At 39.5% G+C, this 288,358-nt stretch overlaps 1 protein-coding gene across 1 annotated transcript; it reads right to left on the bottom strand.

Moving 5' to 3' along the window:
* Window positions 1-70,319: 70,319 nt before the first annotated feature.
* On the bottom strand, window positions 70,320-219,457 carry CCS (copper chaperone for SOD1). Its single transcript, XM_089405349.1, has 6 exons — window positions 219,134-219,457; window positions 209,504-209,533; window positions 166,942-167,014; window positions 166,535-166,669; window positions 115,504-115,727; window positions 70,320-70,804 (listed from the first exon to the last, which is right to left on the bottom strand). The coding sequence occupies exons 1-6, from the start codon at window positions 219,383-219,385 to the stop codon at window positions 70,547-70,549; spliced, it is 972 nt and encodes a 323-aa protein (XP_089261475.1). The 5' UTR covers window positions 219,386-219,457; the 3' UTR covers window positions 70,320-70,546.
* Between the last annotated feature and the right edge of the window lie 68,901 nt (window positions 219,458-288,358).

Raw genomic sequence — 288,358 nt, 5'->3', positions numbered from 1 at the left:
ATGGAAAGCAAAATTATGGCAACCAGGAAGCATACCACTCAGCATTTGTCTAATTCAACTGTCCAAATTTTCAGCATTTAGCTCTCCATCATATATGGGCAAATCAAATTTAACATCTAACTTGATCAAAGATGTTTTCTTATTATGCACAGGGCTATTAGGAGGTGTCAGAAAGCTTTCCTCTTTCCCTTTTCCCTTGGAGTGGTCATGGAAGTGATACTCATCTTCTTCTTTATCTTGTTTAGAACCTAATGAGTCTTCAACCTTATGCTTTCTAGAGTCCTTATACATTTCTTCTACCGTAGACTTTATAGCTAGGAAACTTTCTAGGAATTGAGGGTCTGGTCCCACAGAACCTTCCTCTGACATTGCCTTCTGAGGATAGACTCTCCCAATTTCAGGATTAGTTTCCACCAACTCTCCTTCTCCTCATTTGAGCTTTGACATAGTGAGCATTCAATAGCTAAACCAACACAATCTTGTCTAACCTTACAGCCTAAAGCTCTGATACCACTTGATGTGATAATCACCCTATCAGTGACATCAGTTAAAAAATTATTGAACCAGGTATTAAAAACTCATGTGTTGGTGTGTGTCTATGTTATTTAAGCAATGGATCGATCAGATTGCCAATACACAGACATTTAAAATGGAAAGACAGCAGAGAAATACAGTAATAAATACAAGAACACAAGAAATTAATAAGGAGTTCACCCTATTCTTCAGGGCTACATCTCTGATCCAGCTTTCAGTGGTGGCCTTCTTTCATTATGTCTTAAGCAGAAAATTACAATGCAGGGACTAAATATAAGTCTCCTAAGTCAGAAATTTTTTTGGCAGGGTGGTTCTTGGATTCCCCAAGCCAATTGAGTACACAAACTTCTTTTTCCTACCAGCTCTGTGACCTTTTGGTCTACAATGGAGAGAGCCCAATGTGGTTCTCAGTCCAGACAGGTCCTCTTTGGGATGGCTTGAATCTCTCAAGCTCTCTGGTGCTCGATGTTGCCTCTGGTCAACTCGGCCCTCTGTCTTTCGTCTTCTGCTTTTGCTTCACTATTCTCTGTGTTCTATCCTCCTCTAGGGATTTTGGTTCTTCTGTCTCTTTGTGCGTCTCTCATTGTGTCTTCTGTCTCTGTTCATGGCTTTGAAGCCACTTGTTCCCATGTCTGTTCGGTTCCTCTTCCACCTCCGTCGAATCACCCTCTACAACTGCGCTTGGAGTTCCCTGTTCGGCATCATCATCAGCGCTTAGGGAGTGGCCACATGTCCTCCTGCAAATGTGCCAACCTGCTTTGTCGGTTGGTTTCTTCAGTTACGTTGTGGAGGAAGTCTTCCTCCACCGTGGCGATCAAAACGGACTCCAAATTCTTCTAAATCGTGACTCCTTCCTTCGTTGATTCTGCTTCCCCCCATCGGGCGCGATCTCAGCCGTTAGATCTGGGCCCTCCAGATCTGACGCCATACGCACGTTTCGCGCAGTTGACTTTCTCAACCTTTAGCGCACGATCAACGACAGTTTTGTCTCTCCTTCGCTTGCCACGCGTCGATCGTTGAGTGGAATCGCTCCGCTTTCATCCAAAACCACTTACCGTTTGAGGGCACCCCGATCAATACCGCCAATTTCCAGAGCATGGGTCCCGCCTTTATCCTTTTAGCGCTTTTCGCCTTTTTTCCCGCGGTTCTCCGACTTCCCACGTGACCGAGTGCTCGGGGCTTCTCCATTTCAGCCCTTTTCGCCCAGCGATGTGCGATTAGCGCTAGGCACTAATCGCGCATCAAAAATCACCTCCATTTCCTAATCTGGGCCTCCTAGGGGCTAATGCAGCCTCCCGCGCAGTCTCCATGGGCCTCGGTCAACGCGCTTTGACCGAGGTCATCGTCGTTCCACGCTGGCTGCCATTGCCACTGGTTCAGGGTGTTTTTTATCGTTGTTTTGGAATTCTTTGATGTTTGTCCAACCTGATACAGTCATGGTTCCTTTGACAGTCTTTATGGATCCAATTCAGATCACTATGAGGGTCCTGTATGAGTTAAAAACTGAGCTCTAGGAGCTCCTAGGGGCCTTGGGTTACTTCTTAGAGCTATGAGTGACCATAAAGTGAGTGGTTCACCTTCCCCTACTAGTGTGCTATGTACAGAGTGAGTGGTTCACCTTCCCCTGTGATACCCCATGATCATTGACATGTGTGTAGGGTGAGTGGTTCAACTTCTCCTATGATTGACATATACATAGGAGGAGTGGTTCACCTTCTCCTATAGCATATGAGCAGGATGAGTGGTTCACCTTCTCCTATTGATTCCCCAGCATACATCCTACCCATGGAATTTGGGACTCATGCGAAGTACCTCTCATCTGGCCAATGAGTTGGAAAAATATGTTTAGGGACCATAACACTACCAATAGATGCATCGTGTAGTGTCACACTGCCTATGACTAGGGTTCCTGGTGTTCAACAACTTGATCTGGGATCAAGGACTGGATTTTATTGGTGGAGAGTGGTATGATAGTATGACTCGCTCTCGATCACTTCTTCTTATTAATTCATGGTTCATAAGAGAAAAATAGAGTAGAGCAGGTCAGTGATGACAGAGATGGTACATGATGATAGGATGGTAGGATGGCATGATGTCAAATGGATTGGCAGCTGGAATTCTCCCTAATTGAGAGGGAGTGTTGAAATTGTCAACTAGGGCATAATTCCACCTTAGGACAGCTCCTATGATGGAGATAATTATTGCATTGGATTCCTCTTTCCGAGAGTTCCAAATTTGATATAAATATCATATCATTCAGACAAGTAGAAGTGGAATTTTTAATTTATTCTCTCTCATGCACAAATTATTATGGTCGACCTCAGCGTAATGTAGGCTCAAGAAGCCCAATAAATGTGTCCTTTATCCCTCAACAAATTATATAAATAGGAGTGACCTCTCTCCTCATTTGGACATCACTCATCTCATCACATATCTCTCTCTCCTCTTGATTGGTTCGTACAACTTGGAGGCATCCTCTTCATACTTCATAGGTGTGACAAGAGGACGAATTTTTGGGATTGTCTGCTGGCTGAGTTTCAGGATAACATACCAACATTGACCAGGGCCTTTTTGACCTATGTTGACTTTGATCTTGAGGGAAGAAGTTTGATCTTTGGAGGTTGCATTTATTAGCACAGATATCGAGGTGATTGGTATAGTTTGAACAGCTTTGACTTCAGTTTCCACTTCATATTTGACCAAATAAATTACCGCAGTATTTTCTCTCCTTTGACTAGGTTGATTGAACTTTTTTTGGCTAACTTTGACTCTCTTGGAAGGCTGAATTGGATTGTTATTGATCGAGCTGCTTGGAGGACATTTTGGTGCTGCTTTGACCCATGTTTACTTTCTGGTTAGGGTTACAGTTGGTTGTTGTTGACTGTTGATTTTGACAGGATTGTTTTGGGCAAGTTAATTTGATATTTGTACTCCCTCTCTCTCTATGTTGGACCATTTAAGAATAATAAGAATATTTTATCAAAGGGTTTCCCCACATTAGGGCTTGTCCCTGGCATCTGCCAAATCTTGTGTCCTCTTGTATTGGCTTGTCTTCTGCACATGTTTTTATGTTCTATCTATGTTTACTATCAATGTGTTTAAGTTAATGTGATTGCTACTAGAAATAATTGGAAATCGTCATTAGCCTGATAAGGAAAATTGAAGTAAATTGTTCTAAAGCATAGAATATACCAAGTCATCTAAAATTAACATCGGAAGCATTCGAGCATTTCAAAAAATTTAAATCTCAAGTAGAAAATGAGAAATACTTAAAGATAAAATTCTTAAGTTCAGATATAGGGGGAGAGTAACTTCAAGGGAGTTTGAGGAATTGTTTGAAGAGCACGACATCAATGGCTAAAGCTCCACATGAAAATGGAGTAGTGGAGAGGAAGAATAGATCAATTTAGGAAATGGTCAGAGAAATGTTGAATGAAGTAGGTGTGTCTCACATCTTCCAGGGAGAAGAAGCACAAGCAGTAGTGTCTATGTCGAACAGAACTCAACTCAGGACTAATAGTAAAAACTCCCTATGATTTGTGTAAGGGAAGACCTGCAACACCTCAAGGTGTTTGGAAGCAAGTGCTTCATCAAAAGGAATGATAAGAATCTTGGAAAATTTGACTCTCGCACTGACGAAGGAATATTGCTTGGGTAATCTTCACGAAGTAAAGGATATAAGTGTTACAACAAGCAGACAAAGACGATTGAGGATTGCATTGACGTGATAGTTGATGAAATAGATTCACAACCAGGATCATCTAAAAGAATATGAATTCAGATGATGAAGAAAACTTGGATATGAGGTTCGTAGATCTAGAAGAAATAGATTCAGAGAGTGAAGGTGAGGAATCAGGCACAACTTCAAGGCCAAAGACACCCTCTAGGTATGTACAGAAAGAACATCCTGAGAGTCATATACTTGGAGTTCAAAGACAAGGTGTCCAAACAAGGAGAAAACTTGTTGGAAATACAAGTTATGCAAGTTTGGTTATTTTTTCACAAATTGAACCCAAGAATCTCAGCCAAGCAAGTAAACACAAGTTTGGGTAAAAGCTATGAATGAAGAACATGACCGGATTGAAAAGAATGACACTTGGGAGGTTGTTCCAAGGCCTAAAGAGAAACATGTTATCAGAACCAAACTAGTTTTCAAAAACAAGTTGAATGAGCAGGGTTAAGTTATTAGGAACAAAGCTCGATTGGCCTGCAAAGGGTATGCCCAAATAGAAGGAGTACACTTTGAGGAAACCTTTGCACCAGTAGCATGATTGGACTCCATTAGAATCTTTCTTTCTCTTGCCTCCCATAAAAAAATCAAGGTGTATCATATGGATATGAAGTCTACATTTCTCAATGGATATTTGGAAGAAGAATTTTACATTAAGCAGCTAGAAGGATTTATACTCACCACAGATGAAGGGTTCATATGCAAATTGAAGAAAGCACTATATGGACTGAAACAGTATCTGAGAGCTTGGTATGAAAGGCTAGATAAATACCTTCAACAGCAAGGGTTTAAGAAAGGTACAGTTGACAACAATTTATATGTCAAGTCTGAAGGTGACCATCTACTAATTGTAGTTGTGTATGTGGATGATATAATATTTGGCAATGACATGGAACAATTGGGGCATCAATTTGCAAAATGTATGCAAATAGAGTTCGAAATGTCCATGATCAGAGAGTTGTCCTTCTTCCTGGGTTTTCAAATTACTTAGTCTTCACAAGGAGTGTTTATATCCCAATCCAAATATCTCAAGGAAACTCTGAAGAAATTTGGGTTGGAAGATTGCAAGCCAGTAAGCACACCTATGACTACAGGCTGCAAGTTGTGAAAAGAATATGAGACTCCACCGATAAATCAGACTGAATACAGATCAATGATAGAAAGATTGATCCAAAAATGGATCCTGGATAAACCTCTAAGTCTAAAAGACATCATATAAGAGGTAAAAGGTGCCAAATGGCACAAATCCTTTGTAAATCAAAGGAAAATGAAAGTCGTAGGCTGCTCTCAGAAATAGTCTCATAGCAGATATCTCTTCATTCTGAATCCAACACAACTTGAATGGGCGAAAATGAACTTCAGATGGGAAAGTTATCATAAAATGAAGTTTCCCTTTTTCAAAGGAAAAAGAGGCAAAAATCCCTTGATAATGGGTCCTAAAAACCCTCTAAGTCTTCCAAATCTCCCAAAAGGGAAAAACAATCCCAAAAGGAGAAGTTATGGAAAAATCGGATTACACTATCGAAACCCAAAAACATGAAGAAAACCATGAAATCGAGCCTATTGAAGGCTTAAGTCAACAATGAACAGGGGCCATCGGATCTGTCCGATCAACGGTCCAGATCCGATCGGCATATCGCATCGACGGAGGCAATCAAAGGCATAATGTGCGATCGGACTGGGCTGATGTGATACCGCGATAGCCGATATCGATGGATCGCAATCGGCGTTAACATAGACCTTGCTATATGAGAAGGCCTCGGGCTTGTGCGATCTGCGATTGTGACTTGTTGCATCGCAATATCGCGTCGGCGCATTTCAGAGCGGAGATATATGGTATATATGTGATGCGATATCCGGACCCGACGGCAATACGAACTGGATTATATATATTTCAAAATCCGCCGAAAGACATTTTTCAATGTAATTTCGTATATTTCGTTACTAAACGAAATACAAAGGGAAGCGTTATGCGATGAAATACGGACCCGAAAGGATTTATTAACGCTGTTGAACACTATTTCAAGTCCAATATGGCGGACTTTCAACGTTTTTAATGCAATTCTAAAATACAAAGGGGAAAGCCCTTGCGACATGCGATGGTGACTTATGGGCGGACCTGATAGGAAAATAAAGCACAGTCATGAATGTTTCAAGTCTGGGTGAATAGTGTTTTGGAGGATTTCCCATGGTTTTGCAACGTTTCTCTGTGTTAACGAAAAATGGCCATTTCAAGGATTTCGAAGGCCCGATGTGCTCATTCGTTACAGCATAGGTGGCATTCATCCCCAGGGCGTTTAACAATGATGCCTAACGCTCAGAGAAGGGATTTGAGCGGACTAAATCAGGAAGACAGAGAGCCCGAGAGGGAAGATGAACCAACAGTGTCAATTTGGCTTAAAAAGCCACAGACTGACAGAGGACAGACTGTTGGTTGCTGTTGTTGATTTTTGGGGGTTTCGTTGTTGAAAGTGAAGCCAAGGCAGAAGAGGCAGTGTAGAAGCAAAAGGCAGCCAGGGAGTCACTTGGAGTTCAAGTGAAAAGCCCAGAGAGAGTTGTATCCTGATATAAGGCAGAAAGAAGCCAAAGTGGAGAGACCAGAGCCAAAGAGCTAGAGTCAGAGCTAAGACCCAGAACCAAGAGCCAAAGAGCCAGAGTCAGAGCCAAAGAGCCAGAGTCAAAGCCAAGAGCCAGAACCAAAAGCCAAAAGCCAAAGCTTCAAAGACCACGGGATAACATGGTGTTTAAACCCACTGTTTCTGTATAAAACAACAGGAGTTGAGCCAAGAGCTTGAAAAAAAAAGACTTATGCCATAATCCGAGAGAGCCTAGTTGAATTAACTAGAGCTCACGGAGATGTAGCCCAAGAGTTGTGGGTGAAATCCTAATTAAATTGTTGTCTCTGTGTGATTGTTTATTGTTGCTTTATTTTTTGTTACATGTATTCATACATCAGTTTCAGCACATCAACTTATAGCACAGACAACATATTTTAAAGCAAATAATTAGTTGAAACAAATGCAAGCATACACCCACACTTTCAAGCACATAGTTAATTCCGCAATGGTTAATCATTAAGACTTGGGAAAATATTCAAGCTTTGGGAGTGGGAGAGGTTCTTGTAGATTAGACAAGAAACCTAAGAGCCCCATTTTCAGATCAGGTGGTATCAAAGCTTAATATTTATTAACCCCACCTCAAGGAAGGTTATATCAGAATGCTTAATTGACAGAGCAAAGACTGCTTGTCTGAAAGGTGTTTGAACAGCAAGAGGCTGATTGTATGCTTGTTTTGCAGACTGACTATTTTCTGAGTTTGCAGAGGTGAAGGGAAAGCTATTAATAGCTCGGTCCAAGAAGGATAAGAAGGAGAAGGGTTAAAGGCACTCTTCTTATCCCAAAGGACCTCAAGGCAAACCAAAGCACAAGAGGTTTGTTACAAGAAGTTTGTTGCAAGAGGTTGCTTAAATAAGCTCTTTATTTATCTTGTTGAAGTTTTTTTGTTCATTGGCACAATGACAACTTCTACAAGTGGGTCCTCAAATTCTGCTCTCTTCACAGGATTCTTTGATGAAGACATGAAGCAAGCATTGTCCACCATGATGGATATGGTGAGATAAATGTATGAGGATGGAAGGAAGAGCAGCATACTTAGAGAACAGCTGAATTCCATGAAGGAAGAGAAGCAGTTGCTTGCTGACAAATTGCAGGAAGCAACTTCATATTGCAAATATGAACCTGAAGAGGATGCATGAGTTGAAAACACAACCCTTTGTTGCCCAAGAAGCCTTAGTCAATTACCAGCTTGAAGAAGAGGTAAGCCATTCCAGTTTGTCTTCAAATTCCTCTGAGAATGCTTATATTGGTTCTTTTGAAAAACATACTAAAGGCATAGGTTCCAAGCTAATGTTCAAGATGGGCTATGAAGGAAAGGGCTTGGGAAAGCATGCACAAGGTATTGTTGAACCAATAATGGTTGAGGAAAGACCTAAGTATTTGGGTCTTGGTTATGGACAGTCTTATGGAGACAATTCCAAAGCTGCCATGAAGGCCATTGAAACAATCCCAAGAAGGAGTTTCATTTCATGTCCTCTACCTCAGAAGTGTGAAGGTTGTATTCAAGAGGAATACAATAGCTTGAAACATCAATTACAGGATGCAGGTGTTCAGAAGCACACACTTGAACCAGAGAGTTGGGGAGACTCCAACAGCCTTGAATTGATTGATGATGTTCCAAAGGGAGCTACTTCTTCACTCAACTCACCTCCTCATGAAGGCAATAAAGGTGAAAGAGAAAGGTATAAATCTGGTTCTAAACATATTCCTTTTGATTTTGCAAAGCATGGTAAATTTCCAGATAAGCATGGGAAAAGAATTGCATGTTCCTTTTGTGGTTTGGATAACCATGATGTTTCTAGATGTTGGAAGAGAATGGCCACATACAGGAAGCAGAAGAAGGAAAAGAAGCAAGCAGCGAAAGGTCCATTGGACAAGGCAAATCACGTTGTCATGAGAATGCACATGCAGTGCACTTACTGCCATAAGCGAGGACATCTTGCTGCAAAATTTTGGACTTTGAATCCAGCAATGCTTCCACAAAAGCTGAAGAAAGTGGAAAGAGAAGATGGCAAAAATGGAAGTGAAGATTCCATGAATGATGTGTCTCAGAATGATTCACATGATGATGCTGATGTGCAGACAAAGGAAGTGCCTTTGAAAGGGATTGGTAAGGAACGGTTAGAGTTCTTATCCGATTGAGATTGCATGTATATTGATGCATCTACATTATATTTCATTACAGCTTTGAAAGTACAGTGTGCTTAAGAGAAAGTTGAAAGGTGAAATGCATGCATGAGCTTGAGATGCATGAACACAGAGATGTTGATGACTTCCTTGTTTTTGAACATGTATGTGTAATTAACTTGTAGGGTTGATTGCTTTGACATGCATGTGATGCCATGTTGACTTGGAAGAAGTTAACTTGGTCTCCAAATGGAGATAATGATGAAGTGTTTCATCTTTTGAAAAAGAGTCCTAATGGTCTTTTTCTACATGCTTGACTTGAAGGGTCATTTGTTTAAAGACATGTTTTGTGGGTTTGTTATCTAGTCCATCATTTGTATGCAGATGTAAGACATGGAGGTGTTCACAAGATGTGGAAATCTATTTCTTTTGTTGAAGCAGGAGTTTAGTCCATCCAATTGTTGTTTGTATGCCTATTGTTGTTAACAGTTGTTGTTGGCAGCTTGTCAAACAGGTACAAATGAAAGTTTTGTGGAGCAGATGTACTTCACATTTGTTTGAGCCACCTTAGATCAATGATCAAGGCAAAGAAGTTCAAACCACCTTCTATGACCAGTACAACAGAAGTTCTGCAGGAAGGCAAGGAGGGAGATAGTTCTTCCCAGGGAGACCAGCCCATCCAAGAAGGGCAGTGGTCAGAAACTTTGGTTCAAAGGCACTATGCAAAGGCAAGTGTAAGGAGGCTGAAAGAAGAGGGTCAGTCACTCTCATTTACTGTTCAGACCAGTATATCAGTCTTTTGGAGACCAAAAGTTCTCTTAGTGGGAAGGCGTGATCCAAAAATGGGTCCTCGATAAACCTCTAAGTCTAAAAGACTTCATATAAGAGGTAAAAGGTGTCAAATGGCACAAATCCTTTTTAAATAAGAGGAAAATGAAAGTCACAGGCTACTCTAAAAAATAGTCTCATAGCATAGATCCCTTCATTCTGAATCCAATGCAACTTGAATGGGCAAAAACGGACTTCAGAAGGGAAAGTTATCATAAAATGAAGTTGCCCTTTTTCAAAGGAAAAAGGGGCAAAAATCCCTTGATAATGGGTCCTAAAAGCCCTCTAAGTCTTCCAAATCTCCCATAAGGGAAATCCCATTGCAAAAGGAAAAGTTATGGAAAATTCGGATTACACTATCGGAACCCAAAAACATGAAGAAAACCATGAAATCGAGCCTATCGGAGGCTTAAGTCAACAGTGAATAGGGGTCGTTGGATCTGTCCGATCAACGATCCAGATCCAATCGACATATCGCATTGGCGGTGAAAGGTGGAGGCAATCGGAGGCATAACGTGCGATGGGACCGGGCCAATGCGATACCGCGATTGCCGATATCGGCTGATCGCAACCGGTGTTGACATACACCTTGCTATATGGGAAGGCCTCGGACTTGTGCGATCTGCGATTGCGACTTGTCGCATCGCAATATCGCATCGCATTTCAGAGGAGCGGAGCTATATGGTATATAGTGATGCGATAGCCAGACCCGACGGCAATACGAACCAGATTATATATATTTTGAAATCCTTAAAAATTTTGAAATCTTAACAATGTTATGGATCACAGAAGTCTAAATTCCTTAAAAATTTTGAAATCCGTCGAAAGGAATTTTTCAATATAATTTCGTATATTTTGCTATTAAACGAAATACAAAGGAGAAGCGTGATGCGATGAAATATGGACCCGAAAGGCTTTATTAACACTGTTGAACACTATTTCAAGTCCGATATGGCGGATTTTCAACGTTTTTAATGAAATTCTAAAATACAAAGGGGCAAGCCCTTGCGACATGTGATGGCAAGTTACGGGCAGACCCGATAGGAAAATAAAGTGCAGTCATGAATGTTTCAAGTCCGGGTGAACAGTGTTTTGGAGGATTTCCCGTGGTTTTGCAGTGTTTCTCTATGTTAATGAAAAATGGTCGTTTCAAGGATTTCGAAGGCTCGATGCGCTCATCCATTACAGCATAGGTGGCATTCATCCCCAAGGGCGTTTAGCAATGATGCCTTAATGCTCAGAGAAGGGATTTGAGCGGACTAAAACAGGAAGACAAAGAGCCCGAGAGGGAAGATGAACTAACAGTGCTGATTTGGCTTAACAATCCACAGACTGACAGAGGAAAGACTATTGGTTGTTGTTGTTGATTGTTGGGGGTTTTCATTGTTGAAAGTGAAGCCGAAGCAAGAAGCCAAGGCAGAAGAGGCAGCGCAGAAGCAAAAGGCAGCCAAGGGAGTCGCTTGGAGTTCAAGTGAAAAGCCCGGAGAGAATTGTAACCTGATAGAAGGCAGAAAGAAGCTAGAGCGGAGAGACGAGAGCCAAAGAGCTAGAGTCAAAGCCAAGAGCCAGAACCAAGAGCCAAAGAGCGAGAGTCAGAGCCAAGAGCCAGAACCAAGAGCCAAGAGCCAAAGCCAAGAGCCAGAGCTTCAAGGGCCAGGGGATAACATGGTGTATGAACCCACTGTTTCTGTATAAAACAGCAGAAGTTGAGCCAAGAGCTTGAAAAAAAAAGACTTATGCCATAATCCCAGAGAGCGTAGTTGAATTAACTAGAGCTTATGGAGATGTAGCCCAAGAGTTGTGGGTGAACTCCTAATTAAATTGTTGTCTCTATGTGATTGTTTATTGCTGCTTTATTTTCTGTTACATGTATTCATACATCAGTTTCAGCACATCAACTTACAGCACCAATAGCATATTTTAAAGCAACCAATCAGTTGAAACAAATGCAAGCATACACCCACACTTTCAAGCACATAGTTAATTCCGCAATGGTTAATCATTAAGACTTGGGAAAATATTCAAACTTTGGGAGTGGGAGAGGTTCTTGTAGATTCGACAAGAAACCAAAGAGCCCCATTTTCAGATCAAATATTGTTGTATCATACAACTTCAAGGCCATACATCATGCAAGTTGTGGGCCTTGTGTCCAGATTGAAGGCTTTCCCACGTGAAAGTCATGTTGTTGTTGTCAAAAGGATTTTCAAATATCTTCAAAGAATAATAGACTATGGATTGTGGTATGCTAAGAGCGAAGAATTTAAGTTTAAGGCCAACACTGATGTAGATTGGGCTGGTAGCCTTGATAACAGAAAAATTACTTATGGTGCAATTTTCTTCTTGGGCAAATGCTTAGTATCATGGTTCAGCGAGAAACAAGCCTCCATTTATTTATCGACTGTTGACACAGAATATATTGTTGTTGCTACCTATTGCACGCATATTCTATGGATGAAGTGGACTTTAAAAGATATTTAGGTAGAGTTGATTGATCCTATTCTAATAATGTGTGACAACACAAGTTCCATGGGCATCTCCAAAAATTCAATCATGCATTCAAAGAGTAAGCATATTCCTTTCAAGTTCCATTTCTTGAGGGAATAGGTTGCAGCCAATATTGTTAGACTTGAATATGTGGCCACCAAAGAGCAACTTGCGGATATATTTAATAAGCCACTTGCAAGAGAACCATTTGAATATCTCAGGTAGAAGATAGTATTTGTGACTCGTCCCTCCAAATGACTTCATTTTGGTAGGTGGTGGCAACTACTCAGCATGTGGGACTCATGGAAGAGTAGTTTGCAATGTTTTAGGGGGATTATTCTCTGCCATTGATGCCAAAGGGGGAGAATATTAACATCGAAGAATACCACACTTGGCCTGAGGGGGAGCTTATGGTGTTTCCATTAATACCAAAGGGGTATATTGTTGGACAATTGGTGGTGTATGGGTGGCTATCTTAGTGTTGCATTGATGTCAACTAGGGTCAGTATGATGATTGGCCATACAGGAGGAATCCCATGGTTGCTAGAGTGCTTTGTAGAAAATCATCATAGTAATAGGCTTACTATAAAAGCCATAAAATCGTGACTATAGTGATGGACCAAACGGAATCCCATGGCAATTGTAGGCTTCATGTAGCGAATCATCATAGTAGCAGATTTATTGGAGAAGCCATAAAATGATGACTATGGTGGTTGGGAGTTCAACATTCCAAGCACAAGAAGAAGAGTTAAGGAGAAAAGTGTGGCAAATAGTTTGCAACCATATCATAGGTAGAATATGGGCAGAAACCCTACATCAGACCTTCTCCATTGGAAATTGCTCTGAAAGAGGTTTCCAATAGTATGGAAAGTCTAAAAATGGACATTTCTAGATCAAACAATATGGTCTTCCAAAGTCAAGGGACTTTAAGTCTTAATAAGGATGAAATATCGGAGATCGGAACCCATCAACACCTGATATCGAAACCCCAAAGACCAGAGTATCGAAGACCGAAATATCAGAGCAGGTGGCATATTGGAGATTGGAATGTCGGAGGCTGGGATACCAGGATATCGCAAGTCATGGGAACATCGTAGGTCCGGGACATCGGAATATCGGGACTTCTTAACAAAGATATTTTAAGAAGCTACGATATCCAGCAAGGCCAATAGTGCTAAAAGCGTTGAGGTATGTCAAGCAAGTTAACAAAGAAATTGTTGCAAATTCAAGGATGATTGGAATTCTTTCTCTCTCCTCTAGATGAACATGTGGCGACATGTCAGTGGGCCCGAGAAAGAGTGGCTAGTGATGTTAGCATATCGGAGGATGGAATATCGAAGGATAGCAATATTGTAACTCTTGTGAAAACAATGGTTAAAGAATTTTTGATGAAGAGGGCTCTAATGTTGGTTTGGCACTCGGTCGTGATGAGTCCAAAGGAACCAAAGAGGAAGGAGATTTAATAAAGAAAGATAAAACCCCAGAAGGAACAACATGTCTTAGCACCTAGGGCTAAGCCCTTGGTCACAACCCTCAGTCCTATGAGAAGGAAAACACATAGGGAGCTAAGCGCTAAGGGAGCCAAGGATATCAGATAGTGAAATATTGTAACATTTTAATTGTGTGAGTTACGATACAGAGAGGGTTTTGATATAATGCTAAGCCAATAGTCACAAGTCATGGTCTTATGAGGAAGAAAATGCCAAAGGAGTCAAGGGCTTAGGGAGTCAAGGATATTGGAGAATGCAATATTGTGACTTTCCTCCTATGTAAGTTATGATATGTTGTGTTCCGATGAGGCAGTATAATGATTTTAATGGATGTATGAGTCTGTCGCTGAAGAAATGAATGTAGGAATGACAGAGTTGATTGGTTAAGTGGGATAGACCTGCAGAAGTCTTTGAAATAATGCAATGAGGACAACATTTATCAGAGATTAATTAAGAGGGAATGAAGGAAGAAATTGGTTGCTTCGCGTGGACATCTAGGAGGGTTAAATGAGGATCATTGTATCCATCCCTAAGGAATGTCAAGCTCTGTGGAGCAATAAATAAGAATCGAACTCTTGGAGGAGTGGGCATCTGGGAGAGTTAAATGAGGATCATAGTAGCCATCCCTAAGGATTGTCAAGCTCTGTGGAGAAATAAATAAGAATCGGACTCTTGGAGGAGTGTGCAGGCCACCTGCGAATTAAATTCTCAGCATGGAGAATTATGCAATAATATAGTGAAGAGATCCAAGGTCCATCTCTGAATTTAATATTATGACAGCGTTCAACCAGAAGATGCAACAGTGACAGGGGGAGCCATGCCAAAGTACATTTGGGTAGTAAGGGTACAGAAAGCCTTACACAGTGTGCTTCTATGAAACAAGACCATCGTTTGCAATCGATCAAATGGGGAGTTTAGAATATTTCTATAGAGATGAGGAATGAATGTTGTGTGAATCGATAGAGAGGTATAAGCACTGAGAGGACGCAGAGTGCTTATGCAAAAAGAGGAGCAGAAGTGTTGTGAGAATAAAAGCAAGGGTAGAACAGTAGAGCAGGCAAGAGAGTGAGCACTCGTTGTGAAAATAACAGTGTGAGATGAACAAAGGATGTTGCAGTAGAGAGCCTATGCGAGAGAGGTAGAATGCTAAGGAGAGACTGTTGTGAGCAGCGAGTAAATAATAGTTGCATAAGACCAAAGGGAGTCAATGGAATAATAGACGACAAAGAGTAGAAGTTGAGTCTGCAACCAACAATTTTTATATTTTACATGTAATGTATATGCATTTTTTTTCAATTTGAAAATTGTATGAAATAGTAGAACAGTGTTAAGAGCAGGTGGGTGCCTGCATTCATAAGTGGTTGTTTCCTCTTGGAAAGTTGGTGCTTTCTATGAGTGCGTGCTCACAAACAAACATTTGTAATTAGGGAGGTGCTTAATTTACATCATAAACAAACAACAAATTTGGTGGTTTTCCCTCTGGGTTTCCACGTGAAAAACAATGTGTCAAATGTGTGTGTTTCTCATGTGGTTGTTGTATGAACATGTATGTTTGAACTCATTGTTCACTTATTTTATGAATGAATGCTCTCACAAGTAACATAATATAAAAAGGGATTGTAAGCATACTAGAAAAAGAAAAGAATCTCACTATAACTAATTCACCCCTCCCCTCAACAATTCCTTATTCCAACAATCCATCTAAAGATTAGAAAAATTCCAACAAATGATCGATATCATAAAATCAACTCCAGTTTTAAGGGAAAGTGGCAGAGCATCACCGAAAAATGGATCATCTTGCAGAATATTTCCAGATAGATTTATAATAATCACTTTCAGATAAAAGTTGTTTAAATTCATCAAGTCAAGATTTGAAGGAGAATCATTAGGAAAAAAATACTAAGTTGAGATTTGGATCTTCCATTTGATTCCACCAACTCCAACGACATTTGACTTCAAAAGCTTAACTATTCGAACCCTTTTGCAACCAAGTATTTTCATGGTTATTTTTGAATTTTTTATTGGATTTCTTTCCAACAAATTAGGAGTAAATTTAACTATGGTTTTTTTATTTAAGAAAACATTTTTGTAAAGGAATGGGGTTGGCTTCAAGATTGAATAGAGTGTATCTTTTGAAAGCTTTGCAAACAGTGGAGAAATATTTTAAACAATGATCAATACATCAATACAAAGACATTTTTATTCCAGGATTCTTGTGTTAGACATAATGGTGATGTTCCTCTCTTTGTGATTTGTCTTCCCTTATAGTTTTCACATGTGCTTTGTTTCTTAATTATTTGAAAGAAAATTATGTTGTAGAATTTACATTGGTACTTTGCTCAGGCTTGTCAGACAATTTCAGTGTTTTTCTTATGAAGTTATATAGAGAATTGATCTATACATGCTTTATATTTAGTGGATATTTACTCTCATTTCATCCCAGCCACACTACAACATTTTTTGTAGATCCAGGAGTCTGCCTACCTCGCCCTCGTATACAAACTCTATTGATTGTGTTTGGTTACTGAACATTATTTTGACTCCATGCCCAATGGATCTCTCTTTCACCCTGTAGCCACATCTTTAAAAACGTTTTCACCTTGATAATCCTCATAACTAGCCTAAGATCATAAATCAATCAGTCAGTTCATTGACTGAGGAAAAATCCTTAGTGAGAGAGCACTCTTCAAGGCTAGAAGGGATAGATTCTAGTCTAAAAGTGGTTTTTGGTTATCTTTGTTATCCTTTCTCAGCCTAAAGGAAATTACAGAGTGCTAATAGCCTAAATTTCACATTGTATAGTCTCAAGGCTCAAGCTTCACCCCTAAGCTCTTGTGTTGTGTAATTGCACAGTCACTGAGCCTCTTTCCCAACCTACCATCCAACTCTGACTCAATCAGTTGATCAACATGTATCATCTTAGATTATGGGTTTATCAAACTGTCATCTCATCATGAGTGAATTACATATATAGGTACCTTACCATACTATGACAGGATGATGATGAAGGAGATGAATAATGGAAACATGATAAAGGACATATTTGTAGTTGATTATGCAAGTTTCTCAACCAAGAGAAAGAAGACAGAAACTAGTTTTCAATCAAAACTCGAGACTTGATTCCATTGAAGACTCCTTACCTCTAATCCATAAGGAGGTGGATAGAAGAGCCTCCTCAATAAGACATATACCAAGGAGCCACAGTAGTGGCCTGACATTGCCATGTCATCAAGCAGTCTATGTTAGTAGTGTCATGTCATGTCATGAGTTGTCATACCACGTCATCATTATGGATTATGTAATTATATATTCAAAATGTATTGTAAAGTGGAAGTCCAAAGGACACATTCAAAATATGAGAATCATGTAAAGTCGAAAATTCATAGGAAGTCAAACAATCATGAGGTAGTCAGAGAGTCACAAGGAAGGAGAAGAATCACCTCATTGGTTATATATATACCCTCATTGTATGAGAAAAGGGATTTTCACCTTGGCTCCTCCTGCAAGGCATTAGAGAGACAAGCTAGTTCTTTTGTGGAGCAAGAAGTGGCTCCAATGCTCCACTATTGGAGCTATTGGTGTTCACTGTATACATGTGTCTTGGAAATTTTACTTAATATAAGAAGCCTCATGGCCAACACATTCTTCATGCATGGATTACGAATATTTGTAAGACTATTCTGTGGATGTTTGTAATTCATGTTTTCTTTCATATGTGCTAAAGTAGGTGAACTATTTTGGTTATTTTAGTACTTATCATATTGAGAATGTTTTGTAATGGTTACTACTATTGTCATGTCCTTGTGGACTATTCCACTAGATATTAGACATATCTCTCTTATTGATTGGTTGTATTGATCATCGCATCTTTGTGGACTATTCCGCTAGATGCTAGATGGATCCTTCTTAGTTATGCGTGTCTCTACCAGAGTGGTACTATTACCTCTCTCTTAGAGGCTCACTTTCTTTTCTCCCTTCATAGTAGAAGAACATTAACACACTTACAACTGAACACTCATGAGGCACACTCACTTCCTTTCTAAGGCACATTTTCATTCCCCTCTCTTGCTGATAGTTAGAGCCAAGGAAAATCTTTAAGAAAACGACAATCGGGCCATATTCCAGATAGGGCTTCTATCCAAAACAATGTGAGGTATAATTGGGACCACATATCAAAAAGATCACTTGAAAGTTGGAAGGTCTAGCATCATCAAAAAATTTGGCCCTAGAAGGGGGGCAGCCAGATTTTTATCGTTGATAACCTCACCCACCCAAATCCTACTTCCTCCAATCAAGGCAGTGATATTCCCAACACCTCCCCTGCACATATTCATGTGATTGGTAATCCTTCTTAGCCCAAGACTGTACAAACTTGTGATATCTCTTATGAACAGATTCAGACCATTTACCTTATCACTTGTAAGTTTGCAAGAGCTATTGGATTGAAACCTGGAGTACATTATCTTCCATATTTTCCAAAGAAGAACCCAACCATCGATGTTGGGATAGTGGTTTCAATAGTTGAAGATTTGCTTCTCACCACCCTTTAAGAGTTAGCAGACTCTGAAGATAACGTATAAAAACTAGAGCAACCTCCATCTTTCAACAGTGGTGATGGTGAGAACGTGGTACTCTCTGATAATACTTTCCGCGGGTTAGATGGTGAAGAAGAAGTAGACCCATCATATTTTGATGAAGAGGAGGAGAAGAGTGACGAAGACATCGCAGACCAAGATCTGGACACAATGACTTAGGGCCCACTTGCATTGCCAGGTGTGTTACACAAAATGTTGAGGAACTCAGAGAAGTTGTTAAGAAAGTACAACCCGGACAAAGCAGTGAAGACGAAGGACCACGTGGACAAATTTTACCTGCATTTGCAAATGCTTGAGGTGAGTTACGATGATGTTGCATGTAGAATTTTTTTGTGTACCTTAGATGGCAGAGAATCTGTATAGCATCACAGCCTTCCTCCAAAATCGATCCAGATTTGTAGGGGTTTTAAGAAACTATTTCTTAAGAAATTTGTTGATAATAAAACCCTCAAAATGCTTTTAAGGGAGTTGGGCAGTCTTAAGATGGAGCAAAAACAAAAAGTAAAATATTTCAATCAAATTTTTAACCATATCTTTAATATATTTTCAGTAGACACAAAACATCATGAATCCATCACCATCAATTATTTCACGTCTACCTTGCCAAAAAGCATTGCGTAGTTCATGAAAAGCACTATGAAGCCAACTTTGGCTGAAAATTTTGAAGAGGTAATTGCAATTGAAAAGGACTTGTGTGTGATTGGAACCAAGAAAGGACTCCAAAAACACTGGTAAAAGGTCTCAAGCCTCCATAAGGTCAAGGAGAAGGAAGCGGCCGATTTAGAGAGCTTGACCTGCACCATCAAGTCTCTGTCAAATCAACTAGAAAATTTGAAACAAAGTTTGAGTGAGACCACTGTGAGTAGAAAGCCTCCTAGATTCAACATTCTAAGAAGGGTTGCTAATTGTGGCAGCAACAAAAACCATCCAGCCAACCCTGTGAAGAGCTTGAACATTGTTTTGAATGTTGAGAGTATAGGCATGGATTAGTATTGTTCGTTTCATCAAGAGTATCATTCAGAAAAGACATGACCGCAATGCAACCTCAACATGAATGATCTTGTTGCATGCATTATTGTTAAATTGGAAACTAGGGCCAAACTCCATGTGGGTCAGCTTATTTATGGCAGCTGATATTTTTATTGGATCCCTCTCGTCGAGAGGTGTAGGATTGATCTAAAGATCATCCGATTCCGATAAGTATTTATGAATATATGAATTTATTTTGTTTATGTAATTATTATCAAGCCGACCAGCTCTTATGTAGGCTCTAGAAGCCCAAACGTCATGTCTTTTCATCATCCACGTTTTTAGTATAAATAGAAGGAAATTTTAAGTCATTCTACACAATCCACTCTCTTGAGATCTCTCTTCACCCTATTTTGGGTTTGATGAAGAAAAGATCCAAAAGATGATGCCCTAATTAATCACAGCCCTAAAACTACAGCCAAGTGATGGATGTTATACACTATTCTTTGAGGAGGTTATACGTTGGTCTTATAACACATAGAGAGCACCCATACGCTGAAGCCCCTACACACAGTCAAGGGATAAACGTTGTCAGTGGAACAGCATCATATAAAATATGAAAGACAATCTGGACGCAGTCATATTATGGGACGCAGATATATATATCCACTTCAATATATGGAATGCAGATATATATATACAACCCCGTCATACAGCCTGTCATATTCATTACGTGATACCTTAACATATGCAGCAAACATTACAGTGATGTACACAGTGATAAATACGTTGTCCAGAAGTTGAATATAATACGTTGTCAAGAAGTTGAGTATGGAAGCACCTAATACGTTGTCCAGAAGTTTAATATGGATGCACCTAATACGTTGTCCAAAAGTTGAATATAATACACTGTCCAGAAGTTGAATATGGAAGCACCTAATACGTTGTCCAGAAGCTTAATATGGAAGCACCTAATACGTTGTCCAGAAGTTTAATATGGAAGCACTAAATATGTTGTCCAGAAGTTTAATATGAAGGCACTATTACACTTTCCAGAAGTTTTATGCGGAGGCCCTAATACGTTGACCTGTAGACTTATACTCAAGCCCTCATACGCAGCCTAATGCAATCCATCTTCGCTGGCCTAAGGAGGCCCTAACCACAGATAAGAGAGGCCTAATATGCACTCCTAGAATAGACACTATCACAGCTAAAAGGAAAGTTCGAATTGCTGTAGGTAACAGCACTGTCATAGAGACAGGACTGTTTGTATATTCATTTGTGATTGCATGAAGTTGTTCTCTTCTTGTAGGAGAACCGAGCTAGAGGATCTAAGTGCTAGATATGTTGGGATCTCGTTCGAAGGACAAGAAGCAAGGGTTATGTTGCCTGGAAGCCACAAAAAGACTATGTGTTAGGTTACAGGCCATAACACCACAGTCTAGGATTGTGTATGAGTTTTGAGGACTTCTACATATGCCCAAATCAACAGCATATCCAGAGTAGTGTCCTAGTTTGTTTGAAGGACTATTTCAATAGTGCTTGGTACCCTAACCAGTCATCATGATGACAGCAGCAAAATATGTACAGCATGATGATGGAGGCCAGTAAAGTTGTGTACAACTCAGCAATAGAACAGTATGATGCAGCGTGGGCAGCATGAAGCTTGGTGAGATCATGGGCAGCACAGTGATCATGAGCAGCATGAAGATGCATGATGCAGCATGATGATGCGACATGGTAAGGTGCAGCAGATGAACAAAATGGATAGGTGAAGTCGTCACCTAGGAGATTCAATTGAAGCTGAATGTCTTCAATTGATCTCATCATTATAGGAAATGATCTATGCTCAGATCCAGATAAGTCAAAGTGTTCACTTTTGTTTTAAATGTATTATCTCTCTCTCTCTTTCTCTGCTGAGCTTTGAAGATAAAAGAAGATTTCATCAAAGGGTTTCCCCACACATTGTGGGGTTTGTCCCTGGCTCGCGCCATATCTTGTGTCCTCTTGTCTTGGCTTATCTTCCGCATTTTATATTTATGCTCTATCTGCAGTTTATCTTTATGTTGATGTGATTGCTAATATGGAAAAGAAATTAAATAAATTGCTCTAGCATAAAACATACCTAAACTTAACATGGTATCGGAGCTGAGGTGAAGACAATGCCCAAAGCAAGAGTGAAAGAGCAATCACCAAAGTCAGTTGAGACAAGACAAAAGGATCAATGGGATCATTATCCCGCTTCTCATTCACTAAGGGAGAAGTCGAAGCAGAGAATGTTATCAGAATGGCGCAACGGAAGTTTCTGATGGCCCATCTAAATATCACTTCATTGGAAGTTCGAATCTAAGGGTGGAAGGAAAGGCGGATGCCTTGTTAAAATAAGCTCAGTTGTTATGTGAAGGAGTGTCCGAATGGTAGAGACACATCTCTTGATGAAGATAACAATCATTCCTGGGACATATTCAATGATCAAGGAATGACTGGCAATGTAGGTCATCAAGGAAATGGTTGACTCTTCCACGAAAGAAAGGAACCCCAGAATCTCTTTTATGTACCTGATCGCAAGAATAACCTGGTGTCCATCTCGGAAATGGAAGTCAAAGGGCACAAGGTGGCACTTATCAATGGAAAGGTACGTGTTTGAAAATAGATCTTTCAAAGATGTTTTTGAGTTCAGGGTTGTATCAAGTTTTAAGAAGTCCACTGGGGACCATGTCCACTGACTCAGCACCGGAGGCTTGTGAGTCAGACGGTGACTAGGATGCCTGAATTCAAAAAGGAGCATGAAGGTACATGTCTGAAATGTACTGAAGGAAAATATTACAAGGGGACCATCCCCTCATGCAGCAGGTCCACAGGCTTGGAACAACCCGAGGAGTTTGAGACTCATGATCGGGAATCTCATGTATACAGGTGGAAGAAAGCCCTCTATGGCTTGAATCAAAACACCTTGGGTGTAGTATGAGAGGATTGATAGATGTCTGATGAAGCAGAGATTCACTAGGAGTGAAATCGATCCAAACCTTTTGAAGGTTGTGGATGCCAAACCTCTCATATCGGCACCTATGTATGACAGGTGCAGACCCTCTCATTTGTAGAAGACAGAGGGAGTTGGATTCTGAATGTGGAAAGATAAACTGAAAGCATGGGACTACCTCGAGCATCTTAACTTTCAAGAAGTTATATGATAGTGATGTCGAACTAGATTTGGGAAATGCCTCTGAATTTCATAAACTCAATCACATTGATGTCCTAGTGAACTTCCGTCCGAACATATGTTTTGGAGTTAGCAAGGTGAGCTCATATTTGGTTGAGCCTCACTGGATTGGTGCCAAGAATCTTCTGAGATATCTTTAGGACACAATCTCTCATGGATTGAGATACACTGCCGGAAATATGAAACCACGTGATTATTCGAATGATGAGTGGGCAGGCAATGTGGAGGATCACTAGAGCACTTTTCAGTGTTGTTTCTCTTTGGAATCTGCCTCGATATCTTGGATGAGCAGGAAGCAGAATTCGGTGACTCTGAGCACCATCAAGGCAAAATACATTGTTGCTAATATGTCCTTCTGTGAGGCAGTCTGGTTGTTGAAGCTCTTCAGTAAGCTATTTGTACACATGATGAATACCACTGTGATTCTCTGTGACAACCAGAGGTGGGATTCGATTATTGAGAAATTCTATATTCAACAATTGCTCGAGCAAGTAGACATCAGATACTGCCTTATCTAGGATATGGTAAGTCGATTAGCAAGGAGGCTCCATCGCATTGACACTGATGTACAGGTCGTTGACATTTTGACAAAGCCCTAGGGAAAGATCAAATATGTGATTTTCCCGTGCGACTTGGAGTCATCGAGAGACCCTTTTAAAAGGGTCTTGCATGTTGCATTAATTGAGCTCTAGGAGCTCTAGGGGCTTGTGATTCTTACTGGAACAACATATGACCATAGGATGACTCACCCTCCCCTGGTGGTGCGCACTGGAACAAGATGATTTGCTCTCTTGTGGAACAGGATGATTCGCTCTCCTGTGTAGCAAGATTGATGTGTTCTCCTGTGAGGCCTGGATTGATGTGTTCTCCATGGCAATTGTAGCAGGATTGATGTGTTCTCCTTTGAGGCCTGGCTTGATGTGTTCTCCATGGTGGCCTGGATTGATGTGTTCTCCATGGCGATTGTAGTAGGATTGATGTGTTCTCCTGTGAGGACAGGATTAATTAAGTTCTCTTGTCGAGGCATCCTACCCATGTAGTCTGGGATTCATGGGAACTACCTCTCATCTTATCAATGAGTAGGGAAATGAAGTTATGGACCATAGTAGTACTGATGGACGCATCGTTGTATCTACCATACTCCCTACGCTAGGATGACCTTAATTGATCTGGGATCAATGATACTGGTCTGGGACTAGTGAAAGTGGTATACACTATGATGCTGACTTCGAGTCAGTTCAGACTGGTCTGAGACCAGTGGTACACTCTCTGAGACTGCGATACTGGTCTAGGACCAGTGGTAGGAGTGGTACTTACTATGAAGCTGACTTTGGGTCAGTTGAGACTGGTCTGGGACCAGTGGTACGCACTCTGAGACTGACTTCGGGTCAGTGGAGAATGATATGACTCATTCTCGATCAATTCTTCTTCTTCATAGTCCAACAGACCTGAGCTAAGCAGAACAGAGCAGAGCGAGCAGAGCCAGTAGAGCTGAGCAGAGCTAGGCAGAGCAGTGCAAGGCATTGATGGCAAAGATAGTACAGTCGGACTTATGGATCACCGGATGGAGTTCTCCCTAGTTGAGAGGGAGTGTTAAATTGGCAACTAGGGCCAAACTCCATGTGAGTCAGCTTATTTATGGCAGCTGATATTTTTATTGGATTCATCTCGTCGAGAGGTGTAGGATTGACCCAAAGATCATTCGATTCTGATAAGTATTTATGAAGATATGAATTTATTTTGTTTATGTAATTATTATCAAGCCGACCAGCTCTTATGTAGGCTCTAGAAGCCCAAACGTCATGTCTTTTCATCATCCACGTTTTTAGTATAAATAGAAGGAAATTTTAAGTCATTCTACACAATCCACTCTCTTGAGATCTCTCTTTACCTTGTTTTGGGTTTGATGAAGAAAAGATCCAAAAGATGATGCCTTAATTAATCACAACCCTAAAACTACAGCCAAGTGATGGATGTTATACACTATTCTTTGAGGAGGTTATACGTTGGTCTTATAACACATAGAGAGCACCCATACGCTGAAGCCCCTACACACAGTCAAGGGATAAATGTTGTCAGTGCAACAACGTCATATAAAATATGAAAGACAATCTGGACGCAATCATATTATGGGACGCAAATATATATATCCGCTTCAATATATGGAATGCAGATATATATATACAACCCCGTCATATAGCCCGTCATATTCATTACGTGATACCTTAACATATGCAACAAACATTACAGTGATGTATGCAGTGATAAATACGTTGTCCAGAAGTTGAATATAATATGTTGTCAAGAAGTTGAGTACGGAAGCACCTAATATGATGTCTAGAAGTTTAACATGGATGCACCTAATACGTTGTCCAAAAGTTGAATATAATACGTTGTCCAGAAGTTGAATATGGAAGCACCTAATACGTTGTCCAGAAGCTTAATATGGAAGCACCTAATACGTTGTCCAGAAGTTTAATATGGAAGCACTAAATATGTCGTCCAGAAGTTTAATATGGAGGCACTATTACACTGTCCAGAAGTTTTATGCGGAGGCCCTAATACGCTGACCTGTAGACTTATACTCAGGCCCTCATACGCAGCCTAATGCAGTCCATCTTCGCTGGCCTAAGGAGGCCCTAACCACAGATAAGAGAGGCCTAATATGCACTCCCAGAATAGACACTATCACAGCTAAAAGGAAAGTTCGAATTGTTGTTGGTAACAACACTGTCATAGAGACAGGATTGTTTGTATATTCTTTTGTGACTGCATGAAGTTGTTCTCTTCTTGTAGGAGAACCGAGTTAGAGGAGCTAAGGGATAGATCTGTTGGGATCTCGTTGGAAGGACAAGAAGCAAGGGTTATGTTGCCTGGAAGCCACAAAAAGACTGTGTGTTAGGTTACAGGCCATAACACCACAGTCTAGGATTGTGTATGAGTTTTGAGGACTTGTACATATGCCCAAATCAACAGCATATCCAGAGTAGTGTCCTAGTTTGTTTGAAGGACTGTTTCAATAGTGCTTGGTACCCTAACCAGTCATCATGATGACAGCAACAAAATATATACAGCATGATGATGGAGGCCAGTAAAGTTGTGTAGAACAACTCAGCAATAGAATAGTATGATGCAGCTTGGGCAGCATGAAGCTTGGTGAGATCATGGGCAGCACAATTATCATGAGTAGCATGAAGATGCATGATGATGCTACATGGTAAGGTGTAGCAAATGAACAAAATGGATAGGTGAAGTCGTCACCTAGGAGATTCAGTGAAGCAGAATGTCTTCAATTGATCTCATCATTATAGGAAATGATCTATGCTCAGATCCAGATAAGTGAAAGTGTTCACTTTTGTTGTAAATGTATTATCTCTCTCTCTCTTTCTCTGCTGAACTTTGAAGATAAAAGAAGATTTGATCAAAGGGTTTCCCCACACATTGTGGGATTTGTCCCTGGCTCGTGCCATATCTTGTGTCCTCTTGTCTTGGCTTGTCTTCTGCGTTTTATATTTATGTTCTATCTGCAATTTTTCTTTATTTTGATGTGATTGCTAATATGAAAAAGAAATTAAATAAATTTCTCCAGCATAGAACATACCTAAACTTAACAATTATTGATCTAGTAGTTTCAGATGAGCAAACTGAGTCAGCGGAAGAGAAGGATGCAGTCGAAGAAACTATGAATGTCAGACACGTAGTAAACACACACAGTTGTGTTTTTGCAGTTGAGAAGAAGAGTGTCAAAGAACAGTCATTGAGTGAGGCCTCGACTCAATAGCAGAACACTTGATACAACTTGAGAAACCAAGGGCCGAATTCCCTATTATCCTTTGTAGACATTCCTAGGCTAAGTGATTGTGCAAAAGCATCTAAAGCAATGTTTTTAATTTTAAATGGATGACCAATGCTTAAAATTTTAAACTCATGTAAATCCTAATTATTTCTAAGAAAATGGAAGGTTGATTCTTCACTCTTAACATAATTAAGCTTTAAAATTGATATGGAAAGAAGAAGTAAAGAAAATATATAATTTCTTGAATATTCATATTGAACATCTAATTTCTTATATATAGCATATGCATACATAAATTTTCCATAGCCAAATATTACATGTGCGAGAGATGACAAAAGGAAACAATTTAAATTTTTAGAGGGATTAACTAAGACAAATAGTTTCAGTTAATTAATCTCTTTAAATAATGATAACTTTGCAGGAGATTTTAGATAGATTGGTATTCAACCTAATCTTACCCAGACTTCTATGTTACCTTGAACATGTGTAGAGAAAAATATAAATATGAAAGCATAATCAAATACCAGAAAAAATCACAGCGATACACAAAATGCTTAGAATGAACCCAGAATCCTGCTATTGATCTTCAGGAATAGTTCAGAAAGTTACAAGCATGTTTGTTGGTTCATCACAAGGGTCCAACCCTTTCTTCTTTGAATTACAAAATATTTATAGAGTTTGAATTTCAAACATATCTAAACTACAACCAAAATTGATTACAAAATATAATATCATCCAAACTATTTGGGATATTACAAAAATAGAACTAAAAATAGTGGATCTGAACTTATTTCGAGGGCTATTATTGATGACTGTCGCTGGAAATCTTTTTTTTCTGTTCACTGCCCCTGAAATTCTGCATGTTGTTCCTATTTGAGGAACTCACACCATTTATCCCATATCTTTTCATCAGGCATAGAAAATTTTAACAAATTTCTATATTACTCATTGACTTCAGTGTATTTTTCAAAATTGGGCCTAGTTAGAAACAAATGCCCAATTTCATGTTGAATTAACAAATCATAACTTAAACCTTCAATGAAGGCTTTCCTAGTAATAATTACTCTAATTTTGGAAAATTTAGTCTTGTTCACTATTATATCATGTAACCTTTGTTGATACTCTTCAAGTGGGATCAATTTTCCACTTCTATCCTGCAAAGTTGGAAGTCCTTTCTAATGTAAAGCATTGAATTTCCTGTGAAATTTCTTAATATAAAACTCCAAATTCTGGCACTTGTTCTCGAGTTGTAGCATCAAATTTCTCTTGGTTAAAACCTTTCTGACCTCCAAGGCATCTTTAGTTATGTCTTCAATATAGAATTCTTCAAGCTCATCTTTGTCTTGGAGTTTAGGAATTTGATTATCCTTGTAGCATATCCAGGTTTGTGGTCCAGGTCCTCCTTTATTTCTGCTACTGCTTCTTCTGACCTCTGCAATAAATCTTCTTGTTCAAAAATAATTTCAATTGAAGGCCATAACTCAATCATTGATACATTAATGTCTATCCAATTTTTTTTCTTGGCCTGAGCAATAGTTTATGCAATTAAAGATTCATTTTCATAAACTTCTAATTACTGAGTTAATTTATAATTCTTTTGAATCTCAACCAAATATGCATTATCAAAATTAATCTTATGTTCTTGGATCTTTTGGAGCTACATTTTAAGTTTTTCAATTTATTGATCCTTCAGAGATAAGTCTCCCATGGCCTTTGACAGTTGTTCTGTTGAGTTCGTATAATGTGCTTCTATTGTGATGGTCGTTGTTGTAGATGTCCCTGCTATTGAAGTAGTATCTATAGGAATGGCAGATGAACCATTGAGGTGTTTCTCTTTTTCTTTGAGGAGTGACTCTCAGCTCCCATTTTCTGAATTTCGACATTCTGTTCAACTATCAATTTGAACATATTTTCTTTCTCCCTTTCTAGCTAACCAACTTCCCTAGCTTGTGGATGTTCAGTAGTAGGAAGTTTAAGTTTCTTCTTCAATTCTTGAATGTCAGCGTTCTTCTTTTTTATCATCTCTTCTGCCACTTTGATATTACTAGGATCATATCCTAGTTTGATCGCCAAATCTTGAAGAGCTTTGATTCTGATATATTTAGCTAGAGATGACATTTTCTCCATCTTCAACTGTGTATGGATATTGTTCAGAGAAGCTTTCGGTTTGGAAGCTTCCATAGTTGAACATGTTAATGTGGAATATATCATTTCAGCAACCTACTTATGTAGGTCAATTTGATCAATGGCATGAATTTTCTTGGTGTCAAAAGAAAAAATGGATGTTTTGTAACCTTTTGCACTCTTCGGGACTAGAACTTTAGGTTCCAAGAAAGCTAATTAGAACTATCCCTTCTCAATATCAAATGCAGATAGAATTTTGTGTTGTGTAGTGGAAGATTGCTTCCAAAATTATGAATAGGTAGTGGTCTTTAATGCTTCATTCTTCCTTTTAATTTCTCTGTATATAGCAAAAATATTTTACTGCGTTGTATCATGAGAAACAGAGGATACAGGAGAATCTGTAATTTCTTCAATCTGTGGAAAATAAGTGGTAGGAAAACCTGACAGCACCATTGTGTCTTGCTCCTGGGAACGCTTGTCCTCTGAAGACTCCTTATTAGTGTTTGTCTTCTTTCTCCTTTTGAAAATTATGAAACCTATGGTTTGAACTTCTGAGTCTCTAGGAGACAAACCTTATCTTGGTCTTTTGGTTTCTTTTTCTTGAGGAACGGGATTCTGCGAATATGTCTGACTAACAATCTGTTCCTGAGATTCTTGTAATGTATTCTCTCACCATTCTTCTTGAATTGCATAATGTTCTATCTTTGTCCTAGTTGTATGTACATATGGAATTGTTTTATGCTCAACTCTCAACTTCTAAATGATTCCCAAGGGATCATAGGACCAAGTAAATCTCAACCTGAATTTAATCTGCTTTAATAAAATATCTACCTCCTTCATTGCTACCTTGGTATTAACAATGAAAAGGCCAATCTATGCCTTCAACCTGAATTGGGCTTTCTACTTCTTGGATACAAAATGCAGAACATCCATGTTCATAATTTGCCTTATGTATTCTAAGGCAAAGATCCTGATTGGCACAAATACTAATATCTGTAGGGAGGAATTTCACATCCATATATTCTTATTTCTATATAATTCTGGTAGAGGTACCAGTCTCCAATTTTGGCTTTTTCAGTAAGGTGCAGAATTCTTCTGATTTCAGATGAATCCTTGGTATAGCATCACTCCTAAGAAGACATAAATACATGCAAAAACAAGTTTACATAATCATTGAAGGAATAATATTTTGTGTTCTTCCTTACCAAGGAAGTCTAGTGAATGACTGACTGAGGCTTTCCTTGTGCATCTAACTTCTATAATGGGAACTTAAACCTATCTTCTTGATGAAATAAAAGTAAATACACAAGAACTTACTGATGTTTAAAAGCACCTTTAGTAGAAAACTTTAAAAATTGATCATGAATTTTGTCTGCCAAAAATTGGATGTAATTGAAAATCAGTGAGGTTTTATTACCCAAAAATAACACTGATAAAAAACCTAGCATCACTTCATCACCCCACTCATCGATAAGGTAACCTAACAAACAAACAAGACCATGGAAATGACTTGCCTAGACATTTATGGGAAAATTGAAGTGAAATAAGGTGAAGTGGTACTAGGCAACTCAAAATTCTCAGCTAAGAATGACTCAATGATTTGGGCTCACTGAGGAAATGTGTTTTTTTGGTAAATATCCATGAGGGAATTAGTAGAAAAAGGGTGTAGAAGAGCTGAAGGATTGATTTGGAGTGCTTGACATATGGACTCAAGAGTAAGAGCAAATAAAACTTGATTATTTTGGGAAACTACATTTGACTAGGAAGATATCTGAGATAAAACGAGGTAACAAATTCAGGGAAAATATGGGTCTGGGGAAAGATTAATTGGGTAAGGAAAGACTTCAAAATGATTAATTCATCACTGACATTGAGAAACTTCTAGTTTGCCTCGCTGTGGAGTTCATAAAGATTGAACTCACACTGGGTTTCTAAGATTTTATACTGCATATCTACCAGGGAGATCTCATATAGGTTAATTACAGAGGGTAGTGTAGGGCTTTCTACAACTAGTTTTGACTTGCCTTTAGATGAGGACATCGTAAACAGGAAATTACAGGCTAAGGTTGTTGAATTACTAGACAATTGACAAATATTGTTGCGTAGCTATGATATTCAGGGTCGCACTGGCAATGCTGAGAGTTGAAATGGTGAAATGGAATATGCAGAGTGATATGTGGTTTTGAAAAGAGGGAATTTGAATGATCAAAGAGGTTATAACCATTTTTAGGTGTGTCTAATTAATGAATTAGACATTTGCACAAAAAATTAATGATTAAACGATTATAGAATGTTTGGCGGGAGAAATTAAATGGTATAACAGTTATTTGGTGGGGGCGAATAGGAGAGGTACAGGTGGCAAGGCGTGAGCAGGCGGGGAAGAGAAACATGAATGGGAAGTTTTTTTCAGAGGGGCGGGTGGATAATTAGTGGTTTAGGAGAGCGGGGTCCCAAAGTTGTTGTGGAGGTGCCACATATAATAGGCGGTTAATTGAAAATAGCTTTTTGGATCCCCCCTGTTAAAATCTGATTGCGGGGGTGGTGTCTCAAAATCATCCCCGTCGTTGATGCGAGCGAGGATGATCTCCTTCATTCATTTGAACTTTATTGCAACACGAAAAAATGTCAAATCATACTTTTATTTATAAAAAAATAATCCTTCAACAAAATATACAATGGATAAAAATAATAAACATAAAAAGCAATGCGGAATTTTGATTTTCTCGTGAATTTGGGATTTTTATTGTATTCATTATATATATATATATATATATATATATATATATATATATATATATATATATATATATATATATCCCTTGTTTTATTCTTTTCTTTTGACATTTTTCTTTATTTCTTTATTTCTATTTTTTTCAACAAAAGTAAAAAAAACTAGGGTAAAAATAAGTTACAACACTTCCCACAAGAGTTGACGAAGCATAAATTGAAAGAGAATTCGTTGACGAAGATCACACCGCTCCTCAACTCATCTTAGAACACTCAGAATAAGTCTGGAAATGCAGCTACATCAAGAAGTACTTTCGCGAACAACAAAAGGAATCCCATCATTCTGAAAGTAGTAGATAAAGAAACTCTAGCAGACACTTTGGAAATATCTCTCGCACTGGATTACAACATAGTTGATGAGACGAAGAAAGCTCGCATGAATATTTCACTCTTCAAACTAAAAAAGATCATGAGTCAGTGGGAACTGCTTGTCTCTGAACTCGAACAATCCACCTCTGGTAACGGAGCTTCTTCATAGAAGGGATCTGGTGTGTCCTTTGGTTCCATCGAATATGTACTTAATTATTTAATGTTAGATTCAAACACACTTTTCCCTTCATTTCTATTAATGTTCAAAAATTTTAATTATAATGTGCACAATTTCTTAGTTTATTTTGGTGCATCTGTAAATGTAATGCCTTTGTCGGTAGAAAAGAAAATCAATGAAAAATTGGATAAAATAGATGCACATATAATTTAGTTGGACATGACTCTTGTCCATGTGATTGATGAACTCAGAAATGGGGTGATCCTCTTATCTTCTGACCAACGAGTTCACCAATGTATAAATATAGTAATTTTGGACATTCCAAAAGCATGCGGTGTATTGTTGATCAAAGACTAGTCCAACAAGTTATAGGGGTTTTTTTCTACGGACCAGTCACATTTGTGGATTTTTTACAAGGGTAGGAACAATCATATCTGAGTGAAATCAAAGTCATACATGAAACACACGGTTACTCCCTTTGAAGGAAAAAATCAAATAGTTACTTTCTTGGATCTAATATTTGGAAATTGCTTCTTAGAAACTGATCTAGGGTGTTATCTTTCTAAGCCATCCCCAGTCCCACTTGACACACAATTGGATCTCTTTCCTATTCCAATTGGTGAAAATGACATTTGTACAGTTAGTGTTGAAAAGTATAACTAGCTTCGATCTTCATAATGACATGTAATTATAATTTTATGTAAGATATGTGAAGAAGAAGAAATAAAATTATTGTAATTCTTGCATCATGGGTTTCATGAGCAAGAGATTTTATTTTTAGTAAAGGCTCCCATTGAGAACCCTTAGGGATATTGTCATCTAGTCATAAAAGTCTAAAGATTCCTTGTCATTTAATGAAGATATGTTACACATTGTAAAGTGTCATATTTGTCTTTGTAAGGAACCCTCCAAGACCTTGTCACTAGCCCTCACTCAAGTCGGCTTAAAATGTAAGGATGATTCAAGAAAGATCATGTTGGCCTACTCTAGATATCATGTCAATCAAATGGACATGGAAAAACAAGTATATGTACCCATACTCAGCCTCATTTGGAGACAATCAATTTCGGTGAAGCAAGACTAAGAAGAAGTGTGAGAAACATAATAAGAAAGAGCCTCTAGATCAGCAAAGGAGGAAAAGAAGATAGTGAGGGAGAGGGTCATCATTGGAGGAGTGTTTTGGGCCAGATTAAACTCACACGTGCATGAAATTACAAGTCCAAAGTTGGCAAGGATAGACCGAAATTTTCAATCATAAAAAGGTGATCAAGTTTGGGAAAGGACTTCACTGAAGGAGGCTAAGTAAGGAAGTGAAAGGAGTCTCCCTCTTTAGGAGACTATATAAGGAGTGAAAATCATCAAGGGTTTATGTGGTAGGGTTGCAGACCTACAAGAAGAGGTCGATAATCTGAAGGAAGCCGGGAAGAGGAAAGGAAGAGCAGTGTTGAAGAGGAGGCTAGTGAATTGGTATTAGTGTCAAGGGTCTCTGTCATGGTCTTGGTATTCGTCAATTGAAGTTCTATCAGAATAATTTCGTTTGGGTTTTCCTCTCAAAGAGTGAGAGGTTTTGGCCCTCGCTGACAAACCTATATAATGTGTCTATTGTCTCTTTATTGTTCATGATCTAGTAATTGTATTGATGAAAAGAACACAATAATAACTCAAGAAGAGAAGATCGCAATCAAGAATTAAAAATACTATCACAAGAAATTATCATAAGTAGAGAAATCAACTATTAATGCCCTAGATTTCTCAACATGGTATCGTAGCTAAGGTGTTAAAGTCAAGAAGGGGCATCTAATCAAGGAGACACACAAGGATTGAGTTTCAAGAAAAGGGTCAAACTGGGACAAATAATAACGAAGTGAAATTTCAAGATCCGCATCATACCAAAACCCTAGATCGAAGAAATATACTTCAGCAAGAGTCTTAGAATCATCATCAAGAAAAAAGCAGAGAAAGAGTCGAAACCCTAAAATCATTTATAATATGCACTTATTCACCATCAAATAAGTCAAAGTATCTTGAAGGACATAAGGCTAAAGGAATTATCATCATCTTCTAAAGGTTCCAAGGCAGACTTCCCCTTATTAAAGCATGGATCTCCTTATCCTTAAAACAAGACCATCCGAGAATCATTAAGATATCTTAATCAATCATCATCAAAAAAGGGATCAAGTTGAATATTATATCTTCACTTAACAAGTAAGTACCTTTTTTCTATAATCTAATCTAGTAAATGACTTCAAGTTTCAAGGAGAACTATAAGTTGGTTGGGACATTGAACTTCCTTGCATGGAAAAGAAGGATAGACATAGTCCTTGAAGTAAAAGAAGTCATTGATCATGCCCATGGAAAGGTCTCCAAACCATCTGAAGATCAAGCGCTATCTGAATATATGGAAAGGGGTCTAAGGGCTCAAAATATTATTAAGGAATCTATCAAAGATTCGCTCATTCCCTATATAGTTGAGCTGGAGACATCAAAAGAGATATATGATGAGCTGGTAGAACTATTCTCTGAAAGTGCAATAATAAATATAATATCACTTAGATCTGATATATATAAATTGAAGGTATCAAAGGATGAAGGGATATATTCATGTCTCTCAAAAGCATCTCAAATAAAAACTCAATTGCAAGATCTAGGAGAGATGACATCTGATAAAGAAATGATCTCCATTATTCTAAATGCATTAACTGATGAACAAGGTAGCCTCATATCTAATGCCTATAAGGAAGAGGAAGCTATCCCATTCAGCAACTTTTGGTCTATATGCAAGATACAAGAAAACATGTTGAAGGGAGAGAAAGTGATAAAGGATCAAATGAAAGGGGTCAAACATTGACAGAAAGAAAAGGGAAGTTTGGTAAATTTGGTCCTCAAAAGAAAAAGAAGAAGATGGCTAAAGTTCAATGTTGTGGATTTCAAGAATATGGGAATTATAGAAGAGATTTTCCTAAACATAAAAGGGACATTAATAAGAGAAGCAAGGAAGAAGCCCATATTACCGAAGAAGTGGAAGAACCTGAGACGAAGAAGCCTAAGAAGGAGGAAGTGAGAGATCTCTACTATAACTGAGATAATCTCCTTCACTAAAAGGTAATCTTCTATTGTATAAATTATAGATAGGAAGAATTCAAAATAAGATAGGATGCATGATATTAGAGTATGGCATCATAGTAGAAGCATTAGAAGAGTTTGCGTCATAGGCAACATGAAGGATGTCTGGAGCAAAACCTATGGCAGTGAACTATGTAGGATATATCTCTTGGAAACCTCATTGAAACCTCAAATGATACTAATGGAAAAAGGAAGAAGTACTCTAGAAAAAGGGTCATCATACATCTATCAGAAGGAAACATTTGTTAATGGGGATACTTCAGATTCTAAAGATTCTTTGATGGAATCTTCATTGAAAGGATCACCGACCATGAGGGGAAGCAAGTGTTTCACCAAGATATCCAAACTTGTGGAATTTATGGGATGATGGTATTGTGACATAACAGTGAAGCAGATCAAAGGAATGAAGCTCCTTAATTCAAAGGAAGCTGCTATAGGAAGTCCGGATGACCCAAAGGAAAGATGAGGTATGTATGCTTACATTTGATATTATGGTAGTCTTTCCATATGGTTGTAGGCAACATGGATCAATGTTCTATCTTGGGAATCATGATCAAAGAAAGGATCTTCTCCCTCAAAGGATGTAGGAATGCATGGATCACATATTTATTGAATGAAATTGTTGAAGAATCTAGGGCATCTAGGTTATAGTGAGATTCTTCTCACGATGATAACAATTTGTGAAGTACTTTTACTTTTTCTTATTAGCGCAATCTTCTCTTATTATTATTAATGTGTGTTCTCTTAATTCATCAAACAATTACCAAAACAAAAGGAGACAAGAATGCAACATGTTGGCTCTCAGCCAGGGCAAAACCTCTTTCTCCTAGAGAGGAAAACCCTTCTGAAAAATTCTCTTATTGAAGCTTCAATTAACAAATTCCAAACCCTATACCCTTGACTAGTAGATCCTCCAAATACAAGACACCATCTCTCTTCCTTTTGTCCTTCAATCAATGCCTTCTTCTGCTTTTCACCTTAATCTCTTCCTTCGCACTTCTTCCAACAATTGCAGAAACCCTAAGTCTCCTTAGAGACCTCTTCTTTGGAGTCTTCCTTTCCTTCTCTACTTTGCTTGGCAATATTCCTTTTCCTTAACACTTAGTCTAGAGAATGAGACCTTCCTTGAGATATATTTCTGAGTTGAGAGGCTGATCCTTTTTACCCTACTGCAGGTCTAATTTATTCGCACATGTGGCTGATATAGACTTTTACTTGGCCCTTTTTCTTCCTTCTTTCCTTCGCTTTAGGTGTCCTTTTCTTCGCTAGAGATGGAGACTTTATTAGAAGTCCTTTCTTAGCCCAATTAAACTTGATTATGTTGTTTCACTTTTGGATCTGATGTGACTGCAGAACTGCCCTCCTTTCTTCACATGTGTGACAGACTTAGACCCTAAAACAACCCTCCAAAACTTAGTTTCACTTCCTTCTTCTTTGTTGCCCTAGAATCATCTTTATGCCCCTTTTTCACACCTCTTTCTTGACTCTTGTCTTCACTGATTTCAAATATCACTTGATGATCCTTTTATGAGGTCGAACTGCCCTATATATAGGATTATGTACCTCCTTTTTGGGCCGATTGGAGCTAGTGATGTCGACTTGAATTTAAGTGCACCAAAATTCATTCTTTGAGATGACTTGAAGAGCAGACTTGCATTTTCTTTGGAGGATCACCCTAAACGTATTTCTTTGACTCTAATACATATGTTTACATAGTGTAACATGCCCACATGGGTCTTCAACAATTACATTGACTCTTTGACTTTCCTAGAAGCACTTAAACATGTGCTTGACCTATCAAATGGGAAAGAAACCCATTCTTGATAATGACAAAAATAATAATCCTTTTCACTTACAAGTAAAAAGATCAAAATTACATGTATGAAGACTGAACCTAGTTACACTTTCTTCAACAAAAATCAATATAATGTGTCCTCATATGGAGTATGAGGTGATTGAATACAAATGAGGAACTCTAATTGGAAGTTCTTGGGAATGAAATATGTGAAGAAAGAAAGGAAGAGATCACGGAATATGCAACAATGAAAAAGGAATTCAACATCCAAAAGCCCAATAAGATATGACTATGATATCTCCCAGAAAGATATAAAGACTCTGAAGGAAGTCTGGAAAAGATGGATACCCTTGACAATACGTATATTTAGGAGATGTGTCAACATGTATGTTGGAAGTTGACACCTACAAAAATATTTCATGATGAAATACCATCACAAAGGTAATTATGATTTAAGTGTTCATTTCTTATTTGTGAACTAGTATTTTGATGGGGTTATGCAAGGCTGCCAAAGGGAAGAATTGTGGATGTCTTCCAAGAGAACCATGTAGAAGGATGTAAGATCCTTCCGAAGAATCAACACTCCCTCTCAATAAGGGAGACATTATTCATCATGATAAGTTTGTCTCTAAAGTATACAAAATATGCTCTAAATAGAGGCTTGGTGAGAATGTTTGCAATCTACTCATATGTACTAAAGCTCCATTGCTCCTCTTTGCACCGTATCTCAGATGAAATGATATTTGATCTCAATATGCTTCAACATGTCATGAAAAACTAGATTCTCTGAAAACTTGACACAACTTTGATTGCCACAAAATATCAAGGTCAACACAAGCTCTTGATCAAATAGCCTTGTAAGTAACTTCTGAAGCCATACTTTTCCCTAACTGTGGCACTGACAGCGATATACTTCGTCTCTCATGTACTCAGTGTGGCAGAAGTCTTCTTCCTGCAAAACCATGATATCATAGCTGGTCCCAAGTTGAAGCAACACCTTGATGTGCTCGTCTAATCCTCTCCACTCTCATCCTAATCTGAATTTGTATATCCCTACAGCTTCACCTCAGCACCTGAGACATATCTCGAACCATATGTGATTGTACCACGTAGATACCTCAACACATTCTTTGTCGCAAACCAATGTGCCTACCTCGGCTCAACCATATACATGATCAAGGTGTTCACTACAAATCAAATATTTGGCCTAGAATTAACTAGGTACATAACTCCCTACACATTGTGGGATACACCAAATCTGAATCTGAAGTAGAATCACCCAGCGTCTTCAAATTGGTCACCATAGGTGTATACATGGACTTGCAATCCATCATGTCAAATCTCCTCAAAATATGGACAATGTACTTCCCTCGTCCGAGGAAGATCTCATTTGGTCTCTACCACACCTCCAATCCCAAGAAATAGTGCATCAGTCCAAGATCCTTCATCTCAAACTCCAACACTAACTCCCTCTTGCATTGAACCAAGTGTTCCTATGGTAATATTGTATGCTCCCTCTATCATGGAAACAAATTATCTTGCCATTGTTGCTCCCTTTGTCATGTAATTCGGTCTTTCTGCAACTGCAACTTCCTATGTGACGTAGGCAAGTCCTTCTACCACTGTTGCTCCCTTTATCACGTAGGAAATCCTTTCTTCCACTGTAGCTCCCTATGTCGCTAAAGCATATCTTATTGTCTGACATGGTTCCTTCAAAGAAAGAATATTTCTACTAGAGACCTCCTGTCTCTTAGCATCAGTCAAATTCATGACATCCTCTTGGAAAGTTTCTCCTTCCATTCTGCCTCACTATCTTCTCCCTTGGAATTGGAAGCTCTTTCGATCATCTAGCATGGTCTTGGATGTCCTAACAATTTGTACACTCCTCCCTCTCGAACATCAATCACTCTTGTTAAGTTTATGCTCGAGCCCAAGAATATGACCATTAGGTGACTAGAGCAAAAATATTCTCGTAGTCCACTCCCTCTTTCTAGGAGAACCCTCTTGTCACAAATCTTGCTTGGTACTTCTCGATGTTGCCATCTACTGATCTACTGTATGAATCATTTCATTGGTAGTCACCATAATGTACCCATTATTCCCTCCATTCAGGAGGCCATGGAAGAAGAAATCATAACCAAGTAAAATACAAAGAAAAGAGGCCAAAATAAAATAATAAATATGAAGTACTTATCTCTTGATAAAGAAACTATTGAGGGTTGTACGCAATTGTCAACTCCCTCTTGATCCTTGCCTCCTTATAGAAATCAATGAATTCCATCAACAATCTCATCAAGCTTGGAATCATTTATCTTCTTCTGAGGTGGATGCTCATCTTCAATATCAACATCAATTGTTGATGCATGATGCTTTCCTTTCCTTTTTCTTGCATAAAATGTAAGAATTGGGGTTTTTTCACCCTGCAAATTCATCAAACTATCTAGCCACACCAAATGCTCAATAAGAGGCTAGTATCAACACCAATCCATTCCACATGCTATCAAGGAGATAAACCAAGTATGCATCACAAAAACCCTACTTGCATCCAACATTCCAATTATTGCTCTAGGATTTCATCCCATAAACCCTAGGACTTTCTCATCTAAGACTTCAATACAAGTCATAACCTCCAAGTCTAGGGTTTACAAACCCTAAGTCTTACAACTCTTGTACCACACAAGGATAAAGACTCCAAAACAAATACATCAATAAAGACTCCTCCCCAGCTCCCTGATTATAACAGTTGTTGATCACCTTGTTGTTAGTCCCTTCCTTTTGTTGAGAAATCTAGGGGCATCTTAATTAGATGATTTTTCTAACCTTGATAATTGCTTGTGATGTATTTTTACTTAACATGATTAGTTTCTTCTTTCGCTTTATTATTATTGTGTCTTCTATCATCAAACAACTACCAAACAATGAAGAATAATAATACAAGAGGACACAAGATGTAAGCTATAAGCCAAGGCCAAAACCTCTCCTCTTGAGGGGAAAATCCATAGGAACTCCTCTTCTTACAGAACTTCAAATGACAAATTTCAAGAGCTATGACCCTTGACAAAAACCCCTCCAAGACCAAGTCAACATTCACAGCTTCCAGCAACTTTTTCTAACAATTTCTACCCCAACAACATTGACCCCCAACAACTTCTTGACTGCAATTTCCAGCTACTACAGAAACCCTAGCTCTTGCACATGTGGAAAATATGGTGATTTATTCCTTCCTTCTCCTTCGCTTGACTTGGTTCTTCCTTCTTTGGAATCCAGCATGCAAAGTAGACCTTTTATTGCCCTAACTCAACTCCTTTCTGCAATTCGATCGTGTTGTAGTGATGTAGCCCTAATCTTCGCATGTGTGAGGAGATGATAGCCCAAAAGCAACTTTCAAAGACTTTGTTCCTTTCCTTCTTCTAGTCCTTATTCTCTTTGCCATTTTAAGTTTTCTCTTTCTTGCTTAATCGAACTTCTTGTTGCTTCATTGATTGTTCCTTAAATGAGGTTGGTGTCTCTTATATACAGGCTTCTTAGGAGGTCGAATGGTTTTCCATGAGGCCTACTTAATCCTTCTTGTAGGCCGGCTTGTTCAACAGTCTTGGAGGGTCTTTATGACACTTTTGACTTTACAAAAATTTTCTTTACGAGATACAACATGCCCAAAGGGGTCTTACATGTATGACAATGACTCTTTTGACTTAATAATTCTATGACAAACCTAGGAGCACTCAATGGGTGCTTTACCTACAAATAAATTTATTTTGAACATGAAACCCATGCATCAAGAATGACAATAATAGATTTTTTCTTTAATATCAAATACATAAAATCATGATTACAATAGACATTTTGAAGACTGAAACTAGTTACACATTTCAACACTCCCTCTTAACTAGGGAGGTTTTTGGACATTCTCATACTGAAGAATACTCATAAGAAGAGTCGAATTGGTAAGCCATCTCATAAGCTACCATATCAGCTTATGTCAATGCATCTCATTATATCAACCAGCATTGTCACATAGCAAGGCCTTAACTAATAGCTCTATCTCTCCACAAGAGTAGAGCACGATGTTGGTGAGACGAATGATTTATAGACACCTTCATCATTGTCTCTCAAGGCACATACCCCATCCAGATGTTCACAAGGTATGTCCTTTTAGGACCATTCCTTTCTTGGAAAACACATCCTCGAGGAATTTCCTCTTCAATTTATCTTTCCTATTGGATGCCCTACCACACCCTCAAAGAGTATCGGAACCAATCTCATATGCTTACCCAATCTTCATTCTTTCTTCATAACATGAAGACAAGAATGTTGTCTCTATCTCCCCCTCTCAACTAGGGAGGATATACACATTCCTATAAAAGGGGTATTCCCAAGCTCCCTTTTAACAAGGGACTTTCCCAAGCTCCATCTCAACTAGGTACTTGTTTCCAATAGTAGTTATATGCTCTTTATTGGAGATCATAGTACTATCCTCAGGTTGTAGAGCTCCAATTTCTGCATCATTTCATGAAATTCATCTTCTTCATTATGGAGCCTTCTTCATCATAACTTCTTTGTAGGGCTTCAACCATATTTCTCCATCACTTCCGTTCAACAAACCATAAGGTTGAACCAATATTCATGTCATCTTTCTTTTCATCAGAAAGTGATCTTCTAATCCACATTTGGTTTTCCTTCACACAGCAATCTCCTTCCAAGTCATGTTTCTTTCAGGACCTTCCATCAAATCTCATGAGTACAAGTTGTAGGTAACTTTGTACAAGCCTCCTTCGTAGCCCTATAACAACCCAACCAGATCTTTCAAAAATCAAAACGAACAATAAATCAAAGTGACATTTTTATGATGGCCTTTCGTCATGACATTGGCTTCTTGCAGTGTCAACATTTAGCATATGTATGAATCCATCTCCAAGACACGTTACCAAAGGTTTTCCTTTTCCATCATACATATTAGGGTCTTCACACCTTCTTTGTGGATATTTCATAGTTAATCCTCCTAGATATGAAATGTTGATCACTTATCTTATAGACACATCTTCCCATGAACTCTTCTTTCATCTTTTTCACATATTGATTTCCTTAAGATCTTCTTAATATGGTTCTTTCAACATAGGAACCATGATTTTCAACCACCTCATATTCCATATGAGGTCATATTATGTTGATTTCATATTATCAGTATGTAGAAGAGTTCAAGGCACATTGTCTACATGATTTCATGCATCATTCTAATGGAAGAGATCCTTCTTCTTCAATCATGCTCATGAGATAGAGCATTCAACCATGTTATCTGCAACTATATGATGACATGAATTTATCTATTAAATATATACATACATTTTCCTTCTTTTGGTCATCTAGAATTCCTTCTCGCAACTTCCTTTTCTTGCTTGAAGATGAAAGTACTTCAACCAATTCAACATGTTGCATATCTTCATCATCATGCCTTAGTGGATCCCATACAAAGTGGAATGTGGACTATCTGCGAGGCAATTTCTTTCTTCATAGTAGGGGTGAACATTCATAAAGATTCTAGTGGAGGATCTCGATGATCCTCATTCTACAAATGCTCCTTCTCTAATAAAGATGATGTATGATCTCTTTATCTTTTATCATTCTAGATGACTTTGTCCAACCATATATACTAATATTTTGGTTCTCTTTTCATGCTTTCAATGAGGATACCATGAGCTACTTCCTTTCTATCATGATGACTGCTTTAACCACATACACTTCTATTTTTATTGACCTTTCATGCCTCTATGATGTCATCTCTATCTCAGTTATAATGCATCTTGTCATTCTTGTGATGCTTTCCATTATGACTACTATATTCTTATAAACAAAGTGAAGGAGGTTATTTCAGTCATAATAAAGGTCTTTCACTTCCTCCTTATTTGATTTCTTCTTTGCAGGTTCTTGTACTTCTTCAATGATATGGCCTTCATTTCTATCTTTTCTTTTCTTGTTGTCCTTATTGAGTTTAGGACAATTCCTCTTAAAGTGCCCATATTCATTACACTCATGGCATTGGATCTTTGACATGTCAAGCTTCTTTTACTGAGGATCAAACTTTCCCAACTTCCCTTTCTTTCTAGCCATAGTTGCATATGCTTGAGTTTGTTCACTTGATCCAACATTGCTCTTTGCCTTCAACCTAATTTCTCCAATATTACATAATGACAAAAGTTCACAGAATGGGGTGGCTTCCTTCTTTCCATAAATACTTGATACAAATTTGTCTCATTCATAAGGTAGTGCATTGAGCACAACTGTGTTCATTTCTTTATCGGACATTTTTTCTCCTAATTCTTGTAGTTGATATCTTATTTGAGATACCCTCATAAGGTATGAGGCTACCCCTTCCTCCTTTGATACCTTCATCTTGTACAGTTCTTAATGATATAACTTCTCCTACAATGCTTACAGAAAACAATTTTACCAATTTTTCATAGATATCTTTTGATTTCTCCAACTTTTCTAGATAAAGGATGAGGAAATCCTTGATTGATTCTATGAGGATTCTTTGAGCCCTTATTTCCCCTTTCATATACTTTGATAGTGCTTGAGCTTACTCTTGAGATGGTTTAGATATTGAACCCTTAACATATTCAATAACGTCATTCTCTATTAGGATCAAATCTATCCTCTTTTTGCATGCAAGGAAATTTGATGACCCAACCAATTTGTTGCTCTCCTTCCAGAATGAAGTCATGTTGGTAGTAGATTCAGACATAAATAGAAAATACTTACTTGTCAAGTGAAGATGATCATTTTGAAGATGATATCTTCAACTTGATGCCTTCTTGATGATGTTAATAATTGCATATCCCTTCTTGATGATGACAATTTCTTAAAGATGTTTTCTTCTTGACAATGCTTCCTTTTTCAAGAGAGGGATATAGTCTTGATTCCTTTGATGATGATGGCAATGCTTCTTTCCTTGGATGATGATTGTAGAATGTGTGAGCTTCCCAAGAATGTTTCAAGTGTAGAATCCTTCTTTGAACGAGCTAGGTTTTTTGAGGTCTTCTTCTTCCATAATGTGTTGATCCTTCTAGATGATATGATCCTTGAGATGAGATGGGTAGACCTCTTTGATGATTTCCTTAGGAGACCTATTTTAGACCTAAAAATTCCCCTATTGAAAGCATACATTTAGTGCTATAGGGTTTTGTATAAATTCAAATTCAAGGTCGTGATGTACAGACCCCTTGAGAGCTCGTGTATTAAAGAAAAGAAAATTATTTTATGTAAAGAATTTGTCTAGAAGCTATCAAATTTCAGGTCGGCCAACCCACCAAGTTGGCCTAGATGAGGCCCATGCACCCACAAGAAAAGCCTATAAAAGGAAAAGGATTCGACCTCTCTTGGACACGCTTGTGAATTCAATTTATCTTGAGGAATCTGAGGCAGAAAAAGGATGTGAAATTATGGGAAGAAAGGCAATCATGTTTTGGTTTGTTTTGGACTATCTCTCTCTCTCTCTCTCTCTCTCTCTAGGAAACTGAGTTTTACTGTGAAAAGCTAGGGTTTCCACAAGTCCAAATTGTGCAAGAAGGAAGCAACTTATCATGATTCAAGAGCAGACTATTTGTTTGGGTGGTTGGCCTGACTTTGGTGAGTTGACTATGGTCTATGGTCTTGGAAGTCTTCCTTGGAATTCTATAAGAAGAGAAGTTTTCTGAGTTTTCCCCTATTGTGGGGTTTTTCCCTGGCTTGGAGCCTACCTTTAGCATCTTTACTAGTTGCATTGTGATCTTCTTCTTTGGCAATTAACTTGACGATGAAAAGAACATAATAATGATGATAATAAAGTAATAATATAACTCAGGTAAATGTCAATGTTAAAGAGAAATCATTTAATAATCTGACCCTAATAGAAGCCCTAGATTTATCAACATGGTATCAGAGCTTGGTTCACTTGCATTAGGGCAGAAAGAAGGTCATTAAGACTTCAAGATAAGGAAAAGAAGCAAGTTTTACCAGGATCAAGCTCCTAAAGGAGACGAGAAAATTATGGGCACAAGAATTAGCCCCAAACACAGTCACTAAGGCCGCAGACTTAAATAAGGAGGGCGAAGGCACTCAAAAACATTGTTTTAAGCATTTGAATAGGTGAAAAAACAGCTCTCTCCAGGCTGATCTATCTAGGATAAAGATCAAAGTCATTGGGCACACTTGTCATGCACTGAAATCACTCCAAAAGGTCTGAATTTTGTGTTATTTCATAAATCTAAACCATGTGGATAATAGAGATATATATATTGTGTGGCTTGAATTGTGATAATTCGAGTTGTTGAATTTAAAAAGGAAAACCAAGACCTCTATTAAGTTCTGAGCATAAGTATATATATTGAGGTCTAAGTCTCCTATAAGAAAATCCAAGACCATATCACGTTAAAGACATTACAAGCCTTGATGGAAGGCTTTTCATAAGGCTACAGCCACTCTGGAAAAGGAGTCCAGTCTCCTACTCGAATTCTGGGCATATTCACAGTCACTTTGGAAGAGGGTCGAGACCCATACCTCAAACCTGTGCATGAAAAAGAACTCAAGACCGAGACTTCTACAGTGATTTATAACCACAACTGGAGCATATTTGCAATCATTTTCGTTCATTCTTCTAAGGAGAGATTACAATCTTATACATGTATCCTCATAAGGTAAATTCAGTGATGTAGAGGGCGAGATCGTGTGACAAAATATTCGCAATCCTGTAGTATATTTACACAATTCAAACTTGAAGAGTTACATAAGGGAAGCCAACCTTTCAAGTATATGTATATCATTCCTCTTAAGAAGTGTTATTCAAAAGCACAATCGATTGATAGGTTGTATCAAGCACAATGGTTGATATATTTAAAGTCAGCTTTAGTGGAATATATTAGTATCTTGAAAGACTTATCCAAAGGGTAATCTCAAGTACAATAAGCAGCATACAAAAATCATTTCCATTATACATTTTGAAAGGAAGAGAGAAGTCCTAGACCTAGGTTCTAGTCTGCGAAAGAAGCTACAGGCAATGAAGAAGTGTGACAGTAATAAGTCTCTTTATCATCAAGTCCTATCTTGGAGACATGTAGCAGAACAGAGATACGGTTGAAGACGTGTTGAAAGGTAATCTTGGAAAAGATCTTGGATCTCTGTCTCAAGAAAGGAAGAGACTTCAATCTTATATCAGTTGATGAAGATATTTGAGAAGGAATAATCTCCCTAGAAGCAGTGATAGAATATCACCTTGAAGACCTGAAGTTGTCATAAAAGTCAAGGGCAACAACATTATTGTTTGAAGGAAGCAAGCCTGAAGCAAGTCAAGGTCTAAAAAGAAATGTATGTCCAAAAGGACAAAATACCTTCTAGACTGATAAAAGAAGTTAGTTAGGTAAATCATGGCATTCGGGAATAGGCCCTATAAGAGGCTCTATGATCACAAAGGACAGAGGTACGTAATCATGAGGTATGTATAGCACATTTATTTATTAATGATCTAACATGTTTCAGGGTTAGTTGGTTGTATGGTTCTAGGGTTTTTAGTTTTCATTGTTGTTGATATGGGATGTGGTAAGCCCTAGTCATATGGAAACCCTAACCATGATTCGCTTATAGAAACCCTAACTCTAGGTATCTAGGGTTTGTGAGTAGGGCATATAATAAACCCTAATATGAATGGATGAGGATGATAAGTTGTATATGACATCAAGTCCCTAGGTCTAGGGTTGTCATCCGTAAATCCTAGGATTCTATCCTCTAACATTCTATGGAATCCCTAGATTGACAAATCAACATCATGCTTTTGTTATTATTCTTGCTTGGTTGTGCTTGTCAATAAGTATTGCAGGTATAAACAAAGCATGGAGAAGGATGACTAATCTTGTGGTTTGGTGAGCATGATGGAAGGAGGGAACTGTAGAATGGTAACTTGGTAATCAAGTTGGATTTTTGGTTCTCTAATATGTAAAGTAAGATTCATGTCAAGAATGGTCATGAATGCCTGATTGAGAAGGTCATTATGATAAGTTGATTGATGAAAAAGGAGGAATTGATAGCTAAAATCGGAAGAATTCATTATACGTTAGCACAGTGTGTTGATCTAACAGAAATAGAAATCATGCAGGAATTGAATAATGATATGATAGGATTTTTTATGGATCCTCCTTCGTAATGTCATGGAAGGTTTTCTTCATCTCAGGAAGAAGGACCATGATGGTATCATTATTACTATCTACTTTTGGATTTAGAGCAGGCTTCCTAGAAGCTTGTTGATACAGTTGCAGCATGATGAAGTCCCATCTTCAAAATGAGGACTTGTTTAAAGAAAGTTGAATGACCAGCTAAAGAAGGTATGCATATTTTGAGTTCATTTTTTATTTATCTAAATAATGTCTTCACTTTGCAGGAAGAGTTGGTTGCAAGTATATACCTAGTTGCATTAGCAAGATGTGCTTTGAACTTGTTTATGAATACAATGAGGAATATACATATCCTTGTACCTATGTTCAAGTATGAATAACTCCCTCGCTAATAGGGAGTGTTGAAAGTTGTAACTAGTTTCGGTCTTCATAATTGTATTCGTATCATGACTTAATGTAATCATTGTACTTGTTAAAGAAAAAGGAGAAAGAAAAATATTTTGTAAAAGAAAAATTATTTATTTGTAAATGGGTTTCTTGCCCATGATTATTTTTCTTAGGTCAAAGCACCCATTGAGTGCTCTAGGGCTTTATATAAAGTGTTGAAATTTCTAAGTCGACATGTTAGAAATCCCTACTGCATTATCCAGTTTATTTCACCTACTTGTTTTTTCCATTAACAAGTTATTTATACATATAAATACTAAAAATAAACACAAAAGCAATATTAACTCATATACATATCAGCAACTAAAATACTAGATAAACACACAAGGGACATCGTTATTTTTGTACAATTGTTCCCGGAAAAACCCAATGCGGGAAAACCGGTGCAACGGTGCTGAGGGTTTTATTGTTATGCAGATTTCTTGAGTACAACTAGGGTGTCGAACTGGCTCACCCAACATAGATTGTTACACGACAATAATACCTCTTCTCGGAGACAGATATTCAGCTAGTCTAACCCACGAAAATCCTTCCAGCACTTTTCCTAGGCTCTGCATCAGCCCTGCTAGCCTCAGCGTAGCTCCTGAACCCTTTGCGTCAGCCTTCAGCCTCTCTGCGTCAGATCTCTGGCCTTCTACGTCACCCACGCAGGACCCTCTCCCTCTGCGTAATCTCTAGCTGCCTCTACGTGGCCCCTACTGCCTCTGCGCAGTCTCTAGTTGCCTCTGTGTTAGCCTCTTCAGTCACTGCACCAACCCTCAATCGCTATCTTTGCCTCTCTGTTATGTACTCACTGCCCCTCGATGAAACAGATCACTTGTTCGAATTTTCTCAGCAAACGTCGCTCCAGAAAATCGAACTAACTGATAAATCTTGGTGTGTCTCCAACTAACCCTCAAGCCTCCTCTTATATTTTTCCTGTTGAGCCTTCAACGACCGAGATTAAGTCCCTAATCAATGACTAATATTAGATTTGGCTTGATCCATGTCATTTAGAACATTCTCACACAATTTTAAATTAATACCCATTAATATTTTAATTTTCCTAAGTTTAGACTTAGGAACCCCATTAAAAATATTAATTATTTTAATATCTCTCCAACTGGGTGGAATTTCCCCAAACCATTTATTGATCTCATGTGCTTTAGCCTCTCCACCAATTTTCATGGCTAGAGCACATCTGATTCTACTACAAATCAACACTCCCTCTTAGCGAGGAATGTGCTCTAGTAATGCTCCACCACTGAACATCACACTGATGCTCCCGCATCGGTACCTATGTTGATGCTTGGCATGCTGCCTCACATCCACTGCACTGTTTCTTCCTGTACTACTGCCCATGGCTCTACCGTTGCCACTACTACATTTATATTGCAGCTCCCTCTCATCATGTTTCCCATAGAACTGCCACTGTTAACTATTGTGCTGCAACTCAATTACTTTGAAGTAAATAACTGATCTACCCAAATTCAGACATCCTTGTCAGTCTGGAAGCCTCCTGATGCTGAATCTACCTCTGTTTCTATCATGTGCTCCCTCTGTTGCCTCTGCGTTGTTGCAAACACCTTTGTGCCTCTCGCACTGTTGCAACCATCTTTGTGCCTCTCGCACTACTGCAAACACTTATGTGCCTCTTGCACTGCTACAACCCCCACTGTGTTGCTACAGACCTCTACAATCTAGCACTAACTTATCGCTCCATTGCATCTTGCTTCTACCTGACATCCGTCATCCTACTACTATCATTAAGGGCTCCCGTAGACGGATATGATCCAAGATTTTGGGTACCTCAAGGATCCTACCCCTCATCTTTTGTAGTCCTCCTGACTACAGCTCGATGTCACCCCACCTCTTCTCTAGAGGTGCATGATCACTCATGGCACAGTCGTCATCAGTCTCGACTTCTTCCTTCGCCTTAGTCGGAGCTGCCTTGGAGTCAGAAGCCTCTCCCTTGTTCTTCTTCGTGGGACACTGGGTTTCATAATGACCCAGCTCCCCACAATGCAAGCACTTCACCTTGGAGATGTCCTTCTTTTTCATCTTCCACTATTGTCCCACAAATGCCAGAGCCGCATCCTCCTCCTCTTTATTGATTCGACTTTCCTTCGCACTACTACCCACCTTGGTTAACCATCTAATCTCTTCTTGGCGAAGAGTTGCCCACATCTCTTCCCATCCTGGAAGAGTAGCTCTGCCCAAAATGCCTTGGACAAATATCTCCCACTCCTTGGAGACTGCATTCAAGGCAGTCCTCAACATGAACTCCGGGTCGGTGTGGCCCCTATGGAAGTAAGTTGGTCACGAATCTCTTGCAATCTGAGGTATAGATCTATCTTCTCCCCCTTCTACATCTGATACAATCGCAGTTGATTCTCCAATAGCATCTTCCACTGCACGAAAGTGCCCTGATACAATCTCGTCAAAGTATCCCACATCTCCTTTGTTGTGTTCTTTTCAGCAATATGTGGTATGACATGATCCTTGACCCCATTAAGGATTATGCACTTTTCCCTCACCATTGCATCTTCATACTTCTCATTATCATCCGGGTCTACTGGGATAGCCACAGTTCTCAAGGTGAAGCCCTTGATGCGATGTTTATCCAAGACTAACAGGATCCTGGCCTTCCAGATGACAAAGTTGGAAGCCTCGTCCAAGCTGTCTTGATCCCTTAGTCCGTTCACTTCCATCTCCACTCCTATTTTGGACTCCCTCTGAGTTTCGACTTCCCTCTCGGAAATCTCCCTCTAAGTTTTGATTTCCCTGCTAGAAATCTTCCCGAAAAATGTCGAACCGCTCTTGACCAATCCTCTTTGCAACTGCAATTCGGATCTAGATTTCTTGGCTAGAAATTCGTCAAGGCAGTGACTCCCTCTACCTTGGCTTTGTCCCGTTAGGTACTGTTCTGCTCCGGCAGAAACAACACCCCACCAGCTCCACAATCTGCCCACAGCTCCCTAGTGTTGATTTGGGGTAGCATCGGATGTGCTCTAACCATGAAAATTGGGGGAGAGGCTAAAGCACATGAGATCTCCAAGACCCATAAATGGTTTGGACAGATTGTACCAGGTTTGGGAGATATTAAAATAATTAATATTTTTAATGGATTTCCTAAGTCTAAACTTAGGAAAAATAAAATATTAATGGGTACTAATATAAAACTGGGTTAGAAGGTTCCAAAAATCATGGATCAAGCCAAATCTAATCTTAGTCGTTGATAAGAGATTTTATCTCAGTCGTTGGAGGACCAATGAGAAAATTATAAGAAGAGGCTTGAGGATCAGTTGCAGAACACACCAGAGTGATCAGTCATTCATTTTGCTAGAGCGGGGTTGCTAAGCAAAGTTGAATCAGTGATCAGCAATGAGGGGCAGTGATTACGAGGCAGAGAGGTAGAGACAATATTGAGAAACCAGCGCAGAAGCAGAGAAAGCGAGAGCAACAGCCAATCCAGGCTACATAAAGCCCAACAGAAACATCACAAAGACCAGAGGGATTGCGTCATTCATGCAAAGGTTGCTGGAGTGACGCAGAAGGTCCCAAAGGCTGCGTAGTGCCTAAGAGGACTAACGTAGAGTGTCCTGGGGCTGACGCGGGTCAGCAGGAGGCTGACGCAGAGCCCAGAAGGACCGGCTCTGAGCTTCAATTGTGTCGGAGAGGGTTTCATAGGACAAGTTTTCTGAATACCTATTTCCGGATATAGAGGTATTGTTACCGTGTATTTTTATTTGTCTAGTAAGACGGTTAGACACCCAATTGTACTCAGATAGACTGCATAATAATATAACCATCTGAATAGCTGCACCGATTTTCCCGCATTGGATTTTCCAGGGACATTTCTCCAAAAATAACTTTGTCACTTGTGTGGTTGTTTTCTTTCAGTTGATGATCTGTATATGTTATGACTATATTGTGTTTATTTCGGTATTTAAATGTATTAAATAACTTGTTCAAATTTAAACAAGTAGAAGAAATAAACCAGCAGAATACAGATTAAGTTTCTAACAGATAGACATAGAAAATTCAACAAGGTATCAAAGCGTGGTTGCAGATCATAGGAAAACTGAAGGCATCAACTAAGCAAAGCATGCACAGCAGAATCATTTGTCCCGAGTGACACTAGTTGATCCTTGCAGAAGCGACAAAGGAAGGGTTGACGCAGAGGGACTGCGTCATCGATCTGGGCCAGAGAAAGGTCAGCATAGAGGCTGAGGAGGGCAGGGAGAGGCTCACATAGAGCTCAGGAGGGCTGACACAGTTGGCTGAGGGAGTTATTTTTCCAGTTCTGAGATTGCGTAGAGCCAAGAGGCTCAATCCTTTAGTGGCTGGGGTGAAGGAAGTTATTCAGTGTTCCACGGGGACGCGTCTTCCAGGGTCGGGTGCGTGCACCCCTCGCACCCCACGCACTCGGGACGGGGGGGCGTCTGGGGAAATGTTTCCCCACGTCCCTCTTTTGGGGAGACGCGGGGGGGACGTTTCCCCAGTGCGGGGGACACGACTCCCCAAAAGGGGGACTCCTGGGCGTCTCCCCTCAATATGGGCTATGTGTCCCCTGTTAAATTTGCTTTTAGACAATGATTTATGACAGGGAAAACCTAGTATTTGACCACATTTCCCTACTAATGCTATGCAATTCATGGTAATGTTAAATTCTTAAAGTAAAAGTGACATTCTCCTTTATCTTTCATTTTCATCCTTTTACTTAAATTTTTAACATTACCATGAAATGACTCGGGATGTTTGAGAGTGGTTTCAACCTCATTGGATTTCATATGGAGAAAGTAGAATTTTAGATCTCACTCAAAATCCAGCAGACTTAACAATTTTTCAGGAATTCAGGATTCGATGGATTGCAATGTTTCCACTGCATTTTGTCATGTACAAGGGTATGGAATTAGTATTTATTCAAGAGCACAAAGCCCTCTTTGTAATTTAGAGTGACTTTTAGACTCATCACTCCACTGTTTTTGAGTTTTAGTTATATCAATTTACTATTCCAGTATTCAGATTTCAGTATCTATTATAGTCTATTTTGCTTAGTACTAGTTAGATTCTAGAATGATGAATTCTAATTTTAAATCAATTTAGAATCTAGAATGATGAATGATGAATTTAGTTTTTAAATCAATGTAGATTCTAGAATGGTGAATAATGAATAATGAATATGGATTGGAGTACTTCATTATTGAATCTTGTGATCTATGGATGAATCATGTATGTATTAGTAAGGATGATGAGTATGGATCATTGTATTTCATTATTTAATTCAATTATGTATGTATCATTGTATTTATGCTTTCATTATTGAATATGAATTTGATATATATATTAAAAAGGAAAAAAAAAATATATATATATATATATACCCCAACGTCCCTCCGTCCCCCCTAAATTTCCCTAAAATTTGAGGGTACTCCCACAGGTCCCCCTTATGCGTCTCCCCGCACCCGCGTCTCCTCGTCCCAGAGTCTTGGTGGAACATTGAAGTTATTCATAAAATATATTATTTATATATTTTATTCAGAACTTTGTTCGCTTTAGTAGGAGAGAAGTTGGTGGGGTACTGTGGTTAGAACAGTACCTAACAGGGCAAGACCAAGGTAGAGGGAGTTGTTGGTGAGGCAGATTTCTAGCCAAGGAATCCGGATTAGTGTTGCAATTTCATAGACGATCGGAGAGGAGCAACTTAACAGTTGGCAGAAGGATTTCCAGGAGGGAAATGGGGACTTAGAGGGAGTCCAGAAGAGAACTTCCAGACAGGAAGTAGAGAGACTCGGAGGAGTCGAACCGAGAACTTCCAGACAGGAAGTAGAGAGACTTAGAGGAGTCGACAGAAGAGCAGTGAGATGACCGTGAATGGATTGAGAGATCAGGACAGGTTGGACAGAACGTCCAACTTTGCGGTCTGGAAGGCCAGGACCTTATCCATTCTAGGCAGACATCGTATCAAGGGCTTCGCCTTGAGAGTGATGGCTATCCCAGTTGACCCGGTAGCTAATGAATGGTACGAGGAGGCAATGGCGAAGGAAAAGTGTATTATCCTTGATGGGGTCAAGGATCATGTGGTCCCACATATTGCCAAGAAGGAAACAACAAAGGAGTTTTGGGACACTTTGAAGACATTGTACCAGTATACTTCCGTGCAGAGGAAGATCCTCCTGGAGAATCAGCTAAGGTCATACCATATGCATAAGGGAGAGAAGATAGATGTCTTCCTCAGTCGATTGAAGGAGATCTGTGACCAACTGACTTCCATAGGGGCCACATCGGATCAGGAGTTGATGGTAAGGACTGCACTCAACGCAGTCTTCAAGGATTGGGAGACATTTGTCCAGAGCATACTGGGCAGGACAAGTTTTCCGGATTGGGAAGAATTGTGGGCAGCTCTTCGTCAAGAAGAGATCAGATGGTTGACCAAGGCGGAAAGTAGCAACAAAGGGGTCAGGATCAAGAAGGAAGAGGAAGAGGATGCGACTTTAGCATCTACAGGAAAGCAAGAGAAGAGGAAGAAGCAGGACCTCTCCAAGGTCAAGTGCTTTTATTGTGGGGAACTAGATCACTATGCGAACCAGTGTCCAAGGAAGAAGAGTAAGGGAGAGGCTTCTGACTGGAAGGCAGCGCCAGCGAGGGCGGAGAAAGAAGTCGAGGAGGATGACAATTGTGCCATGAGTGCTCACGTGCCACTTGAGAAGAAGTGGGGAGACATTGAGTTGTATTCAGGAAGACTACAGGCGATGAGGGGCAGGATCCTTGAAGTACCCAACCTCTTGGATTATACCTTGCTACGGGAACCCGGAAGAGAGAGTAGCAGGACTGGCGGATGTCGGTAGGGACGAATGCGGATGAAGCGGCATAGAGTGCTACAGTGCAGAAGTCCCCAGGAAGCGCGAGGCTAGTAGGCTGCAACAGTGCAAGAGGCATGGGAGTGTTGCACCAGTGCAGGATGGCATAGAGAGGTGTGAAATGGTGCGAGATGCAGGGAGTTGTTGTAGTAGCGCAAAGGTTAGTAGAGAGAGCACTTGTTAACAGCATGGCGAGATTCAACATCGGGAGTGTTTCTAGCCTGACAGGGATGTCAGAAGTTGGGTGGATCAATTACTTACTTCTCAGTAACTGAGTTGTAATGCAGTAGAAGTATGCAATAGCACAATGCAACATATGTTGAGAGGGGATGCAGTGCAGATGCAGTGTTTGGAGGATGGACCAACAACAGTGTAGATGCAAAGGGAGCTATTGTACAGATGCATCAGTGGCAGTGGCAGGGCCATGGGCAGCAATACAGGATGCAGCAGTGTAGAGAATGTTGGGCGGGGAGGCCTAGCATCAGCACAGGGACTGGTGCCAGATGAATAGAGTAATGCTTAGTGAGGAGTATTACTAGAGCACAATCCTCCCCAAGAGGGAGTGTTGATTTAGGATAGCATCGATGTGCTCTAGCCATGAAAATTGGTGCAAAGGATAAAGCACATGAGATCTCCAAGACCCATAAATGGTTTGGACATATTGTACCTGGTTTGGGAGATATTAAAATAATTAATATTTTTAATGGAGTTCCTAACTCTAAACTTAGGAAAAATAAAATATTAATGGGTATTAATATAAAACTGGGTTAGAAGGTTCCAAAAGTCATGGATCAAGCCAAATCTAATCTTAGTCATTGATAAGAGATTTAATCTCGGTCGTTGAAGGACCAACGAGAAAAGTATAAGAAGAGGCTTGAGGGTCATTTGGAGAACACACCAGAGTGATCAGTCATTCATTTTGCTAAAGCGGGGTTGCTAAGTGAAGTTGAATCAGTGATCGGCAGCGAGGGTCAATGAGTAGGAGGTAGAGAGGCAGAGACAATACTGAGAGACCAGCACAGAAGCAAAGAGAGAGAGAGAAACAGCCAATCCAGGCTACGCAGAGCCCAACAGAGAGCGCAGAGGCCAAAGGGACTGCGTCATCCACGCAGAGGCTAATGGAGTGACACATAAGGTCCTAGCGGCTACGCAATGCCTCAGAGGGTTGACACAGAGTATCCTGGGGCTGACACAGGTCAGCAAGAGGCTGAGACAGAGGCCAAAAAGGCCAGCGCTGAGCTTCAGTTGTGCCGGAGAGGGTTTCGTGGGACAGGTTTTCTGAATACCTATTTATGGATATAGAGGTATTGTTGCTGTGTATTTTTCTCTATTAGGTGAGCTGGTTAGGCACCCAATTGTACTCAGATATATTGCATAATAATATAACCCTTTGAATCGTTGCACCGGGTTTCCCGCATTGGGTTTTTCTGGGGACATTTGTCCAAAAATAACAATGTCGCTTGTGTGCTTGTTTTCTTTAAGTTGATGATCTGTAGATGTTGTGGTTGTATTGTGTTTTTTCGGTATTTAAATGTATTAAATAACTTGTTCAAATTTAAACAAGTAGAAGAAATAAACCCGCAGAATACAGATTAATTTTCTAACGAATAGACATAGAAAATTCAACACCTAGGCCCTGGCAACTTAAGAAATTGAGCCTTCTAGCTCTGCGCAATCCCGGCAAAGGCTGAATCACTCCTCTGGCCAGCTGCGTCAAGCCTACCTGGCTAAGTAGGATGACATGGCTCTTCGTGAGTCTCTTCTGCCTCTCTTTGCCTCTGCGCTGGCCTTCTCTCTGGCTTGAAATGATGACGTAGGCCCTCTATGTCACTACTTCTTTGTTGCTTTCTGCTTAGGAGCTTCTCTATCTCTCAGGACAGTTGCTACTGCTACAAATTTCTGATATTGTTGGTGCCTTCAGTCCTCTTGTGATCTGCAATGCTTTGATACCATGTTGAAATTTTTACGTTTCACACGTTAGAAGTCCCTACTGCATTATCTGGTTTATTTCACCTACTTGTTTTTTTCTATTAACAAGTTATTTATACATATAAATACTAAAAATAAACACAAATGAAGCCTTAACTCATATACAGATCAGCGACTGAAATACTAGACAAACACACAAGGGACACCATTATTTTTGGACATCGTTCCCGGAAAAACCCAATGCGGGAAAACCAGTGCAACAGTTCTGAGGGTTTTATTATTATGCAGATTTCTTGAGTACAGCTAGGGTGTCGAACTGGCTCACCCAATAGAGATTGTTACATTGCAATAATGCCTCTTCTCGGAGATAGATATTTAGCTAGTCTGCCCCATGTAAATCCTTCCGGCACTTTTCCTAGGATCTGTGTAGCTTCTGAACCCTCTACGTCAGCCTTCTGCCTCTTTGTGTCAGCTCTCTGGCATTCTATGTCACCCACGCAGGCCCCTCAGCCTCTGCGCAGTCTCTAGCTGCCTCTGCATGGCCCCAGCTACCTCCGCACAGTCTCTAGCTGCCTCTGCATGGCCCCTGCTGCCTCTGTGTGGCTCTGCCTACCTCTGCGTCAGCCTCTTCAGTCACTGCACCAACCCTCGAGCATTATCTCTGCCTCTCTGTTATGTACTCACTGCAATAGATCACTTGTTCGAATTTTCTCAGCAAACCCCACTCCAAAAAGTCAAACTGACTAATTAATCTTAGTGTGTCCCCAACTGACCCTTAAGCCTCCTCTTATACTTTTCCTGTTGAGTCTTCAACGGCTGAGATTAAGTCCATAATCAACGGCTAAGATTAGATTTGGCTTGATCCATGTCATTTAGAACATTCTCACCCAGTTTTATATTAATACCCATTAATATTTTAATTTTCCTAAGTTTAGACTTAGGAACCCCATTAAAAATATTAATTATTTTAATATCTCTCCAATCGGGTGGAATTTCCCCAAACCATTTCTAGGTCTTGGAAATCTCATGTGCTTTAGCCTCTCCACCAATTTTCATGGCTATATCACATTCGATGCTACCACAAATCAACATAAGTGAAGATCATGATGTAAAGACCCATTGAGAGCTCGTATCAAAGAAAAGAAAATTATTATGTAAATAATTTTTCTAGAAGCTACCAAATGTCAAGTCGGCCTAGATGAGGCCCATGAACCCACAAGAAAATCCTATAAAGGGAAGAAGATTCGACCTCTCTTGGACACACTTGTGAATTCAATTTCTCTTGAGAAATCTCAGGCAAAAAAGGATGTGAAATTCTAGGAAGAAAGGCAGCGAAGTTTTGGTTGGTTTTGGACTATCTCTCTCTCTCTCTCTCTCGGCAACCAATTTTTACCCTAGAAAGCTAAGTTTTGACAGGTCTTAGTTGTGCAAGAAGTAAGGAGCAGATCATGATTGAAGCGCAGACTGTTTGTTTGGGTGGCTAGCCTAATTTTGGTGAGTTGTCTATGGTCTTGGAACTCTTCCTTGCAATTATATAAGAAGAGAAGTCTTCTCGGTTTTCCCCTGTTGATGGTTTTGACCTGGCTTGGAGCCTACCTCTGGCATCTTTACTAGTTGCATTGTGATCTTCTTGTTTGGCATTTAACTTGATGAAGAAAAGAACATAATAATGATGATAATAAAGTAATAATATATCTCAAGTAAATGTTAATGTTAAAGAAAAATCAGTTAATAATCTGACCCTAATAAAAGCCCTAGATTTATCAACAATATACCCTTCTTGGGCTTTGCATGTTGAGAAATAAAATTAATTTTGATGTAAATGGGTCATATAATCCTCCTCCACCAAGCCAGCCTCAAAGCACAACTTTGAACTACTATTTGTATCTGTGCATTCAACCTATTGAGGAAGAGACACACACAACTCATTCAATCTGTTATTGAAGATGTCAAGAAAAAGGTGCAAAGGCTAATGAAAGATAAGGCAATACAAGTGAAGAAGGAAGAGAAACTTATCAATCAAAAGGGATTGAATTTTTTGTATTTCCTGCCACAAATACAACGGATTTGAAGCTAATTGCAAGGGCCGAAGGTACTGGCCAAATTGTAGAAGTTCAAGGAAGAAGAGCCGAGATTCTAGATGACTTCAAATGATTTATGTTGAGGGCTAACTTGGTGGATGGAGGGAGTATATGTTTTGGTCAAAAGTTCTAGGTTGTCTCATTTGATTTGATTCTAAAGAAGAGAAGAAGAATTTGTGGGTTTTCCCCTGGCTGAGTACCTACATCTTGCGTTCCCTTATGTGTTTGTGATCTTCATTTTTTGGCAATTGTCTTGATGAAGAGAACATAATAAGTGGAAAGAAGAATTAATAAGAAAATTCACAAAATAATGTCAAGGAAAGAGAAATCAAAATAATAAAAACCCTAACTATGTTTCCCTAAGGATTTCTCAACATGATATCACAACTAAGGTCAATGGAACAAGGCAACTAGTAGATCACTCTTGTGTTAAAAGAAAAGGGTTTCAAATCTACCTTTGAAGTTCAAGCCATCTAGAAAGAGGACCAAACTAATATATCACATTTATGGGCATGATACCTCTACAATTAGGCCACAGACCTGGGTGAGTAGGGCCTCAACCCTGAAACTGGAAGCCATAACAGTAAAAGGAGTCGAGTAGTATTTTTGAAGATCCAAAATAGCTAGGCTATAAGCCTTGCCAAGGCTGATATCTTTAAGAGAAAAAGTAAACTTTTTGAGTATATAACTAAAGGTTTGAATTTATCTCAAGTTACAAAAGGTTCTGTAGTTGCAAAGGTGATCGAATTATATATTAAGGACTAGAGAAAAGTTCACTTTTTGAAAGGACTAAGGACTGAGTTTTATAAAAGCATTCTTAAGCTCACTGGAAGGTTTGTTTAGAAGCTACAATCATCACTACAAAGAGGCCTATGCATACATAAACATGGAGGCTGAAACCTATAAGTGACAAAGATTCCAATCTATGTTGTGCAAGGCATTCTAAGGCCTATCTTGAGTAGTCTACTATAACAATGCATAGTCTACTGTTGAAGAAAGGAGGACCTTGAGGAAGGAATTAGTCTATGACAATCAAAAGAGTTGACATAGCACCTTGAAAGCTTCTACTATAGTCAAGAGAAAGCATCTAGTATTGAGACCATCGTGGATTTCTCATCTGACTCAAGTAAGTACTAACATTACTCCTTATGTTTTAGTCATCTAACAATATGTTTTCAGTTTGCTAGAAAAAGCAACAAGCTCAATGGCTGACTCAATTAAGTACTAACATTACTCCTTATATTTTAGTCATCTAACAATATGTTTTCAGTTTGCTAGAAAAAGCAACAAGCTCAATGGAACATCAAAGACAAAGGTATGTATAGCATGTTTATTTAGGAGTCTAACATGAAATCTTTAGTTTCTTAGGTTATCAAGTCCTCATTGTGTTGAAGATTGTTAATGACTAGGGCTTGAAAACCCTAGATAGTACTTATGAAAGTCTCACCCTCATTCACTTATTCCCTCTTAGAAACCCTATCTCATAATGTTTAAGGTATACGACAATCCTTGGCAAGAATGAAATTGAATGATGTCTAGATTTTGTAACTCAAATCCCCGGGAATTCATTCTCTAAAAGGTAATGAAAGCCCTAAATAATCATCACGTTATTTTACTTGTATATTTTGGTTGTGTTTAAATATTGCAGGTATATATTAAGAATGGTGACTTGGTAAATCAAGTTAGATTCTTGAACATTCTAATAAAAGTTGAACTCAAATGGAAAATGGACCACAAAGATGTCATGATTCAAAGGGAGTCCTTCCATAAGGAAACCCTTCAAGTTTTGTAAAAGGAGCAATTCGGGTATGTTTAAGACCACAAGATTTGTAGCTAATCTTCTTCATTAAAAGGTATGATCATTTTGAAATTTGCTTTGTATTACTAACTCTCTCATGCCTAGGGTTTTGAATCATAAAGATTCTTATTTAAGGTGATTAATCTCTAGATTAAATCAACCCTTGTCACAGATTCTATCTTTTGTTTACTTTGGGAAAACCCTAACATTTAGGGTTCACTATAAAACCCTAGCCTTTTGATGCCTAGGGTATGTTGACGTTAATGATGAAACCTTAATCTACTTAGGGTTTATTGATAAATTCTAGAACATATAATGAAATCCTAAACTCTTAATGTATGAAACCCTAGCCATTTATGGTTTTTTGTTGATGTCTAGGTTATATGATGAAACCCTAGATTTTTATGGTTTTACGAATTAAGGTTTGTGACAAAACCCTTGTAATAATTAATGAAAGTCCTCGAAATGAAACCCTAGGTGTATGTGCTTTCGTATGATTGAAACCCTAGCTTGGTCAAAATTGTTGAATATCTAACATTGAAGTTTTGATGTTTGTATCAAGGGTCTACGACAAAAACCCTAGTAGAGATTGATATGAGATTCTAGAACATGATAATGAAACCCTAGATGTAAAGAAGCTTGGATAAAGGTGTATACCTCCACACTTCAGAGGGAGGGAATGTTGTGACAGCGATAGTGAAGACTATGAAGAAGGAATGAAGATGGAAGAAAGGCTCAAGCACTACAGATGGTTATTTATGATTAATAAAGGTGTGCTCGTAATTAATGAAGTTGTGAACAGAATTGGCTATTTTGGAAAGTGTTGAGATTGAGTTTGGTGTTGCTGGAGAAGTTGAAAGTTTCCATCGAGATGTATTTGGATATTGTGATGACTGTAGTAGCATCAAAATAGTTGAAGACCCCGGAGTTCCATGCTACCATACAAGAACATATACATTGAAAGTTGATATTGGTTGGGGTCGTGGAGCTACAGTTCATGCCAACAGATAAATCGGTAGCTGATGTATTGACGAAATCTCTTCCCAACAAGAAGTTAGTTTTAGGAGCATACTCGAATTGGTGGATGTGTTGATCTCTTCCTGAAAAGTTGGTGTATTGATAAATGTCTCTGATTTGGTTGAGAGGGAGAGATGAAGTACCATAAAATTGCTTGTATGATGGTACTTGGGAGGACATCGTGGCCTAGTTAGTATTGAGATCTTAGTTGATGTCTAGATCCCAGAAGGAGGGTATCGATTGGAGCTTCGGTTTATGGTTGATACATGGGTCCCTGTAAGGGTTGGTTTTAGGGCATCGAAGCCTAGATGGTATCTTGTTGAATGGATACCAGGGTTGTAGCCTGATGGTACCTATAGTGGAAAATGCCTAGATGACACCTTAGTCCCTATTGGGAGGATACCTTGGCAATGAGGGTATCCCAAGCATTGTGTATATTGTTGTATTTTTCTCTATATTCTTCTTGCAACATTTCAAATTGAGGTCAAGCTTGTATCAGTTGAACAATTATGAATACCTCCCTAGTTAAGAGGGAGTGTTGAGAAATGTAACTAGCATCGGTCTTCATAATTGTCTTTGAGTCATAATGTAATGTATTTGTTAAAAGAAAGAAAAAGAAAAATATTTATAAAAGAAAATTGTTTATAAGCATGGGTTAAAGGTTTCATGCTTCATTTATTTTATTTCTAAGTCAAAAGTGTTGGAAATACTGGGGGGGGAAGGGGTGTTGTGAATCAGTATTTCTTTTTCCGACTATTGTTTAACCAGTTAAACAATTTATATTCAGAACACAAGATGAACAACAATAATAAATGCTTTTATTAATATAACCTTTGCAGTAAAATAGATACAATATATAAGTGGTTGCAATCAGTCGCCAAGCTCCAACTCGGACTTTGGTGAGGTTCCAACCTCCAGAGCACCAACTCTATTTTGCCAAGACACCAATCTTGGACTTAGGAGCACCAACTCCCAAGGACTTCAATCCTTCCATTTCCTAAGACACCAACCCCAAGGACTCCAATCCTTCCTACTTCTGAGGCACTAGCCCCAAGGACTCCTATCCTTCCTACTTCTGAGGCATCAACCCCAAGGACTCCTATCCTTCCTACTTCTGAGGCATCAACCCCAAGGACTCCAATCCTTCTTACTTCTGAGGCACCAGCCCCAAGGACTCCTATCCTTCTTTCTTCTGAGACACCAGCCCCAAGGACTCCAATCCTACTTACTTCTGAGGCACCAGCCTCAAGGGTTCTGACCCAATCTTGTCAAGGTTCATTTGATAATAATGTTCTGCTCTCAGAACTCTTCTCTACTGAGTTCTGTCTGATTATAGCTTCATTGTAGTCTCCAAGCTATAGCATCAATGACAGCCAGTATTCTTATGAAGAAGTCTTTACAACTCTGCACACTGCCCACACATAGTCTCCAATAGCCTTCATGCTCTCTGATAATGTCTTCACACAGCTTTAGTCAGTCTACTGTTAGTTGCACTAAGCTCTACATAAAGAACAACTTCCTGTTCAAGCTTATGTTCTCTGTTGGCACCTTCTCCCCTTCGACTGTCTGTTGTCCTGTTGGCCCTTCGGCCCTCTTTCTGTTATGCTGGATCCTCACGCTGCCTCTGTCTCCTCCAGCTTATTTTCCACAGCGTTTTAATAGCCTTAAACAGCATTCACAACTAACTGTTCTCTTCTTTTCTGTCTATTATTCATTCCTCATGCCTCTGTCTGTCGGTTTCCTCTCTTCGTTGGCCCTTTAGCTTCCTCAACGCTCGCTCTCATTTCCTCTGTGCTCGCTTGCTTCTTCAACTTCCCGGCTTACGGTTTCCTCTGTCTATTTGTGCTCACAGGACATGTTGATTCAATGGTCAGGACTGAAGCATGCATAGAGAACACATTCAAAAACCTGTAACAACGCTCTCCTTCTTTAATGATGGCAAGCATACACAAAGTCATCATAGCTTAACGGAAAACCACGTCCCAATCGCAATCACTATTACCATGATTCACCCCATTTAACTGACGTTCAGCCTCCTGAACCATTGGAACAGTTATCATAAGCCTTTTGGCCTAAAACACCCCGCGCAAGCCAGATATTTAATTACACAAAGAATATGAGAAAAACCAGTCAAAAGACTAAGGGGCGGACTTCAAGCAATATTAATCCCGCATCTAAACTGTATCGGGTCCGCAGCTTAAATCGCAATCGGCGATTCGTGACTCTTGGGGGACCTTTATATATCGCACCCATGACTTCGTCGATGGCCGACGGTCGATGCTCCACTGCTCTGATGGACCAGATGCAATATGGTATTAAACCATAGTTAATATGCCCGTCGGGTCCACAGCCTTATCGCAGTGAGCGCTTCCAATGTGGCAAGGCTTTACGGCTTGCGATATGTGATGGATGCGATCATAGATTAACTTATATTGCAATGTTGCGGCAGGTCTGCATATATATGTATCGCTATCGGCGATCACAAAAGGGCCTCTTAACACTATATGACTTCCGCTCTCGAAGTCCCGATGCGATATTGTATGCCAGACCTGATACGACTCAACACTCCCGTGTATAAGGTTTCAAGTCCGCTTTCCGCCTCCGATAGTGTAAAGGCATATATATGTGAGATTTGGCCTCCGATAGTGTATTTGTCAGGGATTCATATTTTTGGCCACCGACAGTGTTAAGCCTATATATATATGGGTTTTTTCTTTTTTTGGCCTCCGTTAGCTTTAAACGCATATGTATAAGGTTACGCATATTTATAAGGTTTTCTCCTCGAATAATGCATTTGCCTATTTATATATATATTCTCCACTCCTTTAACCCTGCATGTATATATTGCTCCGATGTTTCCTTTAATCCTGTATATATATATATTGCTCCTCTAATGGCTCTATCTGCTTCCTCTGATGGTTGTTTGCATCCTCTGTTTGCTCCGATCGTTGTCTGTTGATGGCTGTCTGCGTCCTCTGTTTGCTTTGTCTGCTCCTCTTCTTTGGCTTTTATATGGCATATATATATGCTCTGTTCTGCTCTCTCTATTTGCTTCTATAGCTCTGAGAACCTAGTTTTGGCATATATATATTACATATATATATATATATATGGCTCCTCCTGTAGCTCCTCTTGCGACAATGTGGCTCCTCTGGCTTGGCTGTGTCTTTCAAATACCTCCTTGCATATATGAATGCCTCTCTTGCTCTAATGTCCTGTAATACGCTTTGATATGCCTCCTTTGGTAACTCTTCCTACTTATGGCTTGGCTATCCTGATGGCCTTGCTCTTGTCTCTTCAAGGATCTGCTCTGCTTCCCCTTGGCTTCATATCGTCATCTAGTATCTAGAATATTGCCATGTTGACATCAATGACAACCTAGGTCAACAAAAAGCACCCATTGTGTGCTCTAGAGTTTATGTCATGAGTCCTAGTCTTTGCCATCATGTTATATACCCTTCTTGGGTTTTGCATGTCAAGAAAGAAAATTAATTTTGATGTAAATGGGTCATATAATCCTCCTCCACCAAGTCAGCCTCAATTCCTTCAAGTTGCCCTCAACGAGCAGCTTCAAACTATTATTTATACCCATGCATGCGACCTATTGAGGAAGAGATACACACAACTCATTCGATTTGCTATTAAAGATGTCAAGAAAAAGGTGTGAAGGCTAATGAAAGATAAGACAAATCAATTGAAGAAGGAAGAGAAACTTATCAATCAAAAGGGACCAAAATTTTTGTATTTCCTACCACACGTGCAAGGTATTTGAAGCTAATTGTAGGGGCCAAAGTTGCTAGTCGAATTGCAAAAGTTGCAGGGAAGAAAAGTCAATATTTAGGATGACTTCAAATGATTTATGTTGAGGGCTAACTTGGTGGATAGAGGGAGTCTATGTTTTGGTCAAAAGGTCTAGGTTCTCTCATTTGATTCAATTCTAAAGAAGAGAAGAAGAAATTTTGGTTTTCGCCTAGAAGAGGGGTTTTGCCTTAGTTGAGTGCCTACATCTTGTGTTCTCTTTTGTGTTTGTGATCTTCATTGTTTGGAATTTGTCTTGATGAAAAGAACATAATAGTTGGAAAGAAGAACTAATAAGAAAATTCGCAAGAAAATGTCAAGGAAAGAGAAATCAAAACAATAAAAAACCTAACTATGTTTCCCTAAGGATTTCTCAATACTTGGTTGCCTTTGATCTGTTGTTATATGCCTTCGGCTAGCTCTGTCCACCATGTTGCCATACTCTAGGGTTATTACACCATACGGATGCCCTTATAACCACAGACAAACCTACGGCTGGCCTTTCTAGGCCTTAAACTAGCCTCGACCTATCAGAACTAGACCTCGACCCTATTCTCCCAACCTCAGATTGTCCTCTAATGCTTGTTGCCAGGCTTTCATTCCTCCAAGCTAGTCACAGAACTCTGCCTTCACTAGGATAAGCAACTCGACCTCTACAAACAAATTCATCCTCCTCTAGGTTGTGTCTCTCCTTCTAGGGCTAATCTTCACAAAGTGTAGTCCATCACATTTGTCTCATAGGCTAGCTTAGTAGTTGCTCTTTAAACAAAACTCTGATACCACATTGATTTTTTTACAAGATGCATAGTAGAAACCAATCTTCTGATCTAATAATTACTACCTAATGATCTTTGAACAAATTATCTTATGCCATTGATATCATTGAGAAATGATACACAAAAAAATCAACAATAAATGTAGCAGAAAAAATAAAGATTATAAAGAGATAGCCATGCATAATAGAGAACAAATCTTCCCTGGGAAACTGAAACTTCGGAGAAAACCTAGCAACTTTGCTTCTAGGAGAAATTATTCTTTAGCAAGGTTTACAATTCCAAATTGTCTAGAAATTTGTGCCAAAATCCAAGTCCAAATACAAGTCCAACCTAGTTAATTCCATCAAATCAACATTGGTCAAACCAACAAAAAATACATAAGTCAACACTGGTCAATAATCAAAATTTCGACTTGCAGTCAAATCCATACTGCAATTAACTCTAGTCAATGGTCAAACTCAATCAAACTCAAATTTAGTCAACTTCGGTCAATTCAGCCTCTATATGTTCCCACGTGCCGCTGCTTAGAAGAGAGAGGATGTGATGTGATGAATGGTCAAAGTGGAGTGCCACATCATTTATAAATACAAGTCAAATGGGTGAAATTTGACCAAGGGGCACACCCTTTCGTGGTGGGGCAAACTTGAACTTTTGAGCATACATGATGCTCAAAAATATTAAAAAATATTTTGATTTTCACAATTCTTCTAGGCCAACTTAGGTGGCCTTCTAGCATGCGGGAATACCTCCCCATGATACACAAAAAAATCAACATCTCAGTGGAGCAAAAAAGTTGAAGGGAAAGATGTCGCTAACAAAGTGTTTGAAAGTAACAAAAAAGGAGAAAGGCAGAAGAGATATTGCTATTTAGTGAACCTCTTGTGAGAGTATTGCAAATAGCGGATGGTGATAAATATGCCATGGGTTTTGTTCACTAAGGTCATGGATTAGGCCAAAGAGACGATAGATGTAGCATATGGAGATAAAATACAAAAGTGTCTTCTATTATGGAGAATCATCAATGAAAAATGGAACAAATAACTCCATAGACCTTAACATGTAACTAGCTATTATTAAACCCAACGTATGAAATTTTAAGTTTTCAACGTTTATAAGTTCTAGTATTCATTAGAATTTAGAAAAGTTTTACCAAACATTCATTATCAATAAAATGTTTTGTCTTTTGAACTTTGAAGGTACCATTACAATAAATATTTTGAAGCAGATGGGGAGATAAAAGAGAGATTGTACAAATGTATTGCTCGCATGGTCCCAAATCCCAAGATTTAGGACCAAATACATAGCCATCTCTTCAACTTGCATGAGAGTACATTTAGCATGTGTATGGCTATAAGAAACAGAACAAAGGATCCACCATATAAGAAATGTCAATTTTTAAATTATATTACTCATTAAAAGGCTTCAATCCAATTTTCCAACTTTCAAAGTCATTTGCTAATACTTATTTTCCTCCAACTCTTATAGCAACCTATTGTTGGCAACATTTTGGTAGCCAATTGCCAGATTCACAAATATTTGTTATTCGGATATTAAGCCAAACATGAAGTGCTTCAGGGTGTAAACGAAATTGGATTTTTTTTTAGTGTATACACACCAATAGAAGGAACCATTTGGAGCAACAATAATTGAATGACATGCTTTGTGTTTAGTACAACCTTAGGTTGAGGTGAAACCAATTGTTGAACAAAACACCTAAATCAAGCAACATAACTTTGGATGAATTTGATCCATCATCAAAGTGGGTTGTGGGGAGCAAGGAACCAACATTTGACAATGAAGATATTTCTTGGATGGACTTGGACCCACCTTCACCTTCAGGGCAAGGGGAATCAAGTTGAAATTCCACTATAGTCTTAGTCTATTAATTCTAAGGATGAAGATGAGGGTGAGGACAAGGATGATGATTTTAATTAGTACTAGTAGTATTGTAGTTTAGAACTATGCTTATTATTGGACTCTAGAGGCCATTTAGAGCTTGTTTCTTAATGTATTTTGGTTCAGAGATATATTACACAAAGTGCTATTTTGGTATCATGTACTCTTGCTATATAAATAAGAAATTTTACATGTGTATAAATGGTTTGGATTTAAATAAATGCACATAAATATGAAAATATATGTTTTTCTTTAAATTTTGAATAATTCATGTATTTTTGGTTGACAGATTTTTTGGTCCAGTTTTTTTACTGGTTCCCTGTCCAGGTTGTCTATCAGTATTCTGGTAACATTGGTATAGAGTAAAAGTATTTTCCATGTAAAATATACATATATAAACAGTAGTGAAAACCATGCCTACATTAAAAAAATTTACTGGTTCCCCATCCAGGTTGTCTATCAGTATTCTGGTAACATTGGTATAGAGTAAAAGTATTTTCCATGTAAAATATACATATATAAACAGTAGTGAAAACCATGCCTACATTAAAATCTTGTGCTTAGGTAGTAGTAGTATTATTTCGAATCTCCACCATTAAGCCCCGCAAGGAACATGAATTAATTTGCGAATAAATTTCATATTAATATATATGCAGACTATAAACCAGTACAATTATCTTTTGTTTCCAATCCTTCACTAAAAAGACAACTTATTGCCCTATCCTTTAGACGGTCAAAAATTACACAGTTGCAACTTGGACATCTATGTAGCAGATATACATTTCCTACTTTGCGGAGTTGAAAAAAAAATACGTCTACACTTCCTACTGTCTTTTAAGCATAAAAGGTTGTAGTCATTCAAACTGTAGTATATCACATTTAAACTATGTTGTTTTTTTTTTTTTTTCCTCCAAAAATTTCAGAGAATGATGAATAATTGTAATCGAGAGGCCCTTGTTTATTGAAGGAAGTTACAGAAAATGTTTTGCTTTATGTCTTACTTACTAGTATAGCTTACAGAAATCTGTCTTACAGAACCTAGTAGCAAAGCTTTCAAGAATATGTAAAGGACTGATCCCATAATCTCATACCTAAGATGGCTATAACAAATTATTCTTAATCCTCAGCCATCACAATTGCTTGATTCAACCTGGATTACAGTCATGCCTTCACAAAATCACTGCCCGTGGAATCCCATATTACAGTTCCATCGCATGTGCATATTTTCTTGTAGTTCTCACCCACACCAGCACTGCGTGCTATCACTGCTGCTGCTATCCCGCTGCTTGATTTGTCCTCCCCCTCATATAAGACCACTGCCCGGCCAATCAAATCTCCTACTTTAAGCATGTGCTTGACTCCTGTGAAACTAGCTTCCCCGTTATCTGCCACATTAAGTGTTCCCAGATCACCTAGAGGCTGTATTAACATGGCAGAAGTTTAACAGCAAGCAATGAAATAAGTAAAGACACAGAAAATCTCTACTGTCATGTCAAAAATTGGTAAGATTTTCAGTCTTTTAGCTGTTAAATTCCCTACAAGAAATTCAAAAAAAAAAATTAAAAAGGATAGCACTGATTGAATGCACATAACTCATTCATCTACCAAATTCTTCCAGGTGCAATAATTTTTCCAGGTAATATATGGCAGTCTCAATCAAAATCTATCGTGATGAAAACAAGGGTCTTATATGATATGAAAAAATGTACTTTGACTCCACTGACCTCTTAAATCACACTCAATTTGTGCCTGCTGTGATGATGATTGGGAATATCCACTAAGACCAGCTTTGGTTTATCTAAGCCTTAAGAAAAAATGGTACGGAATTACTTTTGTTGCGTTAGAATTTGATTTCTATGCTTGAAAAGTTTTGAGAGTTGATTTCTATGCTCAAAAAGTTTTGAGAGAAGTTTTTCTAAATCTCCATGATTTCGATGAGTTAAAAGGTTATGAAAACAAAATCTATCCTGATGAAAACAAGGGTCTTATATGATATGAAAAAATGTACTTTGACTCCACTGACCTCTTAAATCACAATCAATTTGTCCCTGTTGTGATGATGATTGTGAATATCCACTAAGACCAACTTTGGTTTATCTAAGCCTCAAGAAAAAATGGTACGGAATTACTTTTGTTGCTTTAGAATTTGATTTCTATGCTCAAAAAGTTTTGAGAGAAGTTTTTCTAAATCTCCATGATTTCGATGCATTAAAAGGTTATGAACGTCAATATTGTTCCAACTATTTTGAAGTTGAGATTTAATGTGAGTGTGCGCAAGACATCCTATTTTGAAATTGAGATTTAATGTGAGTGTGTGCAAGACATCCTAAGAGAAGTGATTTTTACCCTCCACCTTAGTATCACAGAGATTACAGACTCTTGCATTCCATGGTATTTTAGGGTTATCAAATGCCTTGTTTCACTATGGAGCTCATGAATGTTCATTCTTATTTTAGCAATATTGATATTTTTCTTATGCGTTATAATCGAAAGATAATTTTGATCTTCTACACTAGAGTTAATGACATCTTTCTAGTGTCTTAATTTTCTCTTATCCGCTAATTCTTTATCACATCACAATTCCTTCTTAAATTTAAATGAATAGTAAATGGCATCCTTTATTCTCCAATGATTTAACCCACTGTTTCCAATCCTTCACTAAAAAGACAACTTATTGCCCTATCCTTTAGACGGTCAAAAATTACACAGTTGCAACTTGGACATCTATGTAGCAGATATACATTTCCTACTTTGCGGAGTTGAAAAAAAAATACGTCTACACTTCCTACTGTCTTTTAAGCATAAAAGGTTGTAGTCATTCAAACTGTAGTATATCACATTTAAACTATGTTGTTTTTTTTTTTTTTTCCTCCAAAAATTTCAGAGAATGATGAATAATTGTAATCGAGAGGCCCTTGTTTATTGAAGGAAGTTACAGAAAATGTTTTGCTTTATGTCTTACTTACTAGTATAGCTTACAGAAATCTGTCTTACAGAACCTAGTAGCAAAGCTTTCAAGAATATGTAAAGGACTGATCCCATAATCTCATACCTAAGATGGCTATAACAAATTATTCTTAATCCTCAGCCATCACAATTGCTTGATTCAACCTGGATTACAGTCATGCCTTCACAAAATCACTGCCCGTGGAATCCCATATTACAGTTCCATCGCATGTGCATATTTTCTTGTAGTTCTCACCCACACCAGCACTGCGTGCTATCACTGCTGCTGCTATCCCGCTGCTTGATTTGTCCTCCCCCTCATATAAGACCACTGCCCGGCCAATCAAATCTCCTACTTTAAGCATGTGCTTGACTCCTGTGAAACTAGCTTCCCCGTTATCTGCCACATTAAGTGTTCCCAGATCACCTAGAGGCTGTATTAACATGGCAGAAGTTTAACAGCAAGCAATGAAATAAGTAAAGACACAGAAAATCTCTACTGTCATGTCAAAAATTGGTAAGATTTTCAGTCTTTTAGCTGTTAAATTCCCTACAAGAAATTCAAAAAAAAAAATTAAAAAGGATAGCACTGATTGAATGCACATAACTCATTCATCTACCAAATTCTTCCAGGTGCAATAATTTTTCCAGGTAATATATGGCAGTCTCAATCAAAATCTATCGTGATGAAAACAAGGGTCTTATATGATATGAAAAAATGTACTTTGACTCCACTGACCTCTTAAATCACACTCAATTTGTGCCTGCTGTGATGATGATTGGGAATATCCACTAAGACCAGCTTTGGTTTATCTAAGCCTTAAGAAAAAATGGTACGGAATTACTTTTGTTGCGTTAGAATTTGATTTCTATGCTTGAAAAGTTTTGAGAGTTGATTTCTATGCTCAAAAAGTTTTGAGAGAAGTTTTTCTAAATCTCCATGATTTCGATGAGTTAAAAGGTTATGAAAACAAAATCTATCCTGATGAAAACAAGGGTCTTATATGATATGAAAAAATGTACTTTGACTCCACTGACCTCTTAAATCACAATCAATTTGTCCCTGTTGTGATGATGATTGTGAATATCCACTAAGACCAACTTTGGTTTATCTAAGCCTCAAGAAAAAATGGTACGGAATTACTTTTGTTGCTTTAGAATTTGATTTCTATGCTCAAAAAGTTTTGAGAGAAGTTTTTCTAAATCTCCATGATTTCGATGCATTAAAAGGTTATGAACGTCAATATTGTTCCAACTATTTTGAAGTTGAGATTTAATGTGAGTGTGCGCAAGACATCCTATTTTGAAATTGAGATTTAATGTGAGTGTGTGCAAGACATCCTAAGAGAAGTGATTTTTACCCTCCACCTTAGTATCACAGAGATTACAGACTCTTGCATTCCATGGTATTTTAGGGTTATCAAATGCCTTGTTTCACTATGGAGCTCATGAATGTTCATTCTTATTTTAGCAATATTGATATTTTTCTTATGCGTTATAATCGAAAGATAATTTTGATCTTCTACACTAGAGTTAATGACATCTTTCTAGTGTCTTAATTTTCTCTTATCCGCTAATTCTTTATCACATCACAATTCCTTCTTAAATTTAAATGAATAGTAAATGGCATCCTTTATTCTCCAATGATTTAACCCACTGTTAGTTTTTGTACAATTGGATGTGTTCTAGCCACGAAATTTGGTGGAGAGGCTAGAATACATGAGATCTCCAAAACTCATAAATCGTTTCTGGAAATTCCGCCTAAAGTGTCTCAATTAGATTATTAACCAATTTTTAAATATTTCCTAAGTCTAAACTTAGGGAATATGGTTAATTAATCATTATTAATTGAGATAAGGTGAGAATCATCTACAAACTCACACGGATCGATCCAAAGATAATCCTAGCCATTGATTAAGTTTTAATCTTGGTCGTTGGCGCTCCAACATAGGATTATAAGAGAAAGTCGATGTGGTGATGGAGAATACAGTAAAGCAGATACTTTGTTGCCCAGGCAGTTCGATTTTCTCAGTGGCAGCGGCGCAGCAGAGAAGAGAGAGCCAGAGGGTGAGTAGCAGGTGGAAGGGGAGGGCAGCATCATTCAGGGAGGAAGATTTCCAATCCCCGAAAAAAGCAAAGGAAGGAAGGCCGAAATTTGCAGAGGGCCAGTGTAAGCTTTGTGCAAAGGGTGACGTAGGGAGCTCAACGCAAAGGCTAGGGAGGCAATTTCGGAGGCAGAAAATAGTTGTGGGGTAAGAGAAAATCTCCACGATATTTTTGCTAGTATTTTCCTCATTATATTGTCAGTTGGGCATCTAAATTATTTTACTCAGAATTGTTGTTGAAGATTAATAATAAAACCCTCATTTACCACACCGGTTTTGCCAAATTGGTTTTTTTCTAGGGACAATTGTCCAAAATAACGGTGTCAAAATTCTTATGTGTGTGCTAGAATTTTCAGTTTCAAGTATTTTATTTTCCACAGTATGTTTATGGTGAAAATTGAGGTTGTGATTTTATTCGTTGTTTGTCGTAGCAAATAAACTACATAGTTAAATTTTCAGTTAAAAGAACAATTTTTAGTAGCTGCAATAGCTAAAATTTCACATGGTATCAGAGCACAATTGATCAGTGGGAGAGCTCAAAAGCAAAAAGAAGGAATTTCGCTGCTTAGTGTGGGCAGCAAGTCGAAATTCCTAAGGGGCAGCGCAGTCTTTTTGCCAGGAGGCCGAATTGCTTGAGAAAGGCCGATTTTTCTGAAGGGCAAAAAAATTTGATTCTTCCAGAACAAGTGCTTCCAAAGGCAAAGGGAGTAGCTCAGATCTTCTTTTTTAGCAGATCTCAAGCTAGACACGGAGGGTTTTTGCAGCAGATCGCTAGAGCAGAGACAGCGTCAAGGTGGAAAAGAGGAATAGCACACTATAAATTCTTCAGCGTAGCCATGAACAGAAGCAACATTCAAGAGAATTCAGATTTGTCTTCCAGATTGGAGGACAAATTTGCTTCCTTAACAAGATCAGCTTCACAGGGAGTCTGGTATGTAGACGTTGGAGCATCAAATCACATGACAGGGGTTAGAGAATAGTTCTCTAACTACAAAGAGGAGCAGATGGACTTCCAAATCACTATGGAAAACAAAACGAAATGTACTCCAGTAGGGAGAGGTACCATACATTTTCAAAGGGAGTGAGAAGCAAGCACCAGCGCTACAGATGTATTGCATGTGCCAAGATTGGGTATAAACTTGATTTTAGTATCCCAGTTACAGGATAAGGGGTATGATATTCACTTCGTAGGGAAGAAAGTGTATGTCAAACACCCAAGCTGGAAAAAGGTAAGACAAATTGGAGTTCGAAGTAATAGATTGTACCAGTTATAAATCGATTCTCCAATAGCACTAATAAGTAGTGATAGCAGCAATGGGAAGGAACTAAATGAGTTATGGCATTGGAGAATGGGACATCTACACCACGGAGCACTCAGAATGCTCACAGGATCAGTAACAAGGGTTCCACAACTTGGCACGGAACATGATGATGCGTGCAGAGGATGCGTACTTAGAAAGTATGCTAAGGCAACATTTCCAAGAAGTGATAGCAGAGCTGGTGGCGTGTTAGGACTCATACATTTAGATATATGCGCTCCGATGTCCACTAGAGCTCTCAGCGGTGTCGAATATTCCGTCACCTTTATTGATGACCATTTTAGGAAAACTTGGATCTACTTCTTGAAGACCAAGGATGAGGTCTTCAATCATTTCAAAGAGTTTAAAGCTCTCATGGAGAATGCGACAGGGAAGAAGATCAAGGTGCTTCGCTCAAATAATGGTGGATAATATATTGATAAGGACTTCACAGATTTTTGTGCGAAGGAAGGCATCAAGAGAGAATGGACAGCTCCATATAATCCACGGAAAAATGGTGTAGCGAAGCGGAAAAACAAAACCATTGTTGGAGCTGCAAAGGCTACATTATATGACTAGGATCTACCCAGATTTCTATGGGAAGAAGCATGTAACACGACAGTATATATTCAGAACATGACTCCTCATAGAGCATTGAGGAAGAAAACGCCAGAGGGGTCTACATGGGGAAGAAGCCAAAAGTTAGCCACTTCAAACATTTTGGCAGCATTGTTTATTGCCACGTGCTAAATGATAAATGGACCAAACTGGATCAGACTGCAGAGAAGAGGTTCTTCGTTGGGTACAGTGAAACCTCAAAGGCATACAAAATCTACATTCCAAGCAAAGGAAGATTGTAGTAAGGTGAGACGCGAAGTTCATGTAGATCTCCTGAGATGCCTGCAGGTGATCAGAATCAGTAAGCAGAAGCTCTTTTGGTCCAATAGCAAGGGCAGCCAATGGTACAGGCAGGAGGACAGTCACAAGGATCAAGTATTGTGACCAGTACCATTATTTCCTCAAGTGCAGGAAATCTAGGGAGTTCTCAACAGATGGAGCAACAAAGACAAAATGAGGAGGAGCTAGTAGAACCTCGCACGACTAGTGGTCGAGCCAGCAGGGAGGTTCGTCACACATTGAGAGATTCAAAGGAATTTATTGGAACTCCTAGGATGAGCAAAATATAGAGAAAACAGCCTGACAAGTACCAAGCATTGGTGGCTCGGGTTGCAGAACCTTCCAGCTTTCAAGAGGCCGCACAGCATCCGGTGTGGGTAGATGCCATGGTAGAAGAGTATAGCTCTATCATGACGAATGATGTTTCAGAGGTAGTGCCAAGGTCAGAAGACAGATTAGTCGTAGATTCTAGATGGATCTATAAGATCAAATATGCGGCAAACCGAAGTGTGGAAAAGTACAAGGCTATGTTCGTGGCAAAGGGGTATGCACAAAAATAAGGGATAGATTATGAGGAGACCTTCGCCCCAGTTGCCAGATACAATTCTATCCGGTCAGTTATATCTCGAGCAGCTCAGATGTGATGGCAGATTCACCTGATGGACATCAAGACAACCTTCTTGAACAAGGTGATAGAGGAAGAAGTGTACATAGAACATCTAGAGGGCTTTGAGACTCATGAGAGGCACACTCATGTGTGTAGATTGAAGAAAGATCTATACGGACTCAAGCAGGCTCCCAGGGCATGGTATGGTAGGATTGACAGCTACTTGTAGCAGATGGGATTCATCAAGAGTGACGTAGATCCCAACCTTTACTATTTGATGGTAGAGAGTGAGCCACTCATTCTAGTTTTGTATGTGGATGATCTCCTTTTGACAGGATCATCAGGGCTCATAGAGGACTGCAAGAGGAACCTGGCAACAGAATTTGACATGAAGGATTTGGGGTTGATGCACTATTTCCTAAGATTGGAAGTTTGGCAGAAGGATGGGGAGATCTTCCTTGGGCAAGGAAGATACGCTACAAATATTCTGAAGAGGTTCAGAATGCAGGATTGTAGACCCATGTCTACGCCCATGATCACCAACTAGAAGAAAGTAGATGCATCACATGACAAGGATGTCAACCCCACCTTGTATAGACAACTTATTGGGTCTTTCATGTATTTGGTCAACACTAGGCCAGATATCTACTTCGCAGTCAATACCCTTAGTCAGTTCCTGGTGTTGAAATTATGCAACTGCGGTCAAATTCCACTTTGGACAGCTCATATGATGAAGATAATAATTGCAATAGATTCCTCTTTTCGAGAGGACCAAAATCAACCTAAAGATCACCTTATTTGGATAAGCAGAAGTTGGTTTTTGAATTTATTTATTTACTCATCTATATTGGATTAGGTCGGCCCTAAGCACATGTACAATTAGACAGGTCGGCCACAACATCAAGTGGACCCTCGTGGAGGCTTATATATAGAAGAGACCTCAAGCTCATTTGGGCACAAACATCAAGCACTCTCTTCTCTCTTCTACTGTTTGGTTCACACAAGTCTAACGGAGGAAAGCTCGCGCAAAGGGTCTGAAACCACAGGGTCGAAGCTCGAATGTGTCCAGGGTTTCTAAGTCTCAGACGCTCACACGTAACTAAGGTTTTTCATCCCTAGATGCTAGCATAGTATGGTCATGGGAGCGTCCAGGAAGTCTTGGACGCTCGCACAGGGTGTCTAAGAGAGTGTCTGGGAGGCTAGGTTTTTCGCAGTGCAGTTGGACCCTGGACGCCCCCACGTAGTTCACATGGGAGCATCCAGATCGGTCCCAGACGCAATCATCCAGTTCTCCAGAGAGCGTCCAGATCTATCTTAGATGCTCGCACATAGTATTTTGAAGATTCTGCTCAGTGACAGCCATATTCTGCAATTGACTAAAGTTAGTGACAGTACATTACAGTTCTCAGAATCAGGGTCTTTGAGTATAAGCATGTTTAAGGTCATATTTTTGATGTTCTAGTTGTTTTGTTGCATAGGTAAAGATATTAATCATTGTACTCTCTTTTGCGAAATCATATGATGACAATCTAAGAAGAAGAAGAATTTCCAAGGATTTTCCCCATAGTGGGTTTTCCCCGGTCTCCGACCAATCCTAGTGTCTCTATGTGTGCATGCTTTTCTTCTATTGTTCCTGTATGTTTTGTTGCATTGATGATGATGATGATGATGATGATGATGATGATGATGATGATGATATTGTTATTTCTACATAATTGCATATGCTGATGAATAATAATGTAAATCTGAATAATGTTATAATGCTATGGGGTGAACTCAATGTGTTAATGAAAAAATACAATTATCAAAGCAAAGAACAATGTAGTCCTATGAAAAATTAGCATGGTTTCAGAGTTGGGCTGAAGAAAATCCATGGAGATCACCCTGATAATGACACCATTAATGGAAGCAAGAAAAAGATGGTGGATACCTAAAAGAATTCTAGGGTTTAAAGAAAACCCTAGGAAACTTGATAATTAGGGTTTGGTGGATTCTATGAAGTTAGGGTTGTTGGAAATACTGATAGGGGGGTGAATCAGTATTTCTTACTTCCCTTCTTTCTTTCTTTTTAATTGTCCTAGTGATTGCCATAAGCATATATAGATATGTATATGTATACACAGAACACAGAAATCAACAACTGGAATTAATGCTTTTATTAAAAACTCAAGACAGTGTAATAAAATAAATACAATATAAGTATATATCTGATTGTGAATAGTTGCCAAGCTCCAACTTAGACTTCAGTGAGGCTCCAACCTCCAGAGCACCAACTCGGTTTTGCAGTGGTTCTGCACTTAGGAGTACCTACCCCTAATGACTTTAGTCCAGTTCAGTTCTGAAGCTCCAACCCAACCTTGGTATAAACTGGTATGCTGCTACACTCTATTCAGCTGAGGTTCTCTCACTCCTACTCTCCTGCTCCTGCTGCCTCTACAGCCTCCGTTGCTTCTGCAGCCTCTTTTGCCTCTGCTGCTTCTACTACCTCACACTCTGGTCCTTCACCACAACAACAGCACAAATAGTTCTCTGTTTTTACTGTTTTATACATTCCCATGCCTTTGTCCATTCATTTCTGCTTACACCGCCTCTTAGGCTTCCTCCTCGGTCGCTGCGGCTTCCTCTGCGCTGTGCAAGTTCACTGACTTTCTGAGGACACGTAGATTCATTTGAGAGGTCCAAAACTCCACAGAGAACACATCTTACTAGTTACGACTGTAACAGCGCTCCTTTAACAATGATTGTGGGCATACACAGAGCTTTACGTTTAACGGACCTGCCACGTCCTATCGCAAACGCAATCGGCTTGAATCGGCCCATTTAATTGACGTTCAGCCTCCTGAACCATCGGAACAATTATCATAAGCCTTTCGGCCTAAAACAGCCCGCGCAAGCCAAATATTTAATTACACAGAGAATATGATAAAAACAGTCCAAAAGACTAAGGGGCGGACTTCAAGCAATATTACACCCGCATCTAAATTGTATCGGGTCCGCAGCTTAAATCGCAATCGGCGATTTGCGACTCCCGGTGGTCCTTTATATGTCGGGCTCATGACACCGCCGATGGCCGACGGCCGATCCACCACTGGACGCGATATTGTATTAAACCATGGTTTATATGCCTGTCGGGTCCACATCCTTATCGCAATCGGCGCTTTCATGTGGCAAGGCTTTACGGCTTGCGATATAGCGACGGACGCGATATTACAATAGGCGCGATATAATAGGACCATCGGGTCCGCAATTGTATATTGCAATCGGCGTTTTAATGTGGCAGGGCCTTAACCACTTGCGATACATAATCCCGACACGGCGGACGCGATATTAAATTGCAACGTATTGCAATGGTCCCATGGGTCCGCGCATATATTATCGCAATCGGAGGGTTTTGGGGGTGACAACCCTTTTGAACTTTGTATATATATATATATATATATATATATATATATAGCTCTGCTGTTTTAACTTTGTTTATATGCTCCGTTGTTTATATATATATTGCTCCGCTGTTTTAACTTTTTTTTTATGCTCCTCCGCTTATGCACCTTACTCTTGGCATATGCGATAGCTCTACTCCTCCGATAGTCCTTCCTTTGGCATTGTTGCTCTAATAGTTGTTAATGCATATATAGATGGGTTTTGCCTCTGATAGCTCCCGATTGTGTAATCTGCTTCTGTTTGCATTAAATGCATATACAGGTCTTGCTGTTACCTGCATGCATATAAGCTCTCCGATGACTTATTTACATGCCTCCATTTGCTTTGTCTGCTCTTTGCGTTGTTTGCTCCTCCGGTGGCTCTGTCTCCTCCTCTTGGCTCCGATAACTCTGTGTGCTCCTCTTGGCTTTGTCTACTCCTTGAATATTGCCATATTGACATCAATGACAATCTGTGTCCAACAAGGGTTTGAGAGAAACCCTGGTTTATGGAAAAGTTACGAGATATGAAACCTAGTATAGTCAATGTGAAGATGCTCAAGCACTTGTGAAAGATTTGATGAAGCCCTAGATGGGATAATCCCTAGTAGGCCTGGTTGGTTCAATAAAGGTACCAGTGTTATGTGGACTATGGATGGTGATGTTTGGTTCTAGGGGGAGAGGATCACCTCTCATTGAAGATAAGTATTTCTTGACTTATGATGCCTCTTTCTTTTGTTTAGACTTATGGATCTGATTATTATGTTTATTGTTTATACTTCCTGCATATGTATTTGTGTATATGGATGTTTCTAACCTCCTATTTGAGATGTGATGAATGGATCCTTCTTAAGGATCATTTGAAATGTAGGAAATATGGCTAGAGCTGGAAAAGGTTAAGAGGCACTATATGAAAAGATGACAAAAGTGCTTCAAGCTGCCTATGTCTAATAAAAAGGTGCACAGGTAATACCACAAGGTATGCATGGTATGTTGTATTTTAGTGTAACATTGATGGCTAGGTAAGCCCTAAGGTATGATGAGAATGTCTCTTTCTTTAATGGCTCATACATGCATATGAAAGCAACTTGGATCTATGTTTCCTATGATGAAATGATGCACCTGGTGTTGAACATTTTGATCTTCTTGAATTCTATGAGGCTATCTAACATTGATATTTTGATGTTTGGCTAACATCTATCTGTTGGATATCTTGATCCTATAAAGAAGGCTAGCACCTTGACTCCAGTAGATGATACTCTTGATACTTGTCGTGCATAAGACATGATGGATTTCACATAGAAGGTTAGCTCATTAATTCTTATACATGATATTATTGATAATGCTTGTGATAAGCATGATGAAAGCTAATGGAAAGAGAGATTGACACTCTTGTTGTTTTGGTAAAGTTTTATTGAATGACCTAACTTGATCCTATTGATCATGATAAGCATGGTAACCTTGATGTTAGAGGTATAACTATGAGATTGATATTCTAGATATCTTACTACATGTGGCCATGACTTGATGGCATATGGCAAAACTGAATGCCCAAATTTGATGGATTGTCTTGATAGAAAGTGTTCACAATCTCTGAGATATGATGTTGCATCTATTTACTACTTTGAGTCTAACCTTCGATGGAAGATTGATGTCATGATGTTGATAGCCATGATAGATATATGTCTATGATCTAACAGATCTGTTGTTGCGTGACTCTAGTAGAGACAAGTTGATGACATGAATGAAGCAGATTCCTAGTCAAAGGGAGAATCTCTTCTCAAGATTCTTACTCATATTACTATATGCAGTATGTACTATTTAAGTATGATCTATGTGCATCTGACATTATTGAACTGCAGCAAGTCTCAGATTTGAAGCTCCTACAAAAATTAAGGTTTTTGTTCTGGACATAGGGATAAAACTGGGAGATTTCATCCCTGGACGCACGCATGCTAAGGCCAAGGTAGCATCTAGGAAGCTAAAGACGCTCCCATGCTAACCTAAAGGGAGCGTCAAGGGGTTGGACTATAGTTGACCATCATCTAAATCTTTCTAAAGCTGCATGAACTCTGAATCTAGGTGTCTTTGACATATTCTGCCATTGTAAACTGATTTCTGAAATTGTTGGATTAAATTGTTGATCACATAAAAAAGGAAGTATTTTGCATGAAATCTGATGTTCACCTGGAAGATGTTAGTACTACAGGGGTGTTGCAGATAACAGTAAGATCTGAAAGCAGGAAAAGCTTGAATGTTTGCCATAATATGAACATGAAGACTGAACTTGTGTTTGTAGGTGACCAAAACATACATATAGATATGTCATTATGTTTGAGGTTTGTGCTACAGGAGTTTGGCATGATTTGGTTGATTGATATAGATGAGAAGTGTTTGGAGCTTTTGACATGATGCTTGACAATGTCTTGGAACTTTGACTTAATGATTGAGATATGATTTGGACTATAGATCTCTCTACGATAGCAAATTTGGACTTGACCTTATGACTAATGATTTGATTTGACAATTGTTGATTTTCCCTGATATCAATGCTATGTGGGCATAGTAACCTTCAATGATTCGGAAAAATGGTTTTATATTGGCCTCCTTGTTCCTAGCACAATAGTTGAAATATTGACAGTTGTGATTTAGTATGAAGATTGAACTTGCATGACTTATCCTTGGTGTATGCATTTGAACCTAGTGACAAAAATGACTTGTATTGATAAAGGTTTGGATTAATATTGCATGATAGGTGACAGGCTTGTTGGCATGATAATAAATGAATTCAAGACTTGATATGAGCTCTACCTGTCACCTAGTTGAAAGAATTGATACTGTGATATCAATAACTTTGATAATAGTTTTGATCTGACTTCTAAACTATGATGAGTTGACTTTGTGGATGTGATGGTACAACATTGATTTATGTAAGGCTGATTATGTTAGCTTAGTAAGGCATTATGCTTGCAGACAACATTGCACGAAGCAAGCTCCTTGATCCAGATATGTCCATATTTGACAGTTATCCAACGAAGTCAAGATGATGAGTTCCAAGGTATGGCTTTGATTTTATTATGGTTTTGGTTTTACACACTGATAGTCTACTCGACAGGTGATGAGCCTCTGATGATCTAAGTAAGAAGGAGATCGCTTCTGAAGATCGAAATGATGTATCATGGCATAATCAATCGATTTCTGAATTTTGGGAAAGAAATTCTATATTGCAAGGTTGTTGAAAAATGTTTTTGAATAATGGAAATGCAGATCCTTGGATACTTCGATTGAATTACAAGATGTTAAACTTGACTTGGAAACCAACAGTTGATTAAATCATTGATGTTTCGTTTTCGAACATCTGTCCATATATATGATATGCATAGAACCTTGAATAAATTCATGATTGAGCTACTTCATTCACAAATAATTGCCACGGAACATCCTTTGAAATATTTGCATGAGATGTCTTACCTTTGAGGTTGAGATGTTTCTCTTATGATATGTGACTACATGGATGTATTGTTGTTAATAGAGATTATTGGTGATGAGCACTTATGAGTGCTCCTTGAATACGAGATATGCCATGATATTATTGATGAAAGGTCCATAAACTTACACTCGACCGAGATTGAGTATGAAGTTGTTAGCATGTCTAGCTTCAAGGCAAGGTGTAGAAGTTCCTTAAAGATTCATCTAATCAGGATCTAAATATGACATGGATACATTGTGATGACAGAGAATCCCATATATATATTTGGGACTGAGATACTCCCATATTTTGATACAGTATAGTTGTTCGAGACAAGCTTAGGCTTGTGATTGGCACCTCCTTGAGAGGGAGGATGATTATAATATCCTTTTGTGATTTATATGATTATTTATGTTCTAACATGATATTTGATTTGATGTCCTGTATGAACAGGAAACAACTGATATTGAGACAACAGATACCAGATTTGAGTATGATGAGAGCAGTGTTGATCGAGGACACTGAGCCAACTCTTCCTCCCTGTCTAAGCTCCCAAGATGAGGAATTGAGATAAAGGGCTCCTGGGCTTGAGGGAACTCTGGACAATAGGGTATGACCCCTATCTGTTACCCATAGGGTTGGAGATGCTGCTCCCCTATCTTCATAGGGTCGGAGAATGTTGCTCCCCTGTCTAGTCTTTACAGAGTATACCCCAGTTGGCATCATACCCACAAGTAGGGCTTGTCGGGAATACCGCTCCTCGTTTGGCCAACGAGTTGAGAGTGTACTTGGGGTGTACAATCCAAGTCGAATATGATGCAGGTGTTCTACCACATGACTATTCAGGGTCATCGATGGGAAGATCAGTGGGCAATTGGATGGATTGAGATAACCCTATGCGGTTACGGGTTGAGATTGAGCTCCCTGATGTGATCCCAGGGTCGAGATGCGCTCCCCTATGTGTTTGGATATCCTATTGCTCAATATAAGGTTGTAGATGTATAACTCCCCCATGAGATTCTTGGTCGAGATGTGTTCCCCAATGTGGTTACAAGTTGAGATTGTTGAGAAATCTAAGGGCTGATTTGTTAATGATTCTCTAACTTGATAACTGCTTGTGAAGTGATTTCAATTTTTAGATAATTCAAAACATGGACTTTTATATGTTAGTCATTATTAACTTCATCAACCAGCTACCATGCACAATAATCAAAAGAACAATAACACAAGATATAGGCAGCAACCAGGGCAAAACCTCTCCAAACCTAAGAGGAAAACCCACAGCAATTCTTCTTATAGTTTCTTCTCTTGACAAAATTTCCAAGACCAATACAAGACCCTTGAGACCAAATGACTCCAACATCAAAGCCAAGAATCGCTTCTTACTGTTGTCCAATCACCTATTGCAACAAGGATCTGATCTGCTACCAACCATGAAAGATCTTGCTTCTTTCTCTCCTTGTCTCCTTCCTCCACAAGTCTCTTGCCTAAGGTACTTCGTTGGTCGAGAAGATCACTTCAATGCAAGGATAATTTGATCCCTTCAAATGACTGTCTGGAAACCCTTACTGTAGTCCTGAAACTACTCTAGTTTCTCCACGTGAAAGTGAATAGCCTGACCTTATACTCCTTCTCTTACTTCGCTATGGCGGTGGCTCCCTTCTAGACAGTCCTCATACTTCTCGGCCTGCAGCTGCTTGAGTATACCCTTATCTCACACTGTAGATAGGTTCCTCCATATAGGAAGCAGATCCTTCCTTCACCCTTCTTCGCATAACCATAGACCCTCACTTCGCACTTTCTCACATAGGAAAGCAGGCCCAAAAACAGTGATGTCTAAATGCTTGAGGAGGAGGGTTATTTATAGTGTTTGAGGCCTCTATTTCAAGCCCACATGAACTACCTCTTAACCGACTTTCAACCGATTTGATCATTCAATTATAAATATATTTTTATGCCGAAAAAAAATACATTTATTGCATGTGTTTAGAGGGATCCTTTAGTGGCCCATTGATCTTGCCTTTGAGAGAGATTTGTAACATGATTCTACCTTTGATCTTGGAGTCTTATTTGTACATTTCATGTGTAAACGTTAATGACACAATCCTATGACCTAGTGCTCATAATGAGAGCTACATAGACAAGTACATTTGATCATGAAATCCACGATTCATATTTTACAAAAATATTTTACATCATTGACTTGTGTCATTATGAAGACCGAACCTAGTTACACTTTCTTCAACACTCCCTCTTAACTAGGGAGGTATTCATACATACATGATCATTGGACAATTTTTCAAGTTCATAGAAGAATTCTTATAAGAAAATTGGATTTGCAATCCATCTGTTATAGCATCATTTCAACCAACATTGTTTCCATTTAGCAAGGCCTTGACTAACAGCTCTATCTCTCAAATAGTTCAGAGCACACAATGTTGGCGAGACAAATGACTGATAGACACACATCATCATTGTCTCTCTTACGGTCATACCCACCCGGGTGTTCTTAGAGTATGCCCTACTAGGACTATTCTCATCTTGGGTTCCCAGCCCTCACGAATATCGGTCCTCTTGCCCACTCTTGTCTTGGATGCCCTACCACATCCTCAAAGAGTGTCAGATGTCATATGATTACACAATCCTCCATTCTTTCTTCCAGACTGAAGACAAGAATGTTATGTCTAAGTCTCCCTCTTAATCAGGGACGAATTCCAAGTTTCTCTTTACTTAGAAACTTGCTCGAGTTCCTTTGCTCATAGGAACTTCCCAGAGCTCCCTCTTACCTAGGGACTCTATCATCAGTGCTTTATAGGGTCTTCTAGTTGACTGACGATTTAAGACTTCAATGTCATCAATTCCTTCATATGTAGGGCTCAGCCATCCATCACTTTCCTTCGTCATGTCATTCCTTCGTTTCCTGAAAAATAACCTCCTTGGCTTTACATCTGGGGCTTCCTTTATAAGCTCATTTGTCTTCACTTTTCTTCGGCAGTGATTGCTCTAGATCACAAGGTACATAGTTGTGACATCCTTTACAACTCCCCTTTCCTTGATCCTGCACACATATCCATACTTTTCCAAGAGGTCAGACACCAAAAACAAATCACATATTACCTTTTGGTGCACATCTTCATGTGACACATCTCCCGATCCTTACATAACAGAAATACAATGTACATTAATCATAACCATTAACAGTATTTCCAGAGGATTCAACATATCTCATTCATCAACAGTTCATCCTTGGATGTTACCAAATCCATAATCAGTTCATTCTCTAAAAGAGTTATTTAAAAAACACATAAGAATGTTCATGATTCATAACATGCTACGCTAACTAAGACCTATGAAAGAAAAACAGGAGGTGATCTTTTAATCATAGTGAAGATCCTCAGGGCCCTCCTTCTTCGGCTTTTTTTCATTGTCTTTTGTTTCCTGAGCGACATGAGCTGCTTCATACTTCCTCTTGCCATTCTTCTTTCGCTTGGGATAATCTCTTCGGTAGTGTCCATATTCGTGACATTCAAAGCATTGGATCTTTGACATGTCTTTCTTGGGATGTTGCTGGTGGCTAGTTCTTTCAAACTTTCCGAACTTCCCTTTTCTTTTAAATCTGGCAGCGAATGCTTGCTCTTTGGATCCGACTGCAATATCTTCCTTGGCCTTTAATCGTGCTTCTTCCACTTTGCATATTTCCCATAGATCATTGAGTGAGGATGCCTCCTTCTTGGCCCATATGCTTGCTGTAAAGTTTCCCCACTCCTCAGGTAATGCATTCAGCACTATCGTAGTCATCTCTTGATCAGACATGATTTCTCCTCATTCCTACAACTGATCTCTTATTTCAGAGACCCTCATGAAATATGAAGTTATACCTTCTTCTTTGCTGATCTTCATTTTGTATAATTCGTTCCTCAGAGAGATCCCTTCTCCTGCGGTGCTGACGGAGAATAAATCTATCAGTTTGTCATAGATCTCTTTGGCTGTTTCAAGTTTGGCTACATAAGGAATCAGAGAGTCCTTGATAGATTCTATGAGAATCTTTTGAGCTCTCACTTCATTCTTGTTATGCTTGGCTACTTCTTGACTATCAGAAGGAGCATCAATTTCTTTTGTACATAGTCAATAACTTCTTGTTCTTTCAAGGTGAGATCAGTCCTCTTCTTCCAAGCAAGGAAGTTGGCAACTCCAACTAACTTATCGCTTTCCTTGCAAGAAGACATCCTTTTTCAAGATTAGATTTGCTCAAATCAATAAGATACTTACTTGATGTAGTGATCCTTGAAGTTTGATTATAGATGGCTGCCTTGAAAGAGCTTGAGGAAGCTTGATTACACTTGACTGCTAGGGAACCTGATATCTGCTTGCCTTATCCTCGAGGATCTGTTGTTTAACTTAAGTAAGAGGATTATAGAGCCCTCACTTTGATAGATCTTGGAGTTTCAGAATGTAGATCTGAATTCTGAGTCTTGCTTTGCCTTCAACTTCAGCTGCCTTACCTCTTCCTGAAAGCTCTGTATCAGCCCTTTCTTGATTTGTTACCAACCCTCTGATACCATGTTGAGAAATCTAAGGGCTGATTTGTTAATGATTTCTCTGACATGATTACTGCTTGTGAAGTGATTTCAATCTTTACATAATTCAAAACATGGACTTTTATATGTTAGTCATTATTAACTTCATCAACCAGCTACCATGCATAATCATCAAAAGAACAATAACACAAGATATAGGCAGCATCCAGGGCAAAACCTCTCCAAACATGAGAGGAAAACCCACGGCAATTCTTCTTATAGTTTCTTCTCTTGACAAAATTTCCAAGACCAATACAAGACCCTTGAGACCAAATGACTCCAAGATCAAAGCCAAGAATCTCTTCTTACTGTTGTCCAATCACCTACTGCAACAAGGATTTGATCTGCTACCAACCATGAAAGATCTTGCTTCTTTCTCTCCTTGTCTCCTTCCTCCACACTTCTCTTGCCTAAGGTACTTTGCCGGCCGAGAAGATCACTTCGACGCAAGGATAATTTGATCCCTTCAAGTGACTGTCTAGAAACCCTTACTGCAATCCTGAAAATACTCTAGGTTCTCGATGTGAAAGTGAACAGCTTGACCTTATGCTCCTTCTCTTACATCGCTATGCCGGTGGCTCCCTTCTGGACAGTCCTCATACTTCTCGACCTGCGGCTGCTTGAGTAGACCCTTATCTCGCATTGTAGATAGGTTCCTTCGTATAGGACGCAGATCCTTCTTTCACCCTTCTTTGCATAACCATAGACCCTCACTTCGCACTTTCTCGCATAGGAGAGCAGACCCAAAGACAGTGACGTCCAAATGCTTGAGGAGGGCTATTTATAGTGTTTGAGGCCTCTATTTCAAGCCGACATGAACTGCCTCTTAACGGACTTTCAGCCGACTTGATCATTCAATTATAAATATATTTTTATGCCGAAAAATATACATTTATTGCATCCGTTTAGAGGGATCCTTTAGTAGCCCATTGATCTTGCCTTTGAGAGAAATTTGTCACATGATTCTGCCTTTGATCTTGGAGTCTTATTTGTACATTTCATGTGTAAACGTTAATGACACAACCCTATGACCTAGGGCTCATAATGAGAGCTACATAGACAAATACATTTGATCATGAATTCCATGATTCATATTTCACAAAAATATTTTACATCATTGACTTGTGTCATTATGAAGACCGAACCTAGTTACACTTTCTTAAACAGAGATGTGATCCTTGAAGATATGCTCTCCGATGATGATTGATAATAATATTTCGGCTAGTAGTCTGCTGGCAGAGATTCCAGGTAGTAGCATGATGGATAAAGGGTGGTAGCTTAAGCTCCCCTCCGGTAACAAATTCTTCTTCTTTTAGATTCAAGAATGTTCAACATACAAGCAGAAACAGTCAAGAGATAAGCAGGAATAAGCAAGGGACAGATCGAGATGTACATTGATGATTTGTGATGATGAGACACTTGAGATGGTCATGGCATGACGACTACATGACAAAGATGATCAATGATGATACGTGATGACACTTGAAGATACCATAATGGCATGGGCAGATATTGGCAGGTGGAATTCTCCCTAGTTGAGTGTTGAAATTATGCTACTACAGTCAAATTCCACTTTGGAAAGCTCATATCATGAAGATAATAGTTGCAATAGATTCATCCTTTCGAGAGGACCAAAATCGACCTAAAGATCACCTTATTTAGACAAGCAGAAGTTGGTTTTTGAATTTATTTATTTACTCATGTATATTGGATTAGGTCGGCCTTAAGCACATGTACAATTGGACAGGTCGGCCTCAACATCAAGTGGACCCTCATGGAAGCCTATATATAGAAGAGACATCAAGCTCATTTGGACACAATCATCAAGAACTCTCTTCTCTCTTCTATTGTTTGGTTCGCACAGGTGTAACAAAGGAAAGCTCGTGCAAAGGGTCTGAAACTACAGGGTCGGAGCTCGCACGTGTCTAGGGTTTCTGAGTCTCGGACACTTGCACATAACTTGTTGAAGAAAGTGTAACTAGGTTCAATCTTCATGACATTGTAATTATGATTTATAAGAAAATGAATTTATTATTCCTTGTTGCATGGGTTTCATGAGCAAGAGGTTTATTTATTTAGTGGCTCTCATTGAGAGCCCTAGGATGTCAAGGAGTCAATGTCATATGTACAAAGTCTAAACAGCCCTCCAAGACAAGCACAAGAAATTAGTCTGCAAGCTAAACAATGAAGAAGAGCAGCTATGTCGGCCTAAAAATATATATTAATGTCAAGTCGGCTCAAATAATAGACACATCCTTTTACTGTGACATGTCGGCTTATTTATGGAGACATAACAACTATAAATAGGCATGTAGGGTCACCATAGAAAGGAAGAATCTCGAACAAGCTCTGCAACTTTGAATAAGGAGCAGTAACCTCGGATATCTCTGAAACTTCTGGTAATTACAGTCAAACAGAACTCGGACTTGTCTGAGATTTTCGGAGGTTTGTTACAGGATCTCGGATGGCACAGTAGGCACAAATCTCGGACAAGTGGAACAATATTTTCGGATGGGTACAAGAAGGCTCATTCTCAGATGCCACTGCAATTTCGTGGACAATTACAATGAGACAAATCACAGTCTCATCCTCCTCGATGGTAGCAATCTCAGCACACCTATAATCATGATCTCGGTACAAAGAAAGCAATCTCTATCTCAGTAATGAAGGAAGCAGTCATGATCTCACTCTCTACATATCTCAATATATAGACCTCGATGTCATGGTGAAGGTATCAATGGAGGAATAGCACTGATCTCAGTAAAAGTGTAGAAATATTCTCAGTGAAGGTGCAACAAGGTGTCAAGATCTCAATAATGCAATAATGATGTCTTCGGTGGAGCAGCAATAATGAAGATGATCTCAAAAGTGACAAAGAAGAGGATTGGTGTCTTGGCTTGGAGTGGCCTAGTAGGTCAAGGGTCATGGTCTTGGTATTCGTCAATTGGAATCTCTATAAGAAGAATTTTGTGTGGATTTTCCTCTCCACGAGAGAGAGGTTTTGGCACTGGCATAAACTTTAAAGCCAACATAGCGTGTTCTTGTCTCTTTGTTTTGGTATCTATTTGATAAACTAACGAAGACACTTTCTAATAATAATAAGTGAAGATTGGAATAAGAAGAATAATTGAAAAACACCTCACAAATATTTATCATGCCTAGAAGAATCTCATTAACTATAACTGCCCTAGATTCTTCAACATAGAATCAGAGCTAAGGTGTTGAAGTCAAAGGAAGGGCAGCAAAAGAGACATACAAGGATCAGTCTTCAACAAGGGCATCAAAGGATTAGTCTACAACAGCAAAGGCTTTTGTCTATATAATCAAGGAGACAGCCTTCAACAGTCTATACTACCCACAGTCTCAGTGCTATGCTATTGAGATCTCAGTGCCATAATAGGATTAAGTAATCTTAGTCAAAGAATGAAGTTTCGATCACAAGTACTCAGAACTCGGGTTCATGGCAGCAATTTCGATGCCTCTCACAGTCTTAGTCTATGTCATACCACAATGATCTCAATATAGAATGAAGGTATTTGTTGATGGGTCTCAATACTATAAAATGATCATCATGGCAAGCAACATCAAGACTCTATGGTTCTACACAATGTTGCATACTACAAGGTTCCATAATCCACTTATGTGATAGCAAGACAATGCCATCTCAAGTTCATCTTCACTTGCCAAGTAATTATCTTTCATTCTATAATCAAGTTTGGTTAAATGACTTCATGATTGCAAGGACATCTATAAATTGGATGGGTCATCAAGATTCCTTGCATGAAGAAGGAGGATAGACATAGTCCTCTAAGTAAGCTGAAGTCATCAAAAGGTCTCCTCTGAATTCATGGAAAGGGATACTTATGAAAGATCCCCTCATATAGCAATATTGGAGACATCAAAGAAAAACTCACTCTCAGAAGGTGCAATGAAGAAGGTCACATGGAATCTGATCTTCATAAAAGTAAAAGGGTATCAAGGGATGTAGGATATCTTCATAAGATCCCATCTACAAGATCTAGGAAGGAAGATACGTTCTAACTCATAGGCAAGGTAACAAATATCCATGGGATAAGAAAGTTACCTCACTCTACAACTTATGGTCTCTATGCTAAATAGAGAAAGACAAGTTGATGGAAAAAGTATTGAAGGTTAAAAGAACTCAACCATGTGCAGAAAGGAAAGGCAAGGTTGGTCCTCAAGCAAGACAGAATAAGTATAGCTAAGATTCAATGCTATGGAAGGATTTTGGAAGCTCATATCACCAGATAGATGGAGGAAGCTGAAGAAAAGGGCCAAGAAAAGAGCGAGTAACAAATCTCTCCTATGAGTAAGATGGTATCCCTCACAAAAGGGTCCTATCATAAGCTTATGTTATAAGATATGACAATAATGATAACATTCATCTTGGCATCATGGGAGCATTAGAAACAAGAGCTTGTGACATCACCATGGGAATCATGAAGGACAAAATCCATGACAGACAAAACATGAAGAATATAGCTCTTAGGAACCTCGGTGGACATTGAAGGAAATGAAGGAGTCATCTAGGACAAGGCTCATCATACATCAAGTCAAAAAGGAAACATTTGCCATTTGGGGATATACAAAATCTTCAAAATTCTCTAATAGAATCCTCATCAGAGGGTTCACTAATCTAGAGAGGAAACAAGTGTTTCAACAAGAACTCCAACTTATGGAATCCATGAGATGATGATGTGATGACATGAAGCAGATCAAGGGATTGAAGATCTTTTCAATCAAGGAAGTTGTGAAAGAAGCCTCGATGACCTGAAGGTAAAATCAGGTATGTATGCTTATGTTTAATATCATAATATCATGTCATATGGTTGCAGGTAACATGGAACATTGCTTCTACCTTGAGAAGCGCGATCAAGAGAAAAAGATCTCCTCTGAAAGGATGCAGGAAGGCACAAGTTGCACTAGATGAAATCAACACAATATGTCCTCATAAGAAATATGAGGTGGTTGACTACAGTTAAGAAACTCTAATTAAAAGCTCCTGGGAATGGAATGTGTGAGGAAGGAAGAGATCATGAGATATGCAACCATGATGAAGGCAATCAACATCGAAAAAGGCCAAGAAGATTTGACTAGGAAATCTCCCGAAAAGATATGAAGACTCTGATGGAAAAAGATGTTGGCCTTTACTGTTGCTTCCTCAAGCTCGTGGCCCTATCCTTTTGGCCATGGCCTTCCATACAACAACCCCTGTAGGCAACAGATGACAAATGTAGGCCTATGTCTTGTGTCAAAACTACATGTTTGGCCCTCTCCTAGGCCCAAACCTCCTTTGTTACTTCATGGAATGTGCACACACCTTCTAACCTTCACCTCTTCTTTGCAAATTCATTAAACATAGGGCTCAACCCTTCCTTCTGCCAACAAGTGGTTCCAGCCATAAATATGGCCTTCAACTAGGGAAAAAATTCCTTTCCTAGACCTATGGATCACTTATGCAATCCATGGATGCCCTAAAAAGTCTCCTTTGTTGTCCTTACACAAGCATGCGGCCAACCTGTAGGGTCTCCAGCCTCTCTATAACAAGTTGCAGCCCTTCTTGCTCCACTTCGGCCAACCTAGACAGGCCTGCAGCGTCCTCATTACTACTCAGTTGTCCTTAAATTTCTTGTGGCCTCCTACTTTAGCCTAACAACCCTTTCTTAGGGTTCTAACTTCCTTCTGCCTTAGACGCCTCAAGAAAAACTTTATCACACACTTGTGTATGAACCATCACATACGCTTGCATTTATACCTTATGTTGGCCAACCTAATCCGACTTGACACCTTAAGCTGACTTATACTTAACCTCAAAATATTTCTTGTGCCTTTTTAATTATTTTCATACGCCTAACACAAAATCCATGTGAGAAATACCTCTCTACCAAACTTCAACAATACAAGATAGGGAGAAAGGGGGATCCATTTGCTTTAGGTGGTTGAATTTCCAAAGATCGAATTCTTTGAGGTCGATTTTCCCAGTGAAGTCGTATTTCCAGGTGCCCAATAATTGTATTTTTCTATGTATTCTTTGTGGGTCTAACCCAGAATTTTCTTGAGAAATTTAATGAAGGAAGATTGTGTTGGGTGTAAATTTGTTGTTGTGGTTTGATTGATCTCTTCATTTTATTTCTGCTGCATTTTTAAGTTAATATACTAGTGTATTTATTTTTTGGCAAATTTAGAAGTAATTAAGATAATATTTTCTAGGTTTTAATAAATTGTTGAAGTAAAATAAATCAAATTTGGTATGAGAAAAAAACAACACACTTATTGCAATAATATCACCAAAATCCATTGTGGTTATAATATCACCAATCTTTATCAATATAAATTAATGTTTTGAAAGTATCACGAGAAAATGAAAATTATCACACTACAAAGATCCAATTTACCTTAAAATGCATTTTTGGGCTTTTTAACTGTAACAAATAAAATATATAAATAATATAAATATAATGTAAATGATAATAATCATAATTAATTATTAGTTAAGTAGTAATTAGGTTGAAGAGGCATGTCTAATAAGACATGACTCTTCATGAAGAGACACTTGCATGGCATATAAGCAAGCCTCTTGTTCTCATTGTAAATCATCATTATTCATTCTTATTCATTTTATTTAATATAATATTTATATCCTAAATGGATATCTTGACATTCCAAGTCTTTTGGAGTAATTAATTTATAGAAGGAACTTTGTTCGCTACATTGGTATCAGAGCAGTTCGGTCCTCTAGGTTGCTTAACCAGTGCACATAGCTCGTTCTCCTATCCAGGTCCTTAGCTATCGAAATTCGTCAACCTTGCTACCGTACAATTGAAGCATTTTGCTCAGAATTTGGGAGTTTCTCCTTTTCTCCGTTTTTCTAGGCCTTTGGCCATAAAAAATAAAATAAAAATAAAAATAAAAAAATAAAAAATTAACCAAAAAAAAAAAAAGTAAATAAAAAAAAAAGAGAAGAAGAGAAAAAAAAGTAAAAGAAAAAACAAAACGGATACAAAATCTCATACCAAATATATTTAAAACCTTTTACGTGGAGAAGCCTGTGGTTTTAAAAACAACCCATGGTAATAGCCCATGGTATTTTAAAAGTTAAAGAAAAAACAGGGATACAAAAGCTCTTACATGAAAGGTAAATATTACTTTTTACAAGAGGTTTTAAAAACAACCCATGGTAATAGCCCATGGTATTTTAAAAGTTTAAGAAAAAACAGGGATACAAAAGCTCTTACGTGAAAGGTAAATATTACTTTTTACAGGAGGTTTTAAAAACAACCCAAGGTAATAGCCCGTGGAATTTTAAAAGTTAAAGAAAAAACACGGATACAAAAGCTTTTACATGATTACTTTTTACTTAAAAAGTATTGTGAACATCGTGACCGTGTCATATGAAAAGACGTGACCTTTATATTTATTAAGTGTGGTGACATCATAAAAGTTTATATTAAGTGTGACTTTTATATTAAGTGGGGTGACATTAGAAGTTATCAAGGGAGTAATTAAGTATATAAAAAAAGGGACCAATTTATTATTTAAAAAAAGAAGTGAAACTATAATTATTATAAGATAATAAAGTTATTTTGAAAAGGGATCTTAATATAAAGAAATACATACATATATAGAGGGCAACAATATAAAGGAGTATTTTTTAATAAAAGGGTATTCAAGTTTTAACAATCCACATTAAAGGAGAATATTTGAAAAATATATATAGAAGAAATAAGTGATATTTTATAATAAAAATAGCTCCAGTTGACATATTGTTTACGTAAACACATCAAGGAAAAAATGGAGACTAGTAATGAAAGGTTTCCTGAAACCCATAGTACATGTGTTTGCACACTATTTCAAATCAAAGGATCGCTCGCAGGAAGAGACATCATAATCTCTATCTGTCCTGCTAAAAGAAGTAATTATGTTAGTCCTAAATGTGCTAACCAATTGGTGATTCCTGAATCAAATATAATTGAAACAAATATTTTTGGCAAACAATACGATATAAGCAGTTTACACCTAAATATTGGAGATTATACTTTTACCTCAAAATTCACCGTGAAAACCTTACGTTTTTTAGATAGTGACATTGATAGTGACATTGTTTTGGGGTTAACTTGGATGGGAACTCTAGGTTCTTTTATTCTAAATACAAAGAAGAAGTTTTTAACATTTTCTTATAAGAAGAAGAAAATAACGCTCCAAGATTTTACACTAAAACCAAATTCAATAACACCAGAAAATATCTCAAATATTTCAAAAGTAATGTCTCGACTCTCAAGAAAGTTAAAAGGTATTACAAAATATGCAAAAAGAAATTGACAAAATCAATGTTGACAAAAATGAAGAAGTTTCTCGATTTAAAAACCATAGCGAAAAATTACTGTCGCAAATTAAGAAACTTAAGGAGGATAAGAAGTCATTAGAAAACAGGGTACAACAACTTATCGAGAAAGAAGCATCAAATGTAGGAATTCAAGTTGATGACAAAACAACAAATACCGATCCAGTGAATATGACAACTCAAGAAGACAAGTCAGTTGAAAAAACGACACAGGTAGATGTTGCAGTTCAGACAATGAACATCCCAAGTGAATGTTCCATAACCATTTCAACAACATCTTTGCTAGAAGAGAATATAAAAATTGGCACATGCCCAGTAAGGAGAAATCAAACTAAAAAAGTTCCATATCGGCATCCGAATCATGAGAACAAACGAATCAACCATGCTACGTATCGGTACCATTTAGACCAGAAACAACAAATTGATGTTCCATATAATAGTGATGTAACCTCAATCTGATCAAAATAGTATACAAAAGATTAATCTGGGATGGTCTGATCCCTTCTCAGTGCGCCAATTTTGTTTGTCACTAAGAAGATCATATCAGCTTGTATCGACGAAGATGATTGTTCCAAGAGAGAAAGACTTTCAAAGCTGAAAAAAATATCAAGCCTTTTTTCATCGACAAGCTTTGAGGACAAAGCTCTTTGAGGAAGGAAGCAATGTAACGAATAAAATATATAAATAATATTAATATAATGTAAATGATAATAATCATAATTAATTATTAGTTAAGTAGCAATTAGGTTGAAGAGGCATGTCTAATAAGACATTACTCTTCATGAAGAGACACTTGCGTGGTATATAAGCAAGCCTCTCGTTCTCATTGTAAATCATTATTATTCATTCTTATTCATTTTATTTAGTATAATATTTATATCCTAAATGGATATCTTGACATTCCAAGACTTTTGGAGTAATTAATTTATAGAAGGAACTCTGTTCGCTTCATTAACCCTCATTTTGCAAAAGCTACTTGGCAGATTGAACATTGCCAACATTATGACCATTTTCCATCAAGGAAATAAGGGTAAATCTGCAGTTTATATTTCCATTAACCAAGCATTTATGGAGTATGGATTTACTCCAATCTAACAAATCCATATTCTCGAGTATGTAGAAAGGCTTATCCCTTTAACTTTTTTGTCTTTCAAGATTTAGTATAGGTTTTGAAATGTACATTAGATATACCCCTTCTTGCTATTTTTTAATGGGAGATATAATGCTAAACTAGCCATGATATTTAATTCCAACATTCTTTATTTTTTTGAGGATTTGGATTGAATTTTCTAATTTGTTTCATGTCATAGGTTTAAAAATTTAACAATGCTCTACAAAATGGCAAAGCCATTGGACCCAATGTAGGAGTATGCTGAATGTTGAATTCTGTGCCTATGATCGATGTTCATCATGTATCATTTGTACTTGTAATGATGAAATATAAATTTTATTTGTAAAATAAAAATATTTATTTGATTTTATATTCGAAAGAAAAATTATGAAGGGTGTGTTCTTCGTGACCCTTGCAAAAGAAAAATTTGAATTTTTTAAGTTGGTATATTGCCACCTCAAGTGACCAGGTCGGCCCTCCAAGTGACAAGTCGGCCTACCCATGAGATGTTGTAGAATGTAACTAGGTCTGGTCTTCATAATGACTTGTAATTATGAATTTATGAAGAAGACAAAGATAATTAAATGTATTTTGTAATACTTGCATCATGGGTTTCATGACCAAGAAGTTTTTATTATAGGTCAAAGACTTCTTCTTGATGTCTTTAGGGGTTTGTCATCTTGTCATAAATATATAATTTAGAGTCATATGAAGTGTTGTTGCAGTGTCTATGTAAAAGTCCTCCAATCTAGACAAGCACAGTCATCCTATGTCGGCTTCAATATATATATGATGAAGACTTCATGTTGGCGTCAAATGGAGACACACCCTTTGGATAAATATCGGCCTTAATATAAATATATCTTTAAGTGACATGTCGGCTGGCTTATGAGACGTGTTGGTTCACAAAGGACAGGTCAGCTTAAATATAGGCACCAACCACTATATAAAGGAAGCTCGGATCATTACGCAAATACAGTTTTCGGATGACTGAGATTTTCGCAGAGAAACACAGTTTCAGATCAATGAGATTTTTGCAGAGAGATACAGTTTCGGATCACTGAGATTTTCGAAGAGAAACACAGTTTTCAGATCACTCTGAGATTTTCAGATCATAACACAGAGTGACAATTTCGGGTATGTGCCACAGTATAACAATTCGAATGTGACAGGAGAATTTGGATGTCAAGTGGAACAATTCGAATGCCGCAAAATAATTTGGATGTCACAGTGAGACAATCTCGGATGGGTCACAGAGAGACTGTTTCGGATGAATAAGGACAGACTTCGAATGGGTGTCACAGCGACATCATGATGATAATGATACTAAATGCTACAATGTGCTGCAAGGAAGGATGCCTGTGTCTTGATCTAGGAGAGGCAGTTCTAGTCAATTATATTTGTCAAGGTCAGTGTACTCATCTAGTGAAGAATCTATAAGAAGAGAGTTGCGGGTTTTCCCCTCAAGAGGAGGGGTTTTAGCCCTGGCTTGAAGCCTAATCATTGTGTCACTGTTCTTATTGTCTTTTATTTCTATTTGATGTACTGCACATAAATAATAATAAGGGACAACGATAATACAAGAAGAGTTACATAAGTATAAAACAGTGCGAAACACGCATGTAAAAGAATATCGAATGAATTAATTGACCTGGAGCAAACAGCTCAATGATAATACAAAGATATTTACAATAATAGAAACATCAGGTTTCTATGTAGAATATAGAACAAACAGTTTCATCTAAGAAACTGCTAAAAGAAAAAATAGAAACAGCTAAAAGACTGAGCATTACTAAATAGAGATATATTCTAATACCCTCCCTTAATGCTCAATCTATTTACAACACCAATAGACCCGCGAAATTTTACAAATTTATCAGGACCAAGAGGCTTGGTGAAAATATCGGCGGGCTGCTCTGTTGTGGGAACATAGTGCAACTGAACTGAGCCGTCTTCAACCAGCTGTCGAATGTAGTGGCAGTGAGTTTCCACATGCTTTGTTCGTTCATGAAAGACTGGATTCTTGGCAAGTTTGAGCACTCCCTGATTATCACAAAACAAAGAAGTAGGCCCTGTCTGAAAAACATGCATATCTGCAAGCATACAACGAAGCCAAACTGCCTCACAGGCTGCCTTAACTGCTCCCCGATACTCTGCTTCTGTTGAGGAGAGAGCCACTGCCTGTTGCTTCTTACTAGTCCAAGTAACAGCACCAGATCCTAGACTAAACACATACCCAGCTGTAGATTTACGGTCATCAACCGAACCGGCCCAATCAGAGTCAGTGTAGCCACTGAGAATAGGATTGGAGCTGCGAGTATATAAGAGGCCATAATCAGAAGTACCACGCACATATCGTAGCACCCGCTTTGCTGCTATCCAATGATCAGCTTTAGGAGCTGACATAAAGCGAGAAATGTAGCTTACTGCAAAACTGATGTCAGGTCTGGTAGCAGTAAGATAGATGAGACTGCCCACTAATTGCCTGAATAAAGTTTCATCCACAAGAGGAGAGGATGACTGTGCTGAAAGTTTGAGCCCTGGTTCCATAGGAGTCGTGGCCGGTTTGCAATCCTGCATTCTGAACCTTTCCACAAGATTTTTGGCATACTTGGACTGAGAAAGAAAGATCTGATTTTCAGTCTGCCACACTTCAACCCCCAGACAGTAATGAAGAAGTCCCAAGTCTGTCATCTCAAGAGTTCTGCATAGATCTTGTTTGATCCCATGGATCAAATGTGCAGAGCTGCCAGTAATGATAAGATCATCCACATAGACAACTACAAACAAGATATCATCACCAGTATGCTTAATATACAGGTTTGCATCAGATGGACTCCGCTGAAAACCCTGATCTGTCAGGTACTGATCAATTTTCATGTACCAAGCCCGAGGAGCTTGTTTCAATCCATAGATTGCTTTAACTAACCGACACACTTTCTGTTCTTGACCAGCAACCTTGAATCCTGGAGGCTGCGTCATGTAGACTTCTTCTTGGAGATCACCATTTAGGAAAGCACTCTTTACATCCATCTGATGAACTGAGCTGCTAGGGCAAGCACAAGCCTTATGGTACTCATCTTGGCTGTAGGAGCAAAAGTCTCCTCATAGTCAATGCCTTCCTTCTGTGAGAACCCTCGAGCCACAAGACGAGCTTTATACTTGTCTATGGTTCCATCAGCTTTGTATTTCACTTTATACACCCATTTGCAGCCTATGGGTTTTTTCTCTGCAGGAAGATCAGAAAGTGTCCATGTATGATTCTTCTGAAGACTTTGGAATTCGGCTTCCATAGCCTGTTCCCACTCAGATGTACCCTTAGCCTCTGAATAGGTTTGAGGCTCAAAAATACTGTGTATGTTAGCCATAAGAGCAAAATTGACTGTAGACCGTTGTCTGTTCTTATGTCTAGAAGTTCTACCTTCAAGGAGCTCATCATCCCGGAGATCACCTATGGTTTTAGCCCACCATTTAGGCCGAAGAGAAGAAGAACCAATATCAGGAGCAGAGGAACCAATATCAGAAGGAGGTGGAGAAGGCTCAAGAGCAATAGGGACAGCAAGAGGAGGGTTAGCTTCTGGAGGAAGCTCAGATAGAGTATTATCTAATACTGATGCTACATCATCCCTCCCATCAGGTGGACCGACTGGAAGAAGAACACTGTGAGGCTGATCCTCAGAACATTGCTGAAAGAATCCTCTGTCCTCATCAAAGACTACATCCCGACTGAAGCTAAGACGACCAGTAGCTATATCTATCAGCCTATAGGCTTTGTGATGATCACTGTACCCTGTCATCATGAGTTTCTGGCTTTTGGAATCCAACTTAGAGCGCTTAGCAGCTGGAATCCAAACATATGCAACTGAGCCAAATACTTTGAGATGACTGATCTTAGGCTTACGGCCAGACCAAACCTCTTCAGGAGTCTTCCCTGTAACAGCCTGAGTGGGTGATCTGTTAAGAAGGTAAACAGCAGTAAATACTGCTTCAGCCCAGAATCTGTTTGGAACACTCCTGTGTTGTAACATGGAACGAGCCATTTCAACAACCGTGCGGTTGCGGCGCTCGACAACACTGTTATGCTAAGGAGTGTAGGGTGCGGTTAACTGATGTTTGATGCCATGAATATCACAGAAATTGGCAAAAGCTGAAGAACAAAATTCCCCCCCATTGTCGGTCCTAAGAGTCATGATGTTACAGCCAGACTCTTTTTCAACTAAGGTTTTAAACTTCTGAAAGGTACTAAGTGCATCAGATTTATTTTTTAGAAAATACACCCACATCTTTCTACTGAAATCATCTACAATAAGTAAAAAATATTTGCAAGCAGTGATAGAAGCTGTATTCATAGGACCACAAATATCAGCGTGAAGTAACTGGAGTACCTTAGATGCACGCCAAGATTCTCCATTCTTGAATGAAGACCGATGTTGCTTTCCTGCTTGACAGGCGCCGCATACCCCTAACTGCTGAGTCTGAATATCAGGTAATCCTGACACAAGTCCCTCCCGGGAGAGCTGAGAGAGATACTGCATATTTAGATGCCCATATCACTGATGCCAAAGAGTACTGATGGGAGAGACACGCGCTGCTAGAGCCACTTCTGGAGAGTCACCGGTGTCAAGTAGCCTATATAGACCATGGTCCTCTAAGCCAACAGCAACTGTTAGACTAGTCTCTCTGTCAATAATTTAGCACTTGTGTGCACTGAACACAACATCAAGCTGAGGAGAATTCCTCATAATCTGGCTGACAGACAGCAGATTAATTTCCATACCAGGAACATAGTATACATTCAGAAATATGAGTGTGCGCCCACCAGACTGAATTTGAACTGTACCTCTGCCAGCCACTGTGTACTTTTCACCTCCGCCAAATACCACGGAATCACTGAAAGGTGAGAAGTCAATAAACCAGTCACGCCTGTGAGAGAAATGGCGTGATGCACCAGAATCAATGTACCATGCAGAAGAAGGAACATGATCTGAAGACCTTTTAGCCATAAAGGCGTAAAAGGCTTGATTTCCTTCTAACATCAGATTGGTGAGCGTGGCCATTTTCTCAAAGACAATACAGAAGTCCAGCACACAAAATATATTTCCACAGTCTAAAAAAAAAATGGCAATAGAGCAGATTCCACTGCTGTAGCTGTACCCTTCTTTCACAAGTCTTACACTGCTGTTTGAAGTGATTTTATTGATTATACAGCTGCCGGTTTAACACAGGCTGCAGAACAAATTCTTCACAGGCAGCCTTGAGCAAACAAATGCCAAACTTCAGAGATAAAGAAACAGGAAATAAGGGCCGAGACACATAACCTTAACAAATTGTAAACTGACGCTGTCCAAGCTGTGTTGTATACGCTGTTCTGGTCCCACCACTTCAAAAGAAAATCACAATAAACTTTTAATCAAACCGCTACGTAACCACGTGAATCTGGAAGATGGCGTCACTTGAAAATACCGTCACTGGAAAATCCCTGAAAAGATGCGTTATGCCGTCACTATGATCTGGAAACTACGTGGATCTGAAAATACCTTTATGTGGATATGTGCTGTCTCAGCTTCACGTTTACACTGCCGGCAAACACCACTCCACTTATGCCGTCAAACACCACGTCTCAGGTATGCCGGCAAACACCACGGATATATACGTCTCAGGTATATACGTATATATATTTCACGTCTCAGGTATGCCGGCAAACACCACGGATATATACGTCTCAGGTATATACGTCTCAGGTATATACGTATATATATATTTCACGTCACGTCTCAGGCATATACGCATTTGAAAATAAACACGGGTTTGAAATTTGCATCCACGGGTCTGAAATATATATCACGGGTTTCAAATGTATATATGAACAACGTGTTTCAAATATTTATCCACAGAATGAACCACGGGTTTCAAAAATGTATCCACGGGTCTGAGGTATAAATCCACGGGTTTCAAAATGTATATATTGACCACGGTTTTCAAATATGTATCCACAGATCTGAAATATATATCCACAGGTGTCAAATATCTATCCACAAGTTTCAAATTGCACGCGTATCCACAGATATCCACGGGTTTGACAGCAATTGAGACTAAAACCACGATTTTGCCTGCAGATCGAATTTTCAACCCACGACTCCGACTTTCAAAAAAAACAAATGAGTTTTGAGAGAAAACACCTGGATCACGATTGCTGAGGAATTCCACGTTGTGGTCGAGTAGCCGCCAGGCGAAGAAGAAGATAGCCGGATTCACGATTCCAAGCAAACTGGTCAGCCAAAAAAAAATTCCGCTCCCACGAAAACAGTCACCGCCACAAAGTTATTTCCTTAATAAAACGATCATGCAAGGGAAGAATCCATTTCTGTATCGAGATGGACGACTGTAAGCTTTTATCACAGCGAGCAAAGCCGAGGCTAAGACTCAGTGAAGGCTGCCTGGCTTACAGAGGGCTCGACCTTAGAAAGGACTCAAGAGATTACGATGCAGAGAGATTTACTGTTCAAGAAATCTCTTAACCTTGCTCTGATACCATAAAACAGTGCGAAACACGCATGTAAAAGAATATCGAATGAATTAATTGACCTGGAGCAAACAGCTCAATGATAATACAAAGATATTTACAATAATAGAAACATCAGGTTTCTATGTAGAATATAGAACAAACAGTTTCATCTAAGAAACTGCTAAAAGAAAAAATAGAAACAGCTAAAAGACTGAGCATTACTAAATAGAGATATATTCTAATAAAGTAGTAATCATGTAAGAGAATTTAAAATAATGTTTGCCCTACCCAATTCTCAACATGGTATCAGAGCTATGGTTAGAGTCAAACTAAGGGCTTCTAAGTTATGGTTACAGTGACACTCAAGGATTGGTTTACAGTCATGAATGGAGATAAAACCACCAACATATATCCTCGGCATATATCACAGTTCGATGGTACACAGTCTCAAGTGAAGAACTGTCTTGAAGAAGCTTACAGGAAGAATCTCGGACCTAGCACTGTAATTTCGGTTGAGTATTACAACAAGACAATTTAGGACAAGTACTACAATAAGACTAATTTGGATCCTTATATGAACTTCTCGGATAATTTCATAGTCTCATACTACCCACAGTCTCAGTGCTATGATTAAGTAATCTCAGCCAAAAGATGAAGGGCTCAGAATTCGGGTACATGGCAACAATTTCGGTGCCTCTCGCAGTCTCAGTCTATGTCATACAGTGATCTCAATAATAAAGTGATCTCAACATACCACTGATAGTTACAACCTTGGGTTGAACCGTTTCTATAAAGAATACAGTCTTGACGAATTGATACATACTCGATGACATATAGAAGCAGATCATCTACAGCACAGTGCTCACTGCTCAGAAATAGGTCTCAATGTACCACAGTCGTAGTTTGTATGGACAGTGCTCGATATGTAATGATGGGTTCCGTTGACACAGTCATAATAATACTAAAAGATAGGTCTCGATGCTATGAGGTGATGATCATAGCAAGTGACCTCGATGCTCTATGGTTCTACACGATGCTGCAATTTCAATGGAATGCGACAAGGTTCCATAGTCCACTAGTGTGATAGCAATACAGTGCCATCTCAAGTATGCCAACAATTTGTTAATCATAAAGATCATATGTGTTAAGTCGAAGTATCTTGAAGGCAAGAAGGCAAGCATCCTATCATTACAACAAGGATCTCATCCAGAGGAAGCATCAATGGACCTGCTTTAACAACTTTCAACATGATCAAGGTGAAGATTTCATCTTCAAATGACAAGTAGGTATTTTTTCCTTCTTTAATCAATTTTGGTTAAATGACTTCGTTTTGCAAGGAAATCGATAAGCTGGTTGGGTGACCGAAGGTCCTTGCATGAAATAAGGAGGGTTGTCATAGTCCTCATAGATAAGTGAAGTCATGAAACATATCAATGAAAAAGGTCTCCTCTGAATTCATGAGAAGGAACTCTTAAAGTCCTCTCGCATAAACAATATTGGAGACATCAAAGAAGCTAGAAGAAGAATTATGAACATTACAAGAAAAGAAAGTGTTCATCACTGAAAGGATAGGAAGAGCTGAGGAAAAAGAATTCCACGGAAAGAGGGAGTAAGAAATCATTAAGATAGTCTCTCTCACTAGCTCCTAGATCCTGCATAGGTTATGTGGACAATAAGATGCAGTATGACATCTTAGAAGAATTAAAGACTCATGACATCATCACGAGGGCAACAAAATTCATGGGATAAAAAGGAAAGGGAAGTTTGGTACTCAAACAAGACAGAATAGTGCTATGGAAAGATTATGAAAAGAAAGCTCATATAGCCAAAAAATGGAGGAAGCAAAAGAAAAGGGCCAAGGAAAGAGGGAGTAACAAATCTCTACAATAATTGAGATGGTATCCCTCACAAAAGGGTCTCATCATAAGTTCCTCAATCTTTTGATATGAGCATGATAATAAGAAGCATCATGGAAGAATTAGAAACAAGAGCTCATGACATCACCATGGGAATCATGAAGGACAAAATCCATGGTAGTCAAACATGAAGGATATAGCTCTCAAGTAATTCATTGGACATTGAAGGAAAGATGAAGCCATCTAGGACAAGGCTCATCATACAAGGAAGCATCTGCCAGATGGGGATATGCAAGATCCTCAAGATTCTCTGATAGAATCCTCATCGGAGGGATCACTAATCTAGAGAGGAAGCAAGTGTTTCATCAGAAACTCCAACTTGTGGAATTCATGGATGATTTTATGATGACATAAGAGATGAAGCAGATCAAGGGATTGAAGACACTTCAATCAAGGAAGCTACTGAAAGAAACCTAGATGACCTAAAGATAAATGAGGTATATAATATATATGTTTGTGTTTAATATTATAATGTCATGTCGTATAGTTGCAAGTAACATGGATCACTACTATCTTGAGAAGCATGATCGAAGGAAAAAGAAATCTCCTCTTATAATAGGTTCCAAAAGGCATGAATCACACTAGATGAAATCAACATAATATGTCCTCATATGAAGTATGAGGTGGTTGACTACAATTAAGGAACTCTGAAGCTCCTGGGAAAAGAATGTGTGAAGAAAGGAAGGAAGAGATCATGAGATATGCAACCATAGTAAAAGTAATCAACATCCAAGAAGACCAAGGAGATTTGACTAGGAAATCTCCCAAAAAGATATGACATACTCTGATGGAAGTCTGAAAAAGATGGAGACCCTTGACAATGGACATCTTTGGGAGATGTGTCAACATGTATCCAGGATGTTGATACCTACAAGAAGATGTCATGATGGAGAGCCATCTCGTAAGGTACTATTTGATTTAATGATATGTTTTGATTTCTTGAATAATATCTGGATGAGTTCATGTAGGGCTCCTGGAACAAGAGTTGTAAATGCAAGTACAACTAACATTCATGAGGTGAATGTAAATTCGTGAAAGAAGCATGATGAGAAAGAAGTAGCCATATGAATAAGGTTCCAGATATGTACCAAGAAGGCCACTTTCCATGAAGGAAGGAATGACATGACGAACCAAGGAAGAAAGTGATTGATGACTAATGCCCTATGTTATGAATATAATTCATAATAAAATAATAAATGTAAATATAAATATAAATATAATAAACGATAAATAATGAACTAATGATTAGTTAGTTAACAATGAAAAGGCATGTCTTACAGACATGCCTGTTTGTGAAAGGGTACTTACCTGGCTATATATATAGGACCCTCATTCTCAATTGTAATCATTCTTATTCACACATTTAATATATAATATTTGTATCCTCATGGATATCTTTATATTCCAAATCTTCTGGAATAATTAATCTGTAGAAGGAACTTTGTTCTTTACACCCTACAAGGAAGAAGCTCGATTGAATTTCATGACATCAAGGAAAGAAATTGTTCAAGCAGCTGAAGGACCCACGAAGAAGAAGTTGTTGATGAAAAGAGAGTCCCTGGTTGAGAGGGAGCCCTAATAAGTCCCTAATTCAGAGGGAATTTGGGTACATTCCTTTACAAGAATGGGCATATCTTCCCTAGTTGAGAGGAAGAGATAGACACAACACTCTTGTCAACCCTCCATGCAGCCAATCATGAAATCTCTTAAGATGGAAAGAGATGTATTCATGTGTTCAATAGTCAAGAAACCAAGTAAGCCTATTGGATAAAATAACCAAGTAGGCCTATTGGATAAAATCTGGAAAATGATTTCTCACAAGTGATCAAGAAGAATGAAGAAGGGCGAAAACTCTTTAGATTTGCTTCCTAAAACACCTCCATCATTCTCAACTCAACTGAGTCATGAGTAATCCTAATATCCAAGCAATAATCATTCTAAGGATCTCCCTAAAGAACAAAACTTGAATGTGGGATCATTGGAAAACTATGAGAAAGATCATCTTCTAGATGAACCAAAAGTTGCTCCCCCTAATACAATGCATCATGACACTCGTCCTCAATTGGCTAGGCCCTAGGAAGGTAGGTTTTAAGGCTTGATCCCATGCCTAGTAGCTCAGGAAGAAGTAACTCCATTTAGGGATTGGATTGTTGGATGAGGTTGAAAGGCACAATTTGTTATGCCTTTATGGCTAGAGGAGGAATAGAGCCTGGTCCATGTCACGGTTATGGCATCTCATTGGACTATTCTTGGATCACAGTTAGGATATGAAAGGACAAACTCTCTTGATTCAATTCTACATGGCTGATTTGAAGCTCTTATTTTTGAAATTTATCATTGTTACTAGAAGGAATCAATGAATCCACTTGTAACTCTGGTTGTCGTGAGACCATTCCATACCCTACAGCACTAGGCTCATAACCTCCATTTTCAACATTTGCTGGTGACTAGAGGTGCCAAGCACCACATAGACTCCCCTGCAATGGATACAAAGAACATCAAATATGTGAGATAGTGCATATCCTCTCATTTGGTCAGTAAGCACCTTACCACCATGTGGTTACAAAACCACACACGCTCCTTAAGTTGTGTTCCCCTAAGCTCAAAGGAAGCAACAAAAATACCATCATTAGTTTCTTCTCTTCAACACAATGTTATTAGAACCAAACCGGTCATCCAACCGGAAAACCTTGTGGATCAAGAACTAGTCGGAACTGGACTGGAACTGGAAAAAAAACCGGTTTACCAAAAACACAAACAATATTCATATTTTAAAGTAAAAACGGATATATTCATGTGCATCCATATGAATCCAAACCATTTATACACAAATATGCAAAAGTTCTCATTTATATAGCAAGTAATAGTGCATATAACCAAAATAGCACACATGCAAACTTATAAGGAGAAAAATGGCGCAAACAAAAACTAGGGCTTCACATGGCGGAAAAAAAGATTTGGGAGAGGCGGACTGGCCTCGTTCGTAGGGAGTCTCGTTGGTTGATCCAAGGCAGATGGGCCGCTTTTGCCTCATAGTTTATTGTACCCATGAAACCGAGCTGCATGGTTGTTCCATTTGCAGGGGTCACAAGGGGCTCTGGGGTGCTCAGTTCAATGGATGCATGCAGCATACCTCAGGTGGGAGGTGGAACCTAGTTTTCCCGAGCACCATCTCTTAGATTTTGGCAACAACAAAACTGGGAATCAGGAGGTGGCGACTGCGCGGAGTATGATTTCGAAAGTGACAATTCTGCGTGCCTCCAACATGGACCGGATTTGGACAACAGGAACAGGGTCGAATGCGACTCAATGGGCTCAACTACTCTGGATTTTCCTATTTTTGGGCATCGGCTCCTACCTTCCACATGGCTTCTTAGGTTCCCCATTGGCTCAGTCGGCTTGTGCACGAGTTTCCATCCTAGCTGCAATGGTCTTGACGCCATGCCCAGCCTCCACGCATTCCCTGCGGCCCCTAGTGACTATCAGACCCCCCATTGAAGTGAGGACTTCAGGCTTTCTAGGGGCGTATGGCTCAAGGCAAATGTCATCGCCCATCCAGAGCCAAATCTTATTAAACTTCTGGAAGGGCGTTCTCTGTTAATACGGGTAAATCTTGGCGATATTGTGCAGCAGCTAAAATTTAACATTATGCAACAGGCGGATTACCCTGTCCAAATGCAGAACCTGATCTTCGAAGGCAAAGTATTACAGGATATTCAGTCTCTACAAGAACACCATATTCAAGCTACATCCTCCATAATACTCAATCTAAGATTAAGGGGGGGTGTGGGATCTACCATCAAAAACTTAAAGGTTGGAACTGGCTTTGGGGGGCAGTTCTTCGAAAAGCACAGAAGCAAACAATCAGAGGACCCTCTTTGAAGAACATCCTACAAGGGAATAGAACAACTGCAAAACCAAAAAAACAAGATGGTATATCCCCTAGCCCATACATTGTGGAGCCTCTAAACTTTATTCCAGAGCTTACCCGAAAATTCAAAAACAGATGAGCACTATGTTGCTTTTGAATCTCGAGCAATTACTTATCGTTTTAATTGTTTTTGGCCAAAACCTACGGAGTTATTTCATTGGATATTGACTAATTGGTCACTAGACTGTGAAATTCACCTATGTTCTAAGGGGTTTTTCATTGTAAAATTCCCATCAACAGAGGCTAGGGACAGTATTATTCAGGAAGGTCCATGGTTCTGGGGTTCGACGGGCCTTTCCATCACACCATGGTTCCCTGCTTTCGATGCAAATACCATGGTTGTCTCTAGAATGTCGGTGTGGATCCACCTGCACAATCTCCCACTCCATTTCTGGGAGGAGCGAGTACTCACAGGAATCGGGAACATCATTGGGAAATATATCAAGACAGATACCCAAAGACTGGAAGAAAGGATCTTCACACATGCTCGGATATGTGTAGAAGTAGATCTTAGCAAAGGATTACCAAACCGCATACAACTGATCCATAAACAGATGCACTGGACTCAGACACTAGACTATGAGAACACAGCCTTCAAATGTTGAATCTTCAAACAAACAAGGCATCTACAAAATATGTACCCAGAAGGCAAGAAAGGCATCGGCAGAAAGAAAAAGAATGGGAAACAACCCAAGGGATGGAATTTCCCTCCACCCGGTCAGGACGAGGAGGAAGAGGAAGTTGTGGAGGAAACTATACAAACCGGGAACAAACAGACAACACAGGTACCAGAAAATCAAGGGGAAGTCCCCTAGGACCTCAATGGAATGCAGGATAAACAGCAAACAACCCAAAAGATATGGATACTAGTGGGTACAAATGTACCCACTCAACAGACAACTCGGACTCAGATAAGGACAATGCAAGGCCTGAACCTGGTTTTCAACTCGCACTTGTCTCTGATACGCCATCTCAAGGAGAATGGCGTAGGGTGGAAAAAAAGAAGGGGAGGAAAGCCTAGCTTTCTCCTTATTGTATATTACTTATGTTTTTTTTGCATATCTCTGCTTATCATCAGTCCTTTGACTTGATGATGCTTGGTTCTCAGTAAAATGTAACATGTAATTTTGTTTTAACTAATAAAATTACGCCTTTTTCCTTGGAAAATAAAACCAAAATAGCACTTAGTGCAAAACATCGTTGAACCAAAAATGTTACAAACATCAAGAAGCAGGCTCTAAAATGCTTTTATTGTCCAAAATAACATGATAGATCATAGTATTATACTACTGCCTACAATACTACAAGCTACATCTACAGCAAATCAATGATCAAATCATCAGTCATCATTTGATTCATGATCATCCTCTTCATCCTCATTTGAAGAATGAGTAGCATCCAAGTCTGCAATGGGATTATGGCTCGAAAATCTACCAACCCAACAGTGCTCCAAGACTCCAATCAACGCTTCAAAACTGCAAAACATCTCTCTCAGAACAACCCTGCAAAAAACTCTCTATTCTCCTCACCGAACTCAGCTCAAGAATTGCAAGACACGAATGAATAATGTGGGGGGCGTGGGGGGCTAGAGTAGCACTAGAAACTAGGAAAAAAATTAAAACTAAAAATTAAAAATTAAAAAAATAAATAAATAAATACGTTTTTTTATGCCCAAGCTGCAAGCCACGGACCTTGCGAACCAGCGGAACCGGTCTCTGAACTGGTCCGAACCGGTTCAGTGACGAAACCAGCCGGTTCGGTACTGAACCGGCCTTTTCCAGTTCGGACCGATTTTGCCCTAAACCGATCAGACCGGCCGGTTCCGCTGAAACCAGTTCGGTTTTGATAACATTGCTTCAACATTAGATGTTAGATGTTAGAGGATTTTTGATAGACTGCTTCCATGGTCCTTCCATGTTCTACCAGCCAAGCTCTCTCAGTGAAAAGCTTTCCCTTGAGAGTAATATCAAGCTTTGCAATGGCTCCCTCCTAGTGATTGACAATGATAGGGATATATATATATATTCCCTCCTCTTCTATGTCTCTCTCTGACATAGAGTAGTGTCTCTTCTCTTCCCAAGGTTTGCCTCTCCACTTCACCCTTTGTCATGTTTTTGTCTTTTGTCGTCTGTCTTCATCTTTTAGCAATTACAAGAAGTCTCGTTACTTTCACATTCCAATGTTCATTAAATGTATTTTCTAGTCCCATTGCATGTTCTTTGGTCATTCATGGACATTAATAAAATTGCACCACTATTTCTCATACCACTTTACACTTTCTTTTGCAGGGCTACAGGGTTCTTTCTTGTATTTTTGTATTAGGTAGGTAGAATAGAGTTTCCTTCCACACTTCCCACTTTGTTAATGGAAGGTATAAAAGCAGTCCTAATCAATGTTGCATGACTCGTACTCATACAAGACTTGGCGAGGCATCGACTCGTCTACTCATATAAGACTCAGGAACGACCCTTATAAGACTCGTACAAGACGCGTCAAAATACAAAAAAAAACTTAAAATGTGATAAATTTTAAGCACAAAAAAGAAACTAATGACAATTCCAATCCTTATAAGTTATAAAAACCACAATATATGCAATAATTCATAACATCATCTCATATCTATAATGAGGAGTCAAATTCATGGCCAAGGAAGATGGACTTGAGCAAGATCAAATGCATCATTTATCATAAGCATGGGCATTGTGCATCATAGTGTCCAAATGAGAAGAAGAGTAAAGGGCAGTAGTAGCAAAAGCAAATGGCAACCTCTGCAGAAACTCAAAGGAATGAGTTTTCTACCAAATTCCAGAAGGATTTCTCGATGGCATCTTGCCTTTCTACCAACACATTTCCAAGGGATACTTGGTATGTGGACAATGGGGTACATAGGCATATGACATGCGCTCGATAGATTTTTCCAATCTGAAAGGGCACAACTCAAGGCTTCAAGTAGAACTTGGTGATGATGTCAAGTACTCGGTAGCAAGAGTCGGTACCATTCTCGTCTAGTTCCAATCAAGTAACCTTTTAGACTTTAACAATGCTCTGTTTGTTCCAACTTTCATGAAGAACTTGCTTTCAATTTAAGTTATGGGGAATAGGAGCCATGTAGTAGAGTTCAAGACCTAGTAGGTCCTCATCAAGCTAAAGGAATCTAACCTAGAAGCAGCACAAGTGATAGGTGGTTAGTGAAGGCAATTAATACAAGTCGTAGGATGAACCTATTCGAGCCCTAGTACATAACAAAGATGGCTTGTATGAGTTGTGCCTGTGGCACAAGACGATGAGGTACTTGCATCATAAAGCACTCCCTATCTAAGGGAGATAGTCACAGGTATTCCAGAGTTCAACATTCAGCAACGAGTATGGAAAGGATGCACACTTGGCAAGCACGCCAAGGCTATTTTCCCATGCAATGAGCATAGGTCTAAGGAGATTTTAGACTTGGTGCATTTGGATGTCTATAGACTAATTTTATTAGCGTGAATATTAGGAAGCATGTATATGTTTCATTTATCGATGAATTCTCTCAAAAGATTTGGATCTACTTCTCAAAGACCAAGGATGAGGTCATTAGCAAGTTTTAGGAGTTCAAAACTCTAGTTGACACCAAACAAGGAAGAGGATCGAAGTCTTGAAATTAGACAATGGGATTGATTATACCCCCAAGAAGTATGAGGGTTTATACAAGGAGGCAAAAATCAAGTGGAGACTAATTGTTCCAAAAAAACCAAAGCAAAATGGGGTTGCAAATTGAAAGAACTAATCCATCATAGGGACTACTAAGGCCATAACTCATGACCAAGATGTGTGAAGTGAAGAGTTTGGGTGAAGTGAAGAGTTACTTTGGTAAAATAAATTTTTATCGAGTTTATTAGCTTTATTTTAAAGGTGATTGATGGGGAAAGACTAGTGCCAAATATCCCAAAGGGCATATGGAGCTATGAAGCAATAAAGAGAACTTGTTATGGATGATAAATATTGGGAGAAATAATTGTTGTTATAACATGCAGAAAATTAGTAATGGTTGCAGATTTAATATGGTTGGAAATAAAAGAGTAAAAGGCCCTTCCAAAGATGTGCTTGAATGAACTTGAAATAACATTAAGACGAGCTCCTACTTTAGGCTGATAATCAATAACATATCTTGCAATGAAATGACATGTAATAGATAAGGTCTGTCAACCACTAAGTAAAAGCAACAAAAGCCTTAGATACAATGCACCTCATCCAAAGCCTTTTTCCAAGTGACAAAAACCACACTTAGCTTCAAATTCTTATTGCAATAGCATTAAACATGAATCCTGGGAATATAAATCAATAAGAGACGGAAGATGGAATGCCACACATAAGATGAAACTTTGCTAATCATATTGTCGTTCAAAGATCTTCAATACAAGCCAAACCAAGAGAATATCATTTCCTCAAACCATCAATGGTTAATACCAATGTTGCACGACTCCCTCCAATTTCCCTTTTCCTCCACCTCATTTCCAAAAAAGAAAAGAAAAAAATTGAAAAAAAAAAAACAAATTTTTGGACAGTTTGGGGGTTTTGCTGCCCGAAGGGTCTTATAGGGGTTCGATGGGAGTCTTATAGGCTACCCGCGGGTCTTATAAGGGTAAACGGGTCTTGTACAAAACCCGTCGGGTAAGGGTAAAGAACGTGGGTTTAATGACGGTCCCCTGTCCTCCCTTCTGAACCGTTCTTACCCGCGGGTTTAATAAGGGTGGTGCTTCAGTAGTCCTAATGACAGCCTATTTTAATAACTGGGCATTAATACAATATATTTATTTCATCCTCCTCTCTAATATCACTGTTAAGTAAACTTGCTCTGATAGAAGATTGTCATATATCTACAAGTAACCTACATATTGGCATCGGCTATAAGAATGACTATATACAAGATCCACACTAAATTATATGCTATTAAGTGTGACAACTAGTGTAGATAATATCGGCGAAATATCGCCGAATAGCGTAAATATCGCGATATTTTCGGCGAGCCGAAATATTGCGATATCTGAAAATATCGCAATATTTCCGAGATATCGGCAATATATTGGTAAAATATCGCCAAGCGTGTTTTTCCGTGGCTAGAGAAAGGAAAACTTGGTTTCTTTTCTTCATTTTTGTTTCTGAGTGTTATGGAAGGAAGGAGAAGAGTTTTGTGGTGGTTGTCAAGGAGGGTTTGAGGATCAAACAACGACTATCACCACCAACTAAGATTTTTTTGTGGATCAAAGATTGAAGAATAGTGAGACAAACTTCATTTCTTCCATTAACAGGTATGTTCTTAAAAACCCCCATGTTAATGATTTTTTCATAGATTTAGGGTTATGTTTGCTTGCCTCTTTGCCTACCAGCATTTTGTTTCTTTGTTTTTTTCCATTTGCTATGATTTTCATGCCCATGAACCAATGCAAGGGTTTTCTCCATATTTGGACAGCAAGCTTCATTTTTTTTCCAACTTTCTTATGCACCCTCTTATTGCCATTTTTCATTCACATTGCAAAATGCAAATAATGTAGTAATTTTTTTGAATGAGGTGGTTATTACTTATAGTTATTATTTTTTCATTTTGTGTTGGGGGGTTTAATGCCAATTTTTTGTTTTTTTTGTGCCCTAGGTTTGAATTAGTTCACTACAAATGTCAAATATGCCAAAAGCCTTGGAACCATTTTGGGAGTATGGGGAGGTTGTTGGTGGGGCAAATCAGGCATATATATCATGCAACTTGTGTGGGACCAAGATGTCAGGCCGGGGTTACACGATTGAAATATCATCTGGCTAGACTCTCTGCATATGATGCACACGTAATGCCTTGTATGGTTTCTAGTGCAGAGGTTACACAAAAAACTCGTGAAGCAATTGCTGAACAAGACAAAAAGAAAGCTGCTAGGGAGAGGCCAATGGTCTCAGATAGATAGCTGCTAGTTTTATTTGTTTTGCAACTTTTGCTACATATAAGTTTATAACTCATGATGATGAAATACTTTTAAAGTTTTATACATGTGAACTTATTTTGTTTGAATCCTTGATTGGACAATTATCACTATCAAGGATCAGCAAGATATGTGATGTTATTTTGTTTGAGTCCTTGATTGGACAATTATCAGAGATCAGCAGGATTTGGTATCGCCTTTGAAGTTTGATGTATCATTTCTATTTGACATCATATATATCAGTGTCTTCTTCATATTCATGTGCCAATGTGTTTAGTTCATGTTGTTATTACTTTATATGTTTAGAAATCTGAAAAAAATGAATATATTATGCATTTTTTATGCTTGCCGATATTTGCCGATATTTTCGCTGATATTGCCGATAAGATATTTTCTGGACCCTCACCAATATTTTGCCGATACCGATATTTTCAACACTGGTGACAACCAATCTGGCTCACCAATTAAATATCCAAAATAATTAGAATTTATAGAAATCCATATATATAGAGAGAATAAATGTATCAAAAAATGATATGATCGGATTACAAATGAGGAGCTTGTATATATACCTAAGCAAGAGTGCCCTTTCGTTAAGAGTAATGTCCTTTCATTGGGATGTGCCTCTTCACTATATGTGTGTGTGTGTGTGTGTGTGTGTGTGTGTTACAAAAAGATGCAGAGAATTAAAAGCACTTAGAAAGGACATATCAAATGAGGAAGATATATCAAAAAAATTACAGTATGCATTCGACTAGAATGGCCTAAATTTTCAATGACCCCGGTACATTTGAATGGGGTTATGAAATGGGAAAATGTTTGGAACATTTAAAAAAAAAAATGAAACAGGAAAATGTTATGCAAACTGTTCACTACCTTAAAAATTCAAATTCAGAAAATAGGAGGACTGAAATAATGTACACAATAGACAGATTGGTCATTGAATCTAATTAGTGAATTAATAATCCCAAGTAGCAAAGGTATGAAGTACCTCTTTTAGATGATTAGAACTTGAAGTGTTATAGATTTTCCCAGTGCTTGCTGCACCTTTTGTCAAATCCCCATATTGGTTTATGGACCAACCATGGACCCCTGGTGACAACCCACTGAAGTTTGCCTCAATTCTAGAGAGTTCCATATTTACTTGAGCAAATCTCACAACCCCAAAAATTGTTGGGCCTTTAAACTCGGAAACAGCAGCAGAGACCAAGAAATCTACATCCCAAAAATCAGTCTCAGTGAAAATCTTCGCTGTTCGCTGACCATAATTAATCATCAATGGAAAGTAATATCAATGAGCATTAATACAAACCGCATCTATTAGTCAAAATTCAAACATCTCCACAGAAAAGTCGAATAAATAGAAGATATTTTAACAGGATAAAAGAGAAGGGCAGTTGAAAATGCTATGCCTCAGTTGTATATAACTAAGCTAAACAATAATCCATATGTATTCAACCACTAATGTTCCCTAATACTACCGTCTACTTCGAATATATCATAAACAGCAGATTTCATCCCCAACCTGACAGAAAATTTGTATTCTTTGACTATGTAATGAACAATAGTTGACATACACAAAAATACTCAACATAGGAATGAAAGATAGTTGGAATCCAAATGAGACAAATAATATGATAATGAATGAAATATGTTGATTTGTTTCCCAACTGAATTTATCTTGTGCAATTTTTTTAACCCAGTGCCTCATCTAGAATTCTCATTCACACAATTGCAAGCTTGTGATGGTTACTGCCAATTATCCACAATAGTTTCAGCAGTCCGAGGAAGCAGTGTGCAAAATTTTTTCAAGGATCAAAGTCATCAGCCAGCATAAATATGTCATTGTAAACCCAATTTCTGCAAGTTGTATTGTAAATGATGTTAGTATGACCTTTTAATTATGTAACAACACCTAGGTAAGCCTCTGATTTTGGCAAAGGATTTAATCGTAGGAAGTTTTTTAACCTCCCTGAATTATGTGTGTTTGTAAACACGAATAAACAGCAGAGTTAACCTTCCAACTTAAACCCCAAAGATATGGTGGAATTCATTGACAGGGTCTTAGGTAAGGCCTAATGTTTATCGAGTCTTATGTAAAAGTGTGTTTAGGAATAATTTTAGTGCATGGTCCCTAGCAGTCAAACACCGTAGCTAAATAATTTTATTATAAACACACTTGGTTTCATACTAGATAATATTGTGTCACACAGTTGGGTAAATTATGAGGGTCTTTGTCTAAAGGTGTTTTCCCTTTTCAATGGTTGAATTTGTAATTATTTGTTGATTTGGGGTAGCATCGGATATGCTCTAGCCACGAAATTTGGTGGAGAAGTTGAGGCACATGAGATCTCCAATACCCAGAAAGGGTTTGGGCAGATTCTAAACAGATCAGGAGATATTAAAATAATTAATATTTTGTATTAATATGAATCTGTGTTAGAGTGGTCCAAAAGACATGGATCAAGCCAGATCTAATCTTAGCCATTGATTAGGGACTTAATCTCGGCCGTTGAGATGTCAACAGGAAAAGTATAAGAGGAGGCTTTAGAGTCACTTGGAGAGTACACCAAATGATCAGTCATTCTATTCTCTAGAGCGGGGTTTGCTAAGAGAGATAAAATCAGTGATCGGGAGAGCAGTTGAGGGGAATTGAGTACAGGGAAACATAGAAGGTAGAGATTGTGCTGGGAGAGCAGTGCAGCAACCAGGGAGGGTGACGCAGAGCCAACAAGGGCTCACGCAGGGCCATGCAGAGGCAGCCAAGTGCTGCGCAGAGCACTAGAGGGGCCAGCGTAGCTGACACAGAGGCTCCCAGAGCTGACGTAAGGCCAGCGTGAGACAGAGAGGGGCTGACGCAGTCCAGATTGGGCAGACACTGCGGTTGCAGGAGCAATTTTGTGTTGAAGAGCTGCCGAAAGGATTTTCCGGGGTTTCAGCCAAGAGATTTCTCTCAAACTGTGAGGTATAACTGCTAAGGAAATTCTTTGTTGGGTAGGCTAGTTTCGGCACCCAAATTGTACTCTGATATTGCTTAATAAGAAAACCCTCATATAGCTGTAACGGTTTTCCCGCATTGAGTTTTTCCAGGTACATTGGTCAAAAAATAATGGTGTCATGTGGTGTGTTTGTTCTTGTTTCTTTCAGTTGTTGATCTGTAATATGTTGAGCATGCACTGGTGTTTATTTTCAATATTTACTTTGTAAATAACTTGTTAAATAAAAATAACAAGTAGGTAAGAATAAATCAGAAAAAGTGCATGAAGGGTTTCTGAACTAAGTAAACTTAGAAACTTCAACATTATTTTGATGTAAAAATATTTTGGTGTATGGTTCCTCGCAATCATAAACCATGGCTAAAATATTTGAGGGTGGTAAAATTATTAAATCTCTTCTAGAGTCAATTAATTAATTTTTCTGGTTAAATTAAATCAAAATCCTAAGCTAGTAAATTAATTAATTTTGAGTCAAAAAATAATTATAGAGAAATTAATTTCTCTCCAAGTGGAAAATAATCAAAAATTCGTAGGTCAAAAAGAAGTTAATTTTTGGAGGTGATATTTAAAAAAAAATTGAACCCTTGGGCTTTGTTGATTAAGTCAAAGTCAAATTTTTGAGGAAATTAATCCAAAATATTAACTTTTGGATTAATAAAAAATTGTTTTTAAGAGAAACTCGAATTTTTCCTCAAAATAAAAAAATTTCGACAATGGAGATTAAAAGATGATGAAGATATTTTCAACGGTCAAGATTATTTTGACGAGGATCAAGCCAACTAGTCGTTATATTCCACTTGGAGGGGTTTTCTTTATATAAAGAAGTTATTGAACTTCTATTTGATATCTTTGGATGAGGAAATTTTGTAACGTTTGTATTGAGCTAATGCTTTGCTGGGAACATATTTTTATCATAATAGAAAGACTTTGGAGTGTAGTTCATGGTGTTCTTCTATCTATTGATCTGTAGTATGTGTTAGCCATGTGTTTATCCTACATTGCGCTGAATAATTTTTAAATTGGTTTTTCATTTGTCAGTGATAAGAACATTCTATTGATATGAGTTATATTTGGTGATCTGATTCACTATATGATCTAACAGTTTGATCTTGAGAAATTATAGAGATTTACAGGTACGCTAGCCCTTGGGCTCCAAGTTCACAGACTATGGAGAAGAGTCAACCTTGTTTGGGCTCTAAGCTTTCGTTGTGGTGAATTATTTTGCAGAAGGGTTTCGGTTGATCAATATTTCGAAATTATTCATCCATTGCAATTTATTTAAAAAATATTCTCAAAAAAAATTATTAGATCTTGGGCTAAAAAGAGTTAATTTGCTATTGAGAGCTTGTAATTTTAATTTGTAAATATTGTAAATATTTGTAAATTATTTTCTAACCCTTGGTTTGTTTTGTAGCACTTGGGTATTTGGGGTTTTGAAATTATATATATATATATATATATATATATATATATATATTTGAGTTTGGAATTCTTTTATTCATTTGTGGAGGTGATAGCTCGAGGGTTTGAAGCAGCAATTATTTCTAGGTTATTCATCCAAGCAAGTAAGGCTGATCTAGGGCCTTGAGGGTAAGATCTAGCCTCCCAAGTTTCCAAAAACTCAACATCTAGTTGAAGAGAGAATCCATCTAGGCTTTTGAGGCTCCAAGGAAGTGATTATTGGCATTTTTGTGTAATTGCAAGGTTCCGAAAATTTCTTAAGGCCTATAGGCCTAGTCGTTGGCCCCTTTCTACCTAGCCGTCAGCCCCAAAGGGCTTTTCTAGCCTTCGCCCCCCCCCCCCACTCTCTTCTTTGCAGTTGCCCTTTTCTCCCTTCCAAGGGTGTCGCAGCCCCTTCCTAGGCCCTCAGCCCTCTCTCTTCCCTTGGCCGCAGCCTTGGGCTGCCTCTCCAAGCCCTCGGCCTCCCTTTGTGCCCTTGTCGCATGCCCTAAAAGGTGTTTTCCTTGTGCCATGGCCCTCCTAGGGGCCTTCCCTTGCCCTATGTCAGCCTTCTAGGGCTTGATGCCAACCCTTGTGGTCTTCTTTCCCTCATTCAAGGTCTTTTTAAGCCTTTCTCCCTCCATCATTGCCCTTCTTTAGCCTCTAGCCTCCATATTTGCCTCTTCTAGCCCTAGTGTCTGGGTTTTCCTAGCCTTTTAGACTTGCCCTAGCCTTATATTCAGTCATCTATGATTTTGCATTGTTTTAGTGGACTAACATCTTGTGTTGCAGTGATTTTCTTGCTAACATTGTGGTTGCAGAAAGTGGAAATCATCTCCAAGGCTTCTAGCCCTCATCTAGGCCCTTAGGCCTCTTGGTTTGCTTCTCTATCCCTCATTATCTTCTCTGATTTTCTATAGCCATTCATTCAGTCCCATGAAACTAATAAAAAACATTAAAAGTGACCAAAGATCATTAAATAATCACTTAAATTCTTTAGCTAATCATTGGAGCTTATTTGGCATTAATTGTTTGGCACCTTGTTGGTTTTTTGGAGGACTAAATCACTGATTTTCTGAGTTGATATAGGTCCGATATGTACTCTTTTGAGGTTTGATCTGAATGTTAAAAGTCTGATATATAGCTTATAAGTGGTCATAAAACTAATTGCCAATCATTGGAAGGTCTCTTGCTTTGATTTTCTTGCTCAATCTTGACATCTTGCATCATTTTCTAAGGGCTGATATAATAATTTCAAAGTCTGATATAAATTTGCAAACCTCTAAATACAAGGTTGCAGCAGTAATAAATTGCATTAAAGGCTCTAAAAGTAACTAAGGAACAAATCTAATTCATAAGAATTCATTGTTGAAGTCATTTGAGATTAGAATTTGATCAAAAGATCATTAGTGTCTTGTCAATTTTGCATCAGCATTTTGCATTCACCTTTTGGCATCTTTGCAATTTGCATTCAAGTGCCCATAATTGGCATATGTGTTGGCTAAATTGCTCTAAGAAATAACATTGTGGTTTAATGCTCTATTTCTCTCATTGATAGCTAGCATCATCGTGACAATGGTTCTAAGGAATATCTTTACATGTCTTTGCTATCACATTGCTAAAGAATTGAATAATTTGTGGAATAAGCATTTCTTGTGGAAATTTCTTTTGTGACAAGTGTAACTAATATTGTGTATTGCAAGTGAGCACCATATCTAAGTTTACATTCTTGCTAGTCACATCAATCGATAATCATAATCGTGATAAGAGTATTCTTGTGGTAATCTAAAAGAATTGCTAATTTTTTTAAGCTCTCTACCTTGTGTATCTAATTGACACATTGGCACTCTATGTTGATTGGCATTCTAGCATTGTTGAGAGAAGGATTGAATTTGTTTATTTCATGAGCAATTGTCTATTGGTATCCTTGGCGCCTTCTATCTTGTTTAATTGAAGCTTTTCCTCTTTTAGTGAAGATTGTCATTACGCATTGATTAAGTACTTCATTGTTCTAAATTGAATATCATTGTAATTTGTCTCTAAGTGCTTAACACATTTAACAATCTCACTAAAGGTAATCTCTCATCTTGCATTTGCATCCTAGGATTAGCATTGCATTTAATTAAATTAACTCCAAGCATAAGCTTGGTTGAAAGACTCTAGGACCACCTTTTTTATCTAGCTTGCAAAGTCTAGACACTCATTAGTGGTTAACGCGATGACCTTGCAGTCGTCAGAGCCACAGTCTCTACAGTGTAGACATCGGGTGGTTAGATTCCCAGGGGAATTATCATTAATATAGCCATTGTTATATTTTCCTGGGCTTCTCTCCACAACCTACTTTAGAGACTAGTTTCAAAACAGCGAAGGGAAGGGATTCACCTTGTTAGGCATCTAATCTAAAATAAACCAAGATCTTGCATTTCACTCAACTTTTAGGTGTTGCATTTCATATAGGATAGTGAAGCATCCTAAAGCAGCAATTGTTCATCTGGTGGTTTGGTATATAATTAACGTAAAGCAAGTATTTGACTCCATTAAGGCACTGGTCTTTCAAGATAATCTAATCTAATCATCAAACTTGCTAAATTAACCAAGTTGCTAGGCCATTCAGTTGTGTCTCCCAGACTTGTCAGTTGTCGACGGGTCTTTCCATCTTCACATTTCATAGGGACTACCCCCCATAGCTTGTTGTAGGGAGACAGCTAGAACGGAGAGGTCGGGGATCAGAGTGACAACCCCCAACCTGATCGTTGTCACATCTCGCATGTACAATTTGAGTGACAACACTGCCCAATTGTAATTGGTGGGTAATTGGCGTGATTTCCTTTTGCAATGGAATGATCTTTACCTCACATCAATGTATGACAAGAAAAACATCAATTTCCATTGGAATTTCTAAATTTTAAATGGGCAAAGGCCAGTGTGTAGTCAAATACCATCATAAAAAATCTAAAAAAATGTGGCAAAAACCTAGATCAAACAAGGTCTAATAAGAGAGTGGCCGAAGGCTGATATCAGATTTGGCTCTGATGCCAATGTAGTGAATAATAGTTCAAATATAAAAAAATAACCAATAGGAATGAAAGATAGTTGAAATCCATATATGACAAATAATATATATTTGAGAATGAATGAATGAGATATGTTTATTCATTTCCCAACTGAATTTATATTTTGATTTTTATTAACCCACTGCCTCATCTAGAACTCTTGTTCTACGCAAATACAAGTGTGTGACATTAGTACCAGAGCGCACTGATGAACCAAGTGGTAGAGAACCAACAAATATATATATATATATTCCACAAAAATTGTCCTTTAGGAAACCTTGTAGATATTTCCTCACATTTCGTGAATGACACCAAGGGTAAATGCTGCCAAAGGACAGCACATGCTCCTAGCCAAAAACAACTCTACTAGAGTTGAACTATCTCACCCTTGAAACTAGTAGGTTCAAAGAAATTGAGCTAACCCACTATGTTTTTATTTTCTTAAAACATCCTCATTCAAAACGTCCATGCACTTCCTCACATCCTAAACTAAATGTGATAGAGTATAACATGTACTCCTAACCTAGAGGGGCTCTACCAAACTTGAACCCATGACCTCTCAATAGTCTCTACCTTGAAACTAGTTGGTTTAATTTTAAACCAATTGAGCTAACCAACTAGGCTTATATATATATATATATATCACTTCCTCACATCCAGTAGATGGCACTCGACCTAAATGTGATCAGAGTATAACATGTACTCCTACCCTCAAAGGGCTCTACCAATGTTGAACGCAAGACCTCTCAGTGATCTCTACCTTGCAACTAGTTGGTCCAATCCAATTGAGCTAACCCACTAGGTGCTTATATATATATATCACTTCCTCACATCCAGTAGATGGCACTTAGCCTAAATGTGATCAAAGTATAACATGTACTCCTACCCTCAAGGGGCTCTACCAGTGTTGAACCCAAGACCTCTCAGTGATCTCTACATTGCAACTAGTTGGTCCAATCTAATTGAGCTAACCCACTAGGCGCTTATATGTATATATATTACAGTCATAGCCAACCCATACACCAAATTAAGACACCCCTTTGATTGCAGGACAATGGATACCCCTCCACACAACAATTTGATTACTAAAATCTACAGAGATGTACATATTCTACGCCCCTCTAGATTTGTACCTATGACCTCTTAGGAGGAAACACGTGTTCTTAAGTATAAGGCTTGTTACCCACCAAAAGTGGGTAACCCCATGGGAGAATTTTTTTCTCCCACACATCGCATCTAGTCGGTTGGCCCACAGCCCCTAACAGCAACCACTAGTCGATGACAATTTGTCATTTCATATATATATATATATATGAAATGACACATTGTATATATCACTTTCTCACATATGGTGGATGGCACCCTGCCAAAATGTGATCAAAGTATAACATGTACTCCTACCCTAGAGGGCTCTACCAGACTTGAACCCTTGACCTCCCAATGATCTCTACCTTGAATCTAGTTGGTTCAAGCCAATTGAGCTAACCCACTAGCCTTATATATATATATATATATATATATATATATATATATAAAGGTCATAGCCAAGCTAAAAACCAAATTAAGATAGCCCTTTGATTGTGGAACAAGGGACGCACCCCCTATCCCCCCCCACAAAGCAATTTGATTGCTAAATCTATGGAGGTGTACATTCTCTACCCCATCTAGAATTGTACCTATGACCTCTTAGGAGGAAACACATCTTCTTAAGTATTAAGGCTTGTTACCCACCAAAAGTGGGTGAATTCCATGGGAGAAATTTTCTCCCACACTTCAAATATGGTCGGTCAGCCAACAACCCCTGACAGCAACCACTAGTCAATGACAACATGCCATTTCATCTCTGCCACTTGCATCAACGATATTCCTTGTTTCTTCTTAAGTACATTTGCCAACCAGCTCATAAAATGTCGAGAAATTGCCATTGTTGCCAATAGTTATAATGAATGTCTCTGATATTGGAGGACGACCTTGAAGAGAAACAAGTACCAACTCTCTATCAGACAAATTCTCCAGTAGTTAGTAATTGATCCCTAAGTTGTGATAAACTCATGAAGTATGGTTGCATAGTCTCTCCCTTGTTCATCTTTGTGAAAAATTAGAGACCCAAATCCCCTACTGCAACAAATTGATATTACTTCTCCTACGTGTTAATTCATGCAAGTTATTTATTGTGTGACGTTGTAAATATCGAAGTAAATACAACTGTGGCCTTCACTAATTAAATTATATGCAAAAACAAGAACTGAGCAAGAAGGTATAACCATGCACACAATTGCCACCGTTGTTTTGGGACAAATGTCCCCAAAAAAACCCAACGAACCAGTGCAGCAGTTGAGGGTTTGTATTATTATGCAATAGTTTTTGAAATACAATTTTTGGATGCCTTACTGGCTATCTGATACAGAGAATCTAACTAGCAGAGACATTAGTGAGAAATGCCTCACACTATCACTGGAGATTCAATTCTGATCCAGGCTCTGGATGGCAAGCCCCATACTGCCTCTATGTTGCCTCTGCATCAACCTACGTAGTTCAGCGTCACAGCGACATGGAAACTTTTAGGGGTTAATATTTGCAACTGGGCTAATATTTCATGTTTTCTCCAAAAAAAAGTTTCACTTATTTCTATTTTTTCTAAAAACGATTCGCCCAAATTTTATAGTAAAAAAAAAAAAACCTTAAAAATTGCCAAAATTTTATATAGACCATATAAAATCCTTATAAAGTTGAATATTTTAACAAAAATATTGCTAAACATTTTATAGTTTTCATATAGGGGACTAATAAGATTCGCCAAGGTTTCTACACTTTTAGATAAAAGTCCATCCTTAAAATTTTCCTTGCATAGCTACTAAGCTCTATGTCACCCTTCTTGCTGATCGATTTGCCTCTAGAACTTCGACTCTTTGCCCTTCCGGTCTCACACTCCGGCTTCTGGCTCTAAAACTCGACTCTCCAGCAAATTTTGAATCTCCTCTCAGGCTCTGCGCTGCCTCTGCGTGGCTCTGCGCTACCCAACGTGGCTTTGCATTGCCTCTTCTAGATCTCTCTCTGCCTCCTTTGTAATGTATCCTCGGATCAAGAAGCTCTCCAACCGGAAAACTATCTGTGCCCCTCACTAGAAATCTCCTCGAGGACTTCTCCGGCAACTACTGCGCTGCTCTCTTGAGAAAATTGATCTCTAATCTCTCACTTGATGTGTCTTCCAAATGCCCATCAAGCCTCTTCTTATAATCTTCCCGTTGAGAACCAACGGCCTAGATTAGATTCTAATCAACGACTCAGATCATTTTGGCCTGATCCTCGTTTTCTTCTAGAAGTTTCACCCCAGTTTGATTAATACCCTTTAATTATTTTAACTTCTTAAGTTTAGACTTAGGCCTCCATTAAAAATAATTAATTATTTTAATAAAACCTTCTCTTGGTAGAATTTCCCAAAAAGATTTCTGGGTATTCTAGAATACATGTGTCCAAGCCTCCCTGCAAATTTTGAGGCTTAGAGCACATCCGATGCTACCAAAAATCAACACTCCCTCTTAGCAAGGAATGTGCTCTAGTAATGCAACATGTTGAAGCATCACCCTGACTCTGTAACATCTCCCTCTGTGTTGCTGATGGCTGACATCACTGCCCACCAACTACTGCGTAAATGTTGCATCTTTAGCGCTGCTAAATCTACCACTGCGAACACTGCATCTGTACTACAACCTTGTAAATGTTGCATTTGTGTTGCTGCTGGCCCTGCCTCTACCAATGCTGGATCTGCATTGCAACCTTCTCCAAATGTTGTTGCTACTACATCAACAATGAAAAAGCATCCAAAATTACTGAACAGGTGTTAAGTATGATGCATCTGTTGCTAGAGTTCTCACTGTTGTTAGTCTTTGCGTTGTCACTGAAGCCACTGTGCTGCTACTGACTCTGCTCTATGCCAACACTAGCTCTGCGCTGCTCTGATTCTGGCGCTCCTAGCCACTGCAATTGACTCGGTCCATCCTGCTACTTCTGATATGGGCTCCCGTAGCAAGGTATTGATCCAAGAGGTGGACTCCTCAAGGATCCTCCCCATCTGCAGTTATTTCAAACTACAGTACTAGATCACCCCACCTCTCCCTTGGAGATATTTGGGCAATCATGGTGAACTCCTCTTCCTCGAGCTTTGCAGTTGCAGCCTGTGGATCATGTTTCACATCCTTGTCCTTCTTCTTGAGAGGACACTGCATAGCTTAGTGACCAATTTCACCACACCGGAAACATTTGATGTTTGAGACATCCTTCTTCTTGCTCCTGCTGCCCCTTTGATGCAAGGGCTGCATTTTTTTCCTCCTCCTTGGGCTTCGTCCCACTGCTGCTATTGCTATCAAGTTTGCACTTGACTAAGTCTCGCCTCATCTCTTCCTGCTAAAGAGCGGCCAATATTCCTTCCCAATCCAGAAATTTCTCTCTACGCATGATACTCTAGACAAACACTTGCCTTTCTTCTGAAACTAAATTCAGGGCCAACCTCACCATATCTATAGGTTGAGAGGTTGATCCTACAACTGCCAACTGATCTCAGACTTCCTGAAGCTTTCACAGGAACGGATCAATGTGTTCCCCTTTCTCCATCCTAGCTGATCTCAGCTTCTCGTCCAAGTACATCTTCCATAGCTCGGAAGATCCTTGATATAGCGTAGCCAAGGCAGCCCACATCTCTTTGGTTGTCCCTTTGCCAACAATGTGACATACTACATGATCCCTCACTCCAATGAGGATCAACCACTTGGCCTTCGCCATTTCAGCCTTGTACTTCTTGAGTGGATCTGCATCAGCGGGTACAGCTACCACACTATCGACGTACATCTTGAGATCATGCTCATCCAGAAGGCATGAGATCCTGGCCTTCCAGATCACATAGTTGGATGCGACATTCAACCAGTCTTGATCTCTCAGCCCATTAGCTACCATCTTTGCCAACAACAAAAAAATGTCGAACTGCCTCCTCTCTCCTCTCCATTGCTACTAGGTTGGCCTATGCACTCCCTACTGGAGTTAGTAGATCTGCTCCTCCCTATTGCTGCTCAGCAAATGAGAATTTGGACTTCTTGGTTGGAAGTCCTCTGAGGAAGAATTCCCTCAAGGTAGTCTCCTTCTCTCTTCTGACATTTTTTTGCCTCCTCTTCAACGTTGGGCTCTTTCGATTTGCTCTCTTGCTTCACCTGCGCTCTGATACCATGTGAAAATTTGGAGACCCAAATCCCCTACTATAGCAAACTAATATTACTTCTCCTACTTGTTAATTCATGCAAGTTATTTACTGTGTTACACTGTAAATATCGAAGTAAATATGATTGCAGCCTTCACTAATTAAATTATATGCAGAAACAAGAACTAAGCAAGAAGAAATAACCACACACACAATTGACACCATTGTTTTTGGATAAATGTCCCTGGAAAAACCCAATGCAGGAAAATCGGTGCAACAGCTGAGGGTTTGTATTATTATGCAATAGTTTTTAATACAATCTTTGGATGCCTTACTGGCTATCCGATACAGAGAATCTGATTGGCAGAGAAATTAGTGAGAAATACCTCACATTACCACTGGAGATTCAATTCTGATCCACGCTCTAGATGGCAAGCCCCATACTGCCTCTACGCTGCCTCTGTGTCACCCTTCTTGTTGATCGATTTTCCTCTAGAACTTCGACTCTCTACCCTTCCAGTCTCACACCTCGGCTTCTGGCTCTAGAACTCGACTCTCCAACAAATTTCAAATCTCCTCTCAAACTCTCCTCTTCTGGATCTCTCTCTGCCTCCTCTGCAATGTATCCCCAAATCAAGAAACTCTCCAACCAGAAAACTATCCCTGCCCCTCACTACAAGAAATCTCCTCGATGACTTCTTCGGCAACTGCTACACTACTCTCTTGAGAAAATCAATCTCAAATCTCTCACTCGATGCGTCTTCCGCTCACCCTGTATACAGCGAACCACTAGGGGAAGGCTGAACCACTCACCCTATGGTTGTTTATCGCTCCAAGAAGTACCCCAAGCCCCTTGGAGCTCCCAGAGCTCAATGTTCATATCATACAGGACCCTCATATGAGGGTCTCTCCATGACTCCTTGTCGTTCTCGGAAAGTCAAGAATTTGACCTTTCCCAAGGGCTTAGTCAGAATGTCAGTGACCTGCTCATAAGTCCCAATGTGATGGAGCCTTATTGCTGCTCATTGTACCATATCCCGGATAAAGTGGTACCTGATATTGATGTGCTTGAAGCGATCATGAAATATGGGATTCTCTGATAAACAGATCCCACTCTGGTTGCCGCAGAGGATCACGGTGGTATCCAACATATGTCCAAACAACTCACTGAAGAGCTTCCTCAACCAGACAGCTTCACAGGAGACCATACTCGTAGCTATGCATTCGGCCTTAACAATGCTCAAGGCAACTGACTTCTGCTCCCTGCTCATCCAAGATATCAAAGCAGAACCCAAAGAGAAACAACACCCATAAGTGCTTTTGCGATCCACCACACTACTTGCCCAATCAGCATCGGAATAACCATGTAGCCTCACATCTCCGGCAATGTATCTCAATCCATGAGTGATTGTGCCCCAAAGATATTTCAGAAGATTCTTGGCACTAATCCAATGTGAATGATGAGGCTCAACCATATATTGGCTCAACGTGTTGACTGCAAAACATATATCCGGACGGGAGTTCACCAAGAACATTAGTGCTCCTATGAGTTGACGATACTCAAAAGCATTTCCCAATTCAGGTCCGGCAGCACTACCGCATAACTTCTTAAATTTAAGCTCCATCGGGGTAGTCATGAGCTTGCAGTCCATCATCCCAAATCTTTCCAATATCTTCACCAAATATTTTCCTTGAGATAGGAAAAATTTTCCTGGCTTTTGCCAAACCTCCAACCCTAAAAAGTAGTGCATCAGTCCTAGGTCCTTCATCTCAAATTCGGAAGCCAAATCCCTCTTACATTTGTGAATGAGAGGGTCTACACCAGTCAGAAAGAGGTCATCCACATAAAGCACCAGTATGAGAGGTCTATCATCTTCAACCTTAGAGTAAAGGTTTGGATCAGCTTCACTCCTAGTGAATCTCAGCTTCATCAAATAGCTATCGATCCTCTCATACCAAGCTCAAGGTGCTTGCTTCAGCCCACAGAGAGCTTTCTTCAACCTGCATACATGAGATTCCCGATCGTGAATCTTAAACCCTTCGAGTTGTCATTCCCTATCATGAATCTTAAACCCTTCGGGTTGTCGATCATGAATCTTAAACCCTTTGAGTTGTTCCACATAGACTTCCTCTTTAATCGAACCATGCAAGAAAGCGATCTTGACATCCATTTGATGTACGTTCCATCCTTGTGAAGTAACAAGGGCTATGATTAAGCGGATGGTGGTGTATTGGGCAACAGGTGCAAATATCTCATCATAATCTACACCTTCCTTTTAAGAGAAGCCTCGAGCAACAAAGCAAGCCTTGTACTTTTTTGCACTCCCATCAGCTCCATGCTTGATTTTGTAAAGCCATTTAGATGTGACAACCGATGTGACTCGTATTCTTCATTCATAGCATCCTTCCATACTTGATGCTTCACGGCTTCTTCGAATGATGTAGGCTCGTTTTGAAAGTCCCCCTTGGTGCAATATGTCTCTCGGCATCTTCGAGAGTCTCCCTAAGCCATGAGGGCCTCTTCTTAGAGGAGGAGGGCTCTTGAGGAGGGGGATTAATAGGATCCATAGGTTCATCCACATCCGGCATAGTTTCATCTTCTTTTTCATCCTGCTTTCCAGTGTCAGCTTCTTTATCTTTCCTTGGTATAGGAAGGTTTTCAACCCTGCTAAGAGCCATATCTTCGTCAAAGGTGGCATCATGACTTATCTCAACTTCCCTTTGACCAGCCACATAAATTCTATAGCCCTTATATTTTTCGCTATAGCCCACAAAGATTCCTTTATTTCCAGATGCACCAAATTTGCTTCTTTTCCCTTTCGAAACATGAAAGTATATGGGACTTCCAAAAATTCTAAAATGAAAGACATCGGGTTTCTTACCAATGAACATTTCTTCGGAAATCTTGGAGTCTAATGCTTGATAAGGGCATCGATTTTGAACATACACGGCAGTATTCGCAGCTTCGGCCCATAGAAACTTCAGAAGCCTTTGATCACGAAGCATGGCACGAACAGCTTCCATAATAGTACGGTTCTTCCTTTTAGCCACACCATTCTGCTCAAGAGTGTATGGTATAGTGGTCTCCCTCTTAATGCTAGCTTCTCTGCAATAGTCATGGAATTCATTTGATTCGTACTCAGTCCCATTATCAATCCTCAATATCTTGATTTGCTTCTTGGATTGGTTTTCGATCATGGCTTTGAAGTGACGGAACCAAGTGAACACTTCATCCTTCTTTTTCAAGAAGTAGATCCAAGTCTTGCGAGAATAATCATCTATAAAAGTGAAATAATATAGATATCCTCCCAAGGAGTTTACAGGCATCATACCAGATATGTCAAAGTGGACCAACTGCAATATATTTGTGGTCTTGCTATTACTAGAGGGGAATGGTCCCCTTTTGAGTTTTCCTTCAGCACATCCTGGACATATACCTTCATGCTCCACTTTGAATTCGGGCATCCCTGTCACCATTTGTCTCACATCGAGTAGGGCCTTGTAATGAAGGTGGGCAAACCTACGGTGCCATAGTTCAGATTGTAGAGATGTGTCGCAAGACATGGCCCCCAATGGACTTCCTCCAACTTGATACAAAGTGTCAACCCGAAACCCAAGAGTAAAAGCATCTTTAAAAATCTTTTTCCAAACACGTAACTTCCATCGATGAATGCCACCTTGTAGCCTTTGTCTTCCATTGCCGAAATGGACACCAGGTTCTTCTTGAGATCAGGTACATATAGAACTTCTTGTAAATGAATTGTGTTACCCAGATTCAATTGAAGGGTAACATTCCCTACACCCTTTACGGGATAGGTGGCATTGTCTCCAAGAATAATCTCCAAGTTTGTCTCCTCTATCAAATTAAAGAGAGATTCCTTGTATCCGGTGAAGTGCCTTGAGGCACCACTATTAATAAGCCAATTCCCAAAAGTGTCTGGAAGAGAGGTAGTGAAGAGGGCCAATATAAGATAATACTCATTTTGCTTATTGTTAACAACATTTGATTCTTCATACCTGGAGTTCCTTGCTTTCTTGGAGGGTTGACCATTTCCCTAATTTCCCACACTCCTTTTTCCTCTGCCATTGAACCTTCCATTCCTTTGATTGTTGTTGTTGAAGTTGCCCCTGGAGTGATTGTGATCATCATCATGTGATGTGTCCTTTCTATTTGGACACTCCCTCGCATAGTGGCCAAACTTATTGCAAACAAAGCATCTTCCCTTCCTTCCACCCTTAGATCCGGGCTTACCTTTGAAATGTCCTTTAGACCCAGAATTATTTCTCCTTTTGGCATGAGCGGAGAAAGCAGTGGGATTGCCTCTATTTGAAGGCATTTCTTGCTCCACCATTCTTGTCTCTTCTTGAATGCATCTCAACATCAATTCTTCAAATCCCGAAATTCGATCATTATTGAGAATAGTGGTTCTAAATATATACCACTCGGGTGGGAGCCCTCCAAGGGTAGTGATAGTAAGTTCCCTATCAGGAATGACTTCTCTAATCGATAGAAGATCATTCTTGATCTCAGTGATCCTTAAGAAGTAGGATTGAATATCCTCGTCCTTGCCCTTCTTAATATCCTTCAACTTATTTTTGAGGAACAAAACTTGATTTGCATCACTAACCTTGAACATGCTTACCAATTTGTCGTAGATCTCCTTGGAAGTGTTCAAATCGGAGATGTAGGCCATGAAACGCTTGTCAATAGAATCTCTAATAATCTTCTTCGTTTTGACTTCACCCTTAGTGTACTTGTTCTTTGTAGCAACTAGTGCATTTGATGGAGGCTCAAGGATTTTAACCTTCACATAATCCAACACTTCTTGTTCTTCCAATGTCAGATCAAGAGACATCTTCCATCCATGATAGTCAGACTTTTCATAGACTTTGTCTTCAGCCGGGAAGTGGGATGAGGAACCCATTGAGCCTTTTGTCCTTTCCAACTGTCTTCGGTGATTTCTCTCACTCTAGGTTGGGCTTTGTCTTCACCTCAGCTCTTATACCATGTTAATTTAGGTATGTTCTATGCTTAAGAGCAATTACTTCAAATTTCTTATTAGCCCAATATCAATTTCCATATAGCAATCACATCAGCGTGATAGTAAAATGCAGATAGAACATAAGCATAAATAGTAGAAGACAAGCCAAGACAAGAGGACACAAGATGTGGCACCAGCCAGGGACAAACCCCAATGTGGGGAAACCCTTGATCAATTCTTCTTATAATCTTCAATAGTTCAACAGAGAGAGAGATAGTACAAATATACAAAACTGATATTTTATGACAGCAATAGCAAACCCTAACCAGCAAAGTCAAAGCTGGTCAAACAGGTCAGATTTGACCTCCAATCAGCTCGGTCAATAACCCAAACAACTCGGCCTCCAACAGCAAGGAGAAGCAGCCCAAAACAGTCTGAAAATCACTGTCAAACTTCGGTCAACTGCAGCCAACCCTAGCACAGTCAATGCTAGTCAACACAAGGTCAAGGAGGGGTCCAGAAAGTTGTCCAAAACTGCGGCCTGCCAAGGAGAGGCAGCCTAACCCAATCCGCACTCAAGGAGAGATAACGCTGTCCAAAACGCAGTCCAAAAACCCTCCTGCAACTTCGGTCAAACTCAGTCAACGCTGCCCTAACAGAAAATCAGACTTCGTCCTTCCACACGTGTGAGAGAAGCAGCTCCAGAAATGCGTACCCAAACAAGAGAGAGAAGGATGAGATGAGATGATGAAATGAAGCCATGAGGTCTCCTCCTTTTATAGCAACGTTGAGGTTAAGTTGGGGGTGAAAAATAACTAATTTGCTTGTTGGCCAACCTTGACAAATTGTCAAGAATATAAATAAATTCATATCTCCATATATACATGTCGGAATCGGATGATCTTTAGATCAATCCTACACCTCTCGGAGAGAGGAATCCAAGAAAAATATCAACTACCCCAAATAAGGTGACCCACATGGATTTTGGCCCTAGTTGCCAATTTTAACATGTCGCCTAACATGGGGAGATAGGTTCGCAGACTACATAGTCTGCATTCCATTTAGCGATTCTATAAGTTGAGAGTTTTTGCATGGTCAGTGTTGTATCAAGGGAGCCCACCCAAGACCCATTTGGCCATGAATGGCTCTTTGAGCCCTATTTGTCACTGCTTGAAGACAGTGAAGCATATATTCTAGGAGAGTCAGTTTTCTAACACTTGCTAGAGGTATTTGCAGGAGCAGTATCCAGTCTTGCTTCAAGGTAGGATTTATTAGCATGTTGCCTTTCTTAGAGATTGTCAGTTTGTAGTTCATTCTGCCTTTTCAAGGATATGGTAGTGATCGAGGTCTTAGCCTTATTCATTCTTTGGGAGATCAGGTGTAAGTTAGCTTTTGAGCATGGTTAGCTCATTGTTTCTTTTCTGTACAATGTGGCATAATGAGATGCATCATCAGCTCCTTGTTAAGAGTGCTTTGTTGTTCACAGATGCCCAACCTTTACAGCCCCTAGGTTACTATGATTAGTTATGTTCTAGTCACTCTAGAAGAGGTTATGATGTCCATTGTATCTACCATTTCTTATTTTTATTTTCAACTTGAAAATATTGTGTTGAAAAGAAAAAGTGTCGTAAAACGATCTTTAGTCCCATTGACCCACTTTTGTGGACATTAGTCAAACATTAATATAATCCTTGTACCTTATCTTATCTAACAGGGGGGTCAGAGAAATTGGTAGGATGATATTTTATTGGTGTGATATTTTTGAGAAACCATTCATAATCATAAAGCTCTACCATTGGTGGTGCCTTGGTAGTCTAGTTAGCAATAAAAGCAAGTATATTCCAAAATATGAACACTCCTCCATTCCAGGTCTGTCAATGAAGAATGTTAAGGCACATCAGGGTACACTTATCTGATCATCACAACCAGGTCTTTCAAGGCTCAACTAGCTATGGGAACTAACAATTTTGTTGTATTGAATGTTTTATTATTACTTGTGAAAATAGCCATCAGAAAAGGTAAATCACAGCTCCAAGTCTTTAGAGACTAAAAGCTAGTTATTAAGTGGGTAAAGGTAATATCAGTTTGCATAATGTGAATCTTAAACCTTTGTTTACCCAAGTAAAGCTATTGAAAGGAAATTTCACAATGATTTCTCTTTCTCATATCTAGTGGGAGCTCAATGTTCAAGCAAGATGTATGGTTAAAGAAAGCACTGGACATGCTAGTGGGTGAAATGGAAATTATAGAGGGCAATGTTGGTGTTGTTTCTCTAGCATTACAATGCTCACTATATGACTAATGGGAAAGTAGCCAACAACTACTATTATGCATGATGTCTTTGGTCTTGGGTCCTTGTGTGGCATGATGTCTTTGGTCTTGGGTCCCTGTTGCCACACAATCTAGCAGGGGTTTTAGGAAAGGCACATAAGGGAAAATTACTAGACCAAACGACAACAATGGGACAAAGATCCAATGTCACCTCAGTCAATGTCCCCCTGCTCTTTACAGACTTTCACCAATGGGAGGAATCTCGGTATCAGGGAAATCACTAGAATGATATGATCAGTGGAAAGGTATAAGGTGATTTCCAAAGCCCAATCAAAGGAGAGACTCAAATAATGCCTTGTTTGCTTCAAAAGCAAGACAATGGCTCTCCAAGAAAGGCTTATGAGGAGGCCTAGAACTAGGAGGAAAGGATACTCAATACAAGGGGTATACCTAAATCAAAGCTTCCTAAGGGAATGGGAAAGACCTCTCTTAGGGTTATGTAAGATGACCACCCTATAAAGGTTTGGGACCAAAAGAGAGACCTAGAAGGATCCAAGCAAGGCTTAGGGTTTGCAAAAAATCAAGGGGAACGAGATACCTATGTCAAGCAAGGATGAGATGAAGAATTTCAACCCCCACTCCCATTATCAGTTTTCCTTATCACTCCATGTATTTAGTTTTAAATCCAAGCATGATAAAAAATTCTAAAATCTGGAAATGACAATATTTTCTGAAAACACAAATTTAGAGATTTCACCACTACTGAAATTGCAGAAATAAAACACAGCAAAATTATGACAGCCACACACAAAAAATAACAGTGATTTTTTGTCAATGTGACCCTAGAAAAACCCCCTACAACTCTTGGGGAAAACCAATTTGAGAGCTCTTCTTTATTTCTGAAAATTCTTTTACAGAGAAACTAAAATACACAAAAAAAAATCCAGCAACCACAAATTACAACATATCTCGATTTCCGTGCTTGAACTCCACCTTGGAAATCGTGCCAATTAGCGAACAGCCAAAACAAAAAAAATAATTCCAACAATAAAAAAACATTAAATGTTGTACGACCTACCTCAAAAAACATGCCCAGAACTTGTACGGACTGTATGGACCGCACAGATTTCAGCAATACGACTGCCTCGAAATTCGTGCCCTTGTTATTGTCCCTCTTCCTCGATTTCTGTGTTGCCCCCCTTCCTCAATATCTATGCCTTTCTACTGCAGTACGGTTTTACCTTGGGATGCGTGCCAATAAATGTTGTTTCCCAGATTTGCTGAAATGTCTTCTTGCTACTCTCCTTCACTTCCTCACTGCTCAAAAATTTTCTCCTTGCTCTCTCTTCTCTTTATCTCAAATGTTCATGAAATAATGAATGATCTTTTCCTCTTCTCTTCTCCTTTTACTCTCTAAATGACCTCTTGGGTTGCCCTAAGATCTAATGGTTGAGATTCATTTAGATCTAGGGATGAGAATAAATGTGCATTTAATTCTCACTTTCTATTTTTTAACTCACCCACTTAAATAAAGCCCACTTAGCCTTTTATTTCCATAGTCACTTTTTCACTTTTTAATTCTTCATTGATTTTAATAAAGTCATCTTTAAATTAAAATGTAACTTTTCCACTTCTAAATGTTGGAATTTCTAAGTCTACCAGTTAGAAACCCTCCATGCACTTTATCTGATTTATTCCTACCTACTTGTTCTGTTACTCAACAAGTTATTTACAATGTAAATACTGAAAATAAACACTAGTGCATGCTCAGCATATTTCAAATCAACAACTAAAGGAAACAGAAACAATCACACCATATGACACCATTATTTTTGGACAAATGTCCCCGGAAAAACCCAATGTGGGAAAACTGGTGCAGCTATCTGAGGGTTTTCTTATTAAGCAATATCAAAGTACAATTTTGGTGCCGAAACTGGCCTACCCAACAGAGAATTTCCTTGGTAGTAATACCTCTCTGTTTGAAACAAATCTCCTAGCTGAAACCCAAAATAATCCTTCCGCAGCTCCTCAGCACCAATCTGCCCCAGAAACCCCAGCATCAGCCTCTCTTCTCTGGACTGCGTCAACCCCTCTCTGCCCTGTGTTGGCCCTGCGTCACCCCGGATGGTCTTCGTCAGCCTTAGGAGGCCTTGCGTTAGCCCTCTGGTCCTCTGCATCAACAATGCTGGCATCATTGAGGCCCTGCGCAGCTCTCGGCTGTCTCTGCGTGGCCCTGCGTGAGCCCTAGCTGGCTTTGAGTCACTCTCCCCGGCTACTGCATAGCTCTCCCGGCACTATCTCTGCCTCTCTGTCTCTCTGTACTCAATGCCCCTCAGCTGCAACTCCAGATCACTAATTCTATCTCTCTTAGCAAACCTCGCTCTAGAGAATAGAATAACTGATCACTCAGGTGTATTCTCCAAGTGACCCTCAAGCCTCCTCTTATACGTTTCCTGTTGACATATCAACGGCCGAGATTAAGTCCCTAATCAACAGCTAAGATTAGATCTGGCTTGATCATGTCTTTTGGACCATTCTAACACAGTTTCATATTAATCCACATTAATATTTTATCTTCCCTAAGTTTAGACTTAGGGACTCCATTAAAAATATTAATTATTTTAATATCTCCTGAACTGTTTAGAATCTGCCCAAGCCCTTTCTGGGTATTGGAGATCTCATGTGCCCCAACCTCTCCACCAAATTTCGTGGTTAGAGCACATCCGATGCTACTCCAAATCAACACTCCCTCTTAGCGAGGACTGTACTCAAGCAATACTCCTCACTGAGTATTACTCTAATCATCCGGCATCGATCCCTGAGCTGATGCTAAACCTGCTGCCCACCATCCTCTACATTGTTGTATCCTGTACTGTTGCCTATTATTCTGCCACTGCCACTGCTGCATCTATACGACAGCTCCCTCTCCATCCGTGCTGTTGTTGGTCCTTTCTCCCAGCACTGCATCTCCTCTCATCATGTTGCATCGTGTTGCCCACTGCTGCACTGCAACTCAGTTACTGAGAAGTAAGTAACTGATCTCCCAATCTGACCTCCTTGTTGGGCTAGAGACACCCACTGATGCTGAAGCTCCCTCTACCGTTGACAAGTGCTCCCTCTCTGACCTCTGCGTTGCTGCAACAACTCCCTGCATCTCGCATCGTTGCACACTTCTCCGTGCCATCCTGCACTGGGGCAACACTCTTGTGCCTCTCGCAATGTTGTAGCCTGCTAGCCTCACGCTGTCTTGGGAATCCTGCACTATAACTCTCTCTGCCGCTCCATCCGCATCCGTCTCTACCCACATCAGCCAGTCCTGCTACTCCTCTTCGAGGCTCCCGTAGCAAGGTCTAATCCAAGAGGCTGGGTACCTCAAGGATCCTGTCCCTCATCGCCTGTAGTCTGCTTGACTACAGCTCGATGTCTCCCCACTTCTGCTCAAGTGGTGTGTGTGCACTCATGGCACAGTCATCGTCTATCAAAACTTCCTTCTCTACCCTTGCTGGCGCTGCCTTAGTCTCAGAAGGCTCTCCCTTACTCTTCTTCCTTAGACACTGGGTCGCATAATGACCCAGCGCCCAACAGTGGAAGCAATTGATCTTGGAGAGATCCTTCTTCTTCCTCTTTTCTTGCTTTCCCTCAGATACTAGGGCAACATCTTCCTCCTCCTGCTTGACTTTGATCCCCTTGTTGCTGCTACCCTTCTTCGACTGTCATCTGATCTCTTCCTGGCGAAGAGCCGCCCACATCTCATCCCAAGGTGGAAGTGTCCCTCTGCCCAGTATACCCTGGACAAATACCTCCCAATCTTCTGAGACTGCATTCAGGATTGTCCTCACCATCGACTCCTGATCCGGCGTGTCTTCTATAGCAGTCAACTGATCTCAGATCTCGTTCAGTTCTACGAGGAAGTTGTCGATTTGTTCTCCCTTCTTCATCCAATATGACCTCAACTGATTCTCAAGTAACATTCTTCTCTGCACAAAAGTATGCTGGTAAAATTTCTTGAGGGTCTCCCACATCTCATATGACGTTTCCTTTTCGGCAATGTGTGGTACTACATGGTCCTTGACCCCGTCAAGGATGATGCTCTTGGCCCTCGCCATTAACTCCTCGTACTTGTCGTTATCATTGGGGTCGATTGGGATAGCTATAACCTTTAAGTTGAAGTTCTTGACATGATTTCTGTCAAGTACAGATAAGATTCTGGCCTTCCAGACTGCGAAGTTCGACGCTCCGTCCAATCTATCTTGGTCTCCTACTCCGGGCAGTAGTGCCATAATGCTCTTCTACTTCCCTCCTGGAAGCTCTCTGTTCGACTCCTCCGAGTCTCTGCTTCCCGTCTAGAAGTTCTCTTCTGGACTCCCTCTGAGTCCCGATTTCCCTCCTGGAAATCCTTCTGCCACTGTCGAGATGCCCCCTACTCTGATTGTCTTGTGCAACCACACCACTGATCCGAGTTCCTCAACTAAAAACCCTCGGTAGCAACTCCCTCCTCTTGGCCTTGCTCTGTCAGGTATTGTTCTGACTACAGTACCTCACCAGCGCCACTCTGCAATATTCCCACAGCCTTCTAAACCCCAGCAACCTGAAGTTGAGAGACCCTAGGCTCTGCGCAATCCCAGCACGAGCAACCCGGCTTCCTCAGCCAACTACGTCAGCCCTCCCAGCTTCTGTGTGGCTCTGCGTGAGGCTCCCTTTACATTCCTTAGCCTTTGCGCTGCCTCTTCCCGGCTCACCCTGGGTGACACAGGCACTGCATCACCCTTCCCTTGTTGCTGCTCTACTAGAAACAGCTTATGTCACCTCGAGATCGTTGTTTTCAGCTGCTATTGCTCTGCCCGGCTGATGTCCTTAGTCCTCTTGTGATTTGCAATCACGTTCTGATACCATGTTGGAATTTCTAAGTCTACCAGTTAGAAACCCTCCATGCACTTTATCTGATTTATTCCTACCTACTTGTTATGTTACTTAACAAGTTATTTACAATGTAAATACTAAAAATAAACACTAGTGCATGCTCAACATATTACAGATCAACAACTAAAGGAAACAGAAACAATCACACCATATGACACCATTATTTTTGGACCAATGTCCCTGGAAAAACCCAATGTGGGAAAACCGGTGCAGCTATCTGAGGGTTTTCTTATTAAGCAATATCAAAGTACAATCTGGGTGCCGAAATTGGCCTACCCAACAAAGAATTTCCTTAGCAGTAATACCTCTCCATTTGAGACAAATCTCCTGGCTGAAACCCCGGATAATCCTTCCAACAGCTCATCCACACCATTTTGCCCCAAAAACCCCAGCATCAGCCTCTCTCTGGACTCCATCAACCCCTCTTTGCCCTGTACTGCCCCTGCGTCACCCCGGATGGGTCTGCGTCAGCCTTAGGAGGCCCTGCATCAGCCCTCTGGTCCTCTACGTCAGTAACGTTGGCCTCACTGAGGCTCCGCGCAGCTCCTGGCTGCCTCTGTGTGGCCTTGCGTGAGCCCTGGTTGGCTCTACGTCACTCTCCCCAACTACTGTGCTGCTCTCCATGCACTATCTTTGCCTCTCTGTCTCTCTGTACCCAATGCCCCTCAGCTACAACTCCCGATCACTAATTCTATCTCTCTTAGCAAACCCTGCTCTAGAGAATAGAGTAATTGATCACTCTGGTGTATTCTCCAAGTGACCCTCAAGCCTCCTCTTATACTTTTCCCGCTGACATATCAACGGCCAAGATTAAGTCCCTAATCAACGGATAAGATTAGATCTGGCTTGATCCATGTCCTTTGGACCATTCTAACACAGTTTCATAATAATCCACATTAATATTTTATTTTCCCTAAGTTTAGACTTAGGGACTCCATTAAAAATCTTAATTATTTTAATATATCCTGAACTGTTTAGAATCTGCCCAAACCCTTTCTGGGTATTCGAGGTCTCATGTGCCCCAACCTCTCCACCAAATTTCGTGGCTAGAGCACATCTGATGCTACTCCAAATCAACAATAAAGTCACTTTTAAATTAGAATGTAACTTTACCACTTATAAAGTCACTTTTAAATTAGAATGTAACTTTACCACTTCTAAAGTCACTTTTAAATTAAATTGACTTTACCACCTATAAAGTCACTTTACGAGAAAAGTACAAATAAATTTGGACACTTTTCCCTAGGCCAAAGATCAAAGCCTTAGGGAACCACTTGTCCTCTAGTACCCAAATTTTAACACTCCCTCTTACTAAGGAAAGTGATCCTCACCACTCCCATCTTGTCTTTGAACTAGACATGCTTGCCCTGTGGTAAGGCTTTGGTGAAAATGTCCGCTACCTGCTTATTTGTGGAAATGTACTCAAGTTTGACAACTCCCTTTTGGACATAGTCTCTAATGAAGTGATACTTGATCTTAATATGCTTTGACCTGTCTTGAAAAACTGGATTCTCCGTGAGTTTTACGCAACTTTGATTATCACAGTAAATTACCGAAGGTCTCAATGCCTGACCAAATAGAGCAAACAACATCTTGCGAAGCCATATGGTCTCACAACTAGCCAAACTAGCAGCCATATACTCTGCCTCAGCCAAGCTCAATGCAACTAACTGTTGTTTCCAGCTGATCCACGACACAACTGTCGAACCCAACCCAAAACAACACCCGGAAGTACTCTTCCTGTCTGAAGCACAACCTGCCCAATCTGAATCCATGTACCCTGCCAGTGTCACTCCATCACCCTGTCTATAATCCAGAGCAAAATCCACAGTCCCCTGCAAGTAACGAAAAATGTGTTTTGCAGCCACCCAGTGCACTCTCCTGGGCTCACACATGAACTGACTCATAGAGTTAACTGCAAAACATATATCTGGTCAAGTGTTGACCAAATACATGAAACAACCAATCAGTTGTCTGTATAGAGTAGGATCCACCAACTCGAAATCAAAAGCGTGAAGCTTCTTCCAGTTAGTGATCACAGGTGTAGACATGGGTTTGCAGTCCTCCATGTGAAATCTGCTAAGAATATCCACAATGTACTTCCCTTGTCCCAAGAAGAAATGCCCCTCCTCCTGCCACACCTCCTATCCCAGAAAATAATGCATCAAGCTGATATCTTTCATCTCAAACTCTAAAGCAAAATCTCTCTTACAACCCTCAATGAGTCTCTTTGCACCAGTGATGATCAAATCATCAATATACAACACTAGAATGAGAGGCTCCTCACCCACCACAATGAAGTATAGGTTCGGATCAGCCTCACTCTTTATGAAACCCGACTACTGCAAGTATGTATCAATCCTTGAGTACCATGCTCTAGGAGCTTGCTTTAGGCCATAGAGTGCCTTTTTCAATCTGCATACATGGGACTTCGTCCCATGCACCTCAAAGCCCTACAGCTGCTCAATATAAACCTCCTCCCGAATGAAGCCATTGAGAAATGCGGTCTTCATATCCATCTGGTGGATCTTCCAACCCATCTCTGCTGCAATCAATATAATGGAGCGAATAGATGTATACCAAGCTACAGGAGCGAAGGTCTCCTCATAGCCAACTCCCTCTACCTGTGAGAACCCTCTCGCCATAAATTGAGCTTTGAACTTCTCGATGTTGCCATCTACAGCATGCTTTATCTTGTAGAGCCATCTGGAAGTAACAACTGATTTACCTGCAGGCCTCGGCACTACCTCCCAAACATCGTTCTTCATAATAGAAGAATAATCCTCCATCATGGCCTCTCTCCAAACCTGTTGGCTGGCTGCCTCCTCATAACTAGAAAGCTCGGAGTCAACAATGCTTGTTACCAATGCCATGTAACTACAGAACCACTCAGGTGGTTTACTCTCTCTAACTTGTCTCTTTGGCCCAGTGACTGATGTGGCCTCACGCAAGGTATCTTGAAGCCACTTGGGCTTCCTCTTCCCTAAGCATACTTCTCCCACCGAAGTGAAAGAATCCTCATCATCATCAGAAGCCTAAACTCCTGAAGGCCTCCCAACTGACCTCATGCCTGAATCTATGCCTGTAGATGTTGAAGTACCGTGCGAACTACCCACTAGTGGACTACCCTGTGAACTGCTCTACAAACTGCCTTGCATGCTGCCCGAATAACCACCCACCTGACTCTGAGAGCCACTGCTCACTGATGGACATGTTGTAATCGATGTACCTCCTGATCCCTGACCACTGGATCCCTGTGACTGAATCAGTTGCTCTCGAGGGTCAGGTGACTTTGGATACTCTAACTCCCATGACCTCTTGAAAGCTCTCTCCACCTCGAACTTCACATCCTGCCTGACAACCACTTTCCTCTATGCAGGAATATAAATCTGATAAGCTTTCGAGGTCTCACTATAACCCATAAAGATGCCCTTGTCTACTGTGGGCTCTAGCTTGGTCCTGTTCTCCTTGGGGACATGGGAATATGTAAGACCCAAAGATACGAAAGTGCCCAACATCAAGCTTCTTCCCAAAAAAAGCCTCCTCCGGAATCACATTCCCCAAGGCACGATGTGGACTCTTGTTCTGCAAGTACACAGCAGTGTTGTAGGCCTCTGCCCACAAAAATAAAGGTAACCCCTAATCATGAAGCATGGCTTTGGTAGCCCCACAATGGATCTGTTCTTCCTCTCTAAAACCCCATTCTGCTAGGGGTTGTAAGGAACTGTGAACTCCCTCCTAATGCCTGCCTCAGCACAAAAATCAACAAACTCACCAAGGGTATGCTCCCTCTATTGTCCGACCTAAGGACCTTGATCTTCCTACCTGTCTGTATTAGAATATTACTATTTAGTATTTTATGCTCAGTCTTTTAGCTGTTGCTATTCTGATTCTTTTAGCAGTTTCTTAGATGAAACTGTTTGTTTCCATATTCTGAATAGAAACCTGATGTTTCTATTATTGTAAATATCTTTGTATTATCATTGAGCTGTTTGCTCATTTCTAATTAATTCATTTGATATTCTTTTATGGTATCAGAGCACAGGGATTTTTTTCGAAATAATTTTTCATAGTTTGAAAAATTCAGTAGTTCATTTCGAAACTGCTCTCAGGATCTGTAGATTTCTTTCTAAGGTCGAGCCCTCTGTAAGCCAGGTAGCCTTCACTGAGTCTTAGCCTCGGCTTTGCTCACTGTGATAAAAGCTTACAGTCGTCAATCTCGATACAGAAAGGGATTCTTCTCCTGCATTATCACTGTATGAGGAATTAACTTTGTGGTGGTCATCGGAATCGTAAAATTGCTTTGAAAGGAACAGTTTATTTGTTTGAAGCTGTGTTGCCTCACGGTTCTCGTGGCCCTTGAAGCCTAGCCACTGAAGAGGAAGAATACGCGCAAGTTCAAGGACTCGGTAAAACCCGTATTCGGTTTCCACCCTTGCTGTAATAGCCAGCTTCTGCGTTTTCTGTCGTCTTCCCTTCGTAGATTATTTTCCGGCTTCAAAGACTTTGTTTCTGTTGAAGGCGAATTCCCTACCATTTTTTTCCAGCCGCGGGCCTCTTCTCTGCCCTCGGGGCCATTGATGCCACTATCGTGACTCGAATCTCAAGACCACGCAAAAGGATCGGAGTCACTATATCTGTGAAAAGGAAAAGCGTCAGTGGAAATCGTGTTTGTATCCTGAGCCTGAGTATCGAGAGCCTGAGTATCGGAACCGGAAGCGGAACCAGATCGAGAAGCGAAAATTTTTTTTTACTCACGAATTTTTGGCTCACGTATTCATCGAGATTCTCCAGCAACTTAATTCCGTTTTCACCACGTGAAGGCATTTTCAGTGACGGCATTTTCTCCAGGTCAGTCCACGCATTATATATCAGTGACGGCATTTTCTCCAGGTCAGTCCACGCATTATATATCAGTGACGGCATTTTCTCCAGGTCAGTCCACGCATTATATATCAGTGACGGCATTATATATCACGCATTTTTCAGAGTATACTGACGGCTTTCTCCAGGTCAGTCCAGATTATATAATCGATATATAACAGCATATATAATCCGCTATTCAGTGAGCAATAGATCGCTCCACAGACTTCAGCAGAGTTTATGAAAAAAAATTGATCATTTTATCTTCTAGAATCTTAAGATCTGGCCTTATAAGATTTTGACAAATAAATTCTAAAAGCTGAAAGTAAAAGTTTGTCACATTTACTGTTATGGAATATAACAGCATATATATATAACAGCATATATATATCACGCATTCAGTCTACGCATTCAGATTATAGTGACGGGACGGGAACAGAGCAGCGTATAAATAATCGTGGACAGCTTCAGTCTATGTATTTTTCTTTATCAGTTTTAATTTTATGAAGATACATGTGACCTCTTGTCATATTTTTGGTCTGGTGTTTTGATCTAGTACAGATCTGAGTTATTGTGAAAGCCTATTATTCTTTCAAAGCAGAATTTGTTAAGGTACAGACATCCTGAAAGAGGGATTTTAAGCAGGCAGCTACATTGTTTTTGTGTGTCAGACTTCTGTATTGTCTTTGGGAAAATGGCCACGCTCACCAATCTGATGTTAGAAGGAAATCAACGCTTTAATGGCAGCAACTATAACATTTGGAAACAAAGAATGCTGACCATTTTTGAATACAGGCGTCTTGATCAGCTCATTTTGGGCAAAGAGTCTCGTCCCAGTACCGCTGGTACCGATCAAGATAAATTTGATGATCGAAATCGAGAAGTTGTTATGCTTCTCAAGCTCTCTATCGCTGATGATCAGTTACCTCAGATTCCTTCTAGCAAGACAGCTGCCGAAATCTGGCAACAATTGAAAGAACTGCACGAGACATCTGACAAAAGCAGAGCATTTTTTCTCAAAAATCAGTTGTTCTCCATCATGATGGATGAACATATGTCTTTACAGGAACATCTCAACAAAATTAAAGACATTCGAGACCAGCTCGAAGCCATTGGTCGGACCATGGAGGAAGAAGATATGGTAGTCATTACTCTGAAAAGTCTACCGAAATCTTATGAACACTTCATAGAAACACTAAACATTACGACCACCAATGTTGATCTAAAGTTTCCAGATTTATGTACCAAACTTCTGCAGCAGGATCGGTGGAAACAGCAGTTTGGTAGTGGTGCTTCATCAGTGTCCTCGGAAAATGCATTTGCTGCAAAATACCAGTCCTCTCAGTCCTTTCAGCAGAAAGGCTCTTCTCAGCCTTTGGATCCTGCTAGGAAGAAAAGTGTGCAGTGTAATTACTGTCACAGGTTCGGTCACATGAAGAAAGATTGCCGACAGAGGATTGCTTCTGAACAGAAGAAACAGGGAGGGCCACATCAAACAGCCAATGTTGCAGAACATTCCGAGCAGACAGATTCTGCCTTTTACGCCTTTATGGCTAAAAGGTCTTCAGAACATGTTCCTTCCTCTGCATGGTACATTGATTCTGGTGCATCACGCCACTTCTCTCACAGGCGTGACTGGTTTATTGACTTCTCACCTTTCAGCGATTCCGTGGTATTTGGTGGAGGTGAAAAGTACACTGTAGCTGGCAGGGGTACAGTTCAAATTCAGTCTGGTGGACGCACACTCATATTTCTGAATGTATACTATGTTCCTGGTATGGAGATTAATCTGCTATCTGTCAGCCAGATTATGAGGAATTCTCCTCAGCTTGATGTTGTGTTCAGTGCACACAAGTGCTCCATCATTGACAGGGAGACTAGTCTAACAGTTGCTGTTGGGCTAGAGGACCATGGTCTATATAGGCTACTTGACACCGGTGACTCTCCAGAAGTGGCTCTAGCAGCACGTGTCTCTCCCATCAGCACTCTATGGCATCAGCGATATGGGCATCTAAATATGCAGTATCTCTCTCAGCTCTCTCGGGAGGGACTTGTGTCAGGATTACCTGATATTCAGACTCAGCAGTTGGGGGTATGCAGCGCCTGTCAAGCAGGAAAGCAACATCGGTCTTCATTCACAAATGGAGAATCTTGGCGCGCATCTAAGGTACTTCAGTTACTTCATGCTGATATTTGTGGTCCTATGAATACAGCTTCTATCACTGCTTGCAAATATTTTTTACTTATTGTAGATGACTTTAGTAGAAAGATGTGGGTGTATTTTTTAAAAAATAAATCTGATGCTCTTAGTACCTTTCAGAAGTTTAAAACCTTAGTTGAAAAAGAATCTGGTTGTAATATCATGACCCTTAGGACCGACAATGGGGGGGAATTTTGTTCCTCAGCTTTTGCAAACTTCTGTGATATTCATGGCATCAAACGTCAATTAACCACCCCTTACACTCCCCAGCAGAACAGTGTTGTCGAGCGTCGCAACCGCACGGTTGTTGAAATGGCTCGTTCCATGTTACAACACAGGAGTGTTCCAAACAAATTTTGGGCTGAAGCAGTATTTACTGTTGTTTACCTTCTTAACCGATCTCCTACTCAGGCTGTTAAAGGAAAGACTCCTGAAGAAGTTTGGTCTGGTCGTAAGCCTAAGATCAGTCACCTCAAAGTATTTGGCTCAGTTGCATATGTTTGGATTCCATCTGCTAAGCGCTCTAAGTTGGATTCCAAGAGCCAGAAACTCATGATGACAGGTTACAGTGATCATCACAAGGCCTATAGGCTGATAGATATAGCCACTGGTCGTCTTAGCTTCAGTCGAGATGTAGTATTTGATGAAGACAGAGGATTCTTTCAGTCTTCTTCTTCTGAGCAGCATTCTGAGGATCAGTCTCACAGCGTTCTTCTTCCGGTCGGTCCACCTGATGGGAGGGATGATGTAGCATCAGTATTTGATAATACTCTATCTGAGCTTCCTCCAGAAGCTAACCCTCCCCTTGCTGCCCCTATTGCTCTTGAGTCTTCTCCATCTACTCCTGATATTGGTTCTTCTTCTCTTCGGCCTAAATGGTGGGCTAAAACCATTGGTGATCTCCGGGATGATGAGCTCCTTGAAGGTAGAACTTCTAGACATAAGAACAGACAACAGTCTACAGTCAATTTTGCTCTTATGGCTAACCTACACAGTATTTTTGAGCCTCAAACATATTCAGAGGCTAAGGGTACATCTGAGTGGGAACAGGCTATGGAAGCCGAATTCCAGAGTCTTCATAAGAATCACACTTGGACACTTTCTGATCTTCCTGCCGAAAAAAAAGCCCATAGGCTGCAAATGGGTGTATAAAGTGAAATACAAAGCTGATGGAACCATAGACAAGTATAAAGCTCGTCTTGTGGCTCGAGGGTTCTCACAGAAGGAAGGCATCGATTATGAGGAGACTTTTGCTCCTACAGCCAAGATGAGTACCATAAGGCTTGTCCTTGCCCTAGCAGCTCAGTTCAATTGGAAAGTTCATCAAATGGATGTAAAGAGTGCTTTCCTAAATGGTGATCTTCAAGAAAAAGTCTACATGACGCAGCCTCCAGGATTCAAGGTTGCTGGTCAAGAACAGAAAGTGTGTCGGTTAGCTAAAGCAATCTATGGATTGAAACAAGCTCCTCGGGCTTGGTACATGAAAATTGATCAGTACCTGACAGATCAGGGTTTTCAGCGGAGCCCCTCTGATGCAAACCTGTATATCAAGCATACTGGTGATGATATCTTGTTTGTGGTTGTCTATGTGGATGACCTTATCATTACTGGCAGCTCTGCACATTTGATCCATGGGATCAAACAAGATCTATGCAGAACTTTTGAGATGACAGACTTGGGACTTCTTCATTACTGTCTGGGGGTTGAAGTTTGGCAGACTGAAAATCAGATCTTTCTCTCTCAGTCCAAGTATGCCAAAAATCTTGTGGAAAGGTTCAGAATGCAGGATTGCAAACCGGCCACGACTCCTATGGAACCAGGGCTCAAACTTTCAGCACAGTCATCCTCTCCCCTTGTGGATGAAACTTTATTCAGGCAATTAGTGGGCAGTCTCATCTATCTTACTGCTACCAGACCTGACATCAGTTTTGCAGTAAGCTACATTTCTCGCTTTATGTCAGCTCCTAAAGCTGATCATTGGATAGCAGCAAAGCGGGTGCTACGATATGTGCGTGGTACTTCTGATTATGGCCTCTTATATACTCGCAGCTCCAATCCTATTCTCAGTGGCTACACTGACTCTGACTGGGCCGGTTCGGTTGATGACCGTAAATCTACAGCTGGGTATGTGTTTAGTCTAGGATCTGGTGCTGTTACTTGGACTAGTAAGAAGCAACAGGCAGTGGCTCTCTCCTCAACAGAAGCAGAGTATCGGGGAGCAGTTAAGGCATCCTGTGAGGCAGTTTGGCTTCGTCGTATGCTTGCAGATATGCATGTTTTCCAGACAGGGCCTACTTCTTTGTTTTGTGATAATCAGGGAGTGCTCAAACTTGGCAAGAATCCAGTCTTTCATGAACGAACAAAGCATGTGGAAACTCATTGCCACTACATTCGCCAGCTGGTTGAAGACGGCTCAGTTCAGTTGCAATATGTTCCCACAACAGAGCAGCCCGCCGACATTTTCACCAAGCCTCTTGGTCCTGATAAATTTGTAAAATTCCGAGGGTCTATTGGTGTTGTAAATAGATTGAGCATTAAGGGAGGGTATTAGAATATTACTATTTAGTATTTTATGCTCAATCTTTTAGCTGTTGCTATTCTGATTCTTTTAGCAGTTTCTTAGATGAAACTGTTTGTTTCCATATTCTGAATAGAAACCTGATGTTTCTATTATTGTAAATATCTTTGTATTATCATTGAGCTGTTTGCTCATTTCTAATTAATTCATTTGATATTCTTTTAGTCTGGGTCTCCACAAGAGCTTTGAACTCTTGAAACCGCTTGAAGACCTCACTCTTGGTCTTCAAGAAATAAATACAGGTCTCCCTGGAGTGGTCATCAATGAATAAAACATAGTACTCATAGCCACTCAAGGATACATGAGACATTCGACCATTCACATCGGTATGAATCAAGTCAAGGATCCCGTTCGCTCTGCTGCCACTGCTGGGAAAAGGCGATCTGTAAAACTTCCCCATAGCACATCCTTTGCATACATCTATGTGATCAGAACTGAAATCTGGCAGACCAATGGTGATCACCCGCAATGTACTCAAGGCCCCATGATACATGTGCCCCATCCTGCGGTGCCCAATCTCACACAACCCTGAACTGCTAGATTTGTTGTCGGTACTATCTCTGGTGCTGCTACTCAATGCCATCAGGGGCTAAAATGAGAACTTGTACACCTTGGCATGGCGCACACCAATCTCTCTAGCTGAAGAAGTTGGAGTACCCCTAGGATATATAAGCACCTGCCCTCTCCTTAACAACACATCATACCCTCTGTCCTCAAGTGCTGAGACGGATATCAGGTTCTTCTTCACTCTAGGCACATATAGAACATCCGACACTTTCAAGGGAGGTTTGGGTCCCCTATCAAATCTCAATGTCCCCACACCAACTGCTCTAACAATGTTGTCATCACCAAGTACTGCCTCCATATCAGTCTCACCCTCTAAAAGCTCTGAGAAGTACTCTCTGACTCCTGTCATTGTGAAAATTCTATCACTACAGCGACTAATTTACTTTTCCTACTTACTTCATCATAAGTTATTCATGAAATTACTTCAACAAACATTAAAATAAATATTGCTGCAGATATCACATCGTAATACAGAAACAAATATATGCACACATTGACACAATTATTTTGGACTAATGTCCCCGGAAAAACCCAATGTGGGAAAATCGGTGCAGCAAGGGAGGATTTTATTATTCAGCAATTTTCTAGTACAACAGAGTGCCAAACTGGCTTACCCACAGATAGACAAATTTCCAACAGTTCTTCTAAATCCAGCGTAGGCCCTACTGACCTTTGAGTCGGCCTGAAACCCTTTGCGTCAGCCTAAAACCCTCTGTGTCAGCCTACTAAGGCTCTGCGCAGCCTCTCTGGCCTTCTACATCACTCCTGCAGCCTCTGCGTGGATGACGCAGGCCCTTCTGGCTTTGCGCAGTGTCTGCTGCCTCTGCGTGGCTTCCTATGGCTCTGTGTCTGCCTCTTCTGCCTCTGCACTGATCTTCCGTCTCTTTGTTCCGTACTTGCTGCCTCCTAACTGCTCTCCAGACCATTGGTTCAATTTCTCAGCAAACCCCGCTCCAAAAATTGAATTGACTGGTCTCCCTCAATGTGTTCTCCAAGTGCCCCTCAAGCCTCCTCTTATACTTTCCTCGTTGGAAAATCAACAACCGAGATTAAGTTCCTAATCAATGGCTAAGATTAGATCTGGCTTGATCCATGTCTTTTGGACCATTCTAACACAGATTCATATTAATACCCATTAATATTTTATTTTCCCTAAGTTTAGACTTAGGGACTCCATTAAAAATATTAATTATTTTAATATCTCCTGATCTGTTTAGAATCTGCCCAAATCCTTTCTGGGTATTGGACATATCATGTGCTCCAACCTCTCCACCAAATTTCGTGGCCAGAGCACATCCGATGCTACCCCAAATCAACACTCCCTCTTAGCGAGGACTATGCTCTAGTAATACTCCTCACTGAGTATCACCCTGATCATCCGGCATCAGTCCCTGCACTGATGCTAAGCCTCCTTGCCCATCATCCTCTACACTGCTACATCCTGTACTATTGCCCATGACTCTGCTACTGCCACTATTGCATCTGTACGATAGCTCCCTCTGCATCCATGCTGTTGTTGGTCCTTTCTCCCAACAATGCATCCGCACTGCAACTCCCTCTGCATCTATGTTGTTGCTAGTCCTTTCTCCCAACACTGTAATTCCCTCTTTATTCGCGCTGCTAACACACTACTTCTGAAAGGGGTTCTTTACCATCCCCATCTTTTCCCAGAAGTAGTCAAATTTTGACTTTCCAAGGGCCTTGGTGAGGATATCTGCCACTTGTTCCCCTGTAGGAGTGTAGCTCAATTGTACAGCTCCTTGTTGGACACAATCTCTGACAAAGTGACACAAAATATCAATATGCTTCAACCTATCATGGAATACTGGATTCTGAGAGAGTTTGATGCAACTCTGATCATCACAAAAGACCCTGGTCGCCTACATATTTCTTCTGAATAGGTTTACCAGTAGTTTTCTAAGCCATATGGCCTCGCACGAAGTTGTGCTTGCTGCCATATATTCTGTGTCAAATGAGCTCAGAGCCACGGACTTCTGTTTCCTACTGCACCAGGAGGTCATTCCTGATCCAATGTTAAACAGTACCCAGAGGTACTTTTCCGATCGACTGAACTTCCTGCCCAATCTACATCAGTAAATCCACTCAACCTGATATCCTTCCCCTTGTTGTATAAGAGCCCATAATCCACTGTTCCCTGTAAATACCTGAGAACATGCTTGGCTGCTGCCCAGTGAGCCCTCTTTGGTTCCACCATGAACTGATTAAGGGCGTTGACAGCGTAGCAAATATCTGGCTTGGTATTGACTAGATACATCAAGGACCCTATGAGCTGTCGGTATAGGGTGGGATCGACATCCTTGTCTTCTTATGCATCAATCTTCTTCCAGTTGGTGATCATTGGCGTAGCCATAGGTCTAAAGTCTCCCATCCCGAACCTTTACAGGATTTATGTAGCATACCTCCCTTGCCCAAGGAAGATTTCTCCTTTCTACTGCCAAACTTCCAACCCTGGGAAATAGTGCATTCGTCCTAGATCCTTCATATCGAACTCTGTGGCTAGATTCTTCTTGCAGTCTTCAATGAGTCTGGATGATCCTGTCACGAAGAAATCGTCCACATATAATACTAAGATAAGTCGCTCACTCTCTACGACTAGATAGTAGAGAATCAGAGCCGCTTCACTCTTGACAAACCCCATCTTTTGCAAGTATCCATCTATTCGACCATACCACGCTCTTGGTCCTTGCTTCAGCCCATACAAGGTTTTCTTTAGTCTGCACACATGAGACTTCTTCTCATGAGTTTCAAAGCCCTCTGGTTGTTCAATGTATGCTTCTTCTTCTATTACCCCGTTCAGAAATGTCATCTTGACATCCATCTAATGGATCTCCTATCCCATCTAGGCCGCAAGAGATATCACGGTCCTAATAGATGTATACCTGGCTACCAGGGCGAAGGTTTCCTCATAGTCAATCCCTTCCTTTTGAGCATACCCCTTAGCCACAATCCTGGCCTTGTATTTTTCAACACTGTCGTCCGCAACGTATTTGATCTTGTAGATCCATCTTGAACCTACCACAGATCTGTCTTGAGGCCTTGATAGCACCTCCCAAACATTGTTTACCATTATGAAGTTATACTCCTCCACCATCGCATCTAGCCAGACCTGATGCCGAGCTGCCTACTTGAAGCTGGCAAGCTCCCCATCCTAAGCTACTAACGCCTGATACCTGTCTGGCTGTTTTCACTCACTTTTACTGTTCCTTGGCTCTCCGGTGAAGTTCTCTACATCACACAGAATCTGACGAAGTTCCCTGCTGGTTCTTCCTCTGCCAACAGGTGCTTATGTTCGCTCCTCCTCCTCATCCTGAGAATCTTCCTGATCTGAGGAAGGATTCTTCACTTCCGTTGGTTGAAGAGACATGACCAACGGATCCTCTTTCGACTGCTCCTCGGAAGGCATTTTGCGCGATCTTCTGAAATCTCTATCCCCCATGAACTTTACATCTCGTCGTACTACTACCTTGCTGCTCTCTGGAAGATAGATTCTGTATGCCTTAGCGTTCTTGCTACACCCTGCCAAATACCCCTTTTCTGCAGTTTGATCCAACTTCTTCCTCTTTTCTTCGGGTATGCGACAATATGCCAGACTCCCAAATATCCTAAAATGACTAACTTCAGGTGTCTTCCCAGTGAAGACTTTCTCTGGAGTAATCTTGCCCAATGCCCGATGAGCAGTCCTGTTCTGAACATAGACAATTGTGTTGCATGCTTCCGCCCACAGGAATTTTGGCATATCCTGATCATACAGCATGGCCCTAGCTACTTCTACAATAGTCCTGTTTTTCCTTTCTGCCACCCCATTCTGCTCCGAATTGTAGGGAGTTGTCCACTCTCTTCTAATGCCCTCCTTAGCGCAATAATTGGTGAAGTCCTTATCGACATACTCTCCACCATTATCTGAGCACAAGACTTTTATTTCTTACCTGTCAGATTCTCCACTAGAGCCTTGAACTCCTTGAATCGATAGAAAACCTCATCCTTGGTTTTCAAAAAATAGATCCAAGTTTTCTTCGAGTGGTCATCAATGAAGGTAAGGAAATACTCGGCACCGCTGAGAGCTTTGATGGACATAGGTCCACAGATATCTGAGTATAAAAATCCTAGTACACTCTTGGCCCTGTGGTTGCTCCTAGGAAATGCCGCCTTGGCATACTTTCCTAGAGCGCATCCCTTGCATACATCATATCATTCCCTACTCAAATCCAGAACTCCTGTTACAGTGCTCCTGAGAATTCTCAGAGCTCCATGGTGCAAGTGACCCATCCTTCTGTGCCATAGTTCGTTCAAGTCTTTGTCCCCATGACGGCCTATTAGTGCCATTGGAGATTCTAGTTGTAGTCTATACAACCGATTACTTTTGATCCCGGTCTGCACTTTCTTTTTCCAGCTCGAGTGTTTGAAGTATACCTTTTCCTTGATGAAGTAGACGTCATAGCCCTGCCTTATAGTTGTGACACGGAAAGTAAGTTCATCCCCAATCCTGGTACATGCGGTACATTTGTGGCACGAAACCGCTCTCCCGATTTTGTCTTAAAAGCTATGGTACCCTTTCCTACTGGAGTACACTTTGCCTTGTTCCCCATGGTGATTTGAAAGTTCATCTTCTCTTCTCAATATTCTGAGAAACACTCCCTGATTCCCGTCATATGCCATGAGACTCCACTGTCTATGTACCATACTTCTGATGATGCCGCACTAGTCATGCACGCCACTTCTTCTTCCAACTTGGAAGCCAACATAGAGAAATCGAAATCTCTCTCTCTCTTGTGCAATCTTCTGAAAATCTACGAGAGTCCCCTGAGGTGGATGTTTTTGCATCGTGGTCTCAACCCATAACTGATTTTCCCTTTCTGTCTCTGATTACTTGCTCCGATACCATGCGAAAATTCTATCACTACAACAACTGATTTACTTTTCCTACTTATTTCATCATAAGTTATTCATGAAATTACTTCAACAAACATTAAAATAAATATTGTTGCAGATATCACACTGTAATATGGAAACAAATATATGCACACATTAACACAATTGTTTTGGACTAACGTCCCCGGAAAAACCCAATGTGGGAAAACCGGTGCAGCAAGGGAGGATTTTATTATTCAGCAATTTTCTAGTACAACAAGGTGCCAAACTGGCTTACCCACAAATAGACAAATTTCCAACAGTTCTTCTGAATCCAGTGTAGGCCCTACTGACCTTTGAGTCGGCCTAAAACCCTCTGCGTCAGCCTACTGAGGCTCTGCGCAGCTTCTCTAGCCTTCTGTGTCACTCCTGCAGCCTCGGCGTGGATGACGCAGGCCCTTCTGGCTCTGCGCCACCTCTGCGTGGCTTCCTCTAGCTCTGCGTCTGCCTCTTTTGCCTCTGCGCTGATCTCCCGTCTCTCTGTTCCGTACTTGTTGCCTCCTGACTTCTCTCCAGACCACTGGTTCAATTTCTCAGCAAACCCCGCTCCAGAAATTGAACTGACTAGTCTCCATCAGTGTTTCTCCAGGTGCCCCTCAAACCTCTTCTTATACTTTCCTCGTTGACAAATTAACAACCGAGATTAAGTCCCTAATCAACGGCTAAGATTAGATCTGGCTTGATCCATGTCTTTTGGACCATTCTAACACAGATTCATATTAATACCCATTAATATTTTTTTCCCTAAGTTTAGGCTTAGGGACTCCATTAAAAATATTAATTATTTTAATATCTCCTGATCTGTTTAGAATCTGCCCAAACCCTTTCTGGGTATTGAGACTCATGTGCCCCAACCTCTCCACCAAATTTCGTGCTAGAGCACATCCGATGCTACCCCAAATCAACAGTCATGTGGCGGGAAGCGCCACTATCAACATACCAAATGATATAAGATGCTCTGCTAGTAGTGGGGAATGCACACTCCCTTTGAACCTGTATGGCAGGTGATCCTACACTAGTGGCCTCACAAGCTATGAACCCAAACTCCTGATCAAAGCTCTCTAAGAAGCTCTCTATCTCTGTAGAAGCTACGATGGTTTGTTTTTCTCTTTCTTGTTCTTCTTCTCCAGACACACAACAACATAGTGTCCCAACTTTTGACAATTCCAACATTTGACTTTGGAATAGTCCTTCTCCTTGTTTTGTTTCTTGCCTTTACCTTTGCCTTTGCCTCCACTGTTGGAAGATTGCTTCTTTGCTCTACCCTTCTTGCCTCTTGCTAACAATCCCACATTGTCATCCTCCACCTGTTTGGCTGCCCCAAGATGGTTCTTTTTTATCTCATTCTAAATGCAATCATCCCACAACCTCTCCCAATTAGGAATGTTTTCCCGTGTAACAATGCCATCCACAAAATTCTCCCAAGTCTTGGGAAGACCATTCAAAGCAATCCTCACCAACTCAATGGGTTCAATGATCTCACCTACGGCTACCAACTCATCTCTCACTGAAGTGATCTTTGTAACGTATGTTGTAGCACTGACAGTCTTAGCCATTTTAATGGCCTTCAGTTTCTCCTTTAGGACCATTTTAATGCTTTCATTTAAGCTTTGGTAAAGATTGGTCAAGGTTGTCCACATCTCATGTGCATAAGTCTTTCCTCTCACATGAGGAATGACATGATCTTTAATTCCTTCCAGAATCAATCTTTTTGCCTTAGCATTCTTCTTGTTAAACTCTGCCAACTGAACAGGGTCAGCAAGTACTACTACTAGGTTTTGTGTGGTATTTACCATAATGCCCCAACCTTCTGCTTCCTCAAAGATGCTCTGGATTCACTCCTTCCATGCACTGTAGTTGTTCTACCCATCCAACCTGTCTTCAACTCTCAAACCCAAAAACATGTTTCACTGTCCTACCAAACTAAAATTTTCAAATTAGTGGTAGAGATTTCTGTTTTCTGTGTCAAAATCAGCATGCCGTAATTTTCACTTTGTTGTCCCAAACTACACTTTTCAGCCAACCAAGCTCTGATACCATGAAGAATTTCAACCCCCACTCCAGTTATCAGTTTTCCTTATCACTCCATGCATTTAGTTTTAAATCCAAGCATGATAAAAAATTCTAAAATCTGGAAATGACAATATTTTCTGAAAACACAAATTTAGAGATTTCACAACTGCTGAAATTGCATAAATAAAACACAGCAAAATTATGACAGCCACACAGAAAATAACACAGTGATTTTTGGTCAATGTGACCCTAGAAAACCCCCCTACAACTCTTGGGGAAACCCAGTTTGAGAGCACTTCTTTATTTCTGAAAATGCTTTTATAGAGACACTGAAATACACAGTAAAAATTCCAGCAACCACAAATTACAACTTATCTCGATTTTTGTGCTTGAACTCCGCCTCGAAAATCGTGACAATCAGCAAACTGCCAAAACAAAAAAATTTCCAGCAATAAAACAACATTAAATGTTGTACAACCTGCCTCGAAAAATGTGCCTAAAACTTTTTGTATGGACTGTACAGATTTCAGCAGTACGACTGCCTCGAAATTCGTGCCCAAATCTGCCTCGAAATTTGTGCCAATGTTGTTGTCCCTCTTCCTCGATTTCTGTGTTGTCCCTCTTCCTCGATATTTGTGCCTTTCTCCTGCTGTACAGTTTTTCCTTGGGATGTGTGCCAATAAATGTTGTTGCCCAGATTTGCTGAAATGTCTTCTCGCTACTCTCCTTCACTTCCTCACTGCTCAAAAAATTTCTCCTTGCTCTCTCTTCTCTCTCTCAAGTGCTCATGAAAGAATGAATGATCTTTTCCTCTTCCCTTCTCCTTTTACTCTCTAAATGACCTCTTGGGTTACCCTAAGATCTAATGGCTAAGATTCATTTGATTCTAGGGATGAGAATAAATGTGCATTTAATTCTCACTTTCTATTTTTTAACTCACCCACTTAAATAGAGACCCACTTAGCCTTTTATTTCCATAGTCACGTTTTCACTTTCTAATTCTTCATCGACTTTAATAAAGTCGTCTGTAAATTAGAATGTAACTTTACCACTTATAAAGTCACTTTTAAATTAGAATGTAACTTTACCAAGTCACTTTTAAATTAAATTGACTTTACCACTTATAAAGTCACTTTAGGAGAAAAGTACAAATAAATTTGGACACTTTTCCCTAGGCCAAAGATCAAAGCCTTAGGGAACCACTTGTCCTCTGGTACCCAAATTTTAACATGAGAGGTCAAAGAATGAGTAACTTCCACGAGTTGTCAAGAGCAAATGACCTTTGGAATTCTGCTAACCTAAGAAGTTCAAGGGACGAATTGATGTTGGAGCTAGGGCTCAAGATTTCTTTTAATTTAGCCAATTGAACTGTTTCAAACTTCGAGGACACCTAGAGGAAACCCCAACGCAATAGCCTACCAACTTGCTCTTCAAGATGACCTTCCTAAGGCTATTCACACAAGGCCCTAGGTGACCTTCTGGGGTTAGGGCAGAAAAGTTGAAAAGAGAGGAAAAGAGAGTGTTTTAGGGTTGATCAACTAGGATTAGGACCAATGCCTAGACAATTGGAAGAAATGGATTCAAGATTAGCTTTGATGAAAGAACTTTGTCATTCCAAGGAGTCCTATGTAGCTTTCGCTAACCCCAAGTGGTAGCAACTCGACTACAAAGGAATTTATACTTCATTTGGCAAGAAATGATGGGGTTTCAAAGATGCAACAAGCATAACTAGCCTCTAGGAACATTCATTCGCAATATCTAACATGTAATGCATGCAATACTTCAAAATCCCAGTGTTTTCATGAATTCGCATTTCAATTAGGGCACATTAAGATTGTGACAAGATATTCCATACATTAATCATGTAACAAAGTAAAGAAATAGCATCAAAATAGCACTTACAAGATAAAGCGAATATATCCATCCATCATGTTTGCAAATAGAAGCTCCAAGACAAGATAGCAAAGATCCAAACATCAAAATGCATCAAAAACTTCCAATTTCATCCGGTAATTGTAGGTCTGAATTCCTTTTACAAGGGAAATTCCAATCCAAATGATGATGAAATACAAATGAGGCTCATCTTCTATTTATATGAGTCATAAGGAGTTCAATTTAGTCTAATTAGCCTAATGAGCCCCTAAAAATAACTTTATTGTGCAAAATAACAATCCTATTGGTGACAAGCCCACCAAATAGCTCAAAAGTACAAAATAAGCTAAGTTGCACAGGTACCGCTCCCAGCCCTTGGAGAGAAAGTACCCCACGCTCTAGTGCTCCTGGGAGCTTGGGAGCTGGTTCAAAACGCTCCAAAACAGTCGGGAGCTTCTGTAGGAACGTTGGAGCTTTACGGGAGCTTTACAGTGCAAAATGGGGGGGGTTTTCAGTACTAGTTTCACCTGGGAACTTTGATCGAGAACCTGTGGGGGCTCCCATCCATCGAGGAGCGTCTAGACACTCCTCGATGGATGAGAGCCCCCACAAGTTCTCGGTCAATGAGTACTTGCCGTTGGGGAAAAACGTGCCAATCTTTGGCAGGAAAATTCTTTGTTTTTGCCATTTCACGCTACTTCTTTGCCTTCCCTTTCCTATATAATCAATGGCATGTTCGAGTTAGTCAAGCCAGCAATTTCTAAGTTTCTTTGTGTTGTGGACGTTGCACTGAGGGATGTACGCTCCTCGATGGATGAGAGCCCCCACAAGTTCTCGGTCAACGAGTACTTGCCGTTGGGGAAAAACGCGCCAATCTTTGGCGGGAAAATTCTCTGTTTTTGCCATTTCACGCTACTTCTTTGCCTTCCCTTTCCTATATAATCAATGGCATGTTCGAGTTCGTCAAGCCAGCAATTTCTAAGTTTCTTTGTGTTGTGGACGTTGCACTGAGGGACGTTGATGCTATCATGGGTGAGCCGCTGAGCATTGAGGGACGTTGCTGCTATCGTGGGTAAGAACTGAACACCGAGGGCCGTTCAAGGCTCAAGCATTGACGCATCGACGCTGTGCTATTAAAGGCTCTGGCTCACGCGTTGCTGCTGTTCAGGACCGTGTGTTCAAAGTTCAAACCATGTGCTCAGAACTTCAGTATCATGCATTCAAAGGTAAATTACTAAATAATATTTTTAAGTTAAATTGAATCTATATGATATTGTTCTTTAAACTGTTTCTCATTCTACTTTGCACTATCTGTGTGTCATCATTATGATAATGACCATGGTTAGCTATAGGAAAGTTCAAGACTATACTAATATGCAATATTGAAATGGCGTCGAAAGTTTTTAATGCCCAATTGTTTAATTAGATTTCCCACTAGTAAGTGGAATTCCGAATTCAATTCACCATGCATCAATATATGTCTATGCAGTAGCTTTCCTGACACAACTGAACAAATTTGTTGAACGATCCTATATTCAATGCTTGCAACCCTTTGCATTGCCACTTAAATTCTGTTTGTATCTGTTGAAAGATGATATAGCAAATTCTTTTGGCCTCTACAGTTTAGTTGATGTTTTCCTTCTAATTTATAGCTTTACTTATAAAACTTTCTTGGATCTTCTTGAAACCGACGTACATATGTTTTTCTTATTTATAGCCTTTCCTATTAAAACTTCCCCAAATCTTCTTGAACTGAATGGTGTACACTAGCCTTTTTCTTATTGGGTCTTTACTGAAATGTATCCAAAAACATCTTGTTTGTTGATTCAAATACTGAACATTGACTAGATTTTGGGACAAAGCTTGCCTTAACTTACTTTGCTTCAGAAATGTGCAGTCAATTTTACACTATATGTCTCTTATAGTTTGCCTTCAATTAGCCAAGTTCAAGTTCTAAGTTCTTTAATATCCAACCAGCCAACTTCAAGTCAATTCATAACCAGTCATGGCCAACCAAATGATTTCAGCAGTCAGTGATTATGCCTGGCTTCTTCCATTTCTTACAATTTAATTTTAGTATTTTTTGATAGAAAAGTTAGAACAACAGAACAGAGAGAAACATTCTTGTCTGTCCGCAAAATCTTCCTTGCTGTAACTAAGAAATTTCAGCTCCAGACATTGTATTGCCAGGCAATCCTACACTAATGCTTAGTGGTGAGACTAAGCTGCCGCACAGGAAAACTGGTCTCTAAAAATTTAATAATTTATAGTATTCATAATTTCATAGTGATATGGAGGTGGATAAAAGAAAAATAGATCAATTGTTTGGCATTATGATTCTATTGTTGTAACTTGTAAGCAATAGTTAAATGAATGTTGATTTTTTATGGTTTGAATATGACTTAGTCCAGTGAGATTGTGCGTCAGATTGTGTGTATTTTTAGCTCACTAAGTTGTCCATACATAGCTGCAGCAATTGAATAAGAGACTTACAGGGCAAGATCAATCAATGCTTTGCAGTTTTAAATTAAATTATTTAATATATCTTTTAATTATATAAGACTCCAAACATACATCTTCAGTGCCCAATGGAGAGGTGGGTTCTGAATCATGCCATTGATTTCTTGTTCATTCAAACCGTCATTTATGAGCAGAGTTGTCAGCTCCTCTGAGTAGCCCATCATTGTTTTTCATTTGTTAAATCAATAAATCATTGAGTTTGCTCTTCACAACTTCTTTAGCACATCAATGGTCACACGAAGTCCTCAATGTTCTGGTACCTTCACAGTTCTGATTTTTTCACACTTTAAAATGAAACATTAAAATTAAATTTTAATTGTTAAACGGTAAACCATTAGCCTTTATCACAATTCTCTAAATAATACATTGTGGCAGAGAGTTAGGATTCCAAATCAGAGGTTTAAAAGTTTTTAAATTTTAGAATCAAAACAAAAATTTATTAGTTATTTTGTCTTATTAAATATGTAATGATGCTTTATGTTAGGGGTCATGACACATAATCTGGTTGCACTGATCATTGACTACTTTATTAGTTTATGAGAATATGAAAATTAAATACTAGTATTCTGAGTTTTATTTTTTTGTCATTTATGTACATTGTAAAATCTATTTATTTGTTCCACTTCTAATGTTTTTTTGTATTTTAATGTAAATTTTCAGTATTGATACCATGGATAGAGGGTTGGGCAATGAATGTGGTAACAACAACAGCAGGATGAGACCCCCACTACCTCCACAAGCTCCACAAGTTCAACAACAGAATGCAGAGGCAACAATAGGTACCCACAAGCAATCAAACAACATTTCCAAGAAGCCCTTAATGAAGTTCATGAAAAAAATAACACAAAACAAGGCAAAAAACAGTGGGGGCTGTGAGGAATGGCAATGCACTTTGTGTGACCATGTTTTTAAGGGTAGCTATACAAGAGTATGGCATCATCTTTTGGGCATACCTGGGTTAGGAGTGAAGGATTGCACATGTAACCTTGAACAAAGGAGATGAGTAAACTTCATATGAAAGCAAATGGAAACAATGAATGTGATAGTAGCATTGTATCTCGTAATAATAAAAGAGATAGACATGAAGATTTATCCCAATGTATGAATGAACAAAGTCACATCCAAATTGAGACTAATCAAGGGAGTTCTAACACTAAGAAGACTAGTGTAAGTGAATTCATTCAAAAGATGTACAATGTCTTGGATAGGGATGAAGAAGATAATGCCATAGCAAATTTTCTTATGGCAAATGGAATTTCATTTAATGTCACTAGTTCACCATACTATAAAGAAATGGTGAGAAAAATCATAGTTGCAGGGACAGGATATGCACCCCCAGGGTACAACAAAATGAGGACTTCATTATTAGATAAAGCGGTGACAAGAATACATGGACTTATGGAGGACCTCAAACAATCTTGGGTTCATTCAAGTTGTTCAATTGTCATGGATGGTTAGACAGATATTCAACAAAGACCTTTGTTGAATGTTATTGTCACATCACCAAAAGGGCTTTATTTTTTAAAAGCAATTGATTGTAGTGGAAAAACTAAGGATGCTACTTTCATGTTTGAAATGTTGAAGGATGCAATTGATGAGATTGGTCCTTCAAATGTGGTACATGTCATCACAGATGCAGCACCTATTTCTAGAGCAGCGAGATTGATGATCCAAAGTCGATATAGGCATATCTTTTGGACTCCTTGTTGTGTACATGCCCTTAACAATCTCTTAAAAGACATTGGTAAAATACAGAGGATTGCAAAAATCATTTCAAATGCGAGGGAGGCACAAATGTTCATCCGGAACCACCATGCTTCCTTGGCAATTTACAGGATGTATTCGAAGAAGCATTTTTTAAAACCTGCAGAAACAAGATGTGCCACATACTTTATTTTGCTTGAGCGCATGGTTGAGGTCTATGCATCTTTACAAGCGACTGTTGTTTCTTCAAAGTGGAATGCATGGATCGAGTCTAAGTCACCTCAAGCAAAGAAGATAAGGGAAATGTTTCTTAATGAGGATTGGTGGGTTGATTGTAGATATGTTGTTTCTTTCACAACTCCAATTGTGGAGTTGATCAAGTATGTTGATTCAGATTCTCTTGCTCTTGGAGAAATATGTGAATGTATTGATACCATGGTGGGCAAGGTAAAGCACACGCCAAAGAAACCCTTCTTTGGAGTTTTTCCATGAAATCCACAAGCTGAAAGAGAAAAGATGGCTTAAAATCAATACCTCCGGGGATTGAAACTAGTGAAATAAATCACATAGCGTCAATCATCACTTCCGGGGCTTGCACCCGGTAACTAGGACTTCCCGGGAAGTCACCCATGAGAAATTAGTCAGTTAAGACTACCTCTCATGGAAATGGTCATAGATGAATAACTTACTTAACGCAGTTGAATCTCGAAAATGATATCTAATATAATGCACTGCGAAAACCCCCAATACTTAATTCAAAAGAGTGAGGGGAACTCTACTTGAATGGTTCATGAGGCACAATACTTGCTAAGGTTTTGCAAATGGAGTAGCAAGCTAAGTGGGCTTGATTGTAGGGAAAACTCCACATTTAAGCATGCTTGAGCCAGAGGCGATCTAGGATGGATGACCTCCCAGGAAGTCCTGGTTACCGAGTGCAAGCCCCGGAAGTGATGATTGACGCTATGTGATTTATTTCACTAGTTTCAATCCCACTTCTTCACCCCTGTGAGCATCACCTGATGCAATGAGTGCTAAGTGGACTATTCAAAAATCATGAGAAATTAGTCAGTTACGACTACCTCTCATGGAAATGGTCATAGATGAATGACTTACTTAACGCAATTGAATCCCGAAAATGATATCTAATATAATGCACTGCGAAAACCCCCAATACTTAATTCAAAAGAGTGAAGGGAACTCTACTTGAATGGTTCATGAGGCACAATACTTGCTAAGGTTTTGCAAATGGGGTAGCAAGCTAAGTGGGCTTGATTGTGGGGAAAACTCCACAGTTAAGCGTGCTTGAGCCAGAGGCGATCTAGAATGGGTGACCTCCCAGGAAGTCCTGGTTACCAGGTGCAAGCCCCGGAAGTAATGATTGACGCTATGTGATATATTTCACTAGTTTCAATCCCACTTCTTCACCCCTGTGAGCATCACTTGATGCAATGAGTGCTAAGTGGAATATTCAAAAATCATGAGAAATTAGTTAGTTACAACTACCTCTCGTGGAAATGGTCATAGATGAATGACTTACTTAACGCAGTTGAATCCTGAAAATGATATCTAATATAATGCACTGCGAAAACCCCCAATACTTAATATTATATTATTGTCGCTCCCAACTTGACGTTCCCTATAAATTTGGGCAAAATTTCTAGCCGTACCAAATACTCATTCCCACTTACCCAAAGTACCCACATACTGGAAACTCGTGCAACGTAGATAATAAGTCTTCTTAATGAGGCCGAAATGATAAAATATTGGTGCAAAGGGCCATTAGAAGGCCAAAATAAGTCCTCCATGTGCCAAGATGAATAGGAGGGCTCTCAAAGTGATGACCAAGGGGGTGGCCCCTTGGTTTCAAAGAAAAACATCTGTGGTGCTCCCAAGTGGTTGAGGAGCACAATGAATGGGTCTCCAACTGGATCAAACATGTCGATGCTCCATCAATAAGGGCTAGAATGATGATATACGCCCTCCCATGTTTCTTTGGATGAAATAGACCTCATCTGGGCTCTGGATTAGCTGCCAAGTGTGTGGTGCAAGTATGTGGTCGACTGGACAACGTGGTCCAACCGTTCAAGTGCACCATCATCTCTGTATCGTTGCGGCATGAGCAAGTAATATGTGGTGTTGAAGAAGCCCATGGTGTGGCAATCAATGCTCTGCTATGGAGGAGGCCCATGGCTCCCAATGCTCACCCTACAAGTGCCATCATGACCGTCTAAAGGGTTTGGATCCCATATAGGGAGGCCAAGCCCAAGATGAAGACCCACCTGCAATCATGTATAAGATTCAATGTGTCTCTTCACCTTCCAGTAAAACAATTCATTAGTGTAATTGAGTAAATAAGCTTGCAAACAAGGGGCAAAAGTGGACACTTCATAGTGGCATGCCCTTCCAAATGGGCTTTAGAAGGTACAGGGGTTTCCTTGCTCAAGAAGAGAGGTTAATAAAGGACCCTATTAGGTGGTTTCAGCCTCTAAGGGAGTAACAGTTTCATGGTACATCCATCAAATGGCAAGTGTCATGTGAAATGATGGTGGAATGGAATGGGGAACAAGGAAGGCTCTAACCCACATTCCATGGTACAAGGGTAACTATAATGAGGGAAGCCCACACATTGGGTGTATAGATGTAGGAGGGAGCAATCGTGGTACATGAGTTACCCCAGCGTTTGCTTTTCCACCCTTCTTCATATGCCTTTTGCCTTGTATTGATTTTTTTCTTTCTTTTAACTGCTTGGGGCTACAAGGGATGTGAGCATGATGTGTATGATGTCGTAGTGAATGCCCCCTTAAGGTGGGGCATTTCACCAAAGGTTGGCACAATCATGGGTTTCTTAATGATGTAAGGGACACTTACAGGAGCCCTAGGAACCAGGGTATTGGCCATAATGATAGAGGGTAGAGCTCATGTTTGGATTTTGCCCACATGCTAAATTCTTTTGTCCCAACCATCTTTTGCATTTTGTGGTACATTCCCTGTTGTATGTGACCATATTATGCTTTTATCTTTCTTTTTAGCTGCATCAACATCCGTGGCATCATTCCAAATCCGACCCAAAATGTGGACAAGGGGAGGGGGAGGCCAACTCCTTGTGAACCCAATGGACAAATGTGGACCCATATGGGAAAAGTGTGAAAAAGGGTTATAATGAGCGGAGGGGAGTGATATATATGGTACCACACAACTTAAATCAGGGTTTCCCATGTAATGTCACTCCTAAAGCTAGTAGCTAATAGAGGATATTTCGCGGGACTAGGATACAAGATTAACCACCAAGTTGGGACAAGGGAACAAGAGTACAAACCAAGCCCACTCTTTCCGTTGAATCCCCCCACTAATCCATGTCCAAATGTGTCCAAGGAAAGCAGGCATAAACACCCAATTACATAATGAAAAGCCATACCTTTGGGGTTGGAAGACCCGCCTTCAAACATACGATCATTGATTCGTTAAAAAAGGGTGAGGGCACATAATAACTAGCTCAGGTGGCAGAGAATGGAGGCATATCAAGTTATCTAGTGGCTGCAAGGGGCTGCTGGCTGCCGGCCGAAGACAAATGTAGGAGAAAAATTCTCCTATAGGGGTCACCCACTAGTGGTGGGTAACAATGTCTTTGTTTATTTTTGATGTAATGCTTTTAGTTTCCTTTGGAAACTGTTGGCAAAGGGTTAAAAGCCCTTTCTTGATTTTGCAAAAAAAAATTGTATAAGAAGAGCTTAAGTTTGTGGGCTGTGTTCTTTCAAGCTTTTGTGAAATCAACCTTCTGCTGTTATAAGAGGACAGATTTCATTTTGAATGTTTCAATGCACATATAGAATGTACCTTTATGTTTCTAAATGGAATGAGAAATTATGATTTTTTTTCCGAAAAAATATATATTAGATGTGGCGAAAGCAAATGAAATGCACACTCACCATCAGGTAATCCCTGACCAATCAGCCGAGCCTTTCGACCTGCTTGTTCAAGAGCCATGCTCATAGTTTTAATGGGGATTGAACCAAGTACCCTGACTACTTGGTTGGGTAGGTCCACATCCACTCTCTTAACACCTGACAAACAAAAATACAATCCATGATGTCAAGGTTTCAGGACTCGTGATCATAACTTTGAACTTAAAAGTGAATTTTTAATGAACACTAAAAACTACCACTGACAGGTATTGACACAACTTATCTACTGCATTATTGAGAATGGTCTGTATGTCTTAGTCAAAGGAAATTAAAATATGAGCATAAGTTAACAAGTATGGGATATGAGTAGATAAAACTTCCAATATATATAAATAAAAATCATGAAATATAAAATGCAAATCATTTCATACCATCCAATGGCTCTAGCTTATTCCGAACAGCTGAAACACATCCCTCACACTTCATGTCTACCATAAATTCTGTCTGTCACATACAGACATTCCACTGAGTCAAAAAATCTCTAAGAAAAACAACATGCAACAATGTAGAACGTTGATATATTGATTCCAATCAAGTTGAGATATTGATTCCATGTAATAAAAGCACTCTCCAAGACCACAACTTTCCCACTCAACATCCAATGCATGAAACATAGGCCATGTGGTGAAAACACACTCCAACTGTATAGTCTTTGAGACCTAACACTTTAAATGAATATAATAAAACACCCAGGACAGCATTCAAACAATTAAGTGTTGTATATAATGAATGTTCTACCTAGTAGCAAGCATAACTGCTGTCTGTCAATGCACTCAATGACGTTTGTCATCCATAAGAAGATTGACAATTCATGTCAACCAACATTTAAATATATATCTTTCTTCTGCTTCCTACATTATTTCAATCAGTTTTAAGATCAGAATCCCCTGAATGCCAGAGAAATAAATTGCAGACTGCCTGTCAATGCATTCAACAACCTTTGTAGTCCATAAGAAGATTGACAATTCATGTCAACCAATATTTAAAAAGATTTCTTGTTCTGCTACTATTTTTAGACCAGAATTCTCTGAATACCCGAGGAATAAATTGCACTTTTTTCCTCTTTTGTAGCCCTTTATAAACGAACATGTCAACCAGCAGAAAAAGTATGCCTCCTATTGTTAAGACTTACTTCCATTAATTAAATGGATATTCAGACAAAAATACCTGGATGCAAGGAGAATAAAGCACACATTTTTTCTCCCTTTTTTATTGCAATTCAGGAAGGGAATTCTAATAGGAAACTGCCAAGACATACTTGTTCCAGCACTCTACTAATCTTCTAATTTCAGATCGAATTTAATATTCCAAGAAGATTATTAACCTAGAAAATTTTAAATCTGAATATACTGAATAAAAAATACACTGGGATTTTAACTGAGAAATTTCAAATTTCCAGTGGAAACAAACATAGCAAATAATTGTTGATTGAAGTAGAGCTGTGAGGGTTTTGCTTGCCTAAGTGTCAAGGTTAGCAGAGGGACCCACAAGACAGCCACTTAGCAGAATTATTAATTTAATTAACTATTTCCTAAAGTTGGACTTGTGAAAAATTTAAAATCCTAAAGTCAACTTATGATTTAATCTCAGCCCTTCATCAAGATCTAATCTCAGCTATTGAGAGTGATGGTGGAGCCCAGGTTGAATTATAAGAGGAAATAGGCGCAACGGCAAAAGTAGCCAGTTCAATTTGGCACAAGAGTGTGTTATCTCAGCAAAGAAGACTAGGGTTTTAGCAGACAGCAGAGATTCAGCAACTGAGTGAGAAAGAAAGGGCCGAATAGCCCTAACTCAGTTAGCTTCAGTGCAGCCATACGGCTCGCACGCCAAATAGCCCTAACTCAGTTAGCTTCAGTATAGCCATATGGCTTGCAGAAGGGTGTAGAGAGGCCAAGTTGTGCATCCATACAATGCGTATAGGGCGCAGGAAGGTTGTACTACGTGGTCGTACAACAGAGCAGGTGCCCAAGAGGGTGTTCTATTTTCCTTGGGGAGCTAATCAGCGGTTTTCTATTGTGAAAGGGAAGTGTTCCCTTGCTGTAAAAAATTATGAAGATAAGTTTTCACTAAGATAATAGAAAACACACACAGTTTGTAGGTTTACCCCAAAGTTGGGGTTTCCTAGGTATTTCTGGTGTCTTATGTGTTGAATGTAATTTTTCAATTCTATTTAATTTCCCCTGTGCATGCTATATGTCAGAAAACTCAATGTATTTGTAATTTAAGTTTCCAAAACAACAATTATTTATATTTTTGGTTGCACACTTAGAAAATTGCAAATCAGTTACAGGGTTTTAAGGGAAACTAACTTGGTATCAAAGATTAGCCTCTGAATGAAGACCAAGCATGTTTTATCTTCAGGAGCAGGTTCTGCGATTTAGAGGAGCGAGTTCACCAATTCGACTTGACTGCTACAGTTTCTGGGCAGTATGGCTTATCAAGGTCTCAGATTTGAGGATAGGTTGGATAGCGCATCCAACTTCTGCTCATGGCATGAGAGAATTGGTGTGGTGTTAGAGGAACAAGGGGTGTGGGAGTTTGTGGATAATGTCCCAGCTGCCCCCAATGACCCTCCGCAGTTGGCTCAGCATAATAGTAGAGATGCTAAGGCGAGGAGAATCATCTTGGAGGGAGTCAAAGACCAGATCATCCCTCACCTAACCGGGAAGAAGTCAACAAAGCCATGTGGAAAGCCATTATTGGCCTCTATTAGGGTTCGAACTATGAAAATTCCTATCCTCAAGGAACCCCTACTGCAGCAAAAAAAGAATTTACTTTTCCTACTTGATTTTAATATACATTATCAAGTTATTTTCTGAATACTGAAATAAATTACTTCTGCAGCCTACACTACTTTAAATTTGATTACACGAAACAGAAAACTGAGCAAAGAACAAAATACATAGGACACAGTTATTTTTGGACAAAATAGTCCCCAAAAAACCCAATGCAGGAAAATTGGTACAGAAGCTTTGAGGGTTTTCTATTATTAGGCAGTAATTCTGAATACAATGCTGGATGCCTTCCCGACAATCCAATGACAGAGAAAATACAATGGCGGAAAACTGAGTGAGTTTTACCTCACTTCACTCGGCAGATTCTGCATGATCCCGCAGCAAAACTGGCTAACCCCTGCTACCTCTGCGTTGGCCCTGCGTAGGCCCTGCATTAGCCTTACAGCCTCTGTTTCAGCTCTGCGCTGTCTCTTCTACCTTCGGCATCAGCCTTCCCTGTTGTTCCGACAGTCTGGCTTTGTACGTTAGGGCAGCTTTTGCTTCTGCGCTGGCCCTTTTGGCTTTGCGTCAACCTGCGTGGGCCCAAATTAGCCCAACATCAATCCTTTAGTTGTTGCGATGCCTCCACTAGAGTCTCTCTGTCAGTACTACCAAACTATCTCTGCCCTCTACTGCAAAATGATCACCTAGTTCGAATTTCTCAGCTTCCTAGCCCCAGAAATCGAACTCTAGACCAATTCATTCTCTCCGTGTGTATTTCTAAATGAACCCCGGGCCTCCTTATACTTTTCTCATTGAGACTTCAACGGTCGAGATTAAGTTTCTAATCAATGGCTAAGATTAAAACTTGACTTGATCCGCCTTCTAGATCATTCTCACCCATATTTTGATTAATACCCATTAATACTTTAATTTTCCTAAGTTTAGACTTAGAAACCCCATTAAGAATATTAATTATTTTAATAAAATACAATCCGAGTGGAATTTCACCAAATGGTTTTTGGGTTCTTTAGAACTCATGTGCCTTAGCCTCTCCACTAATTAACATGGCTATAGCACATCCGATGCTACCAAAAATTAATACTCCCTCTTAGCGAGGAAAGTGCTCTAGCAACAATGTCCAACTGCATGCTACTCTGTCTCTGAAGCATCTCCTTTTCGCACTGTTGCTGCCACCAACATTGTGTTGATGTTGCTACTATAATGTTGCATCTATACTACAACTGCCTCTCAAATGTTGCATCTGCTATGTTGCTAGCACTACCACTGCTAACACTGCATTCACACTGCAACTCAGTCGCTGAGAGAAGCAACTGAAAAAAAATCCAAAATTACTGAACTTAATTGTGTTCAGTATAATACCATGAATGTTGGAATCTAACTGCTGCTAGTCTCAAACCCTCTGAATCTTCTGCATTGTTGCTAACTTCTGCATTGTTGCTAACTTCTGCACTGTTGCCAACCTTGCTCTGCGTTGATCAGTCTCTGGTCTCAGGCTACTGCATCTGTCTCTCCAAGCAATCCAATGCATCATCTGATACCAAGTCCATCTCGCTACCGCTGAATCTTGGGCTCCCGTAGAAAGGTGATGATCCAAGAGGTGGACTCCTCAAGGATCCTACCCACATGTATTCCTCCCGACTACAGCTCAATATCGCCCCATTTCCCTCCTAGAGATGTGTGGGCACTCAACGCAAACTCATCTTCATCAATTTTTGTTGGAGTAGCCTTAGGATCATGTTTCTCATCCTTACCCTTTTGCTTCAAAGGACACAGGGATGCAAAGTGGCCCATCTTGCCACATCTAAAACATTTCACCTTCGAAATGTCCTTCTTCCGCTTATGCTTTTGTTGTCCCTTTGATGCTAGAGTTGCGTTCTCCTCCTCCTCCTTGGTCTTCGTGCCACTCCCACCACTGCCATTAAGGTTGACCTTTACCAGGTCCCTCCTTAATTCCTCCTGTTGAAGGGTTGCCCACATCTCCTCCCATGAAGGTAGTCTTTCCTTGCCCAATATACTTTGGACGATGACTTGCCCTTCATCCGAGACTCCATTCAAGGTCATCCTTACCATTGTGGTAGACTGAGTAGACCCCACTGCAGCAAGTTGGTCTCTGGTGTCCTGAAGACGTTGAAGATAGGAGTTAACTCCTTCTCCCTTCTGTATCAATGTTCGCTGCAACTTTTGTTCTAAGTACATCTTCTGTTGTTCGGAAGAATCTTCATACAGTGAAGACAAAGCTTCCCACATCTCTCAGGCTGTATCTTTGCCCTGCAAGTGTGAGACCACATGATCTCGAACTCCATTGAGTATGAACCTCTTCGCCTTCCCCTGCTAGGCCTTGTACTTCTTCTTTTGATCATTGTCAATGGGAATAGCCACAACACTCTTGACGTAGGCTTCGAGATCGTACTCCTCCAAAATAACTAAGATTCTGGTCTTCCATATGACATAGTTGGAAACTCCTTCCAAGTTGTCCTGATCTCTGAGCCCATGTGATGCCATCTCACTCAAACTGTCAAACTGACTCCTCTAGTCACTGCTTAGCATTGGTTCCCGGCAAGTGAGAAATTCTAACTTTCGGCAAGAAAAGTTCTCTAAGGAGAAAATTCCCCTTCTATGTGTCCTCACTCTTTTCCGACAAATTTCTGCCCCTACAGAAATTGTGTCCTTCAAGCATTGCGCTGAGGCTCTGTGTCACTCCCTCTGCCTTTGCAAACTCACGAACTGGAAATCATACCTCTCTGTCGACTCTCTCAAAGAGAGATTTCATCGGAATCTCTGCTTCTTGGCAAGGACTACGCAATCCCTTCAAGGGGATTCGAATTTCTGCCAAGTGCAGCTTTAGCCTCTCTACTCAGTGTTGGATCTACTCTTCCTGTTTCAAAATCAATCCTCTGATACCATGTGAAAATTCCTATCCTCAAGGAACCCCTACTGCAGCAAAAATTGAATTTACTTCTCCTACTTGATTTTAATATACATTATCAAGTTATTTTTTGAATACTAAAGTAAATTACTTCTGCAGCCTGCAATACTTTAAATTTGATTACGTGAAATAGAAGACTGAGCAAAGAACAAGATACATAGGACACAGTGATTTTTGGAAAAAATGAAAATAGTCCCCGAAAAAACCCAACGCGGGAAAACCAGTGCAGCAACTCTGAGGGTTTTCTATTATTAAGTTGTAGTTCTGAATACAATGTTGGATACCTGTTACACAGTGTTTTATCACCGGCCCCGCATCCCCTGATCCTGGATAGAGTCGGTCCCTAAATGACATCTTCTCTTTGTCATATACCAAAATATGTGTCCAAATCTTCCATATTACTCTAGAAGATTGCCTAAGCTCATTAACCCTGAAGTTGACCCCTTTTTACTCATGTTTCAAAATCGTCTCAGGTCATCAGTTTCCTACCTGCGACGATAGCCTAGAATGAACTAACGCCTCGTGACGTCGTCTCTGAGTCTCAATGTTTGACCCACGACCGTCTCTGAGTCTTAGTGTTTGACCCGCGACGACCCAGATGTAGCGAATTAGTTCAAACAGAATACTTCTAGGTGGTTCTAGAGTTGGTTGCTGAGTCAAAGAAGTTCACCTCTCCTCATTTGAGATGGTAGTTCCGCCTTTTCAGTAACCTCCCATGAAGATAAGCTTCCTCTCCCCTCATTTGTGGAGGCTCCTCCTCTTATAAAAGCATCCTCCATGGCTATGATCAGCTAGTTCTTAGTTCTTAGTTAGCTAGTTCTTGGTTTGTTGGATTGATAGCTTACAGTTTGGATTGTTGATAGCCTAGCAATAGCTTGTGAGGTATGAGAATAGCCTTTCATGTTGTGGATTGATAGTGTGAAATGGTTTTGTAAGAAGGAAGCCTTGTTGTGATTGCCTTAGTTTCATACTTGTGCTTTTGGGTGAGAGAGAGTCATCAGTCTTTCTGGGAGACCTTTGAGAGTGAATGCTTATGGAGACATACTGATCGGACCCTTCAAGGAAGCTTGCAACATCAAGGCATGGTTGTAAGCTTTATTGTTGTTTATATTAATACAATCAATGGTTATTTCCTATATCATGTATGAAATGTATGTTGATAGCTTATGGTTCCTTGACTCTATAAGTAGATAGTTCGTTGTTGTGCTCTATTATGTGTTTTGTCGTTTTCATATGTTGTTTCAGGTGAATCATTCATTAAGGAGAAGAAAGCGATAGCTAAAGCGACGTGACGAAGACTTCATCAAACACCAGTATAAGGTAGGCCTCTTCAACGATAACTATTTAAGGAATTAGCTATTGTCTTTGTCTTGCTGTGACTAGACCCACTCTAGGGCTAGAGGGGTTGTCTCTGTCCGCATAGGGAACTTACCTGTATCACAATGCCCTCCCGGCAATCCAGTGACAGAGAAAATACAATGGCGGAAAACTGAGTGAATTTTACCTCACTTCACCCGACAGATTCTAGTTGATCCGGCAGCAAAACTGGCTAACCCTGGCTACCTCTGCGTAGGCCCTGTGTCAGCTCTGCGTTGTCTCTTTTGCCTTCTGCGTCAACCTTCCCGGTTGTTACGGCAGTTCTAGCTTTCTACGTGAGGGTAGCTTCTGCTTCTGTGTTGGCCCTTTGGCTCTACGTTAGGCTTGCATGGGCCCAGATTGACCCAGCGTCGGTCCTTCTAGCTGCTGTGTTGCCTCCACTAGCGTCTTTTCGCCTCTCTGTCAGTACTACCAAACTATCCCTACCCCTTTGTTGCAAAATGATCACCTAGTTCAAATTTCTCAGCTTCCTAGCCCCAGAAATCAAACTCCAGATCAATTCATTCTCTCTGTGTGTGTTTTTAAATGAACCCCAAGCCTCCTTCTTATACTTTTCTCGTTGAGACTTCAACGACCGAGATTAAGTCTCTTATCAAAGGCTAAGATTAAAACTTGACTTGATCCGCCTTCTAGATCATTCTCACCCATATTTTGATTAATAACCATTAATACTTTAATTTTCCTAAATTTAGACTTAGGAACCCCATTAAAAATATTAATTATTTTAATAAAATACAATCCAGGTGGAATTTCACCAAACTGTTTCGGGGTTCTTTAGAACTCATGTGCCTTATCGTCTCCACCAATTTTCATGGCTAGAGCACATCCGATGCTACCAAAAACTAACACGAACGAGGCCAAAAATTTAGTGCTAAAGGATAAATTGAGAACCATCAAAATGACCAAGTCAGATTTCATGGTGTCTTACCTCCCTAAGTTTACCTAGGGACGAGTTGGTTGGTGTGGGCGACATAGTTCTAGATAGAGAACTAGTGAGTTTTGCCCTTATGGGTTTCACGAAGGCTTCGGAAACCATTACAGATGGAATATGTGCCAAAGAGAAGCTTCCAGACTAGAAGCAATTATGCAGTCACTACGTCTAAGAAGAACATTGTAGATATGCTCAGTTAGGGTCTTGCACCAAGACTGGAGATGAAGAGAACTTTGCCCTAGCCAACAAAGGAGGCAAGACAAAGTGCAAGAAGAATAGTGGTGGTGTTGAGCCATGCCCCAAGAGTGAAAAGAAGAAGAGAGATCTTAGCAAGATCAAGTGTTTTTCGTGCCACCTATTTGGCCATTATGCTAGTAAGTGCCTTAACCTGAAGAAGGGGTCCAAGAAAGACCAAGTAGCAGCCTCTACAGAGATAGATGAGTTCTCTTCTCATTCTGAGAATGAGTTCTCACTTATTACTTGCATGACAAACTCAGTGGATACCAGTTTATAGTATGTAGACAGTGGTGTGTAATGTCATATGATGGGGAACAAGAACTACTTCAACAAATTGACAGAGAAGGACATGCAGTTCCATATTGAGATGGGAGATGACGGGAAGTATCAAGCCAAGGGCATTCGTATAGTCAAATTTGAGAGGTAGTCGGGAAACCTTTTATTTCTCAGAGATGTCCTTTATGTTCCAGGGCTCAGGAAGAACCTTATTTTAGTTTCAGCATTGGAAGATAATGGGTACGAGGTGATCTTCAAACAAGATAGGGTTTACATAAAACCTTCAAACTCCAAGGTGGCCAAGTAGATTGGGGTCAGACATAAGAGCCTGTACACATTGCAATTTGAGGCAACCGCAACATTGACTAACAGAGGGAGCCATGACTTAAACAATGAGCTTGGGGAGTTATGGCATAGGCGCATGGGGCATTTGCACCATGGCGGGCTGAAAATCCTCAAGGAGATTGCAACGGGGTTGCCACAGTGTAGCGTGGATCAGCATGAGGTGTGCAAAGGTTGCACACTTGGCAAGCATGCCAAAGCCTCTTTTCCTAGCAGAGACAACAGGGCCAAGGGAATCTTGGACCTTGTTCATTCAAACGTTTGTGGTCCCTTCTCCTCAATATCCCTCTCGAGGTACAAGTATTGTGTCACCTTCATAGGTGATCAATCGAGATAGACTTGGATATTCTTCATCAAGAAGAAGAACGAAGTCTTTTTGAAGTTTCAGGAGTTTTGGGCCTGGGTTGAAAACCAGTCTAGAAAGAAAATCAAGGTGTTGAGGTCAGATAACAGTGGGGAGTACACCTCAAATGTCTTGAAGGAGTTTTGTGCTAAAGAGGGCATCAGGAGGGAGCTAACCACACCATATCACCCTCAGCAGAATAGGGTGACAGAGCGCTAGAACAGGGCCATAGTTGGAGGCAAAATTCGTCGGTCTTGAAAAAATAAATTTCAAAAGGTCCTGGGACTAAGGTAAATTAATTATTTTGATAAATTTTAAACCTTTGATCCTTGGGGGTTAAGTCAAAGTCAAATTTTTTGGGAAATTAACTCACAAATTCTATTTTTGAGCTAATTAAAATGCATTTAATTAGAAATTTCGAATTTCCCCAAATATTTAAATACTTCGACGGATGAGATTAAAAGAAATTTTAATCTTCATCAGTGGTCGAGAATCAAAACCCTAAAATTTGATTTTTTCAATTTTGGCAAATTTTTTCCTAATTTTGGACATATTGAACACTTGTTGTAGCATCATTAGCTTGATGATCTGCTAATTTGTTTACTGCTGTAATTAGTTATATCAGATCTGAAAGTTACTTAATACTTCACCTTTAAGTGGGCTAAAATCATAAATTTGCATGTGCTAATCATAGGAAAAAATTATGTTTCGCATACTTGATGAATTTCATGATCTAAAGTGAATCTCTTACTGCTGTCATAACACTAATAAGTTCTAAAATTTCTAAAGTATTATCATTGATCTGAATTATTGGAAATCTAAAGTTTGCTTATCTCATCTTGGTCTTAAGAATTAACTAAGTTTGCACTTGAAAACAGTCAAGAATCCAAGTCTAATCTTGTTGATGAATAAAGTTAACTTGAGCATCTAAGATCTAATTGGCATTGTGATACTAGCATAAGAATATTTCTTGAAGAACTTCGATTTACATCTTGTGTTGATAATCATTGGTGGATAAGTGCTCTAGTTTCTCAAAATTGTCATCACCTTGTGGACTAATCTCTAGTTGAAACTTGCACTTGTATCTTTAAGCATTTATCTTGTTTAAGATTGTTATTTCATCATTGTTAAGTACTTTTGTTATAAGATAATTCACATTAAGTACTTAAATAACATAAACAAATCTTAACTCAAGATAAATTTCACTCATAATTGTTGCACAAGCTTCCTAGGACGTAGTTTGCATTAATAATTTTACCTCCAAGCATAAGCTTGGTTGATAGACTCCTAGGGCAACCCTTTTCCAATTAGTTTGAGAGATTCAACTCTTCTTAGTGGTTAACATAGTGACCTTGCAATTGTTAGAGCCACAGAGTCTGTAGCGCCGAAGGCCCTAGGTGGGAACACAAGGGGAGGTATCGTTAATCAAGCCACTTCCTGCTTCCCGTTGGCTTCCATTTCACAACCTACTCTAAAGATTGTTTCTCAAAATAGTTAAGGGAGAGGTTCAACTTAAACTAGCCATTTAAGCTAAAAATAACCAACATCCTTACATCACACCTAGCTCTTAGGAATTGCATATCATATAGGATCATCATTCACCTAAGCAACAGTTGTCGATCCGGTTACTTGGCATCTAATTTATAAATAAGCGAGAATTTGACTCCACATGGAACTGGTCTCAATAGTGAATTTAATCTTATATCTTGCTTAAATTAACCAAGTAGCTAGGCCGCTCAACTGTCTCACAGATGAGTTGGTTTCCAACTTGTCTCTCACCTAATTTCCATAAGGACTACCCCCATAGCCTATTGTTGGGAGACAGCTAGAACGGAGTGGGCGGGGATCAGAGTGACAGCCCCCACCCTAAGTCGTTGTCGCGGTGCCTATACAATCTAGGCGACAACACACCCGATTGCAAAATGAATAAAGTACCTTTTGATTTGAAGCCCACCTTCATTTGTGTGCTCTTGCAAGATGGGTGAGAAGCATATGACTGATGCAGGTGGCAAAGATGAATAATGGCATGTCATTAGCTAGTGGTGGTTGTCAGGGGTTGTTGGCTGATTGGTTGGATGTGCAGCGTGGGTGAAAAATTTTCTCCTATGGGGTTACCCACTTTTGGTGGGCAACAAGTACCAAAATATTGGATGAAATCATCAGGAGCCAAACACCATTCAATGGCAGGTTTGGACTAGGACATAAACAAAATAATATTGATAAAGGTTCAAGTTCTATGTTGATAGAAAATTGTTAAATTGGCAACTAGGGCCAAACTCCATGTGGGTCGGCTTATTTATGGCAACTGATATTTTTATTGGATCCCTTTCGTCGAGAGGTGTAGGATTGATCCAAAGATCATCCGATTCCGATATGTATTTATGGAGATATGAATTCAGCTCTCATGTAGGCTCTAGAAGCCCAAACGTCATGTCTATTCACTTATATATTTTTAGTATAAATAAAAGAGGATTTGATGTCATTTCGCAGAGATACATTATTGAGGTGATCTCCTCCTCTCCATGTCTTTGGAGCAAGAGAGAGACACCATGAAAATGTACACTGGCCTATGATGCCCTAGTTCTAACGCACAGCAATCACAGTAAACGTAATGCCATATACGTAGCCATGGTAGATGGAAGCCGCAGTAGAAGGGAGCCACAGTAAATGGAAGCTGTTGTGATACATTGCCCTAAGCCGCAGTCAACGTGAGAATCTCCTCCTAAAGAGCCGCAGTCATAACACGCAATTCACGGGCAATGACATAACGCAGCAATAGATACATATATATGCAGCATGGCAATATATATTACACACTGTACATATACTCTACAAACAGCTCAATGCATTTTCATGGAAATATCTGATATGCCATTCATGGTGAAAAGTTGTTCAAGGAAATCTGATATGCTATGGTTAAACCAGATACGCTGCTCAAGGAAAACAGATGCACTATTCATGGTGAAACCCTATCGCAGTAAGGGTAATAATGAAGCCACAGTCCATGCAAAAATCCGCAGTCAATATATGAAGCCACAGTGGTTCTCGCAGTCAAAGAAGAATCAGAATCCATGTGAATCTTGGATACAGGTATATGCAGATCATGGAGAATACACGCAGGCAATGACTATGTATACGCAGCAGTAATAGAGATATATACACGTTGTAATAGGACATGTTACACGCAGTTATAAGTGAAGGTTATACATTGTACTTATACGCTATTCATAGTGGGTGTGACATGTTCAAGAAACCTTAAACACAGTTTGTGTAATATAGATACTTAGCCACAGTTCGCTGTAATGGGAACGAAATATGCATCATACGCTGTAATGGGACAACAGTATATACGCACAGCATGGAGAATACGTAGTCATCATGAAGACAGCCAACGTGATGCCATCCGTTGTCATATAGACGCAGTTCATATATATATATATATATATATATATATATATATATATATATACACGTTGTTCAACGATTTTCATAATAATGAAATATATATACGCTGTCCATATGCACAGAGATAACTGTTGTCAAGGCATGGAGTCGTTGTCAATTCCTGGAGCTGCAGGTAAGGGTAACAATATGTTGTCATGTGTAACGTACTGATATACGCATCAGTAGCATGGATACTATACATGATATACGCAGACATAAAAGGTGACGTATATATGTGTGTGTGTTGATTTTTATGGTGCAACTGTGATAAATGATGCAACGGACAACATCATGATAAATGAGATCAAGATCATGGGCAGCGTGGGTAGCATGAAGCATGATGAGATCATGAGCAGCGTGAACAACATGATGATCATGGGCAACATGATGGTGCTACACAGTAAGGTGCAACAAATGGACGAGATGTGGCATGATGATAGGTGGAGGAGTCACCTTGAGAATCAGTTGAAGCAGAATGTCTTCAACTGATCTCATCATGATACAATATGATCTATGCTAGATCTAGATAAGTCAAAGTATTGACTTCTGTTGTAAATGTACTCTCTCTCTCTCTCCTTCTCTGTTGAACTTTGAAGATAAAAGAAGATTTGATCAAAGGGTTTCCCCACACATTGTGGGGTTTGTCCCTGGCTCGCGCCATATCTTGTGTCCTCTTGTCTTGGCTTGTCTTCTGCGTTTTATATTTATGTTCTATCTGCAGTTTATCGTAATGCTGATGTGATTGCTAACTGTGAAAATCTAAATAAATTGCTCTAGCATAGAACATACCTAATCTTAACATGGTATCAGAGCTGAGGTGAAGACAATGCCCAAGAAAGAGTGAAAGAGCAATCACCGAAGACAGTTGGGACAAGACAGCAGGATCAATGGGTTCTTCATAATTCACCTAGGGTGAAGACAAAGCAGAGAATGTTATTAGAATGGCGCAGCGGAAGATTCTGATGGTCCATCTTAAGATCACTTCATTGGGAAGTTTGGATCTAAGGGTGGAAGGAAAGGCGGATGCCTTGTTGAAATAAGTTCGGTCGTTATGCGAAGGAGTGTGCGAATGGCAGAGACACATCTCTTGATGAAGATAACAATAATTCCTGGGACATCTTCAATGATCAAAAGAATGACTGGTAATGCAGGTCATCAAGGAAATGGTCGACTCTTCCACGAAAGCAAGGATCCCCAAATCTCTTTTATGTACCTGATCGAACCTGATGTCCATCTCGGAAATGGAAGTCAAAGGTTACAGGGTGGCACTTATCGATGGAAAGGTACGTGTTTGAAAATAGATCCTTTAAAGATGTTTTTGAGTTCAGGGTTGTATCAAGTTGCAGGAAGTCCACTGGGGACCATGTCCATTGACTCAGCTCCGGAGGACTGTGAGTCAGATGGTGACTAGGATGCCTGAATTCAAAAAGAAGCATGAAGGTACATGTCTGAAATGTACCGAAGGAAAATATTATAAGGGGACCATTCCCCTCATGCAGCAGGTTCACAGGTTTGGAACAAACCAAGGAGTTTGAGAATCATGATCAAGGAATCTCATGTATATAGGTGGAAGAAAGCCCTCTATGGCTTGAAGAAAAACACCTCGGGCATAGTATGAGAGGATTGATAGCTGTCTAATGCAACTGAGATTCACTAGGAGTGAAACCAATCCAAACCATTTCTCGAAGGTTGTGGATGATAAACCTCTCGTACTGGCACTTATGTCTGACAGGTGCAGACCCTCTCATTTATAGGAGACAGAGGGAGTTGGATTCTGAATGTGGGAAGATAAGCTGCAAGCTTGTGACTGCCTCGAGGATCTTAACTTTCAGAAGTTATATGGTAATGATGTCGGACCAGATTTTGGAAATGCCTCTGAGTTTCATAAACTCATTCGCGTTGATGTTCTTGGAGAACCTCCATCTGGACATCTGTGTTGCAGTTAGCATGGTGAGCTCATATTTGGTTGAGCCTCACTAGATTGGTGCCAAGAATCTTCTAAGATATCTTCAGGGAACAATCTCTCATGAATTGAGATACACTGCCGGAAATATGTAACCACATGATTATTCGAATGATGAGTGGGTAGGCAGTATGGAGGATCACTAGAGCACTTCTCAGTGTTGTTTCTCTTTGGAATTTGCCTCGATATCCTGGATGAGCAGGAAGCAGAAGTCGGTGACTCTGAGCACCACCAAGGCAGAATACATTGCTGATAGTATGGCCTTCTGTGAGGCAGTCTGGTTGCTGAAGCTCTTCAGTGAGCTGTTTGTACATATGGTGAATACCACTGTGATTTTCTGTGACAACTAGAGATGGGATTCGATTATTGAGGAATCCCGTATTTGACAATTGCTCCAGCAGATAGACAAAAGATACTGCCTTATCTGGGATATGGAAAGTCGATGAGCAAGGAGGCTCCATCGCACTAAGATGATATACAGGTCGCTAAAGCCCCGTGGGAAGATCAAATTTGTGATTTTCCCAAATGACTTGGCATCATCAAGAGACCTTTGTAAAAGGGTCCTGCATGTTGCATACATTGAGCTCTGGGAGCTCTGGGGGGCTTGCAGTTCTACTGGAGCAACATACGACCACAGGGTGACTCACCCTCCCCTGGTGGTGCGCACTGGAACAAGATGATTCGCTCTCTTGTGGAACAGGATGATTTGCTCTCCTGTGTAGCAGGATTGGTGTGTTCCCTTGTGAGGCCTAGATTGATGTGTTCTCCATGGCGGCCTGGATTGATGTGTTCTCCATGGCGATTGTAGCAGGATTAATGTGTTCTCCTGTGAGGACAGGATTGATTAAGTTCTCCTGTCGAGGCATCCTACCCATGCAGTCTGGGACTCATGGGAAGTACCTCTCATCTGATCAATGAGCAGGGAAATGAAGTTAGGGACCATAGTAGTACCGATGACGCATCGTTGTATCTACCGTACTCCCTACGCTAGGATGTCCTCCATTGACCTAGGATCAATGATATTGGTCTGGGACCAGTGGTAGGAGTTGTACATACTATGACGCTGACTTTGGGTCGACTGAGACTGGTCTGGGACCAGTGGTACATACTCCGAGACTGACTTCGTGTCAGTGCAGGACTGGTCTGGGACCAATGAGAGTCGTACATACTATGACGCTGACTTCGGGTCGGTTGAGACTCGTCTGGGACCAGTAGTACACTCTCTGAGCCTGCGATACTGGTCTGGGACCAGTGGTAGGAGTGGTACCTACTATGACGCTGACTTTGGGTCGGTTGAGACTGGTCTGGGACCAGTGGTACGCACTCTGAGTCTGACTTCGGGTCAGTGGAGAATGGTATGAGACATTCTCGATCAATTCTTCTTCTTCATAGTTCAACAGAGCTGAGGAGAGTAGAGCTAGCAGAACCAGCAGAGCAGAGCTAGCAGAGCCAGTAGAGCTTAGCAGAGCAGAGCTAGCAGAGCCAGCAGAGCCAGCATAGCTGAGCAGATCAAAGCAAAGCCAGCAGAGCTGAGCAGAGTAGAGCAGAGCCAGCAGAGCTTAGCAAAGACGGGCAGAGCAGTGCAGGGCACTGATGGCAGAGATAGTACACTCGGACATATGGATCAGCAGATGGAGTTCCCCCTAGTTGAGAGGGAGTGTTAAATTGGCAACTAGGGCCAAACTCCATGTGGGTCGGCTTATTTATGGCAGCTGATATTTTTATTGGATCCCTCTCGTCGAGAGGTGTAGGATTGATCCAAAGATCATCCGATTCCGATAAGTATTTATGGAGATATGAATTTATTTTGTTTATGTAATTATTATCAAGCCGACCAGCGCTCATGTAGGCTCTAGAAGCCCAAACTTCGTATCTATTCACTTATACATTTTTAGTATAAATAAAAGAGGATTTGATGTCATTTGGCAGAGATACATTATTGAGGTGATCTCCTCCTCTCCATGTCTTGGGTTTTTGGAGCAAGAGAGAGAAACCATGAAAATGTACGCTGGCCAATGATGCCCTAGTTCTAACGCACAGCAATCACAGTAAACGTAATGCCATATACGCAGCCATGGTAGATGGAAGCCACAGTAGAAGGGAGCCACAGTAAATGGAAGTTGTTGTGATACATTGCCCTAAGCCGCAATCAACGTGAGAATCTCCTCCTAAACAGCCGCAGTCATAACACGCAATTCATGGGCAATGACATAACGCAGCAATAGATACATATATATGCAGCATGGCAATATATATTACACACTGTACATATACTCTACAAACAGCTCAATGCATTTTCATGGAAATATCTGATATGCCGTTCATGGTGAAACGTTGTTCAAGGAAATCTGATATGCTATGGTTAAACCAGATACGTTGTTCAAGGAAAACAGATGCACTATTCATGGTGAAACCCTATCACAGTAAGGGTAATAATGAAGCCACAGTCCATGCAAAAATCCGCAGTCAATATATGAAGCCACAGTTGTTCTCGCAGTCAAAGAAGAATCAGAATCCATGTGAATCTTAGATACAGGTATATGCAGATCATGGAGAATACACGCAGGCAATGACTATGTATACACAGCAGTAATAGAGATATATACACGTTGTAATAGGACATGTTACACGCAATTATAAGTGAAGGTTATACATTGTACTCATACGCTATTCATAGTGGGTGTGACATGTTCAAGAAACCCTAAACGCAGTTTGTGTAATATAGATACTTAGCCACAGTTCGCTGTAATGGGAACGAAATATGCATCATACGCTGTAATAGGACAACAGTATATACGCACAGCATGGAGAATACGTAGTCATCATGAAGACAGCCAACGTGATGCCATCCGTTGTCATATAGACGCAGTTCATATATATATATATATATATATATACACGTTGTTCAACGATTTTCATAATAATGAAATATATATACGTTGTCCATATGCACAGAGATAACTGTTGTCAAGGTATGGAGCCGTTGTCAATTCCTGGAGCTGCAGGTAAGGGTAACAATATGTTGTCATGTGTAACGTACTGATATACGCATCAGTAGCATGGATACTATACATGATATACGCAGACATAAAAGGTGACGTATATATGTGTGTGTTGATTTTAATGGTGCAATTGTGATAAATGATGCAACGGACAACATCATGATAAATGAGATCGAGATCATGGGCAGCGTGGGTAGCATGAAGCATGATGAGATCATTGGCAGCGTGAACAACATGATGATCATGGGCAGCATGATGGTGCTAAACAGTAAGGTGCAACAAATGGACGAGATGCAACATGATGATAGGTGGAGGAGTCACCTTGAGAATCAGTTGAAGCAGAATGTCTTCAACTGATCTCATCATGATACGATATGATCTATGCTAGATCTAGATCAGTCAAAGTATTGACTTCTATTGTAAATGTACTCTCTCTCTCTCTCCTTCTCTGCTGAACTTTGAAGATAAAAGAAGATTTGATCAAAGGGTTTCCCCACACATTGTGGGGTTTGTCCCTGGCTCGCGCCATATCTTGTGTCCTCTTTTCTTGGCTTGTCTTCTGCGTTTTATATTTATGTTCTATCTGCAGTTTATCGTAATGCTGATGTGATTGCTAACTGTGAAAATTTAAATAAATTGCTCTAGCATAGAACATACCTAATCTTAACAAAAATGAAGCAAAGCAAGGAAGCTAAGTTCATGCACTCTATGGTCCTATCAAGAAGGAAGAATACAAGGCGTTAAAGGAGGACATACAACAACCAGCAATGAAGAAGATTCAAAAAGCAGATCATGGCTTTAGAAGGACAACACCATTAAGAAGACCACGTATACTCAAGTATCAGAATATTTTTCTTGGAGAGTGTTATTCTTGTAATAATTTTGGGAAAAAAGCCACAAACTATAGAGCTATGCAAGGGGTAGAAATACAAGAAATAACGATGAAATCCCAAGAACTACTATGAAGGCTATTATGGTAGAAAGCTTCGTGAGGTTTTCAACAGAAATTGTAATAGCTTTGGCGCTCTTAGTTGTGAAACTGAATGTTACAAATACAACAATCTTGGACACATTGCCAGAAATTGTAAAAGCAATTTATTAGTTCCTTCAAGGGAAACAAGGTAGGTTCCTGTCCATATTATGGAAGAACAACCAAGATCTTGGAAAAAGAATCAGGAAGATTTGAAGGTTGAGGAATGTGGGCCTACCCTACAAGCCCAAAGCAGGAGAATTCAATGGTATATTGATAGTGGACGCTCAAAGCTTATGAATGGAGACAAAAATAGATTTGTAATATTGAAGAAAGAAAAGAAGGATCTGTCCCTTTTGGGAATGATAACTCTGCCAAAATTATAGGGAAAGGCACACTTAGCCTTGGAAGCAAAAATGCGGGAAAATGTTTTACTTATTGAAGATATGAAGCATTATTTGCTAAGTGTTAGCCAAATGTGTGATTAGGAACACACTTCTATTCAATTCAAAAGAATGTGAAATATGGAAGGAAGGATCCGGGAAATTGGTTGCAACAGCAATAAGAACATCAAACAACATATACATCTTGAATGAGATTGGAAAGGAAAGATGTTGCCTAGGAAAGGAAGATGAAAGTTGGCTTTGGCATAGGAGATTGGGGCATATACACTTTAACAATCTTGCTAAGATCGGTAAGCAGGAAGTCGTAAGGGATATGCTTGAAGTTACAAATCATTCAAATACTATGTGCAAGTCTTTTTAGCATGGAAAACAAACAAGAGTTAAGTTCAAAACTAAGGAACATTCCACAACAAAACCACTGGAACTTATACATACAAATTTATGTGGGCCAACAAGAACAAAAAGACTAGATGGTAAACAATACTTCAAGTTGCTTGTTTATGACTATACAAGGATGACCTGCATTTGTTTTCTTAAAAAGAAGTCAGAAGCTTTTGAAAATTTCATAATATTCAAGGAACTTGTTGAAAGTGATATCGATTTGAAACCAAATGCTCAAGACAAATAATGGAGGAGAATTAACTTTTAATGAATTCAACGACTACTATGAAGAATATGGAATAAGAAGACACTTCTCAACAGCTAGAACTCCACGGAAAAATGGAGTGGTTGAAAGAAAGAATAGAATTGTGAAAGATATGGCTAGAACTTTGTTACACGAATCCAAGCCAAGTAATATCTTTTGGGTACAAGCAGTACATACAATTGTTCACATTTTGAACAGAGGATTGCTCAGAAGTAACAATGACAAAACTCACTATGAACGATGGAAGGGAAGAGCACCTACTGTCAAGCACTTCAGGATATTTGAAAGCAAATCTTACATAAAGAAGGATGACTAGAAGTTAGGAAAGTTTGACTCTCGGACAAATGAAGGCATATATGTTGGGTACTCGTGTAAAGAAAAGCATACAATTGCTACAATCTTAGAGTCAACAAGATAGTAGAAAGCATCAATGTAAAATTTGATAAAATAAACTCGTTGAGGACCAAGAATAAAAGCAAAAATTCACACGTCTTTGAAGAACAAGAAGAGGAAGAACTAAAGCAAGAGGAAGAAAATGAAAGGAACACCAAGAAGAGAAGCAACCAAAGGAAGAACAAGATAAAGCAAATAATCAGCAAGATTTTTAGACACCTTCCAAGACAGCTAAATGTTGGTATCAGAAGAATCATCCACCATAACAAATCATTGGGGAGAAGAGTGCAGGAGTAGAAACCATAAGAAGAAAACAAGTACAAACACCAAAGTAATGGCATCTATCACTATTGTCCACAATTGAACCGAGTAATTTTGAGCAAGTTAGAAATGATGAACAATCGATCAAAGCCATGGAAAAAGAACTAAATCAAATTGAGAAGAATGAGACATGGGAACTTGTTCCAAGACCCAAGAACAAAAATGTGATTGGTACAAAATGGGTCTTCAGAAACAAACTAAATGAAGATGGAAAGGTGACCAGAAACAAAGCAAGGCTAGTGTGCAAAGGATATGCCCAAGTTGAAGGGATAGACTTTGAAGAAACTTTTGCTCCAATAGCCAGAATGGAAGCAATCAAAATGCTCTTGGCCTATGCATGCTCCAAAAGAATCAAAGTGTATCAGATGGATGTAAAATCAAACTTTCTTAATGGGGAGCTAGAAGAAGTCTACATAGAACAACCAAAAGGATTCCTATTATCAAAAGATGAAGACTATGTATGTAGATTGAAAAAAACCTGTATGGACTTAAACAAACCCCTAGAGCTTGGTACTCAATATTAGACACGGACTTACAACAACAATGATTCAGAAAGGGAAATGCAAATAGTAATCTCTACATAAAAGAAGATCAACACAATATGATCATCATTGAAGTATATGTGGATGACATAATCTTTGGAAGTGATGATGATAGATTAAGCCAAAACTTTGAAAGGATATGCAAAATGAATTTGAAATGTCTTTGCTTGGGGAGTTGACTTTCTTTTTAGGACTCCAAATATCTTAGCTAGATGGAGGTATTTTCATTTCTCAAACTAAGTGTTTATTTGGGGTAGTATCGGATGTGCTCTAGCCATGAAATTTGGTGGAGAGGTTGGGGCACATGGAATCTCCAATACCCAGAAAGGGTTTGGGCAGATTCTAAACAGATTAGGAGATATTAAAATAGTTAATATTTTTAATGGAGTCCCTAAATCTAAACTTAGGGAAAATAAAATATTAATGTGTATTAATATGAATTTGTGTTAGAGTGGTCCAAAAGATATGGATCAAGCCAGATCTAATCTTAGTCGTTGACTAGGGACTTAATCTCGACCGTTGAGATGTCAACTAAGAAAAGTATAAGAGAAGCCTTGAGGGTCAGTTGGAGGGGACACCAAATGATCAGTCATTCTATTCTTTGGAGCGGGGTTTGCTAAGAGAGATAGAATCAGTGATCGGGAGAGCAGCTGAGGGGCATTGAGTACAGAGAAACAGAGAAGGCAAAGATTGTGCCAGGAGAGCAGCGCAACAGCCAAGGAGGGTGACACAGAGCCAAGAAGGGCTCACGCAAGGCCACGCAGAGGAAGCCAAGTGTTGCGCAGAGCATCAGAGGGGCTAGCGCAGCTGACGCAGATGCTCCCAAAGCTGACGCAGGACCTCCTAGGGCTGACGCGGGCCAAGAAAGGCTGACGCAGGGCCAGCGTGAGACAGAGGGGCTGACATAGTCCAGTTTGGGCAGACACTGGGGTTGCAGAGCAATTTTGTGCTGAGGAGTTGCGAAAGGATTTTCCAGGGTTTTAGCCAGGAGATTTCTCTCAAACTGTGAGGTATAGTTGCTAAGGAAATTCTCTGTTGGGTAGGCTAGTTTTGGCACCCAGATTGTACTCTGATATTGCCTAATAAGAAAACCCTCAGATAGTTGCACCGGTTTTCCCGCATTGGGTTTTTCCGGGGACATTGGTCCAAAAATAATGGTGTCATGTGGTGTGTTTGTTCTTGTTTCTTTTAGTTGTTGATCTGTAATATGTTGAGCATGCACTGGTGTTTATTTTCAGTATTTACTTTGTAAATAACTTGTTAAGTAACGGAACAAGTAGGTAGGAATAAATATGTACAAGTGCATGGAGGGTTTCTACCTGGTAGACTTAGAAACTTCAACATGGCATCAGAGCGAGGTTGCAAATCACAAGAGGAATAAAAGACATCAGCCAAGCGTAGCAATAGCAGTAGAAAACAGTTGTCCCGAGGTGACAAAAGTTGTTTCTAGCAGCGCAGAAGCCAAGAAGTGTGACGCATAGCCAGCCAAAGCCACGCAGAAGAAGCTAGGAGCTACGCAAAGCCTCAAAGAGGCCAGCGTTGCTGACGCAGAGGGCCAGAGGGTTGACGTAGGGCATCCCAGGGCTAAGCAGACCCATCTGAGATGACGCAACGCCAGCGTGAGGCAGAGAGGGGTTGACGCAGTTCACAGAGAGGCAGTTGCTAGAGTCTAGAATGCTGCGGAAATATTGCAGAGTGGAGTTGGTGAGGTACTGTAGTCAGAACAGTACCGACAGAGCAGGGCCAGAGGAGTTGTTACCGAGGATTTCTAGCCAAGGAACCTGGATCAGCAATGTAGTTGCACAAGACGATTAGAGTAGGGGGCATCTCGACAAGCAGTAGAAGGATTTCCAAGAGGGAAATCAGGACTCAGAGGGAGTCCAGAAGAGAACTTCCAAACAGGAAGTAGAGACTCAAAGGAGTCGAAAAAATAACTTCCAGGAGGGAAGTGGAGGAGCATCATGGCACTTCACGGGGTAAGAGACCAGGATAGACTAGACGGAGCATCGAACTTCGCAATCTGGAAGACCAAAATCTTACCAGTGCTTGACAGGAATCGTGTCAAGAACTTAGCCTTGAAGGTAATAGCTATCCCAATCGACCCCAATGATAACGACAAGTACGAAGAGGCGATGGCGAGGGCCAAGTGCATCATCCTTGATGGGGTCAAGGATCATGTGGTACCACATATAGCCAAGAAGGAAATGGCAGTTGAGATGTGGGAGGCTCTCAAAAACCTGTACCAGCATACTTCTGTGCAAAGAAGAATGCTCCTCGAGAACCAGATGAGGTTGTATCAGATGAAGACGAGTCAACCGATTGACACCTTCCTCGGAGCTGTCCATGTGTGTTTAACATGGTATCAGAGCGGGCGAATTCTGGCCCTGCTCATATTTGAGCCACTTGTTTTGTGGTCTCTATGTATATGTCATTTGTGCAGACCTTCCAGTACTGCCCATTACCTATAAAGCTCCATTAATTGTTTGCCAGAAATCTGCTGACTCATGGCTATTTTAAGCCTCTCTGCCTGACCCTTGAAATCATACCTGCGCTCTCTCTCTTCTGCGTTACTTGCTGTCCTGACAATTCAAATTCCTAACTGTGCATTGTTGAGTTTGTGAAAATCGTTACTCTTGCATTAATGATTGAATTTGGTGGGTCTGCGGTGCATTGAGCGTTTGTAACGCCCCTTACCTGCTCAGAGCTATTCGACCTGACCCTCCACAGTCGCTGCTCACCTCTGACCATAACGCGCTGCCTTTTCCAGCGCTACCTCTGCCGCATTACTGCATCAACAGCCAATGATGCAAAATGTTGTTTGTCTTGTGCAAGGATTTTGGAACTGAGTGTTGTCATTACAATATTCATCAGGTCGGACCGGAAGGATTCTAAATTTGCCTTATTGTCTCAAACCCTGACGGATTTTCATTTTTTCTGGGTGCCGTTGAGTCCATTTTTCTGAATTCTCATTTTTGCAAGAACTCTTTCCGCCAACCTTGGACTGAAAAAAAAAGGCTGGGTGTGGCCCATAGCTCTTTTGCTTGTTCATATCCTTAAGAAATTTTTGTGGTGGTGCTTGATTTTTGCCAGCGGCTGTTCATAATCGTTTTCCTCCTTTCGAAGTTCATTTTCACGGAACTGAGCAAGAGTATCTACCCCAGAAGATGCATGTCCTATACAATACATGTTCTGTGTGACCTCCTCAAATTCAACTCGCTCCCAACCTGTGAGCTGTTGAAAGCTGTTTCTGAAGCAGATTTTGGAGCGTGAGTTCGGCCTGAGTTTTGACGACGGGGGCCTCGCCTTCTGGATCGTCATCTTCATAGAAATTCACCATTTCGCTCCACAATACGAATAGAAGGAATGTTATCAGAAAGAAATTTGCAATTGCTGGAGTAGACCAAAAAGGGTTTCTCATTATCGAGCCATATAACGTCACGCAGATGCCTTCACCTGTGATGTGGTTAAATCTGACGGTTCTTTAGTTTATTGTTCCATCTTCCACCTGCACGCACTATCAGTCCCAGCTTCATCGGAGTCTCTGGCTGTTTGGCGTGGAACAATTCTTGCTCTATCGTCGGTGTTTAGACATGGTGCTCAACTAGTCCGTGGACAGTGGAATATTACTTCGGTTACAGGCATGATTTCCTGGGTGCAGTAGCTGGAGCCCTAGTCGGATTCTCAGTTTTCTTTGCGTTTATCTTTGCTTTAGGCATCAAGGTATTTAACTTCCAACACAGGTAAAAGACAAGGCACAGGAGCTGCAAAATCCTAAAGAATTGGGTGAAGGAACGAAACCAGTGAGTACGTTCATGGAGGATTACTTTGGCTACGGCGTGATTTCTTTGGTGTTGTAGCTGGAGCCTTGCTCGGATTATATGCTTTCTTTGCATTTGACATCGAGGCAATGAACTTCCAACACAGGATGTGGATGCCTCTTCCAGCCTTCTCTTCTTTTCTGGTTTCAACATGGAAAATTCTTTTATGTTTCGAGTGACTGTTGGATGATCCTTCTTACATGTGTTACATATATAACAAACGATTACTGCCTGCTGCGTGCTCTACGAAGACCATGTGTTCGTATGGTATCCGTTCCGTTGAATGTGTGTAGTATTCCATTGACAATGGTTTGGGGAACTCGTTCTCTGGTTGGTGCTTGAGAAATATAGTTTTCCGTCGAGCTCTACGCCTATAAATCAGGCTTTGGCGTATTGGGTTCTCGGGATTCCAGCGAGTCCGAGGCTGGAGAAGCGTAAGGCTGCTTTACATATTATGTAACAGGCTTGAGATTTACTTTATTGTTTGGTTAGTAGTATGGGAAGCAGCTCATTTAAGGAATCCAGTGACAGCCGCAAATAAGATTCTATGTTATTTGGTTATTCAACTAGGAGTTTTGGTTTGAACTGTTCTCAGAGACAGTGTTGAACAAGTATCTAACTAAATTCATTCTAAAAGGCAGGTTTTGCAAGCATCTGACATTCATTTGAGAAGGAAGCGATATGTGGGTTCCATAAGATTGGAGATGTTATTCTTAGCTAGGACCTGAAAGAGTGTATATATGGTTAAGCTGATTTGGCTTCTCTTGCAGTCCTAGCAGATCACGGGTGGCTTCTGTTTATCAGCTAATTTTTTGTACATATCATGTATATTACTAGGCAAGGCATATGATTGTTGAGGTATGAATGTGTGGTATTATATGATATGAAAGCATCCTATGCGTCGGTCATTTTTCTTGTCGATTCATGCTCCTTATATGGCACTGATTACTTTATGTTATTTCAAATGTGTTGGAATATGATACTTATATAACCAAACACAACTGAAATCGAGAACCATCACTATTTTTAAAGACAAGTGCAATCTTTTGAAGGCAAGTGCAATCTGTTGCAAATCCAATTGTATTGACATATTGCGAGTGAGTGTTGATTTTTCTCTACAAGTTGTGATCAGTTTCAAGTGCAATTTGACAATGAATAAAATAGCCAGAATTGGTGAAGTATTGGAGTTCTTAAAAACTCTGATACATTCCTCTGATCATAGTACAGTAAGAATAAGCAAAGCTTCTCTTGTTGACATCAGAACCTGTTTGCATAATGTACAAGAGAATATTGAGTTTTTGCAGCTTGAGACAAAGCTACAGCAGGAAGAATTACAACAGTTGAGTCATCATTCTGAACATGTTTCTGTTCAGAACAATGAAGCAGACTCCCATAAACAGCAAGTCAATATTGTTCAAGTTCATTCAGATTCAGTACCCAATAAAGCAGCAGCTGTACATGCTGATGCAGAAACTCAGTCTGCACTTCCCAAGCCCATCATCAGACCTTGGGAACAGCTTGTCCACAACAAGCACAGAACTGGTCTTGGATATGACAAGGACTTGTCCTTTCATATTCCAGACTATGCCAAGCCCATTCAGTTTCAGAGTGCTGGATTCATTTATGACAGTTCACCTGCTCTTCATGACAGTTCAGCTTCAACTGTTCTAGATTCTGCCACTCTTCCACAACAACAACAACAACAAAAACAACAGATCGTGAAATGCCAGCACTGTGACCGAGTTGGCCATTTGAAAGATCACTGTTTTGATCTTCATCCATGTAAGCATTGTCATAAAACCAACCATTCTTCACACAGATGCTTCAAAAACAAACGTCCTGCAAGAACAATGATTCATCTTGGATGGATCGCTTCTTGGCAATGGGCATCAAAAGCCAAGAAGATATTCCAAACACATGTCAGAACTTGTTCCAGAATATTGAACAGTCTTGTAGTTGAGTTTTCTCCATCTTCTCACCTTGTATCTGACAGGGGGGGAAATGATGGTCATCTACAAGCTTCAAAGTCACATCAAGCGAGCCTGAGCCACAACCTGCCACACCAGTTTCAGAGTTGTAGCCAGAGACAAAGATGCCTGAACATGCCTTCAGTTGGCAATCTTGGACACTTCCTCTAGCAGAAGACTTCAGCTTCTTGCCAGTTTCGGAAGCATTCCAGGAATCGCAGAGTTGTTGGTCATCCTTAAACCATCACAGATTGAGAACACTTCCTCTAGCAGAAGACACCAGCTTCTTGCCAGCTTTGGAAGAGTTCCAGGAATTGCATTAAGCATTCCAGAGTTGTTGGTCATCCTTAAACCATCACAGATTGAGAACACTTCCTCTAGCAGAAGACACCAGTTTCTTGCCAGTTTTGGAAGAGTTCCGGGAACTGCACTAAGCGTTCCAGTGTTGGTGGTCATCCTTAAACCACCGCCCTTTTTATACCAACATTTCATAGAGCACATTCAGCCTAGTGCTGCCATGCATTTTTTGCACATTTTGTATTACAGCTCTCTTCTTGGACTCATACATAACCCTTCGGATTAAGGGGGGGAATGTTGGACACCTAATCCTAAAGGGTTAGCGTGGAAGTTGAATGGACAAAGCAGTCCAAGAGACCTTGGGATCTGAATCCCAAGAGTCACATATGTGTACTATAAATGTATATCTATTGTTAATAAAAATGCACTCACTGATTTATCTTTCACATTGTTTGCTGTCCATGTGTGTTTAACAGGACTGAATGAGATCCAAGACCAGTTGACTGCTATAGGAGCAACACCAGATTAGGAGCTTATGGTGAGGACAACCCTAAATGTTGTCTCAGAAGATTGGGAAATGTTTGTCCAGAGTATCCTAGGCAGATGGACCCTCCTACCTTGGGACAAGATGCGGGCAGCTCTTCGCTAGGAAGAGATCAGACGACAGTCAAAGACAGGTAGCAGCAGCAAAGGGATCAAAGTTAGCAAGAGTAGGAGGATGTGACCCTAGCATCTGAGGGAAAGCAGGAGAAGCGGAAGAAGAAAGATCTCTCCAAGATCAAGTGCTTCCACTGTGGGGAGATGGGTCATTATGCGACCCAGTGTCCAAAGAAGAAGAGTAAGGGAGAGTCTTCCGAGACTAAGGCAGCGCCAGCACGGGCAGAGAAGGAAGTTTTGACCGCTAATGACTGTGCTATGAGTGCACACACGCCACTTGAGCGGAAGTGGGGAGACATCAAGCTATAGTCAGGCGGACTACAGGCAATGAAGGGCAGGATCCTTGAGGTACCCAGCCTCTTGGATTAGACCTTGCTACGGGAGCCCCAACGAGGAGTAGCAGGACTAACTGAGTAGGTAGAGACGGATACGGATGGAGCGGCAAAGAGAGCTACAGTGCAGGAGTCCCGAGACAGCACAGAGCTAGCAGGCTGCAGTAGTGCGATAAGCACAGGAGTGTTGCACCAGTGCAAGAAGGCACAGAGAGGTGTGCAACGGTGCGAGATGCAGGGAATTGTTGCAGCAACGCAGAGGTCAGAGATAGGGAGCACTTGTTAGTGGCAGAGGGAGCTTCAGCATCAGTGGGTGTTTCTAGCCCAACAGGGAGGTCAGTTGGGAGATCAGTTACTTACTTCTTAGTAATTAAGTTGCAGTGTAGCAATGGGCAACACGATGCAGCATGATGAGAAGAGGTGCAGTGTGGATGCAGTGCTGGGAGAAAGGACCAGCAACAGCACAAATGTCATACAAATGCAGCAGTGGCAGTGGCTGAACCATGGGCAGCAGTACAGGATGCAGCAATGCAGAGGATGTTGGGCAGGAAGACCTAGCATCAGCACAGGTACCGATGTCAGATGATAAGAGTAATACTCAGTGAGGAGTATTGTTAGAGCACAATCCTCGTTAAGAGGGAGTGTTGATTTGGGGTAGCATCGGATGTGCTCTAGCCACAAAATTTGGTGGAGAGGTTGGGGCACATGAGATCTCCAATACCCAGAAAAGGTTTGGGCATATTCTAAACAGATCAAGAGATATTAAAATAATTAATATTTTTAATGGAGTCCCTAAGTCTAAACTTAGGGAAAATAAAATATTAATGTGTATTAATATGAATCTGTGTTAGAGTGGTCCAAAAGACATGGATCAAGCCAGATCTAATCTTAGCCGTTGATTAGGGACTTAATGTCGGCCATTGAGATGTCAATAGGAAAAGTATAAGAGGAGGCTTGAGGGTCACTTGGAGGGGACACCAAATGATCAGTCATTCTATTCTCTAGAGCGGGGTTTGCTAAGAGAGATAGAATCAGTGATCGGGAGAGCAACTGAGGGGCATTGAGTACAGAGAAACAGGGAAGGCAGAGATTGTGCCGGGAGAGCAACGCAACAACCAAGGAGAGTGACGCAGAGCCAAGAAGGGCTCACACAGGGCCATGCAGAGGCAGCCAAGTGTTGCGCAGAGCATCAAAGGGGCTAGCGCAACTGGCACAGACGCTGCCAAAGCTGACGCAGGGCCTCCTGGGGCTGATGCAGGCCAGGAAAGGCTGACGCAGGGCCAGCGTGAGACAAAAAAGGGCTGACGTAGTCCAGTTCGGGCAGACGCTCGGATTGCAAAGCAGTTTTGTGCTGAGGAGCTAACGGCAGGATTTTCCGGGGTTTCAGCCAGGAGATTTCTCTCAAACTGTGAGGTATAGCTGCTAAGGAAATTCTCTGTTGGTTAGGCCAGTTTCGGCACCCAGATTGTACTATGATATTGCTTAATAAGAAAACCCTCAAATAGCTGCACTGTTTTTCCCGCATTGGGTTTTTTCGGGGACATTGGTCCCCGAAATAATGGTGTCATGTGGTGTGTTTGTTCTTGTTTCTTTTAGTTGTTGATCTGTAATATGTTGAACATGCACTAGTGTTTATTTTCAATATTTACTTTGTAAATAACTTGTTAAGTAACAGAACAAGTAGGTAGGAATAAATCAATAAAAGTGCATGGAGGGTTTCTAACTGATAGACTTAGAAACTTCAACACTAAGTACATCAAAGAAATGCTGAAGAATATCAAAATGGAATACTACAAACCTATGAGCACTCCTATGGTTATCGGATGCAAGTTGAGCAAAGAAGATGAATCCAAGGAAGTGGATCAAAGACTCTATAGATCAATGATTGGTAGCCTACTCTATGTGACAGCTTCAAGACCACATGTAATGCAAGCAATTGAAAAGAATGCAAGAATTCAAGCAGCATCTAAGGAAACTCATGTTCTAGCAATGAAAAAGATCTTCAGATAGCTCAAAGGAACAAAAACTTTGGGTTGTGGTATCCAAAAGGAAAGGAATTGACATTGGTAGCTTACTCAGATGCAAATTGGGAAGGAAGTACAGATGCTAGAAGAAGTAAAAGTGGTTCAGCCTTCTACTTGGGAGATTGTTTGATATTCTAGTTGACCAAGAAGCAACTTCAATATCCTTGTCTATGTTGGAAATACTAAGAGGGGGGTAAATCAGTATTTCACTTCAATTAGTTAATTCTTAATCTTTAGAGCATTAAATGTCATTAGCATCAGATCAAACATAAATCAGCATCACATCACAAGAACAGTACATAAGAAATTTTAAGGTGGAAACCCTTCTGGGAGAAAACCCATCGAATGCTTTTCTAATATGATTTATGAGTATAATATTTATCAACTACAACAAAAAATGAAGCTCCAACTTCCTAGTACCCTAGAAAAGCATTCTATTTATCGAGAAGCTCCAACTTTAACTAGACATATCTCCCCAACCATGAGGAGTTATGTGGCATGCCACCTACCGTTGGAATTGGCATGACGAGGACAATCGAATGCCAATGGTCTTTCTTACAAAAACACAGCTCTTCCCTATCATTTTCTTCATCAAAATCAAGGCTTCTTCTGGCTGCTACTTGGGTTGACATCAATGACAACCAAATTCAAACAATCTCTCCCTTTGGCATTGATGGCAACACGTGCTCTCCCTACGACTATTGCTCCCCCTAACTTCATGCTTCTAATCTTCCTCTCTTGATTTCTTTTCTCATTTGACATTAATGGCAAAGGGTGACTCTCCCTGACGAAATATCCTCCACTATCTTCTTGCAATATGGCTTTCTCCCCCTATCTGCTTGGCTTGATGGAATACAAATCAATGTGAACCTAGTAGAATCCTGAGCTTTTGATGAAGATACTCAAAGGTGTCTCAAGGTAAAGGTTTGGTGAAGATGTCAGTTGTTTTCTCTTTTGTCCCAATGCATTCTACCTTGATATTCTTCTCTACAACTTGTTCTCGAAGAAAGTAGTATTTGATAGGAATGGGTTTTGTCTTTGAATGCATTACAGGATTCTTGGTGAGACTTGTGGCATTGGTATTGTCACAAAATATCAGAATGGGTTCATCAAACTTCACTTGGAGATCCTGCAAAGTTTGTTTCATCCAGAGGACCTCAGTACAACATGTTGTTGTTGCTATATATTTTGCTTCTACTATGGGCAAGGATACTAAACACTGCTTCTTGCTCAAACATGACATGAGACAATCACCCATGGTGTTTTTACGATCATCAATACTGCCTGCCCAATTTGCATCTGTATAAGTTGTCATAGTCAACTCATTCCCTTTCAGATATCATAATACAAAATATGTTATTCCCTTGAGATATTTGAAGATCCTTTTCACTACAACATGGGATTCTTTTGGTGTTGCTTGGAATCTTGCCACCTATCCAACTACCTGCTTCACATCGAATCTCAAAGTTATCACATACAATAAACTACCAATCATTGATCTATACACTCTGTAGTCTGCTTCCTTGGATTCATTGTCCTTGCTTAATTTGCATCCGGTTATCGTGGGAGTGCTAACAGGTTTACAGTTTTCCATTTTGAACCTCTTCAACATTTCCTTGATGTATTTGGTTTGAGAGATAGATATGCCATCATCATGTTAAGATTTCTAGAGTCCTAAGAAGAATGTAAACTCACCAAGGACATCTCAAACTCACTCTGCATATCATTGGAAAACTTCTTACTCAACCTATCATTGTCACTTCCAAAGATGATATCATCCACATATACTTCAATGATGGTCAAGCTATCTCATTTAATATTTATATGTAAGTTGTTATCTGCACTTCCTCTTTCGAATCTTTGTTGTTGTAAGTACCTGTCCACGCATGCATACCAGGTTGTAGGAGCTTCCTTGAAACCGTACAAAGCTTTCTTCAACCTGCATACAGTCTCATTTTCTGTAAGCAAAAATCCTTCTGGCTGCTCTATGTAGACTTCTTCTTCCAATTCTCAATTTAGAAACACTGATTTGAAGTCCATTTGATACACCTTAATCCTCCTCGAGCAAGCATAGGCCAAGAACATCCTGATAGCTTCCATTCTGGCCACGGGTGCAAATGTCTCTTTGAAATCTATTCCTTCAACTTATGCATATCCTTTACAAACCAATATTTCCTTGTTCCTGGTTACTTGTCCATATTCGTTCAGTTTGTTCTTGAATACCCATTTTGTGCCAATGGCATTATTGTCCCCAAGTCTTGGAACCAAATCCCATGTTTCATTCTTTTCAATCTGATCCAGTTCTTCTTCCATGGCTTTAATTCAGTGTTCATCATGGTTGGCTTCTTCAAAGCTGTTAGGCTCAACTGTGGATAATAACGCAAGAAGTCCTTTTTCTGGCATGTATATTTGTTGGTTTCTTCTGGTTCCTATTCCTGCATTCATGTCACCAATAATTTATTTTGATGGATGATTCCTTTGATACCATCATTTAGGAGTTTTAGAAGGTGCCTACTAATTATCTTTCGTTTTTTCCTGGTTGACAATTGGCTCTTCTTCTTATTGTTCTCCTTTTTTTATTCTTCCTTCTTGCTCTGGTTCTTCTATTTCTTACTCCTTTGAAGATTTGATTCCCTACTTGGTCTTTTGCCCATGCATATCATCAATTGTTACATTTATTCTTTCGACTATCTTGTTGAGTCTTAGATTATGGCATTTGTGTGCCTCACTTTTGCTTGAGTATCCAACAAGTATACCTTCATCTACTTAGGAGTCAATTTTTCCAATCCTTTTATCTTCCCTTTTTATATAGCATTTGCCTCCAAAGACTCAAAAATACTTGACATTTGTCGGTCTCCCTTTCCATAGTTCATGTGCGGTTTTGTCATTGTTACTTCTAAGCATTCCTCTGGTTATAATATGCTCAATTGTTTCTATTGCTTGTACCCAAAAGATATTATTTAGTTTGGAGTCATGCAACATAGTTCTAGCCATTTCCTCTATCATTCTGTTTTTTCTTTCAACAACTCCATTTTGTTAAGGTGTCCGGGTTGCCGAGAATTGTCTTTTTATTCCTTGTTCTTTACAAAAGTGTTGGAATCCTTTAGATGTGAATTCTCCTCCATTATCTAATCTTAAGCACTTGATTTTCAAATCAATTTCATTTTCAACCATCTCTTTGTAAATTCTGAAGCATTCAAATGCTTCTAACTTTTTCTTCAGAAAACTCATTGTCGGCATTCTGGTGTAATCATCGATAAATAACATGAAGTATTGTTCACCATCCAATCCTTTAGTTCTCATCAATCCACATAGGTTGGTGTATACCAAATCTAGTGGTTTTGAAGTAGAGTATTCCTTGGTCCTGAACTCAATCCTTGTCTGTTTTCCATGCTAGCAGTGCTTACACATGATACTTGTTGGTTTTGAAATTGCTGGCATCTCTCTTTGTTAATTTATGGTATGTTCTATGCATAGAGTAGTTTACTTCTTTTTATTATTATTATCCACACATTAGCAATCACCTGTACAATAAGTAAAGTGCAGTTAGAACATTAAATGATCAACAGAAAACAAGCCAAGACAAGAGACACAAGATGTGGTGGCTAGCCAGAGACAAACCCCAATATGGGGAAACCCTTTGATCAAATCTTCTTTTATCTTCAATAATTCAGCAGAGAGAAATAGTACAAAAATCTGATTTATATCAGCAGCAACAAACCCTAGATCAGCGGCATCAGTGAATATCTGTCAGATCACCTAGATTAGCGACATCAGCAGCATCAGTGAATATCTATCAGATCACCTAGATCAGCGGCATCAATGGCATCAGTCAATATCTATCAGATCACCTAGATCAGTGGCATCAGTCAATATCTTTCAGATCACCTAGATCAACGGCATCAGTCAATATCTGTCAAATCACCTAGATCAGCGGCATCAATCAATATCTGTCAGATCACCTAGATCAGCGGCATTAGCATCAAAACTAGGTTAGTCAATATCTGTCAGATCAACTAGATCAGCGTCAAAACTAGGGCAGTCAATATCTTGCAAACCGACCGTCAGATCAGCTTGATTCCTTCACCAAAAAAATGCGGCCTTCAGAGGAGATTATGATTCACCTACAACGCAGTTCTGAGGAGGGAGTCTGATGGTCAACACTGGTCAAATTTCTGATCTACAGTTGCAACCCCAAACACTGCACCTTCCTTCCACACATGTGAGACAAGAGACTATTTATGTGCAGTAGGAGAAGAGCCTCTTTTCTGTGCAAACAAGAGAGAGAGAGATATGATGAGAGAGTGTGTCCAAATGAGGAAAAGACCTCCTATATTTATACACAACTGTTGATGATTGAATAGATGTAACTGTTGGGCTTCTGAGCCTACATGAGTTGCTGGTCAGCTTGATAATTATTCCATAATCAAAATAAATTTATATCTCCATAAATACTTATCGGAATCAGATGATCTTTAGATCAATCCTACACCTCTCGACGAGAGGAATCTAATAAAAATATTATCAGTCATGAATAAGATGACCCACATGGATTTTGGCCCTTGTTGCCAATTTTAACACTCTTACTACTTCCTTTTTACTGATTTTGACAAGATTATCAAAGTGCATGTGACCCATTCTCCTGTGCCAAAGCCAACTTTCATCCTCCTTCGCAAAAAAGTAACTTTCTTTCCCAATTTCATCCAAGGTTTATATGTTGTTTGGGGTCCTTGATGCGGTCGCCACTAATCTACTTGATTTCTCCCTTCTTATTTCACATTTCTTTGAGTAAAATAGAAGTGTGTGTCCTTGATTGCAAACTTGTCTCACACTCAGCAGGTTATGGTTCATATTTTCAATGAGCAAAACATCTTCTGCCATGGCATCCTTGCTTCCGAGCTTGACTGTACCCTTTTCTAAAACCTTGGTTGAACCAACATTTCCAAATGAAACCATTCCATCCTTTTCCTTTTGCAAAGATAAAAATTTGTCTTTATCCCCTGCCATATGTGTTTAACTGCCACTGTCGACACACCATATGCTTTTTTTGCTTTGGGAAAATAAAGTAATCATATAGCTTTCATCCTTCTTCTTCCAAACTTTTGAAGGTTCTTTTGGAGGAACATTTGAATCATGCTTTGGCTCCTTTGGAGGAGTGTTCAACCTGCAATTTTTTGCTATATGTCCAAAATTGTTGCACTTGTAGAACTCTACTTCATTACTTAAAATTCCAAACCTACTATAATTTTAGTTGTAACCTTCCCAAGGTTTTCTAGCATAATCATTCCTAGGGTAGTTTCCATTGTTGCTTATGTTCCTAGCATAAGCTTTACAATCCACTGCGTTGTGCCCAAAATTGTTGCAAGAATAATACACACCAAGGAAGATAGTTTGATACCTGAGAGTGGGAGATATTCTATGCGGTGTAGCTTTCCAGAAACCTTCCTCTTGAGTTTTCTTCATTGTTGGTTGCTAATTCTGTGTCTTTTGATATTGAACCTTCTTTTCTAAGGCATGCATTCCTCCTTCTTGATAGGGTACTTGAATATATTTGCATAACTCTTCTACTCGACTTATTTTCCTATCATCGTGGAGCTCGTACCCTTCTCAACATAGGTTGGCTTGTATCCTAGCCCAGAGTTGTCATCACATGACCTTTGACTACTAATAATTTCATCCAACATTTTGGTGTTGTTAAACTTCCTTTCTTAGAGAGACTATCTCTGCTTCCAAATTTTCTTTTATCTTGGCATTTTCTTCCAATTGGTTTTTGAGTGTTTCTTCAAACTTTCTGGCTTCCTCTAATTTGACTTTCAAGTTGATGACGATCTTCTCTGATTCTTCAACCTTCTTATCGAGACTTCTAGAATATTCTTTTAGTTCACTTAGCTCCTTTTCCAATGCCTTGGCATTCTTCCTTTCTACCTTTAGATCCTTTAAAGCATTGATAAGTTTTCTTTCAAGGTCTACCTTGCCTCCTCCTTCATCATCTTTAAGGGATTCCTTTCGGTTGTCGTTGCCATAAATAACTCTTCCTAAGTCATTGGTAATGTCACTATCGTTGTCGTTGTCTTCATCAGATGAACTGTCTTCTTTTGAATAGAGACTTTTCTTGAAGACTTTCTTTTTACCTTGTTTCTTGTATCTTTTCTAATTTTTCTTTACCTTCTTAGGAACTTCTTCATCATCATTATCTAAACACTTTGGAAAAGGACATTTTGAAGCGAAATGACCAATTTCACCACAATTAAAACACTTTAAAGATAGCCTATCTTTGTACTTGTTGGTTCCTCTCTTCAACTTCCTCACATAATTGGCTATTTCTTCATCTCAGACCTTGCTACAACTGATGCTTGGCTTTGACTGTTACTTGTTCTTCCCTAACTTCTTAGATGTCGTAAACATTGCTTCTCTTTTAGATGGGTTCCCCTATTCTGTTATCATTTTGTAGGCTATAACTATTCCATGTAGCTCATCCATGTTGACGTTTTCTAAGTCTGATCTTTCTTCTAGACCTGAAACTTTTGAGCCAAATCTCATCGGAAGAGATCTCAATACCTTCCAGACAATTACCTTGTTTTGTATTGGTTCTCCCAATCCTTTCATGGCATTTAATACTGAAATACTACTATGATATTTTTTCGGAGCAATTTTATTGACATCATCCAAGCCTACATGTTTGTTGATCCTACTTCTGAACAAGGAATCCTCCCTTCACTTCTAAGAGTCTAAATAGATAAGGGGTTTATCAAGTGGCCAGAGGGTGAGTCTCTTATTTGTTTCACGCTTATTATACTTTACTTTCCAAACTCATTTTGTAGGGTGCAAGACAGCGTGATAACATGGCATTGTTGTTGACCTAGCCTAGGGTTTCCTTCTGGACTTGATCCACTTATTATTGTTGACCTCTCTTACCTAATCATATATAGAGGAAAGTGTCATTCTTCTAACATGTATTGAGCCTTAGCAATGTGATAGTTGGTGTGATAAGCTATTTTAGGATCTCTGAAGAACAATTATTTACTCTTGTGACAAGAATAGTGCTTGTGAGAGGCATTTGCTAAGGTTCCTTAGCTTGTGTGATGCAAGTGAAGGGTAAAGCTTGTGAGATGCAAGTGTGGATCCGTAGGTTGGGCACTGGGTGTGATGCTGACAAGTTGTTGACCTCTTTAAGAGGCTAGTATAGCTTGGTAGGATGCCTTGCTAGGCCTTCTTGTTACTAGTTAGGGTTTTCAATAAGTGTGGATGTCGTATATAGCGTTTGCAAAGTTTTGGAAAAGCCCTTGCTTGGGATAAAGCAGAAGAATTTGATATACCGTCTTTGGGGAAGCTAAGGCATTGTACTTTATCTTCATATTGTGATAATAAGGAGTTGCACCACTTCTGTCATAAATTACAGAACTGATTTTCAAATCCGGTTTTCATGTGCTTTGAGCAAGTTTAATTGCTGTTTTGATATGCTGATTTTTTTGTTAAAACAGTAAGGATGAAATGTTGAGTGCTTTGGCATGCCTTATATGAAAATTCAAGTCTGAAATGCATTGCTATATTTCCATTGTTATTGAATGCAATTTTCAGATCTGCATACTAGAATAGATCATGCCCTAAGGGTTGTTGTATTGATCTAGTGTTCAAGTATTTTGCAATGTTTATCTACTTGAACTCGTCTAAACTAATGGTGGACAGAATTGAGATGTTTGTAGGTATATTTTTGAAAATTACAATTCAACCCTAAGGCTGAAAGTTCTATGTGATAAATCTGTGACTTCATTGAAAGAGAGGCAAAATTTATGAATTGGGTAGAGTGCAGACTTCTTGGTAAAGATTGTGTTGTTCACAAAATTTCTATATCAAGCTCTCAACAGTGAGGAAACTGAGAGTACAGGTTCCCCAACTCTTGGGAGAAGTACCCATACAACTTTGTTTATAAGGTTTGTTCTTATGATGGTTGCCACCTATTGAAAATGCGGGGTTCATTCTGCATTATCATCGACTCTCTACTAGCACTAGCACAACAGGGGATCGTTGTTGTTTAGTGTCAGTCATAGGTTGAAAGACAGAGATATCGAGGCCAAGCACCTTGTTCTAGCTGGCCTGAGCACTTCTCATCATCTGGGGCAAGAACAAAGGTGTGGAGGATTATTGTGGGCTTGACAAAGACATTTTGAAGGCATATTTGATATCTCATCATGAGGGTCCAATTGGGCACACATTCATACACTAGAGGTCTGGAGCATGACATGTGGTAAGCAAAGGGTTCAATGAGTACAAGAGAGGGAATGCCCTTCTTAGAAAGGTGCCACATGGCACTAAGTTGAACTTGGGCTTGGCCAAAGGCCAGCCTAAGGTTGAATGCCCTCTTCAAGGAGATGGCTAAGGCATGGTTGAAAGTGTATGGGTTTCCCCCCAAGCTTAGTTGAATATCTTAGGGAGGAACAAGTTAAGGCACATGTTCAATGTGAAACTTTTCCATCTCCCTTCTCTTCATGGATGATTAATTAGTTTTGCAAAGATTGCCATGGTTTTTGCTGCTGAAATGATCTTTGAAGAATGGCCAGTTTGATCCAATAAGGTGTTAGGGTTTAGGTGAAACCCTGCCTAACTCTTGATGTAATCTTGAAATATTAAAGGAAATTGTTTCTGTAATATTCTGGTTAAGGCTGTTCATTCCATGTTGAGGACTGTCCTAGCTAAGGAGGAAGGTTAAGTGTGGCATATTTTTGTTCTCTTGACCTTTTGGTGATATCAGATTTGAAGAATTGATGCATTGTTGGTTGTTAGTCCAATAAGAAGGTTGTCCTACTTTGTCTACTTCATCTATGGTTTCATATGTGGCTGTACTTTAATTTTTCATGCTTGCACATTATGGATTGCCTATAACTTCATGGTTGTGATGGTGTATCTTGTTTAAGTGCTCCTACTTATTCTTGCATAGATCTGAAACTCTGTTTTGGACTAATTAGGACATATCAGCGACTGGCTTAATTACATCTTCCCTGCAATATTCAAACTGTCTTCTTCTTATATCTTTATTCCATAGTCCAATTGGATAGGCATTGGTCATGGCAAGTTCCACAATCAATTTATTTCTAACGATTATCATAAATTTATTTTCTAGGGTTCCCCACTTTGAGCCAAAAAAGAACTAACCTAATGTGAGAGGAAGAGTTCTTGTGGTGACATTGGGCAACAATCATAAGTGCCTCTAGGGTTGCACTCTGTTCAAAGACTTGAATATCTTTTAGTGTAGGTCTTGGAGGTAACAATGGTCATGAATGTTTGCCTACACACCCTACTGAAAGAGCCAATATAGCAAACCCTAGAATTGCCCTACAAATTGTACAGAAGAAGATTTTGGGTCACTGCCTCATTTGATTGTGGGGTTGAAACCTAGACGAATTGTAGATTGGGTAGCCTTTGTTTCAGCCCAGGTAACCATGGAAAGCGGTTTAGATCAACCAAGATAAACTAAGTGAGACCGAGCTTTCTATTTTATACTTTTGTCAATTTTCTCTTCGCCGTCCTTAAACAATATTCTTCACCAGCCTTGAAAAGATATAACTGCAAAATTACAGTGCAGCAAGCTGAGTAGTTGAGGAAGTGGTTGACGACCTGCCAACTTCTTGATGTGCCCAAGTCAACATGTACAGTGGCCTTGATCATGAAATCGATTCTTTCTAGAACATATAGTGTGGAAACCCTTTGCTAAATTCAATGGCTGTCAGAAAAAATTCTTGGTTGGATGAAAATTTGGAGATCAACCAAGATCAAACTAAGTGACACCCAAACGATCTACTCTAGAATTTGTCAATTCATTCCTTGGAGTTCTTCAATAAGATGTACTCCGCCAAATTTGAAGAGATCCACTTGCATTGCAATAACTTAGAAGCTGCTGAGTTAAGGGCATAGTTGAAGACTAACCCATTTCCAACTCAAAAACTCAACATGTACGTACAATGTCTATGACTAGATAGTCATTTGTAACACATACAAAAAGGAGCTTTGTGCATTAAAATGAATCTTTTTGGAAGTATAAATGCTACAAGGTTCTCAAAGTCAGGTGAATATTTAATAAGCAAGATATTTCTAGATGTTCATTATTAGATATTTTAGGTACTTCAGCATTTAAGTCCTAAGTGCTAAGCAATAGTTAGTAGATCTTGTTATATGTGTTTTAAATCTCACGTTAATGAATTTGGCATTTCACAAGGAAAATCTCCTTAGGGTAGATGCATGCTTGCATGTTTCAAATTCTGTCAATGTCATCAAGCAAGCCTAAAGGCCAACTTACATCCTGAATGAAGTGTTTCAAATGTGAAAATTTCTGAATCTAACACATCAGAAATCCCTATTGCTATTTCTGGTTTATTATCTCCTACTTGTTCTTTACATTAACAAGTTATTTAATCATATACACATTGAAATAAATGCAATAGCAGCTTTCACAAATATACAAATCAGCAACTGAAATAACTTGAGACAACACAAGGGGCACCGTTATTTTTGGACAATCGTCCCCGGAAAAACCCAATGCGGGAAAACCGGTGCAGCAGATATGAGAGTTTTATTATTATGCAGTTTTTTGAATACAACTAGGGTGCCAGAAATGGCTCACCCTTCAGAGATTGTCCTCGGCAGTAGTACCTCTCTTCGAAGACAGATATTCGGCTAATCCGCAACCGGATGAAGAGCCCCACGGTAACTTCGATCGTTCCTTAGATGGAGAGCGAAATCATCTCCAAGCTATCTTCTGGAACTGCGTCACCCTCTTACGGCTCTGCATTAGCTGATCAGCTACTAGTCTGGCCCACGAAATCACCTCAGTGCAGCCTCTTCAACCCAACATCAACATTGCAGCGCTCTGCACTGCCTGCATCAGCCTCTGCGGCTTCTGCATTAGCCTCTTGGCCCTCTGCATACTCTGCGCCGGCCTCTTCAACCTTAGCATCAACCTTCCTAGGCTCTGCGTTGTCTCTTTGGCACTTTCTTTGCCTATCTGATATGTATTCTCAGCCTGCTGCCGAACTGTCCCTCGCTGCAACAGATCACTAACTCGATTTTTCAGCAAACCCTACCCCAAAAAATCGAATTGACTGATCAACTTGGTGTATCTCCAACTAACCCTCAAGCCTCCTCTTATACTTTTCCTGTTGACGATTCAACAGCCGAGATTAAAACCCTAATCAACGGCTAAGATCAAATTTGGCTTGATCCTCGTTATTTAGAACTTTCTCACCCATATTATATTAATACACATTAATATTTTAATTTTCCTAAGTTTAGACTTAGGATCTCATTAAAAATATTAATTATTTTAATATCTCTCCATCCGGGTGGAATTTCTCCAAACGATTTCTAGGTCTTGGAGATCTTATGCGCCTTAGCCTCTCCACCAAATTTCATGGCTAGAGCACATCCGATGCTACCAAAAATCAACATCAAATTCATGTGCTAGAAAACCTCAAAAGTGTCAATGTCATCGGGTGAACCTCCCACACAAGACCAAGTTACACCCTACATAGAGGCATGTTGAATTTGTGTAAGAGATCTCTCTCCTTTTCTATGATGTACATTCAGCTAGAATGCTTTCCCTTCTCATCATTTACATATCCATTCTAAGGGGTATCTCATTTTCAGTTATGAACAAGTTTAGGATTGTCTTTCTCGTCCTCTCATATTAATATCAGTGTATCACCCGAGACCTGAATGAAAGCAAATATAACTTGACAAAGCGAGGTATACCTTTCATGTCATATATCTCTAAGAATTAAATCCTCTAATATAAATATGCAGCAAAAATGGATAATGTTGAACAGAAAAAGACAACCTTGTATGGAACACATGAGAATAGAGGAAGTAAACTGCACTTTCTAATCTGACACGAACATGTTCTAAGGAATATGTAATTCTATCTATACTGATAATGAGTCAAACTTGTGAGATACTAGACAAGATTAAGCATTTCAAAGACATTGAAGTTCACCAGAGTAAACTGTGCGTGCAATAGAATAAGATTACAAAACATGGACTTTGTGTTGGATTTGTAGCTGTGGTCGGTCTTCATATTGATGTACTTGTATAATTGTATTTATCAAAAGAACAAAATTTAAATTATTTGAAAATTGATTTCTGGCTCCCAAGTGTTCAAGTCGGCCCTCTCTCTCCTTCAAGTCGGCTCTGTCAGTATTGACACCTATTCGACTTCATGAAGTGGCTATTATTAGAAGATCTTCATCCTCCTCAAAGGCAGAACTCGCAGAGGCATAATAACAACTCGTCTGAGCATACATATTACATACACAGTTCTGGGCACACGAATTAAGTTTAGAAGAAGATAAAAGGGGAAGAAGTCTCCTTGGAATAGAAAATCATCTCTGTGATCCATATCTATTCAAGAAGGTTGAAATTTTTGACTAGTACCCTGAGCATGAGCTGAATTCAGTTCTGTGATTAGTTTCTTGGAGAAAAGTCCAAAGTCTGTGACATATTACCTCTGCAAAAGGGTCCAAACTTGTGAGTGCCATTTGTGACAGAAGACTGAACCTGTAACAGAGAACCGAACCTGTGGATGAGTGTGACAGAGGTCCAAACCTGTGGTTGATAATTGTGACAGAGGGCAGAATAATTCTGAGATACATCTTCTATGATTTGAGGCCTGACTTTAACACTTGGTGAAGCTGGTTAGTTTTTCCATAACTTGACTTTGGTATCTCTTGATGGATTGGTTCTCTAAGGGAAAAAGATTGCTGGGTTTTCCCTCTGTGGGTTTTGCCCTGGCCACTGGCCTAAGCTCTGGTGTCTCTTGTCTATTTGATATTTACTTTCTTTATGTTTTTGAAGGTATTAATGTTTGATGACATAGCTGAAAAAAAGTAAATACTAAAAGAAAAGATACATATCAATCACAAGTAATTATCACGATCAGAAATTCTAGTTTCCACTCAAATTTCAACACTTTGCAGGGGAAAATGACACAAGCTTACCACAAGGTCTGGTAAAATTTCACCATTACTCTGCAAATCATGCAAAAATCAAACGATTAGATATTTTCCAACATAATAGAATTGAAATAACATTGCTGAATTTTCAGTTCATGAGCAACCTTATGTTACAGACAGAAAAAATACAGGCAATCTTTATCTCAACTTGAATAGTAACAACATTCTAGTTTCCATTTAATCAATAATTGAAAGATATTAAAGTCAGATAAGATCTCATTAAAATAGTCTCAATGTCTTGCCACAGCATCAATTATTAATTTATATGATGCCCCATTATGATTTGCCATCAGCAAACACAATAGCAAGCTTCTGTATCATACTCGATTGATTCCTTTTACATTCTTTTTCATCAGGTTTAACTTTTTAGTCGACATTTGTGGAGACCATTGCTATGATAGCATAGTAGACAGGAAATTACACTTGGGTAAAGTTCATTAGGTGTTTTTCCACTGCAATAAGCATCCCATATTTTTCATTTATTCCTGCTAGTTATAAACTTTTCTGGCTAATTCTAGGTTTCCATGGTAGATAGGAAATTACACTTGAATAAAGTTCAGTAGGTGTTTTTACAGCGCAATAAATATACTATATCTTTGATTTGTTTTTTTTATTTATACAAAACCAAGAAAGCAAGAAAATTTAAATATTGCGTACTGAAAACCAACAACTAGAGCCCCTAAACATCACACACTTACAACAAGCAAATGCTAAATGGTGCATTATCCAGCAAATGGTTTGGTAACTTGGCAGGTTAATAAAATCTAGGGATCTAAGTGTAAACTAAGTACTTGTTAGTCTCAAAAAATTTACATAATAGGTAGGGCCTGTTACCCCTCATGTCAGCAAGGGTACAGATGGTTTCTTTTCCAGCATATTTCACCACCATTGTAAACCCAAGGTCAAGTGTCAAAAGCTTTATAAAAACCATGCAAGGCTATTAGGTATCCTGGACTTGTTTGGTGACTGGTCAAACCATGGCGGATCCTTTTGATCCGAATTTAAGAAGGGAACGAAATGAAATACAGAATTAAAATCAAACACAGAGATATTGTGAGAATGAAGTTAATTTAATAAATAGAAATGTTCAAACTTGAAATTGTTTACATGTAGAGTGAAAGAAAACTAGCTCGAATGGTGTTAGTTTATCTCTAATAAGAGATATAACAGCTATGCGCCTTCCTAAACTCTGTTAAAATGAGGCTCAGAGGCCTTTTTATCATGAAGAAACAAGGAAAAACCTAAACATCCAAAACCCTAACCCTAGGAGATGAAGCGCCAAAGGCTTATGAGCCCCGATGAGGTAAGTTGGAACGTCAACTTCTCGAGGTCGTCACTTTGGCATACGATTTCCATTTGGCACACATGATAGGCCATTAGAAAGGTCTATCTAAGGAGAACAACTTTCGACTACAAACGTCAGTCAAAGACTCATGTTTTGTCCATTTCCCCAAAAAAAATCGTTTATGGCCTCAAAACAGCTCTCGAGGTTCAAGACCTAAAAACTGCCAAAATAGGAAATTATGCTGAAAAATAGGAAACTGATAGGAATTTGTGTTGTGACTCGTGAGCCAAGTGGAATAGGTGGGTGGCCACCAATATCTACCTGGATCAGTCCTCCCCCCTTAGGAAGAAATGGTCCCCATTGCGTTGAGCACTTCTATGAGATGGGGAAACTCTGCTGAACTCGGTCCCTGGTGAGCCACTTGCCTTGGTGCAGGAGTTGGTCTGCTTTGGCAGCCCAATACAACTGGATCTTTTGTTGGAGAGTGTTCTTAATCTATATGTCCATGATCCGATCAATTGTGGCCTATTCAATGCAATTTGGGTTGAGCTCTATTGGTGTTAGTTGCTCGGCAATATCTAATGTGTCCAACAATGATGGAAAGTATGGCCGAAGGCAATCCACATTGAATACTGGGTCCAATCCAAGGAATGGGGGGATACTTAGCTAGAAATCGTTGTCACCCAAAACCTTGGTGATGGTGTAAGGTTTGTATCAGAGTGGTTGAAGCTTTTGATGGGTTCCAGCAAGGTGTTCCTTCTACAAATACAACCAAACTTTATCGTCCACTTGAAACTTATGTGGCACTCAGTGTTGATCATGACGTTGTTTGTACTTAGTATTGGCCTTGTGCTAGATATCATGAAATTGTTGGTAGATGTGTTGAATTCATTCAATAAATTTGGTGGCTTTCTCGACTTCAAATTGAATACGTGCAGATTCTACTTGGGTAGTTGCAAGGGGTAATGCAAGATCAAGGGGACACAATGGTTGAAATCCCAGGCCCACCTGAAAGGAGCTATGACCAATTGAGCTATGAAGAACTCTGTTGTAGCTCTTTTGGACATAAGGGAGACTCTCATCCCATCTTCGTGGATGCTTGGATTTGTACATCCACAATATGTGCACGATCATCCTATTGACGACCTTTGTCTGGCCATCAGTCTAAGGGTGGAAGGCAGTCGACTTGGTCGGCTTAGTGTCCAACAATGACCAGATGCTTGACCAAAATGCACTTAGGAATCTGTTATCCCAATATGAAATGATGGTTTGCAGGATCCCAAAATGTACCACACTCATTCGAAGAAGAGCTTGGCAGTGGCTTCTTCTGTGATACTCTTCTTGTAGGCAACCAGAATGGCCATCTTAGAAAATCTATCAATGACCACAAATACATAATCATTACCATGCTTTTTAGGAGGAAGGTCAAACATATAGTCCATCAAGATGGATTCCCAATGTCGATTAGGAGTAGGGAGAGGGATGTTTAGGCCTTGCTTTGTAATGGTTGGTTTGGCGATGATGCAGGCAGTGCAGGATCTGATATACAGTGTACTTGCCAACATCTTATCAGAGTTTTGCCCAATAAAAATACTTCTACAGTATTGCCACAATCTTTTCCACACCAAAGTGTATTGCAACCCGACTATAATGCACCTCCCAAATCAACTTGGCACACTCGTTTGAGGGAACATAAAGGTGTCCCAAGAAGCACAACGGTCCATCCTGAAGGTGGAAGTCTGGAACTAGGCTACCAGTCATCCACATCTTGCAGGTGGCATCAAATTCTGAGTCATTGTTGTATAGTTATGGCCATCTAGAGGTCTCGTGCCCACAAGAATTGAGAATTGTGTTCAATGCCACAATCAGGGGCCGACTGAGGCAATAAACGACGTGATTGGTGCTACCTTTCTTGTATTTAATGTTCAATGGAATTGTTTCAAATATGTGGACCATTTCTAATGGAAATCTTTCTGCAACTTCCCTTATGTTTGCATACATTGAAGAGGTTGGTGATTCGTATGAATGATCGTCTCTTTCCCCAGAATATAAGGTTTTCATTGCCGACAAGCCTGCACGATAGAATACATTTCCTTATCATAGGTGGGGTATCTTCGGACAATATCAAAGAGTGTATCACTATGATAGGCCATTGGATGCCTTTATTGAGTGAGGACTGCACCAATAGCATAGTCGGAGGCATATGCATCAATCTCTAATGGTTGTTGCAGGTCTGGCAAAAATGAGGACTGGTACAAAGCAAAGGCGGTGTTTCAGTTCAATGAATGCCTTTTGTTGTGACTCAGACCAGAAAAGATTTTCTTTTGCTCTACCCTTGATAACTTGACTTAAGGGCCACGTGATATGAGAGAACCCCGACACGAATCTTTGATAGAAATTAGCAAGGCCCAAGAAGTTGCAAAGCTTTGTTAGAGTCATTGTTGTCGGCCAATCTCGAATGACTTTGATCTTAGCTGGATCAACATCCTTGCTCATCAATTATGCAACCCATATATTTGGCCTGGTCCATGCCAAAGGAGCATTTCTCCAAGATAACACATAGCCTCTGTTGCCCCAGAGTATGAAGGACCTGTCGAATATATTGCAAGTGCTCTACCTAACTCTTGTTGAAGATTAGGATATCATCCAGATATACAACCACGAACAAGTTTGTGAAAGGCCGCAAGATGTCATCCATCAGCCTCATAAAAGTTGCAGGGGCATTCGTCAAGCTAAAGGGCATGACCAACCACTCAAAGAGACCCTCCTTGGACTAAAAGGTGGTCTTCCATACATCCGTGGGTTCTATTGAACCTTGGTAATAGCCAGACTTCAAATAAATCTTGCTAAAGTACTTGGCCCCTTGAGCTGGTCAAGAAGGTCATCAATCCATGGAATCGCGTATTTGTTCCTGACTGCGATTTTGTTCAGAGCCCGATAATCAATGCAGAGTCTCCAAGTCCCATCCTTCTTTTGTATGAGTACGATTGGGCTCCCACGAGGTGAGGAACTTAATCAGATGTGCTCTTTTTGTAGCATCTCCTGAATCTGCCACTTTATTTCCTCATTTTCCAGAAGATAGCGACGGTAGATTGGCCCATTAGGTAAAGGTGCAACGGGGGTTAGATCGTTCAAATGCTTGACTTGACGTGCAATGGTACCCCCGAGGGTGAGGAGAAGATGTCCCTATACCCTTCCATGACCTTATCCATTTTCTTCTATTGCGTAGAGGAGCCCTTTCTGGAGGCCATGGATGTGGCACGATCTTCCCCTTACTTTGAGAACGAATTAGGAAGAAAACAAATTTCTCAGTTTGGGAGATAATCTTATTGCATTGCTTAGCAGAGCAGAGATCAAAGAAATGACAGTAACCAAGGCTACCTCCAATATCCGATATAGTTCTTTGCCGATAGTGATAATAATAGTAGGAGGTTTGGACTCATACACAACATGACACTTCCACAAGTATGGTTGGCCTAATAAAACATCACAAACTTCAAGGGGAGTAACATCACACTACCTCATCCGTGAAAGGCTTGATGTTGTAGGGCAGGCGACATTGTTGACTGACGTAGAGATCTTGCCCTTGTTGGAGCCACCCCATGGTGTATGGCTGTAGGTGTGGTGTTGTCAGCAGGCCCAACCGCTCAAACCAAGCACCAAGAGGGATATCCCTCTTGGTTTTAAAGCCCTAAAATAATAATTTTAAGCATTTATAAGCTAAGTACGCCACAAACCAACTTAAAAGATAGCTCTCATAATAATAAAACATAAAAATTAGCCTTTTTCTAGCCCACAAGTGTGACTGAAAGGGCCTCCAAGGGTGACATCATCATCCAAAAGTGAAGATATCTATCAAAAAGGTGCAAAAGATGCCACATGAGTGCTTCTCACTCAAAACAATTTCCTCATCAACTAGTTGTCCAATGGTCAAACAAAACCCTCCACATCAAGATATCTCCACGAACATAATGACATCATAAGGCTAGGAGGCAACATCATCATCAAGAAAGGCGCACCATCCCTTTCAAAGGGATCTCAAGACATCATTGTCCATAAATTGGTCTAGAAACAAGGTAACGTACAACAAAAGGTGCAAGGCCAACCTAGGGGCATCCTATGGTCACTAGGGCACATCATTTTGCTTGGCAGTGTCCTAACTTATTTGGGTAGTGATACAAGCCTGAGAGGGAGAGGAGAGGGTCATCATTAGTGCTGAAACAATCCCAAGGTCAACACCCTACTCTGAGTGGTCAACATCCTAGTTACAATGCCCTAAAGTACTATCAAGTGGGTTGGACATCCTCTCTATAGTGTTGGAAAAGGCATCAATCAATCTCCCAAGGGATAGTTGTGGTGCATGGGAGTTAACACCTGAACATACCCTCAAATCAAGTAAGATCGTCATAATAGGTAAAGAAATCATACAAGCATCACAATAGACCATATTCAATGTAAAAGGCAAAAGAGTACTTCACTAAGTATCATCTTCAAATGTCTTTCTATCTTAGGGTTTGTAAACAAGTTACCATGCTTAGGTATTGGAGGGTTATCCAAAGGCCCTATTAGGTGCTTCCAACCTCAAGGGGAGGAACAATTCCTAGGCCAGCCTATCAATCAACGGGTGTAAGTGAAACATGGTATGATAGGGGTTTACTTCATGAAGGATGCCACAATATGTGTACCAGCTATGCAATATTGTCATTCTTGAGCAATATAATGTGCAGAGGGAGCAATAGTCAGACCTCAGTTCCCCTTTTCCTTGGCCTATTTTTACCACCCTTCTTGAGCACCTTTTTCTTTAATGATTTCTTTTATTGCATGGCTTGGGTTGTAAGCTTGATTTATACATTTATTACCCTTTAAGATGAAGCAGTTTATCATCCATCAAGGTTGAGATATCAAAGTTCCTTTTCATTTTGGTTTGCTCATAAATTAGCAAGGAACTAGGTAAGAACTAATGAGGGGGGTAGAGCTTAAGCTAGGATTTGGTCCACGTACTTCTTTTATCCCAGCCAATATTTTGCATTTCATCTTTATGGCTCATGTTTTTTATCTTTTCTTTCATCTACATCGACCTCTGAGGACAAAATTTCTGGGACCCTACTCGAAAATGAGAAAATCGAGGAGCCAATGCTAGTGATAGATAGCAATCAACCCAAAGACTAGGACATGAAACCAGGGAAAGATCAAAAGCTGTTGATATACGAAACATCAATCAGTGCCTTCTATTTGTTCCCCTCCTACAGAGTGGAAAAAAAGGCCTCAAAGAAGGTCACACTAGACTAGGATCAGAAGATAACCACTGAGGTGAAGCATGGGAACAAGAATTGAAATTGAAGCGGTCAATCATCCAATTCAAGCTATGATTCATACTAATATGCTCTTAAACATTAAATGAAAGCACTTCATGACAAGCATGATCAATATACCTTATAATGTATGACCCACCTTCATCTGATAAGTAGGCTAGATGTCACAAAGCACTGACCAGAGCATAAGTGGAGGGCCTTTGAGGCTGGGTATCTGTAGATCACATAGGGCAGCTGGTTGGCAAACTGAACCGAATAGGAGAAAAATTTTCTCCTGGGGATTACCCACTTGGGTGGGTAACAGGTACCTAGCTCTTTTTTGTAGAATCTACACCTCTAGGATATACTAGGAAGTGTTGTTTATGACATTACATGGATATGGCTAAAGGCAAGTAGATACTGTCTCTTCGTATTTTTGTTTAAAAAAATTTCAAGCAGACTGTTCATGTATTCTTTCTGCGAAGCTCGAGCTGTGCCGCAGTTTTTACTTATATATAAAAATATCCCAGTTATGTTAAAAATAATTTACCAAATCAAAATTAAAGTCACTCAGTATCAGCCTTCTGAAGTCACAACTAATGTTACAGAATGACAAAATGTATGCAAGTAAGAACACATTCAGCGCCACTTATGAGAATGATGCAGGTGGAACTCAGAGATAGAGAAATGGCAATGCTACAATAAACTAACAGATAAAATGACTTCCCCTTCCAAGTGCACAAGTGTTTTTTGTGTTATCGTAATAATTATCCAGGATATATTATTCGTCTACAGGGGGTCATAATTTACCAGATAAAATTTAAAGTCACTCAGAATCAGCCTTCCCAAGTTCTAACTAATGTTACATACTGACAAAATGGGCATGAATAAGAACACATATAGCACCAAACTTGTGAAAATGAATGCAAGTTAAACTCAGAAATAAAGAAATGCTATAATAAACTAACAGACAAAATGGCTTCCACTGCAGTTTTAACTTTTGTCTATATTGAGTTTATGCAAATCTTTGTTATCGATAAAAAGCTTTAGAAAGCTAGTTGCAAATAAATGCATATTGCATTCAAAGTCCAATAGAATCAACTGAACTGAGTAAGATAGCCATATCAACTTACAACAAGGAGATGCGACAATATCTGGCTTGCAGAAAACTTTGCAAATAAATGCATATGCATTCAAAAGTCCGATGACATCAGCTGAATTGAGTAAGCAAGCCATATCAACTTACAACAAGGAGATGACAGAATATCTGACTCGTAGAACACAACCAACTGATCAAGACTATCCCTAATTGTCCGCATCTTTAATTTGGAAACCAGATGTAAAACAGCAGCCTTTACTACAGTTGAAGAATCTCTCACCAGAAAACACTGAGATTCACTAGTGTTAAAACATGCACATAGAATATGCATCTGAAATGCAAAGACATTCACAAGAAGTTATTGGCCTTGCCAAGTACTGGACAAAGCTGTAATTGGTAATTTCATTGTTGGAATGAAAGACAAGACATGTTTCATGTCTTATTGCCCTAAAAGTAACTTGGCATTGCTTATTCCCACGCCCTTTCGAAGTTAATATATATTTAATGCTTGGCACTACTTGGAATAATTCCAAGTTCCAACAGGATTCAGTACCCAGTCACTTTGCACTACGAAGTACAATTACAACAGTATGCAAAGTATATGCGAACATAGATGAATGTAGGTGGCCAGGCATAAGAATCCAACAGTAGTTTAGCCTGGATAATCATTACTGTCCCAGAGGGTGTGTAGTGAATTCTCCATTTCAGTGTAAAACCACAACCTCATGTTCCACACCCAAAAAGATTACCACCTCTAGATTAGATATAATTGCTTAATATCAACCTAGATTCATAGCTCATATTACTACCTCTACCTGTAATATAGCTTTTTCATATCAACCTAGATTCACTGAACAGACAAACTATATCGCTTAATATTGCTCAACTGTTATAAGGCAATAAATTTTCATTAGCGAATACACTTACAACTACCAGAGTCCTCCAAGCTCGAGTCAACACTGAAGTCTGACGCTACTTTGTGAGGAAACAAATTAGAGTCATTTGCGATGCCGAGTATGATTTGGACTGACAAGTCAAACGCAAGACAATTGACTCAGTGGGTATAACTTGTTCGTTTGTCTATAAAGACAGACATACCAAAAAAAAGCAATCACTCATTTTTCCTGTTTCCTAGTCATATTTCACATCATACAGCTAGCAGACCAGTTAACCTGTCCAGAATCTATGTGAATTGAAATTAGTTTTTAATATAAAGTAGAAATTTGAATTATAAAAACATTGCATGGTTTTGTTGATTGGGTCGAGTTTAACTGCGAATGATATTTCAGTTGTTATCCTTCCCACCAGGATTGAAATCCCTCTTATGAAGTGATGTTCAAATCCTTCTTATAACATGTTTGACCTCATCCAATTGTTGAGCTAATGGCTGTTGATTGAGGTGATTGTTTAGCTAATTGTTGATTGAGGCCGGTGAGGTATTAATAATCTTGCCATGACAAAGTTTCATATCAATAGATAGTTATTTTAATTTACTATTATTTTTACTTGCCCGAATCAGCTCTCGCATTTTTCACATGTCCAAGTCCACTCTTAGTCTCTGGCCCGTGAAAGCCCGGTAACTTTATTACACTGAGGTAAGCTAAAACAGATGTACTTAGAACTGTATAACATCTAAATTATTAAATGAAGATGATGTCTCCCTTGTCTTTAATCACAGGAAAGCTATTAGCGCAAACCCCAATTTTCGATGAATATGCTATGACACATTTTGTTGAATCATGGTCTCAACCGCTTCTCTGATTTGCCTACCAAGAATGGATTTACTAATTGTACACAATTCAGTCGGTATATTTCAATAGGAAAATATTTACTCTACCCAAATCGATGGTGAATAATTAGAATCCCGGCGAATCAATCTGACCAAAACTCCAAAATTGATATTCATCATCCATGAAATAGAAAGGGCGTTCCGCAGTCACCTGGGGATTTTGGATGGATGTCTGAAGATTGGCTGCCTGTGCTTGTGGGGTTGCCATGCTCGCACAGAATGCAGTCTGTAACAATCTAGATGATTTTAATAATTTGGGCTTTTTAGAATCCTTATTTGCAATCCAGCCAAGCCCACACCTCTGATGAGAATTCGAAGAAGACGAGGAGGTGGAATAGGTGGCCGCCGCTACTGCTGCAGCCGGTAATATACTGGATAAACCCAGAGCCTTCAAGAAGGCCATCACACACTACTACTGATATAAAAACACAATGTCAGGCGTGGGGGTCAAACAGGACTCATATTAATTTTGGGGATAATTAAAGGGGAGTTCGATAGCGATTTAGAGATGCCTTGCGTACGTTGGAACCTTCTCTTCTCTAAGTCAATTTTATTCGTTAGCTCAACATTCTGATAAGCCCATGCCCGCACCACAACATCAATGATGGGTTTTTTTATGGTTTTTTTTTTAAGTACTTACACTCTTTAATTTGATTCGTTTAATATTCACGGGTTGGTCTAGATCCATCTTAATTTTGGATCTATTAAGAAATGAGAAGGTTCCAGTTTTTCGAGGTGCAAATCTTTTTTTGGGAAAAAGTTGAGGAAAAGATTGCACCTTGAGATATTTGATCCCTCTCTATGCTTGATATATCCAGAGTTAAAATGGATCTACGTTGGTTATACAATACTATATAATATGTATATTTGTATTTATGTGTCTATTTCTTATTCTCTCTCTATTTCGCCCTCAAACATACATATTCTCTCTCTATATCTATATATATCTCTCTCCCTCCCTCTTTCTCTCTTTCCCTTCTCTCTTTCTCTTCCCTACTACTCTCCTCTCTCGCTCTCTCTCCATTCCTCCCTTGTCACTCCCTCTCTCTACCCCTCCTACTCCAACTCTCTCTCCTCCTCTCTCTTGGGTCCTCTCTCTCTTCCTTCCTCTCTCTCCCTTTCTCTCCCACCTCCCTCTATCTCTCCCCTCCATTTCTCTCTCTCTCTCTCTCCATCTCTATCACTATCTCCTCCCTCTCTCCTCTCTCGCCCTTCCATCTTTGTGTCTCCCCCCCTCTCTCTTTCTCTATAACTATCTCGTCCCTCTCTCCTCTCTCCCCCTTCCATCTTTGTGTCTCCCTCTCTCTCTCTCTCCCCCCATCTATGTCACTATCTCCCCCCTCTCTCCCTTCCATCTTTGTGTCTCCCCCTCTCTCTCTCCAATTTTGTCACTATCTCCCTCCCTCTCTCCACCTTTCTCTCCCCTTCTTCTTTGTGTCTCCCTCTCTCTCTTCTCATTTTCTCCCTATCTCTCTCCTCTCCTCTCTCCCTCACTCTCTCTCCATTTTCCCTTGTCACTTCCCCCCTCTCTCTCACCCCCCATTTCCCCCCTCTCTTAAATTTGATCCCCTTTTATTGTGTTTAAGAAAGTATCTAAATTAAAAAAACTTGGTTGTGAAATATTGAACCTATATTTGGGATTAGTCACTTTGTTTGCTCTCATTGCTTAGATTCTTAGTTAAGATCGATCTATACTGGTTCTTGATAATATTATTTATATTATATAAATTTAACGTCTTTATATATAAAAGTATTCTAATTTTTAACTTTATTGAAACATTAATTTAATTTCTATGGGAATATTTTTAGTAGTAATGAGATAACAAGGTTTACATATATCTCAAAAGTAATTATAATCTTTTTCCTTTTAGATTCAATTAAAATAAAATATTTTTATTGTGAAATAAATTATGGTTTTCGGGCATTTGTTATTGATAATCCATGGTATTGTAGCAAAACCTATTTACATATTAATAATATCTGTGGTTAAGAATATTGTCATAACGTTATAAAGTATTTTGCTTGTGAAATAAGTTATGAGTTTTAGGCATGTAGTATTTATAACCCATGGTATTAGCCCATGGTATTGTAACAAAGCTTATTCACAAGTTCATAATAACAATGGCAAAGTAGGAGTCAATATCTATGGTTAAGAATCTTGTCATATTGTTCTATAGTCTTTTGATTACGAAATATGTTAGTTTTTTTGGGCATGTGGTATTGATAACCCATGGTATTGTTTCACGGTAGTTTACCATGAAGCAAGAAGTTGAGGGTTGCCTTCTTTTCCTTAATGTCCTCATTTCAAGGAAAGCTGATGGATCTTTCTCCCATCAGGTGTATCGAAAAAAGACTCATACTGAGCAGTATCTTCATGCGAGTTCCCATCATTTTCCTGCTCAGAAGATAGGTGTTCTCAGCACGTTAGCCACTTGTGCTCTAAGGATTTCTGATGAAGACCACCTTTCTAAAGAAAAGTCCCATCTCCTTAATGTCTTTGTCCAGAATGGTTATAGTAGGCAGTAGGGTGTTAAAGCTTTCCTCAAAGCAAGTAAGGGTCCTAAGGTTAAGACTCACACAATTGATCGTTGTTTAGGAGTTCACCTCCCCTTCATCCAAGGGACGACAGACAAGATTGCGAGAATCCTGAAGAAGCATAATGTTCCCTCAACCTTTAGACCCCTCAACACCATTAGAAGCTCCCTAAAATATGTTAAAGACCAGGTGAACCCTATGGATTTGAAAAGTGTTTATATCATCCCATGTTCGTGTGGGACCTCATACATTGGCGAAACGGGTCGATCTATTAACCAGAGGATTAAGGAACACGTTGTCTATATCAAGCATGGGAGGACCAAATCTTTGGCTTTGGCGGAACACGCAGAGAAGACCAAGCATCATATATGCATTGAGGAGGCTAAGGTCATCATAAAGATTTCTCATTTTCATCACCACAAGTTTAGGGAAGCCATTGAAATTGAGAGGTATTCTAATAATATTAATAGGGATGACAGCTGGATAAATAGTAGTTGTTGGATTCCCGCCCTCTCTTATTAGTTTTTCTCCATCTTTGTCTGAGCTTTTTGTCCCTTTTCTTATTTGTTTTATGTTCTATTCCATTTTTATTCTTCCTTTTATTTATTTTTCATTAGAGAGGATTACCCTCTCTTTTTATTTATTTTATTAATTTTTATTAGTAATATTATTTATTTATTCATTATCAATATTTATTTTATTATTATTATTATTTAAGAGAAAAATACACTCTCCTTTTGTATTTTTTTACTAATTTTTATTAGTATTATTATTTATTTATTCACTTTTAGTATTTATTTATTTTATTTTATTTTTATTTTTTTAAGAATACCCTCTCTATTAAATTAACTTTTTAATTTCTATTAATATTATTATTTATTTATTCACTATGAGTGTGTATATATTTTATTTATTTATTTATCTATTTATCTTATTTTTATTTATTTTTATTCCTTCATCCCTAATTAATAATTTATAATCCTTGTTATTTTTCCAAGTTATATACATAAATAAATAAATAATAATGATAAGTTTATAGATAAGTGAATGAATAAATAATTAATTAATTAAACAATTTAAATATTTCCCTCCCCTAGTCAAATATAGCCGTTTAGATAAATTATTGAAATTAATTAATAAAAATATAAAAATAAATAAGTAAACAATATAATTTTCCCTCTCTAACCAAATATGACCGTTAGGATGGCCTATCGTCTTATTTAACCTTCTTCTGAAATCTATCTCGTCATCTTGTCCTGAAGATGAACCACATTGGTTGGTTCGAAACGCGTCGACCAAATATTTTCAAAGTGCTTTTTTCCGAAAATCTACTTAAATTACCATGTAACTAGTCTGGCATATTGGCTCATCAACTGAAGGAGAAAGTCACGAAGACCCGACAGTCACTCGGAGGTATGCATGCAAAGATTTACATGTTCGCCTACATCCTAGATGCAGTCTGTGCCTGACAGGAGTTCCCGGGCTTGGAGTGGGCATGGTCACCAGTGGAGACTGTTGTGAACACATATTTCAAGTTGTTGTCCAAATGTAGCTTCAAAGGAGTAATCACACGGCTGTCTGATCATTTTGTCGTCCTTGTGTACAAGATGATATTCGAACAGGATCCACCCTACATGTCAAAGGAAGCAATGGAGGCATTGATAGGCATTGCAGATTGGTATGCCTCATCGTCCAACACTTTCATCTGAATGTTTAGTGTGGAGAAGCCTCTGCATGTTCTGCCAAAGTTTGCCTTGGACGTACTTGTCATGCAAGAAGTAGCCTATCACATCTCAACAATATTAACAGCTAGACTGCAGCGGAAGAAGAAGGCATGTTAGCCCACTCTTCCATTGCGGATTGGGTTATATGAGATCCAGAGTATCAAGCAAGCAGATGTCTAAGCAGAACTAATGAAGAAGTACCCATTCGACCTCCGAAGTTACAATCCATATGACCCATATTGCATTGTGAAGGATCACTTCACGAGAGTTCAGTTCAACTGGATCTACGGGGCATTTCATTGGGCTGATGAGGACCCATGGAGATATTACTACAGTTTCTCCAGACCCAATGAATTGGTCCGATTCGATGTGGAGTGGTTGGCGAAGTAGCATGAAGAAACATCACAGAGAGCACCAACAGTAGCAATAGTGGCAGCAGAGCCAAGCATACCAGTGTGCAACAAAGGGAAGATGAAGATTTTCGATCGCATGGAGGAGGAGAAAAGCTACAAGTTTCGAGCAGATCCACTTGTAGAGAAAGCAGCTATGGCTATAGAGGAAAAGAGGCAGCAGCGCGACAAGCGAATCACACGAAGGCAGAAGGATAAGAAGAGAATGGAAGAAGCATAGAAGGAGTTGCATGAGATGAGAGAGCAACTCCGAAAGGAACAAGAGCTGCGCAAACAGGAGAGGGAAGTGCAGCAGCAACATATACAGCAGGGGGTGCATCATGTGCAAATAGACGAAGCAGCACCCATACAAGTAGTTGATTCATCTGAACAACTAACATCAAGCGAACAGGGTGAACCATCACAGGGGCAAGACTTTGCTCATGAGATAGAACATGCACTTCAATAGTTGGATGCAGACATGGAGCAGCAGGAGTTGGAACAGGACACCGACCTCATGCCTCACCACAAAGAGGTCGACTCACCCACTTCAATGCATCCAGAAGAAGAGAGTCTCGAATGACCAAGGAGACACTGAGATCCTTGGTGATCAGCCGGAAGAAGAGATGCACAACATCTCGTTTGATGAATCCCAACATAGATTTGTGCAGTCTTACAGAGTGTCAACTCCAGAGGATCAAACATCTCTTGCGCAAGTTGAAGAATGAGTGATCGTGACTGATGTGCGCAAGCATCTAGCTGCTTTGGTCGATGCAACCAGAGTTTATGCCGAAGCCACTAGCTCAAGTGTTCATTTTCTTATAGCTGAGAATGAGCGAATGGCGAAGGAGCTACAGACGGCCAAGCAAGGAGGAGACTTGGTGACAATGTCCGCCCGAGCTGAATTGAAGAAGGCAATACTAGATGAAGTATTGTCCCTTAACACAGTTATGCGAGCATTGTACTCCAAGTTGGGTACTGTGCACAAGGCGATCGTCCATCTCAACAGATGCTAGCAGCGATGTGCTAAGAGAGCACGCATCTTGACAAACATACATGATGTTGTTGATGACATGCAAACATGGACGATGAAGTACAAGGGATCCCCACTTCACTTGCTAAAGATGATGAGGCCAAATGCGGTCGAGATGAAAGCATGTATCCAAAGTCAGATCTGGAACTATGAGGACCTCCCGCAACTCATCACTACCATACAGGCTTCCCATGCACGAGTATTCAAGAGCATGGATGTTGTGGTGCACACACATGCGATCCCATCACTTGGGACTCTCACCCAGGCGAAGACCAAGAAGCAGGTCCGACTAGAGCTTGACTCGTACTTTGATGATTTGATGTGTATCGCCACTAGCCCAGACTTGCCTATCAGTGCAGACATCATGCACAAGTATGCTGTTGTCCGGCCACATTGAAGACAATGATGTGCATGCTTTCAGACGAATGGGACAGAGGAGCCTGAGTAATGTACCCGGATGCTATGGAGGCGAAGGTCAAGTTTCAGATGGATGTCACCACGGAACACACGTACACTATCAGAGACTACAAAGCTTGGCATCAATATGTTATTGTTGATCAGCATGAGGATGTTGAGCAGTTGGACTTCTATAGTTGTCTAAGTTAGAGTGATGTCTAGTTTGGCTTGCTCAAGCCATTGTGTTCACATGGGTACATGTGCATTGTAATGTTGAGTCACGTCAAGTGTAAGTCAAGTGTCAATAATAAATGTAACAATCATAGAGTAGGTGAAGAGTCATGAGGGTAATTGAACAATCACAAAGGGTAATTTCAAGGGCCACCCCACCCTTCGCTATAAATAGTCCCTCATAACTCATTGGAAGGGATTTTGGTTAGCCAAGATTCTAATAAGATTATCTTGAAGAAAGCTTGGGTAGTCTTATAACGCGCCTTGGCTTCTCCATTGCACAGAGCTAGTTCATCTCTTTAGAGGAGTAGGCGGATGTGGTTGTAACGTTCCACTATTAGGGCTAGTAGGTTTAGATGGATGTATTGTATGATTGGGACTTAAACTTCTTTATATAATAAGAGCCAACACATTTTCATGCATATGTTGTTATTGTAGTTGGACTGCTCCGGTTGCTTAGCAATATATGTTGTTTAATTTACATATTTGTGTATGAACTGCTTCATATTCAATTATATGAATCTTGTTGCAGATATGTTGTTGGTTTAACCATCACTTTGGATTGTCGACTAATCTGCTTTCCAGCTTGTGATGCATCTTCGCTCGTGTGTTCCCTTCTCAGTTGAGTACTGCTACAGGTTGCTAAGGAGTGCACTCATCTCACCACCCATGTGTTAGAACCTCTCATTCACCTTCCTTGACTCACTGTAGTGGTCACACCCTTGCTACTGACAGAGTTATCTTACTTTCCTCTGTGCGACATCGTGCTCAAGACATTACCTTACAACCCACTGCTGGGACTCCTACACCAAACGGTATAATGTCTAATTGGGACTTCTTACAGGGGAGATCCCCTTGACATGTTGGCGGGTCCAACACCGTCAACATTTTTGGCGCTAGAAGGAGGGCCAGATGACAAGTTGTGTCCTCTCATCCAATTTTGAACCTTTGCATACCTTTCATAGATTCTTGCACTCTTCTCCCCCCGTGATGTTTTTCGAATCGTGAAGATGTCTCCATCATGGGGTAGTTTTTCGATCTCTTGTCCACTTTCATGTATGACTGTGAAGGCGAAGTGGCCTAGCCTGAGTACTTACATGACTTTCTTTCCATGCTTCATGAGGAAGATGGGTGTTCTGACGAACAGGACAGCTTGTTGCTTGCACACACACTTTGCGAGTCTCCACGTAGATGGTTACTCAGCCTATCGATTGACAACGTGAACTCGCTTGAGCACTTCTGTGATCTTATTGAAGACACTTTCTATCATTTTGACCCAAACTATCTTGACCAAACACTGTTACAACAATGGAAGGCTTCACATGAATTGGTTATTGATTTTTGGTAGTGCTTCCGTGACTTGCAGTTTCAATCTCCGAGGAGCTAGATGTAATTTTCTTATCTTTGGGACCGGTTTGAGTATTGCCTTAAGAAATCTGCCCGTCCCAAGAAGAAGCTTGAGATCAAGCCTCGCTCAACATTCTTCATTGATGGAGCTACGCGATCTCATGTGGGTGCAGTCACTGTCTTCACTGACTATCTGTCTTCCTCTCATTCAACAGCTCCACCATTGCCGAGTGATGTTGAGGATCATGCTCACACAATTGTTCAGTTTTCACATTCTCCCAACATTACTTCACTCAATTTTTGCACAGATTTGGTTGTGAGTCCTTCCAGTTCTCATATGCATTATGTTTTACGACCTCCGTCTTCGCACTTGGGTGTTCCTCCAAATGAGATTGTCTGTGTTCGTCCATTCCAGAATCTTCACCTGTTGTGAACGAGGAACAACCCATTGATGGAGTTAGTGTTACACAACCAACACGTGTTGTCATTCATGAAGAGTATGAGTGGGAGCTTGAGTATCAACACTCGGCAAAGGAGGACTCCCTACTGTTTGAGCCCCCTTCCATTCTTTCCTAACATCTTTGGTGAACCTGCCATCCATGATTTCTCATGTGTATCTTCATCCACGGATGCACCCATTTTTTATCACTCGCAGGACTCATCGAATGTTGGCCCATCATTCGACAACGAAGAGGATAAGTTATTCATTGAAAATCTGCTTGATCTTTCATTTGTCTTTTCCGAAAACACAGAGGATGATTTTGTTCGCTTTTCATCTACCCCTTTGTTTGATTCATCTAATCATGAGGATGCCGACGAAATCATTGATTTTTCTGATCGTGGTGGTGGTGGTCCATTTGTTTCCGTATTTGATCACAATCATGGCTCTATCGCATTTGATCTTTCGAAGCCACCAATTTATGATGATCTATCTCATGATGAAGTTGAAACAATCAAGATTGTCAAGGCACTTCAGCCCAAGCTCATGGTTATGTCAGGTCCTCGCTCTCTTGGGGTTAGTCTCACTTCTGATCAGAAAATTGTTCAATCACCCAAGGCTCCTCATCACTCATCTGTATGCATTGAAGATCCATCTCACACATAGATCACACTTCCTCCACTCGAATTGCACGATCCCATTGCTCATGCATTGCATGAATCTTACATTGCAAGCACACATGTACGACAAAAGTTATCTTTGTTTTTTCGTTTGCTTGCATGTCTCTGTCAAGAGTGTGCTTATGCTTCAAAGTTGCACGCAATGTCGCACAACACTATGATAAATCCACGGACTGCTCGTCATGCACTTGCACTCACTTATGTCCTGTGGGCACTGTCAAACATGAAGTGTGGTTGTCTTCATTGTTATATCTTTCTTGCTTGTTGGTTCGCACAATTGGGTTGCTCGCGGACCAAGCCTTCACCAACATGGGTCTACCAATGCGCTAGTGGCTGCATTGGAAATATCACTTCACGTGATCAGGCCCATGCACCATTAGTGTAGGAGTAGGAGTAGTGTTTGCTTTCAGTCAGTCTGCTTACATGCTTGTTTGCTTTCACTTTGTTTACTTGTTTCTCTGCTTTCTTGTTTGCTTACTTGCTTCGCTTTCACTTTTGCTTCTGCTTTTGCTTTGATTTGATGTTTTTTAGTTCATTTGTTTCATTCGTAGGTTAGTTTTGCATGAAACCATGTATGACTCTTGAAACGAGCTGGGTGAAGTACAAGAGGGATTGTACAACTATCACTACTTGGTTATCTGTCATCTTGCCTCTGTATGAAGAGCTTGTTACTTTCAGTCCATGATACGTCGAAGGAAAATACGTACTGTTCGAAGTGAACCTTGGTGAAAACACAACGCTTGCGTGCTAACTAGTGTCACCTTCTCTAGTCGGTTTTTTTTGGGTTAACCCCTGTCAGCTTAGTCAAGTAGAGTAAGGTGAGGGGGAAAACCTTAACAGGCACGTCAGAGATACAATAAACTACTTCTCTACTAGAACAACCTCTTCTGCTCTCAATAAGTTGGGATCCCTCTTCCGCCTCTGAAATGAATAAGTGCTATGCACAGTTGAAAAAATGAAAAATGAATAAGGTGAAAGAAGAGAAAGGCTTCTTATGCAGGGAGGTGATGTAAGTAACTCTGTTGGGGTACTTACTAGGCTTGCTAGCAACGGAGCCATGCTTGTGTTCCTATGTGACTCCATCGGGGTACTGTCCAGGCCTGCTGGCAGTAGAGCAACACCAAAGATGAAACTAAGACTATGACGACTATACTGCTTGTGCATCAATATACCCCTCAACCTCAATCGAAACAACTGTGTTCCCTTGGCTTGGAATGTGTATCAATCGACCAAGAGTTTGGTGGATGCTACATCTTACAATCAAGCTAGTGTGAAGCCAAGATGAGTTGAGAACTGAACAATACTTTCAGAGGTGTTAGACTTGTTTTTCACGAACAAGGTCCATTTAGAGAGTTGGAGTTCTACCAGTTTGTCGCCAAGTGTTGTAGCAGCTACAACCACCCTCCAAAATTTTGCCTTAGCCCATTTTGGAGCCTCCCTACCAACCTTTCACAACACCTTGTCTTGCTTCGTGAAGTACACAAGCTTTAGTATTCTTCATGCACAAAGGCAGCGTGTCGAGCATAGCTTAATGCATTCCCCTCACAAGCTGTTCACCTGGACTTGGTCCAGCTGCAGGCTGAACAACTTCCCCATGAAAATTGTGCATTTCTTAAGGGCAACCAACCCTCCCTCCATAAATTGCACAATTCTATTTAGCAGCCTGATGGGCTCCAAAATTGTGCAATTCTACCAGCACACATTCCCAACAGAAATTGCACAAATTTCCCTAGTAGGGTTGCTTAGCCCAGAATTTGCGCAAATCTGGGCAATAGTCAACTACTCTGCCCAAAAATTGCGCAAACCTTTTGGGAAATCAGCCTAGCTCCTAGCCAAAACTGCGCATTTTTCTCAAGCAATTGAGCAGCTGCATGCATGAGCAGTCCGGTTGACCAGTTCCACCCGGGACCAAGGAAACTTGACTTGCATGCATGCATGACTTGTTCTTCCTAGAATAGCAAAAGGAAACATGAAAAAGGCATCCCATGATTTAGGGAGCTATTTTTAGCAGCTGAGGTTACATGAAAAGTTGTTTTAGAAGTTTCCCTCCAAGTGTCACTTTTTCCTAGATTTGTGGCATGCGTGTCATGAGCCCAAACTTATTTATTCAGTGCATCAGAGCTCATTCTTTCACATCGATATTGGAGCTTTGACATCCCACAGCACATCCAGGACTCTTCGACACATCTGGCTCAGTTATTGACAGGTAAGTGGTCTCAACTTGTCTTTTTCAGCATTTCTGTTGTTGTTTGTGTATTCGCTTGTATGAGTGTTGTTTTCTTTATTTCTTTGAACACATGCTATCATTTACATGTATACTAGCTTGTCCTAGCTCTGTTTCAATTTTCGTTGTTATCTCACTGCTGAAGCATGCATGAAACTATTTTACACAAACGTCTGCCTAACCGGCGAACTGCTTCACCCACATGCATGTTAATATGTTTTCTGAATCTTTCATTCATGTTTTGCATGCACTGTCAATCACTTGTAATTTCACTTAGTGTCACCATGCATTCACTGCCTTAATTTCTTTCAGTTTCCAATCGGTGAGTTGGGCCAACCTTGGCCAGGACTCTGCCTCACTGAGACTGCATTGTGCAATCTGGGGAAGGAAGGCTCTGCTTTCCTCTCTAGAAATGCACATTTTTTCCTAGCACTGGCCTCCATGACTGTTTTGCGCATTTCTAGAGGACAATGACTGTTGGCCCAAGAAATTGCGTAATTCAGTCCCTGAGCCTGTCATCCTTCCCAGCTGGAAGTGCACAATCCCAGGAGCCAACAACCAGTCTGGATTGCACATTGCGCAGATCCAACAACCGGTCCTATCTCCTAGAAAGCCCAGACTACCTTTTGCATGGTTCTGGCAGCCAGTCACCTAGCCTCCTAGAAGAAATTGCGCAATCTTTCTCATCAGTTCCCAGGTATGTGTTGTGTCATCCCCCGAAATTTGCTTTGTTTTCGATGACAGATTTCTTTCCATGCATGTTGCTTATCTCCAGATATTTTAGGTGTTCATCTGTCTCAATGGCTTCCAAGAGAACAGGATCTCATGACGCTGATGGAAATGCAGCTGGAGCAGCAGTTGAGCAAATGTCCTATAGTCTACCGATCTACAAAGATACAAAGTTGTATTTAGACAAGGACATCAAACTGAAGTGGCAAGAGGTCAATGAAACATTTGTAGACACTTTTGGGGAACACCTCAAAGATCGTCAGGTGTACGTGAACATTCACAAGTTTGACTTGTACCGGATTGCATGTAGATATCCTGTGTTCCCATGCGCGGACATGATACATTGGATTGTCTCTCACACTGATCCCGAGACGATGACCTTGAGCAGTGTCAGTGGGACGAAGCTTGTGACCTTCTGGGAACAGGATTATGATGAGATGTATCAAATGTCAAAGCCCATGACTGTCATGGAGACTTTGTTCAACTTACCCAACAACAGTACTAACTCTAGAGACGTTCTGAAGGATTGGGTAAAGGAGCCAACTCGTTTCAAGATGACACCCAACCAAGTCTACAAGAAAAAGATACTGAGGAAGGTATACCAATACTTGATCACATTTGCTTGTCGACTATATGGCCAAGCAAACACGGAAACCTTTCCACAGAGTTGGGTAGTTGCACTAAACCAAGTGGCTAGAGAAGGAAAACCATGTAATTGGTCCAACATATTAGCTCATCAGTTGAAGGAGCAAGTCACAAAGGCTTGACAATCACCTAGAGGTATGCATGCAGAGATTTACATGTTCGCCTACATCCTAGATGCAGTTTTTCCCCGACATGAGTTCTCGGGCTTGGAGTGGGCATGGTCACCAGTGGAGACTGGTGTGAACACATATTTCAAGTTGTTGCCTGAATGTAGCTTCAAAGGAGTAATCACATGGTTCTCCGATCATTTTTTCATCCCTGTGTACAAGATGATATTCGAACGGGATCCACCCTGCATGTCAAAGGGAGCAATGGAGGCATTGATAGGCATTGCAGATTGGTATGCCTCACCGTCTAGCACTTTCATCCAAATGTTCAGTGAGGAGAAGCCTCCACATGTTATGTCAAAGTTTGCCTTGGACGTACTTGTCATGCAGGAAGTAGGTTATCACATCTCGGCAGGATTAACAGCTAGACTCCAGCGGAAGAAGAAGATACCTTGGCCCACTCTTCCATTGCGGATTGGATTATATGAGATCCAAAGTATCAATCAAGTAGATGTCGAAGTAGAACTGATGAAGAAGTACTTGTTCGACCTCCGAAGCTATAATCCGTATGACCCACATAGCATTGTGAAGGATCACTGCATGAGATTTCAGTTCAACTGGATCTACGGGGCATTTCATTGGGCCAAGGAGGACCCATGGAGATATTGCTATAGTTTCTTGAGACCCAATGAATTGGTCGAATTCGCTGTGGAGTGGTTAGCAAAACAACGTGAAGCAACATCACGAAGAGCACCAATAGTTGCAGCAGTGGCAACAAAGACAAGCATATCAGTGCACGACAAAGGGAAGAGGAATATTGTTGATCACATGGAGGAGGAGCAAAGCTGCAAGTTTTGAGTAGATCCACTTGTAGAGAAAGATGTTATGGCTATAGAGGCAATGAGGTAGCAGCGCGACAAGCTAATCGCGCGAAGGAAGAAGGATAAGAAGAGAATGGAAGAAGCAGAGAAGGAGTTACATGAGCTGAGAGAGCAACTTTGAAAGGAACAAGAGCTGCACAAATAGGAGAGGGAAGCGCAACAACAACAAATACAGCAGGGGGTGCATCATGTGCAAACAGGCGAAGCAATGCACGTACAAGTAGTTGATTCATCGGAACAGTTGGCATCAGGCGAACATGGTGAACCATCATAGGGGCAAGACTTTGCTCATGAAATAGAACATGCACTTCAACAGTTGGATGAAAATATGGAGCAGCAAGAGTTGGAACAGGAAACCGAACTCATGCCTCACCACAAAGAGGTCGACTCACCTGCTTCAATGCATCCAGAAGAAGAGCAAGTCTCAGATGAACAAGGAAGCACTGAGATCCTTGGTGATTACCTCGAAGAATAGATGCACAACATCTCATTTGATGAATCCCAACATAGATTTGTGCAGTCTCGCAGAGTGTCAACTCTGGAGGATCAAACATCTCCTGCGCAAGTTGAAGAATGAGTGATCATGACTGATGTGCGCAAGCATCTAGCTACTTTGGCTGATGCAACCAGAGTGTATGCCAAAGCCACTAGCTCAAGTGTTCATTTTCTTATAGCTGAGAATGAGCGAATGGCGAAGGAACTACAGACGGCCAAGCAAGGAGGAGACTTGGTGACAATGTCTGCCCGAGCTGAACTGAAGAAGGAAATACTAGATGAAGTATTGTCCCTTAACACAGTTATGCCAGCATTATACCCCAAGTTTGGTACCATGCACAAGGCGGTCGTCCAACTCAACAGATGGCAGCAGCGAGGTGCTAAGAGAGCACACATCTTGACAAACATACATGATGTTGTTAATGACATGCAAACATGGACGATGAAGAACAAGGGATCCCCACTTCACTTGCCAAAGATGATGAGGCCAAATGCAGTCAAGTTGAAAGCATGTATCTAGAGTCAAATCTAGAACTGAGGACCTCCCGCAACTCATCACTACCATACAGGCTTCCCATGCATGAGTATTCAAGAGCATGGATGTTGTGGTGCGCACACATGTGATCCCATCACTTGGGACTCTCACCCAGGCAAAGACCAAGAAGCAGGTCCGACTAGAGCTTGACTCGTACTTCGACGAGTTGATGCGCATCGCCACTAGCCCAAACTTGCCTATCAGTGCAGACATCATGCACAAGTATGTTTCTGGTCCGGCCACATTGAAGACAATGATGCGCATGCTTTCAGATGAGTTGGACAGAGGAGCCCGAGCAGTGTACCCGGATGTTATGGAGGCGAAGGTCAGGTTTCAGATAGATGTCACCGCAGAACACATGGACACTATCAGAGACTACAAAGCTTGGCATCAATATGTTATTGTTGATCAACATGAGGATGTTGAGCAGTTAGACTTCTATAGTTGTCTAAGTTAGAGTGATGTCTAGTTTGGCTTGCTCAAGCCATTGTGTTCACATGGGTACATGTGCATTGTAATGTTGAGTCATGTCAAGTGTAAGTCAAGTGTCAATAGTGAATGTAATAGTCATAGAGTAAGTGAAGAGTCATGAGGGTATTTGAACAGTCACAAAGGGGAATGTCAAGGGCCACCCCACCCTTCGCTATAAATAGCTCCTCATAACTCATTGCAAGGACCTTTGGTCAGCCAAGCTTCTGATAAGACTATCTTGAAGAAAGCTTGGACAATATTGTAACACACCTTCGATTCTCGAATCCACGAATCTAGTTCATCTCTTTGGAGGAGCAGGCAGATGTGGCTGTAACATTCCATTGTTGGGGCTAGCAGGTTTACATGGATGTATTGTATGATTGGGACTTACACTTCTTTATATAATAAGAGCCAACACATTTTCATGCATATGTTGTTATTGTAGTTGGACTACTCTGGTTGCTTAGCAATATATGTTGTTTAACTTACATATTTGTGTATGAAATACTTCGTATGCAATTATATGAATCTTGTTGCAGATGTGCTATTGGTTTAACCATCACTTTGGATTGTCGATTGATATGATTTCCATCTTGTGATGCATCTTCGCTCGTGTGTTCCCTTCTCACCCCCATGTGTTAGAACCTCTCGTTCACCTTCCTTGACTCATTGCAATAGTCACACCCTTACTACTGACAGAGTTATCTTCCTTGCTTCTGTGTGACATCGTGGTCAGGGCATTACCTTATGACCCACTGTTGGGACTCCTACACCAAATGGTCTGAGGTCTAATTGGGACTTTTTACCGGGGAGATCCCCTCGACATGTTGGCGGGTCCAGCACTGTCAATAGGTTCCAATATGATTTTTCCTTCCTCGTGAAGTTCCAACTATATTGTTTGAACTGGGAGCTTGTCACTTATAACCTTCGTTAAGCATGAAACATGGAGAGCTAGGGGCAACCGGGAAGATGGAGGAAGCTCCAATCCGTATGCCATAGTACCAATCTTTTGCAACACCTTGTAAGGACCATAGTACTTTGGTGATAATTTATTATTCTTCTTAGCATACTTGAGGGATATTTGTTTGTATGTTTGTAGCCGTAGAAATACCCAGTCGCCTACATCAAAACTTATTTCGTTGCGATGTTGATCTACCTGTTTTTTCATTATATTCTGTGCCAAAGTGAGGTTATGCTTTAAGGTTTGGAGAACTTGTTGTTTTTGAGGGTCTACATTAACACCTTCATGAGATACAATATGACCCAAATATTCCACCTCGTGTACTCCAAAGAAACATTTGGAGGTTTTTGCATATAATCGTTTCTCCTCCAATAGTTTGAGTACTCTATCAACATGTTGAACATGATCCTTCCAAGACTTGATGTAGATTAGTATATCATCAAAAAATACAAACACAACTTTTCTAAGGAAGGGTTTGAAAATGGAATTCATCAAACCTTGAAATGTAGAGGGTGCATTGGTAAGACCAAAAGACATGACCAAAAATTCATAATGACCCTCGTGAGTTCTAAATGTTGTTTTCGAAATGTATTGAGTCTTCATTTTGATTTGATGATATCTTGCATGAAAGTCTAACTTGATGAAGTAAATTGCTCCATGCAATTCATCCAATAATTCATCAATGAGATGAACGGGAAATTTATCTTTAATAATGAGCTTGTTAAGCTCCTTATAATCCAAACACATGCGCCATGATCCATCCTTCTTGTGCACCAATACTACTGGAACAAAGAAATAACTTTGACTAGGTTGAATTATACCATCCTCTAACATTTCTGCAACCATACGTTCAATTTCACTCTTTTGTGAATAGGGATATCTATAAGGCCTGATGTTTGGAGGAGCACTTCCTGGAATCAAATAAATAGCATGATCATGATCATGAATAGGTGGGAGGCCTTTGGGAGTCTCAAATACCTTGGAATGATTGTCCAAGACTTTTTGAAGATCTGGAGAAATAGATGATTTCGACATGGGAACCTCTAGTGAACATAATTGTGCAATTACACCACGTTGTTCTTTCTTTAGAATCTTTTTCATTCCATTAGATCTGATTATCTTTCCTGGTTTCCCTGCGATACCCCTTAATTCAACTTCCTTTCCTTCTGAAAAATATTCAAGAAAAGTTCTTGAAAATTAAAAGTTATCGTACCCAAAGATTGTAGCCATTGGACTCTTAGTACAACATCAGCACCACCCATTGGAATGGAAAGCATTGGACTATTCAACACATATTCTCCCATGGATAGCTTGATATTATGGCACTTTCCAAAGCAATTTATGGTTCTTCCATTTACAACCATCACTTGACACTTTGGTGCTAGATATAGGAAGTAATTCAATTCCTTCGCTATGCTACAATGAATAAAATTATGGGTACCACCTAAATCAACCAACACTATTACCTTTTTCTTCTTGATATGTCTTTCTATCTTGATAGTTTGAGGAGTGGTTATTCCAACCAATGAAATACAAGATACAGTCGATTCATTTCTTCTTTCTCTAGGCTTTGTTCCTGGTGTGTATCCTCTTCTTTTGATGTTTCTTGTTCCTTTTCTTCTTCCTCTTCACAGTCTATGTAAAATAATTTATTCTCGGAACAATTATGACCTTTAGTGTATTTGCTATCACAACTATAACAAAGCCCTTTTACTCTTTTTTCTTCCAATCGTTGTGGTGTCAACCTTGTAGGTTATGGAAGGCTGGGGGCAACAACACTTCCATCTTTATAGTTGTGATTGGTAGGCTTCCTTGTTGCATAATTTTGCTTTCAATTTTTCTTACCAACCTGAATGCCTTCTCCAATGGATCATGTTCCCAAATGTGAACCTCATGTTGGATGTTATCATTTAATGTCCCTATGAACACATCAATCCTATGCTCCTCTGTAATATATTTTACCCTTATATTCAATTTTTGGAAGTCCTCAATGTGCTCCACCATTGAACCTTTTTGTTTGAGATTTATCAATTGGCTCAAAAAAGTGTTGTTTTTTGTATCCTCATAATTTTCTATCATTTCTTCCGTAAAAATTGCCCAAGTGACAATTTGCTGACGAGAGCAAAGCCATCGATACCATACAAACTGATTGGGTTCCAAATATAAAGTTGCAATGCGTACCTTTTGTCTATTTTGGACATTATGGAGATCAAAATATTGCTCCATATGTAGTATCCATGTTACGGGATCCTTGCCATCAAACTTCATCATATCGATCTTTGGAACGTGGTGGGTCTTTATTCCAACGTTAGAGTTTATGAAATCATGATTAACATTTATTTTGTTCTCATCATGAGTTTTCTCTACTACCTTTTCGCCATTAGGAAGCCTTTCTTGTAGCAACTTTGTCAAACCTTCCTTCAAACCTTCCATGTCTTTCTTCAAATCTTCAATGTTGTCATTCTTCGAATCATGATTAACATTTCTTTTGTTCTCATTATGTGTTTTCTCTACTACCTTTTCGCCATTAGGAAGCCTTTCTTGTAGTAACTTTGTCAAACCTTCCTTCCAACCTTCCATGTCTTTCTTCCAATCTTCAATGTTGTCTTTCATACCATCCATCTTATCTTCCACGTCTTTCTTTAAACCATCCATCTTAGCTTCTGTTACTTTTTGTGAGAGTGAAATTTGTTGCACTTGGTCTCGTAATTTTGATATATCATGTTGCATTTCTTCCTCTTCTTCATGAGTCATGCTAGCACTTTTAGGTTGATTACTAGGTGTTTCCATTTTATTTCTTTGGGACATGAATTAATGATAATTATGCTTCACTATTCCCTTTACATTCCTTCAAACTAATTTTTCAGACCAAACTTATGCAAAATTTAAAAAAAACTACACACATTTTTTCACTTTGTAGGAGCTCGATATTGAATCTGATGTATCTCTGAAATTTCAGATCTCCAAGGTCTTAAATTGAGCCTACATATCCCTTTGAGTCCCATTTCTAACCCCGCAAGTCTGATCAAAATTGGATTCTCCAAGGAAGAGTTATACCAAATCTCCCATGATGACATGATTATAGACTAGTTCAGTAGAGCAAACTTGTACGAAGTTCCACATGTCATTGTTTTGAGCTTAGGACTTGAAACTGATACACAGAAAACTACATGCCGTCCTCTTTCTATAACTTCTTACAAAATTTCAATATAATACTCAGAGGGAAAGTTATGATGATTTTCCCAAGATCACCTGTTTGGGATGTAATTCGGGAGCCTGCAAAAACCCTAAATGTCTTGAACCATATCTCCGAAAATATAGCGAAACAAGATATGAAATTCGGGCCCGAGCTTAATTAATATTTCAACTCAAATGGGTTTTAATTTTAATGTCTTCACCTTCTTATAAAATAATGTATAGCGAAAATTCCATGATGACCTGTTTGAGATGGAATTCTGGAGCTTGCAAAAACCCTAACGTCCTCAGATCATATGCCTGAAAATATAGCGAGAAAAGATCTGAAATTCGGACCCAAGGATCATCGAGATTTCGGTTCAAATGGGTTTTTTTGTAGCTTCTAAAATGTTGTAGAAAAAAAGTTATAGCGAAAATTCCACGATGACCTATTTTAGAGCAGTGAAACCCTAGAATCCAAAGCTCTGATACCAAATATTAGGAAATCAGCTACCAAATATAATGAAACCAGCTCATAAAAAGATAGAAAAGATAGATCAACGACTTATAAATCAGCCTCTTTGAGGGGGAAACCTCCTTTACATTATGCAAATGAACAATTCTTGGATGATACAAATGACAATACCTCCTTTCTATATATAGGAGTCTAAGTGGTCCCAATATAATCAGAGCCTACATAACAATATTATTGTAGGGGCGCAACAATAACAATAGTGGGATTCTATGGGTTACAATAGTAACAACATGGGGACTACATGGGAACAAAAATACAATAAGGGGGTTGCACTAATAACATTAAGGGGCTACACTAGTAGTATAGGGACCTAACATCCTACATATCCCAAACCAGTTTTGATTAGTGGAGACCTATGAGCATTGAGTATTACCTCCAACTGTTATGATCTCTTTATATGTTTAATATTCATCTTTAGTTCAACCCATGCTTTCTCTAAATTCTTTCTAAGGGTGATGAATTCTTCTTCGAGCCTCTCACACTATTTTCCTTTCTCCTTTAATTGCATGAGCATAATGTCCTCCCCATTCTTAGCCTCTTCTAGTTCAAGTTTTAGCTAGATTAGCTCCTATTAATTAGAATTTTCTCTTACATATTTTAACAAAATTTCTATCTTTCTTATTCTTAAGCTTGAGTCCATCAATTTCCTCTAGGGAACTAATTAGCTCCCCATCAAGGTCTACCTCACCTTCTTCTTCACATTTATTATGTCCTTTCACCTAGGTTTCTAGAGCCATCCGTATAAATTTGCTAACTCCATCTTCATTAGAGTATCCACTGGAACCTTCAGATGCACTACTATATTCTTGTGCATAGAAGCTCTTCCTTTTAACCTTTTCTCTTTCTGCATTTCATTAAACTTGTTCTTTCTTTCCCTTTAAATTTATTCTCTTCCTTATTATATGTGCATTTAGAGGCATAATGACCTATTCTTCCACAATTAAAACATTTAAATGGAATTTTTCCTTTGTACTTACTTGTACCTTTCTTCAATCTCCTGACAAATTTTGCTTCTTCTTCATTAGATTCTAAGCATGAAAATTATTGATATCCTATAGAGACGTTTGCCTTGAATTATGCATCTCAAGTTGTTGATTTTCCTTTAGTAATTCTCATTTCGTATGCTATAAGGGAGCCAAGTAACTGATCCATTTTTAGTTCTTCAATATTGGACATTTCTTCTATTGCTAATACCTTGGGATTAAATTTAGCAAGTAAAGATCTCATGACCTTTTGAACTACTGTAGACTCCTTGAATTTTTCACCTAAGCCCTTCATTACATTAACAATTTCATCTACTCTAAGAAAAAAATTAGCCACATCTTCATCTTCATTCATTCTTAAAGATTCAAATTGCATTATGTAAATCTATACCTTATCCAATTTTACTTCACTATCACCTTCATGAATATTTTCCAGTGTGTCCCACATGTCATTGGAAATAGTACAAAGCATTACTTTAATAAATTCAAATTCAGTTAATCCACTAAGAATGGCATTCATGGCTTTTACATTGAATGTAAATTCAATCTTATCATATTTGTTACCTATTACAGGTGTCTCCTCATAGCCATTCTCCACTACATCCCAAACATCTACACCAAGAGACATTAGATATGTCTTCATCCATATTTTCCAGAAGGAATAATTTGATCCATTGAACATAGGTGCTTTTTTTGTTGAACATCCTTCCCAATTGGCCATTTTTATGCACTAGATATTTCCTTCCAACTATAAGGATGATACAGAAGGAACCTGCTTCATTACCAATTGGTGAATACTTGGCAATTATTGAGAGGGGGACAATCAATAATTGTGTCTTTTTAAATAATCAGTTCAAGTAATTTTTCACTTTCAATTATTTTCTTTTGCATTTAATAAATTACATATATATTCGGTTTTTAATTGTTTATTTTGTAGTTACCAGAGAGACATTTGCATTAAACATATAATAACGAATTCAAAAGCATTCACACAAGTGATACATTCAACATGCAACACACAAATACACGAGATATAAGTGGAAACCTATAAACGAAAAACCCATGAATTTTGGCTGAAGTGGTGTGAAGGCAAGCTCCTACTCCCCTTATTACATCAATTTTTCTACAGGCCACTACCTACAAGAGGCTACTACCTCAAGTTTATTCTGCAAGCTAAAACTTGGAAGGAGCTCCTACTTCCTCTTCTACAGGCTACAACCTGAAAGGAGACTACAATCACCTATCTAAATACAATTTGATTTTATTGGTTAACTGGTCTTTGTTTCTATTTTATTGTAATGTAAACAGTAATGTATATGAAGATGTGAAAACTTGGAAATCACATTTAGCATTGAATAATTAATTAATTAATTATTGGTATTCATAATAATATCTGTTCAAAAAATTGATACATACTTATGCTATGCTTGAAACATTGTTTGAATTGAAAAATGCATAGTGATTTTGTAAGAGCGATTTCGGTTAGATATGTTGTTGGTGTTGGTGATCTGTAGCTTGTATCTACATTTCATCAGTCATAAATGTTAGTCGTAAATGGAGGACATGTGGAGGAAGTACAGTTTATGTATTAGAGGTTAGTTTATAGGAAAAGTGTTAGTTATGCGAATGTTCTGTTTCTTCGATGCCAGATTCAATATATTTCGAAGGTTATTTATAGACTAAATAGTTTAAGGCTTATTTCTATTACGTTGTGCCTATATGAAAATGCAACATGTAATTTGATAGTGTTATTTAGTCATAGTTTTCTCGTGATGTTCAAAGCAAAATGGTTTTTGGCAATGGAATGATCATGAAAGTTTTCGAGATGTTGAAAGTTTTGTTAGATTGTTGTGGAGTTTACAATCGAAGCTTTTGTTGTGCAAGAATTCTTATGATAGTTTTGGAATGCTAGCTTTTAGCTTAACGCAAAATGGCAGAAACCATAGAAAGTTATAAAATGTTACCTAATTTACTTGTTTATGTGAACAAAGTTAATTTAATATTTGGCTAATGGGACAGAGGCAACAAGGCATCTAAGTCACGAATTGATATCTAGATCTGAAATTACTTCCGCAAAGTAATAGCTAGCCGATAACAAGGAAAGTCTACATAGTAAATGTGTTGATACACGTTGGTTCAATGAATAATTATGGAAAAGACTTTTATTTATTGGCAAAAGAGCTTTAGTTAATGAAAATAGAATGCGGCTCATGATATTAATAAAATAATATCTTGATATCGATTTTTAAAGCGTGTAACATGGATCAATCATGAAACATAATTGTATCAATTAGACTATGTCAAGTTGGAATTTAAGTAAAATGTTGATTTAAAGTAACATATTTCACAACGATATTTTCTGATTAAAGACTAGACAAATCAATACTAGCCATATTGATGGCGATCACTAGTTAATTTATACCATTAAAACTAATAGTAGTTAAATGTCATTTCAGAACTAAGATGTCAATTTGTGATTTAGATGACTTATTGCCTTTGGTGCATTATATGCATAAATTTTTCCTGTCAAAGCAAATTTGTCAATAATCATTTTGTTCTATACTTGTTACTAAGTTATAGGCAATCTACTTGCTCTGTTATTCTGAAACTATTAAGTGTTTTAAGGTTTTACTTTATAATTTGTCTATAGTTTTTTGGATTTATTACTAATAATGAAGAAATGGACCAAAGAAACAATGGTAGGAGCACAGAGGAAGAGGTATGTACAGAGATCCAAGATATCTTAATGTTCAACTAAGATATCTTAATGCTTAGCCAAGATATTTTAATGTTAATGGATAAAATACTGGAACTTCAGCAAATTCTTAGGCAACTCAAATATGCACTAGATGTTGTAAGAACGTTGTCAGAAGAGCTCTTGAAAAACATGAACATAGCAATAAATTCTCGATTCTGGCAGCATAATCACTAGAAGCATTAATGTCCAGAAACAACGGTTAATTAGTAAAGAAATCACTACCAAATTTTTTTATTTGCTAAACCAATTTTGAAATTCAGTATATGCTAAAGGCTATGTATTGTAATATTCTTAATAGAGTTAAAGAAAAAAAATATATTAGACTATTCTAGATTATATATGTATGTATAAATGCAATATGTTTTATAAGTTATATCATAATCTTGCTTATTCAGTTTAGAAATTCGTTTCATCTTTGTATGACAATGATTTATTTAGATATTTGTTTAAATCTTGTATGGAATAGCTTTTTAAATAGAAAAAATACTGAATTGTTCGACACTTTAAACAAAGAAAACCGTGATTGTAAAGAAATATCACCAAAAATTGCAACATAACCAACTTGTAATATTGATCGAGTAGTTATAGAACTTGAAAATTTGATAAATCAACAAAATAATGTAAGAAACGAGACTGCAAGAAAGCAAAAATGACATAACATAGTATAAAACATAGAGCAATAACAAAATAGTTCATTGAATTACATTTCTGTACAATGCCATACTAGCATTTGCATTAATAAAAAATATTGTCTTGTTTTCTCTGATGATTACATTGCTAATATTGTTCCCATGAGTATAGTATATTGATTGATAATGTGAAATCAAATCCCAATTATCAAGTAAAATGAAAGAGTTGTTCGACAAAAAAATGCAATCCCAAACCATAAACTTTGAGGCAATGTTAGGATGCTTAGCAATGCAAGGAATGAGAATTGTTTCGTTACCAAATTGCTTGGCAACATAAACAAAGAAACCTATCATTGTATACATATAACTATGTTTTGATGGTTTATTGTAAATGTGCCATGTGTCTCAAAGTTGGTCAAGATTTCAATAACATCTGTTTTGTCTGCACAGTATTGCTCATAGGAATTTTGTCGTAGTGTAGGTAATACTCTTTCCAGTTCAATGCCCCTTAGAATACACTGTATTTCAGTCCCGTCATTTGCATGTATGATGCAGTTTAACTGATGAAAATAAAGGAAGCGAGAGTCCTGCTTGCAAGTGGTGCAATAAAGCATAGTTTTATTCATAGTTCTAGTACTTGTAATTGGAGTATTGCATTTCACACATACAGTCTCGAATGGATTCATATATGCACTAATCGCTATTAGGTATCCTTGGAAATACTATAAAATTGATATAGAAAACAAAGGCTTAGTAACATGAAATCAAATGTCTTTTTTATTTCTTGTTCTTTATCTATGTCTATTTAAACTGTTGAAAAATGTAGCAAGAAATTCTCAATTTGATTTTGCCTTGATTAAATTGAGAAAATTCGAATTTCCACATCAATAAACAACTTGGATGCAGTTAACTTGTGTGACATGGCTTGTGTCACCCAGTTTACTTAGTAAATTTGAGTTGGAGGAGTTAGAGTTCAGTTAAGCATGTGTAACTGTTCATTTGTAGAAATCAAAGTCAGTTATCACAAGTTTTTTTCAGTTAAACTAGTTCCAACTATTGGAGGAAATAATGGAAGGTCAGTTGTGCAGTGGGACTTCGGTGAAACTCAATGATCATCTAGTTAACTGATCAATTAGCCCAAAATAACTAGTGCATGTAGAGAATTTGAGTTCCCCAATTGTGGTGGACATTTTATGACAATGTAACATCAATTGTAGACTAGAGTGTACAGGTGTTGCATGCAGTCAAATGATCAACCTTGGGAATTGCGCAATCCATTTTGGAGAAATTCCTAAATAATAGGGGCCTAATTTCTCAAGGAATTACACAAGGAAATAGGGGCTCAAGAAGAGGCAGAAATTGACTAAGTCCGAGTCAAAGCTTCTTAGCGAGAAGAGAGATAGGTTATTCACTTGCAGGTTGTGCTCTGTTGAGAAAAGCAATTGTAATACATCTCTATTCATTAGATTAATACAAACATGCATCGACGTTTTTTACAGATTTCTTTCCCTAGGAAAAATTATGTGTGTACGAGTGTTATTTCTTGTTGCATGTCTGAATTTTTTGTTCTAAATTGTGAATTAACTTCTACAAAGCAGTAGAGTAAGTTTGTGTATTGTGATTTTGATTAAAACTTCATGAGAAGTTGAAGATCTACACCATAATTTCTACATGGTATCAGAGCTAGATTCACATTAGAGCAAGAATTTCGAAGTTGTTTATTAGGAGGATCAAATTTGAAGTTAAGTGCAGTAAGATATCTTCAGAGATGAGAAGGTGACCTTCAATGGGTTGAGGCTAGAACATTCCTTGGAAGGCACGTCTAATTTCATCGCATGGAGGAAGTATTGGATGATAATGGATTGCTAGAATACATTAAGATAGCTGTTGCAAAACCACAAGCATCTGACGCCCAAAACCTTTCTCAATGGAAGAAAGGTGTAGTCAAGGCGAGGACAATAAAATTGGATGGAGTACGAGATCACATTATCTCAAACAAACCTCCATAGGAAAGAAATTCGATTCGCAATGTGCAAAGCACTAAAAAAATTGTTCGAGAATAGTAGTGACCACAAGAAGCTGAGACTCAAGGATACACTTCGAAGTATTAAGATGCAAAATAATGACACTATTTCACAGTATCTGAGCAAGTTCACACAATGTCATGATGAACTTGGTGGGGTTGGGTTAATGTTGCAAAAGAGGACTTGGTAAGCCTAGCCCTTCTAGGCCTTCCCAATAGTTGGCATGGCTATCAATATTCAGCAAATGGGAGGCAGAAACTACCAAATTGGGAACGCTTATGGTTTGATCTGGTCCAGGAGGAAATAAGTTGGAAATGAGAGATGGGACTTCATTCAAGGGAAAGGATGAAGAAAAATTTGCACTGGTTGGAAAAGGAAAGAAGGGAAAAGGGAAGAAATATCAATCCAAACTAGAATCCAGCCAAGGGGGTGAGAAGAAATAATTTTCCAAAATTAAATGCTTCCATTGTCATGAATTCAGGCTATGCCACGAAGTGTCCACACAAAAAGGAAAACAAGAAGACCTCACGAGGAGCAGCAGGTGAAGCTTTGGCTTCACTGTTTGAGTTTGAATTTACCCTTATCACATGCATGGCCATCACAGTGATAGGGAGAATGTGGTACTTGGAATCAGGTGCATCTTTCCACATGATAAGGTGTAGAGACAGTTTTAGTGACATGGAGGAGAAAGACTTCTAGATGCAAATTGAGTTGGGGATGGTGGAAGGTACAACGCGACCGAGATCGATATAGTCACCTTTTAGGGGAATTTGGGATCCCCTCTCAGGCTCAAGAATGTCATGTTCATTCTGGGCATAAAGAAAAATATCATCTCTATTGTAGTTTTGGAAGACCATGGTTATGCTGTTATCTTCAGCAAAGGAAAGGAATTCTTGAGACACATAGCCACGAGATAGGTTAAGAAAATTGAGGTTCTTGTGAAGAACCTGTATATGAGACACAGCCACGAGATAGGTTAAGAAAATTGAGGTTCTTGTGAAGAACCTATATAAGCTAGATTTGGAAGACTGTGCTGCATTAAGCACAAAGGTAGAGAAGGTGTAGAGCCGCGATGCTAGTGAAATTTGGTACATAAGACTTGGCCATTTGAATCATGGTGCCCTGAAGATTATGTAGAAAATAACCACTGGCCTCCCTAAAGGAGCACTTGAGAAGCATGATGTATGCAAAGGATGTACCTTGGGGAAGTACACAAATCCACATTCCATGATTGGGACAACAAAGAACATGCAGTCCTAGAAATGATCCACTCTGATGTCTATGGACCTTTCTCGATAGCCTCCACAGCCAGACACAAATATTTTGTCATTTTTATTGATGAATTCTCACGAAAGTGTTGGATCTTCTTCATGTGGAAGAAATATGAGACATTCTCCAAGTTTGTAGAATTCAAGGAATAGGTTGAGAAATAAATTGACAAGAAGGTGAAGGTTCTTAGGGGTGATAATGGAGGTGAGTACGTGTCGAATGAATTCCAAAAATAATGTGTGAAATAAGGCATTAGACGAGGGTTTTTTTTTTTTTTTTGTAAGTAAGCATTTGTATTAAAAGGAAAATATAGTAAAAAACTTCTGCAGCTGCAGAAAACGGGCCGCTAAACAGCAGGCCTAGCTTCAGTAGACTAAAAAGAATAGACAGCCCACCTCGCAGGGCGGCATAGAACCACTAGACTGAAAGGGCAGCCGGAAAGGATAAAATATCCACCTCGGCTCCCAAGAGAGGAAAAGACTAGAGCAGAGCTAAACAAACAGAAACCAGAAGAAGAAAGAAGACCGGCCAAAACCAAAGATTCTACACAACGAGGGTGGAATCATTTGGTCGTCCTTTTTTCCCTTTCTTTTTACCTACTTTGACCCAACCACTTTGACTCTGTTGGTTTGGTATGATCTGTAGACTGTGTTGGGCTGAGGGTGAAAGCTCCTTGTCTGAATCCGAAGGAGAAGCCTCATGAGCACGTTTCTGAGAAATAGGAGGGACTGTGGCTTCCTCATGACAAACCGATGATGAAACCTGTGCTTGCGTTTCGTCCATGATTTCCTCATCTATCTCCTCGTCCTCTTCATCTGAGCTGGAAAAGACATCCATTGGGGGAGGATCATGAGGTTTCCAGCTTTTGGATTTTGGCTTAGAGTTGGCCTTCTTTTTTGGGGGGGGCATTGAAGGACACGAATTTTAAAGGTGCCCTGTGAGATGGCAATTTCGGCAGCGAAAGGCTGTATTCTCGAAATCCAGGGATTGAGTCTAATGGAAGTCTCCTATTTTTAGAATGATTTGATCGGGTAGTCCTTTGCTTATGTCTATTTCTGCGCAGATTCTGGAGTAGGTGTAAATTCCTTTTTGCCCTCTTGAGGCGTCTGTGTTGAGGAAACGTCCTAAGGAATTACCGATTCCTTCAAAAACAACAAAGTGCCATAGATGCGCTGGAAGGTTGGGAAGTCTAACCCAGATTGGCAGTTTGGTAATGACTGCTGTGGATGGATCGAAGTCTTGGAACCATGGAGTGAGGAATAATCCCGCAGAATTTCAAAACCATGGGCCTTCTGTTAGGACTCTTTGGTAGTCCTCACTATCAACAAACAGGGTGATGAAAAATCCTTTTGAACAAAGAATGACCTTGCAATTCTTGGTCCAATTTGAGTGAATCCATTGATACAGATCTGCTGTGTGAGGCCAGAGACCATTGAACCTGCATATGATGCCTGACTCTGCAAACACCTGGTGACTCCTTTCCAGCGAAGGATCATTTATTTCAATGGATGGGGCTTCCTCCAGCTTGTCTACTAAGAATGGCTTAGGAGCTTGAGCTGGTGAGACTTTTTCCTTGGGCTTCTGAGCATGCACGACATCCTTATAGGAAAATGTTGCAGCAGAGGAAGACTGTCCAACAGCTCCCCCTCTCAGTCGAAGGGATAATGTGATGGAAGCATTTCTCTGAATGTTATAACAGGAAAGGGGGCATGAGTCCTCCAATTGTTTTCCTTCGAGAAGGAGACGCTGAAGGGCAGTAGGAATCCCCTCTTTATCTTCCAATTTCTGCTTAAGGTCCTGCACTAGATCTGAAGGTTTCACCCACTGCAGCAAAGTTTTGCCGGAGAGGAGCACAATCAGAATCTGATAAGATGATGAGTCATCTATTTTCTGCTTGCTGCTGTGCTTTCCAGCGCATTCCGTTTGAGCTGAAACAGAGAACAGGCCTCTGTTTGGGAGAAAATCTCGAAGGGGTGTTTTGTCAAACATATGCCCCGCATCCTCCTTGGTTCCGACAATACAGGGTGGCCGAAGCTGGTACTGGACGACCAAGCTCCTTAAAACCCTTAATCTCCATCTCCTTTCCCTTTGGACTCTGTTGGCTGCTGCAATAGGGACGCCAACAGTCAAATCTGAGCAGTCTCGTAGATTCAAACTTACCCTTCTGCTTGGGGTGATCCTTCCCACAGAACCGCCTGCTTCTTCTTTTTCTAGACCCCACGAAGCTGAATCCATCAATGGCTTCCAGCTATGTTCAGTGGTGTCTATCTCTATGAGCCCCTTCGAACCTCCGTGATCCTTCGGGCCAAGAGCGTCGGCAGATATTAAAGAAACCTCCTGATACTTCCCGGCAGCACCTCTGAGCCTGCAGCGAGGGCCATTCGAACTGACAGCAGAACTGCGATGGCGGGGGGAGGGGCCATCAGGCTTTGGGGCGACGGAAGCTGGAACCATGGCCATAATCTCTGCACCTGGAAATTCCCGCGCTTGGCTTTTTATACCAATCTCCTTTGAAATGTTATATTCTCGGCATTAGACGAGGGTTGACAACACCACAAAACTCACAATAAAATGGGGTGGATAAGAGAAAGAACTATAGAATTATGGGAGCATTGAGGGAGATGTTGCATGAGCAAGGCCTACTTATGTATTTGTGGGCTGAGGCATGCAAAATAGTAGTCTATTTGCAGAACTGGAGTCCTCATCATATTCTTGGCATTATTACACCATAGGAGGCTTACTGAGGGAGAAAGCCTGATGTGTCATACTTCAGTATTTTGGGAGCCTCTATTTACTACCATGTCTCCATAGAATCAAGGAAGAAGCTTGAGACGACAACAAATTTGGGGGTATTTATGGGTTACACAGAAACTCCCCACAACTACTGTGTGTAATTGCCATCCCTTAGACAATTGTGTGAAGGGATGTAAATTTTGATGAGGAGAAAGTGATGTGGTGCTCTCCTGAGAGGAAGCTTCATATACCACCAAAAGAGGAGATTTTAGATCCAAAGAAGGAGCCTCTAGAAGTTGTGGAGCAACCAAAAATTGAGGAGCAGAGAGTGGAGACATCCATTCAAGCAGAACCATCTAGAGGAGGTAGGAAAAGAACCAAGGAAACTAATATACTTGTGTAGGATGCAAGTGAGAATGTGGGAGCTCCTTCAAATCAGCACAGGTAGAGAAGGTCACTTGATCGGTACACTGGATACATGGCTCTAATGAATAATCTTGTAGAGACTAAGCCGTCCTCTTTCAAGGAAGCAGTATAGAAACCTGTATGGGTTGATGCAATGGTGGAGGAGTACAAATCCATTGTAAAAAACACTATTTGGGAAGTGGTCCCAAGAGCAACGGATAAATCAACAGTGGGTTCGAGATGGATCTTTAAGGTGAAGTAGGCAGCAGACAAAAGCATAGAGAAGTACAAGGCCAGATTTGTGGCCAAGGGGTACTCTCAAGTTGAGGGAATTAACTATGAGGATACATTTTCTCTTGTAGCAAGGTACTCATCCATTAGATAAATTATTGCACTGGATGCGCAGATGGGGTGGAGGATCCACCAAATATAAAAACATCATTTCTCAATGGAGTTATTGAGGAGGAGGTGTACATTGAGAAACCAGAAAGTTTTGATATATTTGATCAAGAGTCTCATGTTTGTCGACTCAAGCGAGCGTTGTACGGTATCAAACAAGCACCCCGTTCTTGGTACACCAAGATCGATAGCTATCTCTCCAGTTTGGGCTTCAATAAAAGTGAAGCGGATGCAAATCTCTATCATATACTGGTAAAAGGTAAGTTATTTATTATTGTCTTATATGTTGATGATTTGATTTTAACTGGTGATGAGCAGCTAATCAGATCTTGTAAGGAGGACCTTGCAAGGGAGTTTGAAATGAAAGACATGGGTCTCATGCACTACTTCCTCGGGTTGGAAGTATGACAAGGCGATGGGGAACTATTTGTATCTCAAGGCAAGTATTCCAACGAGATACTATAAAGATTCCACATGGAGAGTTGCAAACCCATGGAGACACCTCTATCAACCAACTAGAGGAAGGAGGATGCCACTTCAGGTGGGGAAGTGGAAGCCACCATTTTAATCAGGAAACTAGTGGGTTCACTATGTATCTAATTATGAACACACCACCAAATATGTGATACACAGTCAACCAACTGAGACAAGTTGTTGTTAGGCTGACCAAATTTTTTTGGAAGGAAGCTAAGCATGTTCTATGGTACCTCAGAGGCACTACCCAATTTGGACTATGGTACAGATAGATAGAGGGAGTGAAGTTGTGTGGCTTCACAGATGTAGATTAGGTGGGGATTCCATCAGACTAAAAGAGTACATCAGGTGGAATTTTCATTGTTTGTTCTGCAACTGTTTCCTAGTACAATAGGAAGAAAATATTTGTGGTGATCAACTCGACAGAAGCATAATACATGGTTGCAAGTCAAGCAACATGTGAGGCGATGTGGATGAGAAATATACTTGTTGGACTATTTGGTCGGATGATGGATCTAACTGTGATCTACAGTGATAATTAAAGTTACATCAAGCTCAATGAGAATCCTGTTTTTCACAATCGATCCAAGCATATAGATATCCAGTATCATCGTTTATTGGATTGTGCATAGAGGTGGATAATGTTCCTTTAGTACATTCCGACAGAGGAACAAGATGTTGACATTCTGACAAGGGCCTTGTCAAGAGGGAAGTTCGAGTTCTATAGGTGTAGGATAGGGGTGGTTGATAATCCCTTTCTTGCTAAGTTGAAGTGTTTTAAAATTCAATAGGGAATTCTCAATTTGATTTTGCCTTGATTAAATTGAGAAAATTTGAATTTCCACATCAATAGAAAACTTGGATGTAGTTAACTTGTGTGACATGGCTTGTGTCACCTAGTTTACTCAGTAAATTAAAGTTGGAGGAGTTAGAGTTTAGTTAAGCATACGTGATTACTATTTTGTAGCAATAAAAGTTAGTTATATCAAGTTGTTTTCAGTTAAACTAGTTCCAAATGTTGGAGTAACTAGTGGAAGATTAGTTGTGCAGTGGGACTTTATGCAAACTCAGTGATCATCCATTTAACTGATCAATCAACCCAAAATAGCTAGTGCATGTACAGAATTCAAGTTACCCAAATGTGGTGGAGATTCCAAGGCAATGTAACATCACTTGTAGACTAGTCTTGAGTGTACGGGTGTTTCATGCAGTCAGATGATCAACCTTGGGAATTGCGCAATCCATTTTGGAGAAATTCCTAAATAATAGGGGCCTGATTTATCAAGGAATCGAGAAAGGAAATAGGGGCTCAATCAGAGGCAAAAATTGACTATGTCTAGGTCAAAGGTTCTTAGTGAGAAGAGAGATAGGTTATTCACTTGCAAGTTGTGCTCCATTGAGGAAAGCAATTGTAATATATCTCTATTCATCAAATTAATGCAAGCCAGCATCAAGTTTTTTAGCAGATTTTGTTGAAAATGCAACAAGATGATGGAGCTTAGTGAAAAGAAGTCGCCTTCACTAAGTGGGCCCACAGGATATTTTTGGCGCAAAGTCTATTTTTAGACATATGGATCATGGTCTATGAGTTGCAGGATGCTATTTGTGGATGATTGGTCATGATTGGTAAAAATAGATGGACTTCTATTTTTAGACATATGAGCAGAGTCTATTTTTAGACTGCCAGGCTAAAAATAGAACAATTGAATATTATTAGCTCTTAATAATATTTGGACTATAAACATTATCTTATCCTCTTGGAGCACTTCAGTTCGAGCTATGGATGTGGCACATGCAACTGCCAGAAGGAAATAAATTTCTCTTATGGGTCAGTTGAGCTATTGCATGATGGACTTCAGTTAGAACTCAAGTGATTGAGTTTGGTGGAGTTGATTGAGGAGTTGATGGAGTTGTGTTCAGTTTGACTTAGTTGAACTAGTTGTATTTAGTCTAACTGCCAAATACACTAGTGATGAGTGACGTGAATTAATTATTAATTAATTCACTAATTATTAACTCATAAATCAACTAAAGAATACATCAGGTAACTCAGTGCATGGACAGTTCAGTGGAGACAAGTGTTAGAGGTGGGTGAAAGAGTGAGACTGCTATCAGTTGTGACTATAGCTGTGCATGAGATTTGCACAATCATTGATTGAGATTGCCAATGAGGATTTTGTAGTACAACAAAAGGGAATTCGAACTTGGATCATTCCTATTCTCACATTAGATTGCGCAGTAGAAGCAGGCAAACATCGGAAGAGATTTGAACCTGTGACTTGATTCAGATCTGAGCTAGTCTGTGTGTAGCAAGTGGAGATAGTACTGAGTACTTGCGAGGAGTATTGTACTATGTATTGTTACATGTTCTCTATCATTATAATATACAGATAGTTCGGGGTTTTCTGCTGTATGCTTTCCCCATTACATACTGTGTCAATGTGCGCATGCGATAGATGTTTCATTGTTTTTAATTTCGCAAAATTGATGATCAACATAGAGGAGGTTATGTATTATGCATGCATTCCGCAATAGTGTATAATCAGGATAATCTATGTGAATACGTGTTATATTATTCAAAATTTCTACATGGTATCAGAGCAAAGTTGATCATCAGATCTATTATTCAGAAAGTGATTACATTTTATTTCTTCAGGCAAAGTCTGTAATCGAGCCAGGTAGCCTCTGGATTCATCCTTCTTTTGGAAGGTGAGATATCAGGTAAAGCCCATACAGTCAATCTCTGTACGAGAAATACTTTGTTCTCACAAATTTTAGATCAGAAACGGTTGACTTTTGAGCTGGTGGAATTCGAATTTGCAACAATGTTTTCTTGGTGTCAAAGTTGAAATGTCTTTCAACGGATTGCGATTGGAGTATGCCCTTGAAGGCAGCTCGAATTATATTGCATGGAAAGACAAGATGGAGGTGGTGTTAGATGACAATGGGTTGAAGGATTTCATAGAGGCTGAGGTCCCAAAGCCTACTGATGCTGCTCACGTTGAGGTTTGGCAAAAGAAGACAACAAAGTGTCAAAGGATTCTATTGGAGGGCGTGAAGGATCACATTGTATCTAGCCTGCATGGAAAGGATTCTCCATACTTGATGTGGAAAGCGTTGATAGATTTATTCCAAAGCAAGAGTGACCAGAGGAAGTTGGCGCTCAAGGATAAACTCAGAAACATTAAGTGTGAGAATGGAGACAGTATGCCCAAGTATCTCACGAAGTTCACCCAATGCCGGGATGAGTTGGGAAGTGTGGGGGTGACTGTCGATGATGAGGACTTGGTGAGCTTAGCTCTCCTTGGTCTTCCGAAGGGTTGGCATTCCTATCAGGACTCTATCAATGGTCGGGAGAAATTGCCAGGATGGGAGAGACTTTGGTCGGATCTTGTGTAAGAGGAGATCAGGCGGAATACCAGGGACGAATCTTCATCAAAGGCATCTGATGAAGAAAATTGCGCTTTGGTTGCCAAAGCAAAGAAGGGGAAGGAGAAAGGTTCTCTTTCTGAATCCAGTTCTTCCAATGATGGGAAGAAGGTTGACAAATCGAAGGTGCGATGCTTTCGTTGTCATGAGGTGGGCCATTATGCTGCACATTTTCCACAGAGGAAATCCAAGAAGGGATCCGAGGAAGGATCTAAAGATGAGGCACTTACTTCACAGTTTGAGTTGGATTTCACACTCTTTGCGTGCATGGTTTCATCCATAGTGGGAAGTGGTTGGTTTCTTGACAGTGGAGCTTCTTTCCACATGACCAGTGACAAGAGTTTGTTCACTACTTTGGAGGAGAAAGATCTCCAGATACTCATAGCGATGGGTAATGATGAGAAGTATAGTGTCTCAGGTGTAGGCACAGTTATTTTTCAGAGGGAGCATGGAGATCACCTTACCTTGACCGATGTCAAGTATGTACCAGGACTGGAGAGAAACTTGGTGTCGATCGCGATGCTGGAAGACAGAGGCTATGATGTAGTCTTCAGTAAGGGAAAGGTTTTCCTTAGACACATCATCACTAAACAGGTGAAGCAGATTGGTTCACGGGTCAAGAACCTGTATGCACTTGAGGTTCAAGATGCATGCAGCCTTGAGCAGCGAGGCAATTGATGGAGACTTGGTGGTTGAGAGGGAGCATATATTCCCTCTCAACATGCAGAGCCAGAAGAAGTCTTAGACGATTTTGGAGGAGCCACGATTGGTGTAGCAGCTTCAAAGGATGTGGAGCAACCACAACACGGGAAGCTGAGAGGAGATCAAGTAGAGACATCTACTCATGTAGAGACCTCCAGTAGGGGGAAACTTCGATCCAGGTGGGCTGAGGGATCACATGCAGCCATACCTCCAGGTAGGAGGTGGGGCGATATAGAGTGATCGTCCGAAGGAGGAGGGGCAGGATCCTTGAGGTACCCAACCTCTTGGATGAGACCTTGCTACGGGAGCCCCGATGTGGAGTAGCAGGAACTGATTGATTGGGTAGAGACAGATGCAGATGGAGCGGCAGAGAGAGAGACAGTGTAGGGAATCCCAGGACAACGCATAGCTAGCAGGCTGCAACAATGCGAGAGGCACAAATGTTTTGCACAGTCCTAGGTGGCACAGAGAAGTGTGCAATGGTGCAAGATGCATGGAGATGTTGCAGTAGCGCAGATGTCAGAGAGGGAGCACTTGTCAGCAGCAGGTAGAGACTCAGCATCAGAGTATGTTCCTAGCCCAACAGAGTGGTCAGTTGGGAGTGTTTTTGTTCCAAGTGTTGTTGGAGCAAGTGGACGGGGCAAATGTGTTGCATGCAGAACATTCCATAATTGCAGGATAGGGGTTGCAGATAATCCATATCTTTTTGAGAGAGAGTGTTGAAAATGCAACAAGATGATGGAGCTTAGCAAAAAGAAGTCGCCTTCACTAAGTGGGCCCGCAGGTTATTTTTAGCGCAAAGTCTATTTTTAGACTATGTCTATTTTTAGACATATGGATCATGGTTTATGAGTTGCAGGATGCTATTTGTGGATGATTGGTCATGATTGGTAAAAATAGATGGACTTTTATTTTAGACATATGGGTGGAGTCTATTTTTAGACTGCCAGGCTAAAAATAGAACAGTCGAATATTATTAGCTCTTAATAACATTTGGACTATAAACATTATCTTATCCTTTTGGATCACTTCAGTTTGAGCTACGGATGTGGCACATGCAACTGCCAGAAGGAAATACGCTTTTCTTATGGGTCAGTTGAGCTATTGCATGAGGGACTTTAGTTAGAACTCAAGTGATTGAGTTTGGTGGAGTTGATTGAGGAGTTGATGGAGTTGTGTTCAATTTGACTTAGTTGAACTAGTTGTATTTAGTCTAACTGCCAAACACACTAGTGATGAGTGATGTGAATTAATTATTAATTAATTCACTAATTATTAACTCATAAATCAACTAAAGAATACATCAGTTAACCCAGTGCATGGACAGTTCAGTGGAGACAAGTGTTAGAGGTGGGTGAAAGAGTGAGACTGCTATCAGTTGTGACTATAGCTGTGCATGAGATTTTCACAATCATTCATTAAGATTTCCAATGAGGATTGTGTAGTACAACAAAAGGGAATTCGAACTTGGATCATTCCTATTCTCACATTAGATTGCGCAATAGAGGCAGGCAAAAAACGGAAGAGATTTGAACCTGTGACTTGATTCAGATCTGAGCTAGTTTGTGTGTAGCAGGTGGAGATAGTACTGAGTACTTGTGAGGAGTATTGTACTATGTATTGTTACATGTTCTCTATCATTATAATATACAGATAGTTTGGGGTTTTCAGATGTATGCTTTCCCCATTACATATTGTGTTAATGTGCGCATGCGATTGATGTTTCATTGTTTTTAATTCTGCAAAATTGATGATCAACGTAGAGGAGGTTATGTATTATGCATGCATTCTTCAATAGTGTATAATCAGGATAATCTCTGTGAATAAGTGTTATGTTATTCAAAATTTCTACAGATTTATTTTCCCAGGAAAAAAATTGTGTGCATGTGTGTTATTTCTTATTGCATGTCTGCAATTTTGGTTCTAAATTGTGAATAACTTCCACAGAGTAGTAGAGTAGGTTTCTGTCTTGTGATTTTGATTAAAAATTCATGAGCAGTTGAAAATATACACCATAATTTATACATGGTATAAGAGAAGGATTCACATTAGAGCAGGAATTTCGAAGTTGTTTATCAGAAGGATCAAATTTGAATTTCAGTGCAACAGGATCTCTTCAGAGCCGAGAAGATGACCTTTAACAGGTTGAGGCTAGAGTTTGCCTTGGGAGGCACCTCTAATTTCATCGCATTGAAGGATCACATGGAGAAAATATTGGATGATAATGGCTTGCTAGAATACATCAAGACAGTTGTTGCAAAACCACAAGCATCTAATGCCTAAAACTTTGCTCGGTGGAAGAAATATGTAGCCAAGGCGAGGAGAATAATATTGCAAGGAGTACAAGATCACATTGTCTCAAACCTCCAATAGAAAGAAACTCCATTCACAATGTGGAAAGCACTAACATAATTTTCCAAGAATAGTAGTGACCATAGGAAGTTGGCACTCAAGGATAAACTTCAAAGTATCAATATGTAGAAGAATGACACTATTTCGCAGTATTTGAGCAGGTTCACACATTGTCGTGATGAACTTGGTCGGTTTGGTGTTAATGTTGTAGAAGAGGACATGGGAAGTCGCGCCCTTCTAAGCATTCCCAAGAGCTGGCATAACTATCAGGATTCAGTGAACAGAAGGGAGAGACTACCAAATTAGGAACATGTTGTAGCTACTACAACACCCTCAAAAATTTTGGATTACACTCTATTTCAGAGCCTTCCTTGGTCTTGCATATTGTAATCCCAAACATCGAAACTCATTTCATGTACTGTCTTGAAGTATTTTGCTCCCCTTTGTAAGTTGGGTAAATTGTCGTCTTTTCACATGATTGGATGTTGCACAATGTGTAAAAGCTTGTTTTGATGGTTTCAAGGGTCTATATTTGTGTATATGATTTTTTCTAACTATGTAAACATCTGTCATACTCATTAGCAAAGTTTTAGGTATTGTCGCACAAGTGTCGTCACGGTTGTCCCAAAGTCTATCTTATGTGTTTCACTTGTCATAACTGGTCATAATGTTGTCACATGGAGGGAAATGCATTGCTCATGTGTCATGGGTGATCTATGTTGTTGTATCATCAAGTGTTCTAAGTGTGAGATCAAGTCAAAGTCTTATCACTATTCACATCAGTCTCACTGGTCTCACACTTTAGCCATTTCTGGAAAGGCTTCGCGACCAAGCAATTTAGCTTCACCCGACCTCCCTGAACTTCGAAATGTGTAGTTTCAATCCTCTCATCGTGAACTTACCCCTTGGAACTACTCAATGCGCAGCTCCTTCCTCCTAGTATTGCTGCACTTCGTAGTTTCTATGCTCAAGCTCCTACCTTGACCTCTAGAATTGCGAAATTGCTTCTCCAAGCTTGGCCTCAACTGCGCACTTCATAATATCTAGCCTCAAGCTCATCCTTTGAGCTCCTGATCTACACAGTTACGCAATATCTCGACCTCCCTTGTCTCCCGGACTGTACAATGTGTTCACTTAGTGTCCATCCCCTCAGCCTGCGTCACTGTCTCCCAGAACTACATAGTTTTCTCACTCAGTCCAGTCTGAACTGTGCACTACACAATCTCAAGGCTCAAGCCTCAGCCCTGAGCTCTTGAATTAAGAAATTTCGCATTCACCTAGGATGATATATCCTCCAGAACTACGCAAAAGGATGATCTAGTGCCCGTTCCCTTATCTTGTCATCCTAAGCTCCCAAACTGCGTAGTTTTCTTCCTTGTCCCAACCTGAACTATGCATTATGAAGTCTCAAGGCTCAAGCTTCACCCCTGACTTCTTGAGTTATGCAATTGCGTAGTTACTAAGCCCTCTCTCCTGGCCTATCACCTGGTTCCGACTCAGTTAATGGATCATAATGCACCATCTTAGACTAGGGGGATTTTAGGCTGATGTCATCTCGTCATGAGTGAATTGCAGATACAAGTACCTTACCATGCTATGTGATGAAAAAAGAGATGAAGGAGGGAAACATGCTGAAAGACACTCTTGTAGCTGAACATGCAAGTTGATCAATCTCAAGAAAGCAAAAGGGACATCATTTAGCGATCGCAACTCAAGACTTAAGATCATTAAAGATTCCTTATCACTAAGTCATATGGAGGTGAAAGGAAGAAGCAAACAATCAACACTCACTAGCAGTAGTGGTCTGACATTACCACACCATCATGTAGTCCATGTCATGTCATGAGTGGTCACATGCCACACCTTGTGGCTAATGAGGTAACATATGTTTTAGAAATGTATTGTAAAGTGAAAGTACAAAGGACATGTGTGGAATATGAAGAGTCATGTAAAGTTGAAAAGTCATAGGAAGTCAAATAGTCATAAGGGTAGTCAAAGAGTCAAAAGAAAGGGGAAGCATCACCCCTTTGTTATATATACTCCCTCATTGTATGATAAAATCACTTTTCACCTTGTTTCCTCCCGCAAAGCATTAGAGAGATAAGATAGTTCTTTTGGGGAGCAAGGAGTGGCTCCAATGCTACACTACTAGAGCTAGTGAAGTTCACATGTGTCTTGGAACTTTTACTTAATAACAAAATCCTTCAAGACCAACACATTCTTCATGCATGGATTATGAATGTTTGTAAGACTATTATGTGGATGTTTGTACTTCATGTTTTCTTTCACATGTGCTAAGATAGTTGAACTATTTCAGTTGTTTTAGTACTTATCTTATTGAGAATGTGCTACAATTTTTGTTATTGATGTCCCATTCTTATGGACTATTCCACATGATATTAGACAAACCTTCCTTCATTTGATGGTTGTAACAATCGTCACATCCTCTGTGGACTATTCCTCTTAATGTTTTATGAATCCTTCTTGTTCATGTGTGTCTCTACTAGGGTGGTACTACTACCTCTCTCTTAGAGGCTCACTTTTCCTCTCCTCCGTAGTGAAAGAACTGTGACACACATACGATCAAACACTCATCAGGCATACCCCCCTTGATTTTTGAAGGCGCATCTGCACTCCTCTCTCTTGTTGACAATTAGAGCCAGGGCATATCTTTAAGATACATGGAAACTAGGCCAATATTCCAGATGGGGCTCTTACTCGAAATGGTGTGAAGTATAATTGGGAATTCACATCAGGGAGACCCCTTGGTTGATGAATTTCGAGCACCATCAATAGAAGACTTATGGTCTGATTTGGTATAGGAGGAAATAAGGTGAAATACCAGAGATGGGACTTCATCTAAGGGTGAGGATGAAGAAAAAGTTGCATTGGTTGCAAAAGGAAAGAAGGGAAAAGGGAAGAAATCTCAATCCAAACCAGAATCCAGCCAAGGGGGGAGAAGAAATATTTGTCCAAAATTAAATGCTTACATTGTCATGAATTCAGGCACTATGCCACAAAGTGTCCACACAAAAAGGCAAGCAAGAATACCTAAGGAGGATAGCAGATGAAGCCTTGGACTCATAGTTCCAGCTTGAATTTACCCTTATCGCATGCATGGACAACATAGTGATGGGGAGCATGTGGTACTTGGAATCATGTGCCTCGTTCCATGTGACAAGGTGCAAAGAATTTTTTAATGACCTAGAGGAGAAAGACTTGTAGATGCATATTGAGTTAGGGGATGGCAGAAGGTATAATGCGACCGAGATTGGCACAATCACCTTTCAGAGGGAGTCGGGCTCCCCTCTTAGTTTCAAGGATGTCATGTTTGTTCTGGGCCTAAAGAAAAATTATATCACTGTTGTGGTTTTGGAAGGTCGTGGTTATGATGTGATTTTTAGCAAAGGAAAGACATTCTCGAGACACATAACCACGACATAGGTGAAGCAAATTAGGGTTCGTGTGAATAACCTGTATAATCTAGATGTGGAAGGCTATGCTACATTAAGCACAAAGGCAGAGAAGGTTCAAAGTCGTGATGTCGACAAACTTTGGCATACAAGACTTTACCATTTGCATCATGGCAGCTTGAAGATTATGCAACAAATAACCAGTGACATCCCTAAAGGAGAACTTGAGCAGCAAGATGTATGCAAAGGATGTACCTTGGGGAAGTATACAAAATCCACATTCCATTATTGGGACAACAAAGCACATGAATTCCTAGAAAGGATCCACTTTGATGTCTGTGGATCTTTCTCAACAACCTCCACTGCCAGACACAAATATTTTTTCATTTTTATTAATGACTTCTCACAAAATTGCTGTATATTATCCATGCAGAAGAAATATGAGACATTCTCCAAGTTCATAGAATTCAAGGAAATGGTTGAGAAAGAAATCGGCAAGAAGGTGAAGGCTATAAGGAGCAATAATGGAGGTGAGTAAATGTCGAATGAATTCAAAAAAATTTGTGCGAAAGAAGGCATTAAACGAGAGTTAACAACACCCCACAACCCATAACAGAATGGGGTGACTGAGAGAAAGATTTGTAGCATTGTGGGAGCATCGAGGGTCATGTTGCATGACCAAGGCCTACCCCTACATTTGTGGGCTGAGGCATCAACAAAATAGTCTATTCACAAAACTAGAGTCCTCATCGGATTCTGGGCATGATTACACCAAAGGAGGATTTCTCGAGGAGAAAGTCGGATGTGTCGCACTTCAAGATTTTTGGAGCCTCTGTTTACTACCGTGTCTCAAAAGAATCAAGGAAGAAGCTTATGTCGACAACAAAATTGGGGGTATTTGTGGGTTACACAGAAACTTCCCTAAGAATGACAGTTGTTCAAAGGGATGTAAAGTTTGATGAGGAGAAAGAAATGCGATGCTCTCTTGAGAGGGAGCTTCAGATCTCACCAAAAAAGGATATTTTAGCTCCAGAGGAGGAGCCTCAGGTAGTTGTGGAACAACAAAAAATTGAGGAGCAGATAGTGGAGACATCCACTCAAGAAGAATCATCTAGAGAAGGTAGGAAAAGAATCAGGAACACTGATAGACTTCTGCAGGATGCGAGGGAGAATGTGGGAGCTCCTTCAAATCAGCGTAGGTGGAGAAGGTCACCTGATAAGTACAATGGCTACATGGATCTAATGATTGAGCTTGTAGAGATAGAGCCATCATCTTTCAAGGAAGCAATAGAGCAACCTGTATGGGTTGATGAAATGGTGGCAGAATACGAACCCATTGTAAAAAAAAAATGTTTGGGAAGTGGTCCCAAGACCAACAAATAAATCAACAGTGGGTTCGAGATGGATGTTCAAGGTGAAGTAGGTAGTAGATGGAAGCATAGAGAAGTACAAGGCCAAATTTGTTGCCAAGGGGTACTCTTAAGTTGAGGGAATTGACTATGAGGATACCTTTGCTCCTGTAGCAAGGTACTCATACATTAGATAAATTCTTACACTGGTTGCGTAGATGGGGTGGAAGATCCACTAGATGGATGTAAAAACAACATTTCCCAATGGAGTTATTGAGGATGAGGTTTACATCAAGAAATCATAAATTTTTGAGACATTTGGTCGAGAGTATCATGTGTGCATATTTGAGCAAGAGTTGTATGATCTGAAACAAGCACTCTATTCTTGGTACACTAGGATCAATAGCTATCTCACCGGTTTGGGCTACACCAAAAGTGAAGCAGATGCAAATCTCTATCATATCTTGGTAGAAGGTAAATTTTTTATAATTGTCTTATATGTTGATGATTTGATTTTAACTGGTGATGAGAAGCTGATTAGATCTTGCAAGGAGGACCTTGCAAGGGAGTTTGAAATGAAGGAAATGGGTCTCATGCACTACTTCCTCACGTTAGAAGAATGCAAAGGCAATGGGGAACTATTTGTCTCTCAAGTCAAGTATGCCAATGAGACACTACAAAGATTCTGCATGGAGAGTTGCAAACCCATGGAGACACCTCTCTCGACCAACTGGAGGAAGGAGGATGCCACTTTAGGTGAGGAAGTGGATGTTACCATTTATTGACAGCTAGTGGGTTCACTAATGTATCTTGTGAACACATGACCAGATATGTGCTACGCAATAACCCAACTGAGCCAAGCTATGGTTAGGCCAACCAAATTATTTTGGAAGGGAGCTAAGCATGTTCTACAGTACCTTAGAGGCACTAACCAGTTTGGAATATGATACAGATAGATAGAGGGAGTGAATTTGTGTGGCTTCACAAATGCAGATTGGGCAGGGAGTCCATAAGAATGAAAGAGTACATCAGGTGGAATTTTCAATGTTGGGTCCGCAGTTGTTTCTTGGTATAGCATAAAGCAAAGATCTGTGCCGCTCATCTTGACAAAAGCATAATACACGGTTTCAATTCAAGCAACATGTGAGGTGACATGGATGATAAATATACCTGTTGGACTATTTGGTCAGATGATGGATCCAACTTGGGTCTACTGTGATAATCAGAGTTGGATCAAATTCTCTGAGAATCCTATTTTTCATGATCGATCCAAGCATATAGATATTTGTTATCACCATTTACGGGACTGTGTGTAGAGGCAAAAATGTTGCTTCAGTACATTATGACAGGGGAACAAGATGGTGACATTTTGACAAAGGCCTTGTCAAGAGGGAAGTTCAAGTTCCAGAGGTGCAGGATAAGGGTGGTTGATAATCCCTTTCTTACTGAAAGGAAGTGTTGAAAAATGTAGCAAGAAATTCTCAATTTGATTTTTCCTTGATTAAATTGAGAAAATTCGAATTTCCACATTATTTGACAACTTGGATGTAGTTAACTTGTGTGACATGGCTTGTGTCACCCACTTTAATCAGTAAATTCGAGTTGGAGGAGTTAGAGTTCAGTTAATCATGTGTGATTTCTAATTTGTAGCAATACAAGTCAGTTATCTTAAGTTGTTTTCAATTAAAATAGTTCCAACTGTTGGAGGAACTAGTGGAAGGTTAGTTGTGCAGTGGGACTTCAGTAAAACTCAGTGATCATCTCGTTAACTGATCAATTAGCCCAAAATAACTTGTGCATGTAGATAATTCGAGTTCCCCAACTGTGGTGGAAATTCCAAGGTAGTGTAACATGAGTTGTAGACTAGTCGTGAGTGTACACTGGTGTTGCATGAAGTCACATGATCAACCTTTGGAATTATGCAATCCATTTTGGAGAATTTTCTAAATAATAGGGGCCTATTTATCAAGGAATTGCACAAGGAAATAAGGGGCTCAAGTAGAGGTAGAAACTGACTAAGTTTGGGTTAAAGCTTCTTAGTGAGCAGATAGATATGTTATTCACTTGTAGGTTGTGTTCATTTGAGCAAAGAAATTGTAATACATCTCTTTTTATCAAATTAATGCAAGCATGTATCAGGGTTTTTAGCATATTTATTTCCCTAGGAAAAGTTCTGTGTGCATGTGTCTTATTTCTTGTTTCATGTATGAAATTCTTGTTCTAATTGTGAATTAAATTCTGCAGAGTAGTAGAGTAGGTTTGTGTCTTGTGATTTTGGTTAAAAATTCATGAGTTTTGAAAATCTACACCATAATTTCTACATAAAGAATATGATATAGTTTACTATCCATATTCCAATTGGTGAGGAAAGCGAGTTTCTTAGATTGTCAACTTTCTTTCTATTTTCAAAGGACATATGAATTTCGATTGTGAAGTTCAAAAAACTCTTTCTTGTTTTTTAACTATATTTTTTAGCAAGATCAACGGGAAAACATTCTATTACAAATCTCTTTGAATTGAAACACATGGAGAAACAAGTTTATCATGTACTTGAACCTGTTACAGATGCAACATTAGTAAAGCAATACATGAAAACCATATAACATATGAATAATTTTTTATTTCTAAATTGTAACAATAAATGTTTAAATAAAAAAAGCTTAATGTAGCCGTCTTGTTCTCCATTGCCATCTTTGATTTCCTATACATACCGCATTGCAATGTGCATTACCAAAATTGAAATAGTTGTGATTGTGCCGAATGGAAATGCATCGTCATTATGCCACAATTTTGTAATCATCATGTTTGGAAAAAATCGGTATTCTGCACAAACAGGACAAATGTTTTCTACACTACTATAACTATTTAGACAAACAGTTTTTTCACAATCACCATTATTGTATTTATTCTTTGGAGTTATTTCAAAATATCTAATTGAAACACCAACATTTGCAATAAGATTTGACTCATGTTGTTCGACTAACGATGTTGGCACATGCAATGTTATTGTAAATTCTGCTTTCTTGTCTGTTAAGTCTACACAGATTATTGCTTTTGACTTATTTTCTTTGTCCAAAACTGTTCGATATGTAACCATGACAATGCCATGAAAAATCCTCCCAATTATATTGTTACTAATATATTTGATCAACGATGGCATAGATTTGACTTCTTTTTTCCTAGTCATGAGCATTGAATTGAAATAAATAAAAAAAAAATTAAAAAACAAGCAAGAAAAGGAGAAAAATAAAGAAATAAAGAAATAAAGAAAGAAGAAATCTGATACAAAGTTAATTAAATATGAGTAGAAGAACCTATTTGTGTTTATTTCTTCGCTAGTTTATGTTGCTTTTGTTTTGTTTGTTGAGATATCGGTTTCTGTAGTACTGCTCATTGCTATATGTACAATCATCCATCTCTACTATGATGTCATTCAAATTTGATAATTTTTGCTTGTTCACAAATAATACACAAAACTCTATGAAGAGAAAGAAGAGCCCTAAGCAGAGATATTGCTTCTCCTCATTAGATACCTCAGCACTTTTCTCCTATGAAGCAAGAGACCTCAGCCCAAGTTAGACAGCCAGCTATTTGACCAGACCTATACTTACTTATGCATACATATAGAGCTCCCACATTAGGTGATTATGGCGAAACCCTACTTAAAAAGACATTACAATTGAAACTAAGTAAGAATTGCTTAACATAAACATAATAAGATACCACAAAGTCATTACTAGTGTACACAAATTCTAAATAGATTTTAGTTTTAGCAAATACAAATGTTTTATAGAACTGTTCAAAGTATTTTTTTCCTTGTAATTGTTGTCCTCGATCTGAATCTCTAAGTGTCATATGTTTCCTCGAAACTTAAAAATATTTGATTTTAGTTATAGTACATTAAAAACTATGGCCCAAAATTGGGCGAAAAAAAACATAGTAGGTTGTGTAATGCAAATATAATCAAAGTACAATAAATAAAATAGAAAATTACCTCTTAGAAGAGTTGTAATAGTCCTTAACGATATCTGTTATGCTTGTATTCATTTCCGCTTCTATGACGATATGAGTTAGATAAAATACACAAAAATAGGAAAAATAAGAGGTTCTATTCCATATTACATAAGTACTTCAAACATAAGAACTATACGAGAGTAACATATTTTGTTCAAACATGTTTAATATTATCACATTATATAATATTTGAACTTTGTACATCATTGATACAAGACTGTGCCATATATTGTATAAGCGTTCTTAGTACTCGCATATAGAACAAACAATACACTGTTTACCTACGAATAATGCTACATGTTTTTCACTTTCACTCTAAATGGTAATCCCTCGCCGTGTGTAACTACTAGAATAATACCATACAACCTAAATGAGGATTCTATTTGTAACCAACTCATCCAAAAACTAGTTTAACATGCATTCGTAATGTGTATGCTAAAAAGATTGCATGATGAACACTTAGCGAATACTTCTATGGACAACACAACCAAAATTAGTGGTTACTATTGTCACGTTACCATATAAATATTGAACATACATATTAGATACTTAACAGAGTTGGACCAGTAGATAGGAAAAATTGTAATAAAAAAACTAATCAAAAGTCAACAAATTTTGGCTATGAATGTTTAAGTTGAATGCCTTCCTTTTCAAAATAAAGAAAATAATTAATTCCACGTGTTCCTAGATGCTTAATTTTTTTACATGCTTTGAAATAAATGATTAACTGGTAAATATGATTAATTTCATAAATTTAATAAAATATTAAAGCTACAATTTCAATATTTCTATTACCAATTATGGAAATATATAAAAGTAATAGTCATATGTTACTTAGCTTCCCAACTGACACTAAGAAATAAACCTTAAACACATTTCCTAGAATTTTGTGGAGCTTTAATTGTGCAAAGTTCTCATTGTGAGGAAAGCTTTGGACAAGCAAAAATCTGCACATTGATTTACATTCAAAGCTCCCTACGTTGTTTAAAAACTTTAATCACAAGGTGGGAAAAATAAATTTAGAGCTTTTTAACAATATGTCTTTGAGACTAAGGCTATTTTCCTTTTTTGTTCCAAGAGCACAATATGCTAAATGATAGTTTAAATATCTGGAATTTTTTTAGGAAATTCTATTAGAGCCAATTAGTAAGATCATTAGCTACTTTTCACTAGTTTTGATTATGTTATTAGTTCGTGATATTGTGAGTGCTCTGACAATGTGTTATTTCTCTACCCAATGGTGCTAGAATTGACGCGTTTGCAAGTATTTCGCAAAGGTGGGGTAAATGGGGAATGGTGAACAAATCTAAAATTAATATTATTATTTTTTTGCTTCTGTGGAGCAGATGACGAGGTAGGTACGAAAAGTAGGGATGAATATCAAACAATGCTTATACGAATTAGTTTCTTAGACTATTTCTCGACCAAGTAGTTTGAAACAAGCTTGATCTGGGAGAAAAATTGGTATAATGTCGATAGCCCTTCTCTTATGTTTTTTAGGCCTACCCAAGGAGTGCATGTAAACCACTTGAAATTAGTTAATTCAATTGTGGAAGAGGCTCCTGTAGGTGGTATCTTGGTAAAACTCCTGAACACCGCCTAAAAAATAACATTTTATTTTATTTTTTATATTTTAAAAGGTATACGTGGGTGCAGTGTTATAGGAATTTGAAATATTATTTTTTAATATAAGATCAAGTCTGTACGGAAAAAGGGACTACCTAGGGCTATAAAATAGCATCAAGTCTACATGAGTGCTATAACAGGTTGTGTGGCAAGTCAAAAAAATCATGTCTCGACACAAGGGCTATTATCAGATATGCCATCATGAAGAATCTACAAATTTTGAACAAATTCACTAATTGAAAAGACAGTTCATTTGAAATAAGATTAACCTAGTCGAATATACAAATTTTTATATATGAATAATGGAGCACATAGAGAATGAATATTAGGACACTAGCTGTAGTTTCTTGGCTCATTAAACACAGATACAACAAAAAAAACTCTCTAAATGGTTCTCTAAAGAATGTAATATATAGGGAGGAAAGATTAGAAGGAACCTCAGACGCTGGTGAAATGAACTCTTGTATGATTTCGAGACCCCTGCTCGTGATTCTAAAAACATATTTTATTTTGACAAATCTAAGCACATATCCGAAATCAATAGCTTCATTATGCACTTGAATATCTTCGAAGTAAAATAAATACGAGTACCTTTGGATGGTAGCCTAATTGTTTTTGTTGTTAAATCAAATTTCTCTACGCATAAATAAATAATTTCTATAAAATCAAATACTTATGGAATGCATGCAACATTCACTAATCTAATAGACCAAAACTTATCACTATTCTTCTCCTGTTTAGACAAATTGACATATTGTTGATACACAACTGGCTACTGAAAGCTCTTATCGATGAGTGCAAGCGAGTTAATATTATCAATGCAAATAGATTCTTTCCTTCCCCTTGTAGCCATTTATGCTCTGAACTTTTAAAATATTCTGTCAACCAACAACGTTTTCAATGCACTTTAGGTATAGATCATCGATACGCTAAACAACCATCACTTGTTACTATCTTGCGCGTGAAATGTCTTGTATAGGACGTTTTCAATATAGCAAAGTATGAATTTACAAGAAATATTAGAAATAATTAACATAATCTAAATGCGCCACAATTCTGGTAAAAAAACAAAAGAAATTTTGACACGTTTTTTAGAAAACCGGGCGCAGATTTTTGGAAAATCAGATTACAGTTGTCAAGCTTAAGGATTTTCGGTATCAGAGTAATTTTTTTTTAAATAAATGGTTAACCTTCTATTAATCAAGCTGGAAACATGTGAGTGCGTTTACATTCAAAAACGTTGTTTCTTCCATATTCCTCCAAAACTGCTCTATCCATAACCTTCATATAGACTGAGATTTATTTACTATATATACAACAACATTTTCCTCATAGTATCTCCAAAAAACTCCCTTGATATTAACAAAATTGCAAAACATTATAAGACTAAAGCATTATAAAGAAACTACCCATTACCCTCCTCCTGGTTCTAGTTGAGCCCCTTCATGCCTGCATTATCTATGGCCATTTGTCAGAGCAGTTCCACTATGGTGTTCAGCCCCAAAAATGACTGTTGCATGTTTTGTTTAGAGTGAAAAGATGGGTTTTCAGGGTCACATCTGTTGTGGGACAAGGTCCCCTGGGGTAAATTTTGTAAACATTTTTGTTATTATTGTAAAGTCTCTGCATTTTGAGGAGCGGAGCACGAAGGTCATTAGGAGTCAAAGGGGCTTTAGGAAGGTCAAAGCCCCTTAGTTTATTAGAAGTTAAGTTGTTTTGTGACCCGCCCATGGTTCGCGGACCATGGTATTGTAATAGAAGATGATATAAAAAGGAGTCATAGAGAGTCATGAAAGATATCGATGAATGGATGAGAAATTTATCTAAGTAAGAGAAGTCTGTTTTCTGTACTTAGGCGAAGGGGAAGGCTCCTATATCTGTGTGCACGGAGACCTTGGTAAGTCTGCAGCTGAGTGCGCGGGCCCCTGCAGCTATGTGTGCAGGGTAGAAAGAGTCTGTAATAGAAGATCTGAGCATAATAAAGGCTATTTTGAAGTAATATATGTGTATATGTGTGTTGCTTACTTCTGAATTTACTGTACGTTCGCCCTATTTACTACAATTTACTATGAAAAGTACTTAATAGATGCACGAAAGTGGTGGATCTGATTAATTCCATGATTTTATGAATGTTAAGAACACTTAGTGAAGAGTTTAGATCTGTTATCTGTAAGTTATTGTAATTTCCATGTTTCAAGGGTTAGGGTTCGAAAAGGTCGGAATAAAGCCCCAGAAGTAACGAAAACACATCACATAGTCCTTTGGATGCAGAAACCTGGTTCTGTCATCCCCCAATACTGCCTTGGGTGAGATTGTAGCCTGCACTACATGGGTTGTTGCCGAAAGGGGCGATAGTGTAGGGTGTTTTTTGTTAACGCAACTAACTATGAAACTGGTTCCAAGCCCTTAAGCCAACAAATGGTTCTGTTGCTGGGACCGTGATCTATCTAAGGAATATGTGATGAGAAATAAGTGGATAAAGGCTAAAAATGAGATTGAAAAGTGGAGAGATCGGAGGTTGCACGAATTTTCAGCCCAAGAAAACAAGAATCCGTGCTTGTCAAAGGAAGAGTGGTTGAATAGATATCTGTATACAGAAGAACACAAAATTTTATTCTGCTATTTTCCTTGCGAATTATATGAGTGGTTTTCTAAATTGGCGAACGGTCAAGGTACGTGGAAGTTGGCTATTGTTTGGAGTCCAGAGCTAGTGAGGTGTCTAGAAGGGTCAAAAAACAAGATCGTGAGGGCTATTGATTATTGGATCGATAACATTTTGGGTGGATTCATTATTGAGTATGTGATCGATACAACTGTTAGTTATAGCGAAGCTGAACGTCGGTTTTTTAAAGGACCAAGAGGTAAGTATCTGAAGTCCTTGAAAACCTGGATTAAAATGCTCTTGTGTGAGAAAAGTGTTATGCCATTGAATTGATGTTTAATCAAGATTTGACGGGAGCTACACGAAGTGGAAAGCCATTTAGAAGAAATTTAGATTCAAGTGTTGAATAAAGTCCTTCGTTGGGGGCGTCTGATAGTGATGAAGAAAGTAGTTGTTTAAAGACTCCACAAGGTGTGCCGCGGATGGTAAATCAAGCATCGCGGGGATACCACACCCATCCACTCCACCTCCGCCATCACCTCCACCTCACACATCTACACCTACACCTCCACCTCACACACCTACACCTACACCTCCACCTCCATCTCCAACTATGCTATTCAATATGGCAAACGCTATGAAGATGAAAATATTTAAGGGTATGGGGATAGAAGACCCTGAACAATTTTGGTTTGTAGCAGATGTTGTGTGGAAGTCACAATAGATAACGGATGATGACTTGAAGAAAGCGAAACTGGTCACAACATTACAAGATAGAGCGTTGAGCTGGTATATTAAGTATTGTTCAACCCATCCAGCTACGACACTGAGGGATACGAAGGATGCACTAAATAATGAATTCAAGAAGCCTAAGTTGCAAGCCCAGTCAGTAACAGAGGTCAAAGAGATTCAATAGAATGTGAATGAGACTATGTGGGATTTCAATCAAAGGTTGAAATTTTTGCTACAACAAGCTAAAATGCAGATCACGAATGAACAACACAAAGGTTGGTATATTTCTTTGATATTACCCCATTTAAGATTTCCACTGTTGTAGCAGAAGATAAGAACGCAGGCTGATGCCCTGGAGATTGCTATGAAGTTGGAAGCCTCACCTATTCAGCATACAAATCTGTGAGTGTAGTAAATTCAGTCATAGTTGGCTAGCTTGCATATGGAGTTGCAGAGTCTCAAGAAGGGAAAAGAAGTCTAGAATGAGGTCTGCACAGAAATATGGTGCTTGAAATGTAAAGGCCATGGTCACGAAAAGGATCATTGCCCGGTGTATCAAAATTATCTAGTTGGGGGAGGTCCTATCCCTGTGAAGACAGAAAATACCATTGGGACAAGTACATGACCGTTGGGACAAGTACATGTGTAGTACCATGGTTCACTATTTGTTAGATTACAGGAAAACATACGACAAACAATTGTCATTTGCTGCAGAAGTTTGTGCAGACTCCCCAACAACCTTTTTGTAATTTATGTAAGTCTGTGGGTCATGACGAGCGCAGTTGCCGAAGTTATGAATTAATGATAAACAAAACACCAACATATAGAGTGCAGATGGAGGCACGTCCTCAGCAGGATCAAGGCGCAATTGTAGCACATAGAGGATTCCTGGGATGAGGAAGAGGACAAGGAGGAGGAGATGGAAGAGGCCGAGGCTAGATCGTTTGTTACAATTGCGGAGAACCAGGTCACTTTGCACGAGATTGTCAGAATCCAACGCATCCTTCGTGTCAGTATTGTCGACAGTTTGATCATGTCATAAAATATTGTCCCGTGCTTATCACGAAGATGCAAGAAAAGAAGAACTTGACTCAACAACCTACTTAGAACATCCAGATGATGAGATCAAAACTATGCGAAGATGGACCCAGTGTTAATATTATTACACGGAGTGGTATAGCTAGTGAGGAGGATAGAGGGAAACAACCAGAGGGAAATGTATGGGTATGAAAGTCTACTGACAAAGATGTTGGATTCAATTTAAATAAGGCGGAGGAAACATTTATGGAGGTAAAGAGAAGATTTGCGGATATAGGAGATTCTACCTCAAGGGCTCAGTATACATGCACCGAGAAGCCTGAAGGATTCAATACTGCACAAGAAACATACCCTTCACTGTTGACATCTTTCTTACAGACCTACATGAAGCTCCTAATGGACCAAAAAGAAGTAGATGGACAGCAAGAGTTGATTGATAACTACACTGGAAAGGGTAAGCCATTACCGGAGCAACGCACAATACATCAGGTGGACAAAGGTAAGAAAAGGACTGGGCGTGAAATGAGATTGACTGCTTAGATTGGGTATTTTGAAATGGACTAAGTAATCCTTGATTTGGGGTCTGATGCAAATGTTTTGCCAAAGCAAACCTAGGAAAGAATGGGAAAACCAATACTACAGTGGTCCCCTATCCAGCTGAGAATGGCGAATCAACAAAAGATTATTCCGAAGGGGCACTTACATGGAGTAACTGAAGGGGCACGCGCCATAACCGATTTTGAAGTGATTGAAATAGTAGATGGCAATAACCATACCCGGTGCTGCTTGGCATTGCTTGGGCCTTCGATATGAACGTTGTCATCAACCTCAAGAAGTGCAACATGACATTTGAGAAGAAGGAACTAAGGGTAATTGTTCCATTGGATTCAAACGAAGGTGCACGATATACTGAACCAGTCCAGGATTATTATGAAGAGGACGATATTGAGCAAATCTATAAGCTCACTGCACAAGATGAGGATTGGATCAACCCTATGGCAGATGGGCAATTACTTGGGAGAAGGATAACTCCTGTAATTTAGATTCAGATGAGGAGCTTGAGCACTAATAGAATAGATTGCACGAGGTATCGTCACTGCGATGTAACATGCTTACTAAGTCACTTTGGTGCATATCCACTGAGGTACGCAACTTACCATATTATGATGGTTTAGAAGATATCAATTTATTTTTGGATAAATTTGGAAGGGATGTACTAGAGGAACATCGGTTCGAGGCATTAGACCTCGCGCTAAGAGCTATGCTTGCCAGATGGTGGGGTACAAATAAGAACAAATTTGCAGACTAGAAGGAATATCGACGGATGATGAAGTTGCGGTTTGGGTATGCCAATACCTACATTATAGAGAAATATACAGGAAAGGATGATCCGCATGAGCATCTGGCTCGATGAATGAAAGCATGGGGAGAAGAACCACAACCAGATTGGGTGCGTATATTCTATCACACTTTGGATACGATCTCGATGAACTGGTACCTAGAGTTAGAGTTACGACATGGAACCACAGAGTGGGATGTTCTAAAGGAAAGTTTTCTATTAAATTTTAGTTTTGAAAATAGATTTGAGTGCATTGATGAAGCGTTATAGGAGATCAAAGCTGTAATCTTTAGAATGCCGAGGATCTTATCGCATGGGTATAACTAGATTGGAGCACGCAGCTACGCCATGCTCTGGAATGCTATAATGTGACCATAGAAGAAGGTGAGAAAGATCCTAGGAACATCAATATTCCTGAGTCAGAAAGACAACGCAAAGTGGTAGGGCCTAAGGCAGAAATCCCTGATATCTCAAAGCCCTTGAAGACCAAGCAGGTGAATATTAGGTTGGAAGCACAACCGAAATTCACAAACATAGGTGACTATTGGGACGAGGACTCAATGGACAAAGTCCTAGAGTTATTGCGAGAGTATCAGGAATTGCTTCCCACCAAGTTCTCTGATTTGAAGGGGATAGTAGGTGATTTGGGCGTCATGAAGATCACTTTGAAGCCCGATGTGAAGCCAATGAAGTAGCACCCATACCAATTGAATCCTAAGTACAAAGAAAAGGTGTGTGAAGAATTGGATAAGATGCTGGTAGCCGAGATTATTGATCCTGTCGAGGAACCAGACTAGGTTAGTCCTATGGTGGTTCAAGAAAAGAAGATGAAGGGCGAAATTCAAATCTACGTAGATCTAAGAAAGCTGAATGATGCTTGTGTCCATGACCCATTTCCTACGCCATTCACATACGAAGTGTTGGAGAATGTTGGAGGCCAAGAAGCCTATTTTTTCACTGATGGGTTCTCAGGGTATCATCATATCAAAATTGTGTTGAAGAATAAGAGTAAGACCACCTTCGCTACTGAATGGGGTTGTTTTCAGTATACATTTATTCCCTTTGGACTTAAGCATGCCCCTGCAATCTTCAATAAACTGGTAGTCACAACTTTCAAAGAATTTATTCATATGTTTTTGGAGGTTTACTTTGATGATTGGACAGTATTTGGGTTAGTAAAGAGACATGTTTCCAGTCTTTGCCTCATGCTGGATATATCTCTTAATTTGAAGAAATGCGTATTCTACGTACCTTATGGGATAATTTTGGGCCTTGTTGTCTGTAAGCAGAGATTGATGGTAGGCCCTGCCAAAATTGCAGTTATTATCAATTTGGAGCCTCGGAGGAATGTCAAATAGATGCACGCAACGTTGGGCCATACAAGATATTATAGAAAATTCATTAATGCATATGCACAAATGATTGTGCCCATGGAGAAAGAGGGGTGTGATATTTTGGTAGGATGATGATTTCTAGAAGAGTTTGGATGTCTTGAAGGGAAAAATGGCCACAACACCTAATCTAGTGTTCCCCAACTGGAAGAAGGAATTCCACATACATGTAGATGCATCTTGCATAGCATTAGGAGTTGTGCTAACCCAGCTAAGTGTAGGTGATGTTGACCATCCGATAGAGTTTGCAAGCATAAAGTTATCTAAGGTGGAAAAAAATTATTCAACTGCAGAGCGTGAAGGATTAGAAATGGTGCATGTGATCTAGAAGTTCAGGCACCATTTGTTGGGCGCGCACTTTAAAATGTACATAGACCATTATGCTTTAAAGTACCTGGTCAACAAGGCTATGTTGGGGGGGAATTTGTAGATGGTTGCTGCTCTTTCAAGAATATGAATTTGAAGTAATTATGAAGCTAGAGCGACTGAATGCTGAACCAGATCACCTCTCACAGATTGAGAATGGTGATGAACCTACCAATCTACAGGAAAGATTACCTGAAGCACAACTCTTTCTTGTACGCGTCACAGGTAAACATTTTGCAGACATAATCCAATTCTTGTCTACAAGTACAACTCCTGAAGGGTATACGACACAGTAAAAGAAAGAATTAGTGGTCAGGGCTATAGATTTTTCTGTTATTGTAGGACACTTATATAAAATGGGGTCGCATGAAGTGCTACGTAGGTATGTCCTAGATTATGAAAGACAAAGTATCCTCGTTGAAGCGCATGGAGGAGTTGTGGGAGGACATTATGCAGGAAGAGAAACTGTGTAGAAGATCCTATGAGCAAGATTATGGTGGCCAACTATGCATAAGGATTCCAAGGAGTATTGCAGGGCATGCGATGTCTGTTAGAGAATGGGGAGGCCATCACGAAGGGATGAATTTCCCTTGAACCCGCAGGTGTCATTACAAGTGTTTGATAAATGGGAAATAGATTTCGTGGGACCAATTCAGCCACTAGGAAAGAAGACCGAAGCAAGATACATCATTACAACAACATAATATTTGACCAGGTGGGTTGAGGTGTAACCTGTGAAGGATTGTAGCATGGCTACAACTACAAAGTTCATTTTTGAATACATTTTGTCTCAGTTTGGCTGCCCTAAAATTTTGATGAGCGATAGGGGTTCACATTTCTTGAACGAAACAATTGTTGCCTTGCTTGAAGAGTTCCAAATGTATCACCAGAAGAGTACACCATATCACCCTCAAGCAAACAGAATAGTGGAAGCCTTTAATAAAATTCTGGAGAATTCCTTAACGAAGGTTTGTATTACAAAAAGAAATGATTGGGATTTGTGCATACCAAATGTGATGAAAATAGAGTACATCGTGCCAAGTTTGCAGATTGTTGCAGTTACAGACATGGCTGGTTAGTATACCATGGAAGAACGCCTCACGCAAATAGTTGAGTTGGGGAAGATCGCTTCTTGGCGGGTTTTCATCAACAGGTGTAGAAGGATCGCGAAAAGGCATGGCATGATCTTCATATTAAATGACGCACCTTTAAGAGTGGAGATTGGTGTTGTATATGACAGTAAGTTCATGAAGTTTCTGGGAAAGTTCCAAATGCATTGACTGGGGCCATATATTGTCAAGAATATTATAGATGGTCCCACTACTGAAAAGTTGGTTGAGGAAGTTCATCAGGCCATTGCGCAAGAGACAACAAATCTTCAAGTATTGAAGATTGAACTCAGTGGTTTGTAGGAAAAGATCGTGGCGACACCAGCAGAATGACCTGAGGAAGAGTCACAAGTTTGTGTTGGGGACCTGTTGGGACAAGGTCCCCTCGAGTAAATTTTGTAAACATTTTTGTTATTATTGTAAAGTATCCGCATTTTGAGGAGTGGAGGGCAAAGATCATTAGGAGTCAAAGGGGATTTAGGAAGGTCAAAGCCCCTTAGTTTGTTAGAAGTTAAGTTGTTTTGTGACCTGCCCATGGTTCGTGGACCATGGTATTATAACAGAAGATGATATAAATTTTAGGAGCCATAGAGAGTCATGAAAGATATCGATGAATGGATGAGAAATTGATCTAAGTAAGAGAAGTCTATTTTTTGTACTTAGGTGAAGGGGAAGGCTCAGACAGTTGTGTACGTAGAGACCTTAGTAAGTTTGCAGCTGAGTGCGCAGGGCCCTGCAACTATCTCCTTAGAGTAGAAAGAGTTTGTAATAGAAGATCTGAGCATAATAAAGGCTATTTTGAAGCAATGTCTATGTGTTATGCTTACTTCTAAATTTACTGTATTTTTGCTCTATTTACTACAATTTACGATGAAATGTACCTAATAGATGCGCGAAAGTGGTGGATCCAATTAATTACATGATGTTATGATCCATGTGGATATTGGTGCGACCCGCCTATTCCACTTGGACCCCCACCATTGTTTCTTTCATTTTTTCAGTTTCCTTATTTGTTGCACAATTTACTATTTTTGGCAGTTTTTCGGGTCCTGAACTTCCGGAGCCATTTTGAGGCCCTAAACGATGTTTTTTTGGGAAAAATGGGACCAACACGGGTAATTTATTGATGTTGGTCATTCAAAATTTGTAGTTCTCAGATAGATTTTTCTAATGACGTATTGTGCATGTCAAACGGAGATCATATGCCAAACTTACGACCTTGGGAATTTGATGTACCAATTTACCCAAATGGAGCCCATAGTTTGTCACTTCATCTCCTAGGGTTAGGTTTTTGGATGTTAGGGTTTTCCATTGTATAAATAGGCCTTTGAACCTCATTGTAGCATAGTTTAGAGGCATGTAGCCGCCACAACTCTTCTTAGAGATAAGCTACCATCACCCGAGCTAGTCTTATTTCCATTCTGTTTGTAAGCATATTTCAGTATTTGATATTAATGAAATGAAGTGTTATTTCTACTGCATCTTTGTATTTATGGTTATATCTGTAATTTGTTGCATCCCTATTTAAATCCAGATCAGTGGTATCAGAGGGGTCTTCTCTTTCTTTGTTTTTCTTTGCATGTCCCCAATGAGGTTAGGATATAAGGAGCTAGGGCTAGATCTGGTTGAACCTTTGCAAGATTAGCCTCGCAAAGCCCGGTGGCCACCCATGGGGGAAGAAAAGAAATATGAGGGGGCAGGACATCTTATCAAAATATTGCTCGAGGAGGCCCTCGAGAAACAAAGGAATGCGATGATGGATAACTTTGCCCAAATCCTTCAATAGTTCCCCACCGGCGGTGCATCCACCTCCAGTAACCACTCTGGAGGTTCCACTCCCTTTAAGGTACAAGTAAACTTTGACATTTCCATATTTGAGAGCCAAATAGATGAAGATGCCATAGATAAATGGTTAAATCTGCTAGAAGGATATTTTTCTGTTCATGATTTTTCCATCCTAGAAAAGATTTTTTTTCTCTTCTCAAAGCACCCCCCACGTCAAGGACTTGTGGGAAACCTACTGTGAGCAGAAGGATGAAAGTACGACCTCATTGTTTTCAGCCACACCCACTTAGAACTTGTTTTCGTATGCCATCAAGGAGCAGTATTACCCTGTTGGGAGCTATGAGGATAAATACATAAAGTGGAAAACGTTGCGACAGGGAAGGGACCAAGATGTATTGGAGTTTACCAATGTTTTTCATACCCTTTGCATGAAGTTGAGTATCAAGGATTTTGAGAAAAATTTGGTACTCAAGTACCACGGTTACCTACACAGGTACATCCAGGACGAGATGGAGTTCCTGGACATCTCCTCGCTTGGCATGGCATACAGATATGCCGTCAAAATCAAGCAAAAGTTTAAACAGAAGAAGCGAGACTTTGGATTTGTGAATCCAAAGTAAGGGAAAGGTGCTCCCAAATCGCAAAAGAAAGGAAAATGCCAAGGCAAGGCAACCCAGGACAACCTGCTAAAGACACAAGCAAAGAAAAACACCACGAAGCCGAAGAAGGACACGTGAAAGTGGTGTGAGTTCCATAAGAGCTCCACCCACAACACAAGTGAGTGTCGGGCCAAGCAGTCACTAGTGGTCGAGCTAAAGGCTTCAGAATCAGATGCATGTTCCGACTTTGAGTCAGAACTCAACAAGGGGAATGACAAAGGGAAGTAGATTATCGATGCGGAGTCCAATGCCACCATTGCCACCACGAAGATCTAGAAGGAATAACCTCAAGATATAGAGGAGGAGGAGCACCTCTTCCACTCCCAGATGTGGGTAAAGGGTTCCTCCCTACAATTCATTCTCGACAAGGAGCCAAAAGAACCTCATTTTGGCAGAGATCATGAAGTGGTTGGGCTTACTGACCACAACACACCCACAACCGTACACCATCGAGTGGCTTCACCAAGGACGAGATCTTTGTGTGAGCTAGAAGTGTTGCCTTCCATACAACATCAAGCCCTTCACAGATGAGGTATTATGTGATATTGCTCCCCTTGATGTTTGTGATGTATTATTAGGCCAACCATACTTGTGGAAGCGACATGCTGTGTATGAGTCAAGGCCTCGTGCTATTATTGTTACTTTGAGAAATAAGTTGTATAGGATATGGGAGGTAGCACCACCTACCACCATCTCTTTGGTTATTGCAAAAAAATGCAGTAAGATCATTTCCAAAATCGGGAAATTTGTTTTCCTGATGATACCAAATCGTGATTTTTTTGGATTGACTGATATTCCAAACCTTCTGCACTTCAAAAACACTTTTTTCAAATGCTGCAAATGCTTTTGATGGCTGTTGGAATAAATAGTTATATCATCAAGATAGATAAGCACAAATTTGTCCTTCTCTCCCACAAAAGCTATATCCATAGCTCTCTGAAAGGTGGCTCCAACATTTATTAATCCAAATGGCATTTTGGCATACATAAACGTGCCCCAAGGAGTGGTAAATGCAATCCTTTCTTGATCAGCTGGGTGCACAACAATCTGATTGAAGCCTGAAAATTCATCCAAAAATTACATCACTTTAGCTCCTGAGACCTTTTGCAACAAATGCTCCATCTTTGGCAAAGGATAGTTATCTTTCTTTGAGCATTTGTTTAAATTTCTGAAATCAACACATAGTTTGATTTCTCCACTCTTCTTCCTAACAACCACCAAATTAGCTACCCATTTAGAATATCTGAGAGGCACAATGATCTTGGTAGCCAACAACTTTTTAATTTCTTTCTCAATCAGCGGAAGAAGCATGGGATTTATTGGTCTCAGCTTTTTCTTGAAAGGAACCGTGTCTTTTTCCAAAGGGATTTTGTGCTGAATTATATTCTTGTCATATGTTTTTAGATCACTATATTCCCAGGCAAACACATCAGCAAATTGCCTCATTAAATTGCAGTATTCAACACTTTGATCAGCAGAAAAATGAGTGGACAAATTCACATACTTAGGCTGACCTGGACTTCCTATATCATGCTTACAGACTGTAGATTGGTCTTCTTTTTGGGCAGCTTTGTAAGGCACATCATTCTGGTCAAAAAATGTTTCAAGAGGGATTAGGTCCTTAGGAATATGGTTACTAGGAAGCTGAACTACGTTGTCTTTACCAATCTTATTTCTAAGCTGGGATTTGGGATTTTCTAACAAGGCTTCATTTTCTTGGTCAATTTGCATCTCAGAAAATTCATCAATGACTTGAAGGAACATATTCAACTCATCATCATCTTCAAAGACTTTCCAATGGTAGACATTGTCAGGAAAGGATGCTCTGTACTTCATTTTCACTTCATACACTAGTCTGGGAGGCATAGGAGGAATGAATAGACTAGCAGACACAACAGGGGAATCAACAAGCTGATTTTGGGCTCTACGAATGTATGAAATATAGAAAAAATCAAAAGAGTCTCTGATTCTCCATACCTCATCTCTGTATGCTTTCAGCCTTGAGTGCTTTGCTTGAAAAGTTTTATTGACTTGCTGAATAATCAAATCAGCATCTCCAAACACCTTCAGATTCTTGATTCCTCTGTCTTTTGCTGCGTTAAGGCCCAATAACAGTGCTTCATATTCTGCTATATTATTGGTCATTTGAAAAACCATCTTAAAAGACAATTGATGCTTTCTTTCTCTAGAGACACTAGCACCACCCCTGCTCCTACAGTCTCCCTAGAACATGCTCCATCAAAGTACATCTCCCACACCTAACTTCCTTGCTCTTCTTCGGCCTGAACTGTTGGTTTCTTGCCCTACATTTCGGCCTTCTGAGATTCTTCTATTTGGAGAATACATGCTCCAAAATCAGTGTCCACTGCATATATAGGATGATTTGTAGGATTATTCTCATCACTAATGATATATGCCAAATGTGCTTCTCTATATAACCTCCTGCTTTCTCCTCCAAAATCTGGGACAGTTGCATAAGATAAATCATTATGTAATGTCCCACCTAGTTTCTTAATCCATCCTATGGACAACAGCATGCCAAACTTAGGAGGGACATCTGCTACCACAATATCCATCATCATACTCTTCATGGGCAGCTGAGTTAAGGTAATGGCCAGATCTTTAATCAATCCAAGACATTTCACCTTCCTTGAATCAAAAGAAAATAAATCATGATAGGGTCTAGTGATATCAAGGCCCAACTCTTCCATGACAACTTTAGGCATTAAATTATGGCTGGCCCCTGTGTCTAGCAGGTAATTGTGGAGGATTTTGTCTTGAATGATCAAAGAGACATAAAAATATGGAGACTTATTATCAACAGGTTCAATCATGGGACTGAGCACAATGTCATCTTGCAAATTAACAGAGACAGTGGAGGTTTGTTTGGCTTCTAGCTCAAGGGCTTCAATAATTGGCTTCCTAAATACTTCACTCTTCACCAACTCAACTAGAGGCACAAATATTTTCAATTTCTGAACTTCTGACTCAAGGCTGAAAGAAGAAGATAACTTATCAGAACCTATTACCTCTTGAACTGGAGCTTTGAGGATGACTGGGTCAGCTGCTTGTCTTCTTTGTTTGACATTCTGTGGTTCTGCTTGGACATCAATGCTTTGTGCAGGATTTTCTTTGACATTCTTTGCATTGGATCTTAGATCATATCTCTGCTACTGTTCACCAGATTGTAGAACAGCTCCTCTATCCCACTCCTGACTGTTTTGTTCTTGCAGCAATGATTCTTCATACTCAGCCAATGTAAAAAATGCAGCACTGCCTTTATCTTCCATGCAGTGAATTTCATCCTCATCTTCTTCAAAATTTTCTTCCTCCATGACTACATTTTGGAAAGGAGCTTTAACTTTCTGATCCTCCTTTGTTTCTTCACCCATCTACATAATTTGTAACTACTCATTTGCTCTTCTGAAGGAATTGGGGTTTCTTGGAGCAAATGTGTTATGTTGCCTTATTTTTCCTGAATTCTGCTCAACCTTTAGCTTAGAAATTTCAGCAGCCAATGACTCTATCATCTTAGTCATTTTTTCTAATTTAGGCTCTGAAGATGAACTAGAGGAAGTAGAAGCCTGACTTCTCTGTCTTCTCTTGTCAGCTTGACTTTTTAGTTTCTCTGCAGCCATAATATTGGATTCCACCTCCAGGGCTGCATCCTGCATGTCTGCTAAAGAGGCACATCTCCTTTCTCTCAATAACAGGCAGAAATCAGAGTTAAAAGCATTAGCGTAAGTGATTTTGGCAGAGGTAGGAGTAGGCTTTACCTCAGCTGGTATCTTACTATACATTCTATTGAATCTTTTATTAATATAATGTATTGATTCACCATTTTCCCATTGTTCAGATTACCAAACTCTGTGTGATAATACAAGTCCTTTTTATCTCCCCATTGCTTCAAAAATGCATCATCTAATGCTTCAATATCAGTTATAGATCTCTGGGGCAATTCTCTAAACCACTTCCTAGCCTCCCCATCAAGGCTCTAGACAAAAACTCTCATCCATACATCATTTTCACTTATATCTAGATTATCATCATAACTGTAAAAAGCTTCAAGATGTTCTTCTGCTGTTACTCCCTCTGTGCTAGTGAATTTAGGCATATATTTTTGAAATTCTCCCATAGACATAGGATTTAAAGGGACATGCAATCCTAATGGTCCATATCTAGCAACAACAATTCTCTCAATCCTCGTAGGTGCTTGTTGTCCTACCATGATTGGAATATGTGGAAGAATACTAGCAGATTGAATGGTAGGGAGTAATGTGATGGATGACAGAGATAAAGGGATGTTTTGGACTGAATGGGATGCTTTCTTTGGACTGAGATTCAAAGGGGAACTAACTGCACAAGGGGCTGAACTAATCTTTGAAGGTTTTTCCTTATTAACAGTGTTGATTTCTAAATCTTCAAACTGTACATCTTCAACTATAACTTTATCTTTCAGAGATGAATTAGATTTCTTAGGCTTACTTGATCCTGATGCCCCTTTCTGTGTAGATTTCTTCGATTTGCCAGTCTTCTCAGGTTCAGGCACTGGTTCAGCTGGTATCTTCTGAGGATTTCTTCTAGTATTTCTCGCAAACTGAGCCAGAACTTCAATGTGGAGTCGCCAAAGGTTGGTCTTCCTCCAATGGAGTCGCCAGAGAGATGATTACAACCAAAAACTATGTTCAAACCTTGTCTGTCATCAAAGTTTGAAGTTGTGTCATTCTCCCAAGGAAGCTGAGCTTCAATTCTCCTCTCCCCGGCAACAATGCCAATTAATGTTATCACCCCAAGAAACTCACCTAGGTTGTATATCAGTGATGCTCGGGAACATTACAAACTCAACAAAAATGTTGGATAAATGAAAGAAATGCTGCATATTCAAGCCAGATAACCACTTCTACTATGATTGACACCAGACATGGGTGAACACCCCCAGACTACAAGGCTTTTAACCACCAATTACTCACAGTTTAAGGTAAAGGTGATGATGGAGAAGACTGACCACACCAACAGATGCATAGGACCCTATGATGGCTGGCTGCAACCAGTTAGAAGGTCTGTAAATCTATTTTCTAATACACAGACAGGATGACAGCTCCCTGGTATTAAAACAACAGAAACTTGCATACAAACTCAATGATACATGCTAAACACTAACACTGAGGTGGGATGATAGCCCCTCTAATGCTAACATTACAGCACATGAGTAACTGCAAAACAGGCATAGCTTGGAACAAGAAGAAGAAGTGGAAAGAGAGTAATTAACAACAAAAGAAGCTTGTATTAGTTGGAAATGAAGACCAGAAGCTGCAGGTTACAAAGTAGTTACAGTCTCCAGAAGTTGAAGCTTACAATAGAATGACACTCCTCTGACATTCATCAACCTGATTACATCATTTTTCGGAGTATATATAGAATTTGTTTACAAAAAATCTCTGCGAGGGTACGCGTGGAGGTGTCTTAATTGACCAACAACCGCATTTACAAACTATTATGGACTTCTGATACATTTTGATTGTTTTAATTAACAAATTTGACAATCTCTGGTATTTTGGTGTATTGCTTGAACATGTGGAATGTTTCTTGCAAAATGTTCATAACTGTTGCATGAATTCTACTACTCGAGGCAGTACTTTCTCGTCCTTGACCGTGCTGTTCTTGAATGTAGGTAGCTGAAGGTTTGAATATGCAGGTTGCTGGATTGATCTCTTGCTTCTTCACGCATGCAAAACAGGCTCAAATCATGAAAAATGCTCGAAAATGGACGATAACCTAGGAATAAATGATGGTCGTTGGATGATTGAGATGGACGGCTTGGATCACTTAGCGAGCAACATTGGGAGCAAATAGGGGCGTGATTAAATATTAGCCGTGGATGCAACGAATCAGACGACGGAGATCGGCATATGGAAGCCATCGAGGGATAAGGGTCGTCCGATCGCAAGTTTGATGATCGCACGGTTGACAGGCGACAATTAACGCGCGGGGAGCCGTACCGAAAGGGAGGTAAATGGTTTTGTCACACTGCTTTTTCGGGGAAGGCGGTAATAGTACATAGAGGAGCGATGCAATAATATATCGACACGCAGCAGACAAGACAGCGGAGAAAACCATTTTCTCGGGGGCTAACGAACGAGCGGTTAACGGGGCAAGGGCTTGCGAATGACGTTGGATTAACTGGCGGAGGATCGGGCGGTCAGAATTTAACGCACATGTTGATTGATATGACGGGGTGATGTGACATGTAAGGGGCGGGCCCGGGCGATGAATTATATTATATACGCGGTATTATAAGGGTTAAAACTATAATGCCGGGGTAAAACGAGTAATAAGTTTATATATGGGTATTAATGGAAATGAAACAAAAACGCCCAAAAGCCGTGAGAAATGGGTTAATGCGGGGCCTTTGTAATATTTAAAATAAAATGCATGGGAACTTTGGGAAAAGGGTTTAAAGGGGTTCAAATGGGTTTGAGAAGGGATTAAGGGGTAATGAAGGAGAATAGGAGGATGAAGGGGATGAATAAATCCACTGCTGTGAACCTCTTGAAAGCATGACCAGCACTGCCAAACCTGCTTTTAACCCATCAAATGCTGCAAACTGTAAAGAGCTAACAGGGGTGGCAAAAGGAAATGGTGCATTCCAATTATTTTGAGATTTTTGTGGATAAGATTAAAATTCTTGGTTAGGATCTTGCATCATACCTGACTTTTGGGGCTACTAAGGTATCCTTGGGGCCATAAAACAAAGTTTTTATGGTGTTTGATTTTCTCCACTATCTTCCTCGTAAACTAATTTCAATCTTGGTAATGATTTATAGGATGTCTATATGCATATATGACACAAATTTCAATGTTATCAAGTGGACATTCTCTCAAAGGATGCTTCTTCCTACACCTAGGACAAAATATAGATAAATCAACATTCTTGACTTTTTGCTTATTTTGCATTCTTAACATATCTATTTTGTTCACTTAGATTGCCAAGGATGTATGCTTAAAATTATCTAGCAAATTTCCAAGTTCAACTTGGCTTACCAATCCTGATGCTATTTTACTTACTCTTACTATGGCTGGATCTCGAGGGCTTTTGCCATACTTTTCCCTTCCTCTTGATATCTACTTACAAAATTCACAAATTTCCTCAAAATATAATTAGGATAGAACCCTTTTACCCATTAGATTAATGAGATAAATCCACTCATCCCTAATTTCTCTAAGTAAAAGGGTTTTCAATGTATCAAATCCTATTTTATGTAATTTTGCGTCTTTAACATTATACACAAATCATTCTACAAATTCCTCAATATTATCATCTTCTTTTTAGATAATTTTAAATATTTTCTCTTTAAGATAATGTTGTATACAATAGTCTTTATATCACATCATCCCACAATCTTACAAAGTTAGTACCTAATCCCATAAACCATTTAAGAGCTCCATCTTTCAATGTTTCTAAATACAATTTCAATTTTTTAGCATCTTGTAAGTAATCATAACTTCTAAAAAGTACTTCAAATCCAAAAAGAAAAGTTTTCTAGTCTTCTAATTTCATATTGTGGAAGTTTGGAAGTATAGATGGAGATATATTCTTCATGTTAACATTGTATCAATATCTTTGATAGGAAATCCATAAGGATCTTCTTCCTTGTCATCATATCCATCTTCAACTCTTTGTATACCTCCTCTACCACCTCTTCCACCTCCAGAAGGTGGTCTTCTTCCTCCTTTTCCACCTCCAAGTGGTGGTATTTCACCTCCTACTCCTAATTTTCTTTCATGTACATCGGGAGGAGGAAATACTTCTCCTTCACCATCTACCGTTGGTTCCTCATAACTAAGGTAATAAGGTTATTCAATTGGATTCCCTTCTTTTTTTTTCTTTTATTATTGGTCTTCTAAGAATATTCCTTCTCCTTCTTCTTCCTCTTCTTCTCATTTACTAGGTATCTCAATATTGTGCAACAAGTTGTTCTCCTTTTGAATGAGAAAGAAAGATGATTACCTCATTTTAAGATGTGTTTCATCTAATATTGCTTCTATTGAAGAAGTTGGCTCCTCTCTAGTACTGATCTCAAATCTTTGTACCTCAAGATATCTTCTTCTAATTGCAAAAGTAGGAAATCGTGATGTGGTTCTTACTACACCACGTGATCTAGTGGGGGTAGTAGGTGATTGTGGAATTGAATTTCTTCCTCCGATGAATCTAACTATAAAATATCTTTCTCTATACATGCATTCTAAAATGAAAAAAGTTAACACATGTAACTAAAAAAAATGAATCCAACTAAGAATGAAATGCAATTCAACAACTATGGTTAGGAGGAACATCACAATGTAATGTGAGGGTTCTTACCTCTCGTCTTACCCTTTATCCTATCTAGAGTTGCATAAATTAATTAAAAGAGAAATCTAAATAAAAAGATAAATTCTATGTATACATCCCCAACAATGGTGCCAAAAAAGCTGGTCAATTTAATTATGCTTTAAATTTCGTTACATTAAATTATCAAATGAGTAGGTAAAATTATAAATTATATGACAAAGTGTATGCTAGGAATTTAGCTTTCAATTCTAATGGAAATAAATTCACATGAAGGAAAATATTATTCTAATAAATCATTAGAAACATTAATCTAAGGAAGCAAATGAAAGCTTTAGAAGTTTAATCTAGAAAGTAGGTAAATGTATTCTATGAAAACATGTAAATCTAATTTATGAAAGCATATAAATATATTGTAGGAAAGCATGAAAGTTTATTCTATGAGAGCACAAAAATTTAGTATATGAAAGCATGGATTTTTTACTCTAAGAAAACATATAAATTTGTATTATGAAAGTGAAATTTACTCTAGGAAAACTTGGAAATCTATCCAATGAAAAGCATGGAATCTATTTGAAGAAAAAATTCAAAAACTATTGTATGAAAACAAGGAAATTTATTCTAGGAAAGCAGGGAAATCTATATTAAGAAAACTTAAAAAATTTACTATAAGAAAACAAGGAAATCCATGTTAAGAAAGTATTCAAAATCTATTCTAGGAACAAAGGAACCCTTAGTCTAGGAAAGCATGGAATTTTGATCTAAGAAAACTTGCAAACCTAATCTATTAAATCACATTGAAATGTTAATCTATAAAAACATATAAATTATTCTAAGAGAGTAGGTAATTTTAGCATACAAAAGCATTGAAATCTGTCTACTTAAGAAAATAATAAACTTGAGCTATGAGAGCTTTGTAAATCCTATCTTGGCAAGAATCAATCTAGTTCAATGGAAATCCTTCGATGCACAAATGAAAATGTTGACAATGTAAATATTTTTGGGTTTTACAAATGTTTGATTTCAATATGGAAAAGAACGAAGTAATGATTATAAACCTAAAATAGAGTATTTATAACAGTCTTGAAACAAAAGAGAATAAAATATTGAAGATTAAAATTCAAATGTAAAACAAGTGGACTACAAGACAATGACATATTTATACTACAAACAACTCATACATCCACAAGGGGACCCTCCAAGTGATCACACAAATCTTGAAGAAGTGCAAATTCTCTACTTCAACTTATATCAATTATTAATGAATGCACACAATGCAAGTAAAAGAATTGCCTGATATTATATCAAAGGAAACAATGTATACATTAACTCAAACTTAAGTATGTGTCTATTATCCTTTTCTCTACCCAACGAGGTCAATTTGTATTATTTTTTAAATAACAAATTCAAAATAAAAATGGTATTGATCATAATTAGGATGATGACTAAGTGTCCATTTGCTAATTTTTAGATTTAATCTCTATGTCATTTTAAATCAACAAATGCATATGAACATGTAATCCATCATTGTGCTATTCCTCATCATGTTTGATCCATAAATATATCTCTCTCACTTGTTTTTAAAAATATGCAACTATGGTCAAATTCCAATTTGGATAGATCACTTTATGAATATAATTATTTCATTGAATTTCTTTTTTCGAGAGGACCAAAATCGACCTAAACATCACTCAGATTAGATAAGGGAAAGTGTAATTATGAATAAATTCCCACATGTGCATTAATAAGGTTGACCTTAAAGCATAGTGGACCACAAGAAAAATTTTAAGGATGGAAAATTTTCTTGAAGTTTAGAAACATTAGCGAATCTCACTAATCCCTAATATGCAAACTATAAATGTTTATTGATATATTTGTAAAATTATTCAAATTTATAATGATTTTATATATAGTCTCTATATAATGTTGGTGATTTTTA

The sequence above is a fragment of the Pinus tabuliformis genome, chromosome 2_2 (genome assembly GCF_031772625.1).
Source record: "Pinus tabuliformis cultivar Carrire ecotype Pingquan chromosome 2_2, CPIR1, whole genome shotgun sequence".
NCBI lineage: Eukaryota > Viridiplantae > Streptophyta > Pinopsida > Pinales > Pinaceae > Pinus > Pinus tabuliformis.
Note: the sequence above shows the minus strand (reverse complement) of the source record. Positions and strands in the feature narration are given on the sequence as shown.

What these genes read in the sequence shown, in the direction of transcription:
- CCS (XM_089405349.1), bottom strand. Translation starts at nt 219,385, where the DNA reads ATGGCCTTCTTGAAGGCTCTGGGTTTATCCAGTATATTACCGGCTGCA. An exon ending in AAATTTTACCAGACCTTGTG is followed by an intron (nt 167,015 to 209,503) that starts GTAAGCTTGTGT and finishes TGTATGTGACAG; the next exon opens with ACAGAATTTATGGTAGACAT. An exon ending in TGGTCAGGGATTACCTGATG is followed by an intron (nt 115,728 to 166,534) that starts GTGAGTGTGCAT and finishes TTTGGGATGTAG; the next exon opens with ATTTCTTGGTCTCTGCTGCT.